The following is a 280403-nucleotide window of genomic DNA, read 5'->3' on the forward strand; positions in this document are numbered from 1 at the left end:
ACAGACAAAGAATAATAAACCTAAAGACAGTCCCATCCAAGCCCAAGGATGCGGCCGTTGCGCACGGTGCAATGCGAAATTCCGCTTGCGGATGCATAATTATAAATTCATCTTGGAGAACCGCGCTCCGCCAAACCACAGTGCGGTGATGAGCGAAGGTAAACGGTTCGGCTGGGTGTAGATTGTGTGTTGGCTTTCACTTCGAATTGCCTTGACGGCTGTGTGGGCCTTGTTGCGGCAACGCTCAGTGGCAAATCACGTTTATTACAAGGTAAACATTTGATCCTTGGTGGCATGAAAATTTGAAGAAGCCGCGCGCTCGTACACTGGGACACTTCTTCCTAGCATCGGTGCTGTGGTGCGATGCCGGCGGGCCTCTGTTTGTACACTGCGGTGTAGGAGAAGCGCGGTGCGTTGTAACAAACTTCGAGTTGGGGCCGGGAATAGAAGACTTTTGGCACGAACAATGACTTAATTTTGCGCAAAATGATACAGTCTGGGGGCGGGTCGGGAAGGGGTAAATTATCAATAAACCGTTGGAAAGCATTGTCAATACATTAATTATGTATGACATCGATCCTTAACAGCAATTATCCGTAGCGATGAGGCTGGGGTGCTTTGCAGCGTGGATTGGAGTAGGATTTCAATTTGAGGTTAAAATAGACTCATTTTATACAAATTGTTTATCTAAATGAGTGTAAATTAAGACATTCAGAACGTAGAAGTAACCATACAAGATAGAAATAGACATTAATTATCGGTTTTAAATATTATGAAGGGGGGAGTAAAGTTATTAAGACTTAGAATGTCCTTATACATGCAGAAGGTCATAAATTTTAAAACATGAAAAACATGCGTCCAATCGATATTGGGCTTAAAATCACAATTAAACCTTTTCCACTCAATGGGCGTTATTAGTGGCTTCGGTAAGCATTCAGACTGACACACTGCAGGTTGTGGGTTGTAACCTTGACAGCATCGATAGTTCACATTGAAAATAATCTTTCTTAAACGCATTGCCTTGTGAAGAGACATGCTCATAACTTGATTAAGCTAATCAAAAACCTACCATAGAAGATGACTATCAAAAAGAAATAGTTTTACAGTCTCGTAATGTGCCAAAAAAAGGCAATCAGAGAAAAAAACTTTTTCAATTTAATATAATAGCCTAATAAAAGCCCTTATAATCAATTACACTCCATCATTCCATGAAAATGAAGTGAAATTGATAGAGACACACACCCGGATCATCATATAATTTAACCACCAAAACATAACGAAGCGAAATCATGATCCTTTGCAGAAGGGAAGGTGTTTATCGCCGCCCATACACACATTTTAGCAACATTCCCTCGAAACGAAGGGATATCTCGCTTTGCACGACTATTTATTTAAGGTATTTAAAAAAGGCCCGTGCTTCAGCCGTGCTTCGCTCTAAATGCCCGCTGCAGCAGTACACACCTATCCACCGGCACCATCCAAGCAGGCAGGCAGGCAGGCAAAATAAATAAAACCGCTTGAAAAGTAAAATTTATGCACACGGTTGCGTACGAACTCAACAAGCGGGTACGCCACAACCGCCACCGCTCAAACGTTACACGCAATCAAAAAAGCAACCCACCCTATTTACCCTCCGCGCCCCTGCCACACCACAAACTTCACGGGGCACGGTCAGTTAATAATAAAACGCACCGGAAAATTATCCCCTATCTGTTTTGGTTTCGGAAAAGTGGCGTGGAAGAAATGAAGGAGCGCCAAAAAAAACGACTCCTCACCATATTCAACTCTCCGAAACAAAACCAAAAAAAAAAACAGGGGCCCAGGTTCAAGGAGCAGGGAGTGATAGGTGAAGAAATCATTCACACATGAACGCACCACCGTTTGGGGCTATGAGGGAGCACGCGACGTAGACACAAAGTCGGGCGGGAAAGTAGGGAAGAGAGAGGGAGCCCGGTCGAAAGAATATATTTTCCAGACGCACCAAAAATCAGACACCCGCACCCGCCGTGTGCACACGTAAATCGTGGAAGAAATACATTAGCATCTCCCCTCCAATATCCCACCCGGTTTATGGTGGCCACTATACACCTTTTTTTTTGTTGCTGGTTTTCTCGAGTTCTCACTTTTCTCACTGAAAAGCGTCCGGCGAAGGGCTACCAACGCAGCGTTTGCCGCTTTGCGAAGAGGGCTACACCAACCGGAGATTGTTTACTTTAAGGCTACACCAGTGCAAAATCTTCGCCCACCGCATTCAGCCGCTTCGCGACGGCGAGGGACTCGAAAGGGATGCCGGCCGGTGAAGCGAGCGCTACGGTGCGGAGAACGACAAAAGCCGACAGCGGTCCGAGACCGTCAGGCGGGCGATCGATAAAAAAGCACCAGGCGTCTTTATATACCATCACACCGCCAACTTTTCTTATGTACCCGGTTGGGAAGGTGGAAGCTTTTGGGAAGCTTTTTCCACCCTCCGTCCGCTCGCTCCATTCCAACGCCTGCTCGATCCGTGCGCGCTCGGCGAAACTGTTTGCTCACTTTTGCCGACTAGAACGCAACGCGTGCGTGCGTCTACGGGCGACGGGGGGCCAGCCGGCAAAAGACAAAAGTGGACAGGAAGGAAATTTCGATCGATATTCATGTTGTTTGCCATTTTCCCTTCGCGCCAGGGGTGTATTCGTGCGTGTATCGGTCGACCTCCGGTCGACCGTTCCCCTACCGTACCCGGTGCCGTGGCATTTGACGTGGCACTGGCGCGAAAGACAATCGAAGACGCCGCTGGCGGCTGCCGCGCGCCAGACGCAATAAATTGAACGATCGGTAATTTTCATGAATTTTTCCACCATCCCCTAGCTCACGAATCCTTGCGCTCCACGAACGGATGCGGTGTTTTGCTGTCTTAAATACTTTTCCCCTACCCGTCCTGCCTTGCTTGTTCTCCTCCAAGGGAGCTCATCCGAGAGTTTGCATTGTTAGAACAGAGATTTGTGGGAGGGAGTGCTGCTGCTGTATCGTTTGGAGCTAAAAAAAAGACTGGTGCCGCCGCGGTGTCAGCTTATTTTCGTAAGGGGAGGACAGTGTCGTAAAAAAATGAATTTGAATGTGGGTTCAAGCATACTTTTGCACAATTATTTAGCTTTGTTTGGCTCGGTGTTGTTGTTTACAATGTAATTTCTTATGGAAAATTATGCAATTTTGCTGGATATTACGACTAATAACTAAATACAGAATAATTCGTTAAATGTAAAATAACATTTTTAAGTACTATTCATGTGCTTGATCTGCCACACCAAAGTTTATATAAGCTCAGAAACTGAATTGGATTAATAGTAGTCCAATATGAAGTAATGATTGATTTCACATCTTGTTGGAAATTGAAAATGATCATTCAAACTATAGATGAAAACAGAACGACAAACAGAAAATAAAATTAAATAAAAATAATCAAATACTAGTATTCTTTTTTAAATTTACTTAAAAATAATTAACCAGTTTTGCTCTTAATAAGGAAATTGACATTTTTCCAAACTTCTTTGACAATTTTACTGCTAAAAGCTAGTAGTTAGTGCTAGTATGCTAGTAAAAGAAGGAAATTTGTGTATATTTAGTACCATAGAAGCAAAGCAAAATCAATAAGTTTATGTAAATTTAAAATATCAAGGCAATTAAAGATAGAAGCTTTTCATAATAAACTTGCAACTTCTTATTAATAATGGGCATTCATACATTTTTTTTTTCACCAAAACTCCCATTAGTATAAGTTTAACAAAGTGATAATTGCATTTTGAAACCTCACAAAAAAAAACCCGATTCTAAAATTTCTTCTCGAAATGATTCCTTCACCGGTCTTCACCGACCGCTGCCAGCATAAACAGCCATTAAAAAAGCATGGCACGATTTTTATTGCGCATCACGTTCCAACGAACGCTCCGCATACCTCGTTAGTACCTCCTAGCCATTGGAGGTCCTGAGCCTCTCAATATCGGAGGGGTTGATTTGGTTGAACTTCCGGCTGGAAAATTTGCACCTTGCACAGTGCCAACTTCCCTCTCCTACGGCTTCTCTTTTCCACTCTTCGATACAAATGAAGGTTGATTGTGGTTTTTTCAACGGGGGGGGAGGGTGGAAGTAGAAAGCGAAAGTTATGATGTTTTTCCTTCAGCTGCTCAAAGAAGGCATTTGTATGTGTGTTGAATGTTGTTATTTTGATTTGCTCACCCCCCACACTTCTCGATCGGCGATCCAATACTAAGAGCTTTATTGCTATTCAACCAAACTCTCGTGCAATCAGTGGGCAACGGCGAAGTTGATCTTTTCTTGTTATTGCTTATCTAGGAAAAACATTTTCGCTCCCTGTTTTCCTCAGTGACGAAGGTTCGTGTTTTGCCTTTTTGCCCTGCTCTTCTTACGTGTGGTAGAAATGTTCCTCAAACCCTGCGCCACCAGTGCAAGATATGATCGGAACCGAAACGTTACCCAGCAAACCAGTACGGCTTGGGCGGCAGGTGTTTGCATTCCAATCAAAAACTGTTATTTATTTGTTTTCGCTTCTTTTGTGCAGCAGTACAGTGCCTCTCTCTCTCTCTGTCTCTTTTGGTGGGTTCGTTGCTTTACACGCATCTGTCAAATGCCATCGATTCGAGCGAGCGCACGGAGAGTGTCTGACTGATGACGACAGCTCGGGCAGAATTTCCATCCCCGCCCCGCGTGGAGACATTTGTGTGCCGTTATTACCTTCGATTCGTTCGGTTGTGTACATAAGCTGACTGCAATGTGTGCTGTGTGTGCTTGGTGCGATCTTTTTGCTTTGTTTTGGAACATTTTGATAAAAAAGTCCATTTTTTGGGGATTTTGTTCTTTCTTCTTTTTGGGCTTTAATCGACAATCGACTTGTTGTTCCTGCCTTTGTGGGGTTTGTTTTTTTTTCGGCAGAGAGTGCTTCAGATACAGAAGCTCAACCAAGAGGATGAACCGATAAGCGCCCATACAGTGTATGGATGGGTCATCTATTGTATCGAAAGCAAACAATGGCCACGACATATTACGCAGCGTGCAATTGTCAGTGTTGGACTTTTGGACACATATTTCGATCGACATCTGTCGCCCGAACTTGTATTGTTTGAGTTTACGTTCTTTTAATCATTTTTCTTTAGCAAAGCAGAATTATGATTGATTTTTTTTAATTCCTCGTGTTGCTTTAGAATTCACTAAACAAGTTTTAGAATTCACTAAACAATTAATTTTATTTCCGGGTTTTTGTAACGGCGATTTCACAAGCGAATAATGGTTTTCGAGTGTAGGCGCGGTTTAAAAATAGTCCGGTCTCTCAGCTGATCGTTTGCGTACTGCCCTTTTTTTGCGTACCGAGATAGCATGACCCTTGGTGACCCCTGTTCTCGACCGTGACCTAGTTTCTAATTTCTTGTATTCTCTCTCTCTCTCTCTTTCTCTCTCTCTCTCTATCGGACGTAACTTCATTTCCCTCTCGCCTTGTTTCTATCTCCCCCTGTTTATCTTCTGTTGTCGGTGTTATCCTCCTGTCTAACGCCACCTGGTGCTCGGTTTGATAACCAGCCCGGATTATCGCGAATGGACAAGTGACAACCGATCTTTATAAACAAACATTTTATGTGCTGACAAACCGCATGGCAAACGTGCCAACACCTCGTAAGAACGAACTGAATTTTGGTTGTATTACTATGATTTATTTTTTATTTTTTATAAGCTACTAATAATATAAAAATTGTATTCCTTAAGTATCAAACAGCTATTCGGTGGTTCTACAAAAATCCTCTTCTTTTTCCCCTCCAAATCCCCACAGAACCAGTAGCATCCCTACTTTACATACCACTTTACATCTACAAACCCAACTCACCCGTCAAAATCTGTGGGGTGGGGAGGGAGGCAAATCTTTCAAATCTAACGATAATTTTATTCGCACGATTATACCGCGACAGTATTCGATTATGGGGCGCCGCACGCATTTGAGGGTTTTACAGTTAACGCGGCCAATGACGATGGCTGCACAGCGAGCACTGTATCGATGACACCCGAAATAGCCTTCAATCATAACCATCGTGTGGTGCGCGCAATAGGGGCAATAAACACAATCAATGCCACCCAAAAGGGGGGGGGGTCCCTTCCCCCAACCAATCGTACTCGTCGTTGTCTGTTCTCTCATGCAGTGGTGATGTGGGTTTTGGGTGGCAAAAACAAACCAAACAGTTGAACCAACTGACTACTACTACTGCCAGCGTGCTGAGAACGTGTGTGTGTGTGTGTGTGTGGCTGTGGAAAGGGAGCAAAAAATAAAATACAGCAACTGTAAGCAAAAATAAACTGCCACGGAAAATGCCCGTATGTACAGATTGCCTGTACAGTGCTCGTGCGGGAGCGATCGAACAATGGTCGATTTTTGTGGATAAAATTATTTCAAATTGATCAATAGATTCTTTAACATTAAGCTCAAATGCAAGTTGAATGTGAGGGAGTAAAGTATAGAAATAGATATCAGAAAATTAGGGAAAAGATAGATAAGAATGTTTCTTATCAAAACACTTTTGACCACACATTACGACAGCACGCACCATTGGTTTCTTTCCGAAATGTTTTATGAGTGTAACTTCGGTACGGATCGGTCATAAAACGGTGCCGATGTAAGCATGCGAGCAGGGCCGAGGCGTTGGCGTTGGCGTTGGCGTTGGCGGATGAGGGATGCTGCGATAAACATAAAGCAATAACATGTGAGGGAAAATACGGAAAATCAATTGAAACAACGAACGCCTTTTCTCTGTGCCAAGAAGACCGACTCTGGTAGTTGAAAGGAGGGGTCGTCTCCCCAGAATTCGCCAACACGGCTTACAACTTTCGCAGTGGAGTGTTTCCTAAGGACCAGATAATATCGCCTCTCTGTATGGGAATTGTATGGGAATGTATGCCGTGCAGTGGAAGGGAACGGATGATTAGGTACCCAGATATAAGCATTTCCTGGTGGAGAAACATTGCCTCTGCTCTGCTGGCAGTGACAATGACAAGGTGGCATTTTCTTGTCCTTTTTTGGGGTAACGTATGCGAAGCATATGAGGGGTGAGGACAAACCTCGCCGGTGCTTAGCATTCAGATAAGCGGGGATGAACCACGAGTGAAACTGTACGCTTTTGACTTTTGTAAATTAGTGGCGTTGGTAAGGACGCGTATACCAATGCAGCATACAGATCATTGGGTCGGGTGTATTCTAGGTCCGATGCTTTTGAATTGTGGGCTGGACAGTTTGAGGATCATTCGTTTGGTGGAGAAACTTAAACAAGACCATACTAGATGGTTATACTTTTCATACATTTCCAACGGTAGGTGTCTGATGTATTTATAACGACGTGATTTAGCTTACTCAAGAGATAACACGTATTTACACGTACGTAACAGATTCTCATTTAAAAAGATCAGGCACTGCATTTCATACAAAGTCCATTTTGGAACAGGTTCATGTCTTAGACGAGTCATATATAAGCACTTTTGTAAGAGAAATATCTCATCATGGACCAGCGGACCCGTGATACAGTCGTCATCTCGCGCGACGTAACAACAAACTATATGGACTGGGGTGAGTTCAAGCCTCATATGGACCATCCCCCCGTATTAAGGACTTGGCCATCCGATTGCGTGTTGTTGCTCAATAAGTCTCGGAAGCCTCAAGAGGCCGGCATGATCGCTTAGGCCGTTACCACTAATAATAAGAAGAATAGGAAGAATTAGAAGAAGAAGGATAACAAGAAGAAAAAGGAAAGGGCCCAGCGAATTCATTTTCAGCATTTTCACAGCATTTGCATTGGTGAGCTTGAATCGTACATAAATGATGTGACATGAAATAAACTATTATACATAAGACTCTTGGTTTACAATCGCATGAAGACAATGAAGACGTAACCGATGGGGCCCTTCACGATTCTAGTCAGCTTTTTGAATGTAGTTAGACAGTTGGAGGCTGAAATCATGTAAACACTCTATACAAAACCACACACAAAACTAGCCTGCAATTTTCAGTTTATATTATTCTAGCCTCAAAGCTAGAATTAGATTCGAGTACCTGTTTAAAAAAATGGCAAAACAAGGTGGTGTTTACACTTATCCCAAGGTGCATTAAAGAGATCAGAGATCATTAAAGAGAAGGTCCATTAAAGAGCAGGTTTGACTGAGCAGGCTCAACTGCTAATAACTCAATGAATAACCCGTGTTTCGGGTTGAATTATGCTGCAGAGCGAAGCAAAACTTCTATTCTTTGTCAAACAACATAATTGTATCACAAATCGGCACTAAAACTCTAAAAATTTAATTTTGAAAAAAAAAATGTAAATATCGCGGACGACTCCAGCTAACACCCCCTGTGAAAAGACTTCATATAATGGACGAAATTGTATGCGGCGGAATAGAAAATTATTTCGGGCCAAATGAAGTAGCGCGTCAGAATAGAAATACGTCTCAAGTGAGATGAATTGTGCAGCACACATCGAAAAGTTACTTGGTAGACTCTATAAAAATCAGTCTTCTAAATTCATACACCTTGGGATGAACCGACTACTACTGGGAGCTGCTCGAAAACTGCTATACAATACAAACAGCTGACAGGCTGAAATTTCAGCCTAAGAACTTAAAACGGAAAGGACCCCGATGTTAGATAATAGTCAGTTTCAACCTTATCTCTTGTTCTAGACATAACCTCAGTCACAGAAGCTAATTCTCTTATTAAGCGCATCAACCAGATTGATTTAGCCCAAGCATGAGATAGTATCACCGACAAACCGACGTGACACTTCGAACAAAATGAGCTTCAAAAGTTGTCTCCTTATTTCAAATGAAAATACGTTAAACACTAGCGCCATCTCTATAATGATTCGCTTACTACACTGACATAGAGAAGAAACTGCTAAACCCCCTTTTTGTTTTTCTTCGCAAATTCCAATGCGTATTGTTTTATGTACTTCTCACATCTTTTGCATTGATTTGAAAACTTATAAAATGATTTTCCTGGGTGTTTTGTCCAATAATTCTCACAAAATCTTGCCTCACACCTCCTTCGCCATTTGTATTTAGAAAAGTTGTTTACATCGAAGCAGCAGTGAACAGAGCTTACTTTGACAGAAGTGTTCGCCTCACTGGTAAATGACAGTACTTTCATGTGGGACACTTTTGTAACGCCAGTGTCATGTCGGTTTGTCGGTGATAGTATGCCTTTCATATAAGCGGCTCTGTCCATAGGGGCTTAGCTGGTCAAATTTAAAAACAGTTGGAGTGGATTTCTTGTTTAGCTAATAGAAGTTTATTGAACAGTTCCTTACTTTCATTTTCATTCCACTACATCTAGACAAACATGTAACAGTACATTAACTAATGTACTGTAACCTTTTTTGCAAAAAAGCCAAATTTTTTAAATCTATCTAATTGTAACTCACCCGCAGCAAGAGACGTATGATTGATAACGTTTAATTTATTAACATCTCTGGGCACATTTTTCCCTCCAAACCTTGTGCATCCCCAAACGGCGGTCTGTCAGCATATATTTCCAAGGCCTGAGAAAAAACATGAAATTATCCAATCAGCAATCGTTGCTTTCGTTGCGTGGAGCGAGAAGAAAAGGGTCCATTTGTCTAGAGCAAGTGTCAGCAGTTTTCGGATTTCGGTGACCATTTTTTTTGTTCTGGCATTTCTCCTGCAACTCCAACAGTCCTGCAACTCAAACTGGCCGCAAGCAAATTCCCAGTTGCTCTTGGTGCGGCTCATCGGCCACCATCATCGGCTGTGAGAGTTTTTCTTCGAGCCGGTTTGTATATGTGTGTGTGTGTTGTTGTATTCCAACTCGTAATGTTTCATTACTCACAGTAGAACCTTTCTACTTGCTCGAGCGCTCAAAGTAAACGTTTCACAGTTTGCAGTTTTTTTGCTGTTGTGTGTGTGTTTTGGTCCTCCATTACACACATCTCGTACGTCGCAAAGGAAATCCCAAAGCAACTCGATCCCCTCGATGTCATGCATGTTATAGTACGTTCCACCGAGAGCATACGCGCATCCCCATCTCACCCCATCCACCCACCAGCAAAGGTAATGGAAGACAAATAGAGGGAAACACGCTTTCTCATGTCAAAAGTTTTTTTGCGTGTCCATTTGTGTTTGTCTGAGCATTTCCTCCTTCGGCAGCACTTTTCCAGCGTGTTTGGTCAGAGTTTGTGCAGATTTTGTGGTGTGTTGGAAAATTAATTAAGGTGATTATGGACCATTGGAATTCCGTTTTGAATCGGTCGAGGTGTGACCAAGCAGCCCCTTTCCCATGCGCCCCATTCGCTCGCGCTACGCAGCAGTGCAAAGGGTGACTATGGATTAGCGCAAAAGTGTAGGGGACCATTTAACAATGCGTTGATGAAGGAGGGGAGTTTTATCCGCACCGAAGACGAACACCCGCAGCCGTTGTGCATATTGTATCGCACAATGGAGCAAAAAAAAAAAGGCGCAAAACCCCTCCAGAACGCGCGAACCACCATTCAACGGTCAACGGTGGAAAAATATTTCCCAGCGACTGCCACCGATCATGACGCCGACCACGACGACGACGACGACAACAGTGGACAGCAGACTGCCCCGAAGGTGATACTGTGTTTTGAATAAAACCTGTCCCTTGGTCGATCGAATGAAAAGAAGCCTTCGCTTGTGTCTTGCTTTTTTGTGTTCGCTTTTGCCGCACGTTTTCACAAGCCATTGTTAGCGACATGATTTTCAAAGCAATCGCAGCCTGGCGGATGGAATGGTTATGGCAGTTGTTCGGCGGAAAACTATGTCCTTCATGTGTGGACAGGCTCTATAGGAAGGGAAGGGTCCCCAAGAAGCAAGGTAACATGTACGATCGAGATGGCCATCTACCCCGTACCGTCAGCTTCCGTATTGAATGTCGTGCATGGAACATGGACATTCTCGTGTCGCTTTTCCTTGACTGATTTGCACGTTACACTTATGGACGAAATAACTGCCGAATCAAAATAATCATCAAATGTTACTATTGTAATGGTGCTACATATTGTACATATAAACTTTTAAGGTGAAACGTTTGAAGAAATTGGCCAACAGTTGATCGAAAATTCACAATACAGTAGAGCGCCGTTTATCCGAGTACCTTTTATCCGGCTATCCGTTTATCCGTGCTGTTGAGAAATGACAGTTCAATACAAAAGTGACATTGCGTTATGAGGAGGATATTTGAAAAAACGGTTAAAAGAGAACATTGTCATAACCAAAGACACGATAATACATGGAAAATTTCAAATATTTTTATGGGAAAAACATGAAGTTAATAAAAACTGGGTTAATTGTTATCAACAAATAAGATAATTTTGCAATCAGGATTAATTAATCAGGAATTGGTGATAAAATATATCATTTGACTCATTATCCGTGTTATTCGCTTATCCGGGCGAGGTCAAGTCCTGAGAAGCCCGGATAAACGGCGCTCCACTGTACTTTGTAGTGCAATTTTCACAAATGTTAAATACAATTTATTGAAACCTCTTTTCTCATTTGCTGCTTATTCAAAGGGGCTTATATTGTTAGTCAAGTATTCCCTACTCAATGTCATATATTGTATTATTTTCAGTGGTTTTCCGAGGTTCTCATAGTTGTGAGATACTTTCTTGACTCTTACCTACTGGAAACATGATGGGAATTGGACTGTATAGCACTAGTGATGGGCGGGTCGGTCCGAACCTAACGGGTCGGAGCCATCCGTAAGCGACCTGGAGTCGTTCAGGTCTACCCGAAAGGTAGAAGTAGGTTCAGTAGGTGCAACAACTCCAGTAGGTGCAAGAAAGCATAAGCGACTCCGACCTGTTGGTGCAGGGAGTTCGGGTCGACCCAACTGATGAGTAGGTGTGAGAACGCATAAGCGACTCCGACCTGTTGGTGGAGCGAGTTCGGGTCGGGTCGAGTCAAGATAGGTTCAATCCAACCCGACCCGACCCAAACTCGCTGCACCAACGGGTCGGAGTCGCTTATGCTTTCTTGCACCTACTCATCAGTCGGGTCGACCCGAACTCGTTGCACCCGCGGGTCGGATTTAATTCCGACTCCTACCTAGCGCTTGGCCCAAATCTAATAGGAATTTACAATGAGCCTGTTCAAAGCGGGTTCCATAGAGTCGAATTCCCATTATATTAAGTTCACTTCATGTAAGAAAGAGTCAAAGAAGTGCCCCACAATTATGAGAACCCCTGAAAAATCCTGTATTATTTTTGTGGAGAACTTTTTTTTTAAAACATTTTAATATTGTACATTAATACTCATCTCTTTTATCACACACTTAGTACTTTTTTGCACCACGACAATGTGTTGAAAAAAATTAATTCTAAACAGCAAACGATACGACCACCACTGTACTGGTCATCGAGCGACGAACGAGTTTTTGAATGCGCCCAACCGGGGCCAAACCGTTGATGAGCGAGAAATGCGAGAAAGACATTTTCTGTTGATGATATAGGAAAATGACTTAAGGGAGTATTTTTGTTATTTTAGACGATAACCCTCAAACCCACCAAGGGTGGGCCTGGTTCCCAGTCGCTTTGTGGCAGTGGCATCATCCATTGCCATCCAGGGGCGTTCGGGTTCGTTGTTTTTCTTTCCGTGCGCGCAAACTAACACACACACACAGTCGCACCCCACCACAACGCGCCAACACTTCCTGTGCGAGCGAAACGTACCAAGCGGGCTTGCAGTGTTGATGTTGATGCCAGTCCGTTGTATTGTTGTTGTTGCTTCCTGTGCTTCCCACCCATCCATCCAGCACCGAACCATTTCGCTCCGGGACATCCACTGGCCAATGACGCCGTCCACCAGCAGTGCTTTGAATTTACGCTTTTATTTTATTACAACCGATTGTTACCGAAACTCCGACTCTTTCTCTGTGTTGGGCACTGTTGGACCGTTGTTTACCCATTTATTTCCGCTTGACCACTTGCCACCCATTACTGGTCAGCTCGGGCAAAAGGGTGGTGTTTCGGTGGCGTCCGATGGTAAAGGTAAAGGAAGACGCACATACACACACACACAAACACAGACCCACTGGTCGGTGTGTTTCCGTTTCTGCTTTTGGAACCCTGTGCTCCTGTGCACGGAAACATCGGAAAGGAAAACGGACATCATCTCCACTTGGTACGCACTGAGGGATGGTCTCCCATGTACGGATGTGTGTATGCTGATCTGTTGTATGGAAGTGCGAGATTCAAATGCTAAAGGACAGTGTCGGTGTCTCAAGGTAGAGAGAGAGAGAGAGATACATACCACAAAGAAAGGGAAAGTGGCGTGAAGAGCGTTTTGCAGTGTTTTTCTATAATTTTCCATTGTTTATAGAGGGAAAATTGTTTCTTCCCCTGTTTACGCAGGCTGTGTGTGTGTGTGTGTGTGTGTGTGTGTGTGTGTGTGTGTGTGTGTGTGTGTGTGTTTGTGTAGTCTGTTTCTAATGTGAAATGAGCGAAACGCTGTACGTATGCGTTTGTCGGGTGTTTGTTGTTGAGGAATTTTGCACTTTTTTTTTCTAAGTTGTTTTTGCTTTCTTCCCCTCCTCGTAATTGTTCTTGATTGGAGATGGCAAAACTGCTGAACCGAACCGGTGAAAAGTCGGCACAAATGTTTCCTTAGGATTGGGTTGGGTAAACGGGCCCAGTTGGCGGTGGTTGTTTTCTGCCGGTCTCCGGTTGATGAAGGTTTTTGATGAGAGAGGTACAAGTTTACGGACTTTTAATTTAAATTCACGGTTTGATCTTTTTTTCGCTTCATAATGAAGATCGTTTCGTAGAATTGGTGCTACCTGCAAGTTAGAAGCAAATTTATATGACATTCGACAATTTATATGAAACATATTTCTTTAAAGAAAAAGAATTTGGCTCCGAATGTGTTTAAAAACTGATTAAATTGATTTAAAAACTGTTGAAATTAAAAAAAAAATTGATTGATATGATATTGATGTGATTGAATTGATATTATTGTAGAATTAAAATAAAATAATACGACATTTGATTCGTAAAATTACACATCATAAGATTTATCACAACTGTCAAAAAATATTTGAAAACAACTCCTATTAAGCATAAAAAGGATCAAAAGATTAATTTCATCTTCTTTCACCTTCCTTATTTTTACCCATCTTTTTTAAACCCCATTCAAAACAAAAAAAAAACATTTCATTGTTGTAATAATAATCCTCAATGTCAAATCGATTGGCAGCGCTACTCACCGAAAGGACTTTTCAGAAGCAGATAGAAAGAAGTAAGAAAAAAACGGCAATAAAAAAAACCCAAAAATCAATCCAAACACCAATCGACCAATTGTCATTCAACCTCTGTATTCAAGCCACTGCTTCTTACTGTTCCAGCCCCACATCCCCACAGCCGTATTTCATTTACTTCGATCGATTGCCCCGAAAAGCGTATGGAAATTAAGATCCCGAGACAGTACGGTAACACCTTGCCCCTTCGGCTCAATTGTTTGACGCCGTTGCCGAGCCGAGTCTTGCGTTTTTTCTCTCTACTTCCTACTTCCTGCATCTTGTACCCTCCGGCTGCGTACGGTGCCGTTCCCCGGAACCAAATGCTATCTAGCCCCAGACGGTGCGGCCGCTTGTTTGTCTTCCGGAATGGGAAACCACTTCTCTTTGGCGGCGGCTCCCACAAATCGACCCATCCGCTCGCAATTTGGGGGTTTTAAAGAGAGAGAGCGAGAGAGAGATGGAGGAGAAAAGAGTGCGACAACAAGCCGGCGGAAAACATTCCGCAGTATCCAGACTGGCCGCATGATTATGCCGTGCGACAGTCACAAAAGAAAGTACCATAATGTAAGAACCTTTTTCATTCCGGCACCCGCAAGCAGGAGGGCGAGAGGGGAGGGGATGCTGGGCTTATGTAAACGCAGCACCGTCAACCGACGTAAGAGGGCAACCGTCAGCGAAAAACAGCTGGAACGCTTAAGGCCACCCTCAGCGCAGCTGCACGAGCTTGCTCGACAGTCGCCTTAAACGCGCTCGCGTACATAAGCGATAAAGTGCGCCCAGTGGAGTGTAGGAACACGCAGCCGTACATAATCGCCGCCTGCTGAGCTTTAACAAGCGCCTCAGTGGAGCTTTTGCATCGAAACGGAGCGCGTTTAAAGCCGACGACGTTCTAGCGAAAAGCTCTGGCACACGTACATATAGCGTTCGAAAAGGGTAGCACCGGTGCGACCCGAACCCGTGTGGATACGTGGGATGCTGAAATTTGCTGCATGGTTGAGCAATTTGAACAATATGATTTTGCTGAACAGTATTAGCAGCAGCAGCTGGGCATTATTATCGTGTTATTTTGGGGCGGGTATCGCCGTAGCCGGGCTAATTAAACCCACGTCCACGACCGCTGGATGTGGAATTGGATTTAAAATATGCGCTGCGTTGGAATGGATAAAACTGTTATCAAATGCGAGCACACACATATAAAAAGGTGTAATGAGCTGTAATGAAGCTTTACTTTAATGATACAGGCGGTCCCCAAGATACACGGTACCTCTTATACGCGGATTCGAAGATACTCCGTTTATAAATTTGACAGTACTTTGAGCAAATTGTACCGATTTGACACATCTATTGTAAAATATCAAATAATTTCCCTTTTGATGGAATATTAAAAACTTTTTCAAAAGGTCTAAAACTACTACATACAGTCAGAATAATATCAAATAATTAATTAAGTGACTTAAACCACCATCTACTTACAAAATTATACAAAAATAAATGATATTTTGGTTGAAAATCGAGATTCGCCTTACGCGTAAAATCGAGATACGCGGTATCTCGGGGACCACCTGTACTCATAAAACCTATTCTCCGTGTGTCCTTGTCTAAGGATCTTGGCGTCTTCTTTGACCCGAGTCTCTCTTTCAAAGAGCATACGGACTATCGATCCTTTCTGTCTTAAGTCCCTTAATTGTTGCTGGGTCCGTTCCGTACTGGAAAATGCCTGTATCATCTGGTCTCCCGTCCAAGTATCTCTGCTCCAAAGGATTGAGAGGATCCAGAGACGTTTTACGAGGATTGTATTTCATAGGTCGCTGGGTCGTCACTCTACCGCTGGGTCACCGTTTCCTTCGTATGATGATAGATGCACTATATTAGGCCTTGCTAAGTAGGAGCACCGCCTTTCGGTCGCTCAGGCTTCTTTCGTTGCTGGCATATTGCTTAATACGATTGATACTCCTTCCCTTCTGTCGCGCTTACATTTGTATGCGCCTTGTCGCACCTTACGTTATCGTTTTCGTCTCCAGTTACCTATATGTCGTACACGTTTTGCTCACAATGAGCCGTTTTTAAGAGCTATTTCGTCTTTTAACAGTACTTCGGATCTGTTCGATTTCAACCTAGTGTAAGAAGAGGCAGGAAGAGAGGTAGAAGGAGTTTATGGTGCGAAAAAGTAGCGAAGACGGGATCGGTCCTATCCTGTCTACCGATCCCGTCTTCGCTACTTTTTCGCACCATAAACTCCTTCTACCTCTCTTCCTGCCTCTTCTTACACCCGAATGATTGTACACTTTAGTACTATTGCTGGGGTCAGTAAGTACTATTGCTGTAACCCAACGTGGCCGAGCAATTAATAAAATAAAATTAAAATAAAACACTGAAATTTTGTTTAGCTTATTTTGATATACGATGGATGTTTTCGCTAGACTACCGGCTACCGTTATTGTATAAGTTAAAAAAATAAACCTATTATTTTAATTAAAATTCCAAAGAACGTTAGTAATTTTTTTTAATAGTAGCTTCTTCTGTGAAAATTAACAATTTGTCAACACGTGGTAGGGTGAAGCATCATGCGCCTCCATTATTTTGTTCAAGCATTTTTATAGTAATTGAAATTTAAATCCTGCATTACTTCAAATACTCAAGCATTAAACAATGAAACATTTCTTATGTTTTATTTGGTTTTGTTGACAAAGGAAGCTCATCTAGGTCTGACGAGTTGGTTCATTCCCGCAGATAGTTAGTCCTACAGAATAGTTTCCCTTTGGATGTTTTAGCTGCAAGCAAATGCTCCGGGCTGCATTAGTTCGCAAAAAAAAGGCTGAGGTCCATTTTAACGTTACTTTGAGCTAGTTGGTGATCATTTTCATCATTGTTTGTTTTAAGAAAAATATCAACATGTCTTAAAACTTCTAAAGCTTTCTGTTATTTATACTTAATTTTTGTCTTTATAAAACCAAAACTAAAGTTTTGATTTAAATCAGCGATCGGCAAACTTTTGAGGTAAAGGGCCAAATTTACTAAATGATCAAGAACCCCGGGCCAGGAGTAAGTTTTTTTTGCGCTTAAATTATTACATTATAAAATTGTAGAAACAAGATAATTCATTGATAGTATCGGACATTGCGATAGTTGAAGAAATTATTATCACGATCTAAATGCATGGATCTTTTGAACTTTTACTAAAACTTTGGCTTGCATGTATTGCGTTGGCGGAAGTCGAACATCTCTCGTCGTAAAGTCGCATGCAAAACTTTAAATAAATTTACTGTCACCAGACTTTAGTTTATCTTCTCTGTGCAAAGTTTCGTATGCCACTTCATCCATTCTTAACAAGTTATTGTCGTGTTTAAACAATGTTTTTATAAACATATTGGAATATTGAACTCAAGTTCAACCATAGTGATTGGTCCGTCATTACGATAATTAAAGTTGAAAGATACAACGGTATAAAATTCCATTCCAAACGTTCTTCATTTGTATACGAATAGTTTCTTCCAATCTTTCCAAATCAGTCAAATCCTTTCGCGGGCCGGAATGAATGTTGCGGCGGACCGCCTTTGGCCTGCGGGTCGGACTTTGCCGACCGCTAATTTAAATAAACCAAATAATAAGCTATTTTTTTTATCCAGCACTACAACCGCTTTGCGGTCTTGGCCTACCTCAGGAGTATCCGAAACCGATCACGGTCTCGCGCCTTCGTCTGCCAGTCCGTTATCCCGGTCTAAATGGCGTACGCCTCCGCGCCATCTTGCCGCCTCAATTTGGGCCTACCACGCCTCCTCTGTGCTTGAGGACGACCTAAAAAAGACTTTACGGACTGGGTCGGTATTATTTTAAACTATTAAGCCGGGGTACATTGTCCGCACTCGCTAGTGTAATTTCGATTTTCACCAGCGCATCTGGCGGTGGCTGATGGAAACTTGTTTTGGTCATTGAGGGAATGGTCGTGCTAGAGCTCAAATTTAAGTAGTATTTTAATCGTTTTTTATCACAGAAATAACTGATATGCATGCAGAAATGTGCATCTACATATTATAGCACTTTTTTAGTCACACAGTTTAAGTAAAAAACATGGGAAAATAACATGTTTTGTGAGTCGGTACAGAATGTTGTGGCAAAATGGTTTTACCAGCCGCTGCCAGATGCGCTAGTGATCCCTGCATTTTTCGTTCATAATAAGTGAGATATAATTAAAAATATAAATATCTGTCTATGTTTTAAATTACAAGCTTTCTTTGTACAATGTGATAAGGTATGTAATCTAATGACTAACTCAAGAACCCATACAAAAATAAGAAGTTTAAAAAACACACACATCAAAACGTTCGATTCGATAATCCGCACTCGAACAAGTGTGGATTGCCGAACGTGAACTGTAATAAAATTTACAGAATAGCCATCGTAGCTGTACCGGTGACATGATTGGAGAAAACTTTTTTCTTCATTTTTATCTATTTGTGTGCAATACGTTAAACACCAGGCTTCTCCATCGCCTTGTGATGAAAATAATAATGAAAATAAAATAATGAAGTTTTAATTCAAATACTGCTCCGGACGGGAGAATGATACATTAAGTAAAAACATTAGTTTTACGAACAGGAGAACACATTTGCTAAGAATTAATGACCATTAATAGCTGACGGTATAAGTCCAAGTCTAACTCTGTACATCTTACTAATTACATGAAGAAAAAGAAAGATAGAATATGCTGCTTTGCCATAATACTGAATATTAGCAAAAGGATTATACAACTCATAGCAAACGATCGACTAAAATAAATATTTCACTAAACTTTCTCTATGAATCAATCATCCTATGTATTTGCTTATTTTGTAATGATGCATGATATTATTATTATCTTTATTACTATGTTACTCTGTATTTCCGGTATCTTTATTGCAATTACAACACTGTTTGCTTTTGTAACACATTTTTTTATAATATTAGATGAATAGTTGCTGATAGGTACTTCATTCAATCGGATTAATTAGATGGGAATTGATGTAATTCGGACGTTGAAAATGCTACATCATGTTTATTTATTATACATAAACATAAAGTTCCATTACATTCTTGAAAACTTTTATCAATTTTAACTACATGATTGATCCATTAATGAAATACATCCCTAATATCAAAATATATACAAAGATATGTATTAACAGAACGAATGATAAGAATTACTTTACTATGTCTGTTCTCAATTCTTCTAAATCAAATATGGAAACTTGTTTTTCTTGTTGTACAGAACGTTCACATAGTCATACAATATTCTTCTAAATATGAACAAAGGCAAGTTAGCAAGGGCCGAATGAAACCCCGATTAAGCCTAACAACTGCTTGCTGACATTCTACATAAATCAATGCTCATTGACTTTCACTTTTCACTAGAAACCCTAATTTATCATTCACCATGCATGGAATTAAAACACCAAAAGGGGTTCGACAAAAAGATTTGAACACAATAACGCAACCATAAAACACTTGAAAATTGTAGGTTTGGCGGTATAAAATTACCAGAAAACAATTGAAACGAAATAAAGGCTTGGCCACCAGCAGTTAGCATCCGTAGTCAGCGATACTACAACAGCACACACCCCATCGTATCAATAAAAATAATGGAATCAATCATTATAGAAAACCATTGCTGCCGCGCTGGCTCTAGGTGTGGCTTTCCCCAACGGAGAGCGAGAGAAAATTATAGTTTTCATCGCGTGCCATTCGTTTTATTTTTCACTCAGCCCCCCCTGTCCGTTCATATACACACAGCTGCAACCATACCGTTCGTGCTGGTGTTTGTTTTTACAATGCTGCACTAAGAAAGGGTGGTGCAATAAAAATAGCATTCAAAAACCTTGGTAGCTGCCTGTGGCTCTCTTCTTCGTACAGGGAAACACTTCGACTCCATATTGCAAGAAGCTGGTGCAGCCGTTGCAACTGGCGCAGCGTTTTGCAGCAACAACACGCCTACTTCGATAAAAAGCTACAGTCTGCCTGCACGCGGTGGCTGCGCTGTGATGTGAGCCAAACAGGGACGAACGGAAAAGCTTGCCGCGTGCCGTTTCTTGTGCGGGAGCACGATGCACATCTTCGCGCTCACAACAGCACAAAACAAAACACACTCACACAAAAACACACACACAGCTGCAGCAGCGAATGCTGTTTTGCAGAAGCGCAGCGCAGCGTAGGAGCGTCGTCGGGATTTGTGTGTTGCACTTTGCCACCTCCTGCACCATGGAGGCACGGGCCATGGAGGCGAAAATATATGTATTCTTCCTTCCCTATGCACTCGCCGGGGTGTACATATGTACACTGTTGTGGAGGAGCGGGCGATGCGAATGCGCCTGTATGCCATTAACACAACAAACGATCGTTGTTGCAGGCAAGGGCTCAGGAAAAATATTGAGAAACATTGCAATGTACCCGCTGCACCCGTGCAACGAACCACGTGCTCCACCGGGCGAAGGAGGATGTAGGACTCCCTTGCATTCTCCCACAAGAAACTGCACCTCCGGCTGCCCACCGTCCCTTCTCACAAGACATGGAAAGCCCTGCACACTGCACACAACAACCGAGCGTAGGGAGAAAGAGGTGGTTGTATTTAATTTGTATTTATGTAGAAATACTTACCCTCGCCCGTGATCGTGCATTTCACTCTTCCCCGAACGGTCGTAGCGCTCTCGCTCGCTCTTCATCATCCCCTCTCTCTCTCTCTCACATCCGATCTCCTCTAGCAGGACTCGCGCCTTTGGCTGCTTGCGCAAGAAGCAGCCGAGAGCTCGCGCTCCATCTTGCTCTCGCTGGCGCCCGGTCGCGCGCACACAGCTACACGAAGATGGCAGTGTTGGTCGGCTGTCGGCCGACAGTAGCAACCGGCAAGCAGCAGCACTGGCAGTAGCAGCCACCGGGCGGCAGCCCGTTAGTAGTCGCAGTAGCCGCATTTGCGACTCATCGCTCGCCTGCGATGTGTATGTAAATAATAAATAAACACAAATACACAACCCGAGTCTCGGGAAAAACACACACAGGGTGCTCCCCCTCGTTCTCCTCCCTGCTTCCCCCCTTCCCGTCCACCCACCTCAACCCCCCGTGTGTATGTGTGCGAATTCTTGTGCATTTTCTTCGGGCCCAGTCCGGCCCGTACCCGGCGCGTTTAACGGATTGTACCGAGCTAGAACACGGCCTGCTGTGTGTGTCTGTGCGGGGCGGACGCAAATAAAACGTTTGTGTGGTGTGTTGTGTTGCATTTTAATATAAAGCATGTTTTGTGTTGCTTTATCCCGTTCAGTCGATGTTTTGACGCGGTGTTGTGTTGTAGTGTGTCGCCGGCCACCGAGCGACACTGCCGACGGGTTGCTTTGCGAGCGTACGCGCGTACCACGCGGTGTCCGCAGTACGGGGCCACGCGTGCCACCGTCGTTTCGGTTTCGGTAGTGATTTGCGTAGAGTAGTTCGCGTAGCGCGTGTCGGCCAGCAGCCATGAACAACAGTGACCGATCGCCCAGCATCAAGAGCGAGGAGGTCAGCCAGGACGTGCCGGAAGCGACGGAACACACGAACGCGGGTAATAATTTGGGTTGTGTAACGGTGTAACAAAACGCTCTTTGCCGGTCTTGCAGGAAAATATGTCTTTCGTATAACCAATTTGCCAATTTCAGCACCCATCCCAGCAATCGTAACGCAGCAGCATAAATCAGTCTCTTTACAGCATAATGATACTTTTTACTTTACAGCACAGAATGCATAAACCATTTCTTAATAAAACTATTGGAATGGTAAAACATAAATTCAAGGTGTTACATTTTATAAAACAATAGCAGTCCGAAAATTTATTATAAATATACATTATTGTGAGCATAAAGTGACTTAGTTTGTTAATTAAAATTCGTAAACAAAAATCGTACAAGAACTCAATAAAATAAAATAAATTTTGTTGGCTTATAGTCAAGAAATTTGATCTTTTTTTTTTGTTTTTTGAAAGAAAAATATATTTTTACAAATTCAAAAACAGTTGCTCCAGTGCTGCAAAGTTCTGATAAGAACTCCTTTGTTGATCATTAATTTAGTGTCAAAAAAATTAAAAACTGAACCCCAAAATTATATCAATTTTATTCATTGGACACGTGCAGGCAGAAAATTAAGAGAAAACTGTACCTATGTCGATCTTCTGGTCATACTAAAATACCACTAATATCAGGTTCAGGTGCAGCTAGATTTACAAAAACGTTTTTATTTTTATTTTATATTATAAATCGCAGTGTGATTTTTACACCGTTTTAACCAACCTGTCCACTATGGGTTTCAGGTGTCGAATATAATCTAAAATTAATATCAATCGAACAATTGATTCTCATGTTGTGGTTTAATTCAAGCAAATCAAACGCGTCAGATTTACAATAGTTGTTGCACCAAATGGGGTAAAAAATGATATACAAAACTTCCCGGTTCATAAACAGATCCAGTGTAGCTTCACACAAAATCCTTTAACCCGATACCATCACTTGCCTGCTCCATTAGTTGCAACTCTCCGTCAGAGGTAGTTCCTTCATAAAAGACAGCTCTGCCATCCATGAGCCAACGGTGCAACGGTGTACATCCCGCTCACCAGGACTACGGCAAAGGACTGACAACGGCCGATCCAGTCAGTTGCGGGTGGAAAAATGTTCTCCTCCTAACACAGCATCGGCTTGCAGTTACATAACTTCGGGCAGCAAGCGACGAACGGGTTCCGAACGGCATCGGAAAACGAACCCGGAACGACCGCCAAGCCATGCTGTTACCACCTCTCCAAGCACAAGAGTACATAAGACAGACAGACGCACACTCAAACACATCGAGAGTCTAAAGAAAAAACCACCCTACCGTATGCTGGAACCGATTGAGGCAGGCCATGGAAAACGTTGCGTTCATAAGGTTCGTCGCGTGCCGTTATGCTTCTTTCTTCGGTTGTAAGCGAGCGTAAGATGAGAATAGTAAAACACAACCAAACGCAACAGTGGTAATAGTAGTGGTAGTTGTAGTGGTTTTGTTAGTGTTAGTTAGGTGATGTAGGTGTGCACGATGCCGTACATCGTTGTATATTGTGTAGTGTACATTATTGTTAAGAAGAAAAGGCAAGCAGAAGGACACGAAGGGAGAGCAGCCTCCTTCGACTCACCACTCCTCACCTCCGCCATTGTTGCGTTGTTGCTGTGCTCAGGTTATTTCTGAGACGAAACGATGCGCTCAACGATCGTGTTCTTCGTTCGGATTCCCTAGCATCTACTTTCTCTTCTTTTTCTTCGCTCTCTTCCAGTCCTTTCCTTCCACAACAATAATGGCGGATTCTCGGGAATAAAGGTGCTGCTGCCGGTTTGCCTCAATGTGCAGCAGTGTGCTGCATCTAAGGAGCGAGTTGTTAGTTGTTGCTGCACACACATACACACACACAACCCTTCCACCAACCCCCCCCCCCTCCCCATTTGGGACTGCATGCAAGATGGCGGAACGGTGGTGTGCACCAGCCTGTACTGCTGCCATCAATCTGCTGCTTCTCCAACCCCCTGGGCTCTCCCATACCCGACACCCGGCCCCGGCCACGAGGATCTTCGGCTTCGCAAGAGGCGAAAAAGGCGTTCCCGGGGCGAATGTACTACAGCACACTGCTCACCGCTCTCGGTTGCAAGCTCCAGGGGGACGCCTTGTACTGCTGGCCTGTTGTATTATTGTTGCCTGTCTCCTGTACACTCGCTGGCAATGGTTTCGGTTGTGCCAACTATCGTTCCACATATTGCAATAACATAAACGACCGACCCCCTCTCCCCCCCCCCCCCCCCCCGCCTCGGTTGCCCTTCCCTTCCAAGCGTTAGCGGTTGTCTCTTTTGCGCGCATTCAAACTCTTCGTGCGCAGCCGGGCAATTTCTTACTCGCGCACTAGCCACGCTTGCTGCCACTGCCGAGCGAACTGCAGGCGAACTATTTTGTTGATTATTATTTACTGTGTTTATTTTCTTACTCTTAGGTGGTGCGCTGGCTGCGAGGGAGCCCCATCCCGGGCCTCAGCGACCCCATGGCGAGGCCCAATATCTGTTTATCATTTACTCGCTTTCACTCGCCTGGCAGAGCTGGCAGCCAACCAATCGGGTTGGCCATCTTCCTTGCACTGGAATGGCTGGTTAAAAGGGAGGGTAGGGAGGGGAGGGGGAGTTGGGAAATGGTTACACAAAGGGAAAGGAGGGAAAGCATTTCAAGGAATGCATGCCGGGGAAGAAAGGAGCAGCTTGCAACGGTTTGCCACACACTACAGCAACCGTTAACGGTCGTGGTGCTCTACGAGTTTTTCGATGGGCGCGGTTGCAAGGTGCAATACTGCTTCTACTGCTGCTGCTGCTGCTGTTTCTGCTGTTGCTGGAGCATAAATATTGTTTTGCATGCACGCTGTTTTGTATACGTGTATACGAGAGGGAGAAAGAGAGAGAGAGCAAGAGAATCATGGTACATAGAGCATTTAAAAACTCGTTCGTTGCAACCCCAAAGAAGTAACAAAACTATGTATAACAACAACATAATAATAACAACAACAGCAGCACAGGAAACACACTGATAATGTGTGCAATAGCGCACATCACCGCCCTGCTGCCTTTCCTCCCTTATACCGGTCGATAGCAGGCAATACAATGGACTGCAGGCGGATTTGTTGGTTGCAGCCATGCTTAGTAGCGATTGGAAAGCTGCATCGAAAGGACTCGACCGCGCAACCACTCTCACTCAGCAGGAATCAGCAGGAAACGCCTGTACAGAGCTTTGCAGTGATGGACACAGCAACGGTCACCATGCCATCCTGCCAGCTGGTGGATTTGAACAACAACTGTCAGTGTCGATCGACCGGTGCGCCCAGGACACGCGCACCGCGACCATTGGAGGTGAGTGCTGCGCTGCTCAAACCTTTCGTGCAGTTAAGGCGCGAAAAGCAGCTCGTCCGAATAGTGCGATCGTCGATCCAGAAGCGACACAATCCAAAATGGCACCCATACAGGGTGGAGCTGCACCAGGCTAGCATCAAGAGCACTGTTGACCAAGCGGAACAGATTGTTGAGGGCGCACAGATCGATAGGCAGAGCAAAGATTGCGGCGGAACGGCTAACAAGAGCAAAGAGCTTGCGGGGGAAAAGCTGGAAACAGTGGCGTAGAGCTTTCGGGAGCTCGAATAGGGGAGGGGAAGGGGGACTTGTTGTACATGTTGAGTTACGTGGTACATTCATAAAGCATCATTTGTTAATCGTTTTACAGCTTCTAGTTTTTGTAAAGGAATGAAATAAATTTAAAATAAATTTAAAAAAAAACTTGCGAGTTTTTGGAAGTTTCTTTTCCGTCTTTCATAGTCCGCCCATGATGATTCACACCCGCCGTTTTCACTATGTCTAATCATGCAGAACATCCGATAGCGGTGCCGGAGCGGTCCTTTAATAAAACAGTAGGTCGAATGTGGTTCAATGCTCAACTGAGCTGTTCCACGACTATGCAGTACAACGTATCCGAATTAATTTCTTGAAATATGGCAACATACATCACCATCATGTATATCGACTTATGATACTGCGGGACGACCAGCACCTTCCAGGTCGGGGCTGTTCACAAGCAACCCGGAGTCATTCCAACCATTGGCTGATTAACACGAGTGGAGGCCCTAAGCGGTCACATTAATGTAGGCCTTTCTTAAAGTGCCGTACGGCTAGTTGTATAAGAAATTCGTTAAGAAGTACGTACAACCCAGGTTGGGCGCAAGTGCTACACTTGCATGCAAAATGACTGAAATGAAATCTCACCCGGGTTTGGTAAAAGAACATGATAGAATGATATTGAGTTTAAATTACTAATGATTTAACATTTTATAATACGTTTTACATAATCGGTGCTACAATCCTGACGATTTTTACCCATTTTGCATGCAATTTTAAGACTCGCGTGCAGCCTGGGATATAAAAGTACGGTAAAATGTACTTACCCAAGTGCCACAACTCCACTAAACGACCACAAAATGGGTTCTAAACAGCTCAAGTTCTCAATCTAAAGGAAATATAAAAAGCATTCATTTAGCAGACGGCAAACGACTCATGCATTCTAAGAATATCAAAAAAGCTGGAGGCGCTGGTGGGATAGCGACACAACGGAGCAATGTTCGCTTTGAGAGCTTTCTCCTTCTCAAGTGCCACAAATCCACTCAACGGGTTCTAAACGACTCAAGCTGACAACCTAAACGGAATATAGAAAAACCCCAAATAGCCAAAATTGCGGCTTAAGCAGCTCATCTTGGCACGCTAAAGCTCGTTGCTTGAATTCGCCTTTTGCAGTAGATAAACAGCGTCAAAGTTCCAGGTGGTTATTTCAAATAGCGCTTAAGCAGCTTCCTTATGCCACGGTGTCAAGGATTATTTTTCTTTGAGTTTTATTTTCAAGCAAGTGTCATCGATAAAATAAACTAGAGGATTTGTTTTGTTTGTGTACATGTGTATATTTATGAATCCTTAATATTTCATAAATTACACGAAATGTATCACAATTTACTGTACAATCACAATCACTTCACTCAATATTCATTCTTCAATTAACGAATCTAACTTGTGCAGCAGCAATGAGATTATTGCCGGCATCCGTCTTTGACACTTTGGCAAGAGCCATCTCGTACCGATGTCATGCATTAAAAAGCTATAAAGTTAAACCAAGTTCGGTACGCTTTCTTAACAAGCCTTCAAGTTCCACCATGAACCCTACACATAGTGCTAATCAGCCGCAAAGTTCCAAAAAGTACCACGTGCCTGTTAAAAAGCTCCATAGTTCCGCAAAGTACCGTCTATCTCTTAATCAGCCACAAAGTACGACATCGGACCGATTTTTTGTTAAACAGCCTCAAATCAGCTATAAAGTACGAGCTGGCTTTTTGGGAATGATGAGTTTTAATACGCCATCTATTGAGCAAACCAATAAAACTATCGAGCTTTCGTTTTTTTTTCTATACATATTTGATTTTCCAGTCGTTTAAGCTTAATCTGTGACGCTTGGGGACAGTTCAATACAAAGATGATATTGCGTTATGAGGAGGATATTTGAAAAAGCGGTTAAAAGAGCATAGGAAAAACATGAAGTTAATAAAACCTGGGTTATTTTTATCAAAAAATAAGATGATTTTGCAAAAATAATCAGGAATTGGTGATAAAATATATCATTTGACTCATTATCCTTGATATTCGCATATCCGGATGAGGTCAAGTCTCGAGAAGTCCGGATAAACGGCGCTCCAGTGTAAAATTATAGAAACATCCCAAATAGCCAGCTCTTACTTTATAGCTGATTTGGGGCTGTTTAACGAAAAATCGTTCCGATGTCGTACTTTGTGGCTGATTAAAAGATAGATGGTACTTTGCGGAACTATGGAGCTTTTTAACAGGCACGTGGTACTCTTTGAAACTTTGCGGCTGAGTAGCACTATGTGTAGGGTTCATGATAGAACCTTAAGGCTTGTTAAGAGTGTGTACCGAACTTGGTGGAACTTTATAGCTTTTTAATGCATGACATCGGTTCAAGTTGGTTCTTGTCAAAGTGTCAAAGAGAGACGCCGTCAATCATCTCATTGCTGCTGTACAAGTTAGATAAGTTACCCAAATAGCCAGCTCGTACTTTATAGCTGATTTAGGGCTGTTTAACGAAAAATCGTTCCGATGTCGTACTTTGTGGCTGATTAAGAGATAGACGGTACTTTGCGGAACTATGGAGCTTTTTAACAGGCACATGGTACTCTTTGGAACTTTGCGGCTGATTAGCACTATGTGTAGGGTTCATGATAGAACTTTAAGGCTTGTTAAGAGTGTGTACCGAACTTGGTGGAACTTTATAGCTTTTTAATGCATGACATCGGTTCAAGTTGGTTCTTGTCAAAGTGTCAAAGAGAGACGCCGTCAATCATCTCATTGCTGCTGTACAGGTTAGATAAGTTACCCAAATAGCCAGCTCGTACTTTATAGCTGATTTAGGGCTGTTTAACGAAAAATCGTTCCGATGTCGTACTTTGTGGCTGATTAAGAGATAGACGGTACTTTGCGGAACTATGGAGCTTTTTAACAGGCACATGGTACTCTTTGGAACTTTGCGGCTGAGTAGCACTATGTGTAGGGTTCATGATAGAACTTTAAGGCTTGTTAAGAGTGTGTATCGAACTTGGTGGAACTTTATAGCTTTTTAATGCATGGCATTGGTACAAGGTGGATCTTGTCAAAGTGTCAAAGAGAGACGCCGTCAATCATCTCATTGCTGCTGTACAAGTTAGATAAGTTAATTAAAGAAGGAATATTGAGTGAAGTGATTGTGAATTATCAGTAAATTGTGTAAAATTTTGTGTAATTCATCAATACAAAAGTTTTAAAAATATACATATGTGTTTACCCAAGCGCCACAGATTAAGCTTAAACGACTGGAAAATTGAATATCCATAGGAAAAAAATGAAAGCTTCACAGCTTCATTGGTTTGATCAATAGATGGCGTATTACAACTCATCATTATATTGCTATCCTTTTCTTGCAATGTGTTTCGACAAGTTTCATCTTATAATGACCTATATAGCCTTCTAACTTTCTGAGCAAAAATCTATATGAATGGTCGTGTGGTCAGATACGTGGGTATCAACACCAACGACCATCACTCAAATCTCACTTGCTTCAGTACTGGTGGTTTCCGTTGGAGTTTAGTATTTAAACAATCGTATCGCCGTTCTAGTTCTAGCGATGCATAACTTCAATGCGAAACCATACAACAGTACAGAGGAAATGAGAAAGCTCTCCTCCAAGCGAGGAAGCTCCCACAGGTTGGGTATCCCACAAACAGATGGCGCCACCAGCTTTTTTGCTATTTTTAGAATGCATGAGTCGTTTGCCGTCTGCTAAACGAAGTCTTTCTATATTCCGTTTAGGTAGAGAATTTGAGGCGTTTAGAAGGCGTTTAGTGGTCGTTTAGTGGATTTGTGGCACTTGGGTTTAAACGAAACAAATCTTGTTGTTTATTTCATCGATGACGCTTGCTTGAAAATAAAACACACAAAAAAATAATCCCTGGCATCATGGCATAAGGAAGCTGCTTAGGCGCTGTTTGAAAGACCCACATAGAACTTTGATGCTGTTTATCTACTGCAAAAGGCGAATTAGACCAGCGATCTTTAGCGTGCCAAAATGAGCTGCTTAAGTAATTCTGGCTATTTGGGATTTATATAATTAGAAGTGTAATATAGTAATCTTCGTATTATCTTTCCTTCTAGCAATGAAGAATATCAAGAACGAAGTAGATTAAAAAATGAGAAAACATTTTAAAACCGGCATAGCTACCAAAATATTTAAGTTAAGTAGAATAATCACCATGTAGCACGCATTTTTTAATTCAAAAAATGGTTTACAAAAATTTTATTTTACATTACGTAACAGAAACTTATCCCCCCCCCCCCTCCCTACCACATGTAACAAATAGTGTCCTTAAGGACATCCCCTTTCTCCGTATATTAGCGTTACGTTGTTTATGGATGCTGCCTGAACTGAACTGACAGACCGATGCGATGAGGCGCTACCGCTGTGCAGAATTGAAAGCATCCCCGGGATAGAATACCCCCTAATAACATTCGCACACATGGTATCACCTCCCTCGCACGGCTGTGAGCAGTGATAAGATTTCGGTGGAAAGCAAATATAAAAAAAACCCTCTCGCGGTCATCGATCGAGCTATTGTTCTAGCTCAGCGACAATACGTTCCCAGCATTGGTGTGCATTCATTCTCCTGCGAACGTCCGCGAACGCGCTGCGCTTGTGAAAGAAGAACGAACGAAACAGAAAAAAAAACTCATCATGGGCAACTACAAGGTAAGCTCCGCAGGCACGTGCAAAAATATCGATTTTTGCATCTAGTTTCCTTTGCTTTTCCAACCCTTCCACAAACGAATTTTGGATGATTTGATAACGTATGTTGGATCCCCCCCCCCCCCTTCACATTCCTCCATGCCACCCACAGCCAATCGATCTGTCCAAGGAGGAGTTCCGGAAGTATCTGGACCGCCAGGGCGTGCTGGACGCGATAACGCAGGTGCTGGTGAAGTGTAACAGCGAGCGGCCGGACAATGCGCTCGCCTTCGTGCTGGACAATTTGACGGAAAAGTACGTGCCGCTGAAGGCGAAGCTGCAGGAAGCGCACGAAGAGATCGACCGGCTGAAGGCGGAGCTCAGTGCGCTGAAAGTGTGTGACGAGTCGAAACAGCAGCAGCAGCAGCAGCAGCAACCACCACCACCGGCGAAGCCCCAAGACAAGCGCGGCGACGATGCGGAGGAGAAGAAAATCGATACCGCTGCCGCACCACAAACCAATGGGGTGGTGGAGGAGACAGGTGCGGCAGGTGCTGCCGGAGAAGCCACCACCACTACCGGCGGTGGGACCACCGTGAAGGAAAATGACGCAACCACGACTCCGCCGCCGCCGCCGCCGTCCACTGCAACCGTGACAGGTGGAAGCGCGGACAGTGCGCCCAAAGACGCATCGAGCGATGCCCCCGGGACAGGTGCACCACCTGCTACTGCCGGGTCCGCCGATCCTGCGGAAGTAAAGAAGGAACCCAATAGCACCACCACCACCTCTGCCGCCTCTGCCGCCGACACTACCGAGAGCAAGTAAATGTGTGTGTGCGTGATTGTGTGCGCGTGAACGTGTAGCTAAAGATTCCTATATAGGTTAACTTGTTTGTAGTGTCTTTCGAATCGGGTATTCGAATATAATAGAACATAGGGCCCACTAAGAGAGGAACAAAGAAACGGTGAAGTAAGGCAGAAACAGAAACCGAAACAGAACCTTGCCGCACGAGCGAACCCGTCCAATTCTCTAAAACAAAAAGACCGAACCGAGCAGCCGGAAGAGGCTTCAGAATGTGCCGTACTCGAAAGCAGGGAATTATGAATCACGTTGGTCTCTCGGTATATACTACTTTAGAAACGCTATTTGACCATTTTGCGCTACTATTACGTTCCGCGTATTTAAAAGAAAGCGCGCCGCTTCTCATTTTGCCATCCCGCCCCCCGGGTCATCTTTAGCTGCATCGCCCATTATCTAATGTTTAATCATCTATCTAGAACCGACCGATTGAATCGTGTGAATCGTATCGAAACATAGATCACCCGCCACCCACCCATTTCGGGGATGGCGCTGCTTAGGCGATGAAGAACCAGAGAAAACGCGGGGGAGCCGTATCACGCATCCACTGGCTCCCCCGGGCTCTTTCTCTCTCTCTCTATACTTTAGAGAATAAAAATATCATTCCAGCCATCACTAACAATTATAGTACGGAGACGATATATAAACGATAATAAAAAAGAGAGTATAGATGTAGATAACGAACGATGGATATCAGAAATGCATTTTTATTTCCCTCATACGTCTCCGATTAAATTGGTGTGTGTTAGTGTGAGTGTGTATCGCCGCTGCCGCTTTCTCTCCCGTGTCTACCAGCTCTCTACGATTTGTCCTCGCCGGACGCTTTCTTCGCCTGTCGCTTCTTCACGTCGTAGTTGTGCACCCGGGCCATGTTCACCTCGGTCGTCGTGATCTGGTCGCGCAGAAACTCCTGATCGTGCTCCAGGCACCGGAGGTTCACCTCGGCCGACTTTTTGTTCTGGCGCAGCAGCTCCTCCGCCTCGTCCAGTGGATACTCGAGCATCACGTTGGCGCCGAGCCACAGGCAGACCGATTTCGTCGGCGGCATCACCGTCTTCACGAACACCTGCTCGCTCAGCAGGAACTGCGTCTCCTGGTCCTCCGACTGCTCCCGCAGGTGCTTGATCATTTCCAGGTTTTTGGTCAGATCGGGTATCTGCTGCCGCAGCCGCCTTCGGCGCGACACCATGTTGTACTCCATGAACCGGTACTTGCTGTGCTGCTCGTCGAAGCTCTTCAGCACCTTCTCCACACTGTCCTCGTTGCCCGAGTCCTTCATGAACTGCTCCACATCGTCCTGCGAGGGGAAGCGAAATATTCATCAATGCAAAGGCGAACCCATCTCATACCACCCAAAAGGCCATACGCCACACACCGCACCCTCCCCCCCCCCACGGATCGGTGCGTGTGTGTGTGCGTGTGTGTGGCCACTCTGCCTTAAAAGGGCATTGCACGCCTACTCACTACGAACACGGCCTCCGGGATGCCCGCGTACGATTTTTGGTCGCTTTCTAGCTTCGGCAGCTCGATTTCCTCCATGCTGGCGGGTGGTTTGTGTGCCGGGTCGGGGCTGGGATGCGGTTTTTCTGCGCTGAGCGGCTCGATACCTGCGGAACTACCGAAAACACACAACAGTTGCAGTGCAGAAGTTGCGGTTTCGGCAAAAAAGGGAACTGTCAAAGTTATTGTTCCCCTTTGGTAGGAAAAGACTTCGAGCCAGGCATGTGCAACCCCTGTCCATGTGGTGAACTGTCAGTTTATGGGCTGTCAAACGTTTAGGTGCAACGTGCTGTCAAAGAAGAAAAAATGTAAGATTTTTTTTTTATTAATTTAAAAGACGAAAAAAATAATATTTTACCAAAAAGTGATACAATGGCGTATAAAATATGATTTAAAAAAACCGTAAAAATTAGCTGCATGAAAATGGCACGAAGTACAATCAACATTTTAAAAATACCCAAAAATAAATTAAAAAAGTTTGACTTTACTCTCTATCCTTTTGCCATTATAATAATAAAAATCTAATGGAAAATTTCATAATTATAGCTAGGAAAATAGTAAGAAATGCTGGTAAAAATTACCATGTTTACCATCGCCAGGGTTAAAAATAAATCGGCAAATGCATCCATCATCCCTCGGCTTGCTTGACAACCGAACCTACTGGCACCATTTTCTTCAGACGTCTCCAGTTTTGGTAGCACTGCCCGTGAGTAACGGAATCTACAACCGTACGAGCGCGCGCGTGTGTGTGTGTGTGTGTGTTTTGTGTGCGCGTTCATCTATTCGTACAGTTGTGCTCTGTGAACGGAGGCCCTTGTGCGTGCGCCACATTCTTCTCGTCGCCCGTCAGGGAAAAGGAATAGATTTTCTTTTTTCCGCGGCATCTGCCCCTACGACTCGACGCGCTCGACGGTACTGCAAGCGGGTGACGCAAACCATCCAGCCGCGGTAGAAGCAAAAGAGGATTTGTCGCAGCCAAACCCTTCGAGTGGAGAGCGAAAAGTGCACCCCCTTCCCCTCCCCTCCCAGAGACCCGCAAGAGCACACGGGTTGAAGAAAAAAGCGGAAGAAGCGCACACAGCGGAGCAGGGAGCGAAGCAGAGAAGAAGAGAAAAAAAACCCCAGCCAGCCATCATTTGGGGCGATACACGCGCGTCAGTGTGTGTGTGCGCGCGAGCGCGAGCTAGTGTGTGTGTGTGTTTGCTCCGTGTTTTTCTTCGCTCGATTTTAACTACAGCGCAAACGGGCGAGAGACGACGTCGTCAAACCGCTGGGGCTTGTACGATCGCAGTAGTCGCGGCAATAACAGGAGAGCAGCCGCCCTTAATAAGAGCATCGGTCAGCGAGTTGCTGCTGCTGGCTGCTGTACTAGCGAAGTAAAGAGGAGCCTTGGCACCAAAGGCAGAAGGAGGAAACGTCCCAAGCCCAAGCCAATTTTGATTCCCGCAGTGTGAAAAAAAAAACGGTGCCCGGAAGGAAAGGTTTCCACATCTTTCCCCAAATACCACATACAACACACACGCACACATCCGTCGTCTGGAAAACGTCGTAGTCGTCGTCTTCATCCCCGGTGTGTCTTCTACTCCCGCTCCCCCCCCCACTACCACACTCCATCCACAACGTCAACTGTCCGTCATCATTGAGCGTAGCTGAGCAGCGCGAATCGATCCAAAATGTCGGACGTAGAGTTATCAAACATAGACCACCTCATTGCGATGCTTTTAGAAGGTAAATTTCATTAAAAAATAACACTTGCCACAGTGCATGTGTGTGCAAGTGTGTGTGATTATGATGTGAAAAAAAAAAAAGATTGTAGATATGTGATCTCGCCGTCGCTGCTCTGCCCTTCTCCTCGCCATCCCTGGGGCCCTGTTTTTGGCCAACGCCCCCGCTCTCCTCACTCGCTCTCTCTTTTAGTTCCGGTGTGTCTGTATATATATATGTGTGTGTATGTGTGTTTGACGAAGAAATGAGGTGTCTACGCGTGTGAAAGAAGACAAACGGTGGTGGTTGCCTTCACGATTAAAGCCGCAATTTTGGTGTGAGAATTATAGAATGACCGTGCATGGGATGACCCCCCTCCATCCGTCGTCGTCTGCTTTCGTGATTATGATGGTCACAATCATGCGCGCGCGTGTGTGTGTGTATGTCAGGTCGCTGAGGATGAATAACCATCACAAATCTGCGAAAATGTGTGCGAGTGTATGTGCTTTTGAACAGAAATTTCGTGCGTGCTTATGAGTCAGTGTGTAGAAAAGATTTCGCTGCCACCCCTGGCGTGTGAGCGAAAGCGAGAAAAGGCGACATATGAGAGAGCGAAAGAGAGAGCGCGTTGGTCAAACGGTTGCAGCGGGGAAGGGAGAACGGTACGGAGAGAGAGAGAGAGAACGAAAGAAAGAGCGAGAGCGGGAGCGTGTGAGTGCGCGCGCGCGCCCGCCGGAGAGCGGCTGTAAAATGCGTGTTGCCGCTGCAGCCGCCGCCGCCGTCGCCGCCGCCTCGACGTCTTTTGGGCTCACGAACTGTCACACACCGTCACCGAATAGTACTGCGTGTTTTTTTCCCTTTACTGATTTTCATCATCTCCCCTTTTTCCACCCCTCTCCCCACACTCACACACACACACAGTTCGCGGTGCAAGGCCAGGGAAAAATGTACAACTGTCGGAAACGGATATACGTCTGCTATGCCTGAAGTCGAGGGAAATCTTTCTCTCCCAACCGATACTGCTCGAGCTGGAGGCACCGTTAAAAATCTGCGGTAAGTAGTGGAAAAGCCAGCACTCCCCCCCCCCCCCCCCCGGGCGGGTGTGGAGTGTTGTGCATTAGTTTAAGATCAAATTTTATGTTCGGGTCGGGCGGGCCAAGGTGACTGAACGATTTACGGGTCCCCTCCCGGGGCTGGGGAGGAGAGGGCGGTTTTTAAATCTTTTAAAAAGTTTATTTACTCCTAGTGTTGCTGCTCTTTCTCTCGGATGTGTATGCTGCTCCCCGGCGTATGCGCGTACTACACATTCGGCCATATTTGTTTGGTCTTCTGGCTGGAGATGTTTTTTTCTTTTCTTTTTGCATTCTTTGTTATTGCCATTACTCACACACACACACACACACGCACCGGTTTTGGATGGCATTACGCCGGTGCCGTCCCGGTGGTGTTTGTTGCTGGTCGGATTAATGGTCCTTCTTTTGCAGTCACTCTCCGGTCCCCTAGCCTCTGCTTGGTCTATGACGCATCGAAAATTGTTGATCAATGAACAGCAACACCAAGCAGAGCCGATATTGCGAACAACGTGAACAATACCGCAAAAACCACACACCGACCACAACGATACACCGTCGAGACGACCCTCCCCAAAGTGCCGAATGAGCAATTGAGGGTGTGGTGAAGGGCTGCTGCCCTCCTGCTCAACCTTCGCGCATATACTGCACGTGTGTGCGCGAATCTGAGGCTCTCGATCATCACCGTCGATCGAACCTACCCTTCTCATACCGGCGATGGGGTGGGTGTTGGTTGCCCTGAATCACCCTAAAGTGGCCGTTGCCGTAATAAAAACAGCGCCTGCGACAGCTAACACGCGCGCACACGACGCACTTCTGCTCGGTTTTCATGATGATAGCGCTCGGCTTGGCTCATATCTTGCCCAACCCTCTTACCCTTCTACAGTAAGAAGAAGAAGAAGAAGAAGATAAGAAGGGAAGAAGAAGAAGAATCTACACTTCCTTTTGTTGGCGGTGGTGAGATACTCTCAACCCTAGCCCCACGCCACATCTCTCGATTTACCCCCCACGAGATAAAAGCGATCGGATTAAAGAGCTGTCTGATACCGTGCGTCGGTGTGCGTGTCTGTGTGTAAGTGATTGCACGTATGAAAATGAAAGTGTATTTGTCCCGACGGCGGAGACCGCGGCAAGGTCTGGCAAAGCATATATGAGGGCCGCGACACTAAAACCCTTCGTCTGGGGCCCACACACACACACACACACACACACATACCATGAGCAATTGAAAAGGGATCGCTTGTGCACTTTCACGTTCGTGCATTTGTTGCAACTTCAACGCTGTGCCGTTACACGCCTTTGCACATTTGTATTTTTAAACAAATGACTCAAAAAAGACCAGTTGCCTGGACGCTCATGAAACGTGCTCAAAGGTGATAAGAAAGCGACACCAAAAAAAAAAATGTTATCTCTACAACAAGATGCGATTGTAATCAGCACACGCGGGGTCTTTCCCAGCGTTGCGAACGAATTCGCGCATCGCGGTACCATGCGCTGTTTAAATTAAAACGACCCTCCCGCAAACCCTATTGAATCGATACACATGTGACACAACTAGTTCCGCTAGTAGCAAAACGTTTTTACTAACCTCTCCCGTTGTTTCTCTCTTGCTGCCCCTATTTCCCACACACAGGTGACATCCATGGTCAGTATTATGACTTGCTGCGTTTGTTCGAGTACGGCAGCTTCCCGCCAGAGTCGAACTATCTGTTCCTGGGCGATTACGTCGACCGGGGAAAGCAGTCGCTCGAGACGATCTGCCTGCTGCTGGCGTACAAAATCAAGTATCCGGAGAACTTCTTCTTGCTGCGCGGCAATCATGAGTGCGCAAGTATCAATAGAATATACGGGTAAGTGGTGCCGGGGTCCGGCTGTAGCAGGGGTTTTATTTTTGTGCTCTCACCGTTGCTTCCATATCGCTCGAATCTTATCGAAGAACGGCAAAGATATGATTGGCGAGCGTGTGTGTGTGCATGTTTTCTCCTCTCGCAAACACGGTTTGGGCTGTGTACACACAGGACCAATGTGTCATTGGCATTGCTCGTGGGCTTCGATTTTTCATCTCTCCTTCTCTCCGATTGCAGATTCTACGATGAGTGCAAGCGGCGCTACAACATCAAGATGTGGAAAACGTTCACCGACTGCTTCAACTGTCTGCCGGTGGCCGCGATCGTGGATGAGAAGATTTTCTGCTGCCACGGCGGCCTCAGCCCGGACCTGCAGTCGATGGAACAGATCCGGCGCATCATGCGACCCACAGACGTGCCGGACCAGGGCCTGCTGTGCGATCTGCTGTGGTCCGATCCGGACAAGGACACGAACGGCTACGGCGAGAACGATCGTGGCGTCAGCTTCACGTTCGGCGTGGATGTAAGTGTTGCTTTTTTGTTCCGTCGCGGACACAATGCTGGAGGAAGTGTAGAACTGATATTAATTACCCCTCTTTTTGTTTGTGTGAATTGTTTTTTTTTATTTATCTCATTCTCTAGATCGTGGGCAAGTTTCTTACCAAGCATGACTTTGATCTAATCTGTCGAGCGCATCAGGTGGTTGAGGACGGGTACGAGTTCTTTGCCAAGCGGCAGCTAGTAACCCTCTTCTCTGCTCCCAACTATTGTGGAGAGTTCGATAATGCCGGTAAGTGTCACAACAATCCCACCTAAAAACGCCAAACTTGCCCTTGGCACATTCATTAGTAACTAAAACGGTAATTTTATTTTGCTCTCCCCCTCTCTCTCCCTACAGGTGCAATGATGTCCGTCGACGATACGTTGATGTGCTCGTTCCAAATCCTGAAGCCAGCCGATAAACGTAAGTTCCAATATGGTGGCCTCAACTCCGGACGGCCAGTTACACCACCGAGAAGCTATAGTAAAAACAAAAAGAAATAATTTATCAAATAGTACTATTCTCTTACAAAAACAAACTACTACTACTACTATTAAACAAACAACAACAACAACAAAAAACTTACTACAAAACTACGTACTACCAAACTTGTGCGGTATCCGTTCTGTTTTCATCCACCTTCGCCTTCCCCCCTCCTCCTTACATTGTGCTCCCACCCCGCCCCCCCGCCTCCAGTTGTCCCGGTTATTTTCCCATGTAATTCCCTTTAAAAAAAAGAACATTTTATAAAATAAAACTCGATCGACTGACAATGCAGTGCCCACGCGTGTGTGTGTGTGTGTCGGTGCGCTCGCGCGCCCGCGTGGCGTTTGTGAAAGGCAAAAGGTGTATCTCCGATTGTGGAAATGAAAGTAATATAAAACAGTAACACTGTACCAGAAGAGAATCATATTCAAGCGCTGTTCTGTGGCGGGGGGAGAAGGACAAGCGCGCGCGCGCGGTTGCCTATTCACGAGGTGTTCGCATGCGCGAGCGCTCTTTTCTCCGCCGACGGTGGCTGAAGGCGATAGAAACACAATTCAGCTTATAAGTAGATATAAACAGGTGCAAGGTGACAAGCAGGCATAGCAACAACGGAATGGCAGAAAGAGAGGAAAAAGAAGCAGCAGGATGGTATTTGACAAAGGAAGAGTTGGGGGTACTGCAAGACGAACAGCAAAAGCCTAGGATCAGTGAGCAGGATAATAGTGACGTGTGTGTGTATTTCCCACACAACGTGTTTGGATGTTGTGTGTGTGTGTTGACGTTTGTTGCTCCATAGCTGTTGTGCAGAATGAGTAGAATGAGTAGAGGAGAAGAAGCGATAACAACACAGGTTTTCTGTTGGCACCATAACACACCACCACCTCCACGCGGGAAACGGTAGCAGAATTAGCAGCTGTTGCAGGATAGAGAAGAAGAGGAAGAAGAGTAAGAGCATGGCAATAACCATGCAAGTGTTCGCCCCTGAAATTTGAGAATGTAAGCGAGTGGTGGTAGTAGCACGCGAAAATAAGAGCAAACGAAGTGCAAACGTTTCTGAATGATAATTTAATTAGAAACACTAGCGCCAAGAGGTACACTCACAGTGAGCAAAAGAAAAAAAAGAGGTAAATAAACATACAAACAAATATGCATGCTAACAACACATGATAACAAGAGGGCGTAGAGAGATTTGTCAGTTGATGATGATGATGATTGTGTGTGTGTGTGTGGTTTAAAGAAGAGTGCACACATCTCTGTAGCAGCCGGTAGCGTGTGGTGCACGGTCAGCTGTCCCAAAACCACACTCTAGCCTCCCCCCTGCGCCCACGGTAACTTCTCCTCTCCCCTTACGATCCAACTGGCATTATAGTGGACAACACACAGACACCTACTAAATATGGGTACTAAACATCTTTTTTTCTGATTACAATAATTGCGACAATGTTTACAAAACAGCAGTAGCAGCAGCATCAGCAATCAGGAACCCCGCAGCTGATAAATGCATGCAGGGGAAAGTAGCAAAAAGGCAGGCAGGAAAGCGTGCGCTGCAAGCGAAACCGACGAAACTACGGAATTCGATCAAAATTATTAGCAAAAAATCGGAAAATGTGGCGCATATTGTCACGTTTTCAATTGCATTGAGATTATTGAACGTACATCATCAATTTGTCTGCCCCGTCTGTGTCACACAATGGATGTAATCCAACGACTAATGTAATCCGTAAGCTATTGTTTCTTTCACTCTCTCTCTCTCTCATCTGTAATCGCTGTAATGATGTTTCCTCGATTGTTAAAACAAACACACACACACATGTTACATGTCACGGTCGGGGGACCCTCACAAGGAGAAGGGAACAAGGAGGGCAGATGATAATGAACCGCCGCGTGTTTTTCGATTAGCAACGGAACTGGTTGGTGGTAGACGGCCCCATCGTTTTCGAGCGAGAACAAGGCCAAGGAGAAGGAGCAGTAGGAGAAGCTAGAATGAGGAAGAACTGTGTATGTTTCTGCGCGTGTGCGTGTGTGCGTGTATGTGTGTGTGTGATGCACCTGTCATCAGTAGTCGGCGTGACCAAAGTGAAGTGTGTTGGTTCCCTCGGACTGCCGCCGCCGCCGGATTCGCACGTGTTAACGGCGCAAGGGTCTTGCCAGTTTATTGTGAAATGTCCCACGATTATGTTAATAAAGTATCACGCGAGCTCATTCTCTTCTGAATCTGGACTAAATTTCTCTGGATGTGTGTGTTTGTGTGTGGCTTCAGTGAGCCCCTCGCGCACCTTTGTTATCACGCTGCATCTTCCATAAATGAGAGAAATTATTATTTTTATTTAAAAATGATCGCTTTTTTTGGAACCTAAAGAAGTGGATTCGAATGATCACATGTGATCAAATTAAACCGTATCATTGGAATAGCTATCGTTTTTTTGACTAAATATAATTTCGTTTCTTGATTGCTTAAAACTAGCGTAATGGGTGTGTTGACAAACGCAAACCCCCTCGATTATGGTGACATTACAGAATAAACCGACAAACCCTGTTAAAAGGAGTAGTAAAAGAACCCTCAAACGAGGATGCATTTCTTGCCGATGCTTGTGAGAGAAGCGCGAGTACTGTTGCGAATACTACGAGTAACTGCTTCTTTTATTGCTAATATTTGTCCCTAATCCTAGCCGGTCTCGTGGTACAGTAGACAACTCGAACGACTTTAACAACATGCCGGTCATGGATTCAAGCCCTGAATGGACCGTGCGGCGCTCATACGTAGGACTTTTGACTATACTGCTATGAAGGGAATGAAAGAAGACTTGACCCCCTATACTACTTGTCTCTTAACGGGTGGCGGAAGTGTTTGTTGTTTGCCCTTCATGATCGTTCTGTTGGTGTTAACCACTGAGAGAGAGATAGAGTGGGACGAGGTTTATGTTTACCAAAAACCGTGTGCACTAAGCGTTTGTCGATCACCACCACTTGCTGCCCCTGTTTATTTGTTTACTTTCACGCGTCCCCCTATGCGGCGCTGTCTGCGTGTGTGTATTGCTGGACTAAAGGGTAAAAGTACGTGCTGTACGCATTGTGAGCGATGAAGGAAGAAGGAGTCCATATAGATTAGCTCTTTTGCATAGTTATTGGTAACAGAAACTGCTCCAAGTATGCGCCTCTTTGGGGGAGAGAAGTAAGAACATATAATAATGCAACAAAAAATCGCTCGCTCTATTCGTAGGAAAGTGGGAAAACGATGTTGAATGGTGGCAGGCAAGTTTCTGAATATAATATCAATAACCGCTTTTCTATCCCTCTCTCCCTCTCTCTCTCTCTCTCTCCTCCCCGTCGTAATTTACAAATCAAATGAGCGGGGGGAGGGGGGGGAAACAACTCAAATGTGGTGGATGGTTATGGACGTGTGTTATGTATTTGTCAATCAATCATTACTAACCCCCGAGCATCAGGTGTTGAACAGCTCGCAGCAGCAGCATCAGCAACGGAAACACGTGCGGCAGTTTAGAGAAGCATTATTAGCAAGAGAGATCAATGTCAGATGACAGTCTAGAAGTCAAGAAAAAATACACAAACCACCCACAAAACACAATGCTGAAATACGATTAGAAGTGTGTGTGTTTGTAAGGTAAAGCAAAAAATCCCACACACACATGGTCTACAAAAAAAACACAACAGCAAAAACCACACCAGCATAAGTAAGAATCAAAATTTTAAACCAGCATAAATAAAATTGTATCACACAAAAATGGATAAAAACGAAAACAAGGCGTGTGTAAAAGCGGTTGTTTGTTGTGCGGCGGATTTTAAATTTAAATCATTTCGTGTTCGCGCGACGGTCGGGGGGGAATGCGTGTGTGTGTGTGGTTGGTGCGCTCCAAAGGTTTGCTTGTTGTATTAATTAATGGTGACAACCGTGCTGCGCGGCATGATTGTACGGCCTGTATCAATGCGATTTTTGGTTTTAGTTTGTAGATTATTATTTCTTATGTATATTTAGACAAATGTTTTTCCACATTTTACCATCATCCTACCCGCGTTGTTTGTAAATGTTGTTCGGAACACGATCCTCCTCTCTGCTCCACCTGTACGTGTTTCGTCCGGGTTTTCCCCTCAATGTGTGTCCGTGCGTGTGTGTGTGTGTGCGTGTGCCAAAGTGTGTCCACAATTTCCCCCAAGACCACACGGACTCCCACACACACACACGCACACGTAGGACATCTTACAACGGCCTGTTATCCTGTTTGCGTTTTAGTATAAATATTATCACCAACCATTAACTAATTGATTGCACGTTTTTGTTTGTTGCCTATGTTTGCCCGGCGCAGGTGGCTTTCAGAAGCTCATCAAAAGCAGCAAATTTTAGGCGGCAGCATATAATGGTGCGGTGCGTGAGGAAGTAAACACATATCATGCAAGACGCGGATCATCATCAACAACTCCATCGCCAATCATCATCCCCAAACCTCCTCTGCACATAGAAAATGGAAAAAGCAATGGACACACAGCACGATGAACAATCAGCAGCAGCAGCGGGCAGCAGTGTATCGGGAGCAACAAAAGTCACGACAAATTGGTGGGGGTATGGTGTACCTTGTTTAGTTTGAGAGGCGAAAAGCCCTACTCTACTACCACCAGCCTCTCCTCCATTGAATATCTTCCCGCCCGCGGAGCAGTGTGCTGGAGTCAAATTGTGTGATTCCTTTCGGTTGCGTTCGAAAAATCATCCCACACACACACACACACGGCACACCGACTCGAAAACACTTACCTACCCCACACAACCCACATCGCAACCAAGAGAAGCAAGAAGCCGAGAAAGCTCTATCGGAATTTTGTGCCAAATGATAACAACGTGGCAAAAAAAGCAATAAGAAGAAGAAGCGCTCTACGGCAGCCAACAACGTACAACAACGAATGCGGCACCACCACCACCATCTCACAACAACAGCAACAACAACAGCACCACAACCCTCCCAACCTGTGTTGTGTTAATATGTTTTCTCAAATTCTGATTTTGTGAGTATCTTTTTGACCCCGTTTTTTTTTCGTTTGTTACGGAGCCACGGTTTCCACCTACCTTCATTATTTTCTATGCGCTTTTTTCCTCCCCCGTATGCCTATTTTTCCTGTTTTTTCTATTTCTCTTCTATTTCTCTGTTGTTGTTGTTGTTGTAAAACGAACACCAAATCTCTCTCTCATATGTGTGTGTGTGTGCGCTCTGTTGTTGTTGCTGTTGTTGCTGTGATGTGTGTGGTGGATGTTTAGTAGGTTGTTGGCGCGGTTGTTGTCCATAACATTCTATCAGTTTCTCGCTGTTGTTTTACGATAAAACCAATCAATCCGTCGTTCAGATTGTTTTCGCGCAATTCCCGTTTGTGATCCCTCCTTTGTCTGCGAGGCGTTGTGTGCTACTCAAATCGACAAGAAGTAGCGTTGTATTTCTAATTTTTTATTTTGTTTGTTGTATTTTTCATTGTTTTTAATTCACCTTTACCGGTTGTTTTTTACTTATCTATTTTATGCCTTCTTTTCTTTCCTTTTCTCTGTTCGTTATACTACTCTTTTCGTCTTTCTTTTGTAAATATTTCCTGCAATTTTGATCGTTCTACCTTACCTTCAGGTTTTATTCGTTTTGTTTATCGAGTTTTAAATTCTTTGAAAATTTCTTATACATTTTCTTAAATTTTCGTCTTTTTTACTGACTGTTTGAATTGATTTCAAAATTTTAAAAAAAAAGCCTCCCCTCCCTTCACCTTTACTTCTTGAGCTGCTGTTCAACATCTCTAAAGAACTTCTTGGTCTTGTCATTTCAAAATCCCTTCCAATACTCTGCCAGCCAGTGACTTTGTTCTTCCCCTCGTTCGTGCTCTCGTTGAAGCATTTTATGCCCATCTACTAAAAATTGCGTATGTAAGTTTACTGCGTACTTCCTCTTCTACCTCTACTCCTCCCTCCCTTCTTCCGGGTGCGTGAACAATGGTTTTAATATCTCAGCTGAAGGTTAACCAACGTTGTTGGTAGTTGTTGCTGTATTTGTCGTGTCCCCAGCCACTTCTCCCTTTTCTTATCGATCCCTTGTTTTGTGTGGCTTGTGTGTGTGTGCGCCGTGTATTGCTTCGTGTTCTTCTACACCCTTCTTGCCGGTCAGCAAATTCCAACACTCTGTGAAGCTGCTCCTGCTAAGTGTGTGTGTGTGTTTTAGTGTGAAAATTCTCCCGCTGTTTTTTTCCTCCAACCTTTTTCCGCGCTGTTCCGCGCTGCTGCTGTTGTGCTTCCATGCTAAATGAGCCAAAACACAAAAATCAATTTCCCATATTACACATCCACCATTCCTATCTTGCAGCAACCTATACTGCGCAAAAGGGCACCAGCGGCGGTGGATTTAAGATGCAGCAATACTTGGGGCCAAATGTACCTTTATGGATCTGTCTTATGATTTTGGGGTCACCACCACTACCAGCACTACCACCGCCCCAATCACCATCAGTCATGTTTTGCCGCATGTTTTAGTGTACGAACTTGTTGGTTAGCATTTTTTGGCACCGTCTGTGAAATTTTACTACCAAATTTAATGCAAGCGATCCTTTTCGAATATTAAATTCCCTTTTTTTAGGCTCTATTTGGACGAATTGTTGTTTTCTAAAAGTAGCAGTTACGGATTAAAGTATTAACTCACTACAAAAACAATCGGGGTTTCCTTTCCAGCGGTGGTTTTCCTTCTTTTAGTTCTGTATTTTTTGCTTTATTTAAAAAAAAATATTTTTTTGTTTTATTTGAAAGAAGCATCCAGTAGTGCGGTTTTATCTTACCTTCCAACAATTAGTTGCAGCTTTTTTTTATATATCTCACACCGGAACCGAGTGTCCTATCGTAATTCCTGGTGTGATAAAGAAGAGTTCCGCTTACAGATAACGAATCGGTTGGGAAGCGGTTTTGTCTGATAAACGGGCGGCAAAACTCGACTTCATTTCCTACATTGACGAAAGAAAGAACCTTGGGGCTCGGCTGATTTCGGTTTATCGTCCACTTTTGGGTGGAGGGGGGCACCATTCCACCCGCCCCAGCACATTCCTAAGCAAATGAAGCTAATTATCAGCAATGTGAGCGCGAGATTTATAATTGTTCGTCGATATGATATGGTGCGTGGCGCGTTTGCTTAAACTTTTCCATCCTCCCAACGTACTATTGTTATTCCACTTTGGCTCTGAGCTCGCTGGTTTCGAGCACAAACATCGTTCCGTTTAAGGTTGTCCGCCCAACAAACCGTGCGCTAAATGGGTAAGCAAGCGGCGGGGGTAGGGATAACGAAATTTTAAAGTAAGAAGAAACAAGCATCCATCCATCCGTCGTGTGCTGGTATGGCATCGCAGTCTGCAGAAAAACAGAAGAAGAATAGTAAGGGGCCGGTACCGGGGTGTTGTGTACAATTTGCATATTCAATCATCGGTCTATTATCATACGCCGATTCTACGTCAATTGTCGAAGCTATTTTTCGCAAGCGATTTATCGAAAATTGTTTTGGAGCGAACGTCCCCGGGGGATGACGAATGGTGATGATGAAACAAGGTGCTAAACCAAACCATTGATATCACAGTTTCTTTCTAGGTGCATTGGCGTATACATCTTCAAGATCACCTTCAACAACAAATATACTTATTTCAGTGTCTTCTCCAAGCGACTTCTTTTGTTTAAAGACTGATTCTGATGAAGCCGAGTCTTGTGGTGTTCCGCTGACCCTTTCAAGATTTATTCCATTCTGCATATTAAACATGTCTGCAAAAGGTCCCCTCGAAAATACACAATGCACTTGCAACACTTGCACTTGTCTGGCTCCACTGTTTGTGTCATTGCCGACTCCCCGCGCATATGATCGATTTACGCGTACGCATATCAAACAACGAATCTTCGTGCGGTCGTCTACGGACCTGGAACTGTACGACGTGATCTGCTTCCGTAACTAACGCAGCACGCCACGCACGCTCTGCAACGCGTGTCTCTCTGCTTCCATCTGGTGATGATAAAAGTCGTGCGCGGCGTGCTGTCTTCCGGGTTCTTGTCATCTCTTGAGTGCGCGCCCAAACAAAGGGCTTCTCATATTTAGTTGGGTCGTCGGAGGGACACCACCCGGTTTGATATAAAACCATCGATCCCAACCGACTACTTGCAGCATTCTTCTTGCAGCTTCGCCATCGAAGCTACCGCGGCACGAAAAAGCGGACAGGATCGTAACGGAAGCGATCGTTTTGGTGCATCGACCATTCTTCTCTTCACCATGATCAGTGTGAACGCGCTCGCGTGCTGCCTAGTGGGCATTTGGTTCCTTACGCTGGGCGCGCACACCATCGAGGGAAAAGATTTGCGTAAGTTGAGCTCGTAAAAAGATCCTGTAAGAATTGAGTTAAAATATCTTTTTTTTTCACCTTGCTTTTGCTTACAGCCACCAGCTTCGAGAAGTGCCACCGAAACGATCCCCAGTTCGATCAGTGTCTGCGCAGTGCGGTCAACGGTGCGATACGGCTGCTGAAGGATGGGCTGCCCGACTTTGGCATCCTGCCGCTGGAACCGCTCGCCGTCGATTCGCTGGTCATTGAGCAGGGTGAACCATCGTCACCGATCAAGCTGAAGCAGCATTTCACCAACGTTCGGTTAAGTCATCTTACCGAATCGACCATCCTGAAGTATCGGTAGTGTTTTGATTGTCACAAGTGGGGAAAAATGGTGCAACATTAACGCTTTTTTATTCGCTCTTACGCAGCACGGATCTCAAAAAACTCATCATCAAGGCGGAAGCGATCACGCCGCAGATAGAATTTGCCGGCAACTACACGATGGACGGACGGATACTGGTGCTACCGATCACGGGCAAAGGGTTGGCCAACATTACGTTGCACCGGTTGAAGACACACCACGAGCTGATTGGCGAGCTGGTGGAGCGGAACGGTGAGCAGTACATGCACATACGAAAGTATTTGGTGCATTTTGAGCCAAAGCTGGTCACGTTTCAGTTTGGGAATCTTTTCAACGGCGATGAAAGGCTCGGTAAGACATCTACTTCCTTTTTTAAAGTTGCTTGTTACTCGCAGTGATATTGACCCGTTTTTACCTGTCCGTTGTCAGGGAAAACCATGCACCAAGTGCTGAACGATAACTGGGAGGTCGTGTTCCGGGAGCTGCGCAGCTCGTACGAGGACACGTTTGGGTACATCTTCAAAAAGATTTCCAACCAAATCTTCCTAAAGGTACCGATGAATAAAATATTCCCGCAGTAGTAGTTAGTAAAGCGTTAGTAAGTGCGAACAAATTGAAGTAGCGTTTTCATGATGACACGCCCGTTGCCACAACACTTTGGGAAGATTATTTTGATTTAATTTCCATAGTTTTTTGTTGGTTTATTTGCTTTTGCATATCGTTTTTTGGTATATAATGTTATACATTTATCAAAACATTATCGGGTATTTTCTTATCTAAAAACAGTTGGGAGATCGTACGACAATTCAAAATCCGTAAAAAAAACTTAACCTAACAACGTGTATTAAACGTGTACGCAAGAAGGAAAAAATGAATTTCGCTCTTACGCTTCTCTCTATTTGTTCTTTCTCTTTGTACCCATTCCATTATTGTCGCATTGCTTTGGGCCATGTCGTCTTATACATAGGATATTAAAAAAGGTGCAAGTTTTGCGCAAAAGTTCTCTTAATTAAGCCTAGGACAAGGTCACACGAATTGAGGATCGATGCATCGAAACGGTTCACACCAACTGATTGGCATTAAGCATTAAAGTAATATTATTATTTGTTTGTGCTAATAAGAATGTTCTTCGCGATTGATGCCGCCAGTTTCAGGGAATAAACCGACAAATGTTCGCTCTATCATATTGGATGGTTTCTTCTGTTGTTTGTGGATCTTTCGTTTGGAGTTACTGTCCTTCTTTTTGGTATACTAGCTTGTTAGATTAGAACGTGGCCTTTAAGTAGTGTATTACAATATATCGTCATTCAAATGCCTATGGCACCGGTACACACAAACAATTGCTTGCCATCAATTCAATCTTAAATAATATTTTGCACACACACTAACACACACACATACTGACACCGATGTTCATATATAGATAACACATTATAGATAACAGCTCAGTGAATAACAATGATTGGTTTTGTGGGGGGGGGAAAAGATGTAAAAGACTGTTTTCCCCAATGTTTTGGTTCCCTTTTGGTGTGTCGTACGACGCACACGATTTGAGCATATGAGCTTTCAAAGCTGTAAAGAAATAACACGTGTATGTGTGTGTGTGTGTTTAACACAGTGTTTTGTACATAATTTTCAACCGATCGTGCGGCGGTCCGACCCGAAACACCGGATGAACGCCGTCCTGGTCGAGATAGTCCTCGTACTTGACCTCGTGCCTGGTGACGAACCCGAGCGAGCTGGCCACCCGTTGAGAGAACAGCCCCGTGGCGTCGGTTTTCATTAGCTGGGTGGAATAAAAGGGTGGACCTTTTTGGTTGTATTTTTATTCCAAGAAAAAGGACTCTGAAGACTTACCTGGAATCCGTTAGTGCGTGCCACTTCTTCACTTTTTCTCATCAACTCCTTCGCCAATCCTTGTCCTCGAAACCTAAGCCGAAGGAGAAAGGAGCAGTAAATTACTTACAAGTCTTCTAATTGTTCTAGATGCACACACACACAGACGTACTTCGAGTCCACCGATAGGATGCGTATCTCAAAGATGCTCTCCACCGAAAACTGCGCAAACAGATCGATCTTCAGATTTTCCTCGTACAGGAGGGTGAAAATTTTGCGGAATTTCTCATCATCCATCTCGGCCAGCCGGTCGAGGGCACGGCCCGTATCCTCGTTGCCGTGCAGTATCCCGTTCACGACCACTCCCGCTATCTGGGGTTGAATTGAGGGGGGGAGGGGAATGGGAAATTATTACTGACATTCCTTGCATTGCTCCACACCTCGGCGTTACCCCTCCTCCGTCAAGCAAGAAAAGGGACACGACGCGCCGTCGTGTCGGGACCAAAGGGATTATAACCAACCTAACACTAACCTCGCCACTGTTCGTCACTGCCATGACACTAATACCGTCGCGAAGGCTCGAGAGACTGTGCTTCTCCAGCAGCGTGTGCCCATCGCCGGGACGGCACAGACTGACGGCCTTGTTGAGGGGCTCGTCGGCAAAGAACGTTTGCCGCAGATGCTGTATCACCTCCGGGAACCACGGCTCGGTAATGATCTCCATCCGCAGCCCGTTGCTGTTGTTCGCAAGCATTCTTAGCTCTTAGTTTACTGTGCAATTTAGGGAAAGAGGATAGAAATGAAATTTAAGCTTTGACGTATAGGGTTTCTTTTAAGAACACTCCGGTGAAATGGACGCGTCTTAATGTTACACTGAATGTCCTTTATAAAATAGTTAATTAAGTAATGACTCTAAGAAAAGGAATTTAACAAGATTACAACACTTTTTGTTCGAAAAAAAAGACGATTACCTTATACTGCACACACAAAAAAGTAACGCAGGGAAACCCAAGCTCAATGATGATTCTGGAGCAAAACTGCTTCTTCACCCACTGTCTGTGCGTGCTCACCACAAAATGAATAATCCTTGGCAGAAAAGCGGAAAGTGCTCGATAATAGAGCAGCGCTTGGAGCGTGTGGTGCTGGTCGATGGGCCGGCCCCCTCTTTTCGATTCTCAACAAGAGGAATCAATTCTCACAGCCACAAGGACACAACTAGTAGAATATGACAATGGTGCGTTTTGTGGCAAAGGGACGCAGGGGCATTGGTTGCCCCGGGGTTGCGCGGGCAACGTTCTGAAGGGTCGCTCGGGACGAAAACAATCCCTTTTTACGCACTTTCTACGCATGTCCTGGTTTTTGCTACTGCTACGGCTGTGTGTGTATGTGTGTGTGTCCCCACCGTTCCTCGGAGCACTACTCCGAGAGTAGCGAGTCCGTCGTCGTGCCCTGAAGGGCTTACACGGGAGGTTTTTGATCCGAACGCGATGTCATCGCCTCTGGAGGCTCGCCCTTGCAACAGGTGGTTTTGGTTCGGCACGGGTAAAAGCGGGGATTTTTTTTGCTTCTTATTGCGGCATCATCCCCCGATGCCTTTCGGAGCAAGCGTAGAACGGCGTTTGAGTCGGTGCCGCTGTACAACAAAAAACTAAGTTACAGCGGTACGGCGGTACGGAGCGAAGGAAGCGAATGAAACAAAATCTCGTAGCTCTTACTTGGATGTATTTATTTTATTTTAATTAAAAAATAGGTACTTCTTCTTTTTCTTTTCTTAAGATAGCATAAAAACATAAACGAAATCAATCCAAAAATCCCACAATACGTCCCAGTCTAGCAGTGCTGCCAGCCCACTGGCAGAAGCAATGTGGTGAAATCACGTGTTGACACCACCGTCGTCGCTATGGCAACGCAACTGGACGTAACAACATACGCAAAAAGGAAACAAACGCAAATCGCATTGCCGTGTGTTATTGTTGTTCTCTTTTCCAAAAGTAAGCTCTTCAGTGTGTTTTATTTTGTGATAAATATCCGTTCGTTTTTTTTGTTTTGTGTGGTCGCTACAGCAAAAAAGTAACTAGTTTTAAATATCCGTACAAAAAGCAAGACAATATCGTCGGTATAGGACGCTCGCGCGTATGTCTTTTGAGGAGTTCGAAACTTAACAAATACGCTTTAGACGCCAGAATCGCAACGCCAAAACAAAACAAGGCACTGTACCGCACAGGAACTTTACATCGCGCAAGGAAACGGAGCGGAGGAAAACGCGACTCAACGAGAGACAAAAGAAGCGGTAAGCTGCGGGGTGAGTTCAACCTACTAGCCTATAATGAAATCTACCTAAGCTACTTAAATATAGCCAGTACGAGTGCACTGAATTTCGTTTTCGCTTGCACGGACACGCAAGATGGCTCCCCGTTCTGCGGGTCGTGGATTGTGGTAATTAGCGCCTCAGTGTATCACTTTGCCTCCCTATCCTCCCCTATTACGGTAATTTGAGTATACTTCGCGGCGAGTGATATATCCCGCCCCACACATTCCTGGCGCTTTATACCGTTCGTAACCGTTGCAATGCGTACGTGAATGTCACGGCTGCAGCCGACAGCAGCAGCTGCTGCACCAAGCCACCCCGGTACGGTTGCGCACTAGCGCTACGCATCAGGTACGCGCCACCGGTCGGCTCGAAGAACCCTTCGCTCTTGTCGCGCATCATTTCCTGCCGATTGCGCAAACTCTCCGTACCGTCCTTAAACAGCACATCGCTGCGCCCATCGAACAGACCGTAGAGGTTAAATGCTTCCGCCTTCAGACCGTTCCGGCGCCCAAAAAGCTTGTCAATGTCTTTGAGCGCATTGTAAATCTCCTTCTGCCGCCGCTCGATCGTGCCGTTGCTGATCATGACGCGCCCGACCGCCGTCCAGCCGAGGTAGCAGAGCGCATTGTGCTTCACCGGTTTGTTGAACGGGCAGAAGATGGTCCAGTCCGTGGGTTGCTGCTTCTTGTCCGGCCCCCTCATGCTCTTGTACGTTTCGTAGCTCATGAAGGCAACGTCGGCCACCCCGTCCTGCAGGCAGCGCATGGCACCGTCCTCGCCGTCGTACACCGCCGAACAGCGGCTCGTACTCTTCCAGTTGCACGAGCTTTCGGCGAAGAAGTTACGCACGTCGCCGATCGAATGGTTTTGCAGTGCGGTCAGCACTGCGGTGTGGGCCGCACCCTCGTACTGCGGGAAGCAGGCACGCCGGTTGCGAAGGTCTGGCAGAGAAGTGTGGGGAAGCGGATCAATTTTGTGATCTTACAAATGTCTATAATTTCTCCTAAAGCTTACCATAACCCGATCGAAGATTTGAGCCACGTGCAACGACCGCCACAATGAGATACTTGTGCAGCGCATTCGACGAGTACTCGTACAGTATCGGACGCAGTCCGTAGTCTCGTTCCGCCCGCAACGCACTGTCCTGATCAACGATCATCACATCCGCATCGCCTGACCGTACCTTGGCCATGCACTGGTCCAACCGGTCCACCCGGATGCACTGCAGCCCCGGCTCGACGCCGTAAACACTCGCCACCTCCTGCAGCCACGAGCACTTGTACATCTCGAGCAACGATTTCGTACAGAACACGATCGATCGGCTCGGACTGCAGCCCGGGTTGTTGTACGCGTCCTGGAACCCGACCGCCTGGTCCAGATAATCATCGACCGGTATGACCGTGTCCAGTGTCGTTATATTAACGTGATACGTTTCCAGCACCATCAGCAGCGCGTTCTGCCAGCTGTTGATGTCATCGTGGGACAGCTTTGCCACCAGGTCCTGCACCTCCATTGCCACTTTCCTGTCGAAAATCGAAAGCGCATCGTGTTAGCAGAGAGGGGGAGGAAGATTCCTATCACGAGACTTAACACTTACGACTTGGCAGCAATCGCTGGCCAGGGTTTCGCTACCCACACGCACGGTTTGCGCGTGTTGAGCGGCTGCAGATGCCCGTCCGGGCAGAGAAAGCTGTACTCGGACGGGTTCGCTTCGGCCGCCAGCCCCGAAAAGCCAAAGTGACTGCGCACGTCGTCCAGGCGGGCCCACGCCACCTCACCCGCACCGCTCGTAAGACAGTAGAGCGGGCCGCGTCTACCCCAGTGCTTGTCGCCGATTCCACACTGGTACGAGTTGTAGCACAGTTGGCACAGCGAAGGGTACTTCTTTTCTGTGGAGATTGAGAAGAAACAATAACGAACAGTTAGGGAGAGCATTTGAAGGCGAATCGTGTGCTTATTACGTACTTAATCGACGATCCTCGGTTGGATCCGGTACCCAGGGTCCTGCACGGCACGACGGTCCAAAGAAGGAGGACACCGATTTGAGTCTCGATTCGACGGGCGAGAGATCTTCCTCGCATTCTCGCGGTGTTAGTCTCGTTTCGAAGTACTGGAATATGTTGGAAAATGAGAATCAAAAGGTGTTCTGTTAGGACTACAAACAAGTTTGTGGAATCGGGCAACACAGTCATTTTGATGTGTCATCTTGAGGCTTTCTTAGGTGGATTGACAACATTGCAATTTTAAGCTCCCTGCAACTTCCAATAACTATATTTACTATATTTACCGTTTTAAAAGTAGCAATTTTAGCAGTAGTAGCAGAGATTGAACATTCCAGAGAGGACATACAACTTGATTTTGGAGGCACCATCCTCTGTTCGTTAAAGATCCTGCGCAAAAACAAGATCCTGGAATTTCACAGACACTTAAAGTATCGTAGCAAGACATTATCCAACAATTAAATGCAATCGGAATGATCCGAATAATGGGATGTAGAATCCAAATGTCAAATGATGCTGGGAGACAAGGAACGTCTCTAGAACTTGTCATCAATTGGTTTACTGACATCTGTAAAAAAGTACTTAAAACTCTGCAAATGGAAGTTGCTAACATCCTGGCTGTATAGTCCAGGCATTGATCCTTGGCATTACAGTCTGTTTTAGCCGTTAGAGCATGATCTGGCTCACCAGTACTACTCCAATTACGAAGAAGTTGGACCAATCGATCAATCAATGGATACCTCCCAAAGAGCCGACCTTTTTATTCTCCATACATTACCAAAATGATGGGAATAAGTAATAATTATCTGCAGAAAATACTTGGACTATTCAATGTATGATCAAACATTCCGATCATTTCGAAGCCATACTCACATCAGCCAGTACCGCCGTCCAGTGGTTCTTCAGCCCATGGCCGGGATGGCAGAATTTGCTGCCCCGCAGCTCACGGGCCGTATTAATCTCGGCCTCATTGTCAACCACCACCACGATCTCATACTCAAAGTGTTCTGCGGAAGAAACCAACCAAAAAAAAAAAAAAGAAAAAGGAACGCAAAATGAAAGAAATGCTCGAGAAATGTACCACCACCGATGGCCGACCCACGCATGCCTTGGACGGCCCCCGTACACTCTGAACTTGACATTGAGGGGCTTACCGGTGTGAAACCTTAACTCGCTGGTAACCAGTATGTCCACGCCCGACCAGCGCGCGGCAAGAAAATCTTCCGGATAGAAGGCGGCAAAGTCGGCCGCGCCCTTGTGTATCTTGCGCAAGCAGTCTAGCCGATCGAGCCCGTACACGCACCGCACGTTCGAGGCGGCCTCCAGCGTTGGGCAGTTCTGGGCGCCTTTCTTGTAGTTGCCGCCACCCTCCACGATGCAAACACGCACTGGAAATTCAAAAAAAAAAATCGGTAAGAAAGAGCAAAAAGAAAAGAAGGTTGATTGAATATGACGTTAGGGTTTGAGTTGCAGCAATGTTGCAGAAGGAAGTTTCTCGGAGCTTTTTTCTGCTTTCTATGTGTGACAGATGAAACGAAGGATTGTGAACGATATAGATTCAATTGCTTCTGACTGTCTCGAGCACACTCCCCTACGGGACTTCCCCGGTAAAACTAATAAGGTTAGCAGTATGACCAGCTACTCATTAGAGCAAAACGTGGTCGAGATATCATGTACGCAAGCGGAAAAAACGGATTGCTATGACAACCCGCAGCGCAGATCGATGGTTGGTTTGCTTAGATTGAATTTCAGGTTTTTGACCGCCCGACATTTCCACCCAAGCAGCGACCTTCAGCAACGGAGAGGAGGTACAGGTACAAAACAATGTAACCCAACTGGTATTTCTGTAGGAATGCGCTTTGGGTGACAAGCCGCGGTCCCATGCCGGAATGGAGTTGTACTGAAAAATTGGCTGCATTTTAATGATTTATGCCGGCAGCGATAAGTCGCATTAATTTATTCTTCTCCGCATTCTGCTTCCTGGGGAGACTGGGGGTCTGTGTTGTATCGGACGTCGCCACCTATTTGTAACGCTCCAGCCGGCAGTGAATACAATTATCGTAAAATCATCATTTTTCTCGCTTCCTGATTAAATTAAACACGTTTCAATGTGTGTTTAATTACAACAGCAGCAACAGCAACAAAAAACTCCAGCAAAGAAGTGGACACAAAAAATATGGCAAATCTTATGCAATTTGATTCCACATCAAATCGAATCCCACCGCCCCACAGACAATGCCAAAATGTGGATCACAAACTGGCTCTCGGACGGCCGAAACAAAGGTGAGCCGAAAGCCCAAGTTCGTCAAAAAGTGAAAGGATTCCATAGCCGGTCCCGTAAGCAGTGCCGGCCGCTGCTGAGGCCAGATCAAGGTGTACACAGAGACGAAAAGCCACACAAAGCTGGGTGGGTGGGTTAAATACGAGAAAAGATAAACTCGATAACATTGGCCTCGTTCACAGTGCTTCGGACAGGACATGACATCCGTTACACTCCCAGTGTGTCCTTGAGAGTGGCCGTTTGCGATGCGAAACGGGAGGAAAGGACAGACAGGTTGGCAAGCGAAAGTGCTGAACTTTTGGTTCGCAGACATGGTGGGACCAATTCGAAAGGGACACGAACACACACCCCGATCGGAAGATCACTTGCTCGACACACTTTTTTTCTTGCTATCCTTGTCAATTGTCACTTGGAAAGGGAAGACGTTAATGCGCCGCAATGGCTCCTAATTACCCAATTCCCCCCCCCCCCCCCCCCCCCCCTCCCCGTACACGACTGTTCCATTATGCAACGGAATGGAGTGATAATAATGAGCCCTCGCCGACGAAGACGATACTGGAAGGGAATGTGCGTTCGTAACTTGCACTAGCATTGAAATCACTTGTTCTATTATACCACCGCCGGGGCGCGCGCGTGAAGGAACGAAGCGTGTTTGCGAAGAAAACACAGACACACTTTTGCCCCCTCACAAATCACCAATCGCGTTCACCGTTCGTTTTTGCAACGTCCAAAAAAAAAAGCCTATTGCAACACAACTTACACTGTTTGGAGGTTTGTGATTTGGCGTCGATCGCGTGCAGCAGCGCCAGCAGAATGATCGCGCACTGCGTCAGCCTTTGAAATTGAACCATTTTTGTTGTTGTTGGGTGGTTTTATTATTTTCACTACTTCACTGGGAAACTATTTACTACAAATGCTCTTTAACGCTGATCTTCTTGCTGCTTGTGATCAAGCAATCGTAACTTAATTCACACTTCACACACTGCTTTGTGTTCCACTTGTCACTATTAACCGTGGTTTTGGGGGTCTTTATTATCTTTCGTGTTGTTTTTTTTTTTTTTTGCTGTCTTTGGAGGACAACTTCTGCTTGTAATCCCTCACTCGCTCGTAGGTTCGTAATCCCTCGTCTGCGCATTAAAACCACACGCGAGCAGGCTACGTTCACACACAGAGCGCGCGCCGTACACGCGTTCGCGATCGCAAACGATCTGACGGCTGCGGTACGGCTGGAACGTCACCGAAGCCCCTCTGTGTTTTCTGGTAAATCCACCGACCCGCACACACACACACACACACACGCAGGACCGTCTAAAACAATACCCACACAAAGCGACGGCGCGCGAATGCGTCGTCGCGGAAACAGGTGAGCCTACACACAGCGGTCAATGGAAAGTCCGCGCACAGTCCCCTGTGCCCACTTTGTGGGGAAGGTGGGGGATTTGTGGGAAAGCAAACCAAAACAACGTGCTGTGCCTTACCCACCGAGAGGGATATTGACCACTTCGTGGACGTAATTCCCCCGGGGGGGGATAGGTAATATGTGTCGCCGAGTTGACCGCTAGTGTGCGAGGAGGTCTGACTGACGCGAAAACGCGACCCCGTCTGTGTTACAGCCCGATCATGCGTGACATTAGGTTTGGGGTTTCGGCTTTATGCAACGGACAGATGAAGCTTGCTGCTACCACTAACACAACCGGGGAGGATGTGGTGAACAGACAGCGAAACGCAAACTACCGAAAAATTAGAAACACACACAAGGGAGCAGAACGAGAGACAGTAAAAGACAACGAAAAAGGGGAAAAAAGACAAGCATTTCATAGCTAAAACCCGTTTGCGATTGATATCCAAGGGCGATGGGGGACGCATTCGGAAGAAGATCGAGACGCGAGCGCACGCTAATGCATCTCGCCGTGCGCGGCACGCATCTTACGAAATACCGCATTTGCATGCTAAACGGAAGGGAAGACACACATGAGGCTGGTGGATGGTTTGAATTTTGGCGATCATCTTCGGAGGGGGGGTAGGCGAGCAAATAATAGAACAAACGCAAACTCCCATACCATCACGATCGGTTCCGGCGAGCGGTAAAGGGCTCGAGCGGGAAGGGAGGTCAAAAATCTTTCCCCCTGAGTCACCACCGGCCAATGTTTGACCATGAAATTACCGGTTCTTCCCCCCGCGTACACACACACGCCCCGGTTGAGGTCAGCTGAGAAGGAAGGTGTAGCTGAAAGCTACTCGGCGAGGGTTACAGTGCGTTGCGGAATTTAGGCATCAGGAAAATATTGGATTATTTTGTAAGTCTGAAATTATTATTATTATTATTATTATTATTATTATTATTATTATTATTATTATTATTATTATTATTATTATTATTATTATTATTATTATTATTATTATTATTATTATTATTATTACTATTATTATTATTATTATTATTAATTTAATTATTATTATTTTTTTATTCGGGAGGAACGGTCAGAAAAGACCGAATTGCTTAAATTATTATTTTTATTATTGTTATTATTATTATTATTATTACAATTTTTTTATTCGCTTACTTTTGGCTATGAAATTGTAATGCTCGTCACATTGCCGTTTTCATTTGTTGCTAGAATGAATTTTGTCTTTTTTTCTCTATTGTTGTTTATCTTTCTCTCTCCAAATAATGAAAAAATGCACTAAAAGCAAACTAAAATAGCCTTAAAACATGTTTTATTATTTTTTTTGGCGTCAAAGTTGTAGCAGGAAGAAAATCTTGGTGGAAGAAATGAAATATTAATTGATTACAGTTTTTCCAATAATTTTGATATTTTAATTGGTTATTAAATAAAAAACATTTTAAAAATATGTTTTACTTTATTATTATTATTATTATTTATTTAATCTTCAACGGGCCGTATGGCCTAATTAAGATGTAACAGTTCAATTGAGAAAAAAAATACATAGCAAAAATAAGATTTACATCGCAATTCACTGCGGCCACGGCAAAAGCCGGAGACGTTCCTTGAAGCACTGAGTTGAGATGTCGAAGTCGAAGTAATCCGAGACAGTGTTGAAGACAGCCGATTAGCTTACAGCCATGAAATGATCATTCAAGATCGCACAAAGAGCAGCACCGTAATGTATTACCAAATTACAATCCCTCCGCTCTGTTTGGTAATATAATCCTTCCTTTTCTCATTAAATAACCTTCCCCTTCCCATCGTTCACGTGCTCATTGGGTGTGGCATTAGCTGGCTTAATCAACTTATCAAAGACACACCACCACGCGCTGCCCTTAATCCAGTTCCACCAGATGCAGTTTCCTAACCAGACCGGCCCCGGCGGCCCCCGTACTCTGCTACAATCAATCATTAAAAATCGATACGTCTCGTATTTTCGCGACCAATTTTCACGCTTGCACGAACGCTGCTGTAACTTTATTGCCGTGGCCAAATGACACACACCGACCACCGATCAGCGGCGATTACGAAAGACTGGTAAACCGAACACCGCGGCGGTACACTTGGTAGCGATCGTGCGGCGGCCGGCTGGTATGCCCGCGTTTGCCCGCGAGCGATTGTTGTAAAGGTGGTTGTAAGGGTAGCAGGCGGACAGGCACGAAATGTCCACGAATTTGCATGCCAAAATCTGCTGGTTAAAGTGCCCATTAAAGTGCGGCCAGCAATTGTAAAGGCAATTGTAAAGGCAATATCGTTTCTACAGTTGTGAGATGTTGGCAATAATAAGCGACCAATGTCTCACGAAATCATACATCAAGATCACTATTACTATTGCTTTCTTTCCACTCCACGTTGCTTCTTCTTGTAGATGTCTTTTGGCCCTCGGAAACCAACCATACCGTCACGGCCTTCCCGTCCCGGTGTGGTGAAAAAACCCATCAGCAAACCGGTAACGAAGAATGAAGCGGCCGCAAAGCTACAACAGCAGCAAGCCATCAAGCCGAAAGGAACATCATCCACCGGAGCCGCTTCCAAGAAGACGATTGCACCCGTTGCACCAAAGCCAAGCCCCCCGAAACCTCCCACCCCGGAGCCGGTCTATGATTATGAGTCGGATTTCGAGTCCGATCAAAGCATGCCCAGCCCAGCGGGCGGCTCGTCTAGCACGGAAAGTAGCGCCGAGAACACGGAATCCAACAGCTCCTCCTCGGAGGGAGGGGACGATGAAGAGGAAGAAGATGAGGGTGAGGAGGAGAAAAGGGAAAGTGTTCCACTGGAAAGGGCACCAAACGTTTCGGCACGTCCAGAGCTGCAATTAAACACACCATCGATCGTCCCCAGAAATGCAAGAAGCGTTGACATTTTGAGTAAGATCTCCCTCAACGACATTACGGTGCAGGTGTACCGGTTCGATCCGGAGGAGTACGCGGAGCTGAGAACTAGCTTCGGCATTACCAGCATGGTTGCGTACGGGAAGCACACGCAGACGGACTGCGGCATGGTGTCCACGGTTTCGCAAACATCCGCAATCAGTGTACGCGATCGTGCGACCTGTATGCATGAAGTGATCCGTTCGCCGTACCGCGTTGAAGAGGAAGAGGAAGGGATCGATCGCATGCATGGAGATGATGGGGAGGAGGAGGAGGAGGTGCAGAATTACAGCAGCTTGCAGAACATTGAGCGTATGTTTGGCACGCTTAACGGTGCGCTTGAACGACGATTCTCCAAGGTCAGTGGTGGGGCGAGATTAATGCCCACCGCCGGACACGACGCACGAAAGCAAAGCCAGCAGCGAAGCATCCTGCAGCTACTGCGCAAAGCTGCACCGATCGTTGAGACATTGCTGGAATCGAGAAGAACTCGAAATGAAGAGGACCAAAGCAGCTCCAATCACAGACAGCAAGATCAAGACGATCGGTTGGAAGTGGTCCGTTCGTTCGATGCTGGCAAAATGTGTCCCGAGTTTGAGATTAAGCTAGTGCACACGAAAAGCACAGAAGCGTCAGAGGACATGAGCACGTTTGTGCTTGAATTTTGGGCCCGTGGAACCTACTCCCGGCCGATGTACCGATTCTCCACCTGGTCTACGATAGTGTGCGTGGACTACGAGTTTCGCAAGAGCATGATGGTGTTCGGTGGCACTAGTGATGGGTAAGAAAATGTCACTCGCCTTGAATATGCAGTGGTAAATGAAGCCGTTTTTTGCTTTCACCCTTACTCTAAAAGGACCTTGCAGATGTGGCTGGGAGATGCCGATCGATGTCACAGTGAGGTCTTGCCGCCGCATCAGATCGTAGCATCGAAGGTGCCTCGGAAGCACACGCTCAGCTGCTGGGAATTGGTAGCTGTCAAGGTGCTGCCAGTGCCGATCGTTCGGGACAGTAGCTTGGAGATTGGAAGTGAGAATGCGTTCAATCAGGTATGAAGCGGATTTCAATCCATCGCGACAACCATTGATCAAGATCATTTCGCTTAGGTATTTGGACTGTTCTCTACCGGGATCATCGTCGTGTGGAACGTTCAGACACAGCAACATGGCGCCGTCCGTGCAGACGATGTACTGAGTGCAAAGTTAGGCACTCCAGGCGTTACGCTGGTACAATCGAAGGTGGTAGACTTAACCAGCCGTATCGGAGGTCGTTTACCGTACGATGCTTTGCGTACTTTTGAGAATCTCCTGCTGCACGATCATCATCAGATGGTAATGTCTAGCGGTCATGCCGTGATTCTGCTGAGCCACTTCGTCCAATCGGAGTACGATCCTGTGCTGTTGATTCAACCTGACTCTTGTAAGTGACTCATTCGAAACGAACGGTCAGAGCATGGAACGGTCGTTCGTCGCAATCCGTTCGCTATCTCCGCTCATTTGCACTCACGAGTGAGTGGCGTGCCTCACTTTTCAATAAGAAATCCGTTCGTTGCCGTTTGTAAGGGGGACTGATACGTTTGTAAGACGCTCCTTAAACAGAACGCGTTGAATATGCCTACATATTTCTTTTGCTCTCAACGAAAATGATAGGAGCATTCAGTGAGTGACTCTCAGCTGAGCTACCTTGTTCCACTTCTGTTCTGCCTCACAACAGATGTGGAACAAAATTTTGCCCATTTTGTATCGAAGGTAACTCAGCTGAGAGTCCTTTTGCTGAGTGCCCCTTTCATTTTCAGTAAGAGCAAAGGAAGTAGAGCACATTCATATCGATTTGTTTTCCTCCTTCTGCTAATGTAGGTATTGGAAACGTTATGTGTAGGGAACATGTTACAAATGTGTCAGTCCCCTATGTGGGACGAAATCCCCGAGGTTTTGCGGCATGGATTATTGTGTTTTACTCTCATTTTGAAGTGAGCGCCGAACGGATTTCGGCGAACGTTGTCCATGCTCTAGGCGTAACTCTAAAAAAGAGGAACTCACTTCCAATGTCTCTTCAAATACTTCCAGCTCACTCGATCGTTAATCTGAAGCGGATGGTACAAGCGAACGATACACTGTTTGTGCTGTACTCCAACAAAACGGTGCGCGTGCTAAAACTCTGCACCGAGCCGGGTGGCCGTGAGTCGGCCCAGAACCACCATCACAAGCACGACGATCAGCCGCATCTGATGCTGAGCGTTTGCACCAAGAAATCCTGCACCATCCAGAGCATCGTGCACGATGAGGCTAAACGATATGGTAACGGGAACGGAGCGAGTGAAGGTCGAGCGGATGGTGGTGGGAGGACGCTGGTTCCGAAAGTAACCGATCGTGGCGAGAAAGGAGAGGGTGAAGCATTCGCCAAACCACGCTTTCACCACGGCCAGCAGATATTGTTTTTCGATGCCCAACATCCGAACGGTATGCTCAAGGACGTTTCTTATCGCGAGCGAAGGTTGGTTTAGGTTTGGTGAAAATTGGAATAGGATTAAACATTGTGTTTTTTTTTTCTTAATCAAGTTTATTTTGAACGTAATACAACATCATACATGTGTAGAAACAGACAACCAAATGCACTGTGCCTCACTTCTGATCGGTCGAAAAGCGATGCACCGAGCGTGGTGCCTTGAGCATCGCGTTCGCCCGCTCCATCCCGACCATCTCGGTCAGCTGGTACGTGTCGTACCGCGTGTACACCACCGTCACCGTCATCGACGCTTCGTCCACGCCGTCCTGCGGGTTCTGATTCTCCTTCATCATCAGGTTGACCAGCTCCGGGTAGAAGTGCGGGAAGACGGGCGGCCCGTAAAAGATCAGATGCCGCACGCCCCGTATCCGGTGGCGGCGGAAGAAGTGCGCCCGCTCCGAGTACAGCAGAAAGTGCTTGCTGCCGTGAAAGAACATATCCCGCGCCCGCGCAATCTTCCCGTCCGGCGTGTACTCGCAGATCTGCGTGAAGCTAATTTCCTCCTTCTTGAAGTGGTTGCGCAACCGCACATAGTCGAAGTAGCTCGGCACGTAGATCATGCAGCGGGCCATCGCGACCGTGCGGGCCTGCGGCAGGATGACGTTCACGAAGTGCGCGAACCGGGCCAGCCCCGCCCCGTCCAGCGTGCTCGTCTCGACGCGCTGAAAGTTCTGCGCCACCGGCACGACCACGCGCCGGATCGTGCCGGCCGCCTGCTGGTCGCGGCGCGCGACCGTCCGCACCTTGCCGCGATAGTTGCGAAAGTGCTTGTTGTAGAGCGAGCGAAAGTCGGGCAGCTCGAACGCGGACAGCAGCACCGACTGGCGGTAGAACTTGGACCAGCCGGACAGGCACCATTCGCGGACGCGCGAAAACTCCGTGTACTCGGTGCTCTTCGGCTGGTGGTGCAGATGCTCCATCACGTGCAGCAGGTGGTCCCAGTTCTGGGCGTAGCACACCTCCGCCTGGTCGACGATCAGCAGCTCGATGCTCGCGAGAAAGTCGTAGTCCCGGTACTTCTCGCCCTTCGCCCCGATCGCCATGCGCAGCCCGAGCGGGGACGCGATGATCACGTCGGACGAGTAGTACTTCGCGTACAGCTTCATCGTCGAGCGGTTGAACGCGATCGACAGCCGGAAGTTGTCGTCGATGTTGCCCGCGAACGTGCGCTCGTAGTCGGCCGGTTTGGGGTTTTTGCGCGGAAAGGCCATCGACGCACCGCCGTACTCCTCCGTGAAGCGCTTCCAATTGAGCACGCCCTTCTCCTGCCCCTCGCCCGCAAACAGCCGCTTCAGCACGGTCACGCACTGCAGGGCGGACTCGCGGAACGGCACCACAATCAGCACCTTCGGCCGGACGAAGCCCTGGTCACGGCACTCCAGCCCAACCGGCGGTTCCTCGCCGACCGTCGCCACCTTCAGCTTCCGGCGGAACTGATCCTCGGCCGGCTTTTTCCTCTTCCGCCCTGCCGCCTTCGCCGCCTGGAGCTTGACCGTGTGGTGCTGCATCTTGCTCACCGCCTTCAGCACGTGGTTGAGCGCGTGCAGACAGTAGACGTACCGGAAGCGGTCCGCATTCTCGAAGCTGCGCTGCGTCACGTGCAGATCCTGGTACGCGTTCAGTATCGCGAACGTGTCCCGCTGCAGCGCATCGAGCGGCTCGGTAATGTTGCGCGCAATCTTGTCCTTCACGTGCAGCGCCTTCCAGTCGATCGGTGCGTCCGGATCCGGGACCGTCGGCAGTGTGCCCGGTTTGGCGTACCGTTCCGTCTCGAAGATGCCTCTCGGTTCCGGGCGCTTGCCGACGGTGCCGCACTTCGGCAGCTCGACCAGCACGTTGCCGAGCCCGGGAAAGGACAGCTTGGACTGCTCGACACGTGGCCGCTCGGCCGCAATCGTTTCCAGCATGGCCGGGCTCAGGTTGAATGCCGTGTGCTGCATGTACGGATCGTTCGTCTCTGCACCATCCTCGTCGTCATCGTCCGTCGACAGGTCGTTGGGGTCTTCCTCCTCTAGCTCCTCCTCCTCGTCCTCTGATTCGCTCGCTTCCGATCCCAATTTAAGCGCTTCATCTTCATCTTCATCTTCATTTTCTTGCTCCTCCTCGCCATCCATTCCCACTGCCCCGTCTTCCCCGTCCATCTCTTCCTCTTCACCCATTTCCTCCTCGTCCATCTCCTCGTCGACAGGCTCTTCCTCCTCGCTTTCGTCCGCACTGTCAATCACCGTCCGGCCCAGCGGGCCGTTAAACTCTACCGCCAGCTCCTCGAACGCGGTCCCATCCTCACCGTCCGCTTGTCCCTCCTCCTCCTCCTCCTCCTCCGAGTCGCTCGAGCTGAAGGCACCCCCGGCGAAGGACGCATTCGACTCCTGGCGGTACTTGCGCTCCGCCTCGATCTGGCGCTTCTGGGCCTGGGTCGCTTCCTGTGCCCGCTCGATGTGCTTGAGGCTGCGCTGGAAGCGCGTCGGCGGCGGCCGACCGGCCTGCTCCTTCTTCAGCTTCTTCTTCATGTCCTTGCTCATGTAGCCCTGCTGCTGCCTGCTGCCGCCACCCTTGCCCCGCGGCTTCTTGAATATCGAGCGCCGCGGACCCATCGTGCCCCGGGTTGTTTCCTTCGGGGCTAATACACGTGGCTACTCACTTGGCTGGGGAAAATCAAACTGCGTCAAGGGGATGATGTTTACCGAACGATCAACGTAACAATTAAGTTTATCAAGGAAATATTTAGTTTGGTAAGATATTTGTAAGCAATTTTCTACACTTTTGCGGCCCTTTTTCAACGACGGCCGCTGTTTGTTTACGTTTGACCACGTTTGAACTGACAGCTGGCGCGATCTGGCACGATGGGTAAAACATGGACATTTGTTGTATTATTTTTTTTAATATTTAAGTAAATTCGCTTAAATTACAGTGCAAATTCTATTTGTTAACTTAACGGAAGCCCATTTTTGAAGAAAAATAATCTGGAAAAAATAAAAATACTTACCATATTTGCTGACATTTTGCGATGAATTCCAATGTTTTTTTTCCAAGCAAAGTTCCAATTATTTCCTTTTACTTATCGCTTTCTTTGCATGAATTAAAAAAAACACTGAAAGCAAAACTTTTTCAATAATATTTCGCCAAAATCAATTTCCCACGGACCGTACTCGGCAACATTCCGCTGGATGACAGTGCTCACCGCAGTTGTGTCAACCCATATGGTCCGTCTCGTCTGTAGTGCGCGGTGTGCATTGTACAGTGTGTGTGCGGTTGATAATACACCAGCAGCAAGAGCGATTGGTTCTCGGTGCCCACCAGGTGGTGGGAGCAACATTCGCCTTTCCTGCCCAGCACGGTGTCGGACGTGTGCAGGCGCAGAGGTGTTCCGTCCCAGTTTTATTCTCGCTGCCGCCCACTTCCCACTGCCCTCAAGATGGTCAGCGACAGCCAGAAGCGGAAGGCCATCCGGGAGTTCCTCATACCGGACACGCTGAAGGACGACATCGCCTACTGCCAGCGATCTTTGCGGGACTGCGTGAAAGTGCATCAGGTGGGTACGGCTGGCTCGTGGCAGTGTGTGTGTGTACTGTGTGTGTGCTGTGTCGTGACGAAAAACACGTTCCTCCCTTGCCCTTCAAAAGAATGCGTACTGAAATGTTAAATTGTGATCTTTCCTTTGTTATCGCTTTCTTTCTCTTTCTCGCCACAGTATTTCGCCCAACGATACAACAGTTTATCTGCAATACAGGTAGGAAAATGTCCCAATCCCTCCCTCCGCCCCAAAAAAGTAGGCGCTGTCCTTTAACTAATGTGTGTCTCTTTGTGTGTATGTGTCCTGCTTCGATCATCATTTGTCCGCAGCAAGGGCAGGTGAAGCAATACTTGCTCGAGCTGGAGGACGAGATGCGAGCGATCGGGAAGGAGCAGAGCGGGCTGGTGCAGGATCTGGGCCGGCGGCTGAAGCACTTCCAGCGCAAGACGGCCACCGAGAAGCACATCGAGCTCGGCGATGACCTTGCCAACGGTTACGTCGCCTGGGTGCTGTCGAGCCACGCGGAAATACAGTGCAGCGCCGCGTACGTCCCGCACGCCGTCTCGGAGCGGCTGAACGAGAGCCAGCTGTACCAGAAGTATCCGCTGCTTAGCTGTGCCGCGGCAGAGGCGACCACCGCCGCCCAGCCGGAGCAGGAACGCAAGCCAGACACGGTGCGGCTGCGGAAGCGACCGGTGCTGCAGACGTCACTGCTGAAACCCAAGGAGGAGCGTGATCTCCTACACAACAACAACAACAACACTGCCTTAAAAGAGAAGCCTTCCCCGGCGACACGATCGCCGCCCTCGTGCACGATGTCAACGCCACCGCCGCCCGTGCTGCCCGGCCCGGCCCGAACGGGCAATCGGCGCAAAACGCCGCCCGAGCAACCGCTGGTGCCGACGAAAATACTACGCTCGCGATCGACTACCCCGGTCGTGGTTACGGTGCTGAAGCAGGAGCCGAAGCAGGAACTGGTGGAGCCGGAACCACCAACAGCAGCGGTGAACGATACGGAAGATCGTGCAACGCCGCCGATCGTGATCCGCGAGACGGCTGCGGTGAAGCGTGGCCGTAGCAATCTGCTGCAAGCGCTGAGCAAGGTCAAAACGACACAAAAACCGGCCACAAAACCACTGCCACCAACAGCAACGACAGCAACAACCACAACGAGCCCACCCGGTTCGGCGTCCAAGAGTGGCCGCAACTGTCGGGCCGGTTCGGTAAGCGCTTCTTCCGATTCGTCCAACTCGCGTGCATCGACACCCGGGACGAGCGGCGGCACTGCTGTCCAGCCGAAGCAAACGGACGAGCCGGTATCGGCCGAACGGTTGCCACCGCTGTCGTTACCCCTGCTGCCACCGGAAGAACCGACCGGCACGCTGCCGACCAGCATCGACGAGCTGGAGCAGTACAGCTTTCTGAAAATGTTCGCCCTGCACACGATCGAGGACAGCAACTTGCTGAAGGGGCGCAAAAACGAGCGCAAGCGTCGCAGCTGCTGCAGCACGGAGCGGAAGGAGTACCATTACGGCCGGTTCGACTACTACGAGCAGCAGTTTTACATCGTACAGAAGCGCCGGTACAACGCTAACAAGCGGCTGCTGTACACCGCCACGTCGGCGGAGAAAGCGATCAGTGCGCGCAAACCGTGGGCAGGTGGTGGGGTGGCGATACCACCGTCACCACCGCCGCCTTCTTCTTCTTCGCAGCCGGTGCAGGACACGCCGGTGGTTGAGGTGAAGCCTGCCCAGCTGGAGGCCGTCTCCGAGGAGGAGCTCCAGCCCGAGAACAAACTGTGCTGCGTCGTGTGCAATCAAATCGGTATGTATTGCTTTTTTAATATTTACTAGTTAATTTGGCCAGGTTACAGGGTTACGCAATATCAAAATCCCATTTACTGTAAAGAGTACGGAAACAATGGTCTCGAAACCCAATTAAAATAACGTACTTATGACGACGGGGCGGTCCCGTGGTACAGTCGTCAACTCGTACGACTCAATAACATGCCCGTAATGGGTTCAAACCTAGAATGGACCGTCTCCCCGTAGTAAGGATTGAGTATCAGGCTGTGTGGTAATGGCATGTCTCGAAAGCCTGTATAGGCCAGCACGTCCGGGTAGGACGTTACGCCAAATAGAAGAAGAACTTATGACTACCACTTAAGAAACCTAAACCCAAAACCAAGCCCATACTGGTCCTTGCACCAAATACATCACCTTTTCTGGTTCAAGAACTACACATGACCATATGCCGGTCCAGCAACCAATACTGAACCCATTCCGGTCCAGGAACCAATGCTGGTCATACCGGTCTCCCATACTGGTCGTGGAATCAATCCTGAACCCATACTGTTCCTGGAACCGATCAGGAACTCACACCTACCCTGGAACCTATCATACCGGTCCTGGAATCAATCATGAATTCATACTGGTCCTGGAACCGATCATGGACCCATACCGGTCCTGGAATCTATCATGAATCCATACTAGTCTTGGAACTGATACCAAATCCAAACAGGAATTGGAACTGATACTGAACCCATACCAGTCCTGAAACTACTTATGAATCAACATCAGTCCTGGAACTGAAAGTAAACCCATAAAGTACCTGGAACTGATACTGAACCCATACCGGTCCTGGAACCGATCATGGACCCATACCGGTCCTGGAATCTATCATGAATCCATACTAGTCTTGGAACTGATACCAAATCCAAACAGGAATTGGAACTGATACTGAACCCATACCAGTCCTGGAACTACTTATGAATCAACATCAGTCCTGGAACTGAAAGTAAACCCATAAAGTACCTGGAACTGATACTGAACCCATACCGGTCCTGGAACTAATCATGAACCCATACCGGTCCTAGAATCTATCATGAAACCATACTGGTCTTGGAACTGATACCGAATCCATGCAGGAATTGGAACTGATACTGAACCCATACCAGTCCTGGAACTACTTATGAATCAACATCAGTGCTGGAACTAAAAGTAAACCCATAAAGTACCTGGAACTGATACTGAACCCATACGGGTCCTGGGACTGATCATGAACCCATGGTGATCCATAAATAGCTCCTGATTTCATTTATTTGCATGAACTGTACCTGGAACTGTTTCTGATTCGAATTCGGATACTTGGTCCTGGTCCAGATATGGAACCGATACAATACCAGTTCCAGTCGACAAACTATACCTGGCAGTAAATTAGCGTAGGAAAGGGCGTAGAAAATTTAGCAGAATTTGTTTAGTGATATTATTGGATAATTAATTGGAATTTTCTGTTTTTTCCAGCAGGAACCAGCAACGAGGAGCTACACGCGTGTGCAGACTGTAGCAATAATTATCATCTCAGCTGCCACCGCCAGGTGGACGACGTCGATGGCGAAACAGAACAAAAGACAGTGCCCAAACCCGCCCCGCCCGCCGAGGATGGCAACGGTGGCGAGGAAGCAAATGATAGGCAGCAGCCACCGGAGCGAAGCAACCGGTGCCCGGCATGCCTGGCCTTAGCAAGCATCCAACAATGAGGCTCCAATACTCGGGGCCCGTGTGTCGCCTCCCCTGTTAGTTGAATTTTCTGTTTTTTTTTAGTAATTATTCTTGATATTGTATGATAATGGGTGTGTTAAGCGGAGGAGCAGTTAGGTAGCGAAAATTAATAATAGCAAAAGGCAGGAGGACTTCTAACACATTAGTTTATAGCCCTCACACGTACACGCAAACGTGCAATAAATCGGAAACAAGATCATGCAAACGTGGTTTCACGCACATTTTATGGCAAATGGTAAGATTTTGGGGTGTATTTTATGCTTGTTTGTGGTTTGTACGTTTGCTGCCGTTGGGCAGGCATTTTCCGAAAGGGGCAGTAATGGTTGTTTCTGCAACCGCGCAGCAGCGGCATTCCTTATGCCTTATCCAGCGCTTGCTTCAAATCGGCGATCAGATCATCCACATCCTCCAGCCCGACGGAAAGCCGAACCAGCCCATCGGTTATGCCGAGCTCCTGGCGCTGCTGCAACGGCACCGACGCGTGCGTCATCACCGACGGCAGCTCGGCCAAGCTTTCGTACCCGCCGAGGCTTTCCGCGAGCGTGAACACGTGCAGCGCCTTCAGGAAGTTGCTCGACTCCTCCAGCCCGCCGCGGATGTAGAACGACATGATGCCGCTGTGCCCGTACGTTTGCCGCTTGGCCAGCTCGTGCTGCGGGTGGCTCGGCAGGCCCGGGTGCAGCACCCGCTCCACCTTCGGATGCGTTTCGAGGAACCTGGCAATCGCCAGCGAGTTGCTCTTGTGCCGTTCCATGCGCAGGGCGAGCGTTTTCAAGCTTCGGTTGACCAGATAGCAGTCGAACGGGGATGGCACAATACCGGCGGCTAAAAAAATCCAGTCGATAGAGGTAAATTATAATTGAGTTTAATGTGCAAGTAAGAGAGAAGAAAATGCTCACCGTTTTGCAGGTACTTCAAACGTTCGTAAACAGCCTCGTCGTTCGTTACCATGGCACCCATAATGACATCCGAGTGACCGTTCATGTACTTCGTCAGCGAGTACATAACGACGTCCGCGCCCAAATCAAGCGGGCGCTGCAGGTACGACGACAGGAACGTGTTGTCCACAACCACCACGATCTGGAAGAGAAAGTTTAATCATTTTTTTTCCATTTTCAAATCTTCTAAAAGCAGGCCCCAAACCACTTACACCCGGATGCTTGTGGGCGATCTCCGACACCGCACGAATGTCCACCACCTTCAGCAGCGGATTGGTTGGCGTTTCCATCCAGAACAGCCGCGTGTTCGGTTTGATCGCTTGCTCCACCAGCTGCATGTTGGTAAGATCGACGAAATCAACCTCAATGCCCATCTTGAGGGCGACATTGCGCAGCAACCGGTTGGTGCCACCGTACAGATCGTCACCGGCCACGATGTGGTCACCGTTCTGCAGCATCGTAATGATGGTCGTCGTCGCACCGAGCCCGGACGAGAACGTTAGCCCGAAGCGCCCATTGTCCAGCGAGGCAATGCAGCGTTCCAGCACGTCGCGCGTTGGGTTTCCGCTGCGCCCGTACTCGAAGCCCTAGAGGAAAAGGGAATGGATGGCAATGGAAAATGGCGTTTAAAACAGTTCTTCCAGCGCAATAGACGGTGACTCTGGCCGTACCGCATGCTGCCCCGGGCCGTGCTGCTTGAACGTGGTGCTCATGCTGATCGGTGGCACCACCGCCATGCTGTTCCACTGCTCCGGATCCTGCCCAACGTGGATCGCTTTGGTGGAGAAGCCCTTCGGCTGGCTGAGGAAGCCATCGCTGCTGTAATGGAAGTTGGTAAGAAAGCAAATGAAAACGGTATTATTAATTTTAAATTATCTGTACTGTTTTTAGTGTGTGGGTTTCATCAGCTGATTAACCGTTACGCAAAAAAGAGGAAAAACAAAAAAAAAAGCTTCTCGCATCAAACGCGTGTTTTGATTGGTGCCAACGGTGTGTTGTGTATCCGTGGTTTCGTATTTTCTTCGCGCTGATAAGGAATGAGGGGGGACTGATGAGACACCGGTGGTACACACTCACACACACATTTTAATATATGGTGCGGTTTTTGGTTTTACTTTTTGTATACTTCACCCGCAGATATTCTTATCACTTTGGGGCGTTGATGTGTGATGTATTTGACCACTCTTCGGTTTTGTGTATTTTTGCATCCCGAACTATTTAAAGTACTTTATTGTGTACTGTGCGCTCCTCTCCATCAGTGTTTGATTTCGAGACAAAAAGTCTGACGTCAGTTGTTGTAACAAGAATGAAAATGATTTTTTCGAGTGATTGCCGGAGCACAATGGAACAAGGATGTGTCCGTCGTGAGCAATTTTGAGCAAAATTGGTTCCTCTTCTAACGCACATGATATGGCGCGTTTTTTTGTTGTTGCGGCACCGATCAGCCGATTTAAATGGCGCTCCAGAGAACGACCAAATGTATGCGTCTGTGTGGTTAGGGTCTTTTGCGACCCTTATCAGCAGCTGGTGATAGTGCCAACTCTACGGCTGGCATGAATGATGATGGGCATTACGCTTATTTAAGAATCCTTTCAAGTGCCAATTGGAAAGAAACGCCGCCGGTTCGCCAAACGCACACGTCACACGCAGGTTCACTGGACGTGATTGACAATGAACCTTCAAGTGAACGTGTGCGTTCTGGAGGTGCGTAAGGGACCCGGGGGTTTGAGCACAATCTGGGTGGGTCTATTTTCGCGAGCTTTATCTGTCCGTTATCATGATGCCGCGATAGGTAAAATACAGTCAATAGCATACGATTAAGTTATCAGGGGATATCCAGGGCAGGGTGTGTGTGCTGCCAGAGCAATTTACGACTCGTTTAGAGCTTATCTTACCATTTAAAGATAACGGATAAAATGTCCACTACAATTCGAAATGAATGCTAATGAACCGCAACCGGTACGGGACTGTTTTCTGAGCTCTTTGGGGTTCCAAAGAAGCCACTCAAAACGCTCGTAATAAGATCCTTTCCAACTTTACAACCTTTCTTCTTTTCTTGTGTGGTTTAGTATTACGAAAGCAACTCGTCGCTCGCCATTCATAGTTGTCTAGCCGGTGTACGTTTTCCGGAGGATCCGGTTTTAATGGCAAGGGCTACACACGACAAAAGTGCATCGTCATCCAATTGGCCTGTTTAGCAGTGGTAGGGAAGGCCGATAACTGACCACACATGTAATCATCTTCATCGTCATAACGCGATACTTGCTGATTTGAATGCAATTAAAACAGTAATTTGCTATGCCAATTGTCGTGCAGTGGAGCGTTTTTTTCACTTTCGCGGGACGGTTTATGAATGTATAACGAACTCGTATTGAGCATGATTGGTGGAATTCCCTTCGCTAAACTGTTATTGGAAAGTCCGTTCGGTATCGTTGTACCGCCGCCGTTTGTAATTTACAGGGTTTTCCAACGGTTCTCATAGTTGTGGGGCACTTCCTTGACTCTTTCTTATAGGAACTTCATATGTTTGAAATTGGATTCTATAGCAACCGTTTTGAACACGCTCCTTCAAAATTCTTATTGGATTTATCCCACAAGGGTGCTATAGTCCAACTACAGTCCAATTCCCATTATATTAATTTCATTTCATGAAAGAAACAGTCAATAAAGTGCCCCACAGCTGTGAGAACTCCTGGAAAATCCTGTAAAGCTGCGACAGCAAATCACAACACCACCCCCCCCCTGAGACAAGTGGTAAACAAATCTGATAAAAATAACACCGGCCAATTCGGCCGGCCCCTTCCCGTAGGAACACATGTGCAAATTTTGACGCGTACACACTTTCTAGCTCTAGCAGTGCCGTGTTTATGTGTAATTATAATTAGCGTAATGCATTTGTTACTTGCAAACTGTTTGTTTGAACATTTTGCACCACTTTTCCTCTTTTGCAAATTGCGTCACTCCGTACTATATTCGACGTGTAAATTTCGCGGATGTAAACAAACGTGTCTCTACGCACCTGTTTGATTGGGCCATTGCTTCACGGGAGGATGATGAGGCAAATGCTGTTTTGAACAGATTGAACAGAAAGTAACAACACTCGGAAACGGCAACACTCAGAGCGACGAGCACACGGGCAGCACACCAGGTCCGTCTCGTGCGGCGACGTAGAATTAAATGTCCAGCGACACGCGGCCGTCTCGCACGATCCTCGAGATCGACGGTACGAACCACGCAAATTTTCGATGCGGAATCTGCGATGTGTGGGGGGAAAACAATGGGACCGGGAGCACAAGGATGGAGGTCAAAATATTAATTTGGATTTTTATTTTACATTTACATTAAGGAATTTAGCGAATATTTGTTGAATCTAAATGATGTTAACCGCAGAGCAAAAAGGAATTGAAATTTGTTTCCGCTGTTGGCTCGCGATGGCGGTTGGTTGAATGTTTGAATAGCCGTTGCAACAGCAGTGTTCTAAAATAATTATTTAAATATTTATCCATGATGAGTTGTTAACTGATATAACCACCTTAAAAATGTTTTATTGCCTTTTGTGCGCTGTTTTTTTATGAGAAAGTAACAATTAAGGACAATAAATTAATTTTAAATTTCCATCAGCACATGTGCCACAGTTGATTCGCCATCGATACAGGGTAATTCGTTTGGTCCCTTCCAAAAACAGATTGTTCCGACCAATTTCTACGATTCAATACTTTAAAAGATAGCGAATTACCCTTTACACATTGTAAATTGATATATTCTCTATCTTATTCTTATAAAATCATTTCCTTTTGGCGATTTCAGTAAAATGTTTCTAATTTTTCAAAAACATAACTGAGAAAAGACAATAGCATAGCACATTGATTTCTCCCAGAAACCAACTCGCCGCTTGAAACACGCCACGCAACTGTCAACTGGGCCACCCGTACTGTCAGGCAAAAACGGAAATGAGGTTTCGGCCATCGGCCTTCTGACAGTTCTTTTTCCGGTGAAATTTGTTGTTTAGCGGACGCGTTGTTCCACGGTCTGCTACGAATTCCTCGTAATTTAAGGTACGGAACCGAATCGGACCACCGCCGAGCCGGGCACGAGTGGGCGAACAGTATTCTGCAGTGTAGCTAAATTCGTATTTCCTTTCGTTTCGTTTTAGGTAGCCACAATGGTAAGTGTGTGAGAGAGCGCAGTCGTGGAGCTCGCCGGAGGAAGCATTATCAATCGTGACGGGCGGGCGGGGGCCACTGATCGGGAGATGCAACATCCACCCGACCCTTACCTGCGGCATTGAGCATGGCATTCGGTGTACACCTGTGTATTGTTGTGTTAAATCGGCAATGTTTCTTCCCTTCTCTTTCTCCCTCTCCCTTCCGCCGTTGTGTGCCGCACGCAACCCTGTCTGTAGCCAGCGAAGGATGAAAAGACCGCGAAGCCCGCTGCGGGCAAGGACAAGTCGAAGAACGTGATGCGCGATCTGCGTATCCGCAAGCTCTGCCTGAACATTTGCGTCGGCGAGTCCGGTGATAGGCTGACACGTGCCGCCAAGGTGCTGGAACAGCTGACCAACCAGACGCCCGTCTACTCGAAGGCCCGCTACACGGTGCGCTCGTTCGGCATCCGTCGTAACGAAAAGATTGCCGTCCACTGTACGGTGCGCGGCGCCAAGGCGGAGGAGATCCTCGAGCGTGGCCTGAAGGTGCGCGAGTACGAGCTGCGTCGCGACAACTTCTCGCAGACCGGCAACTTCGGCTTCGGCATCCAGGAACACATCGATCTGGGCATCAAGTACGATCCGACGATTGGTATCTACGGTTTGGACTTCTACGTTGTGCTTGGCCGTCCAGGTGAGTGTGAGGCGCGTGTGGTGTGTGTGGAAGGAATCTAATCGTTTTTTAGTGCGCAAGGAGCAATGAATGCTCAAAAGTGTGTTGTGGTGGTAAAAGTGTTTATCCTTCAGTTTTTTGTGACTGTTTACATCGTGGCAAACAAGTGTCCCCGTTCAGTTGTCAGCATTTTTCAAACTCCAGCCACTGTTGCACCTTAATTAAACGTTTCTCCAACACTTCCCGGCGTCACGTTCAGTCCGGTGCAGAAAGCGAATTTGTCCCCCGGAAGTCGGTTTCGGTCGTTTTTGCTCTGGCCATACCGATCATCCTACCAATTTTATGGGATCAAGGTGCACTGAACAGCAACGATAGAGAAATTAGAATGCAGAAAATACGCACGATTGCTTCATTTCATCTATTTGCTGTGATTCTGACCGTTCTAATGATTGTTTTCGTTCTCCGTTTTGCAGGATACAACGTTGCCCAGCGACGACGCAAGATGGGCAAGATCGGCTTCATCCACCGTCTGACCAAGGAGGACGCGATGAAGTGGTTCCAGCAGAAGTACGACGGTGTCATCCTGAACAGCAAGGCGAAGTAAGAGCCCGGATACGCTCTTCTGTATGCACGTGTATGTGTGTTGCGAGTGCTTCTAAAGTTTGGGTAAGACAGGTGTGCCGCGGAGGAGGAGGAAGGACCGGAGCAGGTGGGCGCGTTGAGAAAAGAATAAACAATTTTCACCGAAGCCATCATCGCCGAAGGTTTGGGTGAAAATACGGTGTACAAAACCTACATATTAGCGTGTTGTGTTGTGTTGCTGTGAGGCATCTCTTTCTTCGTCATTGAGTGTAATAATCCGAACTGCCATTACCGACACTAGAGGAGAAACGACGTCAAGGACACGCCCCGGGGAACCTCTTTCAGTCAACCGCTTGCTAACAGTGATGATGAAGCATTAATCAGTCGGGAAGTTAAGTAGAAGGTCTGCTAGAAGGTTAATTTCCAACCTAAACGTCGATTTTGATCTATTTACGTTACAGCAGAAAAAACAATCTCGCCATCATTTGGAGTCTTATGCAAAGTAAGCGGCAGCCTAGGTCCCTAAAAAAAGACCCCCCCTAGTTCATATTAATGTTGGGTGAATCTGATTCAGATTCAGATTCACGAGTCTGAGTGAGTTTTTGAAATGATGCAATGTTTCTGAATCTCGATCGCAAAGACTCGTGAATCTCCTAAGGTACTTGAAACTCGAAAGACTTACGAATCTTTAGGGATTTATGAACTGCAAGAGATATTCATAAATCGCCAAAAGTTCTCCAAGGAGACTTTTCGATACTTCTTGGCAAGTACCACGCGGCCGGGTAGTGTGTTTTGCTACGAAGAGACGGTCCATGCAGGGCTTGAACCCACGACACGCATGATGTTAGGCGGGATTGCGCAAATTCAATATTTTGATAATTTCATGAATCCCTGGAGATTTATGGATTTTATAAATCTTACAGAATCATGAACCTTGCGATTCATGCATCTTTGAAGAGTCGACTAGAGATTGAAATCACTCATCGCCCTTCAGCAGTGTCTTAATTAATAAATGTTAATTCATCAATCCTTCCCCAATGGTTAAGACATGCCTTACGTTCGAATCCATTTCTTTCAGTGACAGTTTATTCATTCTCAACACAAAATCTCAACCAACACCATTTTTACGTGATCGGCTACCTGCATGAAAGCAACCGTATCCCAGAAGAGAACTGTTTTTTTTATTATTATTTTGAAATGATACGAAAGTGATACACAAAACGTTGGATACTCGAAGATGCGGCGGTACGAATGCCCACTGCCCTTCTCTAATTGTAAGTCATATACCTCGGCGTGGCGCTGAACTTGGCGTAGCTCTTGATCACCTTGTTGACCGCCTCGAGGAAGTCCTTCTCCGTCGCCACCTTGCGTCGCGCGCGGATCGCAAACATGCCCGCCTCCGTGCAAACCGACCGAATCTCCGCGCCGGTCGAGTTCGGGCACAGGCGGGCCAGCAGCTCGAACCGAATGTCCCGCTCGACCGACATCGAGCGAGCGTGAATCTTGAATATGTGCGTGCGGCCCTCCAGATCCGGCAGCCCGAACTCCACCTTACGATCCAACCGCCCGGGACGCATCAGCGCCGGATCGAGCGTGTCCGGCCGGTTCGTCGCCATCAGCACCTTAATGTTACCGCGCGGATCGAACCCATCCAGCTGGTTGATCAGCTCCAGCATCGTTCGCTGCACCTCATTGTCCCCTCCCGCACCATCGTCGAAACGGGCCCCTCCGATCGCATCGATCTCGTCGAAGAATATCAGGCAAGCCTTTTTCGAGCGCGCCATTTCGAACAGCTCGCGCACCATACGCGCACCCTCGCCGACGTACTTCTGCACCAGCTCCGAACCGATCACGCGGATGAAGCACGCATCGGTCCGGTTGGCCACGGCACGGGCGCACAGCGTTTTGCCGGTGCCGGGCGGCCCGAACAGCAGCACACCCTTCGGCGGTTCGATGCCGAGGTTGACGAACTTTTCCGGATGCAGCAGGGGCGTTTCGACGACCTCGCGCAGCTTCTCGATCTGCTCCTTGCAGCCGCCGACGTCGCTGTACGTCACGTCCGGCTTCTCCTCGACCTGCATCATCGTTACCGTCGGGTCGATCTTCGGCGGGAGCGGTATGTGAATTTGATACTTGTTACGATCGACACTGGAAGAGGCAAGGAGAACGGTTAAAACGGGCTGGAATTCGAGACACCATTGGACTTACCCAACACGCATGCCCTCCTCGATATCAGTCGGCGCCACGGAATCTGCCAAATCAACGACAAACTTGGCAAATTGCTTCACGTTAATAATGTACTTGGGATCGTCCGAATCGGCATTGATGATCTTTGTGCAACGAGCGACCTGTATTGAAAGTGAAGGATCGTTAGATGTCTTCCGGCAACAAAGAGATCCGCCACAAAAGCCAAACCTGAAGCGGCTGCTCATTCTGAAGGATTTGTTTATCGGACGCCAAATCCCACAGGGCCGGCGGTGCCAGCCCGGTATCGCTTTCCTTGATGCCCGTCAGTTCGTTCACCTGCTTCATCGCCTTCTGGATGTCTTCGTCGATCTGCTTGATCGACTTATGGTACTGCCCTTGGCCCTGCGGAACAAAGCGAGCCGGAAAAGCGGGGTTCAGTGTCGTGGAAATGGTTAAATACCTTTTTCTCCTTTCGAATACTTACATACGTCTTCAGCAGCTCGATATCGACCTCATCGAGAGCTGAAAGGATGCAAAAAACAGAACCGTACTGATATCGCCGTACAAGCAGCAGCGGGGTTAAGCAACGGAGATTGCTTCTGGACTCGGGGCATCTTACCTTCTATTTCAGGCTCAACCTCTTTGTTGTCGGCTTTCACCTTACGCATATCGTCTCCCAGATGGTCCGGCATTTTGGTTTATTTGATACCTGGACAGAAACGAAGCAGCAAAAACGGTAATAAAAACAGCGAATCGTGGGTTTGTGGTCGGCTTTTCGGTAGGAAAACTTGTTTGCTGGAGGTGAGAATGAATTCGCCAAATTTCTCACAATGACAAGCAAATCGAAGTGAAACGCCAACAGAGTTCGGTTGACAACTGAACTGACCAAGCGAGCGATATGGAAAGGTGTGCGCATTGAACCGTTGCTCCCAAATGGCAAAATTTGCACAGTCAACAAAACAAACATTCCTTCCCATTTTGGTACATGACATTTGCTATATGCTAGAGTGAGAAAGCATGCTCGGTTAATTTCTGGTAGATTACTGATTTGAACAGTTTTGTATTTCAATGAAAGAATCGAGTAAAACCTGATATGAATTAGGAAATGATTTTGTAAGGAATTCGGAGACGTCTGGAATGGTCCGGTGCCGAATAGAATCGGTCCAGTATCGGTCAGAGTAGGCCAGAATCGGACTCGTCGGCAGCTGGAGTCGTCTGAGGTCAGAGTTATTCCCAGTAGCAGTAGGCTAGGGTCAGAACCGATTGAAGACGATTGCAGTCGAATCCGCAGATGGCCTGTGTTTCTTGAACCGTTTCCGAGAGCTCTGGGACTAGCCGCTTTGAGCTTCAGAGATTGTGATGGTAAAAATGAAGATTTCGTTTAGCTCCGAAGTTTTCTGGAATCAATTCCGGATAGTAGGTTCGAAATCAGTTTGCGTAATAGGCTCTGGAATCGAATCCGGAATCGGCTTCGGAATTGAATCCGCAATCGGCTTCGGAATTGGATCCAGAATCGGCTCCGGAATGGGAATCGGTCTCGGCATGAGAATCGGTTCCGGAATGGGAATAGGTTCCGGAATTGGCTCTAGAATCAAAATCGGTGCCGGCATAGGAATTGGCTCCAAAATTAAAATAAGACATCTCGATGGGAATAGGCGTTTGGGTTCAATGATGTTATCAATGAAGTATTGATAGCCGCAAAAAATTAAGTTTACTTGTAAACGATTCATTCTCATGCAGATTCCCGGACTGATTTCGCTTCTGAAACTTCTTATTTCAATTCAAGATCTAATTCTCATTCCGAAACTAATTCCATTTCTGAATTCAGTCCTGATTCCGTTACTCGAGCAAATTACGATTCCCAGATCGATTCTAATTCCTAAACTGATTCTGATTCCTCAGCCGATTCCGATACCCAAATCGATTCCGGAGCCGTCTTCGGAATCAGCTTCGGAATCTGCTTTGGAATCGGCTCCGGAATCGACTCCGGAATCCGTTCCGGAATCGACCCCAGAATCGGTTCTGGAATCGACTTAGGAATCGGTTTTAGCATTCGAATCGGCTCCGGAATTGATTATGAACACGGAATCGAAATCGGGTAGGTCCGAAGAAGAATTTTTTTATAAATTGTAAACAATTTTCTTCAACAAACCACCAGCAGCACAAATTGTATATAAGTTACCATAAGTTTACGTCCGTTTCATCGTACAGCTACTTCTTTTTAACTTTAACCGACAACATTTGCTGCAAAATTATTTCTAATCAAACAACGAACGATTGTTCAACACGGCTATGTTCTTTGGGTATTTTTTGTTTGTTTGATAAACAATTCGAACGACACCCGCGTTATATACACCTTCACCACGAAATGTCAACGGCTGTCATCGGTTGACATTTGCTGCTTCTTGCTTTTTTGCTTCTTGCTCGCACTCGTCTTCACGGCCGTCCGAGAAAAGCACAAACTCGTTTTTCTCTTCTACCTCTCTTAGCAACTACGATCAAACAATCGTTTTGTGGCCAGAAAATCGGGACACAGCAGGACGGAAAACGGTTTTAGTTTTACCCTCCCACCCCCACCCCTCTGCGAGAGAACCTCAGTACTTCCTTCGACGAAGTAAAGCAGTGCGGACGGCCATGGACGGAGCGAGCTGCTAGGCTGACGAGGACAAACCTTCGGGTAGGGCGCTGGGTTCAGCCGCGCTCTTCACAGTGTGGCGGAGTAGCCAGTTGTTTTCGTAATGTAAATCCCAAAGCCCGTCGTCGTGTTTCGTCTCCCGTGTCACATCCGTCCTTTGCACGCACGGTGCTAGCTGTTGCTGGCGTACACAGATGAATTGCTTCCTGCGTGTGACGTGAGGGTCTGTTTTTTTGTTTGCTGGCGAAGGAAAAAAAGTGCGTCGAGGAAGCGTGTGTTGGAACGACTATCGATCCTATCGACTGTTTGGATTGGGAGGTGGAAAGGGAAAAACGTCGGCGTGCATTTAGGGCCACGCAGTATGCCTTTCGGTGACAGTGGCAGTTGTGAATCAGCTTACTCTACCACCCCCCGCGAAGGCAGCAGCAGCAGCAGCATCATTGGATGGAGTTCCGTGTGATGTGCTCCGGGACTAACGACGGCCAACATGAGGAACGTTCTATCGAGTGTTTACCTTTCCACGAGCATACTGCACGCCTGCAGCGCTATACCGATCCCGTACGTCCATACAGGTGAGCGAGTGCGATGCAGAATGTTGCATTAAATGTCAATCGTCTGTCTGTCTGACTGTCGAGGCGCGATCGTGTGTGCTGCGTTTGTTGATTAGCAACTGCAGCAGCAGCAGCAGCACGAGCAGCGGCAGCTGTCTGTTTGCAGCAGGCCGATGCAAGTGTGGCCTTGCACCATTACATAAAACCGTGCCGTAAAGGTAAACGATGAACCCATTCAAGAGCGTGCAAATTTGCTCCCTTTCCCGTACAGGACAGCATGATGCCGTGATCTTCGGGATGCTGGCCTGCCTGGGGCTCGGCTCCTTCATAATGGGGTTTTGCATTTTCTGCAAAAAGAAGAGTGGCAAATTTAAGGTACGTAACAGCGCCCGATTCGGTGTCAAATTTCAACGAGGACGACTCGAAAACTGGCTAATTTCCCCGTGTGCATTACAGAAATTCAAAGACGGGGACATCATACAGGAAGTGATATCGACGGAGTATCCCATCCTGAAGGCGCTGAATGTGCTGGAATCTTCGGTACCGTGTGCCGTCATCCCGTCGAGCCCGAACAACGTACGTAAGCCGGTTTCCTTTGTGTGTGTGTGTGCGTGTGCGTGCGCACAACAGACAATGGCAAACAGAAAACCAACCAGTCGGTAACGGTTTGTCTAACCTCTTTTAGCTTTCCACTGATAATCTGCTGGACAAGATTGAAACCTATCAGCTCGATGTGGACGACCACCACCACCACCGGCACGATTCGTACTGTACGCGACGAAGCGACCCACTGACCTGCACGTACGACGAGTTCGACCCGAACGACGAGTCGGACGAGCGGACGGAGCGGACGGCCACGACGGCGACGGTGGAACCGGTGGTCGGCGACGAGCCGCTCCTGTTCTCCGACGTGTTCGACGAGTCGCTCGAGCGGAGCGAAAAGTGCAACCTGACGGCGGTGTCCGCCGCACTGCCTACGTCGTCCGGCGAGGAGGACGAGGATGGGTTGCCTCCACCGCCACCGCCGCCACGATCGGACGCGGAGGAGGACGAGGACGAGCGGCGCCCGCTGGTGAGCGACGATAGTGTTGACGAGGCGGCTGCTACGACCGCCACGACCATTACGGTCACGGCGACGGCGGCCCAGTCGGCCGACGCGATCAGCATCGAGGAGGCGCTGCGTGCGCTCGACATTGCGATCGAGGGCGAGGAGGATGAGGAGGACGAGGAGGACGAGGAGGACGAGGGGCAGGCGACACCGTTGAACGGAAGCGATGACGATGGTTCGATGTCGCGCTCGATCTACTCCGAGCCACCGCACGAGGAGGCCGCACCGATGGTGGAAGAGGAAGCGGAGGTTGAGCCAGAACCAGAGCCGGAGCCTGAGCCGGAGCCAGAGATGAAGCCAGAGATGGAGCCAGCGATGGAGCCAGCGATGGAGCCCGCTCTTAAGCGGGAAGATGTCGAGCAGCAGGCAGCAGAACTGGTGGACGACGTGCTTTACAAATGCCAGTACATGCTGCAGATGATGGACGCCAACGGGAGTAACCTTTCGCCGCTCGAGGCGGACGAGTTTTCGCCCACCAACTCGTGGGGGAACATATTCGACGGGTGGGGCAACCTGGAGCTGGACGAGAATGTGTCCTTCGCGCCGCTGGACGACGACAACGACGACGACGCGTGGTGGAAGGGACCGCTGGAACCGTTCGACGGTAGCGAGGACGACCATGGGTGGAATCGTGCTGGCAACGATCCATTCCAGGACGATCATACGTTCGATCTGCTGCGCCAACAGCTGAGCCAGCTCCTGCCACCCCAGGGCAATGTAGGTCGAAACGAGGTGGGGGGGGGGGGGGGGTTCATTTCAACTCGTTGAGCTTTAACTATTTACTTTACCTTCCAATAGGATTGTGCCGGTGGAGCTCTTCGCACCGAGAACGATCACGATCAGTAAGTGTTTGCCTGTGACCGTTATTTGTATTACTGTTGGGTAGATCTGATTCAGATTCATGGGTAGATCTGATTCAGATTCATGAATCTAAATGAATCTTTGAAATGATTCAATGAATCTCGTTTGGAATGATTCAATCTCGAAAGATTCATGAATCTCAAAAGATTCTTATATTTCGAAAGATAAACGAATCATTAGGGATTCATGAATCTCTAGGGATTCATAAGGCTCTACCAAATGATAAAGATTTAGCTTTTTATTGTCCTTCTTTTTGGCGTAACAACCTACGTGGTCATGCCATGAATCATAAATCATGAATCCCTGGAGATATATGAATTTTAATAGTTTTAGGAATCTTACAGATTTAATGAAAGAGATTCATGAATATTTAGAGACTCTTGATTCTTTGAAGATTCGTGAATCTTTAGAGATTCATGAATCTTTGAAGATTCGTGAATCTTTAGAGATCCATGAATATTAGAAGATTCGACAAGAAATTCGAATCAATCATCACTGAAGATCCATATGAATGAATATTTACGAAAGATTAATGAAACCCAACACTAAATATGTATTGTCGTGTGTACTTACCCTACTTTTTTTTGTTGCTTGCAGAGCGCCCGGTGGAAGCCCGAAAGCGCAGGGCAACGGGGGGACCGATTACGACCGGCCGGAGCGCGAGACGGAGGAGAACGAAATCATCATCAACTACAACCGGTCGCTGTCGCCCATTTTGGAGGAGAACGAGGACGAATGCAGCTTGCCCCCGTCGGTCAGCGTCGCGCACTGTTCCAACATTGTGGAGAGTACGATAGTAAGGTAGCTTTCTTTGTCGTCTCTCTGGCTGTAGGGAAAATAGGAAAGTGAACCGTGACCGCTAAATCTTACCTCTTTTGCCACTCTTCAGCACTGAGGGACCGGTGGTGTGCGAAGCGACCGAATCGGTGCCCGCCCTCGCCCGGCGAAGCTCTCTAACGGCGTCCAATGACACGCTGTTCAACCTGGAGGACGTGCTGGAGGACCGCTGCCTGACGCCGCCCCAGGACGATACATTCCCCGCGAGCAGCCGCAGCAGCAGCAACACCGCATCACCCCGGACTATGCTGGTCGAGGCCAGCAATGGCGATGCGAGTGGGCTAGAGAAATTGTACACCTTCTCATCGCGCCTCATGCCAGCACCAGCACCACCACCACTGTCCTCTCACGGTGGTGGCGCTACCCGGCCGGACGATCATCTACTACTGCATCACACCCACCACCTCCACCATAATCATAATCATCACCTACATCAGCGGCATCACGTACTGCTGTCCTCGATCTGTTTGGACGATTTAAGCGTCGATGATCTCGGCATGGAGTCGCCTCCACCGCCACCGCCACCACCACCATCCTCGCAGCCGTCGACCGTTGGCGGGGGAGGCAGCAGTGCGGGCGGGCTACTCATGGCCGAAACGAAGCAAGATCTTCCCTCCTCGGCCTAACAAGGGGAGTAGCAGGAGCGCGCTACGGTTTCTTTTTCTTTTTCGATATCTTTAGTTTTTTTTAGTAGATCTGAGCTTCTGGTGATGGTGGCAGTAGACCAAACCGGTGTAGTGTAGACACTGTGACCCAACAAAGGGTCACACACATACACACAAAGCACACACACACACATTCATCCCTTCTCGTCTACTCCTACAGACTGCTGTTTGAGCAGCAAACAAATCTTAGTACTGATTTGTACATAAATGTGACTGTGAGCGAGTGTGCAACTGTTAGTAGGTTTCCTCCGTTTGGATGTATTGTTAATCATTATGAAAGGGCGATGCGCGTACATCACACATCCAGCTGGGGGAGAAAACACTTGGAACTGGAAGTATTTACCGCCCCATAAGTAAGACACTCGTGGCTCGGTTGATTACTCGGTTGGGAGGAATGCCCGTACTAAAGGTACGGGCTTTTGTGAATATGCGGTTGTTTAGTTAATTATTGTGTATTCCGTAGCTAAAACGGACACGGTCGGATTGGACCCCGAGTAACCGATATTGATGTGTTGGTGTGATTCCGTGTGTGATTGTATTGTGTGGTACTAATACTCCCCGCACACAACAGCAACACCAACAAAGGACACAACAAACTATCAGAGAAACTCAGTTCGTCGTTTAGTTACTTATTGAATAGTGTCAATTCTCAACCCCCGCCCCATGTTGTACAACAGTAAGCATTCGACTTCACCCTCATCCCCTTGCAAAGCACCCATTTACCCTGCTGCGTGTAATGCACACTAATCTTTCACCGCTTTTCCCTTCCCCTTCCCATTCGTTATTTATGCACACAAGCCCCTCACACACAAGCGGGTGCTGGTGGGTTAACTTAATCGTGAAGTTTCCGTATCAGTTTTTTTATTTTATTTTTTTGCGATCCCGCATCATCTTATCCGTTTGCATTCTTGCGCATCTTACGTTGTAGCGAATAGAAAATTGTGGAAACTGATGGATGCTGAATTCACCCCTTCCCCATTTCCTTTACACACGTAGAGGGACGGAATGAAAAAAAAAATGCCCCACTCCACACCCTGTAAGAAAACTAGAAGAAATGTGACAAAATAGATTGCCTAAGATTTGTAAACTATTACAAAAAAGAGTAATCGAATAATCGATTTTTTTTCTGAAGTCGAAGAAAATTTGAGAAATCGAACCGCACTTGGATCGATAACCAGAAACCTTTTGGCGACTTAAATGGTAAGATGTATTGTTACTAATTCTATGATTTAGCATTACTTTTAGCTACTCTATCTGGATTTTTTTGTTGTTGGAAATTACACTTAAATCTGGATTACAGAGAAGGTCGAAAAGCTCAGAAAAAGAATCGCTGATCCAGATTTTCCAGGCGCTCACACGGTACCATAATTTTAGATGTATTTTTTTCGTACGTTTCATCATAAGGAAAGTATGTAAACCAATTTAAACGATTTTTTGCTCCATAATCATAACTATACCTTCACTTTCTATAACCACCTACCCGGGTAAGCCATACATTTCATATATGAGAATTAACATTTTTTATTTTTGTGAAAAAACGTATCTTTTATTCAATTTTATGTTTTATTTTTTAAAAAAAGAGTTGTCCCACTGTGTTGTAACTTTCGGTTAGGAAGGTAGAATTATAGAAGTAAGTGGAGGAAATAGATTTTGTTTTAAAAAAAGTATATTAAATTAATTGCTTTAAATCAATGTTTCACACCACTGTATTTCTATGTATTTTTACCAATAAAACAATAACCAATAAGATTCTTTAATAAGTTTAAAAAAAATATTTGTAGTTAATGAGCAAAAATATCCGGGATAGGTAGTTAATGAAAAGAAGGTTAAATGTAAATTTGCAAATTTATAATTTTACAATAGTTTTCCCCTTTTATATGTTCATATATTATATAGCTTCTACCTTAAGTTTTCTCGCGCTTACCTATGTTTTTTTCTGTATTTAGTCCTAAAATTGTGAAATATTTCCCACACAGCGAGTTTAGTACATTCACCTAAGCCAACTACATTTACCTTTACTGCACGCACTGTAAGCACGCGCGCTGTCGGAAAAAAGTGTACGACACACGCGCGCACGCGAACCCCTACCTACCGTGTGTGTGTGTGTCTGTGTGCCGGTGTGTTATCCTGCTCTGTTGTTTTTCCACCTCATTCGCCTTCCACTAGTAGGCCACGGAGGGTGGAGAGGGAGCAATGGAAGCGTACAGCCGCGCGATAACAAAACAAACCTGCCCCCAGCCCACCGACGGACGGACCCAGGCTCGGTCGGTCGAGAACTGTCACAATCAGCTGACTGGTCCACGGAGGGGAAAAAACAGGACGAACGCGCGCGTTCTCGCCGGCGCTGCCGTCATCGGTTCGTAAACACACGCGCGCGTCCGCAAAATGGAGGGGAGAGAAGACGGCGTCGGCAGCAGCGAAGGGGAGGGCCGGCGGCGCAAGGGCAAAAGGGAGAGGATATCGATTTTTCACAACCAGCCTTCATTTTGGAAGACGGAACGCAAAATCCTGCTCTGCTGTCGTCGTCGAGGGCGTTACGGGTAGCGGGACGCCTTTCTTTGTGGTGAAAATTGTTTCCCCTTTTGCTTTTCCCATCGGTAGTGTTAGGTGACTAGGAGTTGGGCTAGTTATCTTCAAAGGTGTCCACGGAGGAGCAGCGAGGATGGAGCTGTACGATTCGGCACGGTATGGGTCGGTGTTTAACAGCATTTTCCTGTCGACCGAAACGTCCGAATCGGGCGAGCACGGAACCGCGGGCTCGAAAAAGGACCCGAAGGCGAAGCAGCTGCAGCTGCTGCTCGAGCCCAACCTGGACCGGTACGAGATTGCCTCGAACGCGTCCCGCTTTGCCGTCTACCATGCGGTGCGGTCGATTGTGCTGGAACGGGAAACCACCACCAGAGCGACGGTCTCGTCCATGCGAATAATCGATACGGCGCTGGACGAACCAAAGTCGGTCGGTCGGGGCGAGTCCGGTGCGACGCAGCGCGTGCCCCAGATAGTGCTGGCCGGGCTGGACAGCCTGTACGGCATCATAGCGGAAACGCGCCAGAGCCAGCCCCGGATCGCGACCAAGGCGCTCCGCTCGCTGTACGACATACTGCAGGGTAAGTGCGAAACACTTGAATGAATTTTTCGGGGGGGACGCGATATGGCTTCGTCGTTCATTTTCGTCGCTTCCTTTCAGGCCAAGATCCGGAGGGTATGCGGCACGAGCCGGATGCCGTGTTTGGTCCACTGTTCGATTTGCTGCTGGAGCTGTCCACCGTCAGCAGTGGGCCGTCGGCGGCAAACGGTGCCTGGTCGTCGCTCGCCTGCTCGACGCTGCTATCGCTCGCCATCGCGAAGGGTGACACAGGGCGCATCGTCCGTGCGGTGGCCGCCATACTGATGAACTCGGTGTACGGCAGCAGCAGCAGCAGCACCGGTGGCAACAGCAGCACCACCAGCGGCGGTACGGTGCAGATGCCGCAGAGTGTCGCAAAGCTGCAGCGCACGATATTCTCCATGGCAACGGGGCGCGCCACCATTGCGGACTACTTTCGGTGCGGTGTGCCGCGTGGCAGCCTGATTGGCGAGTTTCGGCTGCCGCTCGAATCGTCCACCGTGCACTCGGTCGCGTCGGACGGGAAGTTTCTGTACATGGTGACCGTGAAGGGGCTGCTAAAAATCGGGTCCGGCTTTAATGGGACGCAGGAGGGACTGATCTACGGTGCGGTGACAATATCGAACGCCAAGAACGAGCTGCCCGGCTGGATCGGCTACTCGGGGGTATGTACCGCGGACGAATCAATTGGATTGCGCTGCATTAATCTAATTAACGTACATCGTTTTATTCGCAGGGGAAGTTGTACTACGGCCGCATCAGCAAAATGATGGCGTCCAGCAGTGGGTGGACGTTTCAGCTGTACGACCCAACGACACTGACCGCCCTGGGCACGGTACAGACAGCACCAATACCCGCCTTTCAGCGTCGTTACGGGCAGCTCTTCTCGGACGGTGATGCAATCTGTTGGCTCGGTGCGGTGTCCGACTCGATCCGCGACTCGACCGAGCTGGACGACCAGGAGGAGGACATACTCGTGGTGAAGCAACTGTATCCGCCGGTTGCAACCGGCCCCAACAACAGCTCTACGTCCGCCGGTGGCCAACCGACCGGCGGAGAAAGCCGCCCCGAGCTACGGCTAAAGCTGGCCAAAAACCGGTACCACACGTACGGCTGGGCAGCGTTTGAGGAGGAGCTAGTGGAGAATGGTAGCGTGGCGGCGCCGCCGCCACCGGCCAGTATCGCCCCGATGCCCGTGCTGGAAAGCAATCCGACCGGGGCGGCCATACAGTCGATTAGCTGCGGGAAGGAGTTTGGCCTGGTGCTGGTGGACGACGGCAAGGTGCTGTACTGGGGCCGGGGCACTGCGCTGGGGCTGAAAACGTCGCCCAATGTGGCCGGTGGTGCGGTCGGCTGCGTGATGAGTGCACCGAAAGCGACCGTTTCGATGAAGCTGAGCGAGCTGACGGCACTGCCGAAGGGGGTGAGCTGCTTTCGGCAGGTGGCCGTTGGCCATGAGGCAAACCATGGGCTGCTGTTGACGGGAGACGGTACGGTTTACTTTACCGGGACGGCCAAGCGCGGTGAAGACGGTGAGCTGGCTAAGACGAACCGAAGGCAGCCGAAAGCCATCAAACCGAAGCGATTGAACAAGCTGGACGGACAGACGATCACGTTCGTGGCGTGCAATAATGGTATGGAGATGGGTTGTTTACTGTTTTGTGGTGCGATAGCTCATTTTGCTTTGTTTTTCTACCTTGTAGGTACTTCGGCGTTTGTAACGAAGGATGGCAAACTGATCATGTACGGCAAGGACACCAATTACTGTGAACCGAATGGTGTGGTTGGTGGTCTAACCGACGTAGTGATAAGGAAGGTGGCCCTCGGTAAAGCGCACTGCGTGGCAGTCGATGCACTGGGTCAACTGTACACCTTCGGACTCAACAATAAGGGCCAGTGTGGCCGCAAGTTTCAGCGCGAACGCAATGGTGAGTGTGGATTTAAATCTATTACCATGTCCATGGTGGGTTCTACTGTCTTTTTCACTTCCCAATTTCTCTTCCCAGTGGATGAATTAGTGACCACCAACAACCAGGCAAATGCAGGAACGCTAACGAACGGCACTGGAGCCCAAACGCACCCAAACGCTTTAAACACAACCAACTCTACCTGTAACGCGTGTCACTCGGCACCATCCGTAGTGGCAGCCCATGCCACCGATCCGCCGGTCGCTTCGTCCGCTGCCAAATGTGGCTGCGGCTGTGGCTGCTGCTGCCATTGTGGGAATTCGGGTGGAACGGCTGGCGTCGCGGGCGCTGCCAACCCGATCGCTGCCACCAGCAACGATGCCGACACACCGCGCATCGTACCGGTGCCGCCGCAGCGGGTCGAGCTGCCACAGCACACGGGCAACGGGGATGCACGGCAGCGGCCACCGATCGTAACGCAGATCGCCTGCGGTCAGCACCACTCGCTGGTGCTTACGTCCGCGGGGGAGGTGTACAGCTTTGGCAGCAACCAGTACGGCCAGCTCGGCACGGGCGATCTGCAGGCACCGGCCGGCGGTCGACCCCACTTGGTGCGCTTTCCGAACGGAGCCGGGACGATTGTGTCGGTTGCGGCCGGGAGCAACCATTCGGTAGTGCTGACGAGCCGTGGGGCCGTGTACACGTTCGGAAACTACCACAAGGGACAGCTGGGTCGGGAAGCGCCGGGCGGAGGGGGCAGGACGGACGGCGTCGGGGAGGGCAACTTCTTCTGGCACTGTGCGCCCGTGGCGATCGAATCGTTCGGGCCGGGCACGGGCCGCCGTGCCTCGTTCATTGCGGCCAGCGGCGATCAGACGTACATCAAGGTGGAGGAATCGCTTATAAACGGTGCAGCGCTGGCAAAGTATAGCGTGACGGCGGATCGGTCAACGATTTGTGAGTCTCTATGTCATGCTTATGTTAAGCTGGATACTAAATTGTGTTTTTACCTCCACAGTGCTTATCCCCAACAATCAGTCACATCTGGGTGGCTCAATTACGATCGATCGGCGCACCGGGCACTGCCGGGCGCACAGGATGAACCAGTTCGATGCACGTGTTGAGCTGAACGGAGGAGCGCAGACCGGGCTGAAGGAAGCGTATCGAAGAAATCGGTGGCACTTTTCGTTCACACTCGACCCGCTGTTCAACGTTCTGTGGGGTTACGACGCGATCCGGAAGCGTATGCTCATTTTCAATCCCATCGCGTCGGAGTTGTTTCGACGCAAGTCGAAACAGCAGCGCAAGCCAGGCACGCAGCGAGCACATGAGCAGCCGTCATCCTGCCAGGTGGATGCTGGGGAGAAGGGCGACCCGGCACGGTACGGGACGCACGAATCGCTGTCCGTGCTGAGTCCGGAGATAGCGCTTCCGCAGCGGTGGAATGGTTGTGAGGTGCCGCGATTTCAGCTTGCGCTCAATCTGCTCGCCTGTCTGGATGTGCTGACGGAGGCTACGGAGCGACTCGGTGCGACTGGGCAGTGGCCACCGTTCGAACCGACGCTGGATGCGGGTGGTTCGTCATCGTCGCCGCTCGACGGGAATGTTAATGTGAACGCATCGGATTGGTTTACAGGGTCACGCAGTGGTGGTGGTAAGTAGAGATAATTATTCATTAAAATGAGCTATTTGTTGAGTAGAGCAGATTCTGACTCATGTTTTGATGATTCACGATGCTCAATCTCCAGCCTTTCATGGTTCTTTGCAAAATTTTGCAAATCCCCAAAGATTCATGAACTATTTTCATAACTTATAATCATAAATTTCCCTAAAAATTCCTGAAGCTTGAGCGAAGTCCTATGACATTTATTGCATATTTTGAAGTTTATAATTGTCAAACTAGGCCTGCTTATACTACCCCTAATGGGCTTGATTTTCACTGACTTTTTGGCTACCCATAGCAGGATAGTCAGTGCAACCCAACGAGCCATTTGGGTCTTAAAGCTAAAGCTTAAAGCCCATGTTATCAAATCGTAAGAGTAAATGGCTGTATCATGAGACCGACACAACGATAATGATTCATAAGAAGTTAAATAAATATTCTTGATTCTTTGTCTGAATCATTTTCTGGCTTCAACTTGAGTTACACAAGATTCTGAGTCTTTGAGCTTGTAATCATATATTTGTTATGACATCTTACCATAAAGATTCAATAAACTTATCCAACATGGATTAGGTGCAAACTAGAGATAGTTAACTCTGATTTAGATCCAGACATCTTAATGAATCTTCAAAGTGATTATTTGAATCTGAATTTCAAGATTTGAGATTCACCAATCTTAAAGGATATATGGATTCATCGATATTTTTAAGATTCGTGAATCTCTGAAGAGTTATAGATTTGGAAATTTGAAAAGTCTTAAAATCTAATGAATTACGAGTCTTTATCTAAAGATTTATGTCGTGATTACTTCCTCGTTTCATGGTGATTGTCTGCACTGAGTGTAATTCGTAGATTCGTTCGTAGATCACATCTACACTTATAATGTATAATTCAAGCCCTTGTAGATAAATCATGAATATCTTAAGTTTTCCATGAATATCTTAAGTCCATAACTCTTTGGATATCGTCATCCGAGGTTCATGTTGAGGTTAAAAATCTCTGTTGGTGATTAATTTTTTAATGATTCACTAAGTGGTATTGGCTAGAGGTAAAGAACCTTTCGGAAGATTCATGATTCAGTTCGCGAGTCCAATAATTCTTCTCAAAAGACTCATTATCCAACCAAAAACTGTTACATTAACCTCTCTTTTTCCACCAGCATTCGGCAGTGCCAGTGGACGGTTGGTGAAACTTTGCGACCTACCACCGGAGGACGATCCACAGGAGGATGATCTGCCCGAGCACAGGTCGGTACTGCTTACGCCCACCTTCGGTTCCGGCAGCATTGACGAGGAGGTTCCCGCCATTCCCGTGCTGAACCGCTGGAACATTGGCAACGCCGACATGTCCGGCAACGGATTCTCACCTTCAAACGTCGCCAGTGAGAGTCGTTTCCCGTTCCGAACCGGACGGACCAAGGGTTCGACCAGCGAACAACGCATTGGCTCTACATCGAATGTGCAGTATCGTCGCAAGAAAGGCGGTGGACAGGGGACACCAAGCGGTGGTGCCGCTGGTGGTAATCAAACGCTCAGCAGCTCCTGCACGGAAGAAAGTGTGGTAACGCTGTGTCCTATCTCAAGGCGCTTTGCGACGGGCGTTAATCGGGAAACGTTTGAATCGCTTACCGCACTGCTAAGCTGGGCTTGGAACGCGTTCCGCAATTTGTCGGGCGAGCAGAAGCGGGGTGGCGGTGGAATGAAGACTTTTACGACCAACCCGATGACGACGAACAATGCGGGACTGATTGGTGAGGCAAAGGTAAGGCATACGATTTAGTTCCTTTTGATTTTAAATTTATTTGATTCTCTAATTTAATCGATTAAATAGTCTTGTTGAGGATGTGCCAGACATCTTCTGGAATTGTATGAAGAAACTAATTATTCTTAATTTCTAACCCCTCCAGCTGATCGTTCGTCTGTCGTTCATTTGCCGAGTGTGTTTGCGTTTGCTTCGTCGCTATCTAAATGCAATTTATCATCCAACCGGATCTCGCTCCTCCGAAGACGACACTGATGCTCACATCGAAGATCAGTTCCGTTCGGATTTTAGCAATCCATTTGGCAACACTTCACACCCAACGACTGGTTCACCGATGTCCTCCTCGACAGCCCATCCGATGGCATCGTCGATGACGGGAACGCATCAGTCACTGGCGATGGCCGTGGTCGAGATACGTACGCTGCTGATCGACATACTGGCCGATCGCGTCACACTGCCAGTGATGGAACGCTCGATGAGACGGCGCGTCTGCAAAGCCAAGCGGGAAGTGTTGGGCGAGTGCCATCGGACGTTTGTGCGCTGCTTTGACATATTCTACCCGACGCCTCCGTTGAAGTGGGAAGTGCTGTGCAGACGGTTGCTGTTGCTGCGCGAATCCGATCCGGGTGGGATACATGCGGGGCCAAAGCCACACGTCGACCGGTACCGGTACAGTTACGGCTCCTCGAGCAGTGGCGGTGGAACGGAACGGTGCAGCGGCAGGCTGTTGCTGAGCGCTATCCTGGCCGGTCTCTGCCAGCCGTCCGTTAATTTGCGCGTCACGTTCTCCATTCTTATGTCGTCGCCGGCGCAAGCGGTACCGACGGGATCCGCCTCGACTAGCCGGCCTCAATCGACCGGATCCGGGGCGCTGCTGATTTCGCGCAATCGTGACCTGCTGGCGAGTTTAATCGAGCAGATGACAAGCACGGTTGGCAGCGGTGGTACGAACAGTGGTGGCGATGCTGGAGGACAGGCTGGCGTTGTGGGTGTGCCGCATCTGCCCGACTGGCACTTTCGCGATGTGCTGGAGCTGCTGCTGGAGCTTGTTTCGGATCCGGTGCGTCGAAAGTTGGACCGCATTGGGCGGCATCGCAGGCGTGGTAGCAGTAGCAGTGGAAGCAGCAATAGCAACACTAGCAGTGCGAGTAGCTGCCGAAGCAGCGAAGGTGTGGAGTATGATTACGAGCTTGACGATGATGAAGCGACCGATGTGGCGGAGGGCGATGGAGGACCGTTTCCGTATCGGGCGGACGAGTATGACAGCGAACAGGGCGACGGTGGCAAAGGTTGGCCGATGGCGAAAGGCTACCGGCACGAGTCGCTCACCGAGGGTGACAGCGATGGAGAGGATGAGGATAGCGATCAGGACGAGGGTCAGGATGATGATCAGAACCAGGAGCGGCTGCTGATTCGCAACGGTTGCCGGCTGCTAGCGAAGCTGCTATCGGAAATCATTCACCACGGGTGCGATCCGGTCGATCGGGAGCGTGGCGAGCGGGGCGGAGATCAGGAGGAGGCTACCCAGCAACCGGCCACCGATTTGATGGTCCCGCCGATGGCCCCGATGGGTGGAAGCAATCGGCTGTTTAGTACGGGCAGTCGCTTCGGGAAGGTAGATCTAGGGAAGACGTGGAACACGGGCAACTTCGGACCGGATGCGATCGCGTTTACCGTCGACCGGGCGGGCATATCGATTGTGGGGGCTTGTGTAAGTATTGGAGCTTTTAATTTCCTCTTTTTGTGGTCTAATCATAAGGGTTAATTCCTCTTTTTAGGTTTACTCCGGTTCGGGCAGCTACGAGTATCAGCTGGAGCTGCTGTACGACAGTCACCATTCGACGCATTCGCACACCTACTCGCATTCGCACCGCTGGGAGGTGCTGGAATCGATCGTCGGCTCGTACGATCAGACCGCCGTCCGGCAGCACATGGCCGAGCTGCGCTTTAACCGCGCGGTACTGCTGAAGGAAAACCATCGCTACGCACTGCGCCTGTGCAGCCAGGGAGCGAGGACGCTCTCGGGCGACTGTGGCCAATCCTCACTGCGTGGGCCGTGTGGTACGGTCACGTTTCGATTCTATCCGTGCGATCTTAGCTTCAACGGGACAACGCCGGCCCGGGGACAAATACCGGCCATACTGTACTACTGCACGCCGGTCGGTGGTGTGGCGGGATTCCCCCACGGCGGCACGAATGTAGTGAATGGCCGCGAGCTAGGCAACTGTCGTACGCAGGCGCGTGATTTAGCGCTCGAGGTAGCGCGCGCAATCGTTGGCAGGTGCCGCGAGCTGCTGACGGTGGCGCACGAGCTAGCGCTGTGGACGTCGGCATCGCCCGGCATGCGTGCACCGTCCTCGTCGGAAACGTCCTCCACACCCTCGTCATCCGCTTCATCCGGCGTTATCGGTGGCACTGCGGTTGGTGTGATGGGAGCCGCCGGAGCTAGTGTGGTTGTAGGCGCCGGTGTTGCCATCGATTCCGAGCACAACATAACACCGATCGAGGAGCATATGGACGTTGGAGCGACGGGGCTGGTCGGGGTGCTTGCGTCCAATACGGCCGCGACCACGATCGAACGAACGCGACGCACGATCGGTAAGGTACTGCCAAAGGGTCTGCTGGAAACGCTGCGTGGTAGCAGCGGCACGGCCGGCACACCGTACGATCCGTACGAAATCGATTCCGCCTCGGAAGCAACGGTCGGTGGGATAGGCGGTGGAGTCAGCGGAAGTGGCGGTGCAGGAAGTGCTGGTGGAAGTGGCGGTGTTGCTGCTGCTGCCGGAGTCGGGATGTCCGCCGCGAATGGCAACGAGATGGAACTACCGGCCGGTGCAGCCTCCATGGTGCTTGCCGTTCCGATACGCAAACGAACCGTGTGGGATCTGTTCCGTGCGCGCACCACCCGCTCGCCCTCGGTCGTGAACTGTCTATTCCGGTACTTGCTACCGCTGACGCTGGCCCAGCTGGAGCGTTGCATTCGCATGGATCTGAAGGTGTCGGTTGAGGTGCTGTCGATGGTGCAGGAGATACTGCCGCCCATTACGGCGCTGAACGAGCTGCGCCGGCAGCGTGGCAGCGTGGGCAAGTGCTTCGCCCACATGACGCACAGCAGCGGTCCGACGGGCAACGGCACGACCATTACCTCGTCCGCGACGAGCATGAACACGACCAGCCAGCACTACTGCATCCTGGAGAGCGACCATCCGTACAAGACGGCAAGCCTGACGGCGTACCGGGTCCGATTCCCCGCAACGGTGCGCTGGATGTGTATCACGTTCGATGCACAGTGCGGCACGGTACAGGAGGAGGACCGTGTGAAGGTGAAAATTCCTAACCGTCGAAGTGGCTCCGGAAGCGACAAGGACTCACTCGATGATTGGTGCACGGTGCGGATGTATAATACACCCGCCCGGTGGGCTTACGGTGGTCCGGGCCGTGCGATGGTGCTGCCTGGGCGGGAGGTAGAGATTTCGCTCGAGTCCTGCTCGACGTACGTGAACGAACCGAAGCAGCAGTCGTACGGGTTCAAGTGTCTGGTGATAGGGTACGAAAATGCGGATCAAGTTCCTGCCGGTGATCATGTGGATGCGCAGGGTATAATGGAGCATGCAGGCGCCGGCACTGCAGCCGGTGGTACGCTGATCACGCTGGAGCATGAGCTGGCCCATCTGGGTGGTCGGTGTGCGAGGAATCTTCTCCGGAAGGAGTTGCGTTTCGATGACGACCCAGACGATCGACTGACGGAACCGGAAGCGGCCACACTGGAGCGGTACGGGACGACGCTGCTTGCCAAGGGGCTGATGGTACCGGACGCCATGCTGACCATCCGCAACGCTCTCGACTGCCATCTGCCCGTGCTGTGAGTATATTTGAATAAGCGTATCATTCTGCTGGTAGTAGTCGTTACCCGGTTGTAGAATTCTTAATTAGACATCAGACTAGCTTAGGACCTCGTCAGAGGACCTTTAGGAGAGTCTCTTAAAAATCCGTCTTCAGCGTGCCGACCGTTTCGAGCTTGAGCAGTATCTGCGTTTCACGATACGTTCTTGGCTGAACGACCTTCTGCTCGAGTATTAACATTTGCTCCTTTCTGCGATAGTGTCGCCAGCACAAGAAGCCACCAATGGCACCACCGAGTACGGTCACCCCAAGCAGGGTAGCTAAGATGATAATCAGCAATCTGTTGTCCTCCGAATCACAACCCTCCTGGGTACGGTACTGCTCCACGGAGATGTAGGAGTCGGGATGATCGCGTGGTGTTGTGGCAAACGGTTGTAGGAAGAAGATTTCCGACCAGGCTGGGAAGGTTACGTTGGTGCTTTCGCAGGTCGCAAGTTGCGCGATGCGGAAGGCTTGTAGGCTAATGGAGAAGTTTCGTGGAAACACCAGAAAGCTGCTCGTGTCTGTAGTGATTGTGAAGGTATCTATCAGGTTACGTTCCAGTAGTATGTCTGGCTGTGCGTTCCAGGCAGTTTCGTTGGATATTCGAATGCCTGAAATGGATAGATGGAAGCGAGAAATTGAGAAGGCCTTAGATAGTAGTTTGTATAATATACTAGATACATGCAGAATGAAAAAGAATGAGTGAGTTGAATCCTTAAAATGAATATAAGGATTCAACTCAGCACGAAGAGTGTGTTGTGTGAATCTTTTCCCTTTGGATTCTATTTTAAAGGCTCAATCTGTTTGGAGTCTACTCAATCTGTGCCCGGGAAATGAATTCCAAAGAATTGAGTCTCTAGTCGATCCCGAAATTCAGTGATTTGAATCCCAAAAGAGTGAGCGTCTAGTCGGTACTAGTGATGTGCTCTTTGTAGCGCTCTCACGTCTCCGATCCAACTTCGGCTATTATTATTCCGATTCTGACTCCGGTAAAATCCGAGCCACTAGTTCTGCCCAGAGTCGGAGTCGTCCGGAGTTGTCCGGAGTTGTCCGTGGTCATCCGGAGTCGTTTGGAGTCGTCCGAAGCCGTCCGAAGTCGTTTGGAATCGCTCAGAGTTGTTCGGAGTCGGAGTCATTCGGCGTCGTCTAGAATCGATCGGAGTCGACCGGAATCGGAATCAGCGGAAGTCAACAGGAGTCTTGCGGTTTAGTGTGCTTGTCATCAGGCATTTCATTTCGTGGTGTTTTTTGTCTTTCACTTTGCTCGTGCACTTCGTATACAGGCCTTTGTTTCGATTCCGGACGACTTCGACATCAAACGACTCCGGTTGACTCCGACTTCCAATAATTCCAGAGGACTCCGAATGACTCTGGACGACTCCGAACGACTCCGGACAACTCCGGACGACTTCGCACGACTCCGGACGACTTTGGATGACTCCGAACGACTTCAGACGACTCCGGACGATTCTGGAAGATTCAGGACGACTCCAGACGACTCCGGAAGACTCTGGACGACTCCGGCTCTGAATTACTCCGGACGACTTTGGGCGATTCCGGACGATTCCGAACGACTCGGGATAATGCAGGGTGGACTTACCTTCCGGAGTCAATTCCGAATTTATCGAAGTCGGATCGGAGTCGATTCCAGATTTTTGCCAGATTTACCCATCACTAGTCGGCACAGGGAGTGAGAAACTTGAAGATTCAAAACCTCTTAGCCACTCTTCTACTCTTATTCAAATCACTCAAAAGATTGAGTATATTCATCTCTCGTGCATACCTCTGAACAGATTTGATGACAGCTGACTGAAGCTGTTGTCGAGGAGCCTTACTCGAAGCTTTATTTCGAGCTGAAATGCTTCGTCAGCGATTGCCTCATTGAAAACATTCCCTTGGAGCAGCAACTCGTCAGTGCCTGCAAGTAGCATCAAAGCTTTGAGTAACTCTACACATACACAACAAGAAGCGCATTCTTCCCCTACGTACTGCTCTCCGTTATTGCGGCCGGGTGAATTATTTGCAGAAACCTGGAATCTCTTATCTGTATCGAGTTGCCGACGATAAGCCCCTGCCAGGCCTGCGAAGCCCACGCCCCGGTCATCGTGACATTGTGCAAATGCAACTGCTCCATCTGCGCTCGCTTGAACGCATGTCGGGAGAACGACCCAACGACCGTGTCGGAAAGTAGGAACTGTTGAAAGCGGGTGCTGATGGCTAGCGATCGGATCGCTCCAATGCTGGACGCACTGAACAGCACCGACCGTATCGCCGCTCCGTGGAACACGTTGGCGGGCAGCTCATCCAGCTGGCAGCGGTCGAAGCTAAGCGTAATCGGGCCAAGTATTGGATGAGGATCGCGAGGATTCGTCACCACCTGTTGAGCGCGCGTTGGGCTATCGCTTTCAAACGCGAACGAATCCAGCGTCAACTGTGCGATGTTGACGAAGCGTATCGTGCGCGGTAGAAATGCGGCCCGTATGGAGCGGAAGGTACCGGCCGGGACGTGCAGTTGGCCACAGTTTACGATCAGTATGTCCGTTGCGACGGTAGTTGCCGGGAAGGCGGACAGGACAAATACCGCATTTCGTAGCTTGGGCTGGTGGTAGTAACGAAAGAGGCACGATGATTCATCAGCACTAGTGGCGTAACTCCAAAGCTAAATGTTGATTTTGACACCTCAACGGAATAGGGATTTGTTGAAGGTCACCTAGCTTACCTGCTGATCGACGGTGTACTCCTCACTTCGACGCGTTCGGACACTGTCGTGACAGTCGCAGCGCAGTACCCGATCGCCTATCCTTCCGTGAAACGGTTCCCAATCATTTGCGCTCCCCGGTCGACTCCACTGCGAGTTATCGATCCGTTCGCAGTGGACCGGCTGTTGGACGATATCTTCCAGCTGCTCCTGTTCACTCACTACAAAGCAACATGGAACACTCAGAAACACACAAACCACTGCCCAAAAGGGCCACTGGACGAGTCCCATTGCGCACTGGGCGAAAGCAATCCTCCAAAGCACGGTCGAGACGGTTCTAAACCATAGTAAACGCTCGGGCACGGCAAAAGTGCACACTGTGAAGGTTTCGAACGCGATCAGATCCGTTCTGATAACGAAGGTGTATGGCACGCTCGCTTGCCGTTACAGCGCCCATTGCCCTAAAACGCTTGCAGTGCACACGTACACAAACAACTTATCGCGGTGCGCTGCCGTATCGTACGCAACGAGGTCTTGCGATAAGATAATAAGCAAACAATCTTATTGCGCTCCCCCTGTGTCTGGTACAGAGTTGTCGCGCTACGAAACCTGCTACGAACGGTACGGTATGACTCATTCTCGTTTTGGATTTCGCAAAGCGAACGAAAAGCGCTGCGCTCGCTACACTTGTTTATACGAGTGTTGCGAGCGAGAATGTTTGTTTGAAATCTATTTTTATGACTTTAAAAAGTATGAGACGTTTTTATTGCTCTAGTACACAGATACACACTTTCTCTCTCTCGCACTCTCTCGCACTCTCTCTCTGTGAGCATATGTTACCGTTGCTCACGGGCGTCGTCGTCCGCCAGGGTCATATCTTCGATGCGAACCGTTTGCATGCTACTGCCGGAATGTTCCGACCGGTTACCATCGTTACCGTCCGGTTGGTCCTCCCCGCCACTACCCGACGGCACTGGGGGCGGCGGTGTGGGAGGTGGTGTGTTGCCCCTATGGGGCCGCTTCAGCTGCTTCAGCGATATTGCGTACGTGGGCGCCCCAGCGCTGCCGCCATCCATCATCGGTGGGCGAAGCATCGTTTTACGCTCCGCTTCCCCATCGATGTCGTCCTCATCCTCATCGTCCAGGTCGTCCTCCTCGGCGTTAGCTTTCCACGCGTGCCCGGTGGGACGTATCACGTCCGGCAGGTTGCCCTCAGCGCCGGCCGGATTGCGCTGCACCGTAGCATCGCCAATCGCGTACGGGCTGATCAGGTTTCGATTGTCTACCGGGGTGGGGGAGATAGAAAAACGGTTAATAATGCTTTTAATGCTTTTAAAATGTGTGTGTGTTTTTGTGGCCCAGAAAACTTACCACCTCGGTGTGCTTGCGGCAAGCGCTGCCCGTGCAGGACGGGCTCGGAATAGATGCCCTCGGGCACGACGGTCACCGCACCGTGATCGAGCGGTGCCGCATAGTCGCCGAGCAGCCGCGGCGCTCCCCTGTTCGGTTGCAGCTCGTCGTAGATGTGTCCGAGCAGCTCGTCATTGTTATCACTGTTTGGTCGGGCGCGTTCGGCCAGTTCCGGCGCTGCTGCTGCTGCTGCTACGACCGGTGGTCCAAGTTGCCGGAACAGAACGTCATTGAGGGCGACGATCTGTGTGCCACCGATTTCGTGGCGCTTCAGGCTGTCGAGGATGGTGCCGATCAGCCGCACCTTATCCTTCTCCTCGACGACGCCGCTGCCACCGTTCTGGGCAAGCAGCTCCTGCATCGGTGTGTTAATTTTGCTCCAAACGTCCGGCCCGTACGCTTCCCTGATCCAGCTGAGCGCGTTCGAGATGATGCGCCGATCGGCCGGCGTGAACGGGCAGCGATTGAGCGACGCGGAACGGAACGTGCCCTGCCGCGAGCCGACTGTTTGCGCTGTCATGGTTTGGTGGTGGTGGTGTTGGTGTTGCGTTTCCGAGCTTGCCCGGCGCCGACCAATGCATATCACTAAAATTGCTGCTACAGCTATAACCAAAGCCACCGAAGCAATGGAAATTGAAAACACATGTTCCTGTAGGAAGCTAACGTTGCCACCGTCGCCCAGTGAATCGATCTTGTCCAGCGGTATCAGTGGTGGCGGTTTGCGATTCGCCGCATCCTCGCCGCTCGCCGCATACGAGGAGCACTTCTTTGAGCCGTTCTTTTGGCAAAACTCCGTCAGGAAGTAGTGCACGTTCACCTGGCCACCGGTGGAGGACGGTGAAGTGGTATCGTTGTGCAGTGGTGGACCATCGCTGCGATTAAAGCAGTACCGCAGGCTTTCCTCCACCTGACACGAAACGCTCGACGTGACGGCGGACGGCAGCGATGCATGGCCCGCCAGCCCGAACAGCTTGCTCAGCCACCCGCCGTACTCGCAGTCACACTCGCGCCCGAAGTGAACCGACCCCACCCGGCAGCTGGTGCGTCCGAAGGTAAAACTGTCCGGCAGCGCGTTGGTGATCGTGTTGTTGCCAAAGTAGCAGTCCACCCCGTCCGTCCGGTCCGTGCGTTTGCGGTCCTTCAGCAGGATGCCGTTGAACTCGCCGAACGAGTTGCCCGCGATCGTTACGTTGACCCAGTCGCGCGGATGAAGCCATTCCTTGCCGGTGCGTATAATGTGATTCCCCACCACCAGCGTGTTCACGCCGGTGAAGGTAAAAGCGCCCGCAGCAATGTCGTCGATTCTGTGTGTGTGTGAGAGAAGACCCACGTTGTAATGAGTTAGGTCAACATTCTTATCGTTGTAATTAAGATATCTTTTTTACACTATTTGTACAAACTTACGTGTTACCGTCGAGCACCAAATTGTTCAGCCCGCTACCGTTAACAAACTGCCGCTCGATGCTGTGTATGTAGCAGCCGCGGAAGATGAGCGAATCGGTTAGCAGGCGCTCCGTTACCGCCCTTGCCCGCAGGCTCGCCAGCCGGCAGGCGACGAACTCGACGTGCTCTATCTCGTTCGCGTCGAGCGCGTGCGACGTGATCTCGCTAATGTTGCACTCCCTAAAGCTTAGCAGCCGGAAGGAAACGCCCAGCTTGGGCAGACTTTCGATGGTGGTGCGAAGAATTTCCACCTACCCTCACGGGGGGTGGGGGGGAGAGGGAGTTTTTGTGTTAAAAAGATGCGTTACAAAGGCGTTACAGGGGCGTTTTTTTGCTGATCACACTTACCCGGGACGAGGTGGAGCCACTGAACGCGTTCGGCTCGATGTGCAGATTGTTCACGTCCTGGATGAACAGTTCCGCCTCGCTCACCGATAGGAACTCCGTCTTGAGCAGCACATCGTTGACGTGCGTGATGTTTAGCAGATGTGGCCCTGGCGGCAAAGCAAGCAGACAATAATTGGCAATTAATTAATCAGTTTATAGTGAGGGTGTGTGTGTGTGTGTCCGTGGACATCGAAACACTTACGGCACGATATGTTTCGATGCATCACCACCCGGCCCACGTTCGCGATCAAAATCTCGGGAAACTGGCCATGGTTGTTGCACAGTGCGCCCTCCTGAAACTCGACGACCGTGTCGGCGGACCCGGTCCGCGACTCGCTGCCATCGATGGACAGGTGGTTAATGTTGTTGGTCGGCTGGAAAAACTCCTTCCGAATGATGAGCTGCTGCTGCTGCCCGCCGGCAAGCAGTTTGATGTGCAGCGCGGTGGCACTGGCCGGCAGCTGCAGTTGGCCATCGAGCACGATCGGTTCGGCGGCCGTGTCCTCCGTCCGGTTGGCAGCACCCAGTGCACAGTCGACGGTGACAAAGTTCTGGTTGGTGCAGGTGCAGAGCCCGGAGCAGACGGACACGGCAGCAGCGGCAGTGACGACGACGGCCCTGTGGTGAAGGGTGACGACAGTTATCGCTAGCATCAGCAGCAGCAATCGCCGGTTTGAGTGCCCAGATTCCATCTCGCTTTTTTTTGTATTATTTTGTACTGTTGTTGCTGTTACACACACACACACACACACTGGTGGTGATGATGGCACGGGCTGATGATGTGATACGATACAGGGGCAGATCGTTCGCTCTCGGCATCGATTGTTGTGTGTCACATTTTTGCTTGCGTGCGCTTCTGCGCTGGGTGAGTGTGTATGGCGCTGCTACTGCTGCTACTGGTTTGCGCACTTAGTTTGCGCTACCAGGCGGTTGAGCTAATCGCGCAAAGAGCACTGGTTTTTGCTTTGCGCCGATGAATCACACGCGACTGGTGCTTTGTTTTGACACGGTGTGTTGTTTGACTAATAGGTATTTAGCGATGTATATCTAGCGCGTGGTGTGTGATGTGTGATTGCAAAAAACACTCCTCGATTTTGTAAAAAAATAGGTACAAAAATACCAGTACCGCACCACACAGAGACTTATCCGGACGGAATTCCGTGTTTTTGTTGTTGTTGGACGTTTGTGTGTTTTTTCTCTATCTTTTTTTCTTTCCCACTAGCAAACACAAACCGCTAATGCTGAGATTTCATTACCATAACCACTTCTCCTCTGTTCCTCTGTATTGCACCTAATATTCCACTTACAATGCACACACAACATTCTCGAGCGCACCAGCAGGGGTTTTTGTTGTTGTGGCTGCTGCTGTTTAAAATACCGTTCACACTAAGGGCCGGAAATCGGTGCTGTGTGCCGGAATTCTGTACGCCCCGGTTAATTGTGACATGCCGCGATTTGGTTTCTGGCCCCGCACGCGTTTTGTGTACCCGCTACTAGACTGCGATCACTTTACACGCCAATTACCGTCTAATCACTGTTTTGGGGTGGAAGGGCTCTTCGCCACCGTTCCACATACACACACTCTAATCAAGCACCAGAGAAAGAGAGAGAGAGAGAGAGGCACGACACACCAGCAAACAGGTTCACGCACGGCGAGTGATTGGTGTGTACTTGCGCGAGACCAATTTTACGAATCGGCTCCAGCGACTGTGCTGCTGCTGCTGCTGGCCCTTCGTCCGATCTTTTTCTCTCTTGCGCGAAGTACTGCGTATCTGGGTGCTGCTTCTTCTACCACCGCCACCACCGTAGCAGCCACTGACATTTTCTCACACCAACCCGGGGTGGAGGGAGGCGGCGGGGCGCCCCGCAAAAACCAGCTACTAGTAAAAACAAAACATAAAGTTGTGCGCTGCGCGATGATCATGAATATGTCAAAGTGTGTGCTGCAATCTTAGGGCAATTTCGTACGTGTTCGGACAGGCTGGAACAGGATTTTAGGGTTTTCTAATCGTACGGGATGCACCAACACACACACACACACACGCACCCTCTAATGGTCACTTTATCATCAACACTAAACGGTCTCAAGTGGACGGGTCACTTTGTCAGGTGCATCGTACTGCACACACGGGGAAGGGACGGACCAGACAGCAGCGCCAGTGCGACGTGAGCGAATGAATGGGCCACCGTCCAAACACCAGCAGAGCGGAGAACTGAGGCCGCACCCACTCCACCAAAGAATGGTTCCACTGCTGCTGGGTGTGTTTGTGTGTGCGTGTGCGTGCGTTACGGTTGCATTTACACACTCTCTCTCACGCACACACATACACACGCTAGCGCACTGTCAACGGTGGCAAACAAACAAAGGAGAATGGAGGAGTTGCGTGCGCAGATCTCGTACCCTCGCTCGCTGCAAGGGTGAGAAAATCGCTGCACGATGGCTACGGGCGTGGACATAGCTTAACGTCTAATAATATTTAAAATTAATTTATTTGAAAATACATTCCATGGAGACATTTATTTTTGATGCGTTCGCATTCATTCTAAAGGTTTACACGTGTTTATTCATAATTTAGTTTAATTATTTTTATGAATAAAAAAAACAAACACTGTCATACTGCTTACCGCATTTGCTCGGAAACTAATGAATTGATTGGTTTGACGCATTTTACACTATTTGTTTAAACCTTTGCCGTGATGTTAGAACCGAATTGGAGACCAATTGGATCGAAACAATCATTAACAGGATTCATTTCCAAGCATTTCAAAAGCGACAAAAGTTGATTTGTCTGTATGATAGGCAATCGTTTTGACAAAATTTTATTATTCTTCCAAAATTATCTTCTTTTGGCGTTGACTATATTGTAGCCATGCTGATTCCGTGATACAGTCGTCAACTCGCACGACTCTATGACACGATCATGAAGGGTTCAAATCGCGTATGGATCGTACTTCATAATTTGTTTTTGCTCTATATTATTTAAAAAAAATTACAACTTTTCCCTGCACAATCACTTAAATTGATCCGTAGTTTGCACGAACTCTGCCATGAGAGCAATGTTCACACCTGAAACCAGAAAAGCTTATTAGGTGCTGCTTAAGAGCTACCGCCAGCCTCAAAGTAACAAAAAGGTGCTTTCTGTTCTTTTGACACTTGTTGGTTTTGTGTTGAACTGCGCGATGACCTTAATATCTAGTAATCGGTGACTCAAAATTTAATCAACGGTCTGATGATGAAACATAAAGTGGCAACAATCGCTATCGAAGAGGGACAATGTAGATATATTTTTATAATTTTTTTTGCTCACAAACTCAAAATAACTAAACATTATTATTCCTTTCCCCCTCTTCCAGTGAGAAAAACTACGAGAAACAGTTCCTGCGGGACTTTATCTATGTAGCGGCAGGTTCACCCGGTGCACGGTTGGCTGCCTGGCTGCAGCCAGAATCCCGGCTAGATCCCAGTCGGTGTGAAATTAAAATTATTTCCCCACAAACGCCACCGCTACGGGCGGGCTGGCCATCACACTTCCGCCTGGAGACGCGGGATCAGTACGGGGAGGAGATATTCGTTCCCGGCATAAAGGTAGGCAGTCGTGTACACAAAGAATACAATGTTAAAATATCTATTATTACAACTTTTATCTGAAAATAAATAAAACTTCTCCTTTTCACGATTCCAATATACGCGCAGATCGAAGTAAAGGCATCCCTGCGCCGTGACACGTCTGTTAGCGCAATCACGCCAAAAGTGTCGCCCGGAACGCCGACGGCCGCCTCTACCGCGACCGCCGTGCCGCCGTCCGTGCTGTACGAGCCGACGTACAAGGAGAAGGAGAAGAGCTGCCTGCAGGCAATCAGCGCGATGCGCCCGTACCACGGCTACTCGTTCGAGGAGCTGCGCCTGTACGCGGCAAGCGTGAGCAGCGCCAGCACCACGACCACCGCCACCACCGAGATCTTGACGGCGAATGATTTGGGTAAAAATAAGTACGGCTTCGTCTGGACGCCGATGGTGGCGGGCGCGTACGAGCTTACGCTGCAGATCGACGGTGTGCCGGTGGTGGTGGAGGACGAGGAGGAAATCTATCGCCTCGAGGTGATTGATGCGGGTGGCGCTGGTGGCGGAGCGGGTGGTGGTGGTGGTGGTGGTGGTGGTGGGGCGGGTGGTGGTGGTACTTGTGCGGGCGGAAGCGGTGCATCCGGCGGACTGCCCAAGATGCTGCACGGTGACAAGGGCCTGGTGAGTGTCGGGCAGGGGCTGAAGAAGGTGCATCCACCGACGAAGCTGCGTAAATTTCTGGCCAAGAACTCGGCCGGCTTGCGGGTGCGCCTGCACCCAACGCTGCAGTCGGAGCAGATCGGTGTCGTTCGTCCGAATGGAATTGTCGCGTACGGTGATGAGGTAAGTGTGCGGTGAATGATAGTGTGCATGAAGCGTTGGTGGATGTCTAAGTAATTGTTAGGAATATATTCTAATAACATCAGTTTATGAAATACTAGTTCATTTGGGCCAGTTAAAGGGTATTATAATTTCGGATTATTTAATCTGAACTCGAAGGTGCGTACAAATGTTTTCAACGCACTTCCCAGGTGTTTCCGTCCAGAGAAATTGATTTAGAACACTCATTGGTAATGGAACTGATACCAAATCCATACCGGCCTTGAAACTCCTGCAGAACCTATACCGGTGATGGAATTTTTGAGTAAAGTCTTGGAACAGGTCCACAATTTAGAATGCATAATGGTCTTGGAACTGATTTTGAACCATTACCGGAACTGACAAACTGATTCTGACCCCAATTGGAACTAATCCTGATCTCATATTGTTCCTGGAACTTATCCTGAATTCATGCCGATCCTGGAACTGATTCGCAACCCATAACTTCCCATACCGGTACAGGAACTGTTATCGATTCCATGTCAGTCCTCGAATAGATCCCAAACCCATATCTGCCCTGGAACTGATCCTTAAACCATACCGATCCTAGTACTCATCCTTAACCTATATATGTGTTGGAACTGATCCGCATTTCATATCGGCCTTAGAACAGATCCTGAACCCATACGGATCTTGGAACTTATGCAGAAACCATGCCAGTTCTGAAATGTTTGTTTCATGTCTTAAAACAACTCCTGATCTCACCCACGTCTTCGAATTGATGCCCAACACATACTGGCCTTTGACATGGTCCTGACCATATATCGGTCTTGGAACTAATCTGGAACTAATTCTGAACCCATACTGGTCCTGGAACTAATCCTGAAATCATACCGGTTCTGCAAACTGATTGTGAAGTTATATAGGACCTGTAACTTCATATATTCCAACTAACATATTCCAATTGGATTCCTCAATATCTTCTTCTCTAGATGGAAAATGATGACGGTGTTTGGGTCCGGCTGACCGCAGAATCTATCCGAGAGCACTGTCCCGCTTCCTGGTTTCCCGTCGAAGCCTGGTGCCTGCAGTACAACCAGCATCTCGGCAAAACGCTGCTCCACCCGATCGTGGACACCTGCACGACCAAGGTGCTGCTGGAGCATACGGCCGCCAAAGAGGAACCCTCAGTAGTGGACGACACGGTCGAGGACATTGAGGCAGACGACGATTGCGACGGTGAAGGTGAAGGTGAGGAGAATGAAAATACGATAAATTATGGCGATTTCCGCAAAGCAGCCACAGCCGCCCTGTCCGAAGTTGTTGGCGGTGGTGCTAAGGCTCTTCAGAAATGGTTCCACCGATCCGGCACGGAAGGCTCAATGATGGATGAAACAGGTCCCAACAAGTCACCGCATCATCAGCCACCGTCGGCCAGTTTGTCTCAGCAGCAACAACCTCAGTCCAACACACAAACTCAACCACAGCAACCGGATCTGCAGCAGCAATCGTTCCAGCAGCATCTTCCCAAGCGCGCTCTGTCACCTTCGGTTGCGGAAACGTTGCGTGCCGTGTTTGCCGCCTTCCTATGGCACGAAGGGCTCGTGCACGATGCGATGGCGTGTGCTTCGTTTCTCAAGTTCCATCCAACCATCTCGAAGACGGCTGGGATTGGGCTTGGGCCCGGTGCGGTTGCAATGGCCAATCAGTCCAGCGAATTGCCCATCCCGGCGGTGCTAACCCGCGAACAGAAGGTGCTGCAGCGTCACTCGGTCGAGTTTTCCAACGCCACGCTCGATGCGCTGGAACGGAGCGGCAATCGGTGTATCATGAACCGAAGGCATCGTGGCATTGGGGGAGGATTTGCAGCTCTTGACGGGTCAAACGGGCAGTCGTCGTCGGTCGGTTCCAGTGCGGTACCGCCGGTAGCGTTGCGCTGTCTGGTGCATCTTTGGGATCAGTTAGGCTCAAACTTTGTGCAGCTGGTCGAAACCAACTCGAACGACAAGCGCAATGATGATGGGAAGGAATGTGGTCCGATTCCAGGTACCGGGTCCGGTACTGGGACGGTAGCAATAGCACCTTCAAGCGCTGCTCCCCTGGTAGCCAGCAAAAGTGGACTCACGCTGGCAGCGACGGCCGGCACAGGTACGACAGCGGCAGCCGCTTCCACAACGGCTCCGGCGAACGGTGCAGCGGCGGACGGTAGTTACTGTGAACTTTGTCGCACCATACTTCACTCCATCCCGGTGACGTACCACATGCGGCTGGCCCATCCCGGCTGTGGACGGCCGGCCGGTGGTCAAGGCTACAATTCCAACGGCGTTTACTGTGAAGGCTGGGCCGGTGACTGTGGCGATGGTGGCCATGGTGTGTCGAGCTGGTATCTTCTATGCGAGGCCTGCAGGAAGCGGTACGAAGGTACTACCCCTGTGCCACTGCCGGTCGGACCACAAGCAGCTCTATCGGCTGCAGCGGAGCGAAGAAACGAACCGCCACGATCGACACTGCCTTCGGAGCTGTTTGCAATGATGAAGGAGAATGCGTTCTTCTTGCTGGATCTTGCTCCTGTGGAGTCGTCCGCGTGTAGTGGCAATGCAGCGGGAAGCAGTGAGGCGTCCCTTACCGAAGTAACGGATGCATCGGAATGGCCCACACCATCCGATCGGCCAGCCTGCCTCAGTACGTTTGTGGATTCGGAGGGTGCCGCACAGACGACTGCCCGCTTTCCGAGCGATGGAACACCGGGAAGCTGCTATCTGCCCCTGTCGGGGGGTAAGTTTCATCGCAGCGTCTCGATGGGACAAGGTGCGGGACCGTCGGTGGTACTGCGCCGTCGACAGCGCCGCGAGGATGAGCGTTCCGATGCGAACCTGTTGAACCATCCGTCGGAGAATCTGCGCCGGCTGGTACCGATGGATGTTGGTGCGTCGCATGGAGGTGGTGGTGGTGGTGGTGGAGGTGTAGATGCTGCCGCTGTCACCAACAGCGTCCAGACGGGCCTGCTTGGCCGCCCCGCAATGGTTTTCATACTGGAACGGCACAATTTGGAGCGTTTGCGTCGATTGCTCATACGGCAGCTGCGAAGGTCACTGTGCCATCGGTACAGTCTGCAAGGCTTTAACTGGCTCGTTCGGCAGCTAACTGAACCGATCGGGCTGCATGACGTCATGTGGTGGTTTGTGTCGGCCCTAACGACGAGTGATGCGGATGCAGATCCTACTGATGCTGACTCTGAGTTGGGCCTGGAGCATCCTGCCAGCAGTTGTGAGGGTCATCTCGGGCGTGGCATTTCGCGTGCCCTGCACGCCTTCCTGTCGACCGTGTCTGAGTTGACGCTACACTTCCCACTGGGGTCACCGCTTCAGCGCATGGCCGTCCAGTGCTTTGGATTGCGCTTCGTTCCATCCGATCATCAGTTTTTGCATCGTGTGAACGTGTTTGGAAACATCTCGCGTATCCTCTCGAAAGCGGAAGAGGAAGAGGAGCGAGCACTGGAGGCCCAGTCGGTACGGGATCATCTGCTCGGGGGGTCCGATGAGGCACCGATCGAAGTAACGCTCTTCCAGGATGTTACCGATCTGTATGAGGTAATTTTTGGGTGGAATTTTGAAGTGTAGTACCTAACAATAACCAATGTTGGCGTTCTTTTTCTGTCATCAGCTCACGGTTTCTTCGCGTCCCGCACTCGCACAAGCACTGCTGGACAACTCCACGGAAACGTTCTGGGAGAGCGATGAGGAGGACCGTGGCAAACCGAAGACTATCGAGCTGATACCGGGAGGACGTGCGGCAGGCTCTGCAGCACCCGGAAACGGATGTCAGCTAACGCTGATTGCTGTTCACGTGGACAACAGTCGAGATGTGGCGGTATGTATTAGTAATGGGGAGAATGACGTTTTGGTCAGAATCGATTATTTCTAGCTTCGATGTTTTTGGGATTCGATTCCGGAATCCTTATCGGATCTGAATTTGGAATCGGAACTGGAATCGGAATCGGCTTCAGAAACATAATCGGCTCAGAAACAAGAATCGGATCTGGAATCGGAATCGATTCCGGATTCGGAATTGGTTCCGGATTCGAAATCGGTTCCGGATTCGGAATTGGTTCCGGAATTGTGATAAAATATAAATTTAAATCGGTTATGATACAGAATTGGAGTCGGTTCTGAAATCGGATTCGGGTATTTCTGATTCCAAGCTCCCCCCACCAGTCTGTATGCCCCGAAATGCATCCAACTCCTCAGAATGACTTCAAATATGCTGTAACTCTCATTCCAGTGCAAGGTAACATCCCTGTTGCTTTACGGAGGCTCCCATCTGAACAGTGTCACCGGAACTGGGGAACTATCACTACTGCGCACGATCGAGATCGATCCGACTGCCTGTGCCTGGCAAACGATTCCAATAGCCAGCAGTGCAAACGGCAACACGCCCACCTCCGGACACTATCGTCTCGAGATACGAGGCCCTGATGCGACACTCCGCATCCGGCAGGTGAAGCTGTACGGAACGCGCACGGGTCATTCGGCTCCGGCGCCCATTCCCACTCCCCGGCAGGTACAGTCGCGTCTGTGCGAGCAGGAAACGCTGCGCGTATTCCGTCTGCTAACGGGGCAAGTGTTTGGGAAACTGTTGGAAGAAACTTCCACACTGATCGGGAACGGTGTTAACGGTGCAGCCGCTGGTGGGAACGGGACAGGAGCAAATGCAAATAGTAGCAGTAACGGCGATGCGTGCAGTACGGAGCTATCTCCGTTGCCATCGTTGTCCGAGTCGATACACGATTTGCGCGAACATGCGGTCGGCATCCTGTTTAGTCGGCGCAAGCTGAGCCACCTGCAGAAGCAAATCATCGTGCACGTGGTGCAGGCAATAGAGCGCGAAACGGTGAAGGCCCGTGATGCCTGGGAGCTACTGGTCGCTGGGGAACCGACCAACACCGCCACCACGTATAATGATGCGTACTGCTTCGAGATGCTTAGTATGGTGAGTTTTGGATGTTTTAATTTCAGGATTTTGCTGTTTGTAAACAAATTTCACACTTCCTGTTTTTCTTTTCAAGGTCCTGGCGCTTTCGGGAAGTTCCGTCGGGCGCACATATCTATCCCAGCAGCATCATCTGCTGAAGGATCTACTATCCCTTGCCCACACTGGCAGCGATCGTGTGCAGCGTCAGGTGACGGCACTGATTCGCCGCATTCTACCCGAACTTCCCTCGGACGGTGCTGCTCACAGTACGGTGGACAGTGGACTCACCACCAACCATTCCGTTGATACGGATTCTGAGGCCCTACTAGACGTGCTGCTAGCACTGATCGCAAAATCGCTCCAGGTGCAGGTGAAGGTAAAGAATGGTTCGAACGGGAATCATCAAAGTGCTTCTGCTGCTGCTGCTGCTGCTGCTGCTGCTGCTGCTGCTGCTCCTCCATCATCGCTCGGCACCACCGTCGTTAGTTTGGGCAGCGTAACGTCATCATCCTCGCCCTCGCAGACCTTAGCGACCGGCACTGGGAGCGTCAGTCGTTTGCAGCGGTATCGCTGGTACCTGCGCGGCTCGATAGCGGCCAAACAGGCGGAAAGCATTATCGCGCTTGTGCGCGATATGGCCAGTGGAAAGCTGTCCGAGCGATGGGCGACGGCATGCCGGGCAGCGGTGGCAAGCTGTCTGCTCAATGTGACCCAACTGGAGGAGGAGTTCCGACGCAGCGCTGATGCTTGCATCCGTACCGCTACACTTTGGTTGGCCTTAGCTGCGCTCTGTGTGATAGACCGTGAGCAGATAGATCGGTATGTTTGGGTAAGACTGAGGCAAATATTTGGAATGCTTATCAACTCCTTTTCTGGCCACAGATTGTCTTCCAACCAATGGCACCGGCAGTCGGAATCGAACAGACCGTTGTGCAGCAATCACGACGATGAGGTAACATACGCCGTTCTTAACTGCGCCCTTTGCGGTTCGCTCTGTGCCGATTGTGACCGTGTGCTGCATCTGAATCGTCGCGCACGAAGCCATCATCGAGCGGTACGTGGAAAACTGCCTGCAGCAAAATCAATGCACCTCCAATTTAACCACTTCCCATCTGGTTTTAGGTTTGCAAGGAGGAACAGGACGCAATCCGCGTGGAGCTGCACGAAAGCTGCGGCCGGGCCAAGCTCTACTGGCTGTGGGCGGTGGTCGATTCGCGCACGCTCAAGGGTATGCTCGAGTTTCGCGGGCACGATCCGGCTGCCGGCTGTACGACCGTACCGGTCACGGCGACCGGCGTCGGCGTGTGCCGGTTCTGTGGCGCTACGGGAAGCAGCGGCCTGCTGGCGCTGGGCAACATCTGTCCCGATGCGCAGTGCCAGGAGTATGGGGCAGTGTCCTGCACCAAAGTGCATCAGCGCTGTGGGCACGCGTGCGGTGGCATACTGAATGAGGGCCAGTGTCTGCCCTGCCTGGTGCCGAACTGTCAGTCCGAGGCGGGGGTAGACCCGCCGGGAGGGCAGTACGCGCAGCCCCGGCTGACGCAGGACGGTGAGGACATGTGCATGATCTGCTTCACGGAAACGCTCGGGACGGCACCGTCGATTCAGCTGCGCTGTGGCCACGTGTTCCACTATCACTGCTGCAAGACGGTGCTAATGAGACGTTGGAACGGGCCACGGATTAGTTTTGGCTTTGCGCAGTGCCCGATCTGTAAGGTGGATATTGAGCATCCGTCGCTGGAACCGTTTTTGGCGCCGATTGTCGCATTGCGGCAGGACGTGAAACGAAAGGCATTGATGAGGTAAGCTGGGAGGCATTAGTTAGGTGTATATTGGGCATTTTAATTGAGTTTTTGTTGTTGCTTTCTTCGCGTACTTCAGGCTCGAATATGAAGGACTGGCAAAGGCGGTTACTGCCGACGGAACAGACCCCACCCGGTACGCGATGGAACGGTACGCGTATTACGTTTGCAGTCAGTGTGGAAAGGTACGTATCGAGCATTCTATCCCATCGAGTCCTTGACATCACTGACGACCTACACCTCCTTTCAGGCATACTACGGCGGTGAGGCACGTTGCGATGCCGAGCTGGGCGAAAACTTCAACCCGCAGGAGCTCGTTTGTGGCGGGTGCAGTGACGTTTCCAAGGCGAAGATGTGTCCCAAGCACGGTATGGACTTTCTCGAGTACAAGTGCCGGTACTGCTGCTCGGTGGCGGTGTTTTTCTGCTTCGGCACGACCCACTTCTGTGACACGTGCCACGACGACTTCCAGCGCTTGACCAACCTGCCGAAGGGGAAGCTGCCGCGCTGCCCGGCTGGACCGAAAGCGACCCAGTTGACCGGTGAAGAGTGCCCACTGCATGTGGTCCATCCGCCGACGGGGGAAGAGTTTGCGCTGGGCTGTGGCATCTGCCGCAATGCGCAAACGTTCTGAACAGAGAGGTATGTATGAGTGTGAGTAGTTATGCATAATGTTAAGAAGGTGAGGAACGTTGGTAGGACAAAGTTTATACTGCTATTGCACTGCACACACATGACGCTTAGCATTTGGCTAAAGTCTGTCGAACCATATTTATATATATATTAGGGTATACACATACAATATATTTATATACTTAAATCAATCAAAACCGCATTAGATAGGATACGTGGAAGCGGGGGGCAGCAGACTGTACCGATTACGATTTGATATTTTATGAGTTTTGAGCCTCCAGTCCAGGGACGAGTCCATTGTAGGTTGGGGTGGGCCAGCAGAATACATTAGCAATACATTCCACGCTACGATTTCTATACACTAGGTCGCAAAGTGATTTTATACAAGCTGCTCACCTACCACAGATTCCACATCCAGAGAACGTCCAGAACAGCTACCTAAGCTAAATGCTCTCCTGTTTTTTGTATGGTAAGATGTACACGTAGTATTTATATGTTGCGACAAGCAAAAACAAAGCTAAAAGGCTATGAGACGAACATATGACAAATATTGCTTAGAGTCTCTGATACACCGTTTCCCGTTTTACCAAAGAATTTGTCTAGTCAATTTAAGTTAAACTCTTATTAATGTAGTAGTGGACGAGTTTAGACGAGCGTGGTAGTGTTGTCGTGTCGTAGTAATATCCATCCGCAAGAGAAAAAAATGTATTAACCCTTTATCAGGATCTCATTTGCGATATTAAAAGCATTGGAATATATATATATAAAAAAAAAATCACACAAATACTGCACGCTATTTGAGCGCAGAGTCGTCGCAGAGGTTCTTAGAACGTTTAGGGTGCAAATTGCGGTGCAATTTTTCACGCTACCGTGAGAGGAAGATGGTTTTGGCTAGTTGTATCTTTTCATTCCATCTGAAAAATCTGATTATTTAAATAAAACAAACTTGCTAGTCAATTGTGCAATGCTGATGTAAAATGTAAGTTACTGCTTCTCGGTATTGAAACTAACTGTCATCACTTTAACACCCATATCCCACTTTTAAAAAAAGTCCATCTCCGTACAGTCGTTTTAGGTGTGTATTTTCGTGTCTAATTAAATGTATCACATTGTTTTGTTTATGACATTACTCGAATTACTAGGCATCGAATTTGCATAGGGTTTGTGATTTGGGGGCTATGCATCCTCTTGCAAACAAACATAAAACATGTATAAAATGTATTACATATAATACGAATACTATCGATGTATCTCGCCCTTGCTTGACACCGCTCGTCCTGGTCGTCGTAAAATCATCATGGCAATCATAATTGGGACAATCACAACATCGTTTGTTCGCCGGCTGGGTTAGGTGGTTTGTTCTCTTCTGCTTTTTTTTTTGGGCTCCGCAGGCTCTTCTGCTCAGTGATCGTGGTCATGGTCCGGTTCGGTCTCTCCACCGTGGCTATGGCCGTGATCGTGGCTGTGTCCGGCTGTGGAACACAAAAAGGTAAGCAAATATATGGTTAGTATGATTGTGCCGTTTGCTCGGTTTGATTGACTGTAATCGGCTTCGGTTTGAAGATAAGAAACAATGTATCTAAGCTCACTGATTGAGGGATTATGCGGTTATTTTATGCTGCAAAGGGGGTCTATACCAGGCGGGGTATAGGCGTTATCTGTTTAAAATCGATTCTCCGAAGGATATCTTAACGAAACGCGACACTATAACGGTGAATGGAGCGATTATTGGCCAGTAAAAGGAATCCAATTGGAGCGTTATCTTATCGGAGCGAACGCCGTCCACTTGATGGCTTGGGTTCGGTTGACATCATTAACGATATATAACAAACGTGGCGCAAACATCCAAATGACCAAGCCGTTGATAATACATGAAGTAGTGGGAACCATCGCCGTTACATTGTTTTAACGGCGAAACGATAACGGACGGCACGAGTGCGCGTGATCGTTTCAAGTTCGTTCGACTACGAACCCCTAACGGAGCGCTTTTGTTGTCAAGCCCGCCGCGCCGTTATGGAAACAAACGAGTCGTTTGTTGGGAAAAACCGCCACGAAACGGCCGTTTCGAAATGAGCCACCGCAGTGAGAGGGCCTAAAAGCTGATGGGGTTAAGGGCAAATCTTTAGCCTATCATTCGCTGCTTTGATGATAAATTGCTTTCCAATCCGTTATCATTTCCTTGGCAAAGTCATCATATAACGGCGGGGTGATAACGGCGCACAAGACTTCCAAGATTGATACTTGGCGTCCAAAGGATTGTTGCGATTGGGATCATATGTGGATTTGGGAGATGGTATTACGGCTTTTCGTATGGTGAAATGATGATGCATGTTGCAACATAGCAACTGTGTACCAAAGAAAAGCAGGAAATAACAGGACACCTTAGGCAAACAATAAACATCGATTGGGAACGTCAGTGAAGCTCGATGTTTGCATGACACACGCTGCCGACACTTGAGGCGTCCCGAGTGCACTTGATCTCTCAACAAGTCACAAACGGGTGGGGATGCTTCTTTGGACAGGAGAGCTTAATGGAGGTGCTTTTAATAAAGCCATCGAGAGTGACCGTTGCAATCGTGGCCGAACGATTAATGGATCAAGTGATCGGCTAATGAGGGATTGTACAATTAATGCACATTATATCCTCAATGCTCCGGGGTGTGTGTGTGTGTGACTCATTGGACAGGTTAATTAGTTCTTCTCGTTACATCATGTTTACTGATCAATGATTCCACCAAACAAGTGTTTCTGGAATGTCTGGATCTAATGTATTGTTCATGAAATGTGCGGAGTATGGAAATTGTTTAGAATAGAGGAAGTTATTCTATTAGCTTAACTAGTTTAGATCAATCCGATGATCGTATTTAGATTAAGTGTCTATCCAACAACGTGTAACTTTAGGCATTTAAAATGAAAATTAGGATGTATTCTTCGTCCGTGTAATGCCTTAGTGTGTAAGTTATGCAGTGCTTTTTTTCTGAATACGATCGAACAATAGATTCTCGATGCTCTGGAATGGATTATCTTCTATTTCTTCTTCATTATCATCTTGGTGTAACGCTACCCTGAGACTTCGCCTCTATACATCTATACAAAGACATCAAGCACCTCCCCTGTAGATAGGCAATATCATCCTCCCAAGGTTCCTCTTACAACGGGACGTGGGTCCGGCTGCGAATCCGACATTTAACCGGCCTTGTAGCAACCGACACGCCTTCCCACTAGACCACAGAGCCTCCGAAAGATCTGATCTTAAATTGACCCGTTTTGTCAAGCAGATACAGTGCGTCACATCACTCACTGCTCACTCAGCCATAAATTTAACAGACAAATGTGATACCATCCGCGTGTTTTTCCCCGCAAACAACGTCATCAGCGGTTGGAATTATAATAGGGCAATGAAATTCAACAAACGCTTTTGGGGTGGAATGTTTATCTTATTTGAGCAAGTGTTTCGGCGATACAGCTTCGCTGAAAGATGCATATTGTTTTTTGCTGGGACTGGTTTGAGTTAAGCCACATATACTGATATACTGGGGAAATTGAAGTAAGTAGGTGCTCTTGTGAGATCCCATTTTATAGTACTTTCTTTCGTTCTCGGGGCCGTTTTGTTTACGACCGACAGACAGAGGAATGTCAGCACTCATTGCGTACAATTAAGGTGCATCGTTCGCACCGAGAGACCCAATGTAAAGACAGACGACGTTCCGGTTTTGCAGTGTTTGGTGGATTTAATTGAAGCCTCCCTGAGCTGCTGCTCCAGTTTTATCCGGCTCCGGGGAGTGACGATATGCATAGTTGCGGTTATCTAATGTGCGAGTTTTAGCTCACTGTTCCTTACCCCTTACCCTTACGTACCATTACTCTACTCTATTTGTCCCGTTTCCCACAATCAAATCCCTCCTACTCACTTGCGGCCTTGATGCCAAGCAGCAGCCCGAACCCGGCCAGCACGGCCAGGAACTGCCACAGCCCGTTCGTGGGCGACACCGAATGCTGATGGTCACTCGCACCGTGCTTGTGCTCATCGTTCGCTTCTCCTCCTGCTCCTCCTCCACCTGCTCCACCGTGGCTGTGGCCCGCATCTTTAGCGAGAATTTCGAAAAAGATCACATAGATGAGCGTCCCGCTGGCTAGACCCTGCAGCACCACCGACACCACCTCGATCGTCTGGTTCGTGTCGGAGCTGACCGAGCTGAGCGCAATGCCAATGCCGATACCGACCGGGCTAACCACCGAGTAGACGAAGATGTACAGTACGGCAATGCGGAAGCGGACGGCCGCCACCAGCAGCTCAAACGCGACGCAGAACGCAATCACAAACTTGTGCGAGGCGACTGCACCGAACAGCAACCATACGGCGGACGGTGACCGTTCCAGTCCTACCGCGAGCCCTTCGAACAGCTCGTGAATGGAGAGGGCAAGTACGATCAGCAGGCCGCGCAGGGGCCCGTTAGCGCTTGGCGCTGGCGGCACCGGTACCACACTCGGTACAACCTGCGTCCCATCCACATCCGTCACGGGGTAGACGGCGGTTACGTTGCCGATCGGGAGGTGCGAATGTCCGTGCGCATGGTCGTGCTTCGATGCGCCACCATCGATCGGTACCATCGTACTGCTGCCACCGGGTGCCGTCTTTTCGGACCGTGCGATCCGCCGTGCATTGGCCGAGCGGCGATGCATCCACCAGTGGACCAGCTCCTCCGTGAGGTAGATCATGAAGAAGCCGCTCGTTAGGAGAAACTCACCCAGCGGGAAGGGCAGTTCGTCCGGGGCGGGCAGGGCGCCCGTCTCAACGAGCGCTTCGATCGAGTGATTGATCTCGGGCAGCAGATGCAGGAAGGTGGTGCTTAGGAGGGCACCACCGCCGAAGGAGAGCAGTAGCCGGATCAGGAAGAGGTGTGTGCCTCCGGACGGGGTGGCCGGGTTGAGGTTAAACCAGCGCACCAGCTTGAAGGGTACGAGTCCGCACACCATGCTGACGCTGAACAGCACCACCATGGAGGTGACTTTGGCGATCGTTGGTGAGTCGTCGTCGTCGTGATCGGTATGCTCTTCGCCATCTTGCCGGGGGGCTAGCGAGAGCGTCCCGTTCGCGAGCGTTTCGACCAGCCGCTCGGTTGTTGCTGCAACAATGTCCATGATGGTGGTGGTTGTTTTTGGGTTGCTACTGTACGCGCTGTCTGGCTCCTGTGCAGATGCTGTGCGGCCTTGCGTATTGTGCCGTTGTCTCGTGGTCTACGTTCTGGCTGCTGCGTAGCAAACTGTTTTGTTGACGCTTTGTATTAACACCTGTGATGGTGGCACTCTTTATCTTCCTTTCCGGTCTGGTTTCGGATCGTATTCCCCCTCTTCTTCCTGCTTTTTCCTTCGCCTCCCCACTCTCAGACCGATCACTCTCACTAGTTACGCGTGCGCTACAAGCACACACACACACACAAACACACACAGCCTGTACACTTTAGAGCGACCGCGACCGTTAACACCTTTTTAATGTCTTTCACCTTGCCCTTATCACCCGCGGGTCACCGCACGCACCTGCCGTCCCGTCGTCGTCGTCACTAGTGCACTCTGATACGGTCGCATCGGACTCCGGATTCTCTACTACCTAGCGGGAAAACCCCTTCAAACCTGCAACCTGGTGGCGAATCGAACGCTTACTAACTGGTGCTCTGTTAACGCACGAGCGCTTTTGCCTGGCCACTTCTCTAACACAGTGTAATAGTGGACGCCTCTGTTATCGCATCCAAATTTGAGTGCTCCCGCTCTAACCTGCCACTTCTATCCGGACTGTGTCTCTTTCTTTCTCGCTCTCTCGCACCTTCGTTCGATCTCTCTAACGCGCTTTTGAGAATTCGCTGTTTGTACGGGTGTGCGTGTGTGTGTGTGTGTGTTTGTGTGTTATCTGCCGCTCCAGATCGCGTCGTCTGCGACTACACCTGACATCCGCTCCATCAAAGGAGCACCTGCTGCATCGGTACGTTATCGAACCAACTACGTAACGGATCGCGTCGTAGCAGCCGTTGGTTGCTCTGGTTGCTGCTTGATGCGTTGCTCTTCTCCAAGCGGTCGCTTCGTTTGCTGTGGAGAGAGAGAGAGAGAGATGGTGTGGAGGCACGTGTGCTTCGGATCTTCTCTCGTGTTGCTTGCTCCGTTACAGCATCTGTGTGAGGGGGGATGTGGTAGACCTGGTGAGATCCTTCCGCGTTCAGGTTCACTCTTCCGTGCCCTATATCCGTTGACAGCTACGCCAAGAAGCTGGCAGCAACGACGCCTGCTTGGATGTTTCCTGCACCGTGTTGGCGTCGTGTGTCGTCTTCTGCAGAGGTGAAGAAAGCGAATCGCCAAAGACCAGCGTGTGCCCGTGGAATTATGGTAGATTATGGAGTTATATTCTCTGCCACCCCATGGTTGATGGAGGCGCACGATTAGTGACTAGCGTTTGATACCGATCGCGCTGCCGTACGTGATCCGTACTTGGTTGGGGCTACACGTACCAGATCGTATCGTTTGTCAGTGGCCAACCATTGGCTTGTCGGTCCTGGCGCTTGTCAAGGTGGTGGGGTGCATTTTGTGCGTGCTGAGATATGGCGTGTAATCGTTCGTAGTGTGAGATTGCTTAAGGTGGATGATAAACTGATAATTGAGGGGTTTTGGGGAGCTTTGTAGCAGTTGAGGCCTTACTTTCAATGCTTTGTTGCAGCAGCACGTGATACAGTAACAACATTTAAACAGATTAATTGGGGTGATGCTGTGATGACTGCAGCTATAAAAGACTTGGATCACTAACATATCCGGTCGGAGTTTAAATCTGGTCAGTATGGAATCCCCCAATATCTGTACGATATTTACAAGATTCTATTATGTATGGGTGATCGATTAGTCAAAGACGACGAAGTTCATTAATGGTGTCTACGACACTACTAGAACAACTAAAGTTATTACTTTAACTTTAAACCAATTTATTTTAATAATAAAATAATCTACATCAGTGAATAAGTAAAATATTGAATATCAGGATCAACGACCGAAAATGGAACACACCCAATCACGAAAAGCGAAGCTGACACGCGTTTCTCCAGCACTATAAATACCGTTTCCATGCTTTGCGCATTTTGAACGAAAACACGTAACGCTTCGTAACGCTTTGTGTCGTGCGGATTGCATACCTGTAGGTAATTTATTTTCTAAGTACAAACTGGGAATGAATCCACGTGCTGTGCTATGCGCTTATACAACGGCTACAAATAGCTATTTATTCAACATGAAATTAACTTCCAGCATACTCATGCGCTTGAATAAATAGAAATATGGCAAATCCTTTCCAGGTCTTGGAATTATAGCCAAGAGAAGATGAAACAAACGCACGTTATAATACATCTATCATTGTACACCGGATCTATTACTGTTCTGCTGTTCCTGATAAGCAATCTATAATCATTAAAAATAATTCTTTGTATCATCATGCTCCATTTATGATTTATCGTCTACAGTTGTTTCATTTTTAGGATGCTTGTTCCTAAATGTCGAATTGAGCCACGTTGCTCGGAAATGTCTGCTGCAATTGATGAAGATAAATAACGAATTATTTGGATGTTGGCCACTAAAAACAGCACAAGACACATTTACCTCACTCGTGAAAATCGTGACCGCTCAAGTATCTTTTCATCCTGCGATGATTGTTCCATTTCTTCCGAATTCATCCTCGAGAAACAGCAACAGATCGTTGATTTGCTTGGAACTGCAGGAGTTTGTGTCGGTTCTGGCTGGAGGAGGAAAGAAATGCGGGTCAGCTTCATCGATTAGTAAGCCCGATTTACGCTTACAACACTTACTTCTTCCGGGGCCAACCGACAAAGGCACTGCAAAATCTTCGATCCGCGAAGTGCCTTTTTGAACGTTTTGTTGGTGAGCCCGTAGATGAGCGGATTTATGGCAGCATTTAGAAAGATGAACGCCACTTTCGCAAGCCACCAGACAAATATGAAACTTTCGCTAAACTGTGGTGGAGAAGAAATGAAAAATGCATTTCATTAAAATTGCGCACAATGTTTGACACAAAACTCTACTACCTGAAAATGGTCCAAAGGTTCGATGTTGTAGTACACAAACACCATGATGGTGAAGGGCACCCGGACGACGATAAACGCCAGCAGCACAATGTAGAGCGTTTTGGCCACCCGGCTCTTGTACCGCACTACCATCGGATGCTGCCGGCGAAGGGCATTCCGTTCGTACCGGTCCAGCTTAACGATGATCAGTGTGTACGCCACCAGCATAACGCCCAGCGGGACCCACACCAGCATGACCAGCAGAAACTCCCAGTACGTGGCCAGTACGGAGCGATCCTCGTAGCAGTACATCTCGTCCACATCCTTCCAGTGGCGAATTTTGAAGTGACGATACAGGGACAGTGGCATCGCAATGCTGAATCCCATCAGCCAGCAGAACACGATCGCTGCTACGGTGCCGCGTCCTTTCAGACGGGTGCCGGAGGACAGTACGACGGCCGACAGTCGGTCGTAGCTGATGACACACATCCCGAGGACGGAAGTGACCAGGAGACCACCTGTAGGAGGAGATTTTTAATCCTAAAAACTACTGATTGCAGTACTCAACCCCTTCACGTACCTTCTATAAGCCCCTCCAGCTTGCAGCCGACCGGTCCGAGCAGATAGTTCTGGAAGAAGTCGTGCGTCATGAAGAAGAGCGGACACACGAGCAGGGTGAGAAAATCGGTCACCACCAGGTTCGCTATCAGCAGGTGGCTGGGTGTGCGTAGCGTGCGGTTGGAGAAGATAACCTCCAGCAGGATGCCATTGCCGAGCAGCCCGAACACGATGATGGGAAGGAAGACGCACAGCTTCACGATCAGCTCCGACTCCGGTATCGTGCTCCACAGCTCCAGCGGATAGTTGTAGAGGGATGTGTTGGGCTGGTGTGTGTGAAGAATATAAGCTTATTTTTAAGGAATGAAGATCGAGAGAGAGAGAGAGAGACACTTACTGCAGTGGGTGCTTCCCAGAAGAATCTTGACGCCGGTATGTAGAGGAGTGGCCTATTCTCCGGAATAAATTGGAATCCCGTTTTCATGATGCACTACAATTTTTGAGTAATATCCGGAGCAGTTGATAATTACTGTTTTTTTTCTTCGAAAAAGAAGTCCAACAAATCCTACGTCACGATTTTATTCATTCATGTTCCTGCGAAAATGAAGATCAACTCAGTACATCAACCTTAACCTACAGGAAAACCACACAAAAAAACCATTCCACAACACAATTTCACCGAAACATGATCATTAAAATTAATCGCCAGTCGCCATCGTCTGGCTTGGCCATCTGGTTGCGTGTGCCGGCCGTTCGATCTTTCACCCCAGTCCTTGAAATATTATGTCGTTCCGCACACAATATATCAACGGTGTGTAAAGCAAACAACACCGTCTGCCTTGTACCGCCTTGTACCGCCTTGTACCGCGAATCAATCTCAACGTTCAGCACGTCCAAAAAGGGACGGGAGGATGTTTCGGGAAATTCGGACAACGGTGGAAACGATCTGGCGATCGGATCTACTGTTGATGGAAACAACGGCCAACACCGTCGGTGGGGTTTGGTGGAAATTCGGAAATTCGACACGTAAATTAATTGCAGGTGAGAAGAAAATTGCCCAAATTGCGCTGATCTGGGCGGCCGAGGTCCAGGTGCAAGTGATCTCAGTTTCACGCGCCACTAAACCACGTACGTAAGTGCACACCTTTCTTTGTGGTTGTAGTGCGGGAGCAGGTATAATTTTGTTTAAAAAAAAACACATTGAGTCAAACGACCATAATCGGGTGGGCAATTGGAAAGATCACTTGAGAATTGCAGAAAATATTGATTTTTGTGTGTGTTAAATTTAGAGACTGTTTGATTAGTGTTTATAATAAATTAGTATACTTAAGCCGCTTAATACACTGTATACACTCTAATAACACATTTCACTTCTTTGATGTTTAATTCTTAGGCACTAGAACGGTGTTGTTTGTTTGTTTTTGTTTAGCACTTTTAACAGCGGCTGCTAACACAATTTCCAAAACAAACAAATAACCACCAACGCCTACTGCGACCGGACAGGTAATTCGGTTGGTAACGATCGCGAATAGCTAGGTTAGGAAAATCGTTCCATTCCTGTTAGCGCACCGAACCGAACTGACCCGACTGACTGACCACCAAAGACGCCATGGACCTGCATGGATAACGAAAGGAACGTTTACTTTACCGAAAAGAGAGGATATGGTGGTTTTGCATGTTTTTTTTTTTATTGGAGGAGGTTTGGGAAGATAAAATAATTCCTGGCACGCTTCTCAAAACCCCGCTCCATCGTGTCTTTTTTCCCCTAATGTGCGGGGGTACAGATGGAAGCAAACAAGAACTATTTATAGGTTCATAGGAAATCGCGTTAGTTCGATAGGGGTTTGAACTTCATGACGTGGTTGTGATTATTTTTTTGAATTATTTCTATACAAAATCACCCAAAAGGGGATTTGCGTATTTAACCATAAATCACTTGTAAATTGGATGTTTGCAAATGAAGGTAAAAAATAGTGTTAAAATTTCAACAACAAAAAATAGAGTGACACAGAGAAGAGCTAAAAATGCATCCTGGAATTTTTCTTTGCAAAAGAACAATATTATATAATTCCCATCGAATATACTACGAAGCTACTTAACTTTTCGATTCACCCATAAACACTTAAATCGCTTATCAATGCACGCTGGACTGGAGCCATGCCCAGCCCATGCCAATGCTTGTGCCGAGCTTAGTGGTTCGGTAGCGGAAATTTAAGAACTGCCGAAGCAAACAAACGCATATTTCGCTCATACCATACCATTGGACCGGATTTACGCCAGTTTTTGTTGATGTTGGCCGGTTGTATAAACACTCAAGGAAGGCGATGAGTCGCATCGAAGAATTGAGCGTCGGATCAGATTTCAGGTCCGCACCATACCAGACACTATGGGACACTAATCGACGCAAAAATTTCCAGTACCGTCAGTGCACCGTTGTTCGGTGGTTGTTTTCTTTGCAAGTTTTTGTTATTTGATACTGTGTGCGCTTCGTTTTTAATGAGTTTTATTCATTTGAAATCACTTTGTCTATAGTTCTTTTTCCGTAAAATTTAAATTCATATTACTATATTCATAGCTGTTTTTTTATGTTAAAGTGTGAGTGTAGGTAACAGATCGCAGAGATAGGGTGAAGCGCAATGGCCTACTAATTTAGCTACAGTGCACGCTAAACCGACCGCACTGACTCGCCTTTCTCAGTACAACGGTTCGTACCGTACCTAACGATACACTAAACTCTCTCTTTTGCACCTAACTGACGTACCGTGTTTTTTTTATTTTTCTTTTGTTTTAAGCAATTGAGACCAAGACGACAATTAAATTAAAGCACACTAATTTTCGTACACTTACATCTTAACCAATACTAAAACGGCGGCCTTCTCTGGGTGTGTGAGTGTGTCTGTGTTTCTTATAAATTTATACGTCTCCTGGGCGCGCTACACTATGTAGGTAAATCACATAAAGGTAGTAAGAATAAATGCTCAGTGTGCCCCGCTGCCGATGTACCCTGGCCTACTGAATGTAAATTAAAGCATGCATTGAAATTGTTTGATGAAATAAAAGAAACGAAAGTGTATGGCCACTTAATCACTAGAGCATGGTGGTGGTTATAGAGCAGATGTGAGCTGAGTGCATATGAGTGAGAGCCAAAGCACACACACATACACACTAAAGCGCTCCTGCTCCATTTACCTTCCTATAGCGTGTGGGGGGAGTTTTTGTTTGTATGTTTTTTGGTAAATAAGCACCCTTTGCTGGGTAAAACAACTACTTAACTGCATGTACTATTCGGTTGGATTAGTGTATCGCTAACGCAGGGAGTTGGTTGCGCTAGCGTACTACTCGCGATGGGCGCCAGTAGACCATTCTGTAGCGGTGGTGTGTCAGTGGTGTATGGCGTTACGGTACCCACATCGGTACCGTTAATTACTAAAACATTAATAACATTGCTTGACGGCTGTGACGTGCCGTTGTTGTTCGGGCTGATACCGTCGGACGCTACCACCGGTATCGTAATGGGTGGTGGTTGCGGTGGCTTTGGTACCTTCAGGATCGTACGATCCATCACATTGAGCTGGTTGCCGTTGTGCAGCAGTATAACCGTTGAGTCGGCGGCGGCTTGCTGGGTAGCGGCAGCACGTTGATTTTCGCCCATTTCACCCCCAACCGGACCATTCGTGGACGAGGATGATGGTGATGGGATACTACTATTTACCGGTGCCACCGGTACTTGTCTCGGCTGTGCAACATAGTTGACGCACGTTGCAGCAATTTCAGTGGATTTTAGCGTTTGAATGGGAATACTGCTTGCTGGGGGTGTCGGCATTTGCAGCGCGCTGGCCGCACGCACGATCTGCGAGGTGCTGTTCACCAGCAGCGGACGAACCTTATTGTTCCACAGTGGTCCGGCAACGGGCAGGGAGCTTGTTTTGGTCGGCACCGGTACGGTGGCCACACTGCTTACCGGTTTATCCATCACCGGGTGGTGCGTCGTCGTCACCTGCATCTGATCACCGGCCACGAATTGATTGAACACGGTGAAAAAGTCTTTGCTGTTGTCGAACAAATCGGGCGACGGTTTTTTGAGCGCCGTTTCGTACACTACCGGCTTGACGGACACGGCGGGCGTCGATTTCCGTCGCTTTGAAGTCGATTTTGGTTTTGGAGTCGAGTTTGCGGGAACGGGCGTACTGCCTGCAGCCGCAGCGCTGCTCGAGACTGTTGTGGGCGCGGGAGCACTGGTGGCGGTAGGAACGGCTGGTAACGATTTTCTGCCCTGCGGTGGCCGCTTGTCGATCGGTAGCAGCAGACTAGTGGCTGCCTGAACCGGTTTGGTTGCACTTCGCGGCTTAGCGGCAACGGCTTTGAAGGGCATGAATTGCTTTTCCTGCTTGCAGCCAACGGGGGTTAACAGGTAATCCTTTGCGGGACGTATTTCCAGCTCCGGGTACCGTTTCGCCACATCCGACAGGAAGGTATCGGGCAGCGACTTGCGCTCGGCCGACTTGCCGATCATCGGCTTCGGTTTCGGCGCTTTGGTCGATGGCAAGGATTGGCGCGCTCGCACACTGAGCGGATCGATCTCGTCCAGCGATGCGGCCCGTCGCTGGTAGGACGGTGCCTTCAGTACGCACACTCTTCCCACTGGCGCCGCTGCCCCGCCCCGGTTCGGGCTCGTTTCGATGCGCAGTGGATCGGATGGAATGGTGCGCGGCATCGCCTTCTGCCGGTCGATCATGCCGTTGCTGCTTCTACCGTTCGTCGGTCGATTTTGTTGCTGCCTTCGGAGGAGCAGCTGCTGCTGCAGCCGTTCCTTCTCGAGCCGCTGCTGCTGCTGCAGTAGCCGTTCCTTCTCGAGCCGCTGCTCCTGGCGCTTTTTATTGATGTTGAGCCTTTTCGCCGCCAGCTGCCTGTCACGCTTTTCCTGCGTGTCCGGTGGCGTGTCGTCCCGCTTTTTGGGCGTCCCACTTTTCCGTCCCTTCGATTTGGCGTGCGTGGTGGAGTACCAGTCGTCGTCGTAATCGCTGTCCACTTTTTTCCTCTTCTTGCCCGCCTTCTTCCGACGCTTCAGATACTCTTCCTCCTCGTCCTCCTCGTCCTCGTCGTCAAACGGATCGTACGAGGACTGTTTGAAGCTTTTCGCCGGCTTGGGCGGCTCCTCCTCGTCGGCGATGCCGTACAGCGCCTGCTTCACGTCGTCCGGCAGGTGCGGGTTCTGCTGGATGTCCGTCAGGTCGAGGTCGGGATTTTTCTCCTTGAACGAAACGTTCCGTATGCTGACGGTCAGGTTGCAGCCTTTCTTGAGCGGTGCTGCCGCCGCCGCCGCTGCCGCCGGCCCACCGTCCTCGATGCCCTCGTCCCGCTCGTCGCCGCTCGCGTCCAGTATGCGGGGCGGCGGGCCCAATATCGTGGTCGGATCCTCCGGATGCGGCCCGAAATCCGTACCGTCCATCCACGCCTCGTACCGGTCCGGCTGGAACCGCTTCACGAAGGTGTCCATCAGTATCTTCACCATTTCCGAGCTGCAGTAGCACTGGGCCGCCCGCTTGCCGTACTCGATCCACCGGGGCATCGCGAAGTTGGTCGACTCGGCACAGTTAAACCCGTGGTTGAAGCCGGCATGGTAGCCGAACGGGAACGTGATCATGATTTCGTTCTCCTCCTGCGTTATCTTATCGTACGGAATGTTGTGCTGCTTCAGTATCTGCGGGCTGATCAGCGTCATTTTGTGGCGCAGAAAGGCGGGACAGGTCTTGTGGCTGGCGGGGAAGCTGTTCCTGGCCAGCTTTTCCAGCTTGCGGCCATGCTCCGGCGGCACGGCGTACCACGTCTTCGGTGCCCCGAAGTGAAGATAGTTGATCGAGTACAGGTCCATGTCCTCCGTGTGCCAGGCGAAGGTTGTTTTCCACATGCCGAAGTACAGGTAGGCGGTGTTCACCCCGTCGATCGAGATGCCGTAATCTTCGTCCACAAAGTCCAAAATCGTACCGAGATGGTTGATGTTCCAGATCTGTGAGATGACACAGGTGGAAAGGGTAACGTTAGCGTTATTTGAGAATAGTGTAAGAGTCGTTTTCAAATCGTTTTACTCACATTGCAGTCTTTATCGGTGATGCTTCCACACACATCGGCACCATAAATCGGAGCCACATAGGTTATGTTCTTCCAGTATTTTCGCTCCAAATCTTCAAAGTCAAAGTGTTTTGGAGTAGCATAGCTGTGGAATTGGGATATAAAAACAAAATTAATTAATTAAATGTAACACCGAGACAATGAAGTCTATAATTAACTTTATCCGTACCGTTCTGTGTTGGCCAGCTCAGCAAACTGCTTGACCGTGAGTGGATTTTTCTGAATATTGATTTGTTGATAAAGCCCCTGCTTGCCGGCAACCACCTGGCAGATGGGCGACGGAATAGTGATGTCTAAGCTATCCAAATCGTACCCACTTTTGCGCGGCTTCCACTCCGGGGGAGGAATTATCTGTAAAAAAAAGAGTAAATAGAAAAATAATTTAGAAAATAAAAGATAAAAAATTATCAACAGAAAAAAAGAAAAGGAAATGTGTTAATCATCATCAAATTAATAGAGATTTTAAACAAAACAAAAAATGAGCAATGAAAAAACAACCAAATGAAATGAAAACAAAACAAAACGAACAAAAAAAAACACAAGCGATAAGTTCATTCACAACGCTACGCGCACGTGATACTGCAGCGTACAAACAGAGGCGCCCCATATGGTGGAGTTGTTTACATCGGGAGGCTACAAGTGTGCGTGCGAGTACGGTGTTCGTGGTAGTATGCGTGGTATAAATACACACGCGCTAAGCGATGTGTGGAGTCGGCTGCTGCTACCACCGTTGCTGCTGCTGCTGCTGCTACACACTACCACACACAAACACTCCCGCACTCGATGTAAACAATCATCTGAGAACATTACGATCAATTGCATCTATAATGCTGTAATGTTGAGCATTTGATAAAAGTGATGAACAAGTTTCGATAAAACACCAAGCGATTGCATCAGCCCGCAAAGCGTTGAAAAATGAACGTGCTAAAACAAGACAACAGACAACAGCGTACTATACAGTTAGCGGCGTCTGTAGTAGTAGTGGTGTGACGTACGCTAAACGTCAAAATCAGCTGACTGTTGAGTACTGTTGATGTCGACTGTGTGCATACACGTTTCGATGCATATTTATCCTAGTATATGACATTGTTTTGATACAATGTTACAAAATACACTTTAAAAGTAGTTTGCTATATTTTAATTCTACTTGCAGTCAAATTTATCTTATTCCACCCGCAAAGCACACGTTTTCAATGTGTTAGTGAGCGAGCGCGTCTGTTTATAGACGACGCGGCGTGGAGAGTAGGTAAACAAAACAAGCTATACCCTTTTTCACTGAGCGTCAAACACAACGTGCTAGGTGGTTTACGCATTCACCGTGTACTTTGGGGGCTGTGACAGTGGTTGTGTGAAAATTCCGGATTGACCTCTGCGACGGGGTCAAATGTATGTGATTTTTTTAAATGCTGTAAAAACTGTTATTATGTGAATGTTTTTTGGGTGCGAATAATATTTGTCGCTTACCTTTGCTAGACCGGCTTTGTGGGCGCCCTGTGACTCGATGTATTCGATGTACTTTGGGAAGTCTTTGAACTCTTCCCAGGTGGGCCGGAAGACCTGTATCTTCACGCGCGTGTCCTCTGACATTTTGTGTGCTTGTGGTTGTCTATTTGTAGCGTTGCGCGTGGACCTGTACGATAAAGCGGAGGAAAGGGATAAAAGAAACAATGTCGAAATTATTTTCCGCTATTATCTCAACTTCAACTTGTTGAATAATTATCTAAAATAAAACACAAAAACATAAATCCCCCTTCCTCATCGAAACTTTGCTTTACAGATTGCATCACTGTTCGGGTGCAGTGCAGTTTTTTTTGACAGTGCACAAATTAGATCGAAAAATACTATGATGGCCTACGTGACTTTCTTTGCTGTCTCTGCGCTGTCTGAGCGTGCCCTTCTGCAAGGAAAGCACCCTCGCCCGTGACCTGCAAATCTAGCAAATTTCTTGGTATCTGTACACAATCCACCTCTTTGTATGATACATATAAACTTCCTGGAATATTGCCACTAGTGCAAAATATCGTTTAATTTCACTTTCAATCGCTTTATCTCAACTTTTTTGCCTAAATTTGTGCCATTAGGATTCCGTGGATTGTGGCACTACTCTCAGCTCTTCACTCTCTCTCTCTCTCTCTGTCTCACTCGCACTCACACTTTCTGACAAAATGGAGGCACCAACAAAAAAAGGTAGAAGGGTTTTTCTAATGAAACAATCCAAACCGGGCACACACACACACACACTCACCTCTCCAGAAAAGAACTTCGGAGAACAGTTTGAGGGGGAAAATTCCTTACCTTTCTGACCACAGAATAATGATCACTTGTAGCTTTTTCTTTTTTTTGGTCAGGGAGCACACGGAGTCCACGGAATTGTTTCACTTCACGCTTGTATGTGGTGCGGCCGTGTACCCGTGCACCAGCCTCGACGAGATGAAAAACTGTTCTGACACACTCACACCGACGGCTACGGCGAGTATGGCTGAATGCTCCGTATATCGCTTCGTCGCTCTCTCGCTCGTGCGAAGTTGCGCACACAATCTCTCTCTGTCGCTCACATATACGTTTGAAACGTCTTACGTCCGAACGCTTGACAGTTGCGCTGCAGTACGCTTGTCAGCGGAATACGAAATGTTGTGTTTGTTTACATTTAATTTAACAGTCGCAAAATGAACGAAATATTCTCCTGCAAGGAGAAAAAACATCTATTTCAGCCAGATTTCTGTCGACTATGCCTTAGCCAGAATGGTGAGCAAACGGGCGTGTTTTCCTGCACGTCAGCAGCGGCACTGTTTGAACGAATATTTCACTGCACCGGCGTAAGGGTAAGTGAAACCCTTCGTGGAAAAGGCCCGACCGGAATCTCATGAGAAAACGCTTCACTTTTTAGCTAGCCGATTTTCCCGACGCACCCCCAACGGTGTGTGATGGATGCATTTCCCAGCTCGTTATTTGCGAGAAGTTTGTGAAGCTATGCCGTGAGGTGGATCAGAAGCTATGGCACCGGAGACAGCACAGTGCCAAGACTGAAGGGGCAGTGCAAGAGCAAGATCCAGCGAACACGATCTCGCAATCGAATGATGAGCAAGCACCCGAATCCAAGGTACAGCAGATTCACGTGAAATCGGACGAACCATCGCCAAACCCTCTGTGCGATGGAAAGAGCACGAACGAGGAGTTTTACGTGGTCGAAATCACGGACGCGCATCACGAGTACGAGCTGGACCTACCCGGCAGCGAAAGTATACCCGTCCCACCGGTCACTACTACCTCTAGCGCCACAGATAAAGTAAAGCACAGCCATTTACCCGTGGAAAAGCAGCACTGCAGCAAGGGTAGAACCATTGGCAAAAAGTCACAATGTACAGTGTGCGGTAGTTGGCAGCAAAATTTAAAGCAGCACATGCTTGTCCATACCGGAGAAAAGCGGTACGTGTGCCCCGTTTGCCAGCGCGCTTTCGCCCAGAAGGGTAACCTGACGTACCACCTGAACCAGCACACGGGCCACTGTCCGTACCGGTGCGAACAGTGTGATAAGGCGTTCAAAGACCCACAGTCGTTACGATCTCATAAGGTACGCATTAATTGTAGATGGATTTTTGCCATTGGTTTATAATTAATTATTTTCATATTCTAGCTTACTCACACGAATGAGCGTAAGTTTAAGTGCGATGTGTGCGAAGATACGTTCAAGTACCGAAGCTCGCTGGTCGTCCACATGCGGTACCACACCCAGAGCAAACCGTTTGCATGCAGCGAGTGCGAAAGCTCGTTCGTGAACAGGTGAGTGTTGGCGCTTTAATTATTTGAAATAATATAATTTGCATACCCTTTCCCCTTTTCTCGCCGGTAGTTCCGGCTTAAAAAAGCACCTGCGAACGCACACCGGCGAAAGACCGTACCAATGTGGCGAGTGCAAGAAATCATTCAAATCTTCGCACAATCTGCGCCTGCACAAGCTTTCCCACACCAAAGAGCGACGGTTTCAGTGCGATCTGTGCAAACGCTGGTTTAGCTACAAGAATGTGCTCCAGACGCACATGCACGTGCACCGGAAAGGGCAGGGCACGTGCACCGAAAGCACCAGACCCGGAACGAAAAAGAGCACCGAGGGAGAGATAGAGAGCAACAGTGAAGGATAATAAAAATGATTAAAATAGATAGCAATTGTGGTTCGGCGCAATCCAGTTACCACCATCCTTCACTGCCGAAAAACATGTTTACAGCGCCTCTTTTATTATCTTAGAAGAGCTGTTTATTTTTGTTTTTTGTTTGTTTTTGCTTTCGTTCCAACTATTTCTCTCCCAACGCGGATGATGCTATCTTATCGTGGGCGGCATCTTATCACCAGTGTCCTTGGCGTGAACTTCTTTGTACCCTCGTTGGCATATTTTTCCTTTAAAAAACAATCATTTACGCCTTTATGTACAACGGAAATGGGAGCGTGGAAATTTGCACGCTAAATGCACTATACCATTGCCAATTATGCAACCACTCCGTTTGGCCCGTGCGAACATAAACAATTAGCCAACAACATTCGGGGCTGAATCATATGCGCGCATGCGGGGTGGGGGAACACGACCGGCGGACATATTTCCTCGTACAGTTAGCACTTCTAATGTCAAGATCGAAAATTCCCCACCTTGGGCGCAGACACTCCAGCGCGTGGGCTTTCCAGCCGAGCACGGCGAGGGGTCATTGAGAGTAATCTCTTTGGAGGTCAAGCAGGACTAGCTTTTAACGAAGTGGCCCGGCTGTCAAGAAGAACGCATCGAGCCAGTGGTTGAAAACTAAATGCGGCATCATAATGCATAAAGAAACAAAAAACGGAAGCCAATTAGTTCCAGGGCGTCGTCCGCTCAAGGGCCTTGCCGATCCGCTGGGTGCTGGGAGCGTGAATTGTTGCACGGGTAGGCTGCCTGCATAATGCAATATGAGTCGGAACGAGCTGCTAATTTTAAAATTGATCATTACTATTGTGGCATTATTCAATCCAACACGTTGTCGAGCGTTTTGGAGGTACGTACACACGATCTTCACCGATCAATCAATGATCGCTTGAATCAAAGGTCACATTCACACCGTTTACACCGCGCTTGTACAACTAGCTAGTGAAGTGAAGTGAGAGTAAGAGAAAAGAGCCACCCCTTCCCCCACCATATCCGGCTGTGGCTGAATGGGCTTTTACGCCACAAAACGGAACAAACAACCACCCGCACCCGCGATCGCTGCGCCGTGGAGCATTGGCGGTTTGAACATAAAAGAAGCGATCGTGATCGCGCATTACACTCCACCTTGAACGGGTGTGTGTTTGTGTGTGTGCGTTTGGATGGCTGTATTCCACCGATGACAAATAGTGCGCACACGTTGGCTCCCTTCCTTACGCACCCCTATTCCCTGCTATCTCTCTGAAAACGCGCGTCTGTTGGCCACATTTCACTCTCGCTCTCCGCTCTTCTCGCCGGTGCTCACACGGTGCCGGAGAAGAGCCGGTTCTCTTACTCCTATCGGTGGCGGCGGCAGACTGTTGGCGCACTGTATAAAAGTTTCCGCGCGCCACCCAAGCGCATTCAGTAGTAGCGCAAGCGAGCGGGAACGCGTAACCGCGTGGCGTTTTTGGTCTGCGGCTTTTGTACAGTGCAATATATACGTAATACGCAAAACGGTTCAGTGTGGAGCGAAGTAGTGGTAACAGGAAGTGAATTCAAAGTGTTTCAATTTTGCCTCCTCTGTTGTTTGTTATAGTGGAAAGATGTGGAACAGCATCACTGTCAGCGGGTTGGTGCTCGTGGCCGCGCTTGCCACATTGTGTCATGGTAATAACGGTTGGCCACAGTGAACATTACATACTGGGGCTGGGAGGGAAACGGGACGGAGGGACAGAGTGCGGTGGAGTGTGAGCCCTAAAAGAGCATTCATTCAATCGGTTACTGCCGCTGCGGTGTAGTTAGTTATCCACGAATTTCACCCTTGTTTGTGACGCTCCGTTCGATGACGATACCTGGAGAACTGGTTTTTACACTTTACAGTGCGTCAAAGACAATGCGCGGCAGCTTTAATTGGAACCGTTTAGTTCGCGTTTAATTGGTGGCTTGTTGGCAAAGAATGGTGTGTTTAGGCGACATTAGTTGTTTCATTCGTTGGCGTTTTAATGTGTTTTAACAAGGACATTTTAATAATTTGTGTCTTACATGTATCTAGGTGACTAATGTGGATTACAGTGGAGCTCATAATAGTTCAAACTATCATAGTTAAAATCCATTTTCGTGATAGTTCAGGCAAGAACAACTTGCAACAAACCAAACCTCATGCCTCTTGTATCTGACCTGGAGAGAAATTGTTGAAATCTTTTATAGACTAACGTAACAATTTGAAATGGCTCCATATCTAGTCGAGAACATCCATCAAGAGAAACAGTTGAATTCGAACAAAATGGTATAATCACGAGATGATTTTGAAATAATAAGTTCATAATTCGACCATCAGTCAACCTATTCGATGGCAGTTATAGAGTTTTCCGAGTCACTTTCGAATCTACACATAATTATTCACCGCATCCAAGATGTTTTTCGACAACTGTCAAATATAATTTGACTAAATGCTAAATGTATTTGCTTCTAAATAAAATTTCAGTTTTTGTACATGATTTTCAACACATCACAAAGAACTGTCAAATTAAATCCAGCGTGTGATGTGTTGAAAATCATGCTGAAGAAATTAAAAAGTTCTTCAGTTCTTACACATGATTGTCAACACACCACAAAGAACTGTCATACTCAATCCAGCTTAAGACGTGTTGAAAATCATGTGGAAGAACTGAAACATTATTGTGATGCAAATACATCAATTGACAGCTGTTGAAAATCACTTCGCAAGCAAGGAAAAATGTTGTATACATTGGAAATTGACTCGGAAAACCCTGTAAATCATAAGGGCTTTTTTATCATTAAAAATAGAATAAATCTTCTTCTTCTTCTTGTTGGCTCAACAACCGTTGTCGGTCAAGGCCTGGCTGTACACCACCACTTGTGTGGGGTTGGCTTTCAATGACTTTTGGATTACTCCCCATAGCAGGATAGTCAAGCCCTGCGTATGGCGGCACGGTCTAGTTGGGGCTTGAACCCATGACGGGCATGTTGTTAAGTCGTACGAGTTGACGACTGTACCATGAGACTGGCTATAAAAAATATAATAAATATGCTTAAAAAATTGCGTTCTTGAACCCTTTTCTTTCTGCTTGGTGTTTCAATGCGGCTTACAAATGTCTTTAATCGATCCTAGATTCGATCGACCACTTGTACGATCGCATGGGAACCTCGTGGACACAACAGAGACAGTTCCGCATACAAGTGCCCCGCTCAGCCTTTGACGCACTGTACGTCTCGATTGCCCTATCGTGTCGTTTATGCAAGCAAAACATAAAACCCGCACGAAAATAGGTATCATTTTGTGATGCCGTTGACTTGGTTTGTCATTGAGACGACGTTCGACCTCAGCATTGAAGGATTTGCATGTTTTTGATGCGCCGCATCCCCGGCCCACGGCCGTCGAAGGTTGCTTGGATGAAATTAGCAAACCGGCGGCTCGATTGCCATACTTAGCTCATTTCTCGTCAGCGAAAAAAAAAAGACTCACTTCCTATGATAAATCAACGCCTACTAGCGCACCGCAACACCGGAAATGATTCGTGTCACGTCACACAGCGATCGTACTGCACCTCCGATGAAGCAAAGATTGAATTATGATTTTAATTAGCGATTGTGTTTGCGTTCTGTTGCAGGAGCGTGCGATGAACCGTGCCCGGTGCCGCCAAAGCATTACGCCGAGCTTGGCTGCAAACCAATCCTCGAGGAAGGTCAGTGTTGCCCGAAAAGGTAAGTCCGGTGTTTTGGGTTTCCGGGAACATAGTTTGTCGTGACAGTAATCCCTCAATGCCTTCCCTTTCCAGATACCAGTGCCCCGAGTTGACCGATCGCGATGGAAACAAATGCTACTTCAATGGCAACATTTATCCGGCCGGCGCCAAGCTAGCCCCGGCCGAACAGGAAATTCACTCCTGCTCGCCTGCCTGCTTCTGCTCCAAGTAAGATCGCTCGACTTTTTGGAGCATTTCGTAGCATTTTGTCTTAACCCGTTTTCTTCTACGCTTGCAGCCACACCGCACCGGCAACGTTCCGTTGCGCCAGCATCGATTGTTTCGAGTTTTTCGAACCGACGAAAGAGGACTGCATCCACCAGTACACGCTGCACGGGTGCTGCGCGGAAAAGAGCGTTTGCGGTGCGGACAAGCTGGCCAAGCTCGCCCAGTGCTATCTGGACGGCCGGCAGTATTACGAGGGCCAGCGGATGTACCCGAAGGAGGAGTCGTGCAAGTTTTGCTACTGCAAGCCCGGCTTCGACAACAGCACGGTCGGGGCGGACAATCCGAACTGCTACGAGACGCAGTGCGGGCTGGAGCTGCACGCCGGCGATCGGATCGCGATGGGCTGCATACCGATCTACTTCGGCAACCATCGGTGCTGCCCAATCTCGTGGAAGTGCCGTAAGTGCGCGGGTTACATCACCTCTTGGGGCGGTGGTTTGGGTGTAATATTTCATCGATCGTCATCGCTTTTTTCTCTCTTTGCTTTTGCAGCATCCGACAGCGATGAGGTGATTGTCGAGGGACGCATCGAGCAGGACGATGACGCCCAGCCCGAACCGGCCATGCAATGTAAGTTCGGCAAGCTGACGCTGAACAAAGGGGACGGCGTGAGCAGCGACGACAAGTGTGTGGAGTGCAAGTGCACGGTACCACCGCTAGCCCACTGTATTCAGCGGGAGGATTGCTAGAGCGGAACGGGGGCCACGATTAGTGTTAGGTTATTTTTTAAAGTAATTATTTAAATTTTGTCACCAGAGAGAACGCAAGGAAGGGAAAGAAAAGAAGAGAAGGGAAGAGTAGAGCGTCGAACATCGTGTACTTAATAAGCGCGGCGTGAAGGCTGTGTGGAGTTTTTTTTGTTTCGAATAAACCATGATCGTTTTAAGTAGCTTGTAATTACATTCTTTTGTTGCATGCTTCACTTTCATTTTCAGTTCACTTAATTTTTTTTAAATATTGGAAAAAAAACAACACAATGTACTATTTATTTTTGCCATGCCTCTATATATTTTTTTGACAAATTCGAGTAAATTTCGCCTGATTTCTCATTTGGTCAAAACACTTTTCAAAAATGTTAATACAAATCATCTAATTCATTATTATTTTAAATAACTAATATCTCCTCAATGATTAATTATATTTTTTACCGAAAAATTGCACTTTAATAAACTCTAAAGATTTCATGATGGTTTTATGTCGTTTTATTCGTTAGCTGTATGTTATGTTCCAACATTTTGTTGTTATTTCTCAACCCATTTCAATTGCCGCTTAACGCTTCATTCAAACTTTCATTCATGTTATGACGATAATGGGCTAATATCGATGTCCACATTAAATCGAAGCTTCGGACCGATGCAGTTGACTGTAGTAATTTTTTTTTTCTTTTGGCTCAACAACCGTTGCCGGTCAAGGCCTGCCTGTACCACACTACTTGTGGGTTTGGCTTTCAGTGACTTATTGATCCCCCCATAGCAGGATAGTCAGTCCTACCGTATGGCGGCACGGTCCATTTGGGGCTTGAACCCATGACGGGTATGTTGTTAAGTCGTACGAGTTGACGACTGTACTACGAGACCGGCTCGAAAAAATGGTTTAATAATGCGATACTTACTATCTCTCGATGTATCTGAAGGTCTAAAGTCATACATACTGAAAAGCGCCCCCCTGTAGTAATATATACATATATAAACATGATATAAACATATTATACATATTACGTTCACTTTCACTCGATCGCTATATAGACCTGTAACGTTATCAGCGACTTTCGCCACGCTGTTATGGTTTTCTCAGCTCATTAGGTTCAACGTTTTGCGGTTCGTTACTAAGGAAATTTTTTTTTAATTACCTATAGTGCTTTATAAGTTAAAATTGTGATATACTTCGCCCTCCGCACCAATTTGAAAAGAACTTCAATACTTAATTAAATAAAACCAAATTAAAATAATAAACCACCAACCACAAGAAGTATAGAACTATGCGCGTCCATCACTGTATTCGCTAGTTGATCGTTAAGGTGTAAATAGAGGTAGCGTGAAAGCAACAATGATGCGGTTTTTTGATTATGCTTTCTTCAAACAAATGCCACAATTAGCTGTATTGGGTATGAAATGATGGGATGGGGTTTATTCACCAGAGCAGATTAATTCAATTTTCTATCCAATTTAGAGAGTATACACAATGACTTTGCTTTTCTTTATTTGCTAATTTCACACAAAAGACCATGAAAAAAAGAGAAATAAATCTTTATCCAAGAAGAATGTAAATCTAAATATAATATAAAAAAAAACTGTTAACTTACCCTTTATTGCTTCTACTAATCACTGATTAAAGCTTATTGAAATTTGTTCAATTGATGTCCATTAATATCCACTAGTCACTAAGGAAATATTTTAGATAAAAAGAATTAATGCCAAAAGATCGTATCCATTTTTATCCAAAACCACTTATCCTTGTAACGAATTTTATCATTTTGTAATGTCTAGTAGGATTTATTTCATTTTAGTTCATGAAGTAGAAGTGCCTGCTCGTACAAGGTGAGCTGTGGTTCGGTTCTCATTAGAAAAATACCCTCTCGTCGTGAAAATCGATATTTTTCTAGTATCGAACATGTTATTCGTTCGGCACCGAACAACCTTAAAAGCCATTTGCCAAATCGTTTGCATATGCAGAAATGGCCGATGAGCGAATAAAAACGAAAGATGGATAAATAACGAAAAACAAGCTTCACCAGAAAAATGTGAAGCAAAATTTGGGCATTTTAAAGCCCAACAGACGTGTGTATGGAAATAGCCAACCAATAACAAGTACACCAATTTTAAAAGTCGATTGTCTCACTGATTGGCCCTATTCATTGAACAGTTTGTTGTCGTGTCTTTATTATTTTCGCTACAAGAACGGGTTTGTTACTGGTACCTGAAGAAGACAAAAAGAGGTAAAAAGATCACCTGAAAAGATGTCGTTGTTTCCGTTTCTGAAGGTAAACACATTTTATATATTTGTTTCCTTCTTCGCCCGGTAAAGCCCACCAAAACACAAACACACCATTGTAATACTACCGATCGGCGCGAGGGGTATGAGATCATCGGGTCATCTACAAGCAGGCCTGTGGGCTGCAGAGCCCGATCGATAGCACCACCACCATCCAACTTAATCAGTAGTCGTTGTTCAATCGACCTCACCAGAAGCACGAAATCTCGAGCTCTCGAGAGTGGAAGCGCAAAGAAAAAAAAATGCATTTCTTAACAGTTTTCACCCTGACGCTGTGCGGTGGTGGTATGTGATCGTGTTGACATTTTACCCTTTCTTGCACTAACTTTTCTCGGCCGTTTTGCAGCACTGACCGTCGCGCGCGGCTGTGATGTACCGCTGGCGCACTACAAAACGATGCACTGCCAGCCCGTCGGCAACCGTCCGGACGGTTGCCCGGAAAGGTACGACTGCCCCTCGATAACGGCGCACGACAGCGGCAAGTGTTACTTTAATGGCAAAACGTACGCCATCGATCAGCCCGTGCCGGACGCGGAGGTGTCCCAGTTTTGCTCTGCCGCCTGCTACTGCCGCTCGTAAGTGTTTGCAGGAAGTGGCGGGTTTCTGCAACTCGTTCACCCCGTTTTAACGTTCGCTTCGGTTCGATTGCAGTGCTAATCCGATTGCTAAATTCCGCTGCGTGCACGTGGATTGTGCGGAGTTTTTCAAGCGGTTCGATTACGACAACTGCGTGCGACAGTACAGCCCGCAAGGGTGCTGCTCGACCGGTACGGTGTGCGGGGAGGAGCGCAACAAGCTGGCGACGTGCGAGCTGGAGAGCGAAATCTACCGGGAAGGCCAACGTATGCGCTTCAAGGGCAACCAGTGCCGGACGTGCATCTGTACCGCCGGGTTTAATGCGACCGCGATCGAGCAGGATCCGAACTGCGTGGAGACGGTGTGCGGGTTCGAGCTGTTCGAGGAGAAGCAGGTGTATGGCGGTGGCATTCCGGTGTACAAGCCGGACGGGTGCTGCCCGTGGGAGTGGCGAATGCGTAAGTACACAGAGCATCTTTTGTCGAAGATAATTCTAAACAAAATGAGCTTTATCATCTTCTTTTTTTGTTTAGCAAAACAAACGGATACCGTTGTGAAGGGCACCGGCAGTAAGCCGGCCACTGATCCGAAGCTACAGTGCAAGTACGGCAGCCTCACGCTCGATGTGGGAGACTCGCTCGACATACAGCAGAGGGCGGAGGGACAGAAGTTGTCCTGCAGCTGCCAGGTGCCACCGTTAATGCACTGCATGCTGAACTAAAGGGCGTTCAACACGAGTGAACATATATAATCAATAACCATTATCAAGCTAAAAGCATGCATACATGGTTTTCCAGGGGTTCTCATAGCTGTGGGACCCTTAGATGCCTACCTCTTGAAATGAACTTAATCTAATGTGAATTGGAATTTATTTAATTTAGATAAATCTAATAGGAATTTTCAAGGAGCCTGTGTGAAAGGGGTGCGAGATTCCAATTTCCATCATATGTAGTTCACTTCCCATAAGAAAGAGTCTAGGAAGTGTCCCACAACTATGAGAATTCATGGAAAACCCTGTAAAACCTGCCATGCGATCGTTTTTAAAGCTTTTTATTCAGTAATAATTGTAATAAATGTCACATATCACGCTCAACATGAAGTACATTCGCGTATCACGCTCCTCGCGCGTTAGTTTGCCGTTAAGGTACAGTGGACCATCGGGGGGATGGCACAGAAGCACTGGTAAATGCCGACCGGCGTCACATCCGCCACCAGTGACTCCCCTACGCTCAGCGTCAAGTTACCGTACGTGCAGCTGTCTCGAACCGTCCACTCTTCCAAAGCGTTTGAGCTCTCCGTTCCCACGTCCCGCCGGATACGATCGCTTGCTTTTGCTGTTAATTAAGAATTTAAACTTCTTCAATTAATAAATAAATACTACCAAACAACCGGCCAATCACTCACGCAGTCGCCACTCCCACGGGCAGCACCGATTGCCGTAGTAGACCGGGGCCGCACCGTGCGCCAGCACCGACGGCGCTATCAGCTCGAACGCACACGCGTTCGTGTAGCATTTCGTGTGGCCGTGTGGGTCGCTCGCGTTGAAATGCTGCGTACAGATGCACGTCTGGCACGGGTCGTCCGGCAGCTGCATCCGTTCGCCCTCGTAGTACGTCACCGCGCCCACCGTACAGCGGGGCAGATTGGTGCGCTTCTCGCCGCACGCCTGCCGGGACGAGCAGCAATCGTTCGTGCGGTACTGGCGCACACAGCCGGCCCGGTGCGGCGACAGGAACTCCGGACAGTCGATGTGGGCGCAGTGGAATTCGGCAACGGCGCGCCGTGAGTTCCTATATGTTTTACAGCGGGGGGAGTGGTTTACAGTTACTAAATTCTAAATTCGCCGGCTAGCAAATGAACCACACATTACTCACATTTGGCATGTGCACAGGGCCAGGCAGGACGATTTCACCTTCTCGTCCGGGACGTGCGCGTGCAGTTCGTACGTTTTGCCGAACAGATAACACTTATCATGGGCGCGCCGTTCCAGCATCGAACAGTTGAACCTGGAAGCCGAAAGCGAGAGAGAGGGAGAGAGAGGGCGTTATTATGAGTTATTTTGGGATTTTACAAAGCGAGAGAAGTCTTACCATAGTGGGCAGCCCTGTGCGTTTTGCTCGGCCGCCGGTTCGCACCCGAGGGTCGTGTAGTGTTTGGTGGGCACCGGACATCGGCCCAAAGCGTTTGTGGCTGCAAAGAAAGGGGTGTAAAAAGTGATTAGTTTGATTGGCAAAAGCAGTAGCGATCGGTAGCTCACCTCCCGAGATCAGCAAAACGGCAACGATCAGCATCGCTGGAAGTTTGTGCACTAAAACTGAAAACATTTCTGTCTAGATTTATGCTTTCACACGTAAAGGAACTAGAATTGCTGGTGTTTAGACAAGGATTTTGCTCCGAAAACCCAATTTCTTTAATGTATGCACTCCATTACCGATCACACCGCCGACACGACAGACACGTCGAGAGAGACGGCAAGCTGCTCACTCTGTGTGTCGGTTTGTGTTGTTTTTTTCGCACAAGATGCCACCGCCGATAAGCGACGGCAGCCCGGGACCGGGATCGAATCGACGCGAATGGGTTTTGTTTGGTGTCGCGTGATGTAATTCCGTTCAAGTGATTGTGTACGGCGTGTTTATGGATTGTTTTCGGCTGTTATTTGCAGGATGCAAAGCAACTCAGCAAAGGAACTGATCTTACTTCCATGGAAATGTATTCATAGTATAATTCATAGCATAGTTGTAAAACAGCTTACAGTAGAGCTTTACGTAACGCAACACACCAAAAAATTCTGCAGTCCCATTCACCTCCCCCATTCCCATAAACGGTAAAATATCAGCAAAGTAAAAAAACTAATCACTGAGTTCGTCTTCTCCCATCCGTCCTCATCACTCCTGTACCTTAAGCTTCTGTATGCGGCTCGATACGAACTCCATCTCGTGCGACACCTGCGACCCGTCGAGCGAGTTGTCCACGCGCACGTTCTCCAGCGAGCGGGACTTTTTCAGCAGAACGATCGGATTCCGGCTGTACCGCACTGCATTGATCGATACGTCATCCATCATCGGCGTGGAGTGTTCGCACGTCTCCATCAGTGTCGTTGCGATCCCGGCATGGCTGGTGGACGCCGACGGATGATTGTCTGCACTGTCCTGTCCGGCCAGCCCGGAGTGGTTCGTCGGATCCGAGCTTTCGCTTTTCGTGCGCGTTCGATGAGGTATGAAGTAGGGGCGCATCCGGCCGTACGGTGAATAGCAGTGGGAAGCTTTCGTTGGCGACTGAGAGAGAGTTACAAAACGCATAAGAATAAGTTGGTAATTTTAACATTCAAACGCACCACCAACACCTACCTCATTTTCGTACACTCCCATCGAAAAGTGTACGGCGTGACCGCGATGATTGCGCGTGGTCCGATGGTTGAGCACCGGGCTCGGCGTAATCGGTACCGTATCTCGCACGTGGCGCCACACCTCATGGTAACTGGCATTGCTTGGCAATGGGTGAAAGGTAAAGGGCTGCCCGCGGTGTTCGGTGTCTTTGGTAGGGTCCACTTCCTGCTTCGCTTGGCACATCGGGTTCAGTTCGGCCGCAGCCGGCACGCTGCTTTCGGCGGTTGGGGTCTAGAGGAGCGAATTAAATCGAGGAATTAGAGCAATGTTTAATTGTTCATAAGCACCGCCTTACTTACTTGCATTGTTGGGTCTTAGCAACGAGACGGTGATGTGGTGAAGAGGGGGTTTTATTTCTGCAGTGCTAGTGCCAAATGGTTGGTATTGCCAAATTTGATTCCCCACTTAAAACATCTTGTCACGGCATACGCATCTCGTTCGGATTATTAGTGCCAGGTTTAGTGCCGCAAGTATAATTGATTGGAGTTTTGTTTTCAGTTCATTGCTGCAGATGGATAATTTCCATGAAAATGTTCGTTCGTTCATTCGTTCGTTAACTAATAGCAATACCGTACCTGAATCGTTGTTCGTCCTGAAGGGCGTACCGGATGCGATTAGGAAACTGAACATCCTAGGCAATCCAATGCGCGATTTTATTAGTAATCAGTTTTTTCGAGCGATGATTGTACCGTTTCTGTGGTTATAAAAGAAAGTTAGTTAGTTTATTTATTCGTGTAGGTATTTGCGTAAAAAGTGCTTACGAGATGTTGGTACAATTCACCGAAAACGGATGATAGATGTAAACAAACATCCAATACGTTGGCCAGTGTGGCCAGATTATGTTGGCGGTTTTCGGCAGGCGCATCACAATTTTATCGGTACAGTGGAGCGCCGTTTATCCGGGCTTCTCGGGACTTGAACTCGCCCGGATATGCGAATAACACGGATAATGAGTCAAATGATATATTTTATCACAATTACTGATTAGGTTTTGGAAATTTTGTTTATTTTTTTTATAATAATAACCGGTAGGAATGCAGATAAATCGATATTTCTGGTCACTCTGACGTTGACAGTGATGCAGCCACGGATAATCGAGAGCAAGGAAAAAAGATGGACAGTGGGCTAGTAGATACGCCGAATCTTGGTAAAAATTTTGAAGAAAAAAAAAATGCTAAAACGATTCTTTATTTAAGATAATTGCTTCTGTTTTCTTCGTTAGGTTAGATTTGTTCTTCTGCTTAAGCATAATAATTTTCTCATTCTTATCTTTCCTATTCATTTTTGTAATGTTTCTTCACTCTTTAGTGCTTGTTTTGCTGTACTTTTCATATACATTTTGTCTCTTAATTTATGGTTTTTGTGAATCTTTTTTTTCTAGCTATGTTTCATTATTCCCTTTCTTTTCATTTTATCATTGCTGTTGTTTTTTCGGTTTTCCTTTTTTGCATTGTCTTCATTTAGCTCCTTTTCGTTTTCCTTCCTTTTTGTACTGGTTTTTATTGTTTTATTTATTTTATCTTGAGTCCTTTTTGTTTTTCTACTTTTTATTCTTCTTTTATCTTTTACTTTTCTTCTTTGTATTCCTTTTTTTACTTCTTCTGCTACTTGCTCCTTTTCTTTTGCTTATTATTATTATTCTTTTTCTTCTTCTTTTTCTAATAATTTCTTCTTCTTCTTCTTCTTCTTCTTCTTGTTATTCTTCTTCTTCTTCTTCTTCTTCTTCGTCTTCTTTTTTTAATTTTATTTTCTTATGGTTTTCTTCTTCTTCTTCTTCTTTTCTTTGTTCTTCTTTTTATACTACTTTCCTTTTCTTTTGCTTCTTCTTCTCCTGCTTCTGTTGATGTTATTCCCATCCGGATATGTAGCGAGTGTCAGCCATTCCGCCATTCAGCCAAGAAATGAATCAATATATGAACATTTATTTCATAATGCTATTTCCTTGCATTAAACATCAATATGTTTTAAAATTGTTGATCGAAATCCTTGCAATATTTCGAACCAACATATGACACCTTTTACCGGCCCTGCACAGCACAGCATGCGTCCTTAGGAATGTGTCCGACCCTTTCTAAAGCCATCCCCATAAACAGAGAAATCACATTTCCATAAATTATCATTACGTCATCCCCTTCCCCCACCCGGTGCAATGAGCTTCATTTTTTCACCATTTCCTGCACTACTCCCAGCTCCCCAGCCCGCTGGTTTGGTTTGATCGCTTTCACACGCACCGCATCGGAGGGTAAAGTGGGTTTATTTTTCTCCCGACGGATGTACAAACTCATATGCGTGCGTTTTAAGCGACTTTTGTGCGTACAATGTTTTTTTTTTTGTTGTTGTTGTTGCTTTTGCGCCTTCTCGGGGGATGTTTGCTTTGAATTTTTGGCCGACCACCGGAGGGTTGCGCGTATGAAAAACAAACCCCCGAGACGAATCGTGCGTTTTACGAGGTGTAAAAAGCGGCTAAAGTACGGCTAAAGAAGGCGTAATGTAATGGCGCGATGGCGTAAGAAGGTAGCACGGCGTGCAATGAGTGCCTGGAGTGAAATTTGGCAAATATACCTTTTTTGTAGCTTCCGTTGTGCCCTCTTCTGAGCAGCAAACAAAAAAAAAGGGGGACACACTAGAACAAAACCACGCTGTGGCCGTGCCGTTCGTTACACCAATTCGAGGGGTTTGTGTGCAATGCTTTCGATGTCAATTTCGCATCGAGTACGGGAGCGCATGTGTTTGCGTTGTGGGGCTGCTCATGGTGCCAAAAGTAGCCAATAAATAATTTAATACAAGCCTGCTTGTTAAGGGAAAGGCTCATCGCTTCATCGTACCAGGCCCCCGGTCCCGGCACGTGGGGTTCGTTCGAGCAGCGAACCCTTAAGGCTACTACTGGTTGTCCAGCGGAAGGAAAAAACTGGAAGCACAAAAGTTTGACTTTATCTTACCCGCATCCCCCCAGCGCAACGATGGCAATAACCGTGCCCCGAATGATACTGACGAGGGCGATAATATGGCTTAGGATGGATGCTGCTGCAAAAGCAGCCTTTGGGGGGCAGGCGACAATAATGCTCTGATTTGGTGGTTCCCTGCGCGGAAACACGCTTGACCGACTAGCAGGCGAAAAATAACGAAAATATTGTTGAAAAGGAAATTCATAGGCTGGGGAAAAGAAAGAAATGGTCGCCAAAGCCATTGCTGGCCATGGTGGGGGGGTTTGGATACACAGCCAATCCCGTGATACACTAGCACGTCTGTCCGTTGCTATGCCTACGGTACGAGGATTATGTACATACGATCACTTCAATCCCTGATTCTCCCTTTTTCCGAATCTTTTTGTTCTACGAATTCACCGGGAGGATACGTTGACCCGAGCATTTCCAAACGGCCCCGGCCCTCCTTTAGGTTTGAACGGATCAGGACGAATGTTTTCTAATCCTTACTTATGGTTGCTTCTGTGTGTGTGCGTGTGTGTCTCCACACGCGTGTTCGCTTCCCTTGCTTGACTTTCAACGCTGCGCCTGAATGTAGGCACTAGCGCCCGAATGTAGGCAATTCGTAGGTCGTTCACGGCATAGAAGGATTTTTCAGGCAGCGAATGAGTTTTGCTATGTTTGGGATCAAAAATCCGACCAGCCTGGCCAGATACGATGATACCAAAAAAGGTTACAATAGTTGGGAAATTGCTACAAAAAAAGAGAAAACGACGCTCGAAGTGCGTACCGGGAAATTGCAATGCATAAAGTTTGAAACTAAATTGCGCCGTATGATGGTTTATCGGGGAGCTGGAAATTAGATTTCAGTTCGTGAGGGTTATGAGGAAGGGACCAAAACACGGAGGAAATAGCGTGATTTAAAGGTGAGCACTATAGCTGCACTTAATAATAAGTGTAATCTTATTAAATCGTAACTTAATAGCGTTAGTTTGTTAAAGGAGATAAGTTTTGGGCAGTAGAAATAGGGGTGTTGGTAATATTTAAAAGCGTAATACAAAATTACCCTTCTTACCCTAAGTTTTCCAATCCCTGAAAGTTACTATTAATCAACACAACTAAGGCATAACCTCTTCGGACCACACATCCCAAGCAAATGCGTCTCCAATGGCACCGAAAGGCAACTAGGCACGACACAAAACCCTGCCACAAATCTCCCTGGCGGGCATCATCTATGTGTCCGATTGTTGGGGTAACTAAACGACTGGAGCAATAGTAATTACAGCAAAAAGCACAGGATAGGGTAAGGATCCAACCAACGACCAAACAGCCAGCAACCTATCATTGCCCGCACCGAAAGCCGACCGTATAATTTATTAATTACAGTGTCGGATGAAATCTTACGCGAAGACTTTTCAAGTCCTGAGATCTCTCCAGGAAATACGGAGCACCAGTACTAATCATAGGGTAAAGTATTATAGCACCTTTTGCAGGATTTGCTTGCTAATATTAATGAGACTCTTTTTCCAGTGTGTCAAGGGAGTGAAGCTGTCAAGAGGGTGGCGAAACATAAAGTCGATCCTAATACAATTGTATCATATTTTAGAAGTTCAGTTCAGTGGTTCTCTCTCGACACCCACTAGCGATGCCAAACCTTTCAGCTGGTTCAGCTTGTTATCTTGTTGTGCCTTCCCTTACAGCAGCTCCCCACAAGCATACACTTACAAGATTGAATTTTAACCCTGCCGAAAACTTATCATGTTACTGTTTGCGGGATGTTTAAAAGTTTGATACCGAAACCTGGTAGCGGGAAAGATACTTTCCCACACCAAGTAGAGGGCGTAAGTAGACGCCCCGGTAGCTATCGCCAAACCCATCGTTGGTGCTATCGATACTCTTGTGTGTTATATCCTCGAAGGGAAGTAAACTCTAACAAGAAGCTGCCGTGTAAGTTAGCTGCATGTTATGGAGGAGAATGGAAAGGAAGTTTCGGTGAAGTGTAGTTTCGCCGGCTAACTTTGAGTTTGCAGGTGATACATGAGACGGGATCTTCAAACTATTGTAGGTAACGAAAAGCGCAGGCTTTCAGGTATCTCTTGGTTGTAATTTGGTATTTTAATATTTTACAAACTTTTGTTTTTTTTTCCCCGCTAAAATAAAAAGTTCCAGTCCACGTGTGTCCTGTGTCAAAAAGCTCTTCTGTAAAGTACTCTGCAGACGACTCGCTGGCGCCAACGTCCTCCGGACGTCCTCAGTACAGTCATAAAAACCGCTCGCTTGGGAAAAGAAAGAACTTTGCCATCGGTTATTTCCAATCAGGGGAAATTCGTTCAGTTCGATTTATGGCCCACTTTTCTAAGGGGCAACTAGGCAGCGCGTAGCTGGCAACTGCTTTGCGGCGCTGTCCTCCGCTGCTGCTGCTGCTGGTTATGAAGTAATCGTTGACAGGCAGCTGCATTTGGGGTAATTAGTAACAGTAGTGGTTGATTGGGGGGGCAGTAAATTGGGTCATGATAAGCGATTGGACATCGCCAACATGCATATTGGATTACGAAGAGGGGAGTGTACATAGTCACAGTTACAAATTTAGCTCAAGTGATGTAGACGAAACGTGTACGGCGCTGAGTCTGAAGTGCGCTTAGTAGTGTTTGACGAATTCCATAAAAAAAGGATAATAGCTTTCTATGAAACCCATAACATCGGCCCCGTGACGCTAAGGAGACGGTCGCGAGACGCAATCGATTGACTACCATGTGGAGTAATCGGAGAGCACGAGTACATGATTGCTTTATCGTTTCGACGAACTGCACGCGTTGCTCGTGTCTTCGTGCTTGCGTGTATAGAAACTCTTCCGAAAACCAATTCGCCTCACAAAATTGCCTCAAACCCATACCCAGTACGGGATTTTGCGGGATCCGATTTGTTCCAATCGAAAATAGGAACGGAACGATGACACGCGTACCGAAGAGTGTGCCCGTTGTCATAGCCCCGAGAAGTACCTGGGATTGATACATACCGCGCGACTCGTCGTTCAGTACGGTTGCGTATGGGACTTGACATTGCCGTCAGATCAAAGACGTCGCCCAGATGGACCACACACTAGTGTCAGCTTTTCGTTTCTTTTTGTTGCTCCGAACTCTCTCCCCCCCCCCCCCCGAGGGGTCCAGAAATAGGAGGCCAGAAGGTAATGCGCCGCCGGAACCGAACCCGGTAGCTCCAGCCCAGTGCAGAGTGGAGCTGAAACGAATCAGTAACAGCGTTGAGGGAAGACACAGAAAGACTAATTTTAACCATCCTGCGCTGCGATCGTTCACGCCCAACTCACTAGCGCACAGCAACTGGCGCCTTCAGTTTCACGGGAGATCTCCTGAGCGAGAGCGGTGTTTCTGAAGCCTCCCGCTTTCGGAGCCAGCCTCTTCTAATTACCACGCCAGCACGAACTTTGACCTCGACTTTGACGGAGTAGAATGATTTGTTTCGCAGCTAATTACCTGCTGCCGCCGGGCGACCAGCTGCAAGATCTCCGTCCCAGGGCGTGTTTTTTGTTTCGTTTGACTTCCAGGGACACGACTCCACGCAGCCATCAAAGTGAAGTAACGCACCACGAGAACCTCGAGCCGATACAGTGCAGTGAAGGGGTTTTCGGAGACGGGAAAGGCAAATTATGCGCGGCACTTTGTATAAATAGCGCAGAAAATATGTTTGCCACCGCGCACGGGCCGGTACGCCCGTTTGATGTCGACGAGTGTGACGCTGCCTAGGGTTGTGACTTTCACGGGATCACCAAGTTCCGAGGAGCAACACCGTCGAACTAATTGGTTGTGGCATGGGTGCGCGGCATAAGAGTCACTCGATTGCGTAGTTGTAGGGCGTGTAGAGTGAGAAGGGAGAGCGAAACAAAAAAAATACAGAAGCACGTGCTTGTGTGTGTGTGTGTGTGCGAAATGGGCCGGCATAGATCACTCATCACCACTATGCCACCCGTTGATAATTGGTTCGGGGTAGAAGATTGGCTCTGGGTCTGGGAGACTATTTTTGGAAAACCCCTCCCCGAGTTCGTCTCGGTTCTTGCGCGTGCATACGCGTGGAACGGAAGCGCATCGAGCGTGGAAGTTGGCGACAATAAATTTGAAAGTTTTGGCAAAATTTTTGCACTAAGCGAATGGAATGCAGGGAAATGGGTTCGAGGAGGGAAGGTTTTGGTTGAATTTTGATGGCCACCCCTTTTAGTTGGCTTGGAATGTCTGTAGGGAAAGACTAAAATGTTGCATTCCACAGTGAACTCACAGCGGTGAAGGGAAGGAGGATAATAAAAGCAAGGAACGTATGTGTGTGTGTGGTCTTTGGTATTTTCGAAGACGAAGATGCAGTTTTTAGTGAGATATGGCATTACAAAATGATTCAGACGGCAGGCACATTGTGATACAAAGCAATAAAAATCTTTATGAAGGCTTAGCATCGTGGTAATTAAAGATACTGACAGTGAGATATTCAGGAGTTGTTCAGCTTCAACATACAGCACGCTGGCGAGTTACGCGGTTAATGCGTTCCGAAGACATCCACGTAACTCGAATATCCACGTGAGTCGTTTATTACCAAATATTCTCCAAATCAGAATGAGTCGAGAACCGCTCGTAATGCTAGAAGGATTCATCCCAGTTCCCCGAGAGCGTTTCGTAATTTAAGGATGATCCTCTTGTGCAAATCCTTACTAGCTAAAATCCTTTTGTATGATGAGAGGCTTCAGGAAGGTTTCCACGCTGTCTCCTTGCGAGCGTTACCTAATTTAAGGATGATCCTCTTCTACAAATCCTTAGTAGCTACAATCATTTTGTCTGATAAGGCTTCAGGAAGGTTTCCTCGCTGTCTCCTTGCGAGCGTTACGTACTTTAAGGATAATCCCCTTCTACAAATTCTTGTTAGCTAAAGACCTTTAGTTTAATGAGGCTTTAATCTCATAAACGTCCCGACTAGTTTTTTGGGAACACCACCAAACCAAGTCTCTCCTGCGGTACCAAAAGTTTCCCAATTTACGGGTAACAATAATAAATTGTAAACATAAACTTGACTTGTCCGCACACTTCACTGCATCACCACAGCAGTGTTCTTCAAAAGTTTCGAATCCATTTCCAATGCGCTCCGATCGTCCTTACGTACATCATCACACGCACGGACTGTTGCGGTAATTCCCCCGGGGATAGCGATAGAGACACTCAGATCGACACTCCGTGCGTCGTATCGATTGCACCCGTTTGTCTGGAGCCTCGAAAACTTTACCTCCCTCCAACCGGCACCGGCACAAGCGGTAACTAAATCGAACCCATTGTACTCTGATTTACTGCAATTACTTACTGTTCCGGGGGTGCCATTAATCGAACTAGCTGCGGTGAAACACTCACCGCCGACTAACTTACCAATAAACGGGGAGGGAAGCTTTTAGCGGTCCCGGCGTAAATTTGGCGTAAACCACTTTGCGCATCAGCTGCATCAATGTAAGTGTTGGAATGTTCGTGTCCGAGAGGGGGGTTTTTCTCCATTGCTTTTCTTCCTACCTTTGTCGCATTCTACTTCGTGCGTCCATCTCCGTGACATCGTGTGTCCCATCTGCAACTGCAGCCATTTTGGCGATCGAAATGGGGAAAGTTTTTCTTACAATGCTCTGTCACCCTTCCCCGTCCCCCCATTACGCAACCTTACGTGTCGCGTAACGTGCTGGACGCACCGGATGTGGTGGGTCTCACCCAGCTGGCGACTTGCGGACTTTGGCAGAGTTGCGTTTCCGGTTTCGGTAGGTCAAAACGTGTGCCAACGGTAGGGGGCTCGGGCAGTGGAAAAAGGTGCCATGTTGGTCGGTGTTTGAGTTTGAGCAAAGTACATTGTACTACTTACTGATGTGCGGTGAGTTTTGTTTAAAAAAAAAAGAGGTTTAGAGTGTTCTCAATTTTATCTTTTTGGATTGACGTAATGTATAAAATTCCGAGCAGTTACTGTAGCAATGCGTACGCAGGATGAAGTACAATGTTCCGTTTCGCGTATGGGAACGTAATACCTTAGTAAAACGGTACGGCTGCGGAGCCCGCCAAAAGCCAAAACATCACGTAACTGAGGCAAAGTTGACTTAAACCTCACCCGTGAATGGGACGGTTCAACACGGGCTGACGAAACGATAAAACTCTTGCTGGTGCAGCACCGTCATTGAAGCTAGTTATCTGTCGCAGGTCAGTGCTGCAGGTTGGACCATGGAGCCCCGGTTACTCTTAACGTTGTTTCTGTGCCTGGCCGTCCGCGGGTGGTTGGATGATCCGGCACAACACAGTGCCGTAGCAGAGGCAGTGCACCCACGGGAGATTCACTTGAAGTTGGCAAAAACTTCGCAAACATTTGCGCCGAAAAAGAGTAAAGGATTTCTGTTCACTACGGAGCATCCCGAACCCAAGGAGCGGCCACCCTGTGAGGAGTGTGTTTTTCGCGTCGTATGTAAAGGCTCCAAGTGTGCGAAGGCATGTAAATATTGTGAAAAACATCCAGAGACAGGAGTGAAGGTAAACTTCGATTTTGATAGTGTTGCTGGCAGTGATTCCGACCAAGAAGACCATGACTATTGGGAAAAGGAACACAAACCTACAAGTGGACCTAGACATCACGAAGCGGTGACAAAGTCGAGCAAACCTTCTAAAACGGAACACAGACAGACACTCAAGGACAGTGACGAAACAGTGACCAAATCGAACGCTCTTACTAAAACGGAACACAAACCGACCACTGCTCCCAAGCAACACGAAACGGTGACAGTGGTGGACAAACATATGGGACCGTTCCGGAAGTGGATTCACTCACGGAGAGAATTTCGAAAAAAGAAAATGGAAGAACGAAATGAGGCTAAACACGAAACCACTGTCAAACCAGCCGACGCTAAGAAGATTCATGAATCAGAAAATTCTAAAGTAAAAGACGACAAAACAAAACTGACCGACAAAATGACGACAGCAACAACATTGAAAGAGAAGGAAGCGCCGCACGATAAAACGAATGTGTTTAGTGTGGCAAAGCAGGAGGAAATGAAACATGAAAAGTCAAACACGATAGTAAAAGACGACAAGAGATCAAATGAAAACAAATCGTTGGAAAAGTTAAATATTATAAAACTTCTTGACAAAGTCGTAAAAGATAAGGATCATCATGATAGTGACAAACATGAAGTGGACAAAGACAAGAACAAAGAACATGACACTAAAGAAAGTAACAAAATCGAAAAAAATATAGAGAAACATACAAAGGATCATGAAAACAATAGTAAAGGTAATGAGATTCATGAAATAGAGTGGGATTCGCTACTGCAAGCCAAGATAGACGAGGAAGTAAAGCATGACACATGGCCGTACGTGATCGGCAAGCTGCTGCAAACGGAAATAGAGAGTGCACATTACATGCTCACGAACAAACCGGTGAAGAAAGTGCTGAAAAGTATAAAGGACCGCTTTAAGCCCATTTTCATTTCCGTTAGTAAAGCTTTGGCCGAAGTATTCGCTACCGATGCTGCCGCGGCAGAGAAATCGCTGCAAAGCCTGCCAGCAACGACAGTAGCGCCGCCAGCGCCTACTAAGCTCACCAGGAAAGCGACGCACCTGTCAAAAGGGGCAGCTGTCAAAGCGAACGCGGACCGGAGGCGTATCAGGCAGCGGCAGCGGACGAGACCGGGGTTGGCAGGGCAAGCCATTAAGCTCAACGAGCTGGAATCGCACGGTGCAGGGAAGTCAGGGGAAGTAGTGAAAAATGAAGAATTGCACCCAGTGACACGGTGCAGCTGCAAACGTGTACGTCCGCGTAGAATTGATGCCCCGCGGGCACGAGGCCATCGACTTCGTGCTCATCGCCACTTGGATGGTGCGTAAGGGAAGCGAAAGAGGGAAATGGAGACGGAATAAGCTCTGATAATTGTCAAATAGCCAGCGGCAAACGACGGCCAAGGGGGCCCCGGGCATGCGACCGTCGTCGTTTGGCTGTGGGAACCGTCGTTTCAAATGTTTTGTAAATAAACCGTGCCGTGGACGTGTCTGCCGTTGTCCCACGTCATGTTTTGCGAGCAGCGACGAAATGTTTGTTGTACAAACAGTCCGCCCGTTGCAGGCGCCTCAGGTAGTGCACTAGAAGGTAGTGCAGAATTACAACTGTTAGTAGTTAGTAGGCGAAAGAGAATTGTAAATGTCGTTCGGTGGAAGTGTGGTCGTTGCTAGGCTACATGCGATGGATAAAATAAAGATGTTATGCGTTTTGTTATGTACAAATTGGCTTAAGCTCATGTTTGAAACGTTGCGAGATCGTTACTTTGAGGTAATCCCATGAGGGATGAAGTGCCAGGATTTTGCAGCTTTGGAAACGTCAAAGGGCACGAAAGAAAACGTATATTGCTTTGTAAGGTTCCGTTTTGCAAAAAGCGCTCGCTTCGTTCGCTTTCCACGACCGAAATGAGTCGCTTTAATTAAAACAATCAAAATAGTTTTGCAACCAACCACCAACCAACGAACGCTGTAGTCATCGTCACCGTGCGCAGGTTTAAACAAAAACACTTCCAAAAAAATATGTTGTTTGCCTTTGAGCCGCACAATTGTTGTGCGCTCGGCGGCTCGGCCCGACCCCCAAACACAAGCGCGGGCGAACCGGCGAACCCGCAGGAATGCTGATAGTGAGAAAAGTTTTGCCATATGTGCTTGCAAAATTGTATCCATTCGGTTTCGCGTACCATCGCCCCATTGGCTCGGCGAGATGCCTGTAAAACGCAGATTTCTGGTTACACGAATAAGCAGTGCCGATGTCGCTGTTGTTGTTGTTGTTGTTGTTGCTGTTGGGTTGGGGTTGGGTTCCAGGTTTGCTGCAACAATTTTCACGTGTGCCCTGGAAGGCCGGAGTTTGTTGTGGCGGTTATACCAGACCAAGCTATATATGCACGTGGAATGAGTGCTGCACCTGGCTGTGCGGTTTGCATACCCAAAGGACCATGGAGCGCCTGGAGTGGAGGGAAAAAACGTAGCAGAAAGCGTCTCTCTTATGCATATTTATGCGGTAAGGTTAGGTTGTTTTGGTGGGCGAAGTAATGCACCGAGCTGTGTGTTTGCTACCGTGCTGCGTTGCGTTGGCCAGTTGTGTACCCACGATGAACTCAGCATTGGCGTAAACGGGACTACCTTTACATCCAGTGGTGCCTGCATATGTTTTGAGATTTTGGTTTTGCAAAGTGTTTGTTTTGTAAAGGGGTTTGGGGTGCAACAGAATTGCTCTTAGTTGTGGTATAGTTTTTGTCCGATCGAAACTGCTCGTTAATATGTTATAGCTTGAATTGTTGTCTTTGTTGCTAGATAGATTGATGTGCATACGAGTCGAGATTTAGATTGCATTGTATATAGATGAGAGTTATGATTGTTGTTATATGTTATAGGAGGACTGAAAGGATTGGTGCATAAGATACTTTTTGGAGGTGCTGCTGCTGAGAAACAGTTTGGGTCATAAAACTAGCTGAGGTTTATTTTGTTGGTACTTATTATGCAAGGACCTCTCTATCTCCTCTATTTCAGCGTCTGCTCGTCATTTGTGGATTAAGTAATTTTAATTGCAACTTGGAAAAAAGGGTTCAACTATCGAGACAAACTTCTTGAACAGTTTTTCTCATATCTAACTCCAACAATCAGTAAAAAATGATAGAAAATCTAAAACGCTATTTTAATTACCATTAGGTGCTTATATAACAAATATCGATATACAGGCGATCCCCGAGATACACGGTTAATGGGGACCGAAAACGGCCGCAAAATACCGCGTATCTCGAATTTCCGCGTAAGTTCACGAGATTCGTGATTTCCAGCTAACCACTAATTTACCCCGTATCACTAATTTGCGTATAATTTTGCAAGCAGGGGGCGGTTTTAGTCACTTTATGAGTTATTTGATATGATTCTGAGTGAATATAACAGTGTTAAACCTTTTGAAATAGTTTTTAACATTCGATCAAAACTGAAATTATTTGGCAATTTACATTTGATGTGTCAAATCAGTACAATTTACTCAAAGAATTGTCAAATTTAGAAAACCGTGTATCTCCGAATCCGCGTGTGACAGGTACCGTGTATCTCGGGGACCGCCTGTAGTTCTTAGTTCTTTTCTGTATTGACTAGATGAGGCATCTCGTTTCTCAATGTTAAAATATTTGGATATTCTTTAGAAATTGTAAAAAACAGGCGACTTTACTAAACTGTAATAAACGAAATCCTAACCAGAATTGAAAAAATCAATATCTAGTATATCGAAATTGATATCGAAATTGTTGGTGAAATGGAACTAGAAAAACTACCTCAATTTACTTCAAGAACTATTTCCTCAAAAACTCCATTAGATACATGATCTTCAGCACGCCATTGCACCATTGCACCAAAATCCTCCCATTCTGAATGATCTCGTTCTACGTTCCTGCCGAATTGTGTTCACCTTTGGCGCAGACTTTTCCAGCTGAAACCTCACACAATCTACACGATCGCCTGTGTAACGGCATCACATCGCTGGCTACCACCAGCCAGCCGCTCCCCAAAACCACCTTTCGGAAGAGATCGGAACGATCGTTACCGCGTGCACGGCAACCGACCAGCGACACGATGTAGCGATCATATTCGATCCGATAATTCGCCACCAGCTCCCACCGCAACGGATTGGAATTTTAAATGAATTCCTCCAGCGTATACCCCCGCTCGAGCTCACGTTCGCGCACACTGTGCCGGATTTGCTCGGTCCCGCGATCTTCCTGCGCAATTTATGTCCGTACTCGAAATTTATCAGTTCGTGCATTCGTGTATTTGCTCAGGGCTCCCGCTCTGCGCCCAGCCCACCGACCCGATGCCATGCTGAAGTCATGCTTTTTTCGTGGTGCAGTCCTCCCGGAAAGAAGATGCGCGCGCATTTTGCGCGCGCGAGGCTGCGGAGAGACAGCGAACAGCGGTGTACTGCTGGTTCGCTTATATCTTAATCTCGACCTATCGCGTTATGCATCGTTCGGGGCGGAGGTGATGCTGGAGCTGGGAGAGACAGAGAGAGCATCTTTCCTTCCTGTTCGACGACACGGGCTGGTACGCTATACCGGAAAGCGACGAAACAGAGCATCGCCACGCCGCCGCACAAGATATGGCCAGATTTGTGCATTATCATTATCGATCGATTTCGATCGACATTATGTTTTCGTTTCTCTTTGGCTGTTTTTTTTGTTGCGTTTTTGTGTGGGTTAAAGTTGGGGGCGAAGCGAGGCGGCTAATAGCTTTCCTCATTGCAGGCGCGCGATCGAGTGCAAAATCGACAGAAGGAGGAAGAAAAAAAAAACGGTCGGTCCCCGGCGTTGGTACCGGAGCAACGCAAGCTATGGCTATCGATTACGAGTTTCGAGTTTTGTCCATTTATGCGAGCACGACCCGTGGGTCTCGAATGCCGCCGAAGAACCGTGGGTAAACTGAGCCGAAGAGGAGGAATAATGCTTCTGCCAATGCTGCTGCTGCTGCTGCTGTTGACGTTGTTACCGTGCTGCTGCTGCTGCTGCTCCTCCGGTGCCTTGTCATCGGCGAGCCTCCTGTCGAACCAAGGAACCGGGAACGACCACCTTGTTTTCAGCACGCCGTGCAGTTGAACTTAATCACGATCGCGGAGAGCTTCACTTATTATTAGCTATTATGTGTAGGGATGAAGGCTTTTTTTGGGCTTTGTTCGCCAAAAGGTTTAATGTTGGTTTAATGCAACCGTTAAAACCTGAACCTTCTGAGAGACTTCAAACTACGGGGAGGAATTGTAAATCGATGTTGAGTGTACAATTAATGCCTAAAGTTAACAAGAACATTTACAGGTCATTGTGGCCACCCTTGCCATGACATCTCGCGATGCCGTAATGTTAGAAAACGAACTCCATAAAATTGGGATAAATGATTGTTTTGAAGATAAAAGCTAATGGATATTAAGCTCTTCCCCGAGCATTCCTTTCATATGAAACCGTCTCCTTAAAATGCCTTACTTATGCGACCTGGCATATCTTCTATCTCCAATAATGCGCCTTCGTCCCCCCTCACCCCAAAACCTTGGAGTCGAAATAGGCTTTCCGTGCATGGATCGTGATTTTCTGCTCTGACCTAAGCTTAGGGCCTAATTTATGAGACATACGGAGCGGTTCCTATTCCAGCCGGCAGAGCCTCCCGGAACAAGGTCACGGGAAGGATTTGTGCATGAGAGTGCACAACCAAAAATGGGCAACCTATTGAATTGTTTGTGCGGTTCGATCCGGTCGGCAGAACTGGGTGATCTCCACAAAGGCGTTCGGATTTTGTGCATTGCGCTCGTCGGGGCTTAGGTATTGATGAATGGTATCATTGTTGGGCTGTGCTGAGAAGGAAACTAAACAAACAATAATTTATGTCGTTTTAATTTAGGGAAAAGTTGATACGAAATAGTGTCTTACAGCTCCGAATCGATTCGTTACACACACACACACACGGGCTAAATGAACCACTACTTTCCCGAGTTTGTCGAAGTTGATGACTCATTTTGGGGCGAAACTTAGCCAATCGTTCACATCGCATCGCAAAACCCCTTCTGTGTCTGTCCACATCAATTAAATGTGCTCAGATGAGCGACTCCCTCAGTGCCTCCCTTTCGCCTTCCTTACCGGCCGGGACACTGGCTTCGATACGCGTTCCAGTTGCTTGTTCGTTGACAAGCTGACGTCTGCTTCCACCACTCCTCGTGGTAGCACAAAAAACTGGCGCGGCAAGTACAGAGGGCGAAGGATCCTTCCAATAATCTGATTACATTAATCTTCTTCATTTTGGCTCTCATCGGTTTTATGTAGACTCTCTCTCACACACACAGACACAGACACAAACACAGACAGTGTGTGTGCGTTTTTTCCTTCAATTTTCTTTTGTTTCGTCCCGCATTATGCAGCAGCATCCTTCCCGCCGCTCAAGGACGTTTCGGGCTCGGGGAAAGCCTTGCGATTGCGCGGCTGGGGGAAAGATGATGAGTAGCGCACAATGTCCAGAACATCCGCTACCTACCCCCTTGTTTGGCGTGCTATTTGCCAACAATGGACTGTGTGGAGCGATTTTTCTTCTTCGCTTTTCGGCCTTCGTCCCGATCCAAAGTGTGTCCCTTACGGTCTGTTCTATGCCTTCGCCCCGGGGGCACACCAATTGCAATGGTTCCGAATCCGATTAAATGAATTGACAAAAGACAGGCTCAACCGTTCCGGGGGAAAAACAAAAGTCATGCACCAGCGTGTTTATGGATCCCGGAAAATAGGGAAAAAGGGCTCACGAAGAAGGACACACAGAGCGGACTGCGCTATCTGGTTGGGGGAGGATTTTTTTTTGCGGCCGTTGTTGTACAGTATTCTACCACTTCCGGGGCGAGTTTGTCACTCAAGAATCGTAGAATTTGGCGCTAGAAACGGCTCAATGGTAAATGATGCGCTCGGCCAGGGAACGAGTGAGGCGCACAAAAAGATATTTAATTTTGGATCCCACAACTGTTGTCATGGTTTGCTGCTTGAATTAATTCCATCCCAGCGCGTCGTCTCCTTTCGATGACGTGCGGCGGAAGTGACGTTTTGGTTTTTGCAAACCAAACACCCAGTGCCTGGCCATCGCTTCCCTCCCCATCGTTTGATTGTTTGCTTGAGCAAAACATTAATATCATTATCATCGTTGAGTGAATCAATCCAGCAGCAGTAGCAGCAGCAGCAGTGGCAGTGGGTTGGGATATTGGGCGTCACACTTTTTGGAGCGTCACGGGCAAAATAGGACCGGGAAAGCCGATACTGCCGTCAGAAGATGATGTGCACAAGCACTCCCGTCGATGGGACTAATGAAGTGGATTTTCAGCCGGCGAAGAAGCTACCGTCGTGGAAGATCACGCCCGGCAAACGGATAACGGCCAAAGTTTTCGTGCCGGAATAATGGTGCGATGATAATCCGCTCTGGCTGTGTGTGGTTGTCTCTGCGCTACGGATAAGTGGGTTTATCGATGCTACTGGGTACCGAGTGGGTGTGGGATTTCAAATACCGCATTAAGGAAACGGACCACCCTCGTCCTCATTATCGTAAGTACGCGGCGCGGCGAATGTCATTTGTACCGTGGCGTATCGTTTTGAAGCGTGTAGCGACATTTTATTGTCACTGCGTAAAACGTTGATGGTGCGTATCAATACCCGCCCGATGCGTTGAGGCAATGGAAAACAATCGAAAGGATTATCATGTGGTTGGAAGTGGGGGAGCAAATTGTGTCGTTTTTATTTTTGGAGAAACAGTGAATGAGCAGTCGATTAGTAATCCTCGTAATACTTATAAAATATGTAAAAATCATTAATTAATTTCTAGACAATTGATTGCAGGTGTATCAAAATTCCAATTTTAGAACTCAGAATATCTGAAATATGCATTTATTGCGGTTTTCTGAGGATTTCTATCTTTTTTTTTCTTGAATTCCTGAAACTGTACTGTGATCGTTCCGGTAGTACAAATCTCGAATTTTAATAAATGATGAGTTAAAAGGTCGTTATTAGATCATAATTTTATTTTATTATTATTTTATTATTTAAAATTGTGTCCCGTAAACGTGAACGGAAACGGGACACTGGGACATTGAAGTCAAATAATTGACAAAAGTTGTTGAAAGCCGATAGAGCTCGGAGAAAAGGATCGTTCGAACCGTAGCGGGTCTGGCGGGATGGGATGGATAGGGGAGGTCTGTCTCGAAGGCGACGAGAGGGCGCATAGAGAGGAATGGCGGATAAGAGTGATGGGACGTCAAGTTCAATTTAACAGGAGAGCTGAGATGAAACTTGCACGGATGTGGGAATATCTATCTTCGATGGGGAGTAACCCAAGAAGGCGACAGTGGATAGGATATTAGGAAAGGGATTGATGAGAACATGGAAGGAAGCGTCGAACAGCTACTAGAGTGAACTTACGCTGGACACTCTCCAGCCTGGCCTTCGCTGTCGAGCCTGGAGGAGACTAAACAACGACGGCGTATTCCAGGATAGGTCGGACCCAGCAGCAGTACAGAGACTTCAAGCATTGAGGATCGCGGATATCAAAAGCGAGTCTTATAACGAGTCCCAATGACTTGTTGGCCTTGTTGATAACATGGTCAACATGTGTATTAAAGGACAGCTTCTCGTCCAGCCACACACCCAGATCCTTTACCGACGATACTCGACGTATGACAGTACCACATAGGGAGTAGCTGAACGGAATCAACGCAGATCTGGTAAACGAAATAACGCAAAACTTATTAGGACAAAGATGTCCAGTTGCAGATCGGATGTAGTTTCAGAAGCTATTCCAGAACCGATAAGAATTCAGGGTCAATTTTAGTGTCAGTATGGGATCTGTTAGATGGATTCTTTGTGGTTTCGTGATCAGTTCCAAGATCGGTTTTTGGTTAGGACCTGTTCGAGCTCCGAAATAGGTTCAAAGCCTGTTCTTGGGCCGGCATGGGCTTAAGATCTGTTCCAAGTTCAATATTGGGTCAGCGTAAGTTCCAGGGCCGGTAAGAGTTCAGGATCGTTGCTACTATCGCTGTTTCAGAATTATTCGTTTATCTAGTTATGCCCCATGTATTCAAAGACGATCTGAGAATCGCATTTAATTGCCCTGTAACCTGGACAGATAAACTCTCTCTCTCTATCTTTCTATCTCTCTTTCTCTCCCTCTTTCTCATTATCTCTTTTTCATTCTCCTTCTTGTTCGTGTTGGAATAGTTTAACTACTAACAGTTGCAAGTTGCATTACTTTCCGGTAGATGGTGCTATTGTTCCAACAATACGATTCAGTTCGTCATAGTACGTATGAACGTTTTAAAATGGACTTCCTACTGAAACAACATTGCATCTGATTGCACCTGTTCTGCAAAAAATTTGTTCAAATTTTGTTCATTTTCTTTAATTTAATAACTCTCACACCAAAAAAAAAACTCTGCTAAAAGCTACTAAGGCAAAGCATTCAAATGACCTCCAGTTCGGGCATTTCCATAAAAGTGCCCTTCGACTTTGGGCACCCTGTCCCACCCGGTGTGACTACTCACCCCACGAGTTGATTTGCTTTCCAATTAACTCGACAGAAACAATTCCAAAAACTATTTCACGAAAATCGGACTGAAATTTTTCGACAGCGAAAACTTTCGCATCGCCCTTTTTTGGCAAGAAATCGGATAGAGAAAAAAAGCTCCAAATCGTTACAAAACTGTCAGCCTCAGCCTCAACTCACCCCAATACTAGGAGGGGAGCTAGGAAAGTTGAAATGATATTTCTAGCCGTTTCACTCCAGCTACTTCCAAGGGTTTGGGGCGCTTCGGAAATCGAACAGTTACAGCATTGCTCGAAACCGGAGACCTAATTCGCAAAGTTTATTATTTTAATGCCACACACTCCTGACAAGCGGCACAGTTCTGGCCCGTACTCCGTAAGGGCCGGTTAACTTGTTCCGCCGTAAGTTTAGTTTTGGCCCGGTCGTGGCCCGCGACGCCGACGCCCGGAGGTGGAAAGTTACACAGAAATAGGTTTCGGTTCTTGTTTGTTGGCTGGGCAGCTGTCCGGGGCCTGTAACGGCTCAATCAAAATTGCTGATCTAGAATCGACCTGCTGTGAAGAGAGGGGAGGGGAACGGGGATTTAGGAATGGAAGTATACAAGCAACAAAGCACAAAAAAAACTCACACAAAAAATGTAAAACAAAACTTGAACAAAACTGAACACTTCATGCATGAGGTACCACCATCGGGGCTGCAGTTTATAGCGACCATGTGTGTTCACTTTTTCTGCTCTGTTGTTGGTTAGTTTAGGTTGAGGTCTTTTCCTCTCTCTCGTCCCCTCACCCCTTCCCACTGTTGTCGTGAAAAATCCTTTACACCTGGAACATGTCGAAATTTGGTACATCAGGTTTTAAAAATTCCATCCAAAAACGAAGTGGAGGGAATAGGTCGACCTGTGAAATGAGATTTCGGTCGATTCGTTTCACCTAACACACACACGATAAAGAATGCACGAGTGTGCAGCGGCAGCGGTGAAACATTGAGCGCACATCGAGCTTTTGCGCCATGTGCCACAATTTGCATGACGATGGACACACGATGGGTCGAGGCTTTTTTCCATAACTTTGCCGTTACCTCGGGAAAAATCTCGATGGAGCCGGCTGGAGCGGGTGAGTTTTTGAGTGCTCCTTTTCTCCCCATGCCCCCCCCCCCCCTCGGTTTGCCACAACACGCGCCGACCGGAAATCGACTTCTTTCGAGCTCGGTGCACACGGTACCTACGCCCAGGACCCCGGTATAAAGGGGGCTTCCGTTTGGCGTCGTCTAGCGAAGCGCTCGTGTTTGCACAGTTAGCACGCCATGTTAATAATTTTCATATTTTATGAAAATGAAAAACAACCGGAGATTAGCTTTACACACCTTTTGCTTCAGCCCCGTCGATGGTCGAGAGCGGCAAACTTGCGAAACCGTTCCTTACAAGCCCCCGTGCTCAGTGGGGTCAGTGTGGCACCGAGCGTGTAGTGTTAAATTTTTCCCTAACGAACTTGCCCATAAAGGCCACACACACACACACACACACACACACACACACACACACATACACACACACACACACATGCACAGGGCTTGGGAATTGGCTGTGTGTGAGAAAATTAAAAGGAATACAGAAACACCTCCACATGGAAGCTGTTGATAGCGAACGGCCAGGATAGCAAACACAGCCACTGGATGCGGCGACCGATTGCGCGTTTGAAAAAGCCCTGGATTTCCCCTTTGGAATGGGACGAAAGCACATCCAATCGAGACGCGCTTACGAGCGAGATGAAACGAACCATGCAATCAATGAGGCAAGAGCATGAGGCTTTTGTTTTCCACGCCATCCGACCTGTTTACATTTTTGCGGTGTAGGCACACAAGGGGGCGGGGAGGAGGGTTTTGCAAGAAAAACACCGATGTCGCCTGGATATGAGGTGCGCCGTTGATAGTGTTGCGGGTGGACAGGGGGGGGGGGGGGGAGGGAAAACCGGTGGCAAGTGCGATGGAAAATCAAATATTAATCAAGCACGTGATTACGAAAACGCACGGTAAAGAGGCTCCTGGCGGGAAAGGATGATTGAAGCAAGGGAAAAATCTAATTGTTGGCAAAGTTCAACCAGTGCCAGTGGGTGGACGGTGGAGGTCCTGCGAGCGGGAAAAAGGTTAAAACAGTTCAAAAAGGTGATGAGGTGCCTGGGCTTATAATAGGAACATTTAATAGGTTGTCAATTTTTATCCTGCATTTTTGCTTTATCGGTAGGACATCGTGCTGCAGGGGTTCCAGTAGGTGTTTGGTTGTTTTCATGGTTGTTTTTAGGACAGATTAAACATATGTGTAGGAAACAGTCAACAAGTATTGACAGAATTCGTGAATTACAATTGTTTATGGCAGTATCAAATAATTCGTGGGAAACCCTGTAAAGTAGCAACACTGTAGCAATTTTTAGTTACGTTTTTTCGAGATAAATCTACCTTTTTTAACTTAACGGTGCGTAATTTATTGGAGCTCGTAGAAACTGCTTGTTTTTACATTATTTGAAATTTGTTTCTTTTATTGGAATTATCGTTTGCAAAATTTTTGTCATCATCATCATCATCATGAATTGTATGAATTTTACGATTATAAGAATATTATTCCAGATTTTCACCATCTTGTGATCTTGGCAGATCTTGTAGAAGATGGCTGAATACAGACACGACACATATGTTCTCTTCATTGACTTCAAAGCCGCATATGATAGCATAGCCAGGGTAAAACGGTATGACGCTATGAGCTCTTTTGGAATTCCGGCCAAACTGAAAAGGCTATTTAGAATTTTGCTACCACCAAAGGTCTACGCCAGGGGCTTGCTTGTCGCCTATTCAACCTGGCGCTAGAGAAGCACTTGCCAACTACGGGAACCATCTTCTATAAGTCAACCCAGATCCTGGCAAACGCTGATGATATAGACACCATTGGTCTGCGGCTGCCCTATGTAGTAGAAGCCTACCAAGGGATCGAGTAGACGGCAGAGAACCTCGGATTGCAGATAAACGAGGCAAAGACCAAACTGATGGTGGCAATATCAGCGGGCCTACCAATAAATAATCAGAATCTACGTAGGCGTGACGTGCAGATAGGTGAACGTACTTTTGAAGTCGTCCCAGTATTCACCTACCTTGGGTCAAAGGTCAGCAACGACAATAGCATGGAAGCTGAGTTGCGCGCGAGGAGTTGCTGGCTGCCAACCGGTCATTCTTCAGCCTGAAAAATCAGTTCACCTCAAAGAACCTGTCGCGACGGACGAAGCTATATAGTACCTATATAGTACCAGTACTCACATACGCCTCTGAGACAAGGGCACTGTCCAAATCTGACGAAACCCTCTTAGTCGCGTTCGAGAGGAAGATGCTCAGAAGGATACTTGGCCCCGTATGTGTGGAAGGACAATGGAGGAACCGCTATAATGACGAGCTATACGAGATGTACGGCGACCTCGCTGTCGTACTGTCACACTCGTCAGGCTCCGGTGGGCTGGCCATGTTGTACGCATGGAAACGGACGACCCAGCCCGTAAAGTCTTTTTAGGCCGTCCACAAGGACAAAGGAGGCGTGGTAGGCCCAAATTAAGGTAGCAAGATGGCATGGAGGCGTCCGCCATTAAGGCCGGGATAACGGACTGGCAGACGAAGGCGCGAAACCGTGAGCGGTTTCGGACACTCCTGAGGCAGGCCAAGACCGCAAAGCGGTTGTAGCGCCGGATAACAACAAACTAACAAAGAATGTTATTCAAATTCCTTTTAGGAATTTCATATGCTTATGATCCACCGTCTCGCTTTGAGACATACTTCTCAGCCGTAAACTTTTACAATAATTATTTGGAAAATTTGAATTTAACTAGACTTACATTATACCGCCTCTAATGCGGTCTATAAAGCGTCTGTGTTTTTACACGATCGGAATGAAGATCCAGTATGATAAACTAAATATGCTAATCGAAGAGAAAAATAAAACAAACTTAGTATGAATATGTAGCAAACATTTGACAAATATAGAGTGTAAACTTCAATATTTTACTAATCCTCAATATGAAGTAAGCTACTATGTCAGATTTAAATTGAGTTTTCAGCTAATATCAAACACTGAAACTAGATTGAATTAGGACTAAGGCTAAACGTCAACATTACGAACCGAGCAATCGATTCTTGGTGCTTTCTTCTAAACATCCAGTTCGAGGCGCACTTGAAGGATACAACCTTCGCTACATTCGCTGCACTAATCAAACAAACATTAGTGACATATCATTGAACCCCCAGCCACACATTCATAAATCCATTACCAACTCCGACTAGCCCTGTTCCGCGACTTATATGGTCAAAGGCACCCCTTTTTTCCACCCATTTCAACCCCCAGAACCCAGATTCGCAAAGACGCTCAATAACAATCAAATGCAACCCGTCCGACCAAAGGGTCTTACCAGTTGCGAGAAATAAAACGCTTGTCCACTTTAATTGATATCAATTTACAGCGTAGCGTAGATTGCTTACGATCCCCGGGGCCCGATGGGCCCCCTTCCGATTGTGTGCTGGGACGGACGGGACCGCGTGGGATCGGTGCACTCCTCTCCGTACAACCGATCGATGCAAATGCTGCACTTGAAGTGTGTGTTTTGTGTGTTTGTGTGCACTTTTTGTGCCACGCGCATACATGTCCGGGCTCGCGCATCGTCGCGCCGTTTGCGACAATCGGTGCTCATTGTTGTGTCGTTGTGCAGCGGGTGAGAAGCTCCCACGAACCGGGGGTGTGGAGTGGGAAGTGTTTTATTTGGATTCTTCGGGGCCATCCGCTTCCTACTGCCAGCCAGGGGTTTGGCGAGATGGACGGACGGGTTGCGGGCGCTTTGGAACGATTTGGAAAAGAAATGCCACACTTGAAGTGCCCGCTCGAAACCCATTCCCCCCCTCCCCCTACTGCCCCAAGAACTCCAGTTCAATTAACCAAGATTAAATCTTGTACAATTTAATTGGCTTTTGCGCCGTCTCGGTAACTGTTGTTTGCACTTATTTGTCCGAGGACGGCAGCAAACCGGCCAGGCGGTTTTGGAGTTTCGCGGTACACCCAGCACGACAACGACTACGACGACGCCGATGTGTATGTGTGTGCAATCAAGATCTGTTTATTTATGCACTCGATCCAATGTCGATGGAGGTTTCTGATTCTGTCCACACTCGAAGGCACACCCCGGCGTATCACATCCTTTCCTCCTCGGATGGAGACGATGGTTGCGTGCTAGCCCTCCGATGCCCCGGGAAACCCCCAAAACGGTGACGACAAACACCGGCGACCGTACGACAGCGCTGCGCAGCGACTCGTATCGACAGACGTGTATCGTGTTATGTTTATTGATACAGATATGTATATTTTGCAATTTACATACAATATCTCGGAATGTGGACCCAGCAGCGTCGCTGTGGGGTCGCCACGAGATTGGGACGAGTGCGCTCGCTGGAAATCAGTCAGCAAGTTCGTTCGCTCTCGTCCGCTCTCTCGAAGCTCAGCTCCATTATCGTTGCGGCTTGGCAGGGCTTTTGGAAATCGAATTCTCGTACTACCACACAGCAACCCGATCCAACGGGTGGTCAGAAGAACTGATTGGACGGCGGGAAAAGGGAGGCGTTACATAATCGCGATGTGTTCCGTCGGCCCTCCAGTTGGGTGAGATGGGCTCTGTTGTTTAGGTTTGAAAGATTTAATTAAAAGTAACGGGCTGGGCACACACAAACACGTTAAGTCGTCGTTTGGACACACGTTTGAACATGGGAAGCATGTTCTTGCTGTTCTGACTTTTGGGGAGAATATGTTCAAACGATATTATTTTAATATCGTTTTCACACTTCCTGGCGTCGTTCGCGACAGGTGTAGTAGTTTTACTCGAGCAACAGTGTGTGTTTACGTGTGACATTTCCCTGCTCAAACCAAACAAAGCACAATTAAATGGTGTGCAAACTTTCGCTATATGATGACTGTTTGTCTGCTGCAAAATTGGATTAGCGCTTTTAATTACATTTCCACAAACTATAGCCTTCGTTTCACGGTTAAACACAATCAAGATGTTCCTGATATGAGGACACACTGAGGTTCCGGAAATCAGCTAAAACGTGGCATAAATTCAGTAATGGTGATTGCATTTTCCAAACGTACCAGCACGGTGGTGCATATGTTTGGACGATTAAATTTAAATACATCACCCATAAACCATGCTCAAACTGGCAAACGATACTTGGGACTTGCAGGACCGTACGTTGCAGCGCCCTTGTCGCCACTTGTCGCCAAGTAAGGAAGCAAATAATTGCATTATAGCTCGCTCTCTCTCTCTCTATATCATGGTACGCTGAGATCCCATCGTCAAGTGACGCTCAACCGATCGTACTTCAACGAAGGAGCACAACGCTACACACGTCAAAAAAATGCACAAAAGACGCAATAACAGCAACAGCCGACGACAATACGCCAGACACTTTGCAGCCCAACGAACCCACCCAACGAGTGCCAGGGCGACAGTTTGTCAACACAGTGGTACTACACAGTAGTTGGATGCCAAAAAAAAAAAAGAGAGAACAGAAGCGACAACCCCGCCCGACACATTTTGAAGCAACACAAGAAGCTGCTGCTGCTGCTGCTGCTGCCGCTGCTCAATGTAGTGCGAATAATATTCAAATTGTCGGCATAAATATGATAATCAGTTTTTGAAAGTTTTATGTTTTTCGGTTTGTTGTGTTCGGTTTCTGCCTTCTTTTTCGCAAAGGGCAAGGCAAGGACTAGTCGCAAGTATCGAGTAAAGGGAGTGACAGGAAACAATATCAGACAACTTATCCCTTGGTGGAGCTGGTGTGCCGATCGACACAAGAGGACACGAGATTGGGTAAGGGCAGCCCGTGTCCATCCCCTCTAGACGTTTGGCAAGTGTTTGCAAATATTTCCGTTTAGCTGCTATTTCTTTCGGGAGCTGCACAGCAAGGATACAGATACAAAAAGAAATCCTTTGGAGCTTTTTTTGGCGAGCTGAGCTGTGTACCCACAGGAAAGGGAAGGCGACAAGTGGTAGCGGCACACACCAAACAGGGTTAAAATGATATGCGAAATCCGGTGGCGTTTCTCGATGGTGGACGGTTGACGCCAGCAAGTCTTCGAGAGGCGTCGAATGCAGGCGCACCCGCCTGGGAATGGGAAGGGAGCGAGTAGCACATCGGGTTACAATTTATGGGCGTAAAATATGACCAAAACTTTGGACAAGATGTGTGCGTGTGGAAGTTGTCCTCAAGACCGTGTGTGTGTGTGGTTTTTTTTTGTATTTTTGCTCTCCCATTGTTTTTACGTCCCACGTCTGTGGAGTTGGGACTTCCGGTTTACAGCGATATGCTTTTCGATATGTGAAGAAAGGGGTTTCGCCAGAGAGTGGTTTGGGGTCGGGAAGTGGTTGGATTAAATTGCACTTTGATGACTTTGTTGGTGTGAATAGGGTTAAGTTTTTCCCCCGTGGCGCCTGCAAAGTATGCGTCGTTAAACGTGGAAGGAACTCATCTTACGACTCGGTTATCGGTTTAATCGCTTTGATGGAGACCACACACACACTAAGACAGGACGGAGTCCTTGCTATGGTCAAACAAATTACGGTTGAAAAAGGATACAATAATATCCTGGCCCTGTCGTCTCGAGGCGGGAGGCTTTTCCATGTTTGGATGTAATAATCCTCGAGTTGAGTGTTTGAGTGTGTGCCACGCCAAAGGATGGGCTCTCTCTCTCTCTCGTCCGATGGATGGGGATGTAACTAATGAAGTGACTGCGCTGCGATGGGGGAGGCAAGAGCAAAAGTAGGTCAATCGCCATCCATCACTGTTTAATCGGTTGATTCTTAAACCTCGTGTGATCCGGGGGCGATCTGGCGACGGTGCAGAAAAAGGGGAAAATTTATTGACGTTAATAAATGACGGGCCTGTTTTTATTTGACCGAGGCGGGTTTGCTGGAGAGGGAGAGTCATTTAGCAGTGATGGAGTGTCTGACTGTCCAGCTCGGTCCGACCGTTAAAGCCAGCGTACAATGTGCTGTGGGATGAGGATCCTTCCTGGGCAGAAAGATGAGAATACGATACCGGTTTGGTGAGAGGATAATTTCTGGCAAGTCTCATTTGTGTCTTTTAGGCACGATAACGCTGGGTAGGATAGTTTATTTCCGCATAGGATAAATAGAGTGCCATTAGTCGATTTCGAAATAGAATTAAACCGTGGCAGGGCAGTATAATTAGAATTTGGTAGTTTGCGATAAACATACAAATAGAGTTGTTGTTTATAGTGCTAGAGTGGTATATGATTACTTATACTTATTGGATGATCACACAGACTCTAGCGAAACCGGACGGGTTTGATTCTCATCTAGATTCTCATCAAGAAAATATTGATGTAGGGATAATAAGATATCTCACTTTATCTTGTCTTTGTGAATAAATCTCTATTATAAAATTCTAGTAAAGGCCGATCAGCGTTACTTTTCAGCGGCAGATTTGATGTTTTTTGCTTAGTTTACATCCATAAAATGGCAACCGCTTTGGTTATGGAAATCGCAACGCTGACTTAGTTTTTTAAGGTTGGAAAAGTTAGGAGAAGAATAATGCAAATTACAGTCAGAATTCAATAGATTGAGCCTGAAATATAGCTAAAATGTGTCATCTACGACGCTCGAGGAAGCCTCAAAGACAGGACATAAGTAACCTACTTTAGGTGGCCGCCACTATCGGTCCGGCTTAATATGGAAATGTTGCGACAACTGCGACAAATAACCCTCTTTTAGGGGAGGGGGGGGGGGGGTGTGGGAGTGACGGATCATGCCAGTCTATACAGGCTTTCTAGACTTAAAAAGTACCACGCAGTCGGATAAGTCAATCCTTGCTAAGGGCGACAGTCCATACGTGGCTTAAACCCAGGACGGGCATGTTGTTAAGTATTCCCAGTTGACGATTATACTGCAGAACTCCCCAATAAAAGAAGAAAAAAAAATAGGAAAACCACTAGACTGGATAGTTCCTTGACTGAGATAGATGCTGATACTATGTTAGGATCCAAATTAAAAAGGAAGCAGTATCAGAGTCTGCAATGCGGCAGGATCTCTTTCAGGACCGAGGGGTTTGGGATCAGTTCCATTACCGGTAGGTACATGTTTCAGGATCTGTATGGGGACGGGATCAGTTCCAGCACCGGTATGGGTTCGGGTGTAAGTTCTGGTATGGGTTCGGGAGCAATTCCAGGGCCGGTACGGCTTTGGGAGGAAATTCCAGACTGGTATGGAGTCAAGATCAATTGCAGGACCGGTGTGGGATTGGTATCAATTCCACGACTGGTATGATGTCAGGATCAGTTAAAGTACCGGTAATGTGTTAGAGTCAGTCAGAATCAGAGATTGGATCGACAAGGGTTCAGGATAAGTTGCAGGATCGGTATGGGTTCTGAACCAGTTTCTCTTAATGTGTCTTTTGGAGTTTAAAGTCTCATGGAATTTGCAATGTCTTTTAAAAAATCCGTTGCTCGCATCCCAAAGATATAAAAGTTCTTGAAAATATCTTGCATAACCCCGTAACCGGGCCAAATTAACTAGTAGTCACAAATTTTGAGCTTTGATTTCGATTTTAGGAGTAGATCTTGGGACATTTGGTTGAAGCGGTTTCTTTATTAAAACATTAAGAAATTGCACTATAATTACATATTTACAGAGTACAGTTATGATATACATTGTTAATTGCAGGCATTCTTAAAATAATAAGCTCTCTTGAACAACCAACCTAGTACCAAACATAACTCTTCCAACATCTTCGAAAATACCTCGGAACACTTGCACTCGCACATAAAAAAAACCCTTTTTCCAATTTAATCCCCAGCTTTCGTGAAAATGTAATTGACCTTTTCGGTAAAGTAAAAGAAACTAGCGGAAAAAAGTGGAAAATGGATGCATGATCCCGATCCGTCCCGTACTATCCTGGCAAAACCCAAACTGCCTAAAAAAAATTCGGACATGTCTGGACTGCGGGCAAACCCCACGACGGAGCAAGAAACGCTACGAAAAAAAAAAAAACGCAACATATTACCCGTTCGAGATCGTTTTGATAAATTTAACCCAAATGAATAATTAATTCCCGGCCCAAGTTGCCTACCAATCTCGCTTACCTTGAGAATGGTAAGCACCAGCCCAGGGAGGAATCGATCGGGTGAACCCATTTCACCATTCCGGTGAGTTTCCATGGTTTAATCCGGTTTCGGGTATCGTCGGTTTACAGGTTTGCGGCAAATTGAAAGGATTCTATTTATTTGAAACGGTAAAAAATTGGCAACTTTACTGCTACAGTTGGTGGTGGTGGTGGTGCTGGTGGTACACGTGCACCCGTCTGTTTGAAGTTTGATACGAAAAAGGAAAAAGATGGGGTTTTTTTTGGAGTCGGTGCTGCTAGGGCAGTTGGGTACTCGGTACTAAGCATGGTCAGTGTTTGGGATTTTATTGAGCTGCAAAAAGCACTTATGTCTTTAACACTTTATGGAGCAGAAGGTAGTAGTAGGGATTACCGGGATAGGGGATAGGGTGATCTATTTTTAAGGTGAAGGTTGATCAAATTAAACACTTAAGGTACATTGTTTGGAAAGAAGATTACGCATGAAAAGGCTTATTTGGAGTATTAAAATGAGTTGAAAGAGTAAATTTCAAGCAACGGATGTGACCTATTTTCAGCCATATTGTACACAACATCATGTTATAAGCGTTGCGCGATTGTTCCCAACAGATTAAATGAAATGATTGCCTTGTCTTTACCGCACCCATTCCAGTACTTTGTACAGGAGTCTGCTCCTGGTATCACACGCTTAATTTCAGTATCGATCCGTTGGGTTGACACATTTGCTAAGCGGTTCAGAAAATAAGTCATCTGCCGTGTGTGACTCCACCTTTCGCATTGCATCAGCACCGACCCATGTGACGGGATGAAACACGCACACATTGTCGCCGAGAGTGCAGCAGGCGTGAGCAGTTGGCGCGTTTGACACAAAACGCTCTGGGATGCACGTGATCCAGTCCGTCCGTCAACTAGTTGCACCGACGCATTAGGAGAGACACATACACACACCATCCTCAGGACGGCAAGAGACTCGGGGAGTCTTGCAAGGCAATGTGCAAGTGATATAATTTACACATCACTAGGAACCAGCAGCACAGAACCGATTTGCCGACAAAACGGGGATGAACCATGAAAAGACAGATCTCTCTGCCTGTCCGCCTACCTTCCATCCGCCGTGGGGTCGTTTTTACCGTCGTATCTTGCAGCCGAGGTCGTGTTTTGCGCGTTGCAAACCATCCTCACCGATGGTATCGCCCAGACGGGAGGCTGTGTCGTGTAGCACGACGACGAGGATGATGATGGTTCGCCCAGCCCCGTGTATCGGGTGGCGTGGAATCTCTCCTTTTTATCCACCGGTAGGCGCATGGGTTCACTTGACTGCATTGGGGCGAGCTGGTATGAGCCGCAGCAGCCATTGACTCACTCTATGGTGGGAGAGGGAGGGGGAGGACATCAGGGCGTCAGGATGCAACCGTGCAATGCGACGGATCATGATGATGATGCGAAGCGCATCCGGTGCAGTTCTGCCCATCCTCGATCGTGCATGGTGCGGGTGCACGAACACTTTTCTAATGGAGATACATGGTAGGTGGTAAATAAATTGTAAATTTTATTTCATTTACCAGTTGAGCTGAGATGAAAGTTTATTTAATTACTTTGCAACTCAATTTATTGCAGCGGCGGCCGTGTACTGTAGCAGCACCAGCAGCAGCATCATCATGTATGCAGCGTGATGCATGCTGCAGTGGAGTGTTTTTTGCACCGCCTCCACGAACCCTTTTCCGTTCAATCGACTGATTACGTTCGTAAAAAAAAATCAACTTTTGGATGCATCAGAGGACCGTGTGTGTGTGTGTGTGTGTGTGTGTGTGTGTGTGTGTGTGTGCTGGAGGATGTGTTTTGGACAAGATGAATATGGTAGTCGGTTGTAAATTTTAGAATCATTCATCTTCATATCCCTATTTCGGTTGCACCGTATGATTCGAGATCGGACATATGTGCGGTCCAGTTGTGTGCCGGTGTGTTTTGGTGTGATGGAAATGCATTTTCGGTTGCATTGGACCGTAACGGCACCGATTGAAATGATCTGTAGAGTGCAGCTCGGGGATGTAAAACGAACAAAAAAGGGCCAGTGCAATCAGATGCATCGTTGTCACCGGCCATGCGGGTGCGAATTTGTTGGTCTGTTTTTGGGCTTGACCGAAGGACACATTGAATGAAATACGCAGCGTACCAATTAATCTATTTTATGGGTTGACATATTGTAGCGAGAGTGCTTCGAATGGCCAATAGACCTATGATAGTGTTAGCTGAAATAGGTATAAAGAACGCTACGCAAAAGTAAAGATATTAATAGAATGGAGTGGATTTTTTACGAAGGAAATGCAGGAACCAATTTTAGCAGTATTTTAGAACTTTATTTTTTTCGTAAATATTCTACTATTTCTCGTCGTGACTTGCTAGATTTGAACACCATATCACTTGTATGTGTACAGCTGCACGATATACCTACGTACTGCATTGCGTCATCGTAGACTTCAGGTTGTTCTGTCTAGCCTTGTTGAAACATGTGTCTTCACATTGTTTCTGTCTTACGTTTTCCAAGTCTTGAAAATAGGAACCGATTTGCGCCAGCGAATAAAATTAGTGTAAGGTGATACAGCTGGAATATGTATGGCTTGCGTTGCGAAGAGATCATTGATGACGCATTCACGAAGTTTCAGATAGTAAACAATACTTTGTTAAGACAACTTCCATTCCTCTTGTTTAGTTTATTTATCTGTTTCTGATATCAAAATTTAACGAATTGGCCAAGATTCTTAATCCATGTATCCAAATAGCGATGTTAAGCAAATCATTTATAGGGCTCTTTTATGGGTATACTTAGTACTCGAAGTTCTAAACCACTCTTCCTGGATATATTGGATACATTCTTGCACTCTAGAGGCTATTGAGGATTATTGAAGCTTAATCGCAGCTCCATCCATTACAACAGGAGTTTTGAGGAATGAAGTAGTTCTCCACAAGGCAATCAAAAAAAATATAGTTGTCGAACTCAATATTTCCACATTTGTCATCCCAGTCCATTTCCATATTTGTCATTGTACCAATTTGTGTAGAGGTTTTCAAAATTGTGCATTCTAAAGACTTCCAAGATAATCAAGAGCCTTGGTTGGTTGTCATTTCATCGAGTCTTATACAATCAATTTTAGTAGCAGCTCCAGCTGCTGATGCTTGCGAAGCTGTCCATGTAGGTGGTCCCGTATTAATAGTGGGGACAGTAGTAGTTGACTTGCACGGCTTAGGTGTCTTCGAGCGTTTGGTCCTATCAATGTGAACGCGCTTATGGTGACCACGGTGTGCATCGGCCACATTTTGTAAACGAAAGCAAGATCCGGTACATATAGCACATAGAAGAACGAAAAACGTGTGCAAATATTACCAAGATGAGTAGCATGGCTACAACGAAAAGGAAAACGTATTACAGTTTCATCGCACCAGCTTAGCCAGGGCGTTTGCATGCGAATTAATGTCGGCGCTTTTTATAGGTTTTGCAACAATTTGCCGAAACAGATTTGACATTGAAACCCATATGGTTCCATTCGCATGGCATATTAAAAAGGCCGTATGGTGGCCGTGGGCAAAAATAAAACAAAACCTTGCGGATATACACAAGTGCTATCTGTGTTTGGTATTTGCATCCCACGTGCCTTCTTCCAAGTAAAAAGAACACCAATACCTAAAAGGTAAAACGGAGTCAATCTGGAAAATCTTACACATTTCGTCCAAATGGCAAGACATTGTGAATGCGGTGTATTCAAGATGTAAGGCTTAAGTCTCTGTAGGGTCTTGCTACAGATCAAGTAAGAAATGATGACACTGTTTCGTGCCATGATCCATTGAAGTTGTGACTCATATTACACTAATTCATTTCCCTTTAATGTTATGATCATACAAATAGCCGCCAAAAAAAGAACTGCTAGCTATGGTTCAGGATTCGTAAGCTGGTTTTATTTCATGAGTGATTTAGTAACAGTTTTGAGCGTTCAGAATAGCTCGATCATTATTTGCAGATCGGAATTACCCAAATCCAACATGCTTTCCTGCAGGGGTTATTGTAGTCGTAGTGGTTGTGGATTACACGGTAGGCACTGGTGCAGCGGTCGTTGTTGGTGCGGCGGTCGTCGTAGGTACGGCGGTAGTCGTGGTCGATCTCGGACGTCTGGTTCTAGTACTATTTTGACGGTGTCCTGGCCGATGTTCCCTCTTATCTTCACCGGAAAAGTCGCGGGTACGTTTCCAGGTCTTGTTGCCGTGTGCGTCCGCCACGTTCTGCAAAAAAAAAAAACAAAAAGGAATTTAGAAAAGTTTAAAATATTCTTCAACTCCAAAGGAAAACTGTCTGTAGTACCAAGACGAGCACGATGACCACAAGGACGAGGAAAATGTACGTAAACTTCATGATGATTGTATCGTTGGCCGAGGTAGCACTAGAACTGATTTGGAGTAGAATTTGGGGCCCGCTTTTATACGATTTGTCAGACTCAACCAGACCTGACTTGACCAGATTGAACTGGATGCGGTATATTCTACATTGTACTGAACCAGATGGAGTATAACAAAAAAAAAACTCAGTATAAACACAAGTGCGATGTGTCTGGTATCTCCAATGGCCTTACACAGCAGCTTCACTCACGCTAAATTAATCAGTTGTTTGAAAATAAGATGCTCATAATTCCATGTTCTTATAATCTTAATTCTGCCAACTGGCTATCTTAAGTATCTCGCAATTGATCGTGATCTTCAAGCCCACAGCAAAACACAATCACCTGGCAGGTGTGCCATACTGTTTTTGGTTTTCTCCGGGTTGAGATATTTGAGGTTGTAGTGAAGATCTTGGTGTTTCAATCCTGAACTCTCCAGAAAATCAACTAGGAAGATGACATTGCGACCACTTGTTAGGTGTAAAAATATTTTAGTACTTACATTACATTTCAGTTGTAACGAATTACGTTGTGATGTTTCAATCTGAGTGAAAATATTAATTGGCTGCTGTTATGAATTCAAAAGCTGATTTTTATTTAATGCATAACATATTGTGTTGTGTTTTATCATTCGGAACAGCAAGATCATTACTTGAGAGACGAATTCAAACAGACATCCCTGCTGCTTTACCCTTGAGCAGTAGAATCAACTATTGTAGGTGCAGGTGACGCAGTGGTGGTAGGTGCAGCGGTCGTTGTAGGAGCTTCAGTCGTCGTCGGTGCAGCAGTTGTCGTTGGTGCTTCAGTCGTCGTTGGGGCTGCAGTCGTCGTTGGTGCTGCAGTCGTCGTTGGTGCTGCAGTTGTCGTAGGTACAGCGGTCGTTGTTGGGGCTGCAGTTGTCGTCGGTGCAGCAGTTGTCGTAGGTACAGCGGTCGTTGTTGTAGGTACAGCGGTGGTCGTAATAGGGCCTGTAGTAGTTGTAGCTGGCTTGGTCGTTTTACAAGGGGGAGTCGTCTTCGGACGCTTGGTCTTATTTTTGTTGTGCTTGTTTTTGTTATGGTGATGTCCTCCGTGATGTCCACTCTTCTTCTTGTGCTCACCGGAATGGTCGGGTGAACGGTTCTTCTTTTTGCTGCTGTGTGCGTCTGCCACATTCTGAGAGGAGTTGAAAAAAATGTTAATAAAGTTGTGCCATTTCACACGCCTGAATGGCAAACTATTTGTACCAAGACGAGCACGATGACCACAAGGACGAGGAAAACGTATGTCAACTTCATGATGATTGTATCGCTGGGCGAGGTAGCGCTGGAACTGAATTCGGCTATATTTTGGTACTGAGTTTTATACTGTTTAGCACAACAGGGTGATATCGAAGTACACGGGATTTGCTTTATGACGGTGACGGGTATTGATATTGGGGATATTGAACCAGCAGGTAAGTAACAAAACACACACAAAATCTGTCTGAGCAAATACAAGTGCGTTAGTGCCTGGCGCTTAACGTCATACGAAAACACGTACGTCACAAAATACTTTGTTCTAGAACAAAGGATTAGAAGAAAAAAAAACAAGCAAAAAGGTTTGAAACATTTAAAATAAAGTAAATGTAACGAACCATGTTATACCATATTTACAAACATGAATATCTACACAAGATGAAGTCTGTGGTCGCTCTTTTGAATATCTTAAAAAGATGAGCAAATCTTACTGTCTAATACAAAACTTACCATGTCACCAATGCACAAGGAAATATGATTTTTTTGTTGTTGTAAATTTTAAGTTTTCAAACAAGACTTGAGCTATCTCAACGCCTTGCAAAAAAGTCGACGAAACATCTGCTTGTTACATCAACGAGACTGTTACGGTAACTGATAGCATAAATTTAGGGGTAAATGGAATCAATTTGAACTACAATACGCGGTAACAACATAACTTTATCTAATTATATGATAAATACGAGACAATAATCCTTTAAGTTTCAACTATAAGCCATAAAAAAAGTAAAGATTTAAAATGGCTTTCTTCAGGATCCCCTTTTTACAACTCCACAATACTACCGTGACAGTCCACGATCCCACTGCGGAAGTGTGTATCAGTTGAAGTATTCTTCATTTCATCGATAAACGTTTTCCCTTTCGCCTGCACCAAATTCATCGTTACGCTTTGATATGATGATCGTCTCGGTTTTCTTACCACCCCAGCAGAAGAGGGGACCACACTTTCTTTGTACTTCCGGCCATGACCCCGTCAGTCCTTACGTGGTAACAACTGGTTTTTACTTTGATATTTCCTTACCCGTACACGAGCCAGGGGAAAGCAGGGCCTGGGAAAACTCTGAAATCGAATCGAAACATAAGCAAACAATCCCCGAAAAGCGGTTCAAAAACAGCAGGAAAATTTATTTCCTGTCTTCCTCGACTACCCTTTCCGAAATGCTCTTCCTTGCCTTACCTTTATTCGTTCGGTCTCTTCATCTTGCCCCTAAAGAATGGATGAGTCAAAGCGACGTAATTTAAGAATTGGAGACTCTGTTTTTTTTTTGTTTGGGCCTTTTTGTGGTGCGTGATTTGCTTGCGGTGTTTTTCCTTCTTCCTCGATTTTTCCGCTTGTTACGCTGCACACGGGAAGCGGGTGATGCGGGAAATTCAATATATTTTTGTACACAGACACACATTCTGGGAGGGGGGGGGGGGGGAGAGCACGCAATACAACGACGACAACGTTTCGTATGGCCCACCGCTGACGCCCAAGGGCAGTTTTCCGGCTGGGTTTTCCAATTCAATCTTAACCCGATTCAACCTGCCTTCCATGGGAGCGCTCTACTGGAGTGCAGTAGAAAAAAAACCTGCTTAGCAAGGGGACGAAGGAAGAGTTTATTTTTTCACTCTTGCCTTCCCACCTAGCTCTTCCGTTCCGTGCGTCATCTTGGTCTGGCTGCCCATCCGGGAGGTTTTTGAAATATTTATGATAGTACACATTTCAAAAATTCTGCCGTCCCCAAAACATGGCCTCGGCCGCAGGAGTAGTTGGTCCCCGGAATGGGGGGGGGGGGGGGGGGAGAGAAATCTCAGGCCCGAATCGTTCGCCCTGGGAGCACTGTGCCGGCATGGAGAATGTTTACTGATTCGTAATAAAAATATGAAAAATAGAAACAAACCTTTCGGTAGCACCAGCACTTTTCCTGGAATGCGCTTGGCAAACGCACTGGCTCAGTCCGTCCGAAATACCTTCGGCCGACTGCCTGGATGAAACCGGAAACCCTGGGACGGAAGATGAGTTTCCTCTCCCCGCCGGAAGATACCCGGCGGGTGGCCAGCTGAAAGCAAGAATGAAAAAAAAATAGACAGAGACCAGAAAAGAAAATAATTCCGGAATTCCGGTTGCAACAAAAGCAACCCTGCACAGGGGAGTAGGGGGTGGGTGGCGAAAAAACGGGCTTACGACCGGGGTCTTATGAATAGGAAAAATTGCGCCTAACCGTCTGGTCATTTTTTTCCCCTCCCTGTTTCGCCCAAAAGGGCACATGTGCGGGCCAGTGGATGGGTAAGACGTTAGGGCAATTTCTGCGCGAAAAATCACACTACCTTTCTGGTGGGCACTCGGCAACGTACGGTAGCACCGGTAGCCAGACCGGGGTAGGAAGTGGAAGTGGTGCAAGCATAAGCAGGGTTGCAAAGCTGAAGGCGTCTTGTAGCCGAATGCCAAACGTTGGAAGTCGCGGGCAATAGGTAGGATGAATGCACGCGCCCGAGAGGAATGAATAATGGGCGAGGAAAACTTGTTGCTGAGCAAAGAGTTTTCCCAGCACAGCGGAGATGGAGCTGGAATGCAGCATACTGCTGGATGGGAAGGAAGAGCTGGTGCTGCAAGTGGATGGCCCGCCAACGCCCCCCCCCCCCCGCCATTAATGGGCAAGCTCGGAAACGGACGGCTGTATACGGCACACGGAAGGAAGAAAAATGAAGACAGGAAGATGAAAAATGCATGAATACGAAATGTTCTACATTTCAGGGCAGTTTTCCCATTCCCTCTGGTACCGTGTTTGGGGCAGAGAGGGAAGAGAGGGAACAGCTAGAGTGAATCGGGGGAAGCAGGAAAGTCGCACCGGTAATGGGCGCCTGAAAGAAAGTGGAAGTGGAACAGGAATCTAAGGAAAAACGGTTACCTCCTACGCACGCCAGATTACTTTCCACTGTTCGGAGGTTTCCCGCATTGCATTGTGGAGTTCGGTGGAAGGAGGCAGTGAGGCAGCCCCTCCCGAAGACGGTGGCGCGCAACGGAAACGCGTTGAACTCGAGGCTTCACGCTGATTTTAATATTTTATCAGCTTTACTTTCTGCCCAGCTTCGTTCTAAATTTGCGTCCATGGAATGCAGATTGCATACGGGCCAGGAGGGGTGCTTGTGGTGCTGGGAAGGAAACAGTGAGATTGAAATGGACGTGGGGCAGAAGCGTGGCAGTAACAATGCACTTGACTTTTACACTGCGCTTTGTCGCAGTGGAACGTGCATCGAGGGTAAGGAAAATAGCTCAGCGGAAAGAGAGAGAGAGAGGAAGTGAAAAAAGGAAAAACTAAAAACCAAGCCACAATACATGGTGCCACCGGGAGCATGGAGAAGACATCAGAAATCTTCCTCCAAACCCCTCCTCAATGTTCAGACCCCATCCGATTGCTCCCATAATGGCTTCATTTTTGGTTTTTGCTTAGCGCGTCCGTGGCCACATCGCAGCAAACGTCTTGCCAGCACAAGTGCACAGGACACAAGTTGTCTGCCCGATTGTGCATTGTTTTGTCTTGGGGCAGGTTGTGCACACGTACAGTTCGACACGGCGTTGCGGCTACGAAGGTGTCAAAATTGAAGCTGCAGTAATAAACGGCAGCCCGTAAATGTGGTGGAGCTGCAGAGATTTTGCCGTTTGGTTTTGCAGAAGTGATCACAACATTCGGTCGATCTGCGAAGGAAAGGAAAGGAATGTGTGTTTGAATGGCGTAAAACAAAAAAAAATTACGCTCAAAATAGAGCATTGGATTGCATGCAAAATTGATGTCGCAGAAGTGATGGTAATCTTGTTGACATCGTTATCTCTGAGAGCTTTATTTTTAGTCGTTCTTACAGGGTTTTCGAGGATTATATAGACATGTTCAGCGTGTTGTAGATTCGTTCAGGCATATAATAGACTCTTTCAGCGAGATATAGAATTGTTTGGAAGTAGGCGTTGACATGTTCGGCTGTACTGTAGAGCTGTCACTTTCGTACCCGTTGGACTGCAGCTTGGATCATTCTCATCAGAAGGTAAACAAACGGGTTTCGATAAAAAAATGCTTGTTGTAAGCAATTCATGAATTAAACAGCTTGGGGAATGATTATTAGCAACTTTTAGGACTTTGAAGAATGAAAAATTGAACCCTGCGGCATAGTGTGTAAACAAAACAAATGACAGCACTACAGAATCGCTGAACATATCAACGCCTACTTCCGAACAATTCTATATCTCGCTGAAAGAGTCTGAACGAATCTACAATTTGCTGAACATGTCTATATAATCCTCGAAAACCCTGTATTGCAGTATTCCCACAAGTTGGCCTAATTTTATTGGTAGTAGACAGTTCGTATCGCCTTTTCAGGTTTAGTACTTCATGAAGCAGGAAATAAACCATAGGAAATTGGTAGACCATTGGATTGCTCTTTTGCCCTAAAGTAAGAATCATTTTATTTTGTAGTTCAAAATCATTTTGAATGTTCAAAAAGGATCCTAAACTGAGGAACCTAAATCAAACTTATTCTTGTTTGGTTTTAGGATACTTTTTTGACTTTTTATTTTAGGAAGGGAACTTTGTATTATGAGAGTTCGACTCTATGGAACTTCAAAAGTTCAAACTCTTTTGGAGATACACATAGGCACATAGGATCATATAAAAATAAGTTAAATTTGGTGATTCAGTTGAAGTGATCGTCATTTCGTTATAAATCGATGAGGAAAATGTAACAACAAAGTCAAAAAACAATGGAGCTATAATTACTATCATAAACTTTAATGAGGAAACGTAGTACACAACTAAAAACAGCAACTTATGCTGTAACGCTTTAATAAATTCAACCTAAGCAGCGAACCCGACCAATCATGAGAACAAGGAAACAGACAAAGTACATTTGCAAACACACACACACATACACCCTTTCCACTCATCAAACTAATAGCTTTTGCTTTCACGTGGTTCGCAAGATTAGCCAACTGCGCTTGAACCAACAAGTACCCATATCAGTGGGAAAAAACAAATGACGACACACTCAACCGTAATCCATCCTCGTCCAAACGGGCGCTTCTCAGCATCCATTTACAGGGGATGTGGTGCTGCCTTCAGTTACCGGCATGATTTTTTGTGCTGTTCGTTTTGTTCTCTGCCCAGCGTCCAGCGCTCTACTTGTTGCTACATATCCGCTGGCCCACGGTGGGCCATTTTGTACCGCGCGCGAATGACGCATTTTCTAATCTAATCCTCGGTGGCTACGCGATCGGGTCCGCAAACCGATCGCTGATTGAGAAGGCAAAGTTTAATTTGCTTAAAGATTTTTCATTTCCATCCAACGGGCAAGGCTAGAGAAAGGTTTCGGAAGGGCAAGTTTGAAGATCAACAGAGGAGCAAAAAATACAAAAAAAAAACAAACTGCTCTCCCCGTGGCAGCCCTTTCGCGGAAGGTTTGAAGAGCCCTCTCCACGGCCTTCCTCTGCTGTTCTACTCCGTGTTCTACTGGGTGCTTGCTTTTGTCTCTTCGGGAAATGTTCCGTCCGAAGCACCGAAACACTTACGGCCAAAACAAATGTCTTGCGATAAATTATCCGCTTTACAAATTGTTCGACCCGGCCGGTGCCCGGTGCTGGAGCCGGGCCCGTGTGTTTCCACGGTTCTTCTTCACCATCGTTTCTGTTGCGTCTATTCATCGGTTCATCGCTTCGAGCTGTTCGCGCACCGAATCGTCCTCGTTGTCTGCCGTTGCTGCTTTTGAGAAATTGATCTGTGGTCATCACACACCACGGTGTTCTCCGCTCACGGTAAGGAACCGTTTCGGAGCGGAAGGACCCATTGGCAGAGTGGACCCCGAGCGCACAAGGCTCTCTGATGGACACGCTGCACGGATCGCACTCGTCCGTGAGAGTCATCGCGCTGAGGTACATAAAACAAAACCAGCTAAGGGGAGGCATAAAGCCGTTCACAAAAGTAGGAAAAAGTGAAGCAAAAGCGCCGTGAGAAGTCCTCGGCCGAACGCGATCGCGGAGCGAAGCAAGTGGACGACTTTCGCCCGGCGGCCAGGTACGATACGGTGGGTCAGGTGAACCAGAAGTGAGTAAGCAAACGGAACAAAACAGAACAAAAAGCACCATGAGAATGGGGGGAGGGGGGGGGCAGGAGGACCTTGGGGTTGGTTGGATGGGGTCTGCGAGACCGCACACGAGACCACCCAAAGGTGTACGCGCGAGAGGGCTCATAAAATCGAAACCGAGCGACGGCGTACAAAAGGGAGGACAAGAAGCAACAAGAACGCTCCAGAGCACCAAGAACGGTGCTGGACGCGTACTGAGTGCGTGTGTTTCTCTCTCACTCTGTGTGTGTGTGTGTCCAGGTTAGAATAGTTTTGGATAGCTGACCCTGTGTTTGCACGTCCGTCTCGCTGTGAGGGCCATCGGTGAGGGCCGCTCGCTTGGAGCTGCGAGGGAATGCACACACGTCGAGCATCACAGCCGGCTTCGAAGGGACAGGAAAACCAACAAATCGTGGCAGCGGGAAGTGAGTGTGTGCTCGAACGCTCGTGTGCCCAAGGAGTTGCATGACACGGACTCCCCGTTTCTTCTCCAATGTCCCGTTCTTTCCGCCCAAGCGATTGCTGTTGCTGCTTCTGCCATTAGAAGCCCATTATCTATGATGTTCATTGTGTGAGAGCATCACGTTCTGGGTGCCGGGAATTATGCGAACATCGCCGCTTTTTTTTCTCTTCTCGTTTGGTTCCTCTTTCCTTTGGCAGGCAGAAGGGGAATGATTTTCTCACATACTTTCGGGGCTGGGTGTGCTGAAGAATGCGAATAGCATTATCGTGCGCTGATTGATGGTGCAATTCACCGATCACGTGCAGTGCTGGAAGGTGCCTGATGCGGTGATTCTACGCTGGAGAGTAAACTTATTTTTAGCGATATAAATTGATACTTTGTTCGGGGAGTGTTAGGTTGGTTTAGATGCAGTGTGGAGCTCTGGGAGGGAAGGATTCCGTACCCTTGTGAAAGATGTATTTTATTTGAGAACTTTTTGGAGTTTGCATATCATTTTTTGGGATTATTCTTGGAACCTTGTTGGGACAGCTTAATTATACAAGATCTTTGTCTAGAAGAGTAAACAATTACATCAACATTGCATCTCTATTGCGTAAAGTCAATCATCACTAGTACCTATATGGTTGAATAATATTGAAGAATCATTCAGAATTTATTTAATTCTCAGTAAATTCAAAAAATTTGTGTTTGTTATCAAATCCAGCATATCCAGTAAGTATCTCATGTACAAATTAAGGACCAGCTTTTGATCCGAGATAGATATTAGGCCAGCACTGGGAAAGGTTTTAGATCAGTTCCAGGACCGGATCTGGGACTGGAACAGGTTTGGGATCGCTTCAAGAATCGTTACAGAATCGAGGCGACTTCTAGAATTGAGATAGGTAGAGATTAGTTTCACGTAAAGGTATAGACTTGCCATTGATTCAGCTATTGAATAAACTACATGATCAGCTCTTGGAGCGTAATAGATTCTGAAGCAGTTCCCGTTGAAGTGCTTCTTGGAGTTAATGGGTGAAATGAACTAAGACACGATTCGCGACATCTTATAACGAGGAGTAAGAAAACCTGAATCAAAAATAACTCTATTTTTTGGAGAATGATGACTAACATTGACTAGATTTATTAATGATGAACATTATATAATAATATGATGATTGCCACTATTCATTCTAGAAATAACGTTTGTAGTATCATGCGACTCTTCTAGCGATTCATGCGAATTTGTAAGTTTGAATTCAGAAAAACTTTTTCGTTTTGAACTGAATGCCTAAACCATAATCAACCGATCGTAGCAGTAGCAGATCACGCCAACATAAAAAAGCGTTAAATTAGGAGTTGGTAAACAGTATGGCACTAACAAACGAGTTGATAAATAGAAGGGACAAAGTAAACAGTTTTAGGAAATCAGTGATAGCATCTTCAACCTAAATTACAGCCCCAACTGCGCTGAACCGTGGAAGGAAACAATAAAGTTGCCTAATTTTTCAGCACCCCCAAAACAATTTGGGTGCATTCTAACACCGCATCACCTGCGCGTAGAGATCGCGCTTCTCTCTGCTATGCTACCACCAACGATCGGCGTGCGCCCTTCTCGCCCTCCCATTAATAATACATAAATGCGCAGGCAATGTTTCCACCAGGTTTGCCGTTGAAAAAAAAAACAACTCCCCCATCTTTTACAATACGACACACTAATAGGTTACATTGTTTCGCGGCCGATGATGGTCTATTATGCGCACGGCGGCCGTAAATTGTTGCCCCCCCTGTGTGTGTGTGTGTCGGGACACAAAATGCGCCGCTCACCGGCCAATAACTCACCCATGCACGGCAGCTGCATTTTAAGCCCTCGAAAAGAATCTCAAGAATTACACGCACGCCTGCCCATGCACACACACAGACACAGAGACGCTCGTGGCTTACTGTTCTATCATTTTCTTAATTTCTCTCGCTACAATGCGTGTGCGCGCGCGCCCTTTCGAGCGACTATCCAAAGCCTACTTGAGGCATTTTCAGACGGGGATTTTACTCGTCGAGATCTTTTCTTTCTAATTTCGAATTCCCTCCCCTTTCCGATGGTGGCCACGTTCCGATGGTTAATATGCGTTTTGGGTAATGCACCCTAATATTATTATAATTAGCTGCGCGTTTTTTCTCCTCCCCTCCTCGGCCCTCGGTAATGCTCCCTTCCGGTTGTTTAGCTCAAATAAAAAAAAAATGACGTCCTTGTGCGTGTACGTCATCGATCAAGCCACGATCCCTAAACGATCTGGTTGCGCCGATCTTTCGCGTTCGCTCGTATCACACTCGTCGCAGCCGCTCAACCATGGCAATAGGAACGAAAAAAAAAACAACTAGAAACTCCAAGGGGAGAAAGTGACACCGGAAAAAAGCGGGTAAAACAAAATTATACACGAATAACAATTTGTACCACACACGTATGCGCACGCTATGCACGAGAGTGTCCGGGATTCGAGGGAATCGAAGAAATAAAAGGGGAAAAACAAGGGATGCACCGGTTCGGGTTCGTACCTTACCGCCACGTTGTCACACGCATGCTGCCTACTGTGGTCTGTGTGAGTGTGTGTGTCTGTCTATTCAATTTTTCAAACGAGCTAGGGAAATGAGCCCACCGGGACCACTGTTGAGGTCCAGCGCAAGCTTTTTCCTAATCACTATTAATTGTGATTCATGAGCAGGCGACGTGTTTAAGCTGCGTCGAGGTGGCTTTTGTTTTTCGGCGAGTTTTTTTTCCTGTGGCCCAGGAAGCTTGGATGGGAAACGTGGGATTTGTACCACCGCAAAAGGGGTACAAAGCTGGGGGGAAGTGGAATTTCGAGGGAGAGATTTTTTGATTGAGGGTACTTAAAAGTTTCTGTATATGCGCTCGCTCTGGCCCACCGAGGCGTGGTGCCTTACCGTGGCAAAGGGGTTTCGGTGGTTCATGCGCCTGTAACTGTCACAAGCACTGCGCGTGGTTCTGGTGGTTCTTTTTATGGTACTTCTCCACCTTTCCCAACGATGTGTTCAAAACCTCGGCCCCCTTCTATCTGTGCCTGCACACACACACACACGCTCGGACTTGTCGTTGTTGTTAGGCGGTACCACTATAACTGTCACTTGTAATGTTTCATTCGCTCTTTTTTTTTCGTTTTTTGTTTTGCCTCCCCATGTATGTGGCCCTTGTTGTACTTCACGGCCGTCCATTGCGTCCCCTAGCTGTCCTCGCTTAGGCTCGCTTTAACTGCGTTACGATCGTTGTTCACACTGATGGACATCTGGAGCATAAAACAGTCCTCGGCGGTTGGCAGTGCAGCGTACCGAGGGCTGGGTATTGGTTTTCGATTCTTGGAGTTCGGCCCGGAGTTGCCTTGCCCGGGTCATTGGGTGCGAGTAACAGTTTGTCCAGCGACGGAGACGTTGCTGCACGTTCAAGTTCATGTTAAGTGTTCATTGGGTGGGGGAGAAAAAACCGAAGCGAGAACAGCCGGCGAGGTACGCCGGAATGCGCGTGAAGTCGTTGCGGCTGGCGATCAAGATCAATCACGAGCCGTGAGCCGTTAGTGTCAAGGCGCTGGAACTGATGGCGATGTAAGAACAGGGCTATGATCGTGGTACGGTAAATGGTATATGTATTGTGCGTTTTCTTCAAAATTATTTCCCGCATCATTGCAGTGTCGAATGGGTTTCTTGGGGTGGCGTTGTAGGCATACAGGTCGGTGTCGCCTTGAGAGATTGAGCAGCGGGAGTTTATTTTATGACTTAAAAGGTTAAAGTACTTTCGAGTGAAGCTGAGGGTTCACTTGGATAATGGAATTCGTGTGATATAGCAAGAGCTAAAGTAATTTAATATTTCAATTCAATTTTGAACATAGAAACCATAACCTTTTTCAAATGTTGCGTTCTATAAGCGTCCTCTAACCTGGATGCCCTTCAGCATTCAAACATCCCAAAAATAAAGCGATTGATATACACCAAAAAGGCCTCCCCCACCGATAGTGTGTTTGATTTCCATTGCAGTTAATGCCGTTACCACGTTTATTCACGTTCGACCTTCCGCCACAGTGCCACCAGGACCACATGTTTGATGCTCCGCGTTCGACCGTGTGCACGTCATTTTACACTTATTTTAACCACTTATCTTTTACCAGTTCGAAACAGTCGAAACGGCCGACCATTGTCGGGGAGGAATTGTCGTGCAGAGCAGCAGCAGCAACAACAGCAACCGACGCTGTGTGCTTTCAGAAACAACCGAGTCGAGTTTGGCCCGGAGAGCAGTTATGGTTTTATGGTGTTTTGAAATCGTTAAACTTTACGATTGTTTGCGTTTGCAGGGGAGTGTTTGTGGGCCTCGGCGTGGAAAAACTGCTTGGTATGCTGCGGCGTGTAAGCTGGAGCTCGGGAGAGGAAACAGGAAAACCCGGGATTGCTTGCGAATGACGCACCATGCGGGACAAGGGGCCCTCATTCGCCGTTCCAGCATCTTGGTGGTCACCGCGCATCATCGCAAGGGGCCCAGGGCCTAGCAATGGTCGACGTCGGCGGCGGTGCTTCCGAACCCTCCGCGTGCGTGTGGAATGGAATGGCCTGTGTCCTCGCTGGAATGCTCGAGTCGCTTGGACGATGATTTACTGGTCACCTCCGTGACCTGACACGTACGCCTTGCTGCGCTGGAGAGTTGCTATTTCTTCCTGTGCGCACCGGTGAACAGAAATAACCGGTGTGCAATGGGTTTTCGCTTCGATTGCGAACTCCGAAACGATTCGATTTTTGTCCCGTGACCGGTGTTGTTGTATATGTTGTATAAGGGATGTGCTGCAGACACCTGCAGCTAGAACAGTGCAGCGTACAAGGCACGATGGAAAACCACAAGGAGCAAGGAGCATTGGAAACTAGAGCGCGAGAGCAACCGTCGGAAATTCAACACCTCGACGCAAATGCAATGTTTTTCGATTGCGCAAAATTACCCCCGGGACGATGCTGTTGGCGCTGCCGAGGACGTAGTGTGGTAGTTGTAGGACACGGACACTCTCTGAAGCCCAGAGGCAATGTTTTGTTTGCCGTTCGAGCCTTATCGAACCTTTTGCTCGTGTTTCGGGGGGGGGGTTGAGGTGAGAGCAAATAAACAATAATTTCTATCTGAAATGTTCCAACGAGCTATTTTATTTCGGTTCGAACAGCATTCTCGAAAATAATGGAGGCCATGGGCCATTCTATCGTTATGCATAAGTCCCTGGAAGAGAACTGGTAAAAGAACTTGTGCTTTAAAATTTGAATTTAAGGCCATGTTAGATCTCAGGGAGGATCCTAGATCGGCCTAGAATGCCTAGAACTCTTAACTTTAAATTTCTTAAATAATTTGAGAAGTTTTCTCTAGAAAATCTGCAGACAAATTCTTCCTTGGAGGTCTTTGCAAATCGTCGCGGTAGGTCAACGGACCAGAACGATCGTTAGCGAAAGTAACTCTCCCGGAAACAAACACTCGCGGAAGCGCCGGCTGTAGTGTTTACTTCCTTTAAGACCATTTTAGCATTAAAAAGACACTGTCGCGTACCTCCAACGGAGTACTGCCGAAGCGCCTGCGAGCAGATTTCGTTCATGATACTGGGCACACCCCGAACACACATTTGCCAGAGTTGACAGACAAATGTATCGCCCTGTACACCGATTTTGCTTGGCTTGGCGGTGGGCGAAATTAAGACGAATGGCCCCCGTGCTTCGACAGGTCAGCAGAAAATGCAGGAGCGGGAAGCAAACTCTCCCGGAAGTTCTTGCAAGACGCCGAAGCCGAAAAGGTCACTCGCAGTCAACCCCAGCTAACAAACGGGCACAAACTTCGAACACACCAAACAGCCGAAAAAGAAAGCGAGAGGGACCGGCAAGCAGCAGTGGGTCGCGCTATCTATTTGATCGATGTTTTGGTAGCCGCCGCCCGTCCCGTTAATGTAATCGGATATTTTGCCACAATTTCACCGCGTCCCAAGGCTTGTGCCGACTGTTTAATGCACTCCTGCCACGTACGGTAAACAACCCGTAAGCAGCCCGTTGCACCGGGGCCAAGCGAAGGCTTTGTGCAGAGCAGTACATACGGTGCATGCACACGACCGAGCCACGCTGCACACGCTTTGGCTAAAAGCATTGTTTTGAAAAAAAAAAAAATAATAAAACCTTTACACTTTTTTTGCGTTGCGTTTTACTAGTTTGTTTCGGCCAAACTGGGCGAGATATTTTGCCCTGATGCTCTGATATTATGATTTTATTTTACGACACTTTGAAACGCCATCCACGATGCGGTGAGTGCAAGGCCGGCCGGGTTACAGTTGGGGCCGGCTCCCAACCCCCCTTTTGGATGCATTCGCGCTTGGTGGCGAGTGCACTTTGGGTGGTGGACGGCTTAACCGATTCGCCAGCACATTCTGTGGTACGGAGAAGGTCGGGGGAAGAACACGTTGCACGGGAAGTATTAGTTAGCATTTTTTTTAATAAGCGTGATTATGTTGTTGGTTTTTTTTTTGCTGGTTACTTTCTTCGGGTTTTTTGTTTTCTCACTCTCGATTCACTTCCCTCGTTCCAGGTGGCATTCTTGCGGTGGTCGGGAATAGTTATTATTGTTGAATAAATTTCCCCCGGAATGCAAATGCAACGTTGTGATTCGTTCGCATCGTTACACTTCTTGCTGATGAATGGCGTGTGTTTTTTTTGTGTTATAATGTTTCCTTATCTCTCGGTAAATGACGCAAAATACTTTCGACCGGTAGATAAGAGCAAACAGTGGTGCGTTTTCTATGCTGATGAGCTAAGGCGAATAGTTTATAGAAGCAATGCACGGTATTTATAAGTAAAGTAAAGTAAAGTTATGAGCGATGCAAAAAGCGTTCAATAAATGAATTAATGGAAGGCTTAAAAACATTAGATTAGTTGAGTGCTGAGTGCATTACTTACTTACTGGTGGATTTACACGACACAAAAGTAAGTAGTAAGCTTGACATACATATACTATGACCAAGAAGAAACACTGAGGAAAAAATTATAAAAAATATAAATAAATTTTTAAATTTCAGGTAATATTCTTTCTCTGCAAATGACTACACACACAGTTGATAGTAGAAAACAACAGAAATATGTTGTTCCTTTAATAATTTTTAAATCATTTTCAAAAGCTTTCACTTTTTGACAAATATAAAAGTAAGTAAATGCTAAATGCAGTTAAAGCAAATAAAGTAAAAGATAAAAAACAACATTGTTCTGGAGGTTAAAATTATTTTAGATTATTTCTGAAGAAGAAAGCACTATTTGAAAACTGTCCATCAAGCAATTTATACGCCTGTGCGAGATATAACGGACATTCTGTTTTTGTGTGCTGCAATTTACATCCAAAGCCGCCCAAAGTTCTCCCTTCCCTTAGACCTCCACCAAAATCACGCTCATCTTCCATCATCTATTAATCGTCATAAATATCACATCATATGATTTATTGAGACGCAGCATCAAACACACACACACAAACGTGCGCGTGGATTAGTCTGGACGCGTCCACAGGCCAAAATTATAAACCCAACCAACTGGCCATCTCTTTCCTTAACCCGGCTCTCTAACTGCCATTTATGCATCGATGCACTTTCGAGTTCATCAAAACGTTCGAATCGTGAGAAAGTCGGCGTGAGAAGAGCATGGTTGGCTGTTGCGTGGTAGAATTCATTCATCCTGAACGCAACGGTGAGAAGAGAAGTTGGTGAGAGCGAGTATCGCTCCCTCTCGCTCGCATCGTGAATGGGAATCCGAAGATGGCCGAAGATTGGATGAATTGCATAATGAAGTAATGAATGAATGCGAATGAAGTGACAAAGAGCAACAAATACAAAGAAGTACTATAGACTGTAGAATGAGGATAATAACGACATTAAAGATTTTATTTAATAAATTTGATTTAAAAAAATAATGTTTTATACAATTTTTAAAAAATTTAGCAAAGCACATGGGATAGCTAAATGTAGGAACTACCAGTAGGGCATTATTTTAATCGATGCAAGCGACAACCATTTATTTATTCCATCAACGCACATCTCCTAACAAAACCGTTCCGTTTTCTTTCTTTTTCTAATGCCGAAACCAAACAAGCCCCAAAAGCACAACAGAAAACCAGTTTCTACATTCCTTTCCATTGATCATTTCCATCGCGAATGAACTCGCTCTCGCTTACTCATCGAAGCACGTGAATCGCGACTTTCGCGTTCGCCGTCACCGCGTGCTGCGTACGGCGTTCATCTGCCCATTCATTTCTACGCAAACCAGCAACGCGAGCGGACGTGTTTTGCGCTCCGCCTTACGCACCCGAACAACCCCCGTGTGCGTGAAAGTTACGTGCGCGAGGTCAACAATTCCACCGCGAAACGTAGTAAACCAACACCGCGTGTGTGTGTGTGTGCGTGTGTTTGCGTGATAAAGTTAGAATTCCCGTGGCGACGAACCGGCCACCGTTGCGAAAACAGCAATCGAAATCGTGCGTGTATAGCGAGCAAACGTTCGTGCAGCCGTGCATGTGGTACCAAGGGCCAAAACAAAAAAAAATAAAAAAAGGTCGTTTGCGTGTGAGTGAGTGAGCCGCGTTGCACGTGTATGAGTGAAGATTATTTTTAAAAGCCGCACACAGTGTTGTCGTCGCGGTGGCGGTAGGGGAGACCTACCGAAAGGGTCCCAAAAGCAAGCGGCGCCCTACACAGCAGTAGCAGCAGATAAAAGGCTGCCTTTAAAAGCAAACGGAAAGAAACCTTTGCGTCGGGGTGCCTGACAGCAAAAAGAAGAAAAAAAATTGCGTTACTTCGTGTGTTCGTATATGTGTGTGTGTATGCTACAGTGACGACGAGTTTTTTGCTGGATCGTGGTGGCACAGAAAGAAAGTGAGAGCTCTGATCGTGAAGTCTGCGTGTGTTTTTTTGCGGTTTCTTGCCTGCGACCCTGTGACGAGACAACGGAAAACAGTGCTGAACGTACAAATGGTGTACCGCAGAAGAGTTTTTGCTTAATCCTTTGCCGGGTTTTGTGTTTTGTTGGTTTTGCTAGTGCAAGAAGACGTGCCGTTGTACTACAAACAACCCTGCAGTGCTACCCTAAAGAGCTAGTGTGACAAGAAAAGAGAGAGGGAGATAAAGAGAGAGAGTGAGCCTGTTACCTGTTGTGCTTGGTTTCGTTGTCAGGGCAACATCGACGAGTGCGTTCGTGCTTATGAAATGAAGTAAGCCGGAAAATGCCCGTATGCGCTCAGCGGAGAATGCATGCAGCGTGGGAAAATCTGTGACCCGGTGTGCATGTATGTGTGTGTGTGCATGTGGTTTGAGTTGAGCAGCTGCTCCAACCCCACAATTGCCGTGTGTTGGGGTGGACGAAGCGAACGAAAAGATGGCCTTTCGAGTGTGTGACTGCTGTGAGGTCCAAACCGGGCAAAACATCCCAACGTCCCGTGCCTATTGCTGTGATCTGTGAAGACTAAACTTGGCCTGTGTGACTGTGCGAGTGTGTGTGCCTGTGCGCTTGTGTGTGTGTGTGAGTGTTACGAAAGGCCACTGGTGGCCACCGGCTGCGGATCATCCATCATTCATCCTGGCGGCGGCAGCCCGGACGGCGGAGGCGGCGGTCCACCTGCTCACGCTAGCACTGCTCGTCGGGTGCTGTCGGTCGGTGGACGGCCGGGGGAACTTCCTGCGGCACGATGAGACCCTCCCGAAGGCGTGCAGCTGGACCGGTGCGGTACTGGAAGTATCGCAGGAGAAGCGGTCGGACGAGCTGCAGTGCCGGATCAAGACGATCACGCGCACGGAGAGTCTGCTAGCAAACATAAGTAGTTATCAAATAGATAGGATTAAATCGCTCAAGCTCGAGTGCAACGACATTATGTTCTTCGAAAGTTCCTTAGAGTCGACGACGACGCCGGGCAACTTCCTGGGCAATCTGCACGGGTTGCTGCGGCTGTCGATCGAGTACTGCAAGATCAAGTACATACCGGCGCTGGCGTTCGCGAACATGCGGGTGCTGAAGCGGCTGGCGCTGAGCACGCACAACGTGGACTGGTCGGTGATGAACCTGGAGCTGCACCCGGACAGCTTCCGGGGGCTGACCGAGCTGAAGGAGATGCACCTGGCGGACAACAACATCTGGAGCCTGCCGGCGGAGGTGTTCTGTCCGCTGCAGAAGCTGCGGGTGCTGAACCTGACCGGGAATCGGCTGAGTGATCTGACGCAGCTGATGCTGTCCGACTGGGGCAATGGGCCGACGGAGCCGGGCCGGGCTTGTAATACGGGGCTGGAGGTGTTGGATCTGTCCGGGAATGATCTGACGCTGCTGCCGGACAATGGGCTGACGGCGATGCGGTCACTCAATGCGCTGCACCTGCAGCGGAATCTGCTGAAGGAGATTGCGGACCGGGCGTTCGTGGGGCTCGGTACGCTCGAGGTGCTCGACCTGTCCGACAACAGGTTGACGGCACTGACGCCGGAGTTGTTTGTTTCGTCGCGCAAAATCCGCCAGGTGTACCTGCAGAACAACTCGCTGTCGGTGCTGGCACCCGGTGTGTTCGAGGGGCTGGACAGGCTGGAGACGCTGGACCTGTCCCGCAATCAGCTTACGTCGACATGGGTAAAGCGGGACACGTTCGCGGGACAGGTACGGCTGGTGGTGCTGAATCTGGGCCACAATCAGCTGTCGAAGGTGGACCAGCACGTGTTTAAGGGGCTGTACAGCTTGCAGATACTTAACCTGGAGCACAACGCGATCGAGCTGCTGGCGGATGGTGCGTTCAGTGATCTGAAGAACCTGCACGCCCTGTTCCTGTCCCACAATCGGTTGCGCCAGATCGAGCCGTACCACTTCAGCGAGCTGTACGTGCTGAATCAGCTGATACTGGAGTCGAACCAGATTGCGTACATACATGAGCGGGCGTTCGAGAATCTGACGCACCTGCACGATCTGAGCTTGAACGATAACCGGCTGGAGGAGATACCTTCGGGAATGAAGAGCCTGAAGTTTCTGCAGTCGCTCGATCTGGGGAAGAACCAGATTGCGGAGATTAACAACTCATCGTTCGAGGGGCTGGAGGAGCTGATGGGACTGCGGTTGGTGGATAATCAGATATCGGAGATTTCGCGCGACACCTTCTTTGCGCTGTCGACGATCCACGTGCTGAATTTGGCGTCGAACCGCATTCGTCACATTGATCAGTCAGCGTTTAGCTCCAATCCGACGCTGCGGGCTATTCGGCTGGACAACAACGAGCTGGAGGATGTGTCGGGGGTGTTTACCTCCCTTTCCTCGCTGGTGTATCTGAACATTTCCGACAACAATATTGGTTGGTTCGACTACTCGCACTATCCCCAGTCGCTCGAGTGGCTCGACATTCACAAGAACAATATCAGCGAGCTCGGGAACAGGTACGATGTGGGGAATTGGTTCCAGTTGAAGATGCTGGATGTGTCGCACAATAAGTTGCGTCAGATTAATGCGAGCTCGTTTCCCCATAACATCGAGACGATCCTGATGAACAACAACCACATCGAGGAGATTGCGCCGGAAACGTTCACCGGGAAGGAACACATCGTGAAGGTGGTGCTGTACGGGAATCGGCTGCGGCGTATTGAAATGTCTGCGCTTGCACTGACACCATGGCCCGATACTCGGATGCTGCCCGAGTTTTATCTGGGCGACAACTTGATACACTGTGACTGCACGATGGAGTGGTTGCAGCGGATCAATGAGCTGGCGTACCTGCGGCAGTATCCGCAGGTGAAAGATCTTGACTCTGTGCACTGCTCGATGGAGCATGAGCGGGGTGAGCAGCGGCGTCCGCTCATGGCGATGCGGGCCAGTGAGTTCCTGTGCCGGTATGAGGCGCATTGCTTCGCTACGTGCCACTGCTGTGACTTTGATGCGTGCGATTGCAAGATGGCATGTCCGGATCGGTGCCGGTGCTATCACGACACGGCCTGGGAGTCGAACATCGTAGACTGTGGGTCGGCCGGGTTGTCCCTCGTGCCGGCCAAGATCCCGATGGATGCGACCGACATCTATCTGGACGGGAACAATCTCGGTGCGCTCGGCAGTCACGTGTTTATTGGGAAGAAGAAGCTAAAGTCGCTGTATCTGAACGGGAGCCACATCGAGTCGCTCAACAACAAGACGTTCGCGGGAATACCCGCCCTGGAGGTGCTGCATCTCGAGCAGAATGGGTTGGAGCAGCTGAGCGGGGCCGAGTTTGAGCAGCTGCGCGAGCTGAAGGAGCTGTATCTGCACCGGAATGCGCTTGCATCGATCGGGAACAGGTCGTTCTATTACCAGAAATCGCTCGAGGTGCTCACGATCGCGGAGAACAAGCTGCAGGGCGTCAGGCCTTGGGAGCTGCTGCCGCTGCCGAGCGGTGGGCCCGACGGTGCCTATCGGTCCGTCTCGCTGGAGGGCAATGCGCTCGAGTGTTCCTGCGAGCTGCTGCCCAAACTGCTCGACTGGCTCGAGCGAATGTACCGCAGCAACGGGTCGGCGGCACAGTCGGAGGAGCAGACGGAATCGTCGGAGGAGACCAGCTGGGGCGAGTTCCGGTGTGCCGGTGGGAAACCGCTCCCGGACGTGGTGAAGGAGTGCGAGGGACAGCGGCCGGCCGTTGTTCCGGTGGCGACCGCTACCGTGCAGCGCACGATCATCAACGACGACTTCATCGACTATCTGCCGCTGCTGATCGCGGTGCTGGCCGGTTTGGTGCTGACGATCATGCTCGTTGCGCTGGTCGTGCTGTTCCGGCAGGATGTGTGCCTGTGGGCCCACTCCCGGTACGGTGTGCGGCTGTGCAAGGACCCGCTGACGGCGCTCGAGCGCTGCGAGGACAGCGAGAAGCTGTACGACGCCTATCTGCTGTACAGTGCGGCCGATGCCGACCTGGTCACTAGTCAAATCGGTCAGGAGCTCGAGCACCACGGGTACGGCATGTGTCTGCACTATCGGGACGTGCACGGCGGGGCCGGCTTTCTCGGCGACACGGTACAGTCGGCGGCGGACGCATCCCGCAAGCTGGTCCTGTTCGTGAGCGTCAAGTTCCTGCAGCTCGAGTGGTCGCAGCCCGAGTTCCGGGCGGCATTGCAGGCGGCGCTGGAGCTGATACGTCCGTCGCGGCGCAAGCAGCGCATAGTGCTGATCACCTCCGTGCCCGGGTCGATGCTGGCGATGGACCCGATCATGGACATACTGGCACGGACGTGCACCGTGATAGCGTGGGACGATCGGCGGTTCTGGGACAAGCTGCGGTTCGCTATGCCCGATCTGGGGCGCGATGGTGGCTCCGTCAACAAGGCGTCCCATCGGAAGAACATCAACATTCGGTACACGCCAGCACCGACCAATAACCTGATGGTGGTGGGAGGTATTGGGGCGTCAGCGCCAACAGCAACCTGGCCCAAGCGGCTCAACTCGGAGGTTTCAATACAGCAGCAGCAGCAGCAGCAGCAACATCCTCACCATCAACAACCGTATCCGGTTCCACAGCCACGCTCTCTCGGCGGAGCGCACAGTACTTACACGACGGAAGATGAGGAGCCGTCGACGGCCGGGTCGTCTCCACAGTACGAGGCACCAACGAACCCAGGTGGTGCGATGTACCTTCATCATCATCAAAACGGTGGACTTGTGCAGTACCAGCAGCAGCAGCAGCAGCATTCCGGTGGTGGCTCCACACCAATTCCACAAACCATGCCTCACCCCCACCACCACCATCATCCTCATGGTCAGTCGCATCATCATCATCATCACCATCATCATCATCCGGGGACGGCATACCACGGTGGTGCCCCCGGTACTGGTGGTAGCAGCTTCACCAACACCAATACGCTTGGCCACGTGTATTCCACCATTCCGGAGCCTCAGTACATGGCCGAACAGCAGCAGCAGCAGCTACAGCAGCACCAGCAGCAGCATCGAACCGGAGGAACCGGACCAGACGGCAACAATCGGCCGTACTTTGTGTAAAGTTCGTTTTTCTTATTTTACTTCCTCATGTCCCCGATGTTCCCAAATGTTTTGTTTTCCCCCACAAAAAAACTCGTGATTGTAGTCTTATCGTTGGAAGTTGTTTTGTATAAAAAAAGAAATTGAAAATATCCCATCTTCCCGTGAAAAAAGACACCCTCAACTCCCATTCCCTTCCCATTGAAGTCGTTATTAATGGTCGTCCCGCCGTACGGGGTGGACCCCCCCCCCCACCATACAACACTAGTAGTCCTTAACACGTAATCGCGCGCATCGTATGCTTATGATTCCTACTACACGCTAGGTTAGGGTTCGAATTTATAAAATAAAACAACAAACAAACACACATTGAAAAAGACATACGTGTACGCGTGTTGGCTTTACTGGGAGGGCAAAACCGTTGATGACTTCTGCGGAGAGCGGCTATGGTTGTGACCAGTACGAAACAAAACGGTACAAACGAATGGAGTCGCGATAAGCCACACTGGAGCCGCTGGACACGGGAGGCTGCACAACAGGCGGGCGACGACGGACGGGACGACTTCTCAGCGATGGGGTTCAGTGGTTTTACATTCGATTTCACATTCCGCCGACGGTTGATAAGCAGTGGAACGTACACGTTTGGTGGCCTCACAGATGTCTCGCTCGTTGGCGGTGTACTCTCCGTCCATTTTTGCTCCCTAATGGCAACCCTGACTCCCGTCCTGCTCCACGAGCACGGTCATAACGTTTGATTGATGAGCGAAGAAAGCGGTTCCGATGGGACCGGGCGGGATCAAGTCGCGAGATATGGTGGTTCGCTTTGATGTTTTTGTGCGTTTTGTGCGACTGGGAAATTGTTTTCTCTGCCCGGGCTCGGGTGGCATCCGGCGCAGCAGCATCGTCACCGTAATGGAAAGCTAATCTCTGACCGACCGACCGACCGAGCGAGTGAGTGAGTAACTACTGGTGGCATCGCAAATACACGAATGGTAAGATTAATCATCTCCTGGGAGATACTTTGTGCTGCAGTGTTGATGTCGCAGTTGGTAGACCTTTTGCTCTCTTTAGTTTTTTTTGCAAGTGAGTGACTAATGCAGATGGCAGGTCTTATTTTCAAGGTTATCGGGCCGGTCGATGGACAAAGAGAGGTCGTAAATTTATTCTAATTATACAAACAGTTGGCTGATGTTTTGGTAATTTAGTCTGTAGCAATCAGCGGTAGGTCAAGTGATAGCAGAAGGTAATAACATGCGTTTTAATCAACAAATTTGTTGAAGTAATTATAGAAATGGGGAAATTAATAATTAATCCTGTTATAATGTTGTAGTAATTCCTAAAAGCACAGTGGCATTTCAGTAGGCACAATGTACATATTGGTAGGCTCAAACTTCGTAGTTTGATTGCTTTTAGGCTTTTGGGTTCACCTACACAGTTAGACACAGACTAGGATTAAATTTTATAAAATATCGTACACTTCTTGTAGGTCTTATAAGAACATGCAAAGAGTACTAGTTAATCTTACTTAGTAACAGCATTTTGGCATAAAAAGTTTGAAGTTGCAGCAATCCCAAAGTTTGAAATTCGCTCATAAAAGAGCTAACACTAACAACAATTTCAGCCACTGTAATAATATTGATATTTTAATTTCATCTTCAATTGATGCGTGAATGTCAGTTTGCATAAGACGCCTCGTGTCTTATTACCATTTTGTTTATTTAATTACTTTCAACTGTCCGCTTCGAAACCGCCACGGTTCAGTAGACAACACTCTTTGCAAACGATTTGTTCTATTAAATTGTTCCATTCAACCTTCACCGTCTGCATCTTGCACTCCTTGGGTGTGTGTGTGTTTGGGTAAAGCGGGTTGCTTTTTGTTTAACTTTTCTCCCCAAACTTCGCCACCGCCCCTTTTCATTGCCGTTTGCAATCCTTTCGCCTCGGTAATGGATAGTGTCTCCTCCGGGCGGTACATTCGGTGGAAGTGGAACGATCGGTAACAGCGTGTCGTGACATTTTTAATCTATTCTATTTGCACTAAAGGTTTTCGCCCGGGCAAACGCAACAGCAAACAGCGCAAATAGACAGAGAGAGAGAGAGTGCCGGATGGTTCTACGCTCGTATGGTCGCCCCCCCCCCCCCCCCCCCCCCCAAACGCTTCACCAGCCCCCGGCCAAGAGCGATCGCAGCAAATTGCAACCGTTTCCGGTTGGCGTACGACGGCACCAGCGAGCGTGCGAGAGATGCTGGTGTGGCGATGGTGGTGGTGGTGCTTCGTCAAAGATTAATTCAATCTTCGCCGTTGCTTCGCTTCGACCTTCCTCTTGCTGGGTTTGCTCTGGAACCGTTTCGCCATCCATCGCACACACCGTGTCGCTTTCGGAAAGCTGCAGTGGTGTAAAAACAACGAAAAAAAAAAGGATTTGCTAAGCAAACAAGACAACAGCGCGAGAGTACGGCGGTAGGTATAAAAACAGAGTAAAACACAAACACACACATACAGAGACACACATTTACAGCACAAATGAAAGAACTACACTGAAAGAAGGGCAAAGAAAACGGGGAAAATCTAAGGCCACGACCGTGGGTTGGAAACACAAACGCAGGCGCGAGGGAGCTGCCGGAACGCAGAACGTACCGAATCGTCGATTCCGCTCCGGCTCCTAAAAACCTTGGGATGGTCATTTTTCTTCATTTTATGTTTGCTGTCGAGTCGAGCTATCGTTTTCTTCTGGCTTTTCCCCACTCCCTCCGTTTCCGCTCGTTCCCTATCTATTTATGTGTTTCTTGTGGAGTGAAGAGTTGCGGAGGTGCACATTATCGGAACGAGAAAGGGAGATCGCCCGACTGATTCGGGGGTTTTAAAATAATCAATGGCTAATTGTAAAAATAAATAAATCTTAAACTGCTCCCAATAAAGCGGGCGGCCTGCGATCTGTTGCGCGGGGCACAACGAATTGTGTCACCGGGTGGTGGCGGGTGTAACGGTGATCGTGAGCCCGCGAGTTCGATTTTCGAGCTCGCCCGGAGCTCATGCGGGCTGGGCTTCGAGCGGGCAATTTGTGAAGCGAGCGAGCGAACGAACGATCGATGGCACGCCGGAGCGCTGCGCGGAGATTGAAGTCGACAAGACGTCACGCCGCGTATTCTAACCGCCATTCTTTCGTGATCGCGGGCTGCTGGGGGGAGAAGATCACAGCATCACTGCACAGCGCAAGGGGCGAAAGAGACAAAAGGCAACGGCAAACAGGTTTCTTCTTCGCCAACAAAGACACCTCCGGCCTGACGCGCATACCATTCGGTGTGCCCGTTTGCCCGTCGCTCAAGATTAAACAGAAGGGTTCAAAAACATGGTCGGAAATAGGGGATGGAAAGATGGGGAGAGTGCAAGGAAAGCTGGAGAGCAAAGAAACACCGTTCGGTTAGAGAATTCGTCTCCGATTGCCTGGGTGGTTGGGGATGCTGGTATGACAGTGTCCCCGCGGAACTGGGACGCTCTGTCACGTCGTAGTCCATTCCTGAGTTCACCTATCCAGACTCGTCGCTGCTGCTGCTGCTGCTGCTGCTGCTACTGCCCATCAATGTAGACATTAGCAATTAGACAACGAATGCACGCACGCTTGTATGAGTGTCACTTGGTGCTCTCTCTCTCTCTCGCTCTGTTCGTAGCACGATCGACAGCGAACCGATCGGTCGGTTCTGATAGTTCCGCACACAGAAACGATACGAAACGAACAAAAAAAAAAGCGGACCGCAACCGATTTTGATAAGCATTTTTAATGAGCCAACCTTGCGTTGCGTGTTCGTTGTTTCGGGGCGGTTCGGGGGCGCCATCTTCGCTGCCCGAGGCACTTCCTGTCCTCCTTTGGCCCATACCCGTGTGCCCGCAGGAAACGTTGGAGCTGATTTTCGGGAAGATTACACCAGCAGCGGTGCTCGCGTGTGCGTATTTTGCGGCTGATTTCCTCCCTGGTTTTTGTCTTTCGCTCATCAAACGAGATGATGACCATAACGACGTCGGCTGTGGGACGTGGACAAAACGCGGCAACCCCTTGCTACTTACCCCTGCTAAAAGGCAGTGGCCGTTTTTTATCTAACCGTAGGAAAAGAAAGACACACAACAACAACGACAACGTTCTGATTTACACCGTATTGTTTGCGCCGCTCTATTTATGCAGTCGTTAGGAAGGGCAGGTCGCCTTCGCCACTATCGCAAAGGGCGCATCTAGGCGTCGGCCACTCTCACTTTAATGGTGGCTTGTTTTCGGTGCGTGCGTTTAGTTGGTAGCGTAAGATAACTTTTCAAAACTGCCATCATTATCGTCCAGGTGTAGCGATCGTATCAGGAGAGCGTTTATTTTCTGCTGCTGCTGCTGCGGCATTAGTGCAAAGGTGCGGAATAGAAGAAAGCGTACAAGAACGCGATGCTTTCTTAATTTGCCACGTGGTAGTGAGGGACGAGGGACGGTGAAACTGTCACAATTTTCCCCCTTGGAAGACAAACGGTAATGGACACTGTGTGAGCCGCAAAAACAAATGTTTTGTTAGACGTTTTCGTGCACGATTTTTCAGCCCGATTGTGTGACGATGGCGACGATGGACATCAAACCTGGGGACAGGCCGGACACAGCCGGAGCTTGTTGCTTCATGTTTTTTTTAGTGATGATATACACGATATAATTGATTTGTGACGGTTGTAATCATGGTGGTTTCATCTATTTTGCTGTTCCGCTCAGTACAGTACATTCCGGTAATTGTTTTCCTTGGAAATGGATAATTATAATATCACTTGTGCCACAATGAACCGCTATGAAAAAAACCCTTGTCCGTAAGCGTAAGGGGCATTGGTTATTTTTGGGCTTAAACAGAAGCTATAATAAATAGTTTCAACCTCATTTTGCTTCGTTAATGCACGCTGCTTTTCGCACCTGCGCTGGCTGTTGCTGTGCTGTTGCGATTGATCATCATTATGGTCTGTTGCTTCGAGCCCAAAATCATCCACCTCGATTTTCCTTAAATTCGTTCTACTACCCTTGCCCGCAAACCTAACGGGTCGGGACTGCGAATCGAGCAGTTTTTAATAGCGCACGCTCCGATACGAGCGCCGTTCGAGCTCATCACGATCGAAATCGTGAGCGCGCACCACCATTGCACCTCGCTCGATCGTTACCTTCGGTTTCGGTACGCACAATTAGCAAAATCAACACTAATCATCGCCCCCGGGAGGGCGCGCTGCGAATGCCCTTAGGGCAGTGTGCGTTGTTGGTCCCCCCTCTCCCCTCCCCCTGGGAATGGAGCAACCGAAATTCCCAGGCTAGTTTTGGGGTAGATTAGAGCCGCGGAGCATGATTATCATAATTGACCATAGTTTTCCTGCCCGAGCAAAATTCGCTAAAGCTCGAAATGAATGGGCGCGTATCGGTAATGGGGGGAAAAAATGGAAAGTCTGGCGCGGCGCATCTTGCTGATGCTGGTGGTAGTGCAGCAAAGGGAATCTAATTCAATTATCGAAAAACTTCAAACCAAATGATGGTGGTTGCGCAGAGAGTGGCATCCGCGGTTGCGGATGCGGAACGACCAACGTCTCCCGTGAGTTCCCATGGTGCAGGGTGTGAGTGCCAATTGCGAAGGATCGCGCTCGGTGCGTGCGATCCACGAAATTCAATTAAAACCAATCAACACCCGTTATCGCCGACCGACCCCGCGGTAGCGGTTGGTGGTGCGCTTTGCAGCGCGTTTTTAAAAGCGAGTGAGCGGGTTTGGGGTGATGCCCCGATCTTTGGCTCGAGCGGCTGCCGGCCGTCCACAAGCACCAAAGGTTACACCCGTGGATCGAGTTATGGCTTTATAATTTGCGTTAATAGTGCTTTATTTGGTCGCTGGATTTATCAATTCGTTTCGCAAGAAAGCGAAGTCTTCTCCCCGATTGGATCTTATCCGCATCGTAAAGTTTGGGCATAGGAAGCACTAATTAATACCGACCCGTCATAAAACTCGTTGCGAACGTGTGCGCCTGGCTTCCGGCATTGGGTGATGTAACAGTTTTACAATCGACAGTAGTGTGCGGAGAGGGACTTTTCAAGAGCCCGGATACTGGGATGGTTTCTTCCCGGAAGGTTGCATCCCGGTATGTTATATTGATTAACTCATAACTATGATAGGGGTTTGTTTTTTGTTTTCAGAGGCTGCTAGGAACGAACTGACCCTTTTGACTTTTTGCCATTTTTTTAGCAGAAGTCTTTAGTCATGCTGGAACTGTTGCTGCAAATGGGACTTATTCTGTGGCTGTATTTGATTCTAATTGAGCTATTTTATTGTGAAAAGTTCTCCTTCCTTTTGATCTTATGATCTGAACATTTATGTCGACCAATTTTTAGACCAAATTTAACACGAACTGGATAGTCGGCCCATGCTATTGACTGGAATTGTATCAGTATTAAAATCATCTTAGCGATCAACCCTCATTCCGAGATTAGAACAACATTGCTATAAATTCTATATGTGTAGAGTTGAAAATAATGAGGGCATTGGGTTTTTTTTACAAAAAATACTACGATCTTCATCTGTTATTATTATTAGCGGGAAAATTATGGGAAAATTCAAAAATGAGGCATTATTTAAAAGCAGAAGCGCCATAGCCTCAATATTAAGAAAAATCATTCCAAAAATACGAAACATGCAAACTCTAGGCAATTATTTATGTTTCTTTATTAAAGGACTATGTTATGCTATTATAAGGGGCGGGTCCCGTGGTACAGTCGTCAACTCGAACGACCCAATAACATGTCCGTCATGGGTTCAAGCAGTGGCGGATTTAGGGTGTCGGGGGCCCTAAGCGGTAAAAGGAGTTGAGGCACCCTGTTGTTGTCGAGCGGGGGTAGGAAGGGGGGGAGGGGCAATTTTGCATTTGGCTTTGAATCAAACTCACCGTAATGGTTTGCTGGCGGGGGGTGGGGGATTCTCGAGATAAAGTTTATTTTGTTTTTATTTTTTTATTGATTGATTGATTTATTCATTGATTGATTGATTTATTTATTTATTTAGGAATTAAATTTATTTATTTAGTTATTCAACACCTAGTCCCTAACGTATTCCCCTAACATCTGCCTTAATGCGATGTCACCAAAATTGAAAATTTTTAAAATATATTCTTTAAATGCGTTGGTCGTTTCAAAATCAGAGTGATTAGACCATGTATTGAATTGCCTTGTCAATGCTAGTAATAGCTCATTATATCCATATAAAGTACGACTGCGCTCACCAACAAGCAAGTTACGAGAGCGAAGAGGTCTCGAAGGCTCGTATATGTTGGTCTTATCTAATAGACAACGACTGATTCGGTTTTTAAATATTTTAGCAACAAATACACATTGGTTAACTTTAAAACGGAGCTCGAGCGTCTGTAGGCCAAGCAGACGGTAACGTGAGCGATAACTTGGCATGGTTGTAAGTCCTCCGAATTGGTCGCATTTTAAAGCAAGTCTTGTAATCTTCCGTTGTATTGCCTCTATTGTGTTAATCATCGTAGTGCAATTCGGGAACCAAAGCACTGAGCAGTACTTCACCCACGAGTGCACAAGACAAGTTAACAACGACATAAGACTTAAGTCGACGATCTTCTTGACGACGATTTAACACACTGCCCAACAACGAATTACGAATTATACTTGATCGTTTTTTAAAGTCTATGAAACGATATAATAAAAAAATCAAGGCCTTGCTCAATATCATTTTAAGACACCAATTATGAGTCTCTTCGTCCTCGAAGCATGAGTCGGTACAGAAGTTCTCGATGAGACTGCTGTACACATTGTTGTATATGCTAGAATTACCATCCACGGGGCACCTAAATTGACGGGGCTCCCCGCGGCCGTTCAGTCCGCTTACCGTTAAATCCGCCACTGGCTAGATAGAAGAAGAAGAAGAAGAAGAAGAGAAGAAGAAGAAGAAGGAGAAGAAGAAGAAGAAGAAGAAGAAGAAGAAGAAGAAGACGAAGAAGAAGAAGAAGAAGAAGAAGAATATGTTATGCTATTCCAAGGAATCCAAAGACATTAGAAAATCTGAAGCTAATGTATAATAGGATTTATGCAGCCTCAAGAAGTGATATCCTACAAGCTCTACCAAAAGCTTTGAAAAATCTTAAATTGTTCTTATCTTGCAATTTACATGGAACCTTTATCAACCTGGAATTAATACTATTTAAAATCATGGAATTGGTCTAGTTACTATTCCGGTTAAGGAATTGTTATCGAACGCAGTAAGTTCATGGATTACTACCATTTATTTTCTGAGACAAGGAACGATATTTTCTGGAGTTGATATGGAACCTTTCGAGAGGCATTGATGACAAATCTTGGAAATTCAGGAAGAGATTTTAATATAAGGTTTATGATAGGTATAGAAGAATAGATGAGAATGATGGAATATAAATGGTTTTCAAAGCACATTCCTAATCAAATGAACGCAAATCCTTCTCAATAAACTCCACTCCTTAATATCTGGTGAGAAAATCTACACAGCGTACCTTGGGGACGATCCTTTCAGAAACAAACAGTTTTATTTAGCGATCATCTGTACGATCCTCACTCACGTGTGTCTCAAATCGTACCCCTAATCATTTTGGGAGTGTGATGCTCTATTTGTTCTACTTCGGACGAGTCAGCTTCGCCCGTCGCATTACCGCTGCAAGCATCCAAAAGCTTCGTTGGATTGCGATGGTCTGGCATGGAGCATCGGGGCGAATGAAGCAAATCGTACCAAACAATGCACTAAAAGCCTCCCAATCAAACTGTACACTATCATTATCTCTCATTAAATTATAGCATGTATGGGTCCGGCACTCTGCCTCCCCTCCCCCCCTGATTGGAGCATTCCTGCCCGCCCGGGAGGAAAATTGGACGGCAAAAACCGTCCAGCAATATGAGCGTCTCCCGGTCCCGGTCTAGAGAAACAATAACACGAGAAGAACCTCCAGGGGGAAGGAGCAAAAAAAAGATTGTTTTTGTGTGTATGTGTGTGTATGAGAGAGAGAGAGAGAGAGAGAGAGAGAGTAAGAGAGCGAGAAAATAGAGAAAAGACTCGACGATCGCCCTCTGGCCGAGTCAGGTCGGTTATCTTGTTGTTGCACCGTTTAGCCCTTTGTCCGCTGCTACCACGTTCTTCCTACCCTACAACTTGTGAACCGAGCACCGTTTGGAATTTCACCCCCCCCTGCCTCCCCCCTTCTCCCTCTTCGTCTGATCACTCATCCGGACATACCACTTCGCGCTTCGGTTTCTGCTTTTGATTCCACTGAAGTTGATTCCTTCTGTTTGATGCACTCTTACACCCTTACTGCTTGCAGTTTTTCCTTCTCTCTTCCGCCTTCTCTGGTTGTCTTTTTGTGTGAATCTTGGATCTTCGTTTGGGGGTGGCTTTGATGCGGCGGTGGTCGAGTTTACGCGCGTCCAAAGCAAATCCAAGAGGACCCGCGAACACCGTGGCAGTGCGCGCAGAGAGCAAATAACCGCGAGGGGCCCGCGAGGTTTTTGTGGTGGCGCGGGGAGTCGGACACAAAACGACACGATCATCATCATTTAAGGGGAGACGGGGGTGCAGACAAACACACTCACACACACACACGGACAGGAAATGATGATGCCCGTGATCCAGTTGGCCCGTCAGAAGAGGAGCATCGTGCGCGCGTTGAGGTTTTTTTTCGTTTCGGCGGTTTTGCACTGGCGAATCAATGGTCAGCGAACTGTAGCGAGATGATGCTGCGGTTAAGCATGGCCAACCCCATCACGGGGATGATCGGCCCAAGTCCAAGGCATCTCCGTGTGACGGGTGGCGGGGGGGGGGGGGGCTACCACCATTCACAGAAAGCCGAGCCAAGCAAACACAAACCAAAATAAATAACAAAAAATGAAACCGCCCGGAGGGCCACGGTCGAGGTTCGTTTCTGTCTCTGGATGGTGGTGGGCATGTTCGGTGGGCGATGTTCTTTTTTGCTTACCCTCGCCCGCTTTCTCTCTACACCGCTCTATCGTACAGTTTTGTAATGTTTGACCGTTTTATTTATTTTTATCATTCATGTCGCAAGCGCGCGCGCATACGCTCTATCTCTTTCTCTTTTCCGCCTGCGTTATTTGCACATTCTGCGCGGTTTGGGTTGTTTGCATTTTGCGCGTGTCCTCGCGATTAATGAAAAAAAAAAAACGGCGTACACTGCGTTAACCGCACTGGCGCAAAAATGGCACAATAATTGCGTTACGCTGGAATGTTGTAGCGCTGTTAGCGCTGGTTTAACTGCAGCATGTGTTGGCCTTTCCTTCAGCTGCCGAGCGGATCAGATCGATTTGTGAGTGTTTTTTTTTGTTTTGTTTTGTTTGGAAAGGATCTCGAGACCCAACCCGATGGCCAGATCAGGCAGATGAGATGAGTGTGCGGCTCACGCTTTGCGCGACGGTCCATTTGCTGCGTTTTCTGTTTCGCTACGTTCTTCACTTGCAGTACGCCTCACTTCCGGCGCGTTCGATTGCGGGTTGCCGTTTGCTTTACTTCCATTTCACCACCAAACGCCAGGTGGAGGACCATCTTTAAAAGCCATTTCAGTAAGGGCAGCTCTGAAACGCAGAGCAGCAGAAAAGATTCATTCCGGTAAGTTGTGGGGGAAAAGGTGAAAATAAAATAAATTTCCTACCACCGAAAGCTTTATGTTTGCACCTTTTTCTCGGCACTGTTAACGTCCCTCCACCGGCCTGCAGTATGCAAACAAACTCATATTCCGTTAGGTTCGGTTTCGTACCTTGTTCGTTTAGGAGCTGCTGCCTTACGCCACACGCGATAGGATGACTTTAATTTGACACATCCTCCACCATCCGGGTGGGCAAAACGGAATACGAAATCTACCTTTACGCCGCCGGGAGAACGAGGACAAAGTTTCACCGTGGTCGCGTTTTTTTTTCTCTCGCCGCCGTTGTTGTTGGAGGGCGCGTGGATTCTTTAAAACAGCATAAACAACATCCCCCGTTCTTCGGAGCCTGCTTCTGGCTCCCCCGTGTCGTGAGGCTCTCGGGAAGGCTGGCACAGGCCCATCGGAAGCACGGCCGTGTACCTTTTTATGGCCGTGCAAATATTGACTTTTCACAACCGTAGGCTTCGGTTTGGCCTGGAGGGAAGGGGAGAGGGTGTAGGAATTCGGGGGTGCCCTCTAAAGCACACGCACATTCTACGCACTGCGTGGCGCACACAAAACGATAAAACTGGGCAGCGGGAGGCAGAAAGGAATGAAACTAAAAGAAAGAAAACATCAAATTGCACCTTTCGACTTTGCCCTCTGTTTTCCCTCCTTGCCCTGCTGAAGGAAGAGGCGAATTCGGTGGCGGCAAAACAAATTATTGTTCCCCAAAGGGCGTCCGTCGTTCGAGGACGTACCAGCTGCCTGATTGTGGACCGAAGGGGCGTTAGGGGAAGGTAACGCAGCTTCCTTTCACTGCACCGGCGAGCGGTACCGTGAAAATCGATACCATCATCAGCATAAACATTGAACCGCCCTGCTCGCTGGATCGCTGTTGACAAGCAGGGGATCGAATGCGAGCCGTGCAGGAAAGCCAGCTGGGAGTTGGAAGTTCGAAGTTCGGGCTTCGAGGCTTCGATTTCCGGAACGGCAAGGACACAATCCGTCACCAGTTTCGGGAGACAAAGCGAGAGGGTGAAGTGCTGTATGCTAGAGGAAAGGAAATACGAGAATGGAGCTGTAAAGGCGCCATGATTGAAAGGCCATCCTGTGGTAGGGAAAGTGTTTGGTTTTTGTTCGGTGCGGGGGGTGGAAAAGTTGTTCCTTTTTCTCTGCTGGGCGTGCCGGGGATGAACTGCCAAAGTTCACTGTCTTTGATTATGTTGATCGACCCTGGTGGATGCTATTGAATACATTTGCAAACACCCCATCCTACCAGCTTCTTCCATCCATCCATCCATCCCCTCAGGACCTGCTGGATAGGAGCAGGTGGTTTTCGGTGGAATAAATCATCAACCGTATTACCGGAAGTAGGTTTTTAATATGGTTGATTGGAAAAGATGCTGCAGTGCGTGGGCGCGGTGGATGAAGAATGTGAGACAGCTCGCCGCCCCATCTCCCCCCAAAAAAAGTAAGTTAGAAAATGTAAATGTTTGCCGAAAGGTAAGATGCTGTTTTTTTTCACTTCTTTTACAACCCCGTGTTTGTGCTGCGGTTGTATTGTGTTGCGCGCGGTGAAAGCGTGTTTTAGCCCCGAAATGAGCACCCCGACCCGATGATGAGATTTAATTTGGGCGCCACGCTTTTGTAAGCCCGCTTTTACAACGAGTAGTAAAGAATGTTTTCATTTCTTGGAAGAACGCAAAGCGCCATTCAATGGGAAGAAGGAGGAGCTTTTAAGGTGGTATGAATGAATGAAACACGAGTGAGTGCACGCACGTGTTACGCATCATACTGATTGAAGGAGATTTATTGTTAAATTTGTTTTTTTGCTTTTGAGGATTTACAGTTATTATAAATCAAGAACGTGAAAAGAAAATTGTAAAGAAAATGATTAAGAACAGTAAAACAATTAATGGAAATCATCTAATAAAAGTATCAATATTTCAAATCATGTCAAAACCAATGTTAAAATTATGCTAAATTAAATTTTCTTCACTACTTAATTTTATTGTTTTGCAGCAAAAGTCAACAAAAAAAAACGATTAAAAGAGTAAGGCGCGTTTTTCACCACATGTTGTCCAAATCGGCGTAAAATTGACTCAAAATAAAGTCGCAAGTTGGAAGTTATCTTCACCACGCACAGAAAACCCCGTCAGTCAATGAAAGCACACACGCACACACCGTTCGGCAACAAAATGAAAGAAAATAACCTGCAGTCAACCAGGCGTACGGGTGCGAGCCTTTTCGGCTACGCCAGGGAAACGGGGGAAAAAGTTTTGCATCATGTTTGCGCGTTAGCCGCGCGCCCCGTGAAATACGTAGGTGCGTTGTTCGTAGTAGGCGCGCTGGAATTTAAGGCAAACAGCGAGCGAGCGAGAAAAGAAAACAAACTTTTCCGTGTAGGCTGGTACAGAACAGGCGAAAAAGCGGGTGGTGAATTTCATCAAATATGTAGCCAACGTAAGGTAAGAAGGCCGAGTTTTTCCACCTTATTCCCGGGCGCTGCTGCCTTTGCTGCTTGACGTCATCTGCTGACACTCGTTCGCTCGTTCCCCAAATGTTTGCATGCTTCGGTGTAACATTATCTGCGTGCGCCCGTGTGCGTGTGTCCGTTCGTTCGTATCCTGTGATTGGGGTGTAGGGGTGTACTTTCCTCCACACCTCGTTCGCCTGGCCACACTCCTGATGACTTCTCCCGATGCGCCTCCATATTGAAAGTCAATAACACATTAAATTATGCTGCCACGTACGATTCACCTTGTTCGAGGAATGAGGGGGAAGGGGAGGGGAGGGAGGTGAGGTGAACAGGATGGTCCATAGCTGTAGGGGACGTGTACGAGCAGTAGAACATATGCTCCCCAACGCATCAATTTGTGGCTGCCGTGGCAGGATGATGACGACGACAACGACGACAACGACGACCATGATGATGATCATGACGAAGGCATGCAGAGAGCCGTAAATTGGCACAAAGTTAAGGATACTGATGAAAGAAATTCTCTTCCCGCTGTCGCTAAACGAACCTTCAAAGGAAGAGGAGACAAGCTTGCACACACATACTGAGAAATAGTATGAAAAAAAAAGAAACAGAAAAGGATACGACGTTGCGTAGGAAGGATAACAGGCAGCTGAGCCTTGGCGTGCGCTGATGTAACCGTGCCAAGCCCCTTGGAGGGAGGGGAGAGAGTGGTGCGAGAAAAAAGTTTGTTTAATTGACTCACACATGCGTATTTCTACACACACACACACACACACACACACACACACACACACACACACACACACACACCACACACACACACACACACACACACACACACACACACACACACACACACACACACACACACACACACACACACACACACACACACACACACACACACACACACACACACACACACACACACACACACACACACACGCACACACGTGTACACACCATGTTTACGGAAATGATGTGCCACTGCTTTTGTGTGTGTGCGTGTCTCACATTGTCATTGCGATTCCAACGTGGAGTGACTTTTGTGAACGTCGTAACAACTCTACAACGTTGTGCTTTTGCATGCATTCGTTTTGTGTCCCTATATGTGTGCACAGAGTAGCGTTTGTGTGTGTGTGTGTGCATGGGCCGTGTGTCTCTTGAGAATTGTTTACCCAGATGAAAGGTAAGGCTTTGGCGTGTGTTTGCACTAGCGGCGGTCGTCCCTTCCACGCCCTGAGTATCTTGGGAATTGGGCAATTTTCGGGGAGCCCCGGGAGCCTTTTTCGGGCTTGCGACAGATCTCGCACGAAAGGATCGTTTTGGACAGACTTGGCTGGGAGGCTTGGCTTGAAGTAGTAGACCAAAAAGAAAAAGAGTACATGAGCGAGTCTAAACCGTTTCAGAAGGGAATGGTGTGGAATTCGCGCTGAAGAAGTTTTGCCCTGTTTGTGCTTACGGTGGATGGAGTAGCCAGTTGGATGAACTGACTTTTTGGAGAAGGTTGGGAGTTGCTGTACGTGAAGTGATGTGTAGAGGATGTGTGTTTGGATGCCATTTTTGTAGCCGCACAAAACACGTGATGAAACACGTGTTCGGTTACGCAAGAACGAGTCAGACAGCGTATTGCGCATGGAGGAGAAAAAGTGCAACATGATGTTAGCAACATTTATTTGCACAAAATCGTGCACTTGATGATGTGAAGTACTTGAATGTTTTTAGGCTGAGGTTGAAAAACTAAAATATATTAAGTTTCTTACAATGAAATTAATTACTCATGAGTTAATTATCTGTTTTGAGAGTTGTGGTCAAACTGTCCACGGAAAGCGGCTAATCCTTCATCCAAGATTCAATCATTCGCGAGTCTTATAGCTCTTTTCCGGGTAAACCCAGCATGAGTCTTTTGTAAGTTAAATGCCTGAGTTATTAAGAAATTACTCACTCAAAGTGTGTCAATTCATTCTTGGCCTGAGTAACTTTGTTCGAGGATAAAATTTCAATTAAATAGTTAGCTCTGCTCTCCGACAAAGAACACTAACACAGTGAATAACATCAGATAGAAGTTATTTAACTCTTTTTGGAACTAAGTCGCGATGAGTGATGCAGTTCTCCTTTTTTGAATAACAGTGAACTGCAAATATTTGTAAAATTAATAACTGATATCATTGGTACATCATGATCAATGATATAACCCTTCGCATGACTAATAGGTCAGTCACAGTGCATTAAATCATTTCTTGCGTTAAATAAATCGTTAACGAGTTGGTAGTAACTCTCTTAGAGTAGCTCCATGATTCCTAGAGAATAACTTTAATGGTTAATTCTTCTCTCTAGCTCATTCAGCTTAAATTGAACTCACTTTAATGCGTCATTATTACCATCGATATAGATATTTTGGTCTCAAACCGTTACTCCTTCTCAATTACCTTTCAACCAGATGGCCTTAAAAGAGCGATATCTTCATTTTTACCTAATAAAGATGCTATTTTTTCTTAATGTGCAAGGTTAAAACTACAGTAAAAAAAGATCCCATCAATTGCACACCACTATTTGCTGACCTCTTGAAGCGTCGCAACATCATTGTCAATTTCAGCTGCAAAGCCCAAGCGCACCGAAGACTCCCAGGGTCCTCCCCTACCGTGAAGGTAATTAAAGGAGAATATGAAAAAGAAATTAAATTAACGTTTGATGAACTATCGCCCCACCATGCCGCGTACCGCATTCACAACTGCACAGGACGACACGGCCACTGACGGCTGACCAGCTGTGCTCATCACGTACGAACTTCTCTAATTTACCTCCGCAAGCGAACCTGTGGAGTAGCCCCGTTCGCTGTCGCAAACGCTGTCTTGAGGCTACAATTTTCCGGTGTCTGTTGCAAGCATTATTTATGAGCTTCTGGTGCTAGATTAGACACACACACACTCACATGGACGCGTTCGGTAGTCACCATCAAGTCCTATCGATTGCAAATGTCATCGCAAGCGTGTGGTTAGCCGTCGCCGGCAGATAGGCAATCTTCGGCAAGTTCGCGTTTTTTTTCCCGCTCATGTCGCCATCGCTGGGAATTTGGAAATCGATCGGACCGAACGCGCACACGGACGCCTTGGGAATTGGTCCGGGAAATGACACGGACACTCCATTTCGAGCCCCGTCCGACGCGGTTCAGTGAATCGATCGAGGATAATGAGTGCACCGCACGGTTTCGTGCACGATGGCCCAATCCATCGCAAGTCCACACGATACCGATTCCCCTCCTGTGGGACTGTGTTTGGGGTATGAAATTGAATGTCCATTTTCGGAGGCAGCGAAGGCAGTGTGGGAACTATCAGCGGACGGGGTAGTCCTGGCGTGACACTTGAATGGTGCGCGAGACGCCTAGGTTCGCTTACACGGCACATTAGGCCGGGCATGTGATCCGGGTGAACAGTGTGAAGATTCCGCGTGCACAAAGCTTTTGCCGGCGCTGGACAACTCTTACACACACAGACACTCCGGGCATGACTGGACAGAATGCGGGCTACTGCCCCGCTTTGCCACCGAAACGGATTGGAAGTGTGAAAAACAAATTCAATTCATGCGTCAAATTATTTTCCGAAGCGAGTCGCTTCGCACCGTCCGTGGTCGGTGGGGATGGTTTTCGAACCGACGGGCTCCGTACCGAACTGATCCCTTGATCAATGCCGCCCGGGTGGACGGGGGAGCGCGGGATTTACATGGTTGTTTTTTCAGCTTTCTTTCGCGTTTCGTGTACAAAACTTGGTGGGCAGCAAGGATGGTCAAGATGGTGACAGCGTGGTAGCAAATGTGTGGTTGCCCTTCGGCTGATTAGCTCGCTTGACTTGGCGGTGCAGCCAAATGGGACAAGATCGATTACGGTGGCGAAGGCGAGCGAGCAAATGTCACACGCAATCGTCGATCAAGAAACGACACTTTGCATAAGATTGTCTGCTCCGTTGGCAATGTTGTAGGTATGCGTTTCGTTGCATGGTTGGGTAGGTTTTAATTTCCGACTCTGCTCTCCTTTTTCGAATAAACATTTCATTTCAAGCTTAATTTTGAGAGTTTCTTTCATTTTGGTTTGTTTTTGAAGTCGAAACGTCATCAAGAGAAATGTGTCCTGCATTCTGCTCACAGCTGAGTGGAGCTTGAAAATCGAACCTTAACTGTTCCGGGAATCATCCCTCTGTCCCCTTGATGCACACTCGCCACACATCGCCCAGGTCCATCGCCTCCCGCAAACGGTTCCGAAAACATTTGACACACTCGCAACGGTTACAATGCTGCATGTTTCAGCCGCCGTTTCCGTTCGTCCCCGGGAGCGCATAAATCATAATTGATTTGGCGGCAGCTGTCTATCGTTCCGGTGCCATTCCGGTAGGCTCGGAGCAGGGCGCACTGTCAACTCGAGGGGTGGGAGGTTAGATGCATCGCATCGCGGGCATTTGATTGATATGTGGTTTGGAAATTTTTGAGCGAAGATAGTGATTTACCGCGTCCCATTTGTCATCGTCGTCGTACACAGAGGCCCCAAACACTCACGGTCGCACTGGTGTGTGTGTGTGTGTGTGTGTGCGTTTTTTTGTATATACATTTTTCTTTATCAGAATGACGCTGCACGGCGCGCGAGAGACAGGCGAGTGAGCGATTGGGGCTCCAGTGGTTGAATCGATTGATTTTTGGGGGATACATTGCTTCTTTTTTGTCCAACCGGAGACAGGTATCGACGCGATCCGACACGGTCAGCCCGTGATTGCGACGGTGCGATCTGTAATGGCTTACCGCTAGCCAAGGTTAGCGAAAACAGGGAGGGGGACCTCCAGGCAGTGGTTTTGTAATCTCTGCGCGGTCGTTCTAATGGTCTGAACGACGTTTCTAATGGTTGAGTCAACAGGATGATGGGTACGAGGGGCGAAACAAAAAAAAAACCAGTGTCCACTAATTCAATTGACGTGGCGCACTGAACTAAGATCGATACGGGTACATGGTGCCAAGGTTTCAACAGGTTACTGATGCTCGTGTTGATGGTGAAATTTATAACCGTTGGTCACGAGAAGTGGTCATTATTGGAGGAAATTAAATCAATTCTTACACATTTTCTGCTGTGATTGCGGTTTATGGGTTTCGAATGGGTTTGCTGTGTAATTGATGGTGAGCGTTAACGTTAACGCTGCATTGAGCTACTCATGGTAAATCCGGTTCGAAGGGCCAATTCGCTTATGACGCTTGTATGCATACATTTGCAATTTGAATTGGACCGTATAGTGTTTGTATTCACTTCTGATCCGTGGTGCGGGTAGTTCTATATTGCATAATTTAAGAGCTCTGTTACTAGTACGACTGACGCTAGAAAAACAGAACTTCACTATGATTAAACGACATGCTGGCAAAAGGTACATTTCAATAAAACCTTATTTAACCTTGAAAATACCCGTTGTTGGGTAATTTTCTGTTAGTATTCTGTTTACTGTGCAGGGTTCAATGCTTAATTTTGGAGTAGTATATCTGAAGTCCGAAAATGTATTCAAAGGAAATTAATATTGATTTCATATACGTAATGTACATTTGATAATTATACAAGAAGGTCATTATGGTTTATTAACGTATTAACGTGACGTAACTAAAAAACTAGACCCTAAAATTCTTACATCTAATGAATGTTATACCTATTAAATGTGTGAAACTAATAGAATTAAATTACAGAGTAGCATATCTTATTAAATAGAGGGAATAATCTTAAAAATGCCTGACTTGTAATTTTAAAACAGTAGCAAATAGACGCTTTTATTACTGTCAGCACCATTTCCTTGGAATTCCATAAATTTTTCAAACCACTACACTCACTAAACGGTTTACCCATTGCGCACATAGTGTCTACTGTTCGTGCGTTTTAGTGCTGGGCGTTTAAAAAATTCACGGAGTGGGCAGCGAGGGCGAAAACGTACCAGATTGCACATCGTTAGAATGATTGATGCGTTCGACTCGGCCTTCTTCTTCTTCTTCTTCTTCTGCTTCTTTCAACTGCAACCCCAAACCGCCCCGGAGCAACCAGCGAGTGGAATGCGATGAGTGTTTGCGCTTTTTTATCTAGTAGCGGTACCGGCTTTCGCGAAGACAATTAGTCTGGCGTTATCTGTTTGTGCGGAATGGGCGACCTCTCGGCAAAAGACCGGACGCCACCGAATGCTACTACGTACACACTACTGCTGCTACAAAGTCCCCACCACGCGGGTACGTCAGTTAACGAGCGCTTTAATGCGAAATAGGGTTCGGCGGCTGGTCTAGGCCGGACACTGATGACGGCATCTTTCACTGACAGTTTCATGCAAGTGTTCCGGGCGGCTGCAGAATTTGCGCATCATTAACTCTCAAACTTCTCGCTGGACTACATGGGTGGGCTGAGTCTTCTAGGGTGCTGTCGGTTAGAAGCTGAGTTTGGGGATGAAGACGAAGTTTGTGGTGGAAGACCACCATATGGTGGTGGAAGCGGTGTCAGAACAGCTTGACCGCTTCAGAACTGCGTCTTTGATTCTGAAGTGATAGTGAACGATAGTAATTATGGTACATTAAGAGATCTCAATTTCAAAGAATTAAGATCTCCAAAGTTGCTGAAGAGACATTTTCGTGTATTTATTCTGGAAAAATGTACATCTACTTTGCTTAAGTCTGGAGGATCTTCATAGTCCAATGCCCCAATCTTTATTTGCAAACAAAATCTACACGGGAATGCTTTCTTATCCCACTGTGCGTGATGGTTTTTGGGATATGCGATTCGCCCCACGCAGCAGCAAAAAAGTAAACGAAAAATTGGAAAATTTTAATGGATTTCCCATCCGAAACGGGGCGCTAGTGCGGTTGTTGTTTTTTCACTTTCACATCTCACCCCCTGAGAAGTGCACTGATTCTGGGAACCGTGGCGGTTGGATGGAAAGACAGGAAACGCCCGCACACGCTCGCCTGTCGGAAGTGTTTTCGTTGGCACACGCTTTCATAGCACAGGACACGGCGGGTCGACACGGGGCTAATGTGATACGAGTACGTCTGCCGTAGCATATGTTTCGATTCTCACCCAATTCCGGTTTGAAACCCTCACCCGCACTCACCCACAACACACACACGCACACGCACATGGCAAGTGGATGTTTTCGCACTTTTCGCAGCGAAGAGTAGCGCAGGGTTAGGGAAACCAATTCGAACGGCCGCGCCGGTCCGAAGATTAGTTGACTGATGCTTCATTGCGCGCGCTCTCTACCTCTCTGGTGGCAAGCGCAATGGAGCGATGTCGATGTTGTCCGCCCTTTCAAGGTACGCCCTTTTTCGCTCGGGGGATCCCCGTCTGTCTCTTGAAGTGTGTGTGTGTGTTTTTGTGTGATGGGATCTGCAATTAATAACCTTCCCTCTGTCCCCAAGTGTAGCGCGTAACGCGCGGTTCGAAAATGCCACCGGAATCGCATCACTCATGACACTGTTTTCACAACAAAACACCTCATAAATCTTGCCTTACGGCTACAGCAACGGCAGCGCTTGCAATCAAAGCAGGCTAACGCGACGCAGGACAGCGACGCGTCTGAAGACAGTGCGAGAGCGAGTGGAAGATTTCTTCGAACGCTACGCGACGGCGGTGGTCGGTTTTGCAGTGTTTGCTTCATTTCTTTCCCGCCGTTCGGTTCTCGTCTTGAGACACATCTTTGGGTGCAAAGATTCTCCGATTCACTCTACAAACGGGTGAATGTCATCTTCCTGTGAGCGGTGGTTTGAAATTTAATTCCACTTTGTCGCAACAAAGAAAAACATTCGTACAAGCACACAAACACGCACGGATGGTTGCGGAATGCAAGCGCAAGTTGTGTGTGTGGCCAAAAACACATGTGTGAAAGCGTGCGTTCATTGGGAGGGTGTGTTGTGCGGAAATGGAAAGTAAAATGTGTCGAATTTGCTGTCGTGCTGGCAGAGAGCGGGAAAATGGCACTGCAAATCAAAACAAATGTAATGGCGTGAAAAATTTCCCTTAAGCCCTTAAGGCTGCCGTCGACGTTGGCGAATTGTTGTGTCCCGGTGGCCGGAACGAATTTTCCGGGCAGTCGGGAAAAAAGGGGGCGAGCCTTCGATTCGTTCCGTACCGGGCAGGATGCGTGATTTATGCATGAGGTTGGCTTAAAAGGCCTTGTATGAACTGCGGGTGTGTTTTCCGGGGGAAGAAAGAAAGACTAAATTATCTGCTACGAGATTCCATTTATTACATTAAGGTGTAGGAATTTTGTGACTTTTACTGCAGAATGACATCGTAATTGAAGAAGAAGAAATAAATGGCGACTGTGAATTTGGAACTAGCAATTTCGTGCCTTGAAGTGATGTTTATTCCTCCAAAAGCATCGCTTCAGACATCCTCCGAAGTCTGGTCGACTGCATTTAAATATAATCTCTTTAATTTATTTAATAACAAGCTGCTTTTGTCTCGACACTATGACCATCCCAGACATAGCTGTTCATCTTGAAATGTGTGAATAATCCTTCCACCTCAGGTTCCGCTTTCATTGTCACCTGAAACCTGGCCTTCCCGACCTTTTCCAGATAGATCAAATTTGATTTATATTTGACGTACCATTAAGTGCGTACTTTTATTACAAGACCCTCTTTGCCTGCCGGTCCTCTCGCAGCATCTACCGACGCAGGTCGTCGTAAAAACGTCGTTCCTATTTGCCCCTTTTTTCAAAAAACGCTTTCCGTACCGTACGGAATCATCTTTCCCCTCCGTGCCGGAGAGCGAACGGGGGGTTTTTGCTAATTAACATCAATTTGTTCCGAAGATACTCGGCGTGAAATATTGTTTGCAACAATAATCTTCCATATTTCCTCCATGTTTTATCCTGTTTTCTCTGCCCTCTCGACGCCAGGACGGCCAAGCGTTCCGAGCGGGTGGAATCGGTTAAAAAACGAGCGGAAAGCGGCCCTTTGCGCCGTCGTTTAGGGCCTCACGGGAGGTCCCGCCGTTGATTGTCATCGACGTGCGCACCGTGCAATGCTGCTGCTGCTGCTGCTGCTACAGGGTGTATAGGGTGACGCTCTTTAGCTTGCAGATGAAGCAGTGTTTCGAACGAAGCAGGAAACGAACTCCGGAACACGCGGGGGAAACGTTCGTTCCGCAAGGGATCAAACTTCATCAGCTGTTTTAATTTATCACATTACGCGAAGAAGGGTGCCTGCCGACCGGGTGGGGTTCGAGGATCCTGCCAGGAACTGGTTCCATGTGCGGCCAGGCGTTACGTCTCATCGGGCTTCGCTCCTGCTGCTCTGTGTGTGTGTGTTTGGTCCGGTCGTTCGGTGGTTGGAAATGGTGGTCCTTCAGAGACTGAAATGAACAACGGTATCGATGGAAGCGGGTTTCTAGATGTGTGTGTGCATGTGTGCTAGTAGCAATATCAAAGCAGAGTTACATGGACACGGTGTGTTTTTTGTGAGTAAGTTGATCGTTGATGTAAGCCGGAAGATGGTAATTTCTGCACAACGCACGTGGAGGGTCAATTGGTTGAGTGGACGCTGAACAGTGGGATATTGGGATGGACAGAATCGTGAGAATGGGATGTATTTGGAATGCAAAAAACGATTTACAGGGTTACTTGGTACATCGATGCATTTTTGAGAGTAAGTCAATTTAACAGGTTATTAGAGTGATGTAAAATGATGTAAAGAGGATCCAAGTGGCATTAGCTCAGAAATTGTTTTTCCATATCTGCTCGATTAGTACTCGATACGCCTGAAATCGTGGATTTGTATGTGGTCAAGTGTGTTGAAAGCGCTAAGATTTGGTGAGTTCGTAAATTAGACTTTCTTCTATCGATGGACGATGCCGTCGAGCTCATGTTACATTTGTAGCCTTGATTTATTTATGAAAAACAAAAGCAAATTGTGTGTGACTTTATTTTATAAAAAAATTGATATTATTTAAGTATAAAATGGCTACATGACCAACTATAACGATAGAAAACATCTTTTCTGAGCGAATCTAGAAGAAAATAACGAAAAAGTCACAGTTGATATTACAGGATTTTTTCTAAATTCCCTTAAACTGGTGCAGTTTAAGGGAAGTTTAAGGCTCCAGTTTAAGGGAATTTGCTCGAATTCCCGATTATTCGTGCTCGAAAATGTCAATTGGGGAGTTACGCACCACAAGCTCTTTAAATTTCTAGTCCGCATGTGAAGTTCAAAAAGAAATGAGGTCCTTTTCAATGAACACTTCTGTGTACAGATCGCAATTGTTTGATGTTTCGCATCATCAACATAGAGAGGCGCGATGCTATTATTGTAACCAGCATGAAGACTCTGTAGCGACTCCATTGACATCAAAATCAAAGTTGTTAGGATGAATGAAATACTGCAAATGCTTACAGTACAAATAAGCTATGCTACGTATATTTTGATGCTATAATTAATTTGCATTTGTCATACAATACTGCATGATTGCGCTCGAAACTAGGTCAACCTAACCGACGCTCAGCCAATATTGACACATAAAAACTCTTCCAATCATTAAAGCACGTTTCCCCATCCCATCGAATACAAAATCACTACACGTAAGGGGGAAGGAAAATGAAACCTCGTTAAATACATTTTCCACGCGGCACACCAAATCATCAAAGGAAATTTCCTAAATTATTCCTCTAAAAACGAGCTCAACAGAAAGCCTTCCAAAGTTCCAAATATTTAACGATGCCTATTTCGAGGAAAAATCAGTCTCGAACAAACCCGCCGTAACTGATTTATCGCGTGTGAGACCGTTCGACGGCTTTTTACGACACTTTTCACTTTAGGAGGGGAGCGCGCGCGAAAAATCACCCATAGAAGGTGAAGGTGGTGGTGATTCAAACTTCGTCGCTCTACCCGGAAATTTTCGCAACAAACGATTGCTAACGTACTTACAAAATCATTCAATTACCGCGTCCATTCCACGGGCTGATCCACGGGCAATTGCTGATAGCGATGCGGAGAGCGACAGTGCCCGACACCATGGAACGTGAAAATTTCGTCCATCGAAGCATCGGAAGAAAACATGCTTACGGTTGGAGGGGTGAGTCGATCGGTGTTGCTTTTTTTTTCGTTGTTGCTATAATGATTGGTGGTGGTACGGGAGAATCCGTGGCGTAAAGGTGAGTCAACCATTATCGTGGCAGCTCATGCGTGACGCGAGAGTGGCTGCTGCCGTTGTTGCTGTGCTTATTCCTGCTTGCTTTCGTTCCATTTCTTTTGCCCGGAACGTTCTGAGCGCACCCACAGTGCGAGTGCACTCATGGCCAAGCGCTCGAGATATTCGCGTGCGGCGTCGTGCCGGACGGTTTTTGCTGTCCAAACCCCTTTGGACGTTGGTGCCGTTCAGGGATTTATGATTTGTGATGAATTAGCGCTAAACAAAAAAAAAAGCACGAATGAAAAACAAAATCCCCGTTCGGATCTATAACGCATGGTCATAGATGTAATGACGTAGCAAAGGGCGATCCTATGTCCCGAGTATCGGTTTACAAGCGTGAGGGTGCTAGACAGGGTGTGTGTCGTAAATGTGTACAGCATTGTGGAAATAAAAAAGAGCATCAACCGTAAAGGCAAAATCACTTTTCTATGCTGCTTCACCATTCGTCCCTGGTGAACCATCCAAACGAACGAACCAACGAATGGACGAATTCCATGAGTTGGCTTTTATCCTCTTGACGTTGACGACTGGACACACCGGTCGCTAGAACAATCGCGACAGCTATTGTAGAGCCCTTGGAGCTCAGTAAAAAAAACTGCACACATCTCCATCCAATTCTATCCAACCACACACGACGTGTAAAATGGACATCGCCGGGCAATTGTTTCAGGCCCCGGTCCGTTGCGGTCTCGGACCTAATTTGTGAACGCACAATGAATAACTCCAACCCACTAAGAACAATCGAGCGTACAAATGTACACCACAGAGCTCGCTTCAACAAAAAAGAACACATCTCCACCGCACACATTAAAAGCCTACCCATTTACTAATGCCCGAGTCCGATGACGGTGCCATTTTAATATCTGCCGGCGTGCGTGCGAAACGGCGAACGGGTTAAAAATACCTTCCCAACGTGTTGCGCAGCGTTTCCGTAGCGCAATTGCGCATGGTCGATGTACTACAGCCGGCTAGATCGTACGGCAGAGCAACAAGACGTATTATGGGGGAGATTATTACTTACACTTCTAGACACATTTTGAAGGTGGCAAGTAGGTGAACGAACGGTGCGTGTAGGACTTTTTGTTTGATGCGCGCGTTGTTCGTGGTTGGCTGGGTTGATCATGGGTGATCGTCGGTGTCGCCCGCAAGGCGTACTTTTGGCATCGCCCATGCGCTTTTCGGTACAGCCTGGTTCGGACCAATTGGAATCGGTGGACCAATCGGGTTGGCCGTAAAGTAGGAAGGGTTTTGCTTGGGTGTAATTTTGAGCAGTAGCAGAACGTTTGGGTGGCACTCTGTGTGGGTTGGAGGCAATGCCCCAAGGGAGGGATTGAGCGAATGTGTTCACCAATATGGAGGATATGGTTAAAGTCCATCATGATCAAGAGTTTGAGAAAATCAAGCAGAAGAGCAGTGTTCGTTTGGGATATTGTCAGGATCTTTTGGGGCTAGAAATTGAAAGTTTAAAAAGATCTTAATTCCTTATCAATTTATTTTAGCAATTGTTCTCTAAGACAAGAGGACATGTTAATTGTCTTTAAGGACGCAAGGTGACTTAATTTATAGTCTTACGTGTTCATAAATAGCAATATCTAATGATTTTCTTTAGTTGACCTTTAAATTGAATCGACTTCAGGTTAGAGATCGTTTGGATTTAGGGATAGTGGTATTAAGATAAGATTAGATAAGATGAGAATTTCTCAACAGTATTCTTTAAAGTGACTATTTATCTTCTAACAAATCTTGTAAAATGGCAAAAGAACACATATTAGCTAGTCCTGCGGTCAATAAACCTCAGCTTGCGAAATAATCCTTTGTTGATCATGAAATTGGAAGGATTTCTCGTCTGATCAAACTCAAAGTTTTTTCGATTTATAAAAGAACATGATTTAATGAGTTTTTCTATTCTCAATATTTTGCTACAAGCACTTTTGCTTGTGTCGAGATGACAAATCTTAACACATTGATACCGGTCATATGTCGAAACAGATCAAAAGATCCATCCACCTGTCCGTAAAGTTCAATATCTAAATGAATCTCCTCAGCGGATCTTAAAACTTAACAGCCATGGCTTTATCGTGACGCATGCAAAACATTTCCGCAAAACAAAATACATTGCCAAACCAAAATAACAAATCTGTCAATTAGGCTACCATCAAAACGTAACGCTTCTGTTGGGCTCTACGCTCTTCATTTTCCACCCATGAAATCGAGAGAAATGGTATGCAAATAAAACTTCCAATTATGAATGTTTATCAGCCCACAAGCAAACAGGTCCAATTTGGAATGGCACGCCAACGTACCTCCGACCGGTGTCTCCCAGGGTTCCCGTTTGGGAGGCAAGCCCGACCGAAAGAACCCTGTCACTAACTGTTGCTGCTGATCTGAAAACCGAATACCCGAAAAACCGTCCACCGCTTGATACCGCCCTTCCCGAGGGCCTTGCCCGGAAAGTGCTTTATCATGCACCGAAATCATGGTGTCTCGATGAGCGGAGGAAAACTGATCCTGGCAACCCACCTCGGGCCTCCGGGAGAACTCCGACAGCGGACGGTTTTATCAATACCGGAGGGAATACGGGAAGGTTCCGCCTCGACCGCTCCATAGTTTCCGAACGGCTGTGACGAAGCCGCCGTTTGCCGATGCTATCGGTCGCCCTTTGCACGGCGCACACTCCCTGTACCTCCAATCCAATAACCAGTAAGGAATTTGTTTTGAAATTAAAAGATCAAAGATATCCAAACAAACTTTTCATCCACTTGCATGAGGGTACGACGGCCGCCACAACACTCGAGGGTCTCCCCACACCCCCATCCCGACGACCGTTCTCGGGGAAGTGAAAGCGTTTTGCACGGGGCAAATCCAGCGTTCCAGTGTGATCCTTTTTCGATTGCTGCTGCTGCTGCTGCTGCTGCTGCTAGCCGTGCACACATGTTGGTTGGTGCTAGGTTGGCTCGGTTGCTTCACGCCCCTATGCAGGAGGAGATGTGCGTCCCATCCCGTTTGATGTGCCAAGTGGAAATTGTTGCTACATTTCGATGATCTCTGATAAGTGTCTTATTTCAACGAGCGTGCGAAGGCGAAGGCGCCGCCGTCACAGCAGAACACGAAACAAGTGTATAACACTTTCCGAAATTGGTGTCTTGAAACGGTGGACGGCACGCTAGGAGGAGTAAAAACAAACCCAAAAAATGCGAGATGACACCAGCTGCCGCTAGGCGATTTGGTGATGATGAGGTGATGGTAGTTCGATGTGCGAAATGGAAAAAAAAGGAATTTGTCTCCTTGTGGGAGAGGGCACGGATGAAGAGAGAGAGAGAGAGAGAGAGAGAGAGAGAGAGAGAGAGAGAGAGAGAGAGCTGTAAAGTTTAATTTCATTTTGATCCACTTAAGTTGCGGATGGATTTGGTGTGCGGTGGTTACAAACTAGACACTACACGCTTTGTTGCCGACCCTGGCTCCCGGGTGAGTCATGCGTGTGCTGGTTGTCTTGTAAAAGGAGGGATGTGGGTGAAAAAGGAATTTGATCGGATAAATTGGTGAGTGTTATCTTTATCGGGATAGGCAATAGGACACCGAGGCCCACACCACGCGTACGCATACCTTCGTGGAACTTGATTACTTCCACGCCGTCTAGATTGGTTCCTTCGGATCGTGTTAGGAATTTTTCCTTTCACTATACATGGAAAGCGTCTTGTCTCGGAGCAGACAGACAGAGAGAGTTTGCCAGATACCATTTGGACATACGATAACCCAGTATTACATGGTATAGGAAGTATGCTAAATTAAAAAATACTCATCAGCATTGTCTATTTTTTGAGCTCGTTTGCTCACTCTAGTGCTGCTTTGAAGTCGGCTAGGGTTACTTACTCGACGCGTTCAACGGCAGGACAAGGGTTTGGTCAGTTACGCGTACGGAAGGGTGCTAAATAGCATAAAAATTGTTTGTCTGACAAGAAGCTGTATGTAATGCAATAAGCGGAGTGAACAATGCTATCCGACCGAACCGGCAGTGGTGGGTGAGAATTTCTATATTGAATTTTTGTTGAAGTGTGCTGCACATGAGGTTTGCCATTTGTTGTGCCCATATTGCAGTGTCTTTATTGTGAATGAGATGGTGAGATGATTGTAAAAGAGATGATTAAAAGTATTAACCGGCAGCAAACGTATAAGGAGAGCACTGTTGAAGCTTCCATTGCACTTATATCCATATTGGTTTTATTATCTTAAATTCTGGTAAAAATTCTTGGACCAAAAGCTCCACAACCCCAATTCCAGCTCCAACATCACACACATAAAGCATTTATTTGCAAACTCTCCAATACACACCAATAAACCGTTGCCTCTCTACAACACCTTTTATGCGCTTTTAAATCCATTTATGTTTGATAAAGCCTTGCCGTTTATCATCTACTCCGTTAAAGTGGATCTTTTTCGGATGCTCGTATGCACACTTCCAGGTCAGCTACATCGTGTCCAGCTTAACACTCTAATCGCCAGACGGTGCAGAAAACGGCACCCCCACAACACAAAGTTGTACAACGTCGGCTCCCCCTTTCGCATGGGTATTAGCATTGACCCATCATCATCGGTCATTTATGAATGTGTGTGTGTGTGTGTGTGTGTGTATGTGTGGAGAGTGCAACTGCAGTAGAAGGAGGGAGAATCTGCACGCTAGAGCATAATACAAAACCGTTGCCGGGCGTGAATACTAAGCAGGGCTTCTATCTCTCCACGCACGGGGACGGGAGTGCATCTTAATAAACCCATTGTACGATTCATCGTTTGGGGCCAAAGAACTTCGTTATGGCACCGGTGCCGGAGTTTTTTTTTGTTGTTACCCTCTCGTGACGGCTAAATGTTGCCGCCAGACGTGAGAGGGAACTGTATCACGCTCGGGACAGCCCTGTTGCTGTGCCCAGTCGGCTAGCATATGTGGTTTTGTAGAATGTCGCTGTGGAGCGCTACACACAGAAATACTGTGTGTCTTTGCCGGGGAATCATGGCTGTAGTCATGATTTTTTTTTGCAATTTTGCTTGGTTTTGTTCGACCTTACGATCATATATTTCAATTTATGTGTACCACATACAAACACACACATATACGAGGTTGAAAGAGCGTCACAGAGCGTCCCAGTGCTGGTAGTCGGAGTTGGTGGTTGGTGAGCAAATTAAATTGTTCGAATATCACTGCACACACACTGCAATATAGCGGGATCGGGCAACCGTTTTATTTACATTCCTCTCTCGGTGTGGCCTACCCAACCCAACCCAGCGGCATCCGAAGGCACGAGGACCCGTCTTGGAGGGTATTTGTTTCGCTGAAAGTCTAATATTTTTACTGCACCCGGGGGCACCCAAAGGGGGGACGGGTTTCATATTTCGACGTGCTGCCACTTTTCCTCATTCGCTCACCGTAGGCCGTTTGATGGCGCGTGTGTGTGTGTGTTTGTGTGTATCATATGGGTGAATTTTCATTCTCAATCTTGTGGAACCGCACTGGAACCTGGCACGAAGGCTCGCCCAGTTCTGCCTGAAGTGCTCCCGTGCGTCCCGGGCTGTGCGAGCTGGAAAGTCGCCCCATCCCCACAGCCTAAGGGGGCTTGCCATGGATGGGCAGGAATTTCCTGATTATCAAGACCTTTGTTCTCGCGATCATGACGCGCTCCTCTCTTCACGCTCCAGGATCGCGGAGGAGAAGGGGGATTTGAAAAACACTGTGTTATATGTGCGAAATTAACCTCTTCTCGCTGTTGGTGCTGTTTGCACAGCGGAATCGCTCAAGTGTTACTTACGAGCGTTTTTGCGTCGCGTCAGTAAAGAAAACCGGGGGGAAAAGAGCTTGCTCGAACATGTTGCTTTCCCTTACGAATGCACATAATTTTCGAGTGCGTGTGCTGTGTGTGTGTGTGTGTGCAGCCTAACAATGTTTACCGTGAAATGAAACGGAACGGAATGGAACGGTTTTTGTTTGAAATTGTGGAAGTTGATTAAGTTGAAGTGTGTGCGAGCTTGAAGTGAACGCTTCTGAATGAGGTGCGGAATGTAATGCTTGTCAGAACTTTGGAAGTTAATGTGCATGGTGTGAGATATGCATTGGTACAGATATATTAAAAATAATCTTTACTATTTCTTAATACGTCTAACTATCTCACAAATTCTGGATGTATTTTGTGTTACATTTGAGAAATTCTGAACAAATTGTCATCATAATTATGAAACAATGGTCTTCAGAAGTTATTAAAGAGAGATTTCCAGAAGGTTTATATATTTACGCTTAAATGATCAATCTTCAAAATAAATTCATAAATTCATAAAAAATATATTTACGCTTAAATGATCAAAAGTTCTCTTCTCTTACTTTGAAATAGTATATTGCTGATCACGTTCGATCAGTCATGAGGCCTACCTCATGAGAAAGTTAACAGGATCAGTCTTGGTGATCATGCTTCAAAAGATACTGGAACTAGTAACTCATATCTAGAGCTGACGTCATAGAAAAAGTTTTGGATGTATAAGAATATAAAGAATCATCAATTCACATCGATATAGTATAGTACTTGCCTAAGAAGACCTCTTTCATACAACCGGCAAAGTTTTGGATGTATAAGAATAGAAAGAATCATCAATTCACATTGATATAGTGAAGTAGTTGCCTAAGAAGACCTCTTCCATACAACCGGTGGATCTTTATAGGGCTTAAGCTCATATAGCTCACATTCCGGTTTACTAAGAAGACGTGACAATCCAGCCAGCAGAGACCAGACAGACAGACCGCTAGATCTACAGCAACGTTTGTGGTGTCAATTAAGCGGACTGTCTGCCTCATTGCCATAAACAGAAATGGATGAAATCAATCGAAAAGTCTCCACACGGCACCATAAAAAACGCCACCTGAACCTCCCTCCACAACGCATAACTGTAACTGCGTGCCCACCGTGGGACTCTAGGCGCACTACCGATCGTCACCCGAGACAAGGATTAAAAGTTTACGATAGTGTTTAACTTGATGCCGGGTTCTACTGTCGATTTTGCGTTACGCGTAACCGCCCAGCAAGCGGCAAGGTGATGCAATTTCCATCCCAAGAAGCCACAAGACTCGGTTGAAGATGAGTGCAAAGAACCTGACCGACACTTATGTTCATTGCGATCGTAAAATGGAAACATGAATGTACTACCGCGCGTATGATTCTCGCCGCGTGGCTCCCGCGTAATGTACGCGAAAGTGTGAGGCACTCGGGCTCATCAAAGCCCCACAGCGGCGGTGGCGGCAGCGGTCAGCCACAACTGCCCATGGGGATGTCGAGCCGCAGTACGGGAACCGGTGGCGGCAAATGATATCGAAATGCGGGTTATTAAATTCTTTCCTTCCCATGGCTGTGGAATGCCCTCCGTGCGCGTACCGTACCCGTTTGCGTGCGCTCCCTGGGTACGCCGCACGCCTTGTACACTTGTACGGTGTGGTTTTCTAGTGTTTCGTGTGTGTGTGTGTTTGTGTTGGTTTTTTGCTTGCTGGCGCACCGGTGGATCACGAGGTCGAAGGCTCCGCAGTGAGCCTGCGCTTTTTTTTTTATTGCTCGAGAGTACAATTTAATAAAAACCACTTTAACGCCCCTGTTCGTGAGTGGCGGCTGAATGAGAATTTAAGGGCCTCCTTCCAGGCCTCAAAGGTAAGGCAGCGGGGAGAGTGTGCATGCGTGTGTGAGTATTTAACGGACGAGCCATGAAGCCATGATCGGAATGACAACAGGCCGCCCGCTCGGCGTAAAGTCGGTCGGTGTGGAGCTTTCTTTTCCGCGGCAGGCCAATGAGCAGCCGCGTGAGGAGGATTTTTTTCTCCCCATCCGCCGGCCGTCTCTTGATAAATCATTATGATTTAGCATATTTCTGCTGCCACGCTTGGAAGCGGCCCGGCAGTTGTGGGTTAGATTTTTTGCTGTCATGAAGTCAGAATGGCTGAGCGCAGAATGCGCTCAGGGAATGATCATCACAATATTTACTTTAATTGATTTTGTACTGCTCAGGGTGGTGAAGCCAGACATGGACTTGGCAGGAGTTTAGTATCATTTAGCCAGAGGAATTAACTGCTGATTAAGCACATCGGGGATGATTGACTTGTGTGTCGCCTGATGTGTTGTGTTTTGGATGATAAGGGAAGAAAGAAGATTGAAATTAATAACGACGCTTAAGACTTAATTTATCAGCATAAATGGCGTGAGGGATAATCATTCCTGTTTTGTACGATCACTTGTTTGAAGATTCTAGCCAGCAAGATATCCGCGCAGGAGGTTGCACAAGAGCCGCAGCAATTCAAATCGACCTATCGCCCTCACCCTTGTGGAGTGTCGTGTGGAGTTCCATTAACGAGACCCATAAAGATCCACTTGTCGCGCAAGCTTCGTTGCCCATTTGCGCTGTATCGGATTAAAGCACCCTCAATCAGGCCTGGCCGGCTGTCTATATGGGTCTATGACAAATGTTTTCCTCTTAAGCTTCACAAGTGCGTGTCCCGTGTGTCCGTGAGAGGATGAGACGGGGGTGAGATGGAAGTGTAAGTGCACACAAGCCCGCGATCTTGGAAAGGAAATGATGACGGATCACTTTTGAAGGGATGATCTCCTGGAGCGGGTCATACCAGGCGATCGGACATGACAAATCCTGTCTGATGGAGTGGCAAGGGCAGGAGGCTTCGATTGTCGCGCCTACGCCTACGAACATCCCGGTATGGAAAGTTTGCTGTGTGTGTGTTTTTTTCGGTAATTCCACACTAACTCGCACATGGACTTCATGGAGGACCATGTTTGGGCTTTGGTGGTACAGGCACGTCGACGGCGTCTCGACTAACGAGGTCGATAACTAGTTTGGGACCCTATGATTTACCAATCGAGCGCGGAGGGTTCTCGCCTCAGATCTCCCCCTCACCCCTGCCGTCATCCCCAGTGTTGGTCTCATTTGTGCCGGTGATTCGTTCGATTTGCGCTCGCGCACTCCCTCCTCCAAGCTAACTACTTTTTGGAGGATGTGTTTTATTGTAGTCATTACTCGCACCCTCAAATCTTGCTGGCTGCTTGCAGGCTCGATGATAATGGGGTCTTGGGATCTAGTCTTGGGGCAGGAGAGTTTGCGAGTTTGTGCATGAGTGTCGAAACGTGAGCCGACCCCGGGTTTTGGTGTTGGATTTTGAGGTCAGCTTGCTCGAGAGGTCCTCACTCGCGCCCGCCGTAACCATTAAGCCGGTATGGTTTTGTCCGGTTCGGGACAGATGCCATTCTAGTTTGTGCGGAGTTGCGATCAGACCGGTGGGGGGAGGTTGGCGGAAGACGAAGGTGCACGATGTTTGCCGGTGTTTATTTGATGGAGCATAAATTATACGCCACAATTGAAATGGTGGCTGCTTGACGAAGCAGAAAAAACACCCCACGGTTGATGAGGGGCAGCGGAAGGTCAGAAGAAGCAGTCCAAAGATGGGCTTTAAGGAGCACTGTTTTGTGGATATCGTGTTTTGGGTACGAGTCGTTGGCGGAGATATAAATATTTCCTTTTTTTGGGGTATGTTTGATGGCGCTGCTGGTTGTGGCAGCTCGCTTCAATCGAGCGAAGGCTGCCCACAGCTCCAAAAGGAGTAAGATGTATTATATGATTTTTTTTATTGCGATCATCACATCACCATCACCCTCGTCGCCTGCCTGTTCGGTAGCACGGGAGTCTTGAAAGGACGTGAGTTCGTTTCTCGATTTGCATTTGCGGCAGAGTTTCTCGGATTTCGGACGCAAGCGGTTCGAGAAGGGCATCGGAGGCTATAATTTACCCGGTGCCGGAGCACCGGATTTTGCGTAGGAGCGCGAAAGGGTGAAGTCAAACGCGGTAAGGCCATCAGGACAGTTTTGCTGAAATGATATTTTCGATTCACAAGAAAGGGGGCGCCACCGCCGCAACCATAATTATCCCCGCATGTGCGTCTTCGGGACGTACGTTGGTTGGGACAGCGAGGAAAGCTGACAGCAAATGTGGCAGGAACGTGGCTTACACATTTCAACACATGCACACACAGTTCAAGTGGATTAAGTCATTACCTTACACCCACCCGCGTGGCAGTGTGTGACTGTGCGGGACTGGAAATTGAGGATCACAGATCAATGCTGCCAACGCTGATGGCCGCTACGTATGGGATCTAAATTTTTCCGAAGGTTTACTGTTGTAATAGGATTAAAACTAAATAGGGGCCACGACAGCCAACGATTGATGAACGTTTCGAAACATCTTCACGTAAATTTAGCGCCTGCCCAAAGTGTGTGTGTGTGTGCTTCATTGACATTTCAACGGCCGCGCTAATTCCAGCTGTTATCACCCTTTGCCGGCGCTTGGAAAAGGTCATTAAATCATGCTGCGTTATGGGCCGTAAACGGCCCAAATATGGTAGCGGAATCGGTGTGGCGATCCTTTCTAATCGATTGCTTGGGACGCTGTTTGAAGCCCAAGGGCAGTCGGACCGATGGTGCGTTAGATTGTTGATGAATGTCGATGATTGGTTCCCCGGTTGGCAAAAGTCCGTTCGATGGGTAGTCCTGGTGTGCTGATGTTGAAGGATTTCAAAGTAAAATTATTGGGTTTTTCTTTAAATCGAGCTGCAGTGAAGCCTTTTTATGGTTGTACCATGATAGAAACTACAGGTTAAAAATACATACTGGAGCTTAGATAAACTAACTAGACGAGTTTCTTTGGAGCATCCAAGCACTGATGTGTACCTGTACTGAAGCATTATAGCATCTTTTGACCGCAGAATGCAATATGAACTGTAATAGCCAATATGGAGTCACGTCGAACTTATGTCAGAACTGTATGAAGAAGAAGTTGGAAAAGTCCCATGGATATGTAGAACACACAAGGAGACATTCAGTTAAGAGGTGTTTTCCAAGATATTCTTCTAAGGGAAATAAGAAACTATGTAAAATAACGCGCAAAACGGTCAAATTAAGGAACCAATTTATCTCGGAGAGACTTCATTCAACGGAATGACTCGATTGGAGTGATTAAGACTCAAGATTAAATTGATTCGTTCTACATTCGTTTCCAAACGAAAACAAAAAATGAAAGTTCGACTCAAGGAACTTAAGAACACGCTCAATCAAAATACTTCGTATTAGGCATAAATGAAGATGCAACATCCAGAGCAAAAAATACAACTAGTTTGACTGCAGCATAGGGCCCATAAACGCAATCCCAGCGCTCCAACATGCAAGCTCACGATTGCGCCGGCCGCGCAATCAAATGCGTCTAAATAATGGACGCATCCGCCCCTAATGATAACTTAAATCAATCATTCTGTGATTGTTTCTCGTTTGTTTCTAACGCAGCTCCCCGGATGGCTTCCAGATTGGTTCGCTCGTAATGTTTGTTTCCCAAACCCGCTTTAAAACAAGGGGAATCCAATTTTCAGAATGAGAGTTCCATAGCCAAGAATTGGAAACGGTGGATCATCTGCCTGCCCACTACCAGGCACTGCATACAAATCCAACCAAGCAGACGAGGCGCGCAATTAGGAAGCGTTGAAGCGACGCTGCTACGAAGCTGTAGGCATCTACCGTCGGTGACCACACGTCGGTTTGCTGACCAGCGGCTACTCTCGACTGCGTTTTTTTTTCTTTTCGTTTTCGAATTCGGGGAGGGAACTTTGTCTGTTCGGGGCCATTTTTCTTCCACCGACACCGCAGGCTACATCGCAGTGCGTAGATCCGTGGAGTTCGTCAGCGCTGCTTTTTTTGGGGTGCTACTGATGCGGAGTGTACGCGCCCTGTTCTGACCATCGCAGACTGATAGATGTTTAATAATAAACATTTACGTCTCAATAAGCGGACTGTGGCTCCATCGCGCTGCCGCAGGGTGGTAATGGTGCTGGCTCTTAGGAAGCAGAAGCAAGTGAACAGCACAGCCACAGCAGCAAAAAAAAAAGCCCATCGTCCCGACCGACACAAGAAAGTGCCGTCCTCAAGGAGGTTGTGCCACCATCTTCCCACCATCGGTGGCGCGCGCGTAATCCGGCAAGAGGTTCCGGCCTCCGTCGCCGGCATCGGGGTTGGCCTTGAGCCAGGCCCGGTTTAATGAATGTGCGAATAAATATCGAAAGCAAATTCAAAACAAATTAAGTGCTCATAATTCGAGGGCTCGGCTGCCCAGGAACACACCGGCGGGGCTCGATCAAGAACTAGGAGAAGCGCACTGGGCAGTGTGTCTGTGTCTGTGGCTGTCTAGGGCTTTTCAAGCAGCGTGAGGCATTTGTTTGAATTCCACCGAGAGCGCTCTCTTTAATCTTGTCGCCGTTAATTGGCGATTTGTGGATTATTTAATGTTTGTCATTTTTTTTGCTGAAGTTGCCGCTTGTTGCTTTGGCCGTACAGCGTACAGAAGGATTCCGGGAGGGACCGCTATTAGTGCGACACAGGGGGGGAGTAGCGGTATGCAATTACGCCCGGGTGAAATCGGGTGCCGGGTGTTTATGAGGCATTATGCAAGCTTTTTTTCTTCTGCTGTTGCGCACCGACGAGGTGAGCAATAATTTCTGTACTTTCATAAATTATCGATCGCAACATTGTGTGTTGTGTGTACGGGTGCGTCCTTCCCAGGGTTGTGCCGGTGGGAGGAGATTAATCATTTTGATTGTTTTGATAAGAAATAGGTGGCAGTGTCAGAGTAAAGCAAAGGGAGAGAGAAAAAAAGCGAAAGATATTGAACGCATTGTGCATGCATTCCCGCCCTGGAGTGTGTGAGGGAAAGGCGATCATTAATCATGGGATAACGATCGAGGACCGGGAAGCCGAATAAAGCGATTTGTGAGTCAACTGTTAATCGGTGAAGGATGATCCAAGATGAATGCAAATTTATCCTGCCGTGGGGGATAATGGAAGCGAGAAAGTAATGGTTTTGTGATATTTTAATTATGTTTTTTTATTCCTTATAAAAACTTATTGAAAAAATTATAAACAAAACTATGAGTAACCTGTATATTAGGGCAAACATATAGTTATGGAGTAAAATTATTCCTGGCTACTTATTTATACCATTTTTTACAATTTTGATGAATCTCTAGAGTAGTGTTTCTGATTAATATTGATTGGTTATGTATACGCTAAACTTTTGCATTAAACTTTAAAGTATTTACGCGTTTTAAAGTTTCTACCGAACTAGAGAATTTCATTTTCAGTGTAAAGGTAAAGACATGAATATTTTTAAAATTTTCTCTAGTTTTACATTTTCTGTTTGCGCTCGCTATAAATAAGAATCGATCTTGCACCATTTGGCGTCCTAGACCGAGCACTTACTAACGGCTTTATCGGGCGTTCCATGAAGGCGAACGTTAAGATGCAATAAAAAAGCACTAACTCACTGTATGAAATAACAAACAAAAATCAAACGTGGAGACATAAAACTTTACCAAAACAAGATGCGTAAAAAAGCGCATATAACACATGAATAAATATTATTGTACCTCGTTTCATTCCCCGAGTGCGTTGGCAAACGGATTCACGCTCAATTTTGTGCTCGATTCAAACGAAACACGCTTTTTACGGTACGCAATGGTGTTTTTATTTTGTTTTCTTTTCTTGGGGAACCAATTCCCAACAAGTGGTTCCCTTGCAGGTCACTCCACGAGGGCGGTATTTGGTTTGTGACTTGTTTGAATCCTCTTGCCCTTGCCCGCCTTCATGCCCGCTGGCGCCAACCCGTGTGACGTGCGCATCCGCATTCGGATCCGTCGAAATGGGCAACAGCGCGCACGATGCCGGCTTTGCACGCCCGGCCAAGACTACCAAATTCGTCGCAACGACACACATTGAGCGCACGGTCACGTTTGTGTCGTGAAATTTATGTTTTCAACTTTCAACTCCAAGCTGTCCGCGAAGGGAAGCGGGGGAACGGGGGGAGGAAACGCACGGAGAAGAAACACATCAAAAAGCCGTTCGTCCTGCGTTTCGCCGTCAGCGAGCAGCGCCGGGCACGAGGAACAAACAACGGTCGGAAGTCATCCCCGCGGCCAAGATCGCCAACGGGCGATTGCACGGAAACGTAAAATTTAGCCACGCTATCAAAAAAGGGGGTGGTGAGGAGGAGGTAATGGAGAAGAGGGAAACGAAAGGAAACAAAAAGCGCGCACCATGATCATCTAATTTGGCTGTTCGTAATTTCAAACTCATGTACCTTCCGATTCCGATCACATCGGTCCAAGCCGGCCAACGCTATATGTTCTGCCGCGGCCTCCGGAGCTCCGGCGATCCTTTCGATCATTTTCCGCTTTCGCTTTGACCTTCGGCTCTTTTTTGTTGTGTTGTGTTGCTGTTGGTTTGAGACCGAAAAGCGGGCTAAGCCAAAATAAACTTTCCCGCGTGGCTCCGAAAGTCGTGCGCGAATGGTCGCCGTCGAAGTCCAGGTCCATGGGGTCCGTCATCTCCATTCGCTATTCGCTGTACCGTTGTCATTCCGTCGGCATAAGGGAGCGAACCGGGCGCAATCTTGATCACAGAACTCCCCCCCTCTCCCCCCTCACAACTTCCCAAAAGTGTACCTTTGTTTGTGTACTTTGCGCGATCGCGAGTGGGAAGGAAAAACTATACGTAATTAACTTTCCGCTCGTTCGATTTTTGTTGTTGTTTGCGTTCGTGCTCGGCAGGATCATCAAGAAGGAAGGAATCCACGGGCTCCCAAAGGGGTCAAGCTCGTAAGATGAACTTCGCCGTGGCTCGCGCTTTTGGGGTTTTGCCATCGAAGCTGGAATCGGAAAGATCAGTTCCAGATTTTCGCGAGATCGGTAATCGACGTCGCGAGCAACAATTGAGCCGGTTGTTGTCGGCGGCCGGCGGTGCCGATCGGGACACGCTTGAAGCTTAATTTAGGCCTTGCAGTGCGCAAGGAATTGGGAGCTTGTGGCGGGTTGTGATTGTTTTCCAGCTCTTTCCTGGCGTCTCGAGATCTCGATAATCGATTTCTTGTTTGCTTGCTCGCTCGAATTGAGTGGCAACAATATTTTTAATGTGTAAACGTAGTCCTTCCTGGGAACGGTTGAAAGTTTTGGCCCAGTTTTTTGTTTCACTCTGTCTCTCTATACAAACGAAGCTGCCAATCCTCCAACATTCCCATGAAACTGTCCCATTGTCCCATCGGTAGTGTAGAATTAGTTTAATTATGATAAGATCAGTGCATAATGTGAGACATCATTCCCAGCATTTGTGTTGGCGATCATGCCTTAGAGTGCGTTTTTGTGTATGACAAATGACACACAAGCTAACGTTCAATGGCATCCCCTTCAGGTTGGCATGGGGAGGTGTTTCTGGGAAGCTATCATCACCGCGCACCGTATCCGAAATGTGTTGCACGAAATAATGTCGCCCTTGCTACACTGGCAGCAATATCTCAGCGAGCGAAATGTGCCACAAATGTGAACAAAGAGACGCTGTGGTTGAGATTTTTATGTCTTGGCTTTGGTCTACATGGCTCTACATGCTTTTGGCGTTTCAGAATGATGAGCAGGAAGTAGGTGATGGAGGCGCTGTAGACCTCTGAGACGCCGAAAATCCTCTCGACCTAGTCATACAGAGAAACAAATTATAAATGAGTTATTTATCTTGGCGTTTTTGTTTTGCTTAGCTTATCCACAGCGCTTTGGCAGACAGAGAGGGGGAAAAAATGAACGTTAGTGTGTGTGTGTGTGTGTTTTTGTTCCCTTGTCCCGCAGTTATCACGGCTTTCTAGCGTCTTTTTGCTCCCCCTGTGAAAAGGTGGTTTGGGAGTTTCCCCCCCCCCCCCCCCCCCCCCGCTACTTTACATCTACTCCGCTATGCCGAATGTTGTTGTTGAGTCGTTGATGCTTTTTTTTCTCGAATTCAAACGAAGAAGTTGTTTTTCACTCCCTCGTCCCACTGGCCTCCTCGGGCATGCTTTCACCCGTCCTGTTTTTGTTAACTACGACCGAATCCGCTTAGATTAATTTCGCGGCTAACCCGTTCTTTTCACTTTGTCACTGTGACGTTCGCCGCTGTTGTTGTTGTTTGGAGATGATGAAGTGGGTAGAGATACGCTTCTTTTCTTTTCTCTCCCTTCCATTTGTGTTTGGTTTCGTTTGATCTTCAACACACATACACAGTCGACACAACAGACAACGGTGAGGAGTGGCTGAGGCGCATTTGAATGTCTTTCTCCCGTCCCCCCCCAAAAAAACCCGTCCACTATCGGCTACCGCAAATCATGCTTACCCGATCACCTGGTGGAAGATGTCACGGAAAAGGAACAGGCGCCGTCCAGGGATGGTGCGGGAGAAAGGTTGCACTTTGAAAAGTTGGAAATGATTTATAGTGAAATTTTGGCGTTTAATCGCGCCTGCCGGTCCGTGGGCTTCATTTCTCATTCGCAACCGTGGCACCTTGCGGCCCGGAGCCGTGCGCTGTGAGCGTGAGAGTTTGCCATAGGCAATGAAGGCTAGCAGGAAATGGACAGCAGTCACTACTGCACCGAGTCGGTTGCTGCAGCACCCGACCTGATCACGCACCGGATGCTAATGAGCTGTTGATCGTGTCTGGGGGCGAAAACCCCCCAAAGGAAGGAAATGGGAAGATTCACCCACCAAACATTGTGTGGATTTGAAATGAAGGGGTTGTGCTAGAAATTCCGGGCGCACCCATTTCCTATTTCTCATCCCTAACAGCGGCCAACAGTGAGTGGGCTCCCCCCCCCTCCTTATAGAAGTGGGTGAAAATTCGACTTAACGCTGACAAATCGAACAGGGTGGGTCCGGTGGACGTGATCGTTTGGCGCTATCGGAACTAATTCGAAACGGTATGGTCACTCATTTTCGACCTTGCCTCTGTGGGCAAACGCACAGCTCCCGGGAAGAGCGGGTAGTAGCGGTGGCGAAGGGGTCATTTGTAACGCCCCATCAGGAGAGAAAGGAAGGAAGCTGTAGTTCGTTAGGCCGCGTTTGGTTTGATTTTCGGGGAAGGTGCTAACGTTATCGTATTCGGCACGATTGCAACTCCTCGCGGGGATTCGCTCCGGAAGACTAATGGGATGAATGGGGCGGGGGCTTTGTTATGTTATTTGTTCCCATTTCGTTTTATTCGAAAGTATGGGGTTGTTGTTGTTTTTTTTTTTTAATTTTTTTAAATCGTTTGAGAACGATTCACTGCAAGATTAATCGATGTGTTTTGTTAATGTTTGAATAAATGGTTTACCGATGAGCTGCAGACAATTGGTATGCTTTTGTGTCTGAGTCTGAGCAACTGCATTCGTTTGCTTTTATTGCTTTCTATTATCGGAAATGGGTCACTTTTAGATGTCTGTATCTTGTAACGGTCCATTTGGAGGAGCTAAGTTCTCATTGTTTGACAATTGATTGAATGTGATCAAAATCAAACTGTGCTATCTATGCTCAAAATCCAATTCACTATCTCTATTTATTGTGACATTTTCATAGACATAGCTTCAAGTTTAGTTGTCACAAATGACTCAAAAATGCTGTTATATTTGGCAACCAGACAGAATCCAGGACTATATTCAGTCACACAAATCATTGTGTGGTTTGCAGCGGTTATTTTGCACCTTTAGAACCAAAGGAAAGAGAAAATCGCTGTACATTTTTTGCTAGTTCTGAAGTGTCTGGAAAGTTTAATAGATATAAGATATCTGGAAACCTTGCAGTGATTATATGAGAGCATTGGAGAGAAAATACAAAAAGGTTTTAGTAATGAATGATCCGTGCTTTTTTCAATTGTAAGCAAAATGATACAAGCATAGCATTTTCAGTTTAAATTAGTTTTTTTTTATGTATGATCAAAATCATAGAGTCAAAGGAAGATCGAAAAGAATTGCTTAGAGCTCTCTAGCTCTTGTGATTAATCTCTTAAATATTCTTTTTTTTTATAGATACTTCATTCTCATTGTTAGATGTTAAACAATCTTATTTGCAGACCATTTCTTGTTTGAAGTTACCTTATCTCGGTCGTCAAAGTAACATAACTCCCTTGACAGATATATTTCTCGTGAATTTTGCTATTACAAAAATCGATCTCAGTATTCGATATCTTGAAAAAGTAGGCTTTACAAATGATATCGAATGAAGAAAACTTTCTTTTTAGTAAAAAAACTCATATGAAAGTTTGATATGAGTGAAATGGAATCAAGAGACCAAAAAAAAAAAAACTTCATCAAACCCAACTAAACCTTCCACTCGCAACGTGTAAAGTGTGATTTGTGAAGATGAAGATGAATAGATAGGGTACACAGTTTCATAATCCATCAAGCCGGCGGAAGCGATGATAAAAATGATAAAAAATTGCGCCCAATGAACAGTGCCCGATGCTGGGACCATTTATTTACCCAGAAACCAAACTCTGGCTGGTATTGCTTGCTGCGTTGAGTAATTGTGAAAAATTACCTTCAAACTGTCTTGGAAAGCTCTCCATCTCCCCCCTAAGATAACCCCTTAAGCCAGCACAAAAAAAGGGGTCAACTGAAAACTATCAGCTGCACTGCATCCCGATCCTAATCGAAACTGTGTGAGTGTGGCTGGTTAGTGGAAGAGATGAAGGAAAGGAGCTGAGATGGACGGGAATGGTAATAAAAGTTTTATTTACTCGCCGATATTCGTGCAACCCTTCAGCATTCTTACGGAGTCGTCCGAGCTCCCCGGCGTAATCTCGAGTGATTTTTATGATAGTCTCTTTCGTTGAACGCGCTTCAAACGCGCGGGCACAATGCCAAATGATTTATCTCATCTTAAGTTTTATTTATCTTCCCAGTGCGCCCGCTCGCCTGCTTGCGCCTGTCTGCCCACTCGGCGTTTTGCCGTTTGTTCGGCGTGCCCCGCCAAAAATCGACCAATTTCGTAAGATGCGTCAGGTTTGGGGAGGGATTTGTACTTTTTTTTTACGTTGCCCCATTCTTCTGGGGAGCGGAGATGGGGAAGATTCTTTCATGATTCACCCGCGCAAGCAAGCACCCAACATGTGGGTAAATAATCTCTCCACCCGATCGATGGATTAAGTTTTTTTTCTTTCCTTTTTTATATAGTTTCTTTCGAGCAAAGATACTTAGTGTCAGCTCGTGAGCAAACAAGCGCGCGATCCCGAACAAAGCGCGATGCTCTTGGGTGGTTGGGCCGTCCTCGCACGATGTGCACGATGGGTTTCGTTTTTGTTTTTTTTTATTAGCGGGGTTGCGTACGTATGTGCCGTGTGGTTCGTGGTTCACACATTTGGTCTCGATTGCTGAATTTGTGCCATATGCCGTATGTGTGTCAGGCGATCGAGCAACAATCCGGCGTCACGATCGTGCCGTGCGAGAACCGATGAAGAAATATCTCGCTGCCCGGGGAATGGGATATAATTTATATGATTTTCAAGATCGTCCCACTGTTTGTTTCCGTGTTGGTTTTTATGCAAGGCAACGGTAGATCCAAATGTTTGGGATCTTGCATTGGGGGAGCACAAAGTGAAAGGAAGTTGGCGGGGGAATACGTTTGCATTCTTCATTCTGCTGAAAAGAAACAGGTTAAGGTTGCCGGACCGAAATTAAAGGAGTAAAAGCACAATAATGGATGGTAATCTTGAATCGGAGGGTTTCTTTTCCGGGAGGACTCTGACAAATTACCTGAAGCATTTTTATCGCAATCATTTTGCAGTTGGGTTTTTATCTTTGATTTAGTGTCTTATTGCTTCAATTTGTGTTGCTAATAAATGCTATTAAATAAACGCATTTTTCGACTCAAATCGTGAGAGCTGACTTCATTCATTTCCGTGTTGTAATTGCACCATCGTATGTTAAATACCTTCCAGAAATGCATTGACAAAGATAAACAAATTATAAAGAATTCCACATGATCAGCGCGTTTTTCCTCGACCACTCTCTCCCCCTCTCTGTTTCTCTCAAACCACTACACAAGCACCACATGCACGCAAGCCGCAAGTATGTCCTCGACATACTGGCCAGGCAGCCGATGATGATAGATGACAGTAATATACCCATCTGCGCAACATACACCGGGCGAAACAACGCACGGCAGCACCCGGGGACTGAGGCGAGGGTCATTCGCGAGTAGGGTGCGCATGAACGCAGGGCATTTTCGACATGCATTCAGCGGCATTCGCCTGACAGGTGATGCATCAGTGCATTAATGCGGTAAAAGCGTTCGCTGGCTTTTGATGCAACCGGTAGCAGTTCGCGCGCGGGTAATAAGCGGTTTCACCGTCACTGTGGGGTGATGGTGGTCAAAACGCGGGTCAACTCGCAAGACGCACGGGGGGGGGGGGGGGCGGTTTTGGATGTATTGATGAGGTGCAAGATCTGACAGGAATGCCTTTTTGTTGAACAGATGGTTCAACTGCAGTGGTTCCTTCCCAAGCATTCGCCGTTGGCGAATTCACTTGACGATTAGATCGTTTTGTGACTGTTGATAGCGGTTTTGAGTGATGCATTCATCCCGTGTATGCCGTGCCATGTGGTTGTGGAATGCGTTGGACATAAACAATGAGGGCTTGGCTGCTCAACATCCCTAGAGGTAACATAGGAAGACGATAGGTTGTTTGAATTAATTGTGTGGAAAAAACATGTAATATAGGATTAGTTGAAAAGTTGGAAATATCTCTGGAGGATCTAAGTTCGTATTTCCACAATTAAAGTAAATGTTAAGGATGAAATATTAAAATTGGGAAGACACTGGATGCTCCAAAACCATATTACCTTTTAATTTAAGTGATTTATATACACAAGATGATCGTTGAATTGCTAAGCCGATGGAATCCTCAAACTGTTTTTTTACACCACATAAGATCATACTTAAGCAAGATATTATTAAATGCCGATATAAGAATTGTTCCTGGTAATGAATCAAACAAGTATTGTGACTACTTTTATGATGGATTACCAGCAAAATGAAAGCCCTAACCCACCGCCTATCATCCGTCAATCGTCCGGGCCGGTCCATCGATGGATAGAATCACGCCATCACCGTCATCGATTGCGTCAAGTCACGTAGTCTTCCATCACCGGCAACCAGACGATTCCTATCTGTTTTTGGCTTGGCGCTTTCTCGAAGACGTTGAACCAAAAGGGAACTCCGGAAAGGCCAGTGAGTGTGTTAATGTTTTAACCAGAATCGAACGTGTCAACGATCATATCGATGATGCATTCCATCATACAGCTGGTGTAACCGACAGCGTCTCATTTAATATTTCACCCACAACGAACGGCTTGCGAAGGGGTAGAACGTTTTCCAAGAAAAAAAAGCCACCCCATAACCGATACAGTTCGTAAATTTGACCATGGAGAGACGCTACGCTCCCCGGTACGAAATAAAACTAATGCACAAACGCCGGGGTGCACCATCAGCACAACGATCACCAACACGCTTCCCTAATTGGCCATCAATTATTGAGCCTGCGCAAGCTCGGCGGGATTTTTATTGGCCTGTTTCTGTCGCTCTCAGCTCTCAACCCAAGGCAACGTTTGTCTTATAAGCCGGTAATTAATAAAAATTATTTACCACAAGTGCGACCGTCCCCGGACCTGACGACCTGACGATGTGCCCATCCTGGGCCACAGCAAAGCGGCATACCATCCTTGCAGGGGGTAAATTTAGGAATTCCATCGAGCGAAACCCCGCACCAGTGCGCTATTGCACTATTTAGCAGTAAATGGGATGAGAAAAAAATGTCCTCGGAAGCCACAGGCATGTGGTCCTGGCGCTGGAAATTAGTCATGCTGGGTTCAGATTCTGGGCGTGGAGAATTTCCTTGCCCGGTGAATCGAACCGGGGAAGGGTGTTGCACGGGATGGGGAGGAGGGGGCGGCTTCTGGGGTGCGGTTGAAGGACACGCTGGCACCCGCTCAATAGCGTCGTTTATTATGCGTGAAATTTGACTGCTGGAAGCAGTCAACCCCGCTCGATCGCGGTACCTAGTTTTGATGCCGCAAGGCAAACTTGGGCGAGCGCGATTTTGGGTGTCGGATTGATTAATGTACCGAAAGTGGTAGTTCAGGGCTATTGTAATGGTTACTCGACCGAATAAATTGAGTTATGCACGCAAGAGATCATTAATTTGTGGCCGGATTGCAAGGATTCTCGAGCGTATGGTGAATATTGGGTGAAGGTGCAGTTTTTGGGTTTGGGGCTTGTTGGGGAGAGTACAGAAAGGAACTATGGTGGCATAAATGCGTCTTTAATTCCAGAACTTCAGTAGGCTTAAAATAGGCTCAATGCAATGGTTTCTGAAAATGATAAATGCTTTCAAGTGCAAAAGCTACCAAATGACGTTTTGCTGTTGCCAGAACGTATCATATTGTATTGAGATTCTGTGGAGTTGTATGAGAACGGGCAATGGACACTTTTGAAGCAGAGTACAAAATGGTAATAAGATATTCTAATATTTTGTTGAAGTATTCTTTATTGGGTGACAGAATCGGTACTTGTGGTATATATTTGGTCGTGAATATCCTGACGATAACTTCAACAACTAAATACAGTTTGTGTTTTGCCAATAATGATTCTGCTTCTTATATGTCTGAACAAATCTGAAAAGCTATGTTTACGTTATAAATACTTTCTTTCAACTTGGGATCCAGAATTCAAGGCTCAAGAGTTTAATTTCTGCTTAAACCTATATATCCGGAATAGGTTCCGGAAGATTCCGAACGACTCCGGACGACTCTGAACGACTCTGATGACTCCGAACGACTCCGAACGACTCAGAACGACTACGGGCGACTCCGAACGACTCCGGGCGACTCCGACTCCGGGCGACTCCGGACAACTCCGGACGACTCCGAACGACTCCGGGCGACTCCGACTCCGATGACTCCGAACGACTCCAAACGACTCCGAACGACTCCGAACGACTCCGAACGACTTTGCCCGACTCCGGACGACTCCGAACGACTCCGATGACTCCGAACGACTCCGAACGACTCCGCCCGGCTTCGGACGACTCCGAACGACTCCGAACGACTCCGATGACTCCGGACGACTCCGGACGACTCCGGGTGACTCCGGACGACTCCGACTCCGGGCGACTCCGGACGACTCCGAATGATTTCGATGACTCCGGACGACTCCGAACGACTCCGATGACTCCAAACGACTCCGAACGACTCCGATGACTCCGAACGACTCCGGATGACTCCGACTCCGGGCGACTCCGACTCCAGACGACTCCATACGATTCCGTACGACTCCAGATATTGCAGCGCGGACCTACCTTCCGTAGTCGATTCCGAATTCATCGGAGTCGGATCGGAGTCGACTCCGGATTTTTGCCAACTTTACCCATCACTAGGATGGAACTGTAACCTTTGAAATAAAGCATTAAAACCCCTTACCGAGACACATTGTGTAGTATTCAGAGACTCCAAAAAACTTCAACATTTTTATGTTATAACTCTGATTTGTCGTTACAAACAAATATTTGCATACTCACTCCGGTGTTTCCACACTCGCACGCTCGGGCTCGGGAGCCTTTTATAGTTGTAGATTCAATTTTCTCACACAATTCATACACCGCGGTAGGTGTCGTCACGAATTCAATTAGCCCGGCCGTAGAGGCCCGATTCGATAAGCATCATCCAACTGTCCAACCGCTGCTGTACGCCATCAAAAATGAAAAGTGAATCTTCTGCCTTCGATCTGCGCGGAAGCGATCGTGCCCCGAGTGGCGATACTTTTCTTTTCACTATATCTGCCCCAAACAAAGAAGCACGCGGCACAATGGAACGGGCCAGGGCGTGTATGTGAAAATGCGTGTTTCTATTCGCATTTCGAGCAAAAAAAAAGTAAGCATTTGTATGGGAAGGTAGGAAAGATTTCTAAAAGTGAGTAAGCATTTTTGTTATTGTATTAAGTGAGCCACCACAGGGCACTGGACATATCGGGGGAACAGGGGGTTTTTGGTTGGGAAATGTGCCCCGAAAAACATTCAAATTTTCAGCTCACAAAGGCCCACAGAGGGCCTTCCCCAACCAAGAACCAATAGAGAACCGGTTCGGCCCTCTCGCTGGGGGACGGACGGAACGAGATTCAATCAAGTTAATTATAAGCAAACAAAAGAGTAGAGGAGTGCTTCGCGGACGCGCGTACAGCGCGCGGTGTGGCATATTCAAATGAGCCGCCGCACGTCCGCCACCGATTCAATCCGCCCCCCGTTGGAGCATATTGGGCGTGAGCACATGGGGAATGGGGATGCAGAAGAGCCCGGGAGCGGTCGCGGCCACTTGGTAAACCTATAATTTGCTGCTAATCTCGCCTCCAGCCGGCCCGCCCGCTCCGTCACTCACTTGTCAGCGGTGTAGCGAGGTGGCGGGGTGGTGGCCGGCGTACCTCGCGGTGCCAAGAAGCGGAGAAACAAGTGCGCGTTCATGATCCGGTCATTCCACGGGCGCACGCAGGTTTTGAGGGCTTCCCCGGGAGGAAGCCAATTTGACTAAATTAATAAATAGGTTTAATTAAGTCCCCACTGGGCTGGCTCGAGTTTCCCGAATTGAGGCCCCGGCAGACGTAGTGAGTTGAGCGTTTGCTCCTAGATTTCTCGCTCGCGCCGGCGATGAGATAATGTTGCGGCGGGGGTTTTTTTTGTTCTCCTTCCCTGCAACCGGTACAGAAGTATTGTATTTGTATCTTCAGGGTCACGATGATTAAGTAAAGTAGAAACCATTTCGCTAATGGTCAGGACCTTGGCTGGACAGTTGGATTCTACTGTACAGGGTGCTGGAACAAAGCGGCAAACTCCTCACACAAAAACTGGCATCACATAAAAGAGAGTCGGAAATAATTGAAATCGGTCTCTGTGTGGTAAGGGAACTCGGAGCATGATGCGAGTATGACTCGGAAGAGCAACATCTGCAGGCTGATATTTGAAAACAATTACATGTAAATTATACACATTAGCTCAACTGTTTGTTGTTTGATACTGGCACGGAACGCATTGAGGGGGGAAATTGAACCATAATCGTTAAAGCCAGATCAATGTCGATGGGTTTGGGGAAAATGTCTGAGCAATTTTCACCTGGAAAAACGAATGCAATGCGAGCTCGGCAATGTGAATGTGTTAATTTCAGTAATGCTACACGATAAATGTGATTAAAGTAGACGAATAATAGCTTCAGTGACAATGGCGCACACCGCACACCCCCCTGCGAGTAATCAATTTTCATACACTGTTACCACTTCCATGGAATGCGTGCCAGAATGTACCGGGAATGACAACATGTGCAGTGTGGAATTTGTTTCTTCGAAACTGATAACTCGACGGCACGATGGTATGCTCCGGTCAACCGCACCATTTGACTCTACTTAATGCGAGTGTCAGCGCGCCTGTACCCCATTCCTGGAATTAATTCACTTCGATCACATTCTGATGCTGCAGACTTCCTCTGCGCACTGTTCTCCAGCTCGGTCTCACCGAGTCTGTGCCGTGCCATGTGGTGTACGAGAGTAGAAATTGAAGTCCCCCGCACGCTACGGTGCAACACATCTCCGCCAGCGGGACTGAATAATTGATTACGTTTGGCGCAGTTCGGGTGGCCTTGGCCACCACTAGCCATTAGCGTGCGCAGCGCCTCTTTCGCGATCAGTTGGGACTTCAGCTGGGCACAGAAGGGCTGTGGTGAAGCACGACGCAGATGCCTACCAGCAGCTTTGTGAGCTGTAAATAGCTTGCCATCCACCACGCGCTAGCACCACACGAAGACCTCTTTCGCCGTAAGCCTTGATCCTTTGGGCATCGTGAACTCTCCGCTAGGGGTTTTTGTGGGACTGGTTGATTGACAGTTGAGATATTTGGAAATCGCCGGTCGCGGTGGGTCGGCGAGGCGCAATTATCTGGTTTAGTTCGCTGGGTGAACCTTCGGTGGGACCAGCTGTCGAATTGACTGTATGTGTGCGACTGTGAGTTCGGAGTTTTATTTTTTTGTTTTTGCCTAACCTCGATTGACCGGACTAATGGTTTAGTTCAACAACGCAATCTGGCCTGCAAGTTTGCAAATTTGTATTGGCTTTTAGTTTTCGGGGTTTGTCCCCCGAGGGACGTGTTTGTTTGTTTTTGATAATGTGTGAACGATGAAGCTGTATACAGTCAGGCGAGCGTGAGAAACAAAGTCGATTGACACAGTTGCCGCGGAACGTGAAGCATTCGCAGTTGGCAAAACATTGAGCGCTTTCCACAAATTGATGCCGAACCATCTTGACTTTCACATTAATTCTACAATCTAATCACATTCCGCTGGTGCAGGCAAGTGTCTTGGAAGGGCAGCACGTGCAATCCAACCTCTCCTTGGGAAGGGAAAGGAGCCGCCTTTGACTAGCATTCGAAGGAAGCAAATGAGGTTAGAAACCAGCACGCCAGCAAAACTCTCCATTCGAAACCGTCCATTCGGCCCAGGGACCCGGTCGTATCATGCGGCGATTTTAGTTTCACGCCTTTTCGCTACGATCATCCGATCCGAACCACGAATGGCCTCGCCCGGTGTCGCCCTGTGCGGCAGGGACTGCATGAGGGCCTTCCACCAATCGGTTCGCTAGGGTTTGAATTTTTCGATTAAAAATCTCCCTTTCATGTGCGATCGTGTGTTCTGCACGCGGGCATCGGGGGGCAGTTCAGGTGGAATCCTATCTTGGAAGAGAAGCGATTGCACACGCGAGAGAGAGAATGGAATTGCAGGCAGCTGAATGGGGAGCCTCACAAGTCATTTATCATTCGGAATACATCAGTTTCTTATTTGCACTGCTCAGCGGGTACCGTACCGGGTTCCGAACGGAGCTCCAAACAGCCTCCGAAGAAATCGAAAGTCTGCAAGTCGCATTACGCAACTCAAAGGGGCCTCCGGGGGGTGTAGACGAGGGTTCCGTGGTGTTCCGCGCGCAGATTGAGCTCGTCGCTGCGGTCGCTTTGCAAACGGCGCGCAGACCTCATGCCGGGGTCGCACATGGGGTCACGTAGCGTAGAAACTGTGCTGGGTGCTATCGGGGTTTAGGTTTTTGTTGTTGTTGTTGTGGTTGGTTTTTGTGTGGTATGTAGCGAGATAAACTGTATCTATGATGCGTGTTGGGGGGGGGAGTGAATAGGGTAGTGGCTTCGTTTGGGATGCAATTTAAGCGAAGCGAAGGCAAAATAACGCAAGACGGTTGATTGAGGTTATTAAATGATGCAGAAAACAAGAAACGGTGTAATGATTGTTCGAGTGGAATCGATTCGTTGATGTTGTTGAGATTATAAAAAAACTAACTCCTTTCTCTCTTTTTTGTAGGATAAGATTATGTGACTGATAGGAGTTATCCAAGGAAAGGATTCCAAATCGTTGTTTAAGAAGATTCATGAACGAATGATTGATAGTACAACTTCTGAGCAATGTAGATTGCAGAAGATAGATTAGTATTTTGTTCTGTAGAAATGAATGAAGAAATTCATCCCTCAGTAACGGTTTATACTACAAACCATCATGTGACAAACAGTGGAACCATCTTGGTAAACCTTGTAATGTTTAACCTTTAACCTTTAACCTTTACGGATCGCTGTAGAGACTTTCATCAGATCTCAATTGAGGCCAAGCATTGAATGGTACAATATTCATAAAATTCAAGGTAAAGACCAATTAGAACACGAGATGAGTTACGAGATGTGTAGAATCGACATACAACTACAGTGCTTACATCCGCTTGTAAGGATGTATTGGTAATGGCTTTGTGAGAAAATGATATGAACGATTGAAGGAAACACTAACGTAACTCAATTACTGCCCAAAGTATCAAAAACTAGATTTGTCACGATTGTCCAGTGTGACGAATATAATAGTGACTGATATAACAACAGATTTGGACCGGTTTCGTGGTACAGTCGTCATCTCGTACGACTTAACAACATGCCCGCCATGGATTAAATCTCCCAATTGACCGTGCCCCCATACGTAGGACTGACTATCCTGCTATGGGTAATGCATAAGTCACTGAAAGCCAAGCCCACTAGAGGTACAACCTAGAGTTGTGCCTCAAGTACCAGAAATGTACGATTCATTTATTTCATCCTAAAGAACGAACGTCCTACGTTCATCTAATCAACGTTCATCGATTCTTTATAAACCATACAGTACATTATGATTGATTGGTCATCAAAATAACGTATTACCCGCCGAAATAACAAACGTCTTAATACGCCAGGTCGTTCATTTCCCCCATACAAATATGAACGTGAACCGTATGACTATGACATTCACAAAAAGAACGACCTAGCCGTCGAAATAAAGAACATCCTAGTATGCTAGGTCGTTCATTCCCCCATACAAATATGAACCGTAATACATGAAAAGAACGTCCTACCAATCGTAATAATGATCTTCCGGGGCTGCGTAATAATTTTCAAGATGCAATACACTTATTATGTTCTTCTTGCAAAATAAAACAATTCACCATATTTTCTTCAACGGAAATGAACCGAATTGCCCAAGCCTAGTAGGGGAAGTCAGGGTTGGTTCGACACTGCGGGTATGTTCGACACCTTGCCGTTTTTGTATGTATAGAACTTTTTGAAGAAAAAAACAAGCTAGTACAAATTATTTATGTCAACTGTTTCAAATATTTCAGTCACATTTCACTGATTAGAAATCTGTCAATTATCAAAAAACAACAAAATAAACACATGGTGGTTCTGATTGACAGCCGATGTAATTTTTTACTGCTGGGACTTAAGGAATTGTGGGGTTAATTCAACAAAATTATAGTTTCCGTGTTTAAAATATTGTTTTATAAACACTTTTGATTAGTTCTATATCAAAGTGCGTATTTTTTATGTTAAACTATATAGCATAAAATGTCGCTAAGTCTTGTGTGGCCAATGGGGGTAAAATCGACACAACACTTGGTAGTAGTGCAATGCTTATTGGTAGTATGTTAACTTTTTTTTAAATATCGTGTCTATATTGTCTAAAGATGTCCCGTAACTATGAACGGCAAATGTAATGATCAAGCTGAGCAAACACTCAATTGGAAATACCTTAGAAGCTTTAAAACTCGCGATGTCAACAAACAAAGGAGCTTTGAACTAAGGAATTTAGCTATTATTTCCTCATAGAACCTTTGCAAAACTCGGACACAAAACATGTACTTAATATATGGTTTTGGTTTTTTTTACTTTTTACATACTTTGTTGAAGTTCAATGAAAACTACAGGCCATCAGAGTTTGTTATTTTAAAAGCTATAACCAATGTGTCGAAATCACTCCCAAGGTGTCGATCTTACCCGCACTGCAGTCGCGACGCAACAAAAAACACACTTTTTATTTTTATCAAAATGTTATCAAAATCAATCCAGGAACCGTAGTTTCTCGTAAGATGGTACATAATACATCAAAAAAGCTTTTTCGATGTCTACTAGTAAGTTTACATTGGCAAAAGTATTGCAATCAGGGGAAAACCTTAAGGTGTCGAAACTACTCCTAGTTCCCTACGGCCAGGGTTTCGTACCTGAACGACAACGGTTGTTGAACCAAAGAGGTAAAAGAAGAAAAGAATGATATAACAAACATATTTCTTCAGATATGATGTCAAAATAAAAATATAGAACGAAGGTAGAGTAGTACAGTTTACTCCACTTCCAGGATTAGTGAACGCTGGGTTCGTCACTTACGGTGTAACCGATGGATCAGGTCATTTAGACGGCTTAGCAAATCATTGCCATCATTGCCTAAAAAAAATAATAATATTTGGTTAAAAAACTGGATTTTGTTTCCTTAAAAACAGATACATAACTTTCATAACTTCATCCTGCATGGACTACACCCTTCTGAGAAACATTTTGTTTGTATGATTTCAACCGATGCCACATGTTTGACAAGCACAAACTGATAATTTCTATCCATCGTTCCGAAGGCTCCGCTGTACGGCCATTGCCTTACATCATTACGATTTTTATCACGGGTGCGGATTTGTTGACCGTTCGCTTTCTTTCGCCCATCCTCTCTCTTTTCCACTGAATAATGGGATGCATTCGGCAAAGGCTTACGTTCGTATGTTTTGCATTTCCGCTGCAGCTCCACTGGCTACTTGCATACACGAGCACGTCCGGTGCCGCCGGATGAAGCGTTCGCAGGTTTCCGCTCGCATCAGGCTCGCATCAAAACAGTTGCAAAATGTCACCACCTCCCTCTGTCCTCCGCACGCATGCTCAACCGCTCCCGCGTAGTGTTGCGTGTGGAATCATCGCCCAAATCAACGCCACCATTATCCGGTCGGTCAGGTCCCGGGCACACAATCGATTCGTTATGCATCGCGTGCGATGTTGGTACAAATATGAATCATTTATCAGCCTCAGACGCTCTCGGTGGCGTGGCGGCGGTTGGCGGTGGTGTTGATTTTGCGCAGGCGGCATCCCATGTCCCGTCAACGCCGCAAACGGACACGAGACACAACGCGTCGCGGACCGAGAGAAGAAAGAAATTGATTATTTATTCCGAAGCCATCGCGCCGCTATCTCAATGCAATAAATTAGTGTGCGCGTTCTATGCGACCCGCTGCGGGGACTTTTCATCAAGAAGTGCGGGTTGCATTTTGCCCGCGTACCGAGGGCGACATTGCATTTGTGCGGCCGCGGGACGGAGCAAGGGTTGTTGCTTTTTTTTCGTAGCAGATTTGTTTGTCTTTTCTTTTGCTGCAGCGCCGGTGCAGCAGTGCCTTGTCTGCGGGGTCTGTGGCCGATGACATGACTTGCATTTATTATTGATGGATTTTTCCAAAGACTGTGGCTAACCAAGGGGGTGGGTGGGCGGCAGTATTATGTTGAGTGTTGCGTTTGTAGCATGACTGAGTGCATTTTGTGCCGCGCTGCATTTGCGGGCCGATGCGGGTCGGGTCTAAGCGCGGCTGCGTGTACAAAGTAATTGATTGCCTTTCTTAGTTTGCGAAAGACGTTTTAATCCACTGTGGGAAGGGGTTTCGCACGCTTGTAAGTGGGTTTGCACGCACGCACGCGCGCGCGCGCCCGCGCGAGGGAAGAACTAAGCGACTCAATTAGCTAGTACAATGTGCAGCAATGTGGCGTGGTTGTAGCAGGGATGCTGGCTGTGTTGCAAAGAAAATTCCGGTTGCAGTGCTTGCTTGGATGGGTGATGGAGAAGAAGAAAATGGTATAAAATAAAAACAAGAAAATAGGCGTATTAGAAAACATGGCGCTTTGTTAAACGATGACAAGCAAGTGTTTCCCTCCACATTACAAGTGTTGCATATAAAAGCAACACTTTTTAAAGTGACTTAAATTTGAAGCAGGAAAAGGTTACCATAAAGTAAACGCAAGCAAGCAAGCAAAAAAAGAGCAATAAAATTAACTCAATCACCTCGTTTTCGGGCGCTCCGGGCACTCAGGAAGTCTCATAAACCCATCCCCAAAAGCGAAAAGCGATTGTGTTTCCTTCCTATTCCTCCCTTGCCAAACTCACACAACGGGCTGTAATTTTGTCATTAGGAAAACTTCACTTAATTTCCGATTACAGCCCTCGCGGTTGTGTGTGTGCCCTCACGGTATCATCCATCGCAAAACGGTTCCGCCCGGTTCCGCCCGGTTCCTTTTGCTTCTCTGTTCTTTTGCAAGCTCCAATGTTCGCGGGGGCTCGAAGGTGCAAATTATCATATTTTACCATTGGCTTTTTGATTCCCATTGTTTGTTAACTGGTTCGGCACGAACAATCGCTTCAGTACTTTTGCCGCTCCACTATTACTGGGCAGCCCGCCAAGCGAGTGTTTGTTTAAGTGTGTGTGTGTGGGTTTGCTTTTAACAAGTCCTAGTTTTCTGGTTGGTGATTTATTTTTAACTTGCAGGATTGGATTGGACCGAAAAGACTGCAGACGCATAGCAAAAAGGGGTTTGATTAATCGATTCTTTTTTTGTGTGTGTTTTTTCTTCATTCTGTTATTGCATCAATTGTATGAGTTGTGAGGCTTTCTTTTCCCATCTGTTTTTTTAATCAGTGCGCTGCTTTATTCAATGCCTAGCCATAATTACTGGTAATTATTTTCCCACCCACCCAACGGATCCATTATCGTGATAGACTCATTTCCCATGCTGCCGGTTCGGGGTAGCAAAACGGGTGAAATAACCCTTGTGATGAAGGCCTGACATTCATGGATTGAATTTTGACGTTTTTTTTATCTTTTGAGATCCTTTCCTTTTGAAGTTATGATTATATTACTTGTGATTCTTAAAATTTCATAAAATCCATTTCCAAAAAAGTGATTTTAAAGTTTTATTCAATTCATCAATTGTGATCCTTCGATACTTCGAAAGTTGTGATACAAATATTTAAATTTCTTCCCTTCTTGAGCTATGATCTTTAAAGATTCATTCATATATTATTTTCAATACATTTTACAAGATTCTTAACAGTTATGCATTCATGTCTGGATGGTTGTTTTAGGCTATTTTAAAAAGTGAAATTAGCTCCTATTTACAATTCGATTGGTTTAATTTCTGCTAGAAATCTTAGTCATTCTTAGGTCCTACTTACAATTCGATTGGTTTAATTTCTGCTAGAAATCTTAGTCATTCGTAGGAGTATTGGTGTTCATATTGATTTAAGTGGTTTTAGCTTTTATAAAGCTCATATGTATCTTGACAAAAATGGAACAACTTATTATAACTGGTGGTTTAAATTAGAGAGAAATCATAATTAAGCTAAATGTTGCTGTTTGATTGCATTTACTGACAAAGTTGAATCAATATCGTCAGACTCGTGCAAAATCATCCATTTTTCCAACAAACCATTTGATCCTCAACGCTACCATTTCTCGAACCATCGCCATAAGGGTTAACGAGCATCGACATCCATACATCGCTTCAGCCGTACTGCGGAACTCCCGACACCCGCTCCCTTACGACCGAATAAACAAAATGGGATGAATTTCATTTTCAAAATAAACAAACCATCACGATCATGGAACCGAATTAGTTTTGATTCCCCTTGCCACCACTCGCTTCCCCTTTTTCCGACTTCCCACCCGATCTCATACAATGTTAGTGGGCTAGAGTTGAAGTCTTAACTTTTAGCTACGATCTATTCGCTCTGTCGAGGGGGCTTCCGCCAGAGTAATGAGACACCGACCGAGGATCGTTATGGACTGGTGGATGAGTGGGGGGAAAAAAAGTTAGCCCTCCCAGTGTTACAGTGCGTGTGCGTTGTTAGATCGAGTGTGATCGTGGTAGAACGGGTTCGTACGGGTTCGCATGGGAGAGCACAGAAGTGTTTGGAAAACAAAGACTCGCTGGTCGTACGCGGTCGTGTTTATCTTTACGCTAGCCATCCCGCCTTCCGGGGAAGTGTCGGCACTGACTGTGGAGGTCCAAGTGCAGCTGGAGGGCGGGATGAGCATTAGGACCACACGCATATCTTCACGTGATGTGCATCTGTTCCGGTTTGATGCGCGTCAATGTGTCGCACCCGGGGTATATTTGCTGGCCAGGGGTTTTTTTTTCACGTGTCTGGCCAGCATGACCGCAGTCCATTCCACGCGGCGAGGAATGTCGCCGCGATAGAAGTGATCACGCACCGTGCACAATGCGTTCGGTGCTCGGCGATAGACATCTAATATCATGGTCTAGCCCAGGCTCGAAACAAATCGTTTACATGGTACATGCATCAGATTTGATCAAAACCGAGATATGGGACATTCCGCAAAAGGCCCAGAAGGCACAATATGCACCCTCCACTGTTTGGCCAGTAGACAACACTTGTTCTCGTACCTGACGCTGGCGTAGGTACGCTACGAGCTGTGGTTTTGAATAATGAGCACCCGAAGGCTTTTTCTCCCCCCCCCCCCCCCGCCCTCACCACTGTATCCGCATTATTAGTTGCTACCGGGCGGAAGCGAGCAGTGCAATAATCAAACTTAATTGAATCTCTTCCGAAACCTCCAAAATAAGCCTCTGTAAAACGAGTCGAACCGGAGCCGGATCGCTTAGACGGATGGAGGGGAAGTATGAATGGGAACGCATGCGGGTGGTAATGTAATTAAAGTGAACAAAACCTCCATTTCCTTCCTCTGTGTTGGGAAGAAGGGTATGGGATAGGCATGCCGAAGCTGATGACATGCGGTTGAGATAGCGCAAACCCGCGCACATCGTTTGACGAAATATTTGCGGGAATATTTCACCAATCGGTGGCAAAGGAAGGGGTCTGCAAGGCCTTCGCCATCCTCAGCGAGCGTTATAAAACATCCCCTTCCGGTGTAAATCAACGCCTACATCAAGTCATCATTATTGGGTAGCAATTCTTGCAAATCGATCGGATCTCCCCAACGTTTCCCATGGAAACCCGAGGCAGTGTGCACCGTTTGCTGTGATTTTGCTCGACATCATGCGTAATGTGCAGTGCAGCAGCGTGACGCGAATTGAGTGCGAATTGTAGTATTGTAATGCCCGATCCGACGCTACGCTTCTCGGTGGAACGGTGTGTCCTCGGGAGTTGTTTAATGTGCAGCAGCAGCAGCAGCGGAGAGCGATAGAGAATAGAGCATTGAATTAAATTGCTTTTGGTGCAGATTCTGGCAGACTTTGGGTTGTGGGGAGACTCCAGTTTCGACCACCCCCCTCTCTGCATTTTTAGTCAATAGTTTGATAATGATTTGGAAGATTGAAGTACCTATTGTTGGGCGTTCGCTGCCGAGCCGATGAAATATGGTTTGGGAGGGAGAGCGTCTAGATCGGTGCATTGTGCGCCCAGTTTGCAAGGTACGATTGAGTGAGCAAAATTTAATCATCGTCATCATTGTGTACATTTTGGAGCAGTAACTTCAATGGTTTTATAATCGGAATCACTGGCAGCATGAAGCTGCTAGGGCTTTACAGAAAGTTTAGGTCCTATCTCTTGATATTGATATTGATATTAACAGTGATTTTAAACTATTCGTTACAAAAGTCTATCACAGATCATAATAACGATCTTGTAAAACATTTCGGTATAATAATCATCTAACACCAATCGTATAATCATCATGCCATCATGTGGTGGGATATGCACCTCAGCTTGAAAACTTTGGTGCTGTTGATCCAATCTTTCAGCGGTGTATATTTTAATGTTATATTTGATTGATTTTTCATCGCCCCTTGTCTGTATTTAAGCTCGTGTTCCCTTAAAAGGCTTTCACCATCGACCGAGCGACGGCTGCAGAAACAACCACCCGGCCGGGTAACTCATCGCGTTAATCGGCTCGGTCGCGTTGGTAGCAAACACTGGCAACCGGCTGCTGCTGCTGCTGCTGCATAGTGCATAGTGCTGGCGCCCGAGCAGTACGCACTTGGGCAAATGTTTGACTACACGCCGAAAATCCGAAACGCCGAGAGTAAAATATCGGAAAATTGGATTGCACTGTAAACATTGTCTGGCGTGCTAGGTCTGGTCGGTCGGTAACCGGCTGCATGAGTTTTGCCGGATTTTCTGGATGAGTTTTCGGACCGTTTACCTCTCTCTGAGTGCACCTTCCCCGCTTCCCCCGGAACGGAGGTAGATAATTTAACCGGATCTCTGGTTGCTGGGGTTCGGCCAGTGCAAAAGGGAACCAGGTGCCAGAGTTTGCTGCCTCGAAAGTCCTCAGTAAGTTGGAGTTGGTGGAGTCCGTTTTTCCATAGACCGTCCTGACCGTGAGTTGTTTACTGTGCGGTTAGTTGGCGCTATCCGTCGCATTGCCCCCAGTGCCACCGTCTCCAACTGGACGTGGTCCATCCCGTGCTCTTGGGACGATTATTTTACGATAAACGTTGTTTGGTTGCATGGTTGTCCCCACCCCATCCCGGTGTAATTAGATTATCGTGGCGAAAGTTAGGCTTGAAAGCGCTCGCACTGGGGCGTTGATTGTAAATTTGGCGCAAAACGGGCTCTTTTGAAGTAGGTGGTGGTGGTGCGGGGGACGGTTTTGATGTTTATATGGCACGGTTCATTAAGGTGCAAATAATGGCGGCTGTCCGTTTGTGTTGACTGTTTTTCACACTTTTAGTTTGATGCAGCGCGAATCGGTGGGGAATGAGGTGTTAGACCCGTTGCCAATTAATCCTTATTAGTCGACAGACAAATTGTGACACGGTGTGTGATTTCGTGGCGGAATTATATTATCACACTGCAGTATCGAAACGTGTCAAACATTGATATTGAGCTGTCAATAATGGCCGCGGTAGAAATGGAATGGTCCGAAACATATAGGTGACATAATCCATCAACAATGTTAGTGAACGGGTGGTGGTGGCACGTCATATGGTGGCAGACATGGAGTATAAAGTTTAGGAGGATTTCCAAACACACACACACACGATCGGGAGATCCAATTTTTTACTCATTAAATGACTTGCATAGTTAATGCTGATTGATGAGTTTATAATGCAGCCCTGCCGCGGGTTCGTGCGTAATTGATAGGATAATGAGCACCCGAGGGCAAACCTCAAACCCTAAACGATTATTAGTTTATGAGCTTCATGGCGTATTAATGACTCGATTTGAAAGGGCTTTTGCATAACGATACAATTAAAAAAAAAAACAAACCAACATGCGACGGGGTGATTTGGGGGCAAATATTGGCTTTTAAAAATAACTCATTTGTGGAGTGGCCTGCGGTGTTTTTTCGCTGAGTTTTAGTTTCGTAATGCAACCGGTTGGACGTTGTGGCAGGGATCAACCGACAACCGTTTGACCGAGTAATGTGATACACGTGTGTGTTCTAGCCCCTCGGAGCTCCACTTGAGCTCCACTATTACTTAACACTTGCACCCTGAACTGCTGTCCGAATTGGTTAGCAAATGCCGTTTGACCCACTCGGACAGGTCTCGTTCACCGCGATAGAACGGTAGACGGAGTATCTCCAACCAATTCCGAATGGTCGAACCGAATCCGGGAAAGAAAAAGCACTTGCCTGACAGGAGCGTGTCAAAGCAGGATCTCCAGGTGGGGGAAAACCTCCGAGCGTGCATATCATTTCACTTTCTACGCTACGGTACGCGTCACCTTTTGACACTGCGCATCGGGCGGTCTGGTGTCGCGTCAGCGCGTCTCGTGTACGTGAAAGGCGGGTACCGCGACTCATGGTTGGTCGGTTGGTGGTTGCGCAATTGCGAGCCTAACGTATCGGCAAACGGGCCCGTTTTGCCATTTCAAAAGCGCCCGAAATTGGTTTTCAATTGTCATGTCCGGCCGCGGCAACTACGGTGCACGGTTTAAGATTGATAACTCGCCATCTCGATTGAGCTGTTCCGGGGCTGGATCGTGGCCTGCGTACCGAGCGTGCAAGGTACCTTGTTGTTTGCCCTCGCACGTCCGCGAGGCCCGAGTAGACAAAATAATGGTTAGAAAGAGCGAAGGAAGGAGAGAAAAAAAATCACACACACCCCGTAATACAACAAAAGGTGCCCGTACGCACCTTAAATAGAGCTGACCGGCCGCCGTGCCGCATACGGTTTCGGAAATCGTTTATTTTAATTTGTTAACTCAGCGGGAGCCATTCGGCTACGATTGGAGCAAGAGCAAGCCGGGGGGAAGCTTGGCACCATCTGTGGGCCAAGACGGCCGGTGAATGAATGGCTGACAAATCAATGAGAACGGGATTTCCGAAAGGTGTCAAATCACTGAACCGAACGTCGCTGATTAGATCGCTTTTTCTCGCTGCAAAAGTGCCATAATATCGGTTCTATTGTGAGGTAGTTATCGTCGGCCTTGCACGACGTGTCGATCAAGCCCTGGGAGCGGTTTTGGCGCTATGAGCGATAGGGTACCGTCGCTGGGAGTTATGTTACGATTTAATCGAATTATATGGCGGCACTGGCAACGGTCGGTACGGTCGTTTGAATAAATGCACCATAGAGTGGGGTACCTGTGACGATGAATGGGCTTTGGGGGGTGCTGTATGGATTGCGTTTTTGGGTTGAAGTAATACATTTTTGTCTTCATAATATGGATTATTCAACGATTATTGGAGCGGTTGTACATTTTTCCAGAATTATAATTAATGATGATTGATTAATAATAATTAAAGTAAAACTGATCATGTAAAGTAATTTACATGAAAAAAAAACAAATAAGATGTATATATAAATACAATAACTAAACAAGAACAACATGTAACACGAGAAATAAGGGTAAGAATGAAAAAACGACAAAAAAGAGATATAAATAGAAAGGAAACTAAATGGGAACAAAGGACTTTAAAGGATAAAGAAAGAAGATAAACAGAACAGAAGAAAAAAGAAAAATATAATGTAAACAAGTAATGAAATTAGCAAAAAAAAATGTTAAATATACTCAGTTAAACAAAAATCGATTCATATCAAAACAATATTACAGGATTTTCGAGGATTATATAGAAAGGTTCAGCGAGTTGTAGATTCATTCAGGCATATAATAGACTCTTTCAGCGAGGTATAGAATCGTTCGGAAGTAGGCGTTGACATGTTCGGTTATACTGTAGAACTGTCATTTGTTTTGTTTACACACTATGGCGCAGGGTTCAATTTTTCATTGTTAAAAGTGCTAAAAGTTGCTAATAATCATTCCCCAAGCTGTTTAATACATGAATTGGTTAAAACAAGCATATTTTTTCGAAAATCGTTTGTTTACCTTCTGATGAGAATGATCCAAGCTGCAGTCCAAGTGGTACGAAAGTGACAGCTCTACAGTACAACCGAACATGTCAACGTCTACTTCCGAACAATTCTATATCTCGCTGAAAGAGTCTATTATATGCCTGAACGGATCTACAACACGCTGAACATGTCTATATAATCCTCGAAAACCCTGTAAGTACAAACGAATACCACTTACTAAACCAGTTAAACAATAAGCTTTTTCACCAATAATACAATCCACTTAATGGAAACGTTTCGCTATTCCGGGAATGGTGGTTACGATTTAGCTACTTTCAACATTATGCTCTCAAACCCGCTACCAATGTGTTCCATTTGCATCCTATGCCGAAAATGGCCGATAACGGAATGATTAACTTACTGTCCACTGTTAGCTGGGATGGAGCTTTAGTTCCCTACAGCGGCCCCCGCAAAACTTTGTCCTCTCCATCAAAAGCTTAAGATAAAGCAAACACGCTGCCACTGCCAGCGCGAAATGCAAACGCGACGCATCGCCCCGTGGTCCTCCAATCTGTTAACGAAAGATAGATTCACCTTTCAGCCACATCGGAAGGTTTCGAGTTTTTCGTTTCCACACAGTTGGCAAATCCGCGGCGAAGCAGTTTCCATTATCAACCGCAGCAAAAGGGTAAGCGTTATCCTGCACGGGTCGGTGAAAGATTGAGTGAAAATAGATAAATGTTAAACATGGAGGAAAAAAAAAGCATCTCCACCAAAAAATAAAACCCACTGCATAACCTCTCGAGTTCCGCTTTGGCGGGTGACTGCGAGGCTGGGTGCGGTGAGGCTGAGTGATTTAAATCAGTTATCCTCAATTCGGCATTAGTTTCACCGCCAGCTCAGAGCCAGAGGAAATAGGAATTTACCCCCGAGAAAAAAAGGCAACAACACACAGTTTTTTTTCTAATCTTCTTATGGCAACAGGTCGCACGATTGAAAAGTTGTTCGGGCGGGGTGTAACGGATTGCGTTCGATCGACAACAGGGGCGATGGCGATGAAATTTAAATAATCAAAACATTAGCTCCGAGTGCTGCTCGGGAATGTGCGCCTAACAGTGAGGTGGTGTGTGGATGAAGGAGGAAGAGGATGGTGTGTGCCGATGTCGCTCATTACACGGTCACGCGGCTGTCATTTGTCGTGCGCCCGCTCGCGACTTATGTCAAACCGTTTGACGAGCGCCGGTGGCCTGGCCGGGAACGGGCAACTTTTCGGGTGGGATTCAACTGTCCCGGCCAGTCCGAGTGGGAGTGGGTCGTTGGAATTCTTGCAATCGAACCCCTCAGCACACAAAACACACCCACTTGATGTTCGTTGCCGGGTCAGACACCGGGAGACGAAAACGCGCGGGAAAAATAGAATCTAGAGCGGTGATAATTTTATGAAGTGTAAAACATTCTGACAAACGAATCTTGACACGGACAGACCTGCCTAGCTGCTGACGGACTCACGGGTCCACGAGACTTGTGAATGAGTGTTTGTGTGTGTGTGTATGTGTGTGGCAGGCGGTTTAAATGTTAATGTTAGTAGATTTCCTCTTATTCTTCTTGCTCGTTCGCCCCGTGCGTAGGCTCAAAGGCGGAAGATTTACGCGTAGTTTTGAAATCTCTCTACGTCGTCTACGGTGGTAGCATATTAGTGCTTGGTGCACGGACAGATGTGATTATAAGCCATGGTTCTGACGCGTCTGCATTGTGTTTGAAAAGATCATGTTTCTAGAGCAAAGAAGAGGTATTGAAATTGGTAGAATGTTGGAATATAATTCAGAGAAACATTGTGAAGAACTTTGGAAAAATCATTGATGGTTCTGGTGTTATTAAATTCTTCAAGAAATTTAAGATTCTTTTACAGAATTTATATTTTGGTTACTGTCCTACTAATGAAAAAGATTATATTACATGAATGTATTTTAGAAAATATTCTTTAGCTTTAACTTAAACATTTACCTTCGTAGTATACTACTTAAGCGATGCTGCGCTAGATCATGTTCCTCGTACATCTTTACCAAGAACTATCTCGGTGCGTTACGAAACAAGAGACGAACACCATCAAGTCAAACGCTCACTATGAACAAACGATGAACCCAGTGGCATCGTAAAATTGACACACCGTTGACGTTGAGCACTGCCGAGGGAATACCGTGGGTCACATTTGTTCCCAGGTTCTCGTTCGCCGTTCCCGGCACTTCATCCGCCAATTCGTTCTTGAGCGATCCCACGATGGCAGCAGCTGACCAGTTCAGACGCGCCAGGTCGTAGGTTGGTAATCGTCGTGAAGTCATTCCGTGGTCGTCGTATATAGCACACGGTCCCGGGTATCGTTGGTCTGCTACAATAAATCGTCCACCCGTGGTGGTGGTTGGCCTTTGATGGTGTTACCGCTTGTATCGGTTGCCTTTGTAAACAAGCAGCGATGCGAGAAGCCGTGATTTACTTGGAGCTGGGGTGCTAGGAGAAACATAAACGCTCTGATGTGCCAAAACGGAGGAAGCAAACTTTAAAAGAAAGCGCTATTAAAGACACATTTTGCCAATCATTTTCGTGTTACGTTTTCAACCGAAAGTCATCCATTTCTATTTTCCCAAGCGAGAAAAAAGAAGCATATTTTCCACTCGTCCAAATGATGCTGAAATAATCGCACTCGATCCCGAAGATTATCCGTCCCTCCGGAGCACTTTCCATTTTGCTGCAAAACCCTGGACACAATCTGGATGATTGATTGATTAATTGATCGTGGATTGCACCGAAGATTATGTCCGAACGAATCATCAGATGCTTCAAAAAGGGAGGATTGTGTGCTTTTTTGTGTCGATCTAGCTCTTTTGCTCTCCCTCAATGTATCCGCACATCCGCTTGACTCCTTCGGCCGGAGTGCCTCGGCAGGAAGTGGAGATTGATGACAACCTATCAAACTGACCGGCAAGTAGGTAACTGTCGAACGCGCGCCGTGGAGAAACGCCAAGTGGAAGTGAATCAGCCGCGAACAGGCTGCGAGCGAATTGGAGAAAAACTTCCATTGGAGTGGCGTTTTGTGTGTGTGTGTGTGTGTGTGTGTGTGTGTGCTGTCCTCCATTACTGCTTCTCCGGAAACAGCAAAAACCGAAGTACACTTGCCAGCCGGTTTTGCGTAGGAGTAGAGGGCAGGTCGCTGCGGAACGGCAGTGGAAAACATTTCCCGCTCGATGAGCTTCGATGTAGTGCGAAAGCGGGACCTGATCTTCGCCATCATCTTTCCGTCGGTAAAGTCATAAATCACGCCCCGGTTGTGCGTCCCTCGCGTGAAGCTTCCGGGAAGGGGTGATGAACGGGGGCCAAAGGGCCCTGCCCGACGATTCCGCCCCAGTGGCGACCCGTCCGCGCTATCCGGAATGGTTGATAAATTGGCCGTAGGAATGTCCTTCTTTTCTGCTCTGTTTACTCTGCGTGCTTTTGGTTTTGGGGAGGCAAAAGGAAAACAGTCTTGGAGCTCGTAGAGCGATCCAAATATGGGTGATGCCATTTGGAGTGTGCGTGTGTGTGTGCGTTTTTCCCATCATGTTTCCTTGTTATTTGGATGAGTGGCGGTCAGCCTCTTGCCACACGCTGATGCCACACTTGAACGCCTTTCCGGGACATTGGAAGGCTTTTTTTGGAGGCTAGAGGCCCGACCAACAAATGAAGTAGCTCCGAGGGCGCTACCGTGTGCGGTCAGTAAAACCTTTGACATCCCGGAAAGCACTATTGTCTTAAATTAATGAACTGTAACGCTTCCATATTCGGAAGGCAGCACTCCACGCTCCTGGCGGATGGAGGGATGGATAGATGTGATGTGCTTTGTAGCTGAGGTACGGCGTTACGATGGCTTTTCCGTGACCCATTAAGGTCACCCAGCATACAAGGGGATCCTTTTAAAGAATAGTCGAGCATCACTAGTTTCACCCGAAAAAGGACAATCAACTGCACGCACGCAGTAGCAGGGCTGTGTGCGGTTGAGCTGCCGGGGAGAGTGGATCGTTCTTGAAGCACATGGGCACTAAAAAAAAACACCACCACCCTTCTAATCGAAAAGTTTCCACTTGAGTGATAGTTCCGGTGATGCGTCGGTTGATGCGGTTGACAAAAGCAAACTCCTTTACAGTGGCTGAACGTCGTGCAAGCATGGCCATCTCATTCCGGCTTGGTTGATGGAATCTGGCCGGCCCACCGTCAGAGCGTTCATCCGTTACGTGTGTTTTTATCGTAGATTGAAAGGACGAATCGGGCCGGAATGGTGCGTTTTTCTGTATGGGAAATTCAAATTAGGGCGACAAATTTTACGCTCTTCACCAGGAGTTTGTGGTGAAGCAGCTAGTGGGAGCAATGGGTCTATTTAAATGAGCAAACAGAAGCGAGGATGCTGTAGGCTTTAAGATTATCTTAACGCATATGTTAAAGTTCTTTAATATTCAAAATTGTAAAATTTATGGTAAGGTATAAAAAAAATTCAATAAATTATTCTCCCTTACATTGTTTGACACTTGTTTCATGTTAAAATGGTCCGCTTACTCCAAACAGCTTTGATTAATGTGCTTTGTGTCACACAAAAGTAAATCCCCAAAAAATCACCATCCCATAAGCAAGTAAAGCAAACAGCGCAAACGACCACACAATGGCCGGGTATGTTGTTTCCGAATGCCCATAAACATATTTTAATCCTCGCACCTACTACCTTCCCGGTAGGAACGTTCGCACCACGCTGGTGGACGCTGACAAATTCCAGACCAGCCAGAACCGGCCTCCAAACTTCAACCGGAGCTCATTAGCTGTCGGACGCTGTCGCTGGTAAAGCTCACCGAAGCTACCGCCCGATACGATCCGCGTGCACTGTCATGCTCATAAATCTTACTTTTAATTGAAGACATTAAACTTGTTCACGCCATAATCATTCTTACTCCTTCCTGTGAACGAAACCGCACGCACAAGCCGAGTGCACGCACCAACAAGGCCGATGGAACTGTGAAAAGTAATTTTAATGCACACCTTTCCCCGTTTCCAAAAAGGAACGTTCGCGTTGTCCATGTTTTGGGGTGTACATCCCCAATGCGGGAAAGGATGAAACGAATTAAACAAAAGCACAGCAAGGAGAAAAGAAAAAAGCGATCCCCAAATCATCACCAAACTACGCACCGTCCGACCGAAAAAAAGAGAATCAAAATCGTGTTAGCTTTAAAAGCTCCTCGGATTTCCCCCTTTGCCCACCGGACTGACAGTAAGGTATGAAATAACTTCAGGGATTTCGTCGAAAGGGCAGGTCCAGACAGCTGTTGCCCTCTTTAGCTTTCCCAATAAAACGCAGTCTGGTCGCCCGTTTAGTGTGGCGAGACACTTTTTGAGGCACAAGCGCCCGGAACACGCGCATTCTTCGTCGCGTAACTTGGACGACGGGCTAAAGATGGTGGTGGGGGCTGGGCTGTGAAAAGCTCCGTAAAGCGTCCTCCGAGTGCAGTTCAGCCACAGTAGCAGCAACAAGAAGGGCATCGGGGTGAAAATATTTGTGTCGACTCAGCGCGCACTTTCGCAGGGTGTGAAAATTTGTGCATTTCAGTTTGGACCAACGTGCATTCCCTGTGCACTGTGTTGTTGAGTTTGTGAAGCGGGCGGACCGAAAAACAGTATCCAACCGGACGCCTTTTTGGAAGCGAAGTTTTGGCGCACAAACTCTTAAATTGTAATTTGCATGCATATTGCCCTAAGTAGCTCGATCGTTCTTACCCGTCTTCGCTGCAGAGGGCGGCTGGGGTTAAGATTCTAAGACGTCCACCGTGGTGAGATCGAAAGAGAGAGAGAGAGAGAGTGAGAGATTCACACAGACACATATAGACACACACACCTCGATGGAGTGGCGAAAAGAGCTTACGCCGTTACGGTTCTCGTGCAAAAGGTGAAGAGTGAGTGAATATTCATCACAATCATTAATTTTAAGGATGAAAGTCATTTCTTCGCGCTGCTGCTGCTGCTGATGCTGCTCCTACTACTGCTGATGCTGTTGCTGAAGTTTATTTGCTCCACTTCCGAGCCAACCACACCTCATCTGCTGGCGGAGAGCAATACTGGGCTGCTGGAGGACAGAACAGAGAAAGATAATGTTGTTGTTATGGTAGAAAAAAAGAGAGACAGAGAGGAAGGAAATGAGAAGAACCGAAATCGCACATTCTCAGGAAGTTTTCTGCAAAGATGATGTTATTTCAGCTAATTTGATGCAATTTATTTTTATTATAAATTAAACTACTTACGCTTACGAAGTTCGGAATGGGAGCCCTCGTTAGCGCCGACTGTTCGGTCTGAAGGGGGGGAGGAGCGTTGGTGAGTGAGGTGAAGCTTAAAAGTTGCTCCGTTGAACTTGTGGAGTGTATTTATGGGCAGCAGTAGCAGCAGCAACAGCAGCCGCATCAGCACATTTGGTGGTAGCGGCTGGCAATGAATAATGCTTCTCTGCTTGGATGATTTGTTCTGAGTGGAGAAGTAATCTTAACACGAGAATAGACAACTCGTTTAGGAGGTATTATTTGGGATATCATACACAAGAATCCACTCAGTGTAGTGTTTTGATTATTTTTTTTTTCAGATATTCACAACTTCTGTTATAAGGTGGATTTACGAAGTCAACTATGTTTTGTTTAAAATAGAGTTTTACAGTTGGTGGCGTAAGTTATGTCGACTAGTCAAGTTAATTTTGGCTTAAAAAAATGCAATATTTAATGTTTATTTTTGGTGTGTTTGAGAAGAATTAGGATAAGCGTACCAATTATGGCTATAGAACCAATTATGGCTATAACGACCACTATTTTTGCTCTACAATAGTCTATTTGCATTCTAAAACCACGGAAGGATTTTTCTTTTCAAATATGAACATTTTAACACATTAGTGCTTCATTAGTTCCGTACTGCTCACCTCCGTTTATTAAATATCACCCTTTTAAAATGTGTTGCCAAGATTGTTGGTTTCTCTTGCTTGTATTTTGCTAAGAGCAGCACTGTAGGATATTAGCGATTTTCTTTAGGATATTAGCGAATCGTAATTTTATCTCAAAATCATCATTTTGGTGCAAATATATTAGTTATTTAAAGACTACACATCAACATCTACCTAAATTTAATTGAAAATATGCCTTTTTTCTGTACGTCCATAATTGGTACAACTAACGTTTGGTGCACTTAATATCGCAGTATGCTATGGATGCTTTGTTGACAACTGTCGTTTTGGTCGTGGCGCGTAGTTTACAAGTGAAAAAATCGTGGTTTATCGTTGTTATTTTCGAAATATAAAGTGTTATTATGTGTTTTAAGCATCATTTTCTTCTAAAATTATACAACATCGAATAAGTTTCATCGAAATAACGCAGTCTTGAATGACTTTCATACGAAAAAAAGGTATCTAAATGCCGCTCGTGTCGTACTATTGGCAAGTGCGCTCTTGTTCTTCTCTGATCGATAATTAGAGCATAATTGACCTTCAAGATAGTTGGGCAATGGCTACGATTCTTCTACGATTTAAAACAATTCAAACAGGCCACCCTGGTTTGCGCTCCTCTGTGTCTCGTGCTGAAACGGTAGCTAACTTCGGTATAGCTTCCAAATGAAGGAATATGAAGAAATGTCAGGAGATATAAAGTGTGTTAAAATAAGGTGTTATCAGAAGAATAAGTCCCTAAAATTTTTGATAAACTTGTTTTGAGTAAAAAAAAAATGTAAAAAAATGATTTTAGGTGTAAATATCCACCAGTTTTGGCTTACAACCACAATTGGTATAGCTATAGCGAATTGCTAGGAACACTATAGCCATAATTGGTAACTTGAGATGTAATTTTTAATCGATATTTTCTATTGTTTCGCTAAACATTGAGTCAAAAAAAATACCCTCGTGTTCTACACATTATAGGCTTCAAGAAAACATATAGACTTTCAAAATTTTACTCAATACTTATTTTTACAGCAGTAAAATCGGTATCTTGATGACATTATATAGCCATAATTGGTACACTTACCCTATGTTTGATGTGATTATGTTTGGTGTGTTATAAAAGAAAATTGAAAATATTTCTTTGAATATAAGTCTAATATATTGGAATCGTTTTGGAGGTACGGGAATCACAACACAAATTGAAGTAGGGTTGAAACTTCTTATTGTTGGTATTTGTTACTTGATTTTAGTTATGATAGATTATGCTATCTTCGTTGCAAGAAGCTCATCAATCGTACAAACAGTTCAAAATCATTGAGAATTCTTCTATTCAATATAAAACCGCAAAAGTATGTTATGGTCAGATGACTGCATCGTCTTCTGAAATCTAGAAATTCTCCAAAGAGCTTATAACAATCGCAACGAAAAAAGATAAAAATCACATTCAACGATCTCCAGAAATAAAAAAAACAGACAGATAAAATCGATCTCCAGCACGCCCTCGTTACGATCATTAAATAAATAAAATCCATCTTCCACCGGTCGAACATATTTGATGTCCCTTTAAGTATCGGAATGTAGCCCATGTGTTAAATCCGAAAAAGCGAAGCATTCCATCCCGACACACACACTCACACGTACAAAAAGTAAAACCCGCCGATGGACGTAGATGCTTTCAATTACGAAACTTCACCGGAATGAGTGTACTTTACAGAAATGGAACCACAAACTACCGGTGAAACAATTACCGAAATGGACACGCTACATTTCCCAACCTTTCGGGGCTTCTCCAGCATTGGAAGGATAGCGGGCTTCAGGGGGGGAAAAAGAAGGAACAACGGTATCCATCTCTAAGTTCGACGAAAGTCGTGTAAAGGAATAAAATAATACACATTCACACAGAGCTGCACACAGAACACAGAACAGAAAACCCTCTCGAAACCCTTGACAGCCGTCTTTACAACCCGCCCGGGAGGAGCTCTTCTCACAGAACTGTCGACTGTCTTTTCGCTTAACAATGGACAAGTGTAGCGAAAAGTGGTTCGTCTTCAGGATTTCACCAGATTCTTGAGCGATTTTCTTTCCCGTTTTCTGTGGTGGTTTTGGGTGGTTTTGGTCGAGTCCGGAAGGAGTTGTTCGTCGTCGTGGTTGTCGCATCTTCCCGGAGGGGCGAGTGATCCACCACGGGGGTGGTTTGGGAAGAGCACGAGGAGCAAACCGAGTACGACCACCGTCTTGACATATTGAACTTGTTACAGATTTCTTCACTTGATTGGTTTCTGTTTATCTTTGTCCCGATGGTTTCGGGCTTTCGGTTCGATTGAGATGGGGGATGGTTGGGTTGTGACTTTTGCCACCAGCGCCGTAGTTTCCGGCTAGCGCGTTCCGATCCAGAGAGCGCGGTACCATTTTTGCCGCTGTCCCCCGGGCAAGAAGGAGAAATAAAAGTGCAACCTAAATGAACAACAATTTTGGAAATGATCCGAGGAAGCTTTAAGCCAGTAGAGTAGTCAAAGAAAAGTACACAAGTTACACACACACACACACAGCGAAAGAAAAGGGAAGGTAGCAAAACGGTTCAACCTTCCAAGCCAAGTGATGTGCATCCCAACAACAGTCAAAATCATCTTGTAAGACCTTTCCAACCGGGCGATATGTTCCGGTCACGACATCGTGTCCCTGCCTCTTCGCTTTAGCAAAGGATCGCGCACTGTTTGTTTTGCCAACGCGCTCCACAGAGGTATTTCGGAAGAGACAAATTGTGGCCTTTAAGCATTGCTTTCCTTTTTGGCGAAAGTCACTCAATGCGTCGGCGGAAAGGAGGATGCTCCAATGCCAAACCACGAGGTAGTTAAAGACAACGTGAATTGAAGTCAGTCAAATGGACGTACGTTTGAAGCTTGAAACTGAGCAGCATAAATGCTGGACGTTGAAGATGAATCCGTTTGGGATGCTTCAATTTTCGGGCCGATGCTTTTCTTCCACGAATGGTCAGCCGATTGTTTTCTCTCCCCCTTCTCGCTACGGATAGCAAACATTCGAAGCGTCCGAGCCGAGGGCGGGAATCGGAGACGATACAAATTACTTACAATTATCCGTAATTTGTTATGCAAATGTAATTATTTTCGATTTCTCTCGTTTGCTCTCGTTAGATGGACGCGAAACATTGGAAACTCTGATTGAGTCAGCGTCAGCCAGCCAAAAAGTGAAAGGAACACGGCAAAACAGTACGGGCACATCAGGGGTGGAGTTCGCTTCAACCCGGGCGGCGTGGGTAATGTTTAGTGCCAGAAGTAAACAGTTTGTAAGCCAGAGCACGGTGCCGATGATGATGATGATCATGATCAGTGTTGGTGCACGGTTTGGGAATACCAACGGAGAGACCGTAATCAGCATGATTAGAAGGCCGAAGCTCCGAACGAAGAATTGGAAAAGACGCTGCACATACTCTCTCTCTCTCTCTCTCTCTCCGGTGGTGTTACATAAAACAAAAGCACACGGAAACTTTCCTCGTTTACGTGGCGGAAACGTGGCGCACCGCAAGGTCTCTCATGGGGGCGATGGGAAAGGATTTTGTTGCTCGATATTGGTTAGGTATGGGCCAAGCTACCAAGCGGAGCCGGGGCCACACATTAGACAATTATCGTGCTGTTGCCTCCGGGATGGAAGTAACGCTGTTTTGAGTCATCAATTAAAAATTATCCACTTTCTGTTTCGTAGGCAGTATGAGCGTGCTTGTTTTGGTTTGTGTCTTTCAATTCCATTTGCGATCAATCATTGCATTTTTCATCTGCCTACATCCGCAGAAAAGCGGAGAAAGAAAGGTTAATTAGCGCAAACTGAGCGATGCAACGAGTTGGGAATTGCTTTTGTACGTACGCTCACTTGCTGTCTCTTGGGTCGAATTGTGTGAAGCACGTGAGTGTTTGCCCATGACATCTTCGTTTGCGTAACAGCATTGTTCCGCAAACGGTTCCGATGCAAGCATGCTGTGAAAAGATGTGTCGAGAGCAGCGGTACTGGCTCAAACACATCAAACAAGCCATTGGAATAAAGGTTCCCGCATACTCGGAAACGTTTAGAACGGCCAGCGAATGAAATCATTTACCTATCCCGGGCAGTCACTTGTAACGACAGTTGCTGGAGTCGTAACGCAACTCAACGGACCAGCGGACGTTGTGTAAATTTAATTAATGTTAAAAACGGTCATTCAGAAACAGCTACACCAACCATAGGTCGTACTCGGCAAAGGGGAAGGGCATCATCATTCATCATTTCACTGTGACCCGGCATGTGAACGGCAATCCAGCCGCTATCCCGAAAGCTAAAGTTCAAACAACGGAAAAAGGGTTTAGTGGTGAGCCTTGGTACACGCGCCAGGATAATGGTGGATCATGGACAGTGCACACACAAACACATCAGGCTGCGTTTGGCAATTGTTGACGTTTTGGAACCATCGGTTACAATTTTGACGTGTCACTTCAATTCAGGTTGCGTTACTGTTTGTTTTACTTTTTGTTACATCCTCCCATCCTCCAGGAAATGGTCCAGCCTTACAGAAATAGAATCCTTCTGTGCGTACATCTCCTCTTGAGACCTGCTCCCAATCCTGGCAGACCGTGTCACTCTTCCCAACCATCATTCGGTGTTAGCAAACCCTTATTTGCGTTGCGTTTCGGACAGCATCGACAGCACCACCGGCATCCTTGCGTGACAAGTGCGAGATGTTCGCGATTGTATCACTTTACAGCATCACTGTTTGGAAAAGGGCTTCTTTTCTTCTGCGGGAAACTGTTGTGTGGTTTTGGTCCATCCCGGGGATGGATTAGGGTGCAAGATTGATGCTTTTTCGTGGGCCGTTGTGCTCTAGGTTCTTCCAACGGGGAATCTCTACAGCACATGGAGTGACCAGCCTAAGCCTGTGTCGGTTGTTCGGCTCGCAGGGGGGGACCGACAGCACAGGACACCGTGAAGATTGATGATAATGCCTTGGTAAACAATGGTCCGTGTGCAACGCCACCGCTCGGCGTAACGCGTTAGATCGTTTTGTAGTGAGTGTGTTAATTAAATGCATCTGCGCTTTGTTTGCACTTGCATTAGGTGCAATCAACGGGATTTGGGCCTTTGTACTCCCTGCTTTCCCCGACCGTGGATCGTCGTGGTGTTGATGGTTGTTTGGGTCATAGGTGAAGAATGCCTCTTACTTCAGGCAGTTGATGAAATTGCCCCCTAAAATGGACCGGATTTATTAAATCGTATTTCCGCCGAGAATACACAGCCAATCTAGACATCGCCGAAAATATTATCTTGATTGTGTGTGACAAGACAAGTCGCCCAGAAGCGCTGGTTCAGACATCATTCAAGCTAGCGACATTTTTCGCCAATCAGGATGATGTCATCAGCCATAAAAAAGAACGACTTCATTCGGCAGTACGGCACTCCTCAAAACGTCCCCAATAATGGCCTGAATGAAAAGAGATCTCCCATCCCCATCAGCAGTAGCATGATAATTGCCCCAAGGAACTCACCCAACTCGCTCGAAAGGTGAACCTAATGCACCTCTTCACGCAGCAAAAGCAACAGTAGTAGTACTTACCCTCGCCGTATCGTATAATCATAAATCATTTAAAATTTATATCCCTACCTCATTTTTCGAGACGCTGTCATATTTTATTTATGCTTTGCATTTGCTAACCATGTCCTTTGCGTCCGCATCATCGTGGGTTTACTTGGGCCACGCAACCGATCGAACAAGCTGTTCCTTACTGTACTGTGTACGCGTACGGCTCCAGAAAAAAGGGGGAGTACTTTGGACGTCCTTTCTTGTTCAGATTTCCGGACCGTATAGAAAGGAGTGGCAGGTTTGTCGTCGCAAAGCCAGGTCGCAGGACCTTGATGCTTGTTTTTTTTTGGTTGTTGTCGGTCTAAAGAGCTGTACACGGTACAATGCCACGGGACATGAATATTTTCATGCCTATTTAAACTATTCCGTAAAGGTCGTTGGGGATTCTCGGGCGCATTCTGTACCGGGCGTTACGGTGTACAGTGTGAAGCGAATGATTAGCAAAAAGGGATGTTTGCTAGGGTTCATGTAGTTCTCGACGGGGAGCTTTGTGGGGAAAGTGGTCGATGTGCGATATCATGGTGGAACATTTTCTGCACCACTGTGTGCGTCTGTGTGTACGACGATGTCTCGATGGAAATGAACCGTAACCGGTCCGGGGAGAATGTCTGGAAGAATGTCGCAAGAAACGTTGTCGGACGATGAGGTAAGCTGTCGTATAACAGCACAGCTGAGCGGTGTACCGGGTTATCCTTGCTAGTTGCAGCACGGAGTGTTGGTGTACAGGCTGGAAAACAATCTTCATCCACCAAACTGCATCGTCGTCATACCGCACACTCGATGACACGCTCTCATCAGCAGGATTCACGGGAAAACCACACCACTACTACCGCCGCCACGCAAGAACGCGACGCAAACGATGTGACTTTTCCATCGGGCCCACGTGGTCGTGGCTTTGGTCTTTTGGCCCTGCCTGCGATCGACTTTGAAAGTTGGGGTTGAGGTTGGGTCGAAAACATTGCGTTCACATGTCAAACGGTTTTACGGCCTCGGCTCGGCAACTCACTCTAACACTGTCGGCGCCACCTCCCTGCGACAAGCAGCCCGGTTCAAGTTGGCTAACCCGTAGCTTGTAGTATTAGTCGTGTCATTCTGTCACCCCACGCCACACGCACTCCAGGAGTTCAGTGGAACTAGCACCCATGCCAAGTTCGTCGTTTGCTCCGTTTCTGTACGAAAAGCGAAAGCGAGAGCAAAAGGTCTCCCATGTCGCACCGGAAGGACATTTGCAAGCGCCGCCCGGGAGACCACAGACACATTTCGGGCCCGGTGAAAAACGACCCCAACGAAATGTGTGCGTATGAGTGTGTGTGTGTGTGTGTGTGTGTGTGTGTGTGTGTGTGTGTGTGTGTGTGTGTGTGTGTGTGTGTGTGTGTGTGTGTGTGTGTGTGTGTGTGTGTGTGTGTGTGTGTGTGTGTGTGTGTGTGTGTGTGTGTTGAAGGGTGTAATTTTTTACTCTCGCTTGCACGCTGTAGGTGTTCGTCCGGTGTGAGGAAGGTTTGAGGGTTTGGCGAACAGGGGAGCTCGTTTTTTTGTTGGTTATTTTCCAAAAAGTCATACGCCGCTCACAGAGGAATCATTTGGCATTTGGGGAAGGAATCGATTCGGGCAGCGATAGCGAGAGTGAACCGATAAGGGTAAAAAAAGCGAACAAAATTCGTGGCAGACAGAAGGATTTTTTTCGCTCCCCCAAACGCTGCTTTCTTTGGTGCATGCATATGTGCCTTGTGCTTTGTCGAATTCCGGGCCGGTGCGAACAAACAGACAGCATAAAAAAAACAAGCGTTCAAATAGGGCGCCCGGAAGTTGGGAGGTGTGAAAAGGACCCCGGATGTGCAAACTAGTATCGTGTCTACAATCGCACACGGGGGATGCATGGGGATAATTTGCGGTCAGGTTCGATGTAATATTTTATGCCGCTCGCTTCCGTTCTTCTCGCCATGTCTGGGGAGTGCGCGTGGAATTGGGTAAAGTGCCGGGGCAGTGTCTATAACTATTGGAACCTTCTTTTTTTTGCGGAGCGGAGAGTTTAAGTTGTGGGGCCGATGTTTGTAGGTGACTAATAGGGGTAAAGCATCGGGATAGCATGACGATAAATGATTTGTTTGTGCTCGAAAGATGCATAGATACGCAATTCCTCGGGTTTTGGGTGAATGATGTCTCATTTACGTGTGAAATTGGGTTCTAGGCTGCTGGTTACATACCTTTTCGTGCCGTAGAAATAGTGCGTGATAAATTGTACTATGTTATTGTGTTGAGCGAAGAAAAAGGGAAGAAAATTGGAAAAATGTTCGATGTGTGAATTTAATATGGTTTATGTTTTTGTTTTTACCCTTCGGTTTAATGTTTAGATTTGAAAGGAAATATGCATGCTTATGGCAGTTTGTTTTTACAGTTTTGATAGTCTTATGGCTAGATTCGAGAGGAAGAAGTTGAACTAGGAGTTCAAATTGTAGGGGAAGGTAGGTAAAGACGGACACTGCGGGTAAGATGGACACTTTTCATAAATGCATCAAAATGGTAATTTTCGAAAAAGTTTAAAGTTAAACAACACATTTGAGAACATTTTGACATAATGTATGCAAAATTGGTAAAATCCATGAAAAAAAATAAATTTTTAATCATGTGCACCCTTGTGGATCTAATTTAACTACTGCGGATCTTAAGCTCTACAACTTGTATTGTTTATATTTCTGGAAGTTTTATTTCATGAATGAGTTGTCGTGATCATTCATGAAAAAAATGGCGCAAGAACCAGAATAAAAGCAATACAAAATATTGTTTTCTAGAGGTTTAAACATCTTGACACCAAAACGGGAAAGACGGACATTTTGTTGTAGGGAAAGATGGACACCAAATTTATTAATTTTTTTTACTTCTTATATCAATTGGTGATGAATAGATTTCTTTAAATACCTTAAATAAGGCTATTCCGAAGCTATAAACCAATCAGCAACTAGAGAAAGTATTGAAATAAGTGAGAAATGAAATACCGGTAAAAATAGTAGCCATTCGTTATGCTACTACTCGCTCGACGCTGATGAGGCGCTTTAAGCAATAAAAATATGAGGCATTGATACGACATTGTTCAGGAATAGATGAGAAATTCTATGGGATTACAAATATCAAATGTTGAATTTTGACATGGTGGAAAATGGATTCAACTATTAACAAGTCCCTCAAAAAATACTGGGGTCGTGGACTTTTCGCGGAATAATTTCCTTAAAGGAAGATCTAGACTGTTGTTCTGTAAGCTGGAGCAACGTCAGCTGTAAGTGCGCGATATTTCAATAATGCTTTAGATGCTGCATTCTACGATGTATTTGAAGTGGTGCTCACAGTTCCTAAAGCCACGGATGAATGAATCGTCGTTGCAATAGGCCAAGAATTGGTTTATAAACGTACCAGAACGTGGAAAGTGATAGAATTTGTTTCGATACTGTAAAACTCTTCACTTTCCAACGTTTCTACAGGTGTCCATCTTACCCTTCATGGTGTCCATCTTTCCTACATCAGGTGTCCGTCTTACCCGAACATTTCAAAACCACACGAAAAAAATCATGTTTTTCATTCATGAAAAAACGCGAAAAATCGATGGAAACTTATAAGTTTCAACACATTTTCTGATAAAACATGAGTGTAAGATAATGTATGCACATTTTCAGGGTCGTTGCGGTGCATGGTTATACATCCCTAAATTTTTACCATTTCCCTTAACGTGTCCGTCTTTGCCTACCTTCCCCTACGTAAACATCTCTGGAAAATATAGAATAATCACTTCAACACAGCTTTTGTGATGTAAAAACTGTTAAAAGTTTAAAATAAAATAAACATTTCAATCAAATCGTTTCAACTACTGGTTGGTATACATGTTTGAAGAATGAATAGGTTGTACACTACATAAAAGTCTACCTATTTACTCTTTATATATCTGCTGAAGAGAAGAATACTTCCAGAATTTCGAGTTTGTTGGGCTAGTAGCTATAAACGATTCTTATTGGAGTTGTTTATTTTCAACCACTTATCACCACAGTTTAGTTTTGCTGTATGTAATGCAATTTAAGCTAAAACATTTGTTATTGGTAAAGTTTCCATTTCAACAAAAACCATAGCAAAATTTGTATGCACTTCAATTGCCCGTGCGACCAAACAACACGGTGTGAACATAAAACGCATCTGCTACATTCAAGTCCCGGGCACGTGATCTCCGTTTGTCGGAGTGCGCGACAAACAAGCGCGCTAATAAAAACAATATTGTATCCAAATTTGCAATGTGTTAAAGCGAGCGCGCGCGAGACAACACGTTACGGTTCCGTTCGTACCGCGCGTATTTGCTGTAACTCATGATATTATCACTCAAATCGAACGGAGCTAGCGGCGAATCTCGCGTACGTCTGAAAGCTGATGGCACTGTGGAACAGAATTTCTCCGTACGTCAGCGTGATGTGCGTCTGCGAGGGCCGTACGGGGGACGTCTCGGTTACGGATATGACGTGCCTATCGGGTCGCTGTAGTTGTCGTTTGATTGTGCACGTAAACAAATTTTTCGCCATCAACGGGAATTGGCATCACTGGAGCAGCGTTGCGAGCCTCGGGTGGACAAAATTGTGCCCTTTGAAGTACAATAAATTCAACGGAAAATGCTTACAGTACTGAATGGTTTTACCTCGTTTCAGAATGCTCCAAATCGCATCTTTATTTCGCAGAATCTCCAAAATGCTTCATTCGTTCAATCCGTTCCCAGTGTGCACTAACACCATTATCCATTGCCCTTAGGGATACCAAGCGCTCAACAGCTTTCGGGAGCGCTCGCGTGTGCGGGAGGTCGCCAGACTTTCCATTTGGTTTGTGCGCGACGGCAACGAAACATCACAACTCCAGCATGACATCGCTCCCCCAAAAAAACACGCGCGAAAGTACGGGTGAAAATTTGGCGAATAAATGATAATATTCACCACCACCACCAAGACCAAAGGGACATACGGGCCATTCGGGCTCATCCGAGGCAATTCATCCTGGTGCCCGGTGCCGGCAACGATCGTGTCATTTGCAACAGCTTCACCGGGAACAGTCATTCTCCACGGTCGCTCCCCAGACAGAACGGCCCGAGTGGTGGTGGCGTGTTTATGAGTGCGCGATTCTATCTGCTCACGTTCCTTTGCGAACACACATGGTGGTGGTATGGATTTGATGCGGAAGTCCTCCTCCCACCCCGGGAGGCAGTGAGGAGGTGGTATGATTTGATTAGAGATGACATCGGATGAAATTCTAGCGTACA

At 47.1% G+C, this 280403-nt stretch overlaps 24 protein-coding genes and 1 pseudogene across 33 annotated transcripts; 12 read left to right on the forward strand and 13 right to left on the reverse strand.

The window, feature by feature from the left end:
- The first annotated feature begins 29901 nt into the window (after positions 1–29901).
- LOC121600205 (c-Myc-binding protein homolog) lies at positions 29902–31679 on the forward strand. The gene is made up of 2 exons (XM_041928621.1): positions 29902–30160; positions 30309–31679. Exons 1-2 carry the CDS (start codon positions 30146–30148, stop codon positions 30960–30962), a joined length of 669 nt encoding a protein of 222 aa, XP_041784555.1. The 5' UTR covers positions 29902–30145; the 3' UTR covers positions 30963–31679.
- LOC121600206 (prefoldin subunit 3) lies at positions 31669–32690 on the reverse strand. Its single transcript, XM_041928622.1, has 2 exons — positions 32460–32690; positions 31669–32292 (listed from the first exon to the last, which is right to left on the reverse strand). Exons 1-2 carry the CDS (start codon positions 32532–32534, stop codon positions 31795–31797), a joined length of 573 nt encoding a protein of 190 aa, XP_041784556.1. The 5' UTR covers positions 32535–32690; the 3' UTR covers positions 31669–31794.
- A 526-nt stretch (positions 32691–33216) lies between these two features.
- On the forward strand, positions 33217–44760 carry LOC121600203 (serine/threonine-protein phosphatase alpha-2 isoform). Of its 2 annotated transcripts, none has more exons than XM_041928618.1 (7): positions 33217–34223; positions 35121–35252; positions 36903–37119; positions 37354–37639; positions 37759–37906; positions 38015–38080; positions 44485–44760. In XM_041928618.1, exons 1-7 carry the CDS (start codon positions 34169–34171, stop codon positions 44649–44651), a joined length of 1071 nt encoding a protein of 356 aa, XP_041784552.1. In that variant the 5' UTR covers positions 33217–34168; the 3' UTR covers positions 44652–44760. The 2 variants fall into 2 exon arrangements, with proteins under 2 accessions (XP_041784552.1, XP_041784553.1); XM_041928619.1 differs by lacking the exon at positions 44485–44760 and adding an exon at positions 42466–42996 and having other exon boundaries at positions 33221–34223.
- A 99-nt stretch (positions 44761–44859) lies between these two features.
- Positions 44860–47427, forward strand: LOC121600204 (protein takeout-like). The gene is made up of 4 exons (XM_041928620.1): positions 44860–46501; positions 46579–46825; positions 46897–47180; positions 47259–47427. Exons 1-4 carry the CDS (start codon positions 46414–46416, stop codon positions 47408–47410), a joined length of 771 nt encoding a protein of 256 aa, XP_041784554.1. The 5' UTR covers positions 44860–46413; the 3' UTR covers positions 47411–47427.
- Positions 47428–47510: 83 nt separating this feature from the next.
- LOC121600207 lies at positions 47511–57215 on the reverse strand (annotated as a pseudogene).
- A 1522-nt stretch (positions 57216–58737) lies between these two features.
- LOC121598827 lies at positions 58738–62180 on the forward strand. 3 transcript variants are annotated; one of them, XM_041926136.1, is made up of 5 exons: positions 58738–58742; positions 59074–60356; positions 60432–60624; positions 60682–60994; positions 61642–62180. In XM_041926136.1, the coding sequence occupies exons 2-5, from the start codon at positions 59074–59076 to the stop codon at positions 62076–62078; spliced, it is 2226 nt and encodes a 741-aa protein (XP_041782070.1). In that variant the 5' UTR covers positions 58738–58742; the 3' UTR covers positions 62079–62180. The 3 variants fall into 3 exon arrangements, with proteins under 3 accessions (XP_041782070.1, XP_041782068.1, XP_041782069.1); XM_041926134.1 differs by lacking the exon at positions 58738–58742 and adding an exon at positions 58756–58950; XM_041926135.1 differs by lacking the exon at positions 58738–58742 and adding an exon at positions 58790–58833.
- A 16-nt stretch (positions 62181–62196) lies between these two features.
- On the reverse strand, positions 62197–64914 carry LOC121598826 (digestive organ expansion factor homolog). Its single transcript, XM_041926133.1, has one exon. It carries the CDS (start codon positions 64672–64674, stop codon positions 62197–62199), a length of 2478 nt encoding a protein of 825 aa, XP_041782067.1. The 5' UTR covers positions 64675–64914.
- Positions 64915–65267: 353 nt separating this feature from the next.
- Positions 65268–69359, forward strand: LOC121598828. Of its 2 annotated transcripts, none has more exons than XM_041926138.1 (4): positions 65268–65612; positions 65772–65810; positions 65924–67418; positions 68897–69359. In XM_041926138.1, the coding sequence occupies exons 1-4, from the start codon at positions 65496–65498 to the stop codon at positions 69130–69132; spliced, it is 1887 nt and encodes a 628-aa protein (XP_041782072.1). In that variant the 5' UTR covers positions 65268–65495; the 3' UTR covers positions 69133–69359. The 2 variants fall into 2 exon arrangements, with proteins under 2 accessions (XP_041782072.1, XP_041782073.1); XM_041926139.1 differs by having other exon boundaries at positions 68900–69359.
- A 31-nt stretch (positions 69360–69390) lies between these two features.
- LOC121598829 (cystathionine gamma-lyase) lies at positions 69391–73340 on the reverse strand. Of its 2 annotated transcripts, none has more exons than XM_041926141.1 (5): positions 73112–73340; positions 70764–70908; positions 70305–70679; positions 70054–70234; positions 69391–69979 (listed from the first exon to the last, which is right to left on the reverse strand). In XM_041926141.1, the coding sequence occupies exons 1-5, from the start codon at positions 73126–73128 to the stop codon at positions 69510–69512; spliced, it is 1188 nt and encodes a 395-aa protein (XP_041782075.1). In that variant the 5' UTR covers positions 73129–73340; the 3' UTR covers positions 69391–69509. The 2 variants fall into 2 exon arrangements, with proteins under 2 accessions (XP_041782075.1, XP_041782074.1); XM_041926140.1 differs by having other exon boundaries at positions 70764–70911.
- Positions 73341–74043: 703 nt separating this feature from the next.
- LOC121600046 (60S ribosomal protein L11) lies at positions 74044–75707 on the forward strand. The gene is made up of 4 exons (XM_041928326.1): positions 74044–74147; positions 74246–74257; positions 74495–74933; positions 75386–75707. Exons 2-4 carry the CDS (start codon positions 74255–74257, stop codon positions 75514–75516), a joined length of 573 nt encoding a protein of 190 aa, XP_041784260.1. The 5' UTR covers positions 74044–74147; positions 74246–74254; the 3' UTR covers positions 75517–75707.
- Positions 75708–76621: 914 nt separating this feature from the next.
- LOC121600054 (26S proteasome regulatory subunit 7) lies at positions 76622–78558 on the reverse strand. Its single transcript, XM_041928341.1, has 5 exons — positions 78301–78558; positions 78166–78203; positions 77910–78083; positions 77703–77842; positions 76622–77642 (listed from the first exon to the last, which is right to left on the reverse strand). The coding sequence occupies exons 1-5, from the start codon at positions 78371–78373 to the stop codon at positions 76763–76765; spliced, it is 1305 nt and encodes a 434-aa protein (XP_041784275.1). The 5' UTR covers positions 78374–78558; the 3' UTR covers positions 76622–76762.
- Positions 78559–80096: 1538 nt separating this feature from the next.
- On the forward strand, positions 80097–84950 carry LOC121599479. The gene is made up of 7 exons (XM_041927313.1): positions 80097–80888; positions 81139–81242; positions 81324–81443; positions 81553–82692; positions 82774–82817; positions 83434–83637; positions 83726–84950. The coding sequence occupies exons 1-7, from the start codon at positions 80804–80806 to the stop codon at positions 84297–84299; spliced, it is 2271 nt and encodes a 756-aa protein (XP_041783247.1). The 5' UTR covers positions 80097–80803; the 3' UTR covers positions 84300–84950.
- Positions 84951–86679: 1729 nt separating this feature from the next.
- Positions 86680–121896, forward strand: LOC121599147 (E3 ubiquitin-protein ligase highwire). Of its 2 annotated transcripts, XM_041926700.1 has the most exons (20): positions 86680–87445; positions 87526–88109; positions 88181–89078; positions 89148–89372; positions 89451–90308; positions 90370–91005; positions 92174–92775; positions 92921–94486; positions 94554–96637; positions 105953–106184; positions 106293–107003; positions 107972–110569; positions 110643–110849; positions 111261–111968; positions 112045–112769; positions 112833–113004; positions 113073–113752; positions 113832–113937; positions 114003–114394; positions 121879–121896. In XM_041926700.1, exons 1-19 carry the CDS (start codon positions 87001–87003, stop codon positions 114384–114386), a joined length of 14421 nt encoding a protein of 4806 aa, XP_041782634.1. In that variant the 5' UTR covers positions 86680–87000; the 3' UTR covers positions 114387–114394; positions 121879–121896. The 2 variants fall into 2 exon arrangements, with proteins under 2 accessions (XP_041782634.1, XP_041782633.1); XM_041926699.1 differs by lacking the exon at positions 121879–121896 and having other exon boundaries at positions 114003–115334.
- LOC121599151 lies at positions 92794–99818 on the reverse strand. Its single transcript, XM_041926707.1, has 4 exons — positions 99380–99818; positions 98650–99259; positions 98444–98578; positions 92794–97271 (listed from the first exon to the last, which is right to left on the reverse strand). Exons 1-4 carry the CDS (start codon positions 99647–99649, stop codon positions 96757–96759), a joined length of 1530 nt encoding a protein of 509 aa, XP_041782641.1. The 5' UTR covers positions 99650–99818; the 3' UTR covers positions 92794–96756.
- LOC121599150 lies at positions 100091–104894 on the reverse strand. The gene is made up of 5 exons (XM_041926705.1): positions 102801–104894; positions 102560–102705; positions 102173–102462; positions 100730–102072; positions 100091–100640 (listed from the first exon to the last, which is right to left on the reverse strand). Exons 1-5 carry the CDS (start codon positions 103288–103290, stop codon positions 100195–100197), a joined length of 2715 nt encoding a protein of 904 aa, XP_041782639.1. The 5' UTR covers positions 103291–104894; the 3' UTR covers positions 100091–100194.
- Positions 115446–120766, reverse strand: LOC121599152 (zinc transporter ZIP1-like). Its single transcript, XM_041926708.1, has 2 exons — positions 118297–120766; positions 115446–115857 (listed from the first exon to the last, which is right to left on the reverse strand). Exons 1-2 carry the CDS (start codon positions 119525–119527, stop codon positions 115787–115789), a joined length of 1302 nt encoding a protein of 433 aa, XP_041782642.1. The 5' UTR covers positions 119528–120766; the 3' UTR covers positions 115446–115786.
- LOC121599000 (neuropeptide FF receptor 2-like) lies at positions 120380–123478 on the reverse strand. The gene is made up of 5 exons (XM_041926417.1): positions 123392–123478; positions 123017–123320; positions 122458–122954; positions 122221–122385; positions 120380–120466 (listed from the first exon to the last, which is right to left on the reverse strand). Exons 1-5 carry the CDS (start codon positions 123476–123478, stop codon positions 120380–120382), a joined length of 1140 nt encoding a protein of 379 aa, XP_041782351.1.
- Positions 123479–123535: 57 nt separating this feature from the next.
- On the reverse strand, positions 123536–131568 carry LOC121599148. 4 transcript variants are annotated; one of them, XM_041926703.1, is made up of 6 exons: positions 131369–131568; positions 130588–130753; positions 129293–129474; positions 129085–129208; positions 125253–129001; positions 123536–123588 (listed from the first exon to the last, which is right to left on the reverse strand). In XM_041926703.1, exons 2-5 carry the CDS (start codon positions 130708–130710, stop codon positions 126263–126265), a joined length of 3168 nt encoding a protein of 1055 aa, XP_041782637.1. In that variant the 5' UTR covers positions 130711–130753; positions 131369–131568; the 3' UTR covers positions 123536–123588; positions 125253–126262. The 4 variants fall into 4 exon arrangements, with proteins under 4 accessions (XP_041782637.1, XP_041782638.1, XP_041782635.1 ...); XM_041926704.1 differs by having other exon boundaries at positions 125842–129001; positions 131419–131567; XM_041926701.1 differs by having other exon boundaries at positions 131419–131567.
- A 165-nt stretch (positions 131569–131733) lies between these two features.
- LOC121599153 (zinc finger protein 782-like) lies at positions 131734–134156 on the forward strand. Its single transcript, XM_041926709.1, has 4 exons — positions 131734–131945; positions 132011–132694; positions 132758–132903; positions 132974–134156. The coding sequence occupies exons 1-4, from the start codon at positions 131790–131792 to the stop codon at positions 133260–133262; spliced, it is 1275 nt and encodes a 424-aa protein (XP_041782643.1). The 5' UTR covers positions 131734–131789; the 3' UTR covers positions 133263–134156.
- Positions 134157–134646: 490 nt separating this feature from the next.
- On the forward strand, positions 134647–138149 carry LOC121600132. Its single transcript, XM_041928459.1, has 5 exons — positions 134647–134936; positions 136901–136994; positions 137069–137203; positions 137274–137662; positions 137756–138149. The coding sequence occupies exons 1-5, from the start codon at positions 134873–134875 to the stop codon at positions 137950–137952; spliced, it is 879 nt and encodes a 292-aa protein (XP_041784393.1). The 5' UTR covers positions 134647–134872; the 3' UTR covers positions 137953–138149.
- A 2255-nt stretch (positions 138150–140404) lies between these two features.
- On the forward strand, positions 140405–141923 carry LOC121599826. The gene is made up of 4 exons (XM_041927913.1): positions 140405–140539; positions 140601–140829; positions 140906–141288; positions 141364–141923. The coding sequence occupies exons 1-4, from the start codon at positions 140497–140499 to the stop codon at positions 141549–141551; spliced, it is 843 nt and encodes a 280-aa protein (XP_041783847.1). The 5' UTR covers positions 140405–140496; the 3' UTR covers positions 141552–141923.
- Positions 141924–141958: 35 nt separating this feature from the next.
- Positions 141959–143375, reverse strand: LOC121599825. The gene is made up of 5 exons (XM_041927912.1): positions 143088–143375; positions 142921–143020; positions 142705–142836; positions 142235–142620; positions 141959–142164 (listed from the first exon to the last, which is right to left on the reverse strand). Exons 1-5 carry the CDS (start codon positions 143152–143154, stop codon positions 141959–141961), a joined length of 891 nt encoding a protein of 296 aa, XP_041783846.1. The 5' UTR covers positions 143155–143375.
- Positions 143376–143521: 146 nt separating this feature from the next.
- Positions 143522–145055, reverse strand: LOC121599827. Its single transcript, XM_041927914.1, has 5 exons — positions 144978–145055; positions 144792–144910; positions 144516–144721; positions 144178–144447; positions 143522–144105 (listed from the first exon to the last, which is right to left on the reverse strand). The coding sequence occupies exons 3-5, from the start codon at positions 144519–144521 to the stop codon at positions 143716–143718; spliced, it is 666 nt and encodes a 221-aa protein (XP_041783848.1). The 5' UTR covers positions 144522–144721; positions 144792–144910; positions 144978–145055; the 3' UTR covers positions 143522–143715.
- Positions 145056–178408: 33353 nt separating this feature from the next.
- On the reverse strand, positions 178409–179172 carry LOC121599360 (threonine-rich protein-like). Its single transcript, XM_041927096.1, has 2 exons — positions 179067–179172; positions 178409–178995 (listed from the first exon to the last, which is right to left on the reverse strand). Exons 1-2 carry the CDS (start codon positions 179115–179117, stop codon positions 178528–178530), a joined length of 519 nt encoding a protein of 172 aa, XP_041783030.1. The 5' UTR covers positions 179118–179172; the 3' UTR covers positions 178409–178527.
- Positions 179173–195143: 15971 nt separating this feature from the next.
- Positions 195144–201093, forward strand: LOC121599073 (toll-like receptor Tollo). The gene has a single exon (XM_041926575.1). It carries the CDS (start codon positions 195550–195552, stop codon positions 199657–199659), a length of 4110 nt encoding a protein of 1369 aa, XP_041782509.1. The 5' UTR covers positions 195144–195549; the 3' UTR covers positions 199660–201093.
- Positions 201094–280403: the final 79310 nt, after the last annotated feature.

The sequence above is a fragment of the Anopheles merus genome, chromosome 3L (genome assembly GCF_017562075.2).
Source record: "Anopheles merus strain MAF chromosome 3L, AmerM5.1, whole genome shotgun sequence".
Lineage (NCBI taxonomy): Eukaryota > Metazoa > Arthropoda > Insecta > Diptera > Culicidae > Anopheles > Anopheles merus.

What these genes read in the sequence shown, in the direction of transcription:
- LOC121600206 (XM_041928622.1), bottom strand. Translation starts at nt 32,534, where the DNA reads ATGGAGGAAATCGAGCTGCCGAAGCTAGAAAGCGACCAAAAATCGTAC. An exon ending in TCCCGGAGGCCGTGTTCGTA is followed by an intron (nt 32,293 to 32,459) that starts GTGAGTAGGCGT and finishes TTCCCCTCGCAG; the next exon opens with GACGATGTGGAGCAGTTCAT.
- LOC121600203 (XM_041928618.1), top strand. Translation starts at nt 34,169, where the DNA reads ATGTCGGACGTAGAGTTATCAAACATAGACCACCTCATTGCGATGCTT. An exon ending in AGTATCAATAGAATATACGG is followed by an intron (nt 37,120 to 37,353) that starts GTAAGTGGTGCC and finishes CTCCGATTGCAG; the next exon opens with ATTCTACGATGAGTGCAAGC. An exon ending in CCTGAAGCCAGCCGATAAAC is followed by an intron (nt 38,081 to 44,484) that starts GTAAGTTCCAAT and finishes CCTATCTTGCAG; the next exon opens with CAACCTATACTGCGCAAAAG.
- LOC121600204 (XM_041928620.1), top strand. Translation starts at nt 46,414, where the DNA reads ATGATCAGTGTGAACGCGCTCGCGTGCTGCCTAGTGGGCATTTGGTTC. An exon ending in TCGACCATCCTGAAGTATCG is followed by an intron (nt 46,826 to 46,896) that starts GTAGTGTTTTGA and finishes GCTCTTACGCAG; the next exon opens with CACGGATCTCAAAAAACTCA. An exon ending in CAACGGCGATGAAAGGCTCG is followed by an intron (nt 47,181 to 47,258) that starts GTAAGACATCTA and finishes GTCCGTTGTCAG; the next exon opens with GGAAAACCATGCACCAAGTG.
- LOC121598827 (XM_041926136.1), top strand. Translation starts at nt 59,074, where the DNA reads ATGTCTTTTGGCCCTCGGAAACCAACCATACCGTCACGGCCTTCCCGT. An exon ending in TTCGGTGGCACTAGTGATGG is followed by an intron (nt 60,357 to 60,431) that starts GTAAGAAAATGT and finishes TTACTCTAAAAG; the next exon opens with GACCTTGCAGATGTGGCTGG. An exon ending in GTGAGAATGCGTTCAATCAG is followed by an intron (nt 60,625 to 60,681) that starts GTATGAAGCGGA and finishes CATTTCGCTTAG; the next exon opens with GTATTTGGACTGTTCTCTAC.
- LOC121598826 (XM_041926133.1), bottom strand. Translation starts at nt 64,674, where the DNA reads ATGGGTCCGCGGCGCTCGATATTCAAGAAGCCGCGGGGCAAGGGTGGC.
- LOC121598828 (XM_041926138.1), top strand. Translation starts at nt 65,496, where the DNA reads ATGGTCAGCGACAGCCAGAAGCGGAAGGCCATCCGGGAGTTCCTCATA. An exon ending in ACTGCGTGAAAGTGCATCAG is followed by an intron (nt 65,613 to 65,771) that starts GTGGGTACGGCT and finishes TTCTCGCCACAG; the next exon opens with TATTTCGCCCAACGATACAA. An exon ending in ACAGTTTATCTGCAATACAG is followed by an intron (nt 65,811 to 65,923) that starts GTAGGAAAATGT and finishes ATTTGTCCGCAG; the next exon opens with CAAGGGCAGGTGAAGCAATA.
- LOC121598829 (XM_041926140.1), bottom strand. An exon ending in TCGCCCACAAGCATCCGGGT is followed by an intron (nt 70,235 to 70,304) that starts GTAAGTGGTTTG and finishes TTTCTCTTCCAG; the next exon opens with ATCGTGGTGGTTGTGGACAA. An exon ending in TTTGAAGTACCTGCAAAACG is followed by an intron (nt 69,980 to 70,053) that starts GTGAGCATTTTC and finishes GGATTTTTTTAG; the next exon opens with CCGCCGGTATTGTGCCATCC.
- LOC121600046 (XM_041928326.1), top strand. An exon ending in CGTTGTGCTTGGCCGTCCAG is followed by an intron (nt 74,934 to 75,385) that starts GTGAGTGTGAGG and finishes TCCGTTTTGCAG; the next exon opens with GATACAACGTTGCCCAGCGA.
- LOC121600054 (XM_041928341.1), bottom strand. Translation starts at nt 78,373, where the DNA reads ATGCCGGACCATCTGGGAGACGATATGCGTAAGGTGAAAGCCGACAAC. An exon ending in AGAATGAGCAGCCGCTTCAG is followed by an intron (nt 77,843 to 77,909) that starts GTTTGGCTTTTG and finishes CTTTCAATACAG; the next exon opens with GTCGCTCGTTGCACAAAGAT. An exon ending in GAGGAGGGCATGCGTGTTGG is followed by an intron (nt 77,643 to 77,702) that starts GTAAGTCCAATG and finishes TGCCTCTTCCAG; the next exon opens with TGTCGATCGTAACAAGTATC.
- LOC121599479 (XM_041927313.1), top strand. Translation starts at nt 80,804, where the DNA reads ATGAGGAACGTTCTATCGAGTGTTTACCTTTCCACGAGCATACTGCAC. An exon ending in TCCCGTCGAGCCCGAACAAC is followed by an intron (nt 81,444 to 81,552) that starts GTACGTAAGCCG and finishes AACCTCTTTTAG; the next exon opens with CTTTCCACTGATAATCTGCT. An exon ending in TCCTGCCACCCCAGGGCAAT is followed by an intron (nt 82,693 to 82,773) that starts GTAGGTCGAAAC and finishes ACCTTCCAATAG; the next exon opens with GATTGTGCCGGTGGAGCTCT.
- LOC121599147 (XM_041926700.1), top strand. Translation starts at nt 87,001, where the DNA reads ATGGAGCTGTACGATTCGGCACGGTATGGGTCGGTGTTTAACAGCATT. An exon ending in TATTCGTTCCCGGCATAAAG is followed by an intron (nt 106,185 to 106,292) that starts GTAGGCAGTCGT and finishes ATATACGCGCAG; the next exon opens with ATCGAAGTAAAGGCATCCCT. An exon ending in ATGTTACCGATCTGTATGAG is followed by an intron (nt 110,570 to 110,642) that starts GTAATTTTTGGG and finishes TTCTGTCATCAG; the next exon opens with CTCACGGTTTCTTCGCGTCC.
- LOC121599151 (XM_041926707.1), bottom strand. Translation starts at nt 99,649, where the DNA reads ATGGGACTCGTCCAGTGGCCCTTTTGGGCAGTGGTTTGTGTGTTTCTG. An exon ending in GGCCGCAATAACGGAGAGCA is followed by an intron (nt 98,579 to 98,649) that starts GTACGTAGGGGA and finishes TGCTACTTGCAG; the next exon opens with GCACTGACGAGTTGCTGCTC. An exon ending in GTCATCAAATCTGTTCAGAG is followed by an intron (nt 97,272 to 98,443) that starts GTATGCACGAGA and finishes TATCCATTTCAG; the next exon opens with GCATTCGAATATCCAACGAA.
- LOC121599150 (XM_041926705.1), bottom strand. Translation starts at nt 103,290, where the DNA reads ATGGAATCTGGGCACTCAAACCGGCGATTGCTGCTGCTGATGCTAGCG. An exon ending in GTGGCTCCACCTCGTCCCGG is followed by an intron (nt 102,463 to 102,559) that starts GTAAGTGTGATC and finishes CCGTGAGGGTAG; the next exon opens with GTGGAAATTCTTCGCACCAC. An exon ending in TTGGTGCTCGACGGTAACAC is followed by an intron (nt 102,073 to 102,172) that starts GTAAGTTTGTAC and finishes ACACACACACAG; the next exon opens with AATCGACGACATTGCTGCGG.
- LOC121599152 (XM_041926708.1), bottom strand. Translation starts at nt 119,527, where the DNA reads ATGGACATTGTTGCAGCAACAACCGAGCGGCTGGTCGAAACGCTCGCG. An exon ending in GCTTGGCATCAAGGCCGCAA is followed by an intron (nt 115,858 to 118,296) that starts GTGAGTAGGAGG and finishes TGTGTTCCACAG; the next exon opens with CCGGACACAGCCACGATCAC.
- LOC121599000 (XM_041926417.1), bottom strand. Translation starts at nt 123,478, where the DNA reads ATGAAAACGGGATTCCAATTTATTCCGGAGAATAGGCCACTCCTCTAC. An exon ending in TCTGGGAAGCACCCACTGCA is followed by an intron (nt 123,321 to 123,391) that starts GTAAGTGTCTCT and finishes CACACACACCAG; the next exon opens with CCCAACACATCCCTCTACAA. An exon ending in GCTGGAGGGGCTTATAGAAG is followed by an intron (nt 122,955 to 123,016) that starts GTACGTGAAGGG and finishes CTCCTCCTACAG; the next exon opens with GTGGTCTCCTGGTCACTTCC.
- LOC121599148 (XM_041926703.1), bottom strand. Translation starts at nt 130,710, where the DNA reads ATGTCAGAGGACACGCGCGTGAAGATACAGGTCTTCCGGCCCACCTGG. An exon ending in ACAAAGCCGGTCTAGCAAAG is followed by an intron (nt 129,475 to 130,587) that starts GTAAGCGACAAA and finishes TTTTTTTTACAG; the next exon opens with ATAATTCCTCCCCCGGAGTG. An exon ending in TCACCGATAAAGACTGCAAT is followed by an intron (nt 129,002 to 129,084) that starts GTGAGTAAAACG and finishes GTCATCTCACAG; the next exon opens with ATCTGGAACATCAACCATCT.
- LOC121599153 (XM_041926709.1), top strand. Translation starts at nt 131,790, where the DNA reads ATGAACGAAATATTCTCCTGCAAGGAGAAAAAACATCTATTTCAGCCA. An exon ending in TTCACTGCACCGGCGTAAGG is followed by an intron (nt 131,946 to 132,010) that starts GTAAGTGAAACC and finishes TTCACTTTTTAG; the next exon opens with CTAGCCGATTTTCCCGACGC. An exon ending in GAAAGCTCGTTCGTGAACAG is followed by an intron (nt 132,904 to 132,973) that starts GTGAGTGTTGGC and finishes TCTCGCCGGTAG; the next exon opens with TTCCGGCTTAAAAAAGCACC.
- LOC121600132 (XM_041928459.1), top strand. Translation starts at nt 134,873, where the DNA reads ATGTGGAACAGCATCACTGTCAGCGGGTTGGTGCTCGTGGCCGCGCTT. An exon ending in GCTTGCCACATTGTGTCATG is followed by an intron (nt 134,937 to 136,900) that starts GTAATAACGGTT and finishes GTTCTGTTGCAG; the next exon opens with GAGCGTGCGATGAACCGTGC. An exon ending in GGTCAGTGTTGCCCGAAAAG is followed by an intron (nt 136,995 to 137,068) that starts GTAAGTCCGGTG and finishes TTCCCTTTCCAG; the next exon opens with ATACCAGTGCCCCGAGTTGA.
- LOC121599826 (XM_041927913.1), top strand. Translation starts at nt 140,497, where the DNA reads ATGCATTTCTTAACAGTTTTCACCCTGACGCTGTGCGGTGGTG. An exon ending in CCTGACGCTGTGCGGTGGTG is followed by an intron (nt 140,540 to 140,600) that starts GTATGTGATCGT and finishes GCCGTTTTGCAG; the next exon opens with CACTGACCGTCGCGCGCGGC. An exon ending in GCCGCCTGCTACTGCCGCTC is followed by an intron (nt 140,830 to 140,905) that starts GTAAGTGTTTGC and finishes GTTCGATTGCAG; the next exon opens with TGCTAATCCGATTGCTAAAT.
- LOC121599825 (XM_041927912.1), bottom strand. Translation starts at nt 143,154, where the DNA reads ATGTTTTCAGTTTTAGTGCACAAACTTCCAGCGATGCTGATCGTTGCC. An exon ending in GCACAGGGCTGCCCACTATG is followed by an intron (nt 142,837 to 142,920) that starts GTAAGACTTCTC and finishes TTCGGCTTCCAG; the next exon opens with GTTCAACTGTTCGATGCTGG. An exon ending in CCCGTGGGAGTGGCGACTGC is followed by an intron (nt 142,165 to 142,234) that starts GTGAGTGATTGG and finishes CTTAATTAACAG; the next exon opens with CAAAAGCAAGCGATCGTATC.
- LOC121599827 (XM_041927914.1), bottom strand. An exon ending in TGGGAGTGTACGAAAATGAG is followed by an intron (nt 144,106 to 144,177) that starts GTAGGTGTTGGT and finishes ACTCTCTCTCAG; the next exon opens with TCGCCAACGAAAGCTTCCCA.
- LOC121599360 (XM_041927096.1), bottom strand. Translation starts at nt 179,117, where the DNA reads ATGAAGTTGACATACGTTTTCCTCGTCCTTGTGGTCATCGTGCTCGTC. An exon ending in TGGTCATCGTGCTCGTCTTG is followed by an intron (nt 178,996 to 179,066) that starts GTACAAATAGTT and finishes AACTCCTCTCAG; the next exon opens with AATGTGGCAGACGCACACAG.
- LOC121599073 (XM_041926575.1), top strand. Translation starts at nt 195,550, where the DNA reads ATGTTCTTCGAAAGTTCCTTAGAGTCGACGACGACGCCGGGCAACTTC.